Source organism: Leucopleurus acutus (assembly GCF_964270905.1).
Source record: "Leucopleurus acutus genome assembly, chromosome: 19".
NCBI classification, from domain to species: Eukaryota; Metazoa; Chordata; class Mammalia; order Artiodactyla; family Delphinidae; genus Leucopleurus; species Leucopleurus acutus.
The window spans coordinates 25,293,984-25,550,412 of record NC_139161.1 but is presented as its reverse complement, the minus strand read 5'-3'; the positions used below and the strand labels follow the sequence as shown (position 1 = coordinate 25,550,412).

General features: G+C 46.1%; 12 protein-coding genes and 3 pseudogenes across 23 annotated transcripts in view; 11 read left to right on the top strand and 4 right to left on the bottom strand.

The window, feature by feature from the left end:
* Positions 1-9,371: 9,371 nt before the first annotated feature.
* On the top strand, positions 9,372-30,135 carry MMP28 (matrix metallopeptidase 28; the record flags this gene model as incomplete). 3 transcript variants are annotated; one of them, XM_082860564.1, is made up of 8 exons in its annotated part: positions 9,372-9,482; positions 17,607-17,686; positions 17,910-18,097; positions 23,792-24,016; positions 26,660-26,905; positions 28,263-28,412; positions 28,815-28,910; positions 29,741-30,135. In XM_082860564.1, the coding sequence occupies 8 exons, from the start codon at positions 9,372-9,374 to the stop codon at positions 30,133-30,135; spliced, it is 1,491 nt and encodes a 496-aa protein (XP_082716690.1). The 3 variants fall into 3 exon arrangements, with proteins under 3 accessions (XP_082716690.1, XP_082716688.1, XP_082716689.1); XM_082860562.1 differs by having other exon boundaries at positions 28,743-28,910; XM_082860563.1 differs by having other exon boundaries at positions 28,263-28,420; positions 28,781-28,910.
* Positions 30,136-31,939: 1,804 nt separating this feature from the next.
* Positions 31,940-34,620, bottom strand: LOC309976111 (uncharacterized protein C17orf50; the record flags this gene model as incomplete). The annotated part of the gene is made up of 3 exons (XM_082861588.1): positions 31,940-32,153; positions 32,255-32,588; positions 34,608-34,620. The coding sequence occupies 3 exons, from the start codon at positions 34,618-34,620 to the stop codon at positions 31,940-31,942; spliced, it is 561 nt and encodes a 186-aa protein (XP_082717714.1).
* Positions 34,621-45,015: 10,395 nt separating this feature from the next.
* On the top strand, positions 45,016-52,226 carry GAS2L2 (growth arrest specific 2 like 2; the record flags this gene model as incomplete). Its single annotated transcript, XM_082860906.1, has 6 exons — positions 45,016-45,400; positions 46,813-47,057; positions 47,904-48,011; positions 49,145-49,241; positions 49,843-50,095; positions 50,672-52,226. 6 exons carry the CDS (start codon positions 45,016-45,018, stop codon positions 52,224-52,226), a joined length of 2,643 nt encoding a protein of 880 aa, XP_082717032.1.
* A 3,143-nt stretch (positions 52,227-55,369) lies between these two features.
* RASL10B (RAS like family 10 member B) lies at positions 55,370-60,730 on the bottom strand (the record flags this gene model as incomplete). The annotated part of the gene is made up of 3 exons (XM_082860038.1): positions 55,370-55,640; positions 56,113-56,237; positions 60,515-60,730. 3 exons carry the CDS (start codon positions 60,728-60,730, stop codon positions 55,370-55,372), a joined length of 612 nt encoding a protein of 203 aa, XP_082716164.1.
* Positions 60,731-68,743: 8,013 nt separating this feature from the next.
* On the bottom strand, positions 68,744-194,059 carry AP2B1 (adaptor related protein complex 2 subunit beta 1). Of its 7 annotated transcripts, none has more exons than XM_082861716.1 (23): positions 194,016-194,053; positions 189,000-189,224; positions 182,744-182,807; positions 178,301-178,403; positions 174,467-174,602; positions 172,442-172,687; positions 157,360-157,550; positions 154,888-155,109; positions 154,241-154,361; positions 154,013-154,108; positions 147,332-147,447; positions 145,169-145,334; positions 143,529-143,627; positions 134,921-135,180; positions 128,290-128,482; positions 116,067-116,108; positions 115,070-115,216; positions 111,965-112,110; positions 108,792-108,921; positions 85,065-85,149; positions 84,044-84,130; positions 76,115-76,269; positions 68,744-71,349 (listed from the first exon to the last, which is right to left on the bottom strand). In XM_082861716.1, the coding sequence occupies exons 4-23, from the start codon at positions 178,321-178,323 to the stop codon at positions 71,275-71,277; spliced, it is 2,736 nt and encodes a 911-aa protein (XP_082717842.1). In that variant the 5' UTR covers positions 178,324-178,403; positions 182,744-182,807; positions 189,000-189,224; positions 194,016-194,053; the 3' UTR covers positions 68,744-71,274. The 7 variants fall into 7 exon arrangements, with proteins under 7 accessions (XP_082717842.1, XP_082717837.1, XP_082717839.1 ...); XM_082861711.1 differs by having other exon boundaries at positions 178,301-178,406; positions 182,748-182,807; XM_082861713.1 differs by lacking the exon at positions 189,000-189,224 and having other exon boundaries at positions 178,301-178,406; positions 182,748-182,807; positions 194,016-194,059.
* On the top strand, positions 103,906-104,595 carry LOC309975558 (glutathione-specific gamma-glutamylcyclotransferase 1-like; annotated as a pseudogene). The gene has a single exon. The product of its transcript is annotated as a glutathione-specific gamma-glutamylcyclotransferase 1-like (transcript).
* Positions 194,060-194,702: 643 nt separating the features above from the next.
* On the top strand, positions 194,703-196,897 carry LOC309975472 (peroxisome assembly protein 12; the record flags this gene model as incomplete). The annotated part of the gene is made up of 3 exons (XM_082860619.1): positions 194,703-194,828; positions 195,124-195,677; positions 196,498-196,897. The coding sequence occupies 3 exons, from the start codon at positions 194,703-194,705 to the stop codon at positions 196,895-196,897; spliced, it is 1,080 nt and encodes a 359-aa protein (XP_082716745.1).
* A 7,591-nt stretch (positions 196,898-204,488) lies between these two features.
* On the top strand, positions 204,489-206,582 carry LOC309975557 (neuroligin-2-like; annotated as a pseudogene). The gene is made up of 2 exons: positions 204,489-204,972; positions 205,772-206,582. The product of its transcript is annotated as a neuroligin-2-like (transcript).
* A 2,588-nt stretch (positions 206,583-209,170) lies between these two features.
* LOC309975909 (spermatid maturation protein 1-like) lies at positions 209,171-210,394 on the top strand (annotated as a pseudogene). The gene is made up of 3 exons: positions 209,171-209,314; positions 209,414-209,471; positions 209,672-210,394. The product of its transcript is annotated as a spermatid maturation protein 1-like (transcript).
* A 2,093-nt stretch (positions 210,395-212,487) lies between these two features.
* LOC309975112 (uncharacterized protein SPEM2-like) lies at positions 212,488-214,210 on the top strand (the record flags this gene model as incomplete). Its single annotated transcript, XM_082860037.1, is given in 5 exon segments — positions 212,488-212,625; positions 212,778-212,835; positions 212,969-213,592; positions 213,595-213,876; positions 213,879-214,210. Coding segments are annotated over 5 exon segments (1,434 nt in total).
* A 726-nt stretch (positions 214,211-214,936) lies between these two features.
* On the top strand, positions 214,937-217,790 carry LOC309975556 (uncharacterized protein; the record flags this gene model as incomplete). The annotated part of the gene is given in 4 exon segments (XM_082860744.1): positions 214,937-215,074; positions 215,991-216,788; positions 216,792-217,048; positions 217,508-217,790. Coding segments are annotated over 4 exon segments (1,476 nt in total).
* Positions 217,791-220,273: 2,483 nt separating this feature from the next.
* LOC309975438 (transmembrane protein 102-like) lies at positions 220,274-221,925 on the top strand (the record flags this gene model as incomplete). Its single annotated transcript, XM_082860561.1, is given in 4 exon segments — positions 220,274-220,514; positions 220,616-221,821; positions 221,824-221,876; positions 221,878-221,925. Coding segments are annotated over 4 exon segments (1,521 nt in total). The 5' UTR covers positions 220,274-220,300.
* A 3,529-nt stretch (positions 221,926-225,454) lies between these two features.
* LOC309975555 (acetylcholine receptor subunit beta-like) lies at positions 225,455-232,225 on the top strand (the record flags this gene model as incomplete). Its single annotated transcript, XM_082860743.1, has 9 exons — positions 225,455-225,497; positions 225,583-225,722; positions 226,321-226,365; positions 226,909-227,018; positions 227,123-227,231; positions 227,597-227,744; positions 228,201-228,410; positions 231,320-231,543; positions 232,037-232,225. Coding segments are annotated over exons 3-9 (1,017 nt in total), but the record flags the coding sequence as incomplete, so codon positions are not given.
* Positions 232,226-232,380: 155 nt separating this feature from the next.
* Positions 232,381-236,570, top strand: LOC309975554 (C-C motif chemokine 8-like; the record flags this gene model as incomplete). The annotated part of the gene is given in 5 exon segments (XM_082860742.1): positions 232,381-232,385; positions 234,954-235,128; positions 235,944-236,061; positions 236,466-236,527; positions 236,530-236,570. Coding segments are annotated over 4 exon segments (297 nt in total). The 5' UTR covers positions 232,381-232,385; positions 234,954-235,052.
* Positions 236,571-253,679: 17,109 nt separating this feature from the next.
* Positions 253,680-256,429, bottom strand: part of LOC309974983 (C-C motif chemokine 1-like) — a 7,434-nt gene continuing 4,684 nt past the window's right edge. The window contains exons 4-6 of the mRNA XM_082859854.1: positions 256,396-256,429; positions 255,124-255,238; positions 253,680-253,996 (exon numbers count right to left, since the gene is read on the bottom strand). The exon at positions 256,396-256,429 is cut by the window's right edge and continues 123 nt beyond it. Coding sequence (XP_082715980.1) covers positions 253,906-253,996; positions 255,124-255,238; positions 256,396-256,429 — 240 coding nt within the window. The 3' untranslated portion in view covers positions 253,680-253,905. The remainder of the gene's footprint in view (positions 253,997-255,123; positions 255,239-256,395) is intronic.

Below are 256,429 nucleotides of genomic sequence, written 5' to 3'. Positions count from 1 at the left end.
GCGTTGGGGGTTGCTGAGCTCCGGGCCGTAAAGTCGTGACTAACTGCGGGACCAAGTCGCCTCCCGGTTTGTTGTAACTAACTTGCAGAGTAACAGATAAGACTACAAGGTGATACTGGAACAAACGTGTGCCTTAAAACGAAATCACACACAAACCGGACCCTGAGGATGTGTCAGGGTAGGGCGTCGAGCTTTAGTTTTCGGTGCTAGGATAATAGCTAATTCTAATTGTCAGGCACCTTGCATCATCTTGTTTAATTCTCACAGCAGACTGATGAAATACTATTCCCACGTTACAGACGAGAAGGCAGAATTCACTTGCCCTGGGTCGCACTACTGGTAAATGGCCAATGTGGAATTGGAATCCTGGTAACCAGGCACCACTGCCTGTGGGTCTAACTATTCTGTTGCCCTGCCTACAGGGGACTCAAGCTCTCGAGTCTGAGGTGAGGCTATGAAAGCTCAGAGAGAGCACACAAGGACCTTTTCCCCAAGGGTGACGTGACATGTGATGAGACAAACCATAGGTGATGTGCAGAAGCTGACCACTTCTTAAATGGGGAAAAGTGTTTTCAATGACTTGGGACTTCCGCGGTGGTCCAGCGATTAAGACTCCACGCTCCCAATTCAGGGGACCTGGGTTCGATTCCTGATCAGGAAATTAGATCCTGCATGCTGCAACTAAACACGTGACAAAGAAGATGCTGTGCAGGCAACTAAGACCGGGCCCAACCAAATAAACAAATACTTTTTTAAAAAAGTGATTCAGTATGTTTGGAGTTTACCCAGGAGGGGAGTGTGGTAGGAGATGAAGCCAGAAAATTAGGGGGCTAAAGAGCTGAGACCTTGTAAAGTACATTAGAGTTTGTGCTTTATTGAAGGCAGTGGGTAACTCCTGCCAGATGATTTTAAAGAAAGATCAGATTTGCATTTTCAGGTTGCAATATGAAGAATGTATGGAGATAAGAGGTGCCTAAAAGCAGGGAGACCGATTAGGTAACCAATGCAATAATTCTGGTGAGGGATCATAGTAGCCTGGACTTAGGTTGTGGCTGCGGGGATGGAGGTAAGTGAGAAGATCCCTGACATACTTAGGTAGTAGACTGAGCAAGATCTGGTGACCAATTTGGGTGGGAAAAGAAGTGAGAAGTCCAAAAAAAAAGAAGCAAGAAGTCCTGGGTAAATTCTGAGTTTCACACCTGGACAAGTGGGCAGGTGGTGGTGTCATTCACTGTGACCGGGAAAAGGAGGAGGGGCAGGCTGGGCTGGAGGTGGAGTGGTAAGTTCAGAATTACTGCCTTCAGGTCAGAAAAAGAGGCATGAGGTCATCTCTCTTCATTATACTAGCAGTAAATGAGAGCTCAGCTCTAGAGGTAGAGGGTCACAGAGCTCTCTAGGCAGGTCCAAATAAGCAAGGCTAAAGAAATAGAAATTCTTTCATGACTAAAAACAATTTAGCCATTCAGTGTATATATTGAGAAGGCAACCCCAGAGGAGGAGATGGGCAGGAGAGAATTCGGTTATTGCCAGTGGGGGGAGCAGGGAACACGATTTCTAGGTTTTTCTTCCTCTTTTTTTTTTTCATTTTTTTTTTTTAGTTTATTTATTCTATTATTTTTGGTGGGGTTGGGTCTTCGTTGCCACGCGCGGGCTTTCTCTAGTTGCGGCCAGTGGGGGCTACTCTTTGTTGCCGATCGCCGGCTTCTCATTGTGGTGGCTTCTCTTGTTGCAGAGCACAGGCTCTGAGAGCGTGGGCTCAGAGGTTGTGGCACGCGGGCTCTAGGGCTCAGGCTCAGTAGTTGTGGCATGCGGGCTTAGTTGCTCCTCAGCATGTGGGATCTTCCTGGACCAGGGATTGAACCCACGTCCCCTGCATTAGCAGGCGGACTCCCAACCACTGTGCCACCAGGGAAGTCCCTTTTCCTCTTTTTGAATTTTTTTAAAATTAGGCTATTTTAAAAGATGGATATACAAAAAGTGTTGCTCATCATCAACCCCTTAAGTTTGTACCACCGTTCATTCATGCATTCTTCACTCAGCTGCCATCTCCTGAGGTCTACTAGGTGTCAGGCCCTGGAAGACCTAGAAATAGAGAAACAGAAAGCAGGATGGCTCCTGCCCTCCAGGAAGGGCCTTCTCATAACAGGGACAATACAAACCTATGATTCCAATAAACTACTGAACATGCTAGAATTGGAGGGTGCAGAGGGTGGTCTGAAAACACAGAGGAAGAGCACGTAGCCTACATGAAGGGTAGAAGGGTTATTAAGGAAGTCTTCCTGCAGGAGATGCCTCCTAAACCGAGCTTTGAAGAGAGAACAGGAGTTAGCCGGGGGAGTGTATATCGGGAACAGCATGCTCCAGGCAGCAAGGGCTGTATTTGCAGACACCGGGAGAGAAGAGGGTTCTGGTAGTTTTTAGTGATTCAGTCTGGCTGGTCTGTGGAGTTGCAGGGGTGGGGAATGGTGATAAGTGAAAGAAGTAGGCAGAAGCCACATTTTGAAAATCCTTGTGTGCCTTGTGGAGGAGTTTGGATGTTAAATTTAAAACAATAGAGAACTTCTGAGGAATCTAATCAAAGGAGTGACATTTAGTTTTTTATATCCATTATCTCTTTTAATCTGGACAGCCCTGTGAAATAGATATTGCTGTTATCCACATTTTGTAGACTGAACACTGAAGCTTGGGGAGGTGAAATTCTTTACCATGTTCACACAGCCAACTAGGGACAGAAACAGAGCTCACAACCAGGCCTCTGGGCCAAGCCCCGTGTTCTTTTTGCAGTGTCTGTGGTCTCCCAGACTTGAAACAGAGAACTCCCAGGTCTGCATTGTTCTGGGGCTTCTTTCCCAAGGGTCCTTCTCTACCACAAACTGACTCCAGATTGACTCCTGTGCCCTCCTGCCTTCCAGGCTTTTGCGAGGATGATTATCTGCCACAAACTTTAACCCTCACTCTATGTATTTAGGGAAGACAGCAGGTACTTTTCTTACATCAGCTTTAGCAGAATGCATCTGGGAAGGTCTTAGTAGTGGGTCTGTTTGCCCCTGAGCCATTCCTCGGGTCCTCACTTGGGGAGCTGACCCCTGCAAGCTGGTTTCAATTTCATCGATTCCCTTAGGCGGTAGCTTCCAGCTAGAATGGCCAGGGAGCATCTCAGTGGGAAATTAGGTGGTAGAAGAAAGGGAGGATCAAGGGTTATTTCTCCTCCCCCACCCCCCCTCTTTCTGCCACAGGAGGTGTCTCAGGCAGCACCTATCTTCTCCAGAGACCCAGTTTCACTTGGTGACCCTGGTTCTTGGGCTCCAGAACCCTACCTCTCCCTTCATCCCTCCAGCCTATGGTTGGTAGAGTCTTCTCGCTGTTGATCATTTCTGAGTTGCCTCCACCCTGTTTGGCTTCCCAACTCTTCCACCACTGGTGTAGGGCCTTGTAGGACACCGCAAGGACTGTGAATTTACTCAGAATGAGAAGGGAAACCAGTAGAGGGAGCCATTTAGCAGAGCGCCAATAGGATCTGAGCTATTTACCAGGATTACTTTGTCTGCTAGCTTGAGAACAGATTGTAGGGGGCAGGGAGAGGTTATTACTCCCACCACAGTAGAAACCAGCCCCCAGTGATCTTTTGCCTCTTTCAAAATCCTGTGGAACTCACAATTGGACCACATAATTCAGGGCTTGCCTACCTGCTTAGAGACCAATTTGTTCTGTAGTTGGGTTGCATCATTCATCTCTGAAACCCCCAGTGCCTCATACAGCACCTGAAACAGTAGGCACTGAAAAAAGGGGGTGGGGGGGACTTAAATGAATGAATAAATAAATGATGAAAAAAATGGCATGACTTGTCTAGAAACTCCTCAAGCTCAAAAACCTCGTCCAGGACTTCCCTATGTCTCCCATGGGGCACAGAATAAGTGTTTTTGAGTATTTGTTGAACACTGTAGGCCTGCTCTGTGCCAGTGCCCTCATCACCCACCCGCACCCCACAGAGGGGTCCCTGGAGCCCCACACCTCCAGCCTCCGTAGAGAGCAAGCCTCCCACGGGGATGAGACTGACACTCCGCTGCGGCAGGGCGGGAGGCGGCTCCTTGTGAGTGACCTGCTCAGGCACTTCCTGTTTGGGGTGGAAAGGAACCAGACACTTTCCTGCTAGCAGGTCTTTTAAGCAAAGCCACAGATGCTGAACAGGTCCTGGCCCGGCCTTTCAGGCCAGATGCCTGGAGGTTAGACGGCCTTTATGTAGAAGGGAAGTGGGGCACAGGGCCAGATTGGCCAGCCTTTTATTGTGTTCCTGGCAAGTCCCCTGGGTCCTGGTGTGAGTAAAAAACAAACCAGAAGAGGCTGACGCCCTGCAAGCTGTGATGAGGGTTAGGGTTGATGGGGCAGCTCTGAGCCAGAAAGCATTGTTTGGGATGAGGTAGGTGTTCATGCAATCGTCCTGGGGCAGGACAGGCTTGTGTGTGTCGTGTGGATATGAGTGCATTTGAGTGTGAAACCCATGTGAAGAATACATGCAAGTCGCTTATGTCTGTGCACACAATCCCCAGCACTTGAGAAGACTGAACAGTAATTAATTGTCTAGCTTGCTCCCCATAGCAAATCGGGGTAGTAGAAAAGGCAGGAATTATTATCGTCCCATTTTAGATGGCAGACACAGAGAGGTTAGTTGACTTGTAAGGGTCAACAGAGTGTGAAAAAGGCAAGATTCAAACGCAGGTCTGTGTCGCTCCAAATTTCTTGCTTCTTCCAGTCCCCTAGGAACATGGCAGGTGTGTATGTACAGGGTGGTAGAAAGGGAGGTATACTTGTGAGTGTGACCCAGGCTGATGAGACCACATCCACCTGTTCTGGAGAGAGGAGATCTCTCTTCCAGAGGTGGAGGTGTTTGCTAGAAAGTTAGGGCTTCCAAAATTGAATCACAGCTTAAAATGCACAGAGGTTATGGTCAATAATAATCCAGATTATCACAGCTAAAGTCCTCGCATCTCTGGAGAAAGCCTCCTCGTCAGCCCTCCCAAACTAATCTCACATCCTCATTATTCCTCTGATTATTCCTATCATTGTGGTTTTCAGACGTTGATCATTCCATTAGTGCTTTTCTCCAGAGCTCAGAATTCCTTCTGATAACATCTACTTTGTGTTCTGCACATTTCCTGGGGTGAAGGAAGGGGCAGAAACAAAGCTGATTGTTTCTCATATTATGAAGAGAGAAACTGAGGCCCAGAGGGGCCTTGTCCAGGTCCACACATCCTGACTGATTCAAGGGGTCCTGGTCAGGAAGAGGACTCAACGGCCAGCTGTTGCCTTCTGTCAGGCAGGAACGAATGACTGGGCAGCTGCCAACTATTCCCCTGGGCAGGCAACTTGCCCAGCCCCTGGCACGAGTTCCTCAGAAGTTCTGTCCACTCTGGGAGGGCTGGGAGGCACTGTGGATCTAAACCGAGCCCCAGTCCAGGAGGAGGGAGGGCGGGGAAGCAGCTCTCTTTGAAGAGGAGCTATGGAGAGGACTGCCGGCTAGTTGGGTCAGGAACCTGCTAAGCCAATATGTGGAGGGAGAGAAGGAGAGAGCCAGAGTTTCCTAAAGGAAAACCTAGAGCTATTTTCCTCTTAAACTTTTTTTTATAAATTTATTTGCTTCTTATTTATTTATTTTTGGCTGCCTTGGGTCTTCGTTGCTGCCCGCGGGCTTTCTCTAGTTGCAGCGAACAGGAGCTGCTCTTTGTTGCGGGCTTCTCATTGCGGTGGCTTGCCTGTCTTTGCTGCGGAGCACCCCCTCTAGGCCCACGGGCTTCAGTAGTTGTGGCTCGCGGGCTTAGTTGCTCCGCGGTATGTGGGATCTTCCCGGGTCAAGGCTCGAACCCATGTCCCCTGCATTGGCAGGCGGATTCTTAATCACTGCACCACCAGGGAAGTCCCTCCTCTTAAACATTGGTATCTAGTATTTAGTGATCCAGCAGGTCTGGAGTGGGACTCAGGAATCTGAATTTTTAACAAGTGTCTCCAGGTGATTCAGTGCAGGTGTCCAAAAATCACATTTTTTAAAAATGAAATCTACAATTGACTTTAATGTACGTCCCTAAGTAAGAACTTTTTCTTTTTCTTTTATTTTCTTTTTTTTGGCCATGAGTCATGCGGGATCTCAGTTCTCTGACTAGGGATCAAATCCATGCCCCTCAATTTCCTCATCTGCAAAATAAGGATGCTTATAATAGTAGCTTTCTCATAAGGAAACTGCAAAGATACAATAACATGATTTATGTGAAGCACATAGCACATACATGGTGCATGTTAATTCCTCAGCAAGTATTAACCATGATTATTTGTTCCAATTCCTCCTTCCCACCTCCACCCCCACTCCCACCAGAGGAAGATACAAGTCCCTATTGGATTAATATAGGGACTTGTCACCACAGTATTGTTTTGGTTGTGGGCAGTCTTTGGACCTTGCTTTGAGGATTCCTGCTCCAAAGCCATTCTCCTCCCATCACTCTTCTGATACCCTTGCTGTGGATAATGTCTTTCCAATAAACTACCCTGCCTTTCTCATCTCTCTTTCCTGCTCAGTCTCCCCGCCAATGGCAAACAGCCCTCCTTCACATCATCCAAAGTGATTTGGCTCGGGATGTGTCCTGGAAAGTAAAAACATACAGCACGTCAGTTGTGGAGCTGCAAGTAGGCCCCAGGATTCCTGAAGATCACAGAATTTGGTGCTCTGGGACTTATGAGTAAGCTTCATAGGCGGTCAGGGAACTGAATCCCCCTGCTCCCCTCATTCTAACCATGGATACACACTGTCTTTTTGGGAAATAGACATATCCTGTACAGAGGTATGGTTGAAGCCCAGGGTGGGTGTGTGGGCAAAGAAAGCTCTGTTCTGCGTAAACTCTTGCAGGCACTCGCAAGCAGAAATGGAGTGGGGAGAGGTGAGGATAAGATGAAATAATCCAACCAAGGACACAATGGGAAAGCAGAGGAAGTCAACTTTCGAACACAATAGTGGTGCTAGTTTTCAGGTTCCTGGACCAGGGCTAACCTCGGATGCAGAGAAAGGCAGGGCCAGTTCTCTGGGTGGCTGAGCCTGTCTCCTTCCAGACACTCAGCCCTCCAGAGGACCCCTGCTTCCTGCCTTCCCCTGTCCTCCCAGTGCAGCTGAAATGGAGAAACCCCAGGGATGTGCTGGAGGAAGGGACGGCAAGGCTCTCCCTGGAGAACAAATTGGCACACCTGGGTTTGCCTCCAACTTGGCCCACGGTGTCCTTACCAACTGGCGCTCCTCAGAGCTTCCTGCCCCAAAGCAGAGCCACATCCGACCTATCAAAATCCATCTATTAGTCAAGGGCACCATGTGCCATGTCATAACTGCAACCTTCTGACACTGTCCCCCACACACACACATGCACTCTCTAGGATTGCCAGATAAAACAGACGATGACCAGTTAAACCTGAATTTCAGGTAAACGATGAATAACTTTTTAGTATAAGTATGTCCCAAATATTGCATTGACACATACTTATACTTAAAAATTATTTGTTGTTAATCTGATATTCAAGCTCCCGTACTAGATTTAGCAACCCTTCTCGATGCTCAGCCCTTCAGCATCTCCCTCCCCCAGGCTCACTGCAGGACTTTGCCTGAATCTGTAGCTGTGTCCATCTGTTCTGTCCTTAGCTGAGAACCTTGGTCACAGTCTGCCGCTAGACTGAAAGCTCTCTGAGGGTAAGACCCAGGCCTTGTCCACCGTCTCCATTCCAGGCAGAGATGCTCCCTATAGATGTGACACAAGGGCACCGGCAGAGAGGGGGCATGAATTTACAAAGAAACCCACCCTCAACTCTGCCCGCAGCGGAGCCCTTGCCGGATTGTGTCTGAGCCCTTGAAGGGCGCCTTTTTCTCATTGATCTGCCCAAACGAGCGCCTGTTTCTAATTGGTTCGCCCAGAATGAGTGTCCCCTTTTCATTGGCTAGTTGTGAGGTGAGCGTGGCCTATTTCCAAACAGTCCGCCCCAGGAACGCCTACTTCTGAGAAGTCCAATCAAAGAGGCGCCTTTTAAAAATTCCTCTGTCCAAGGAGCGCCTTTCTCTAACAACACAAAAACATCTTGTGCACTACTAAGGCCCTAAGACTTCGGATACGAACACTGCGTTACATTTGCTTAGCGCTTTATAGATTCCAGATTACCTTTACACACATTAACTCATCTAAACCCCACATCGACCCCCACAGGTGGGTATCATTGTGCCATTTGCCTTTTACAGGTTAGCAAACTGAGCCTGGAAGAGACAGCAAGCCGTCTGCAGTCACTAAGGCGAATAATGAAAACAGTTTACTTTTGCTCAGTACGAGTTTGACTAAGCTTTTCACGTAAATCATCTGTCCACCCTTACTAGGACTGTGAGGGATATATAAAGCCAGGCACTTTACACTCATTTTCTCAATCTTCATGCAACTCTGGAAACTAAATATTATTCACTATCATTTCATTGATGAGAAAATTGACGCTCGAAGTAAATTCTTTGCCAAAGGTCACACAGCTGCAGTCTACCTTTTACTGATATAAAATGCGGAGTGCATGATGCCAGGTACGGTGCTCAGTTATTTACAGGCATTCTCTCATTAAATATTCCCTATTATCACTTGATGTCGGTATTCTATTATCCCCATTCACTGCTGAGAAAAATAGGTTCAGAGAGGGTGAGTGACTTGCCCAAGACCACACAGCCAGCAGGTGGCTGAGACAGGATTCACACGGCTAGCAAAGAAGCAGATCAGGAGCTCAAATTCAATTCTTCTGACCCCAGCCCAGGGCTCCTTCTCTCACACCTCAGGGCCTCGGTCCCTGCCAGCTCTCGGGTAGGCCAGAATCCCTCTTCATCGAAGCCTTAGGTAGCCACAACCGCCAGGAGAAGACGTTTCCTCCCCTGTCCTCCCCACAGAGATCCGGATCGACTGGAGGTGGCGGACTAGAGGACGGGTTCGCAGGACGACTGGCGCGGGGCGAGGCCACACAGCCTGCGGAAGAGGCTCTGGCACCGCCGCTTGTTCCAGGAGCCGAGGCGTGTGGGTGGGGCCGGAGTGCCGGGGTCCCGCCTCCTCCTCTCTCTTTCCCCTCCCTCCCTCGCCTCTAGGTCCTGGGCCGGCGGACCCGCGGGCAGGCGCTACCGGGCTGGACGACCTCGACCCGGCTCCCGGCGAAGCGCCGCGGAGGAGCTGCCCGGCGCGGAGCCCGGGTACGGGCGAGCCTCTGCAGCCTTCCCCTCGGCGCTGGGCCGGCGCAGAGCTGGAGCATCAACGGGGGCCCGGGCACGGAGGACCGACGGCCGGCTGCCCCGCGCCCCGTGCCCCGCGCCCAGCTGCAGGGGCGGCGGCGACATGTACGCGCGTGTCGGCCTCCTGCTGCGCGCCCTGCCGCTGCTGCTGTGGGGCGGCCTGGACGCCCAGCTCGCCCAGCGCGTAGGCCAGGAGCTGCGCAGGGAGGCGGAGGTACGCGGTGTGTGGGGGGCGGAGAGGGTCCGCGTGCTGGAGACCCGCCCGAACTTTGCACTCAGGCCACCCAGCTGCCCCATCTGAGTTGACCATCGGCGTGACCCTCCCTTGTCCTCCTCACCCTTCGCACTTGCACACAAAGAGCCTGGGGCAGCATTTTCTCCCCTCCCACCCCATCACCCTTCCCCACCCCCGAACCCCAAGCCAGGGCTGGAACCACACGGGCAGGCGGATCTGCACTGATTTCCCAGGACAAGGGGAAGGGGCAGCGAAAAGATAGGATAGACATGCAAGGACTGAGGGAGAGGGAACCCCTACACCCCAGTTTAGCGGGGAGCCTCTGTCCCTCAACGCCTAGTCTGGGAGACTTAGCAGTTCATTCATCACGCGCCCTCCCCAAGTGTCGGACGCTGCGGAGACTCCCAGATTACTGGCGAGAGCGTACTGCTGTCTGGCCCTGGCCGGGGACACAGGGAACAGCTCTGGCTTCCTGGGCCGGTGCTGCCCCTGACCAGCTGGGGCTAGTGAGCGCCAAGCTCAGAACTTTCTGCATCTGTAAAATGGGTGAGAGTAGCACACACTCTCTCTCTCCCTTTTTTTTTTTTTTTTTTTTTTGGCTGTGCTGTGCGGCTTGTGGGGTTTTAGTTCCCCGACCAGGGTTTGAAGCCATGCCCCCTTGCAGTGAGAGCGCAAAGCCCTAACCACTGGACCGCCAGGGAATTCCCAAGAGTAGCATACTCTTAAGAGTTGCTTCTAAGGAGCTTTAAACAGTGCTTCAGGACTGAACTGGAGAAAAGGGGGTGGGGAAGTAGAGGTGAACCTTAAAGATTTCCCATTTCATTTTCCTCCTTTGGACTCAACTGCTTGGTGTAGGTTGCACAAGGGGAATTTTTGTGAGGTGGGGTTAGAGGTGAACTTGGAACGTCTACTTTCTAGATATAGGTGATTGTAATAATACACCAGTTTCATTTCTTTCTTCCCCAAAGGAACGTCACTGTCTGTGTTCTTATCTCTTCTCTGGATTAGAAACTGGGGTCACCACTATTTTAAGGAGAAGGGAGGCAAATAAGTTTTAAATGACTGAGCGCAGCACTTTGCCCTGAGACTCTTAACAGAGCATCTTTCCTGCTGTAAAACTGCCAGTTGTGAGCTTCTCAGTATCCCCACTCCCCTCCCCTAGAAGAGAGAGACATGCTGAATTTAAGAACCCTGCAAAATGAGGAGGACTGCCTCTGAACCACTCTTCCTTCCACCAGCCCTTTCCCATTACTGCTCTGGAATATTTGGAAATGACCCTGCTTCCACAAGGGGGTCCTCTCTCCAACTCCTTCACTCCCTCCCATCCAAGCACTAGTCTCTTGCTCTGTGCTCTCTGCTTTTGCACATTCGGGAATCACTTTGTTTCTCTGAGTTTAGAGTCTTACAACATCAAGTGCAGAGTCCTCCTGGCCCCAGGAGAAGGCTTCTGTGTACCAAGCCAAGTCTTGTTAAGAGTTCCATCCCACCTCCCCCCAGGTCTGGGTCCTAGGCAATCCTTGGCGAGAGAACAGAGACCCTGTCTCTGCCGCCCATGCCTGGGGTGGCCCCAGATGGAGAGAATTTCATCTTGGGGTGTGCTTGGGAAATGTAATATCTAGCCGATTAAGTCTCTTTCCATCTATTTAACATAACTGGGGGAAGGGGTTTTTTTACCTCTGAGAGCAGGGAATATTTTAAAAGCATAAAGAACTCTGGAAATGTGTAATGGGGGTGTGTCCCTATATGCATATATATATATATGCAAATTGTGTGTCTGTGTCGGTATGTCTATATGTGTTTCTGTATATGGTCAATTGCATGGGCTTCAGTGTCAGGCAGACCTGTGTGCAAACCATCAGTAAATTATTTAACCTCTCTGAGCCTCGGTTTTCTACTCTGTGTTATAGGGGTTAGTAATGCCTATTTCACAACATTTGGGTGTGGTTTCATGAGATAACGTATGTGAAATACATTCTAGGCTCAGCACGGTACCTAGTATGTAGAAAGCAGTCTATCAAAGGAAGTTGCTCTCAATGTTGTTCTTGTTATTTTAGAAAACAGACCTTCAAATTAAAGTCCTGGCTTGGTGACTAGCTCTCCTAGAACAATAATACAGGACAAAGTATGTAAGACAACAATTTTCAGCATTTGACAACAGGGCTATAATTCTTAAGAGATGGTGTTGCAGTTACTATGGCTACATTAAAATTACTTCAAAATTCAGTGAAGTAAAAGAACCATGTATTATGTCCATAGATATTGTGGGTTAGAATTTCAAACAGGGCACAGCAAGGCAGCTTGTCTCTGCTCTGCAGTGTCTGGGGATGGAACCATCTGAAGGCTGTTTACTCACCTCTCTGGCAGTTGACACTGGCTGTCAGCTGGGGGCCTCAGTTCTTCTCCATGTGGGCCTATCCACATGGTCTCTGCATGTGGGCTAGTTTGGCCTGCCTCCAGACATGGTGGTTGGGTCTCCAAGCTGAGAGCTGAGAGAGAGAGAAAAGAGAGTGAGAGATGCAGAAGTTGTATCTCTTTGTGACTTAGACTAGGAAGTTGCATAGCCTCACTTCTGCTGTACTCCACTGTCTGGAGTCACAAACTCCAGGTCAGGGGGTGGGAACACAGACCCCACAGTTGGTGGGAGGAGTGCTGACGTCACATCGTAAGGAGAGCATGAGGATGAGAGATGTTGGGATCATTTAGGGAAATACAACCATCCACAGAAAGGAACCTGCACAAAGTAAGCCCCCTGATCACCCTGGCTCTTTGCTCCGGTTCATTTCCCTGACCGCAGTGCAGGGAGCCAGACCCCAAACAAAGCACGGCAGTCCTGCTGAGCTCATAGACAAAGGTCAAAGTTCAGGAGATGGAAAGAAAGAAACAGTAAAACAGCTGTGTGATCTTAAGCTTGTCTTTTCCCTTCTCCAGTCAGCAGATTCCTCTTATGTAAAATAAGGGAGTTAAATTTCTTAAATGATTTTTAAGATTCTCTCCAGCACTAACATTCTTTAACCTTGGTATGTTTGTACGCCTTTGCCTCTGTGTGTATGTGTGTACACATTTCATCTACCTATGTCCGTGTCTATCTATCTGGATGTCTCTGTGTGTATTCCTGTGCCCTGCATGCATGGCTCTATGTGTCCCCTGTATGCACACAAAGAAATAAAATCGAGGGCTTTCCAGAGTAGGCTTTGCCTTGCAGGGGACTGACTGCTTACAAAGCTGCATTGTGAACAAGTTCATTGTTGCCCACTTAGGAAAACTAGAGCTGCTCACAACATTCGTGAGCAGGAACAGTCTCCGCTGCTGAGTTGCAAGATTGAGAGTTAATGAATGACATCATCACCCTGGCCCCCCTCCCATTCCCAGCCAGGCCCTATCCTGTTCTTGGGCAACACAGACTGTCCCGAGAGATCTATCTACCCTGCATTGCTCGGACCTTCTTTAGCACAACCCGGCAATGTGTCCAGGACCTGCCTTCCACTCAGTAATCATGCATAACTGCACGGCTATTCCCAGTGTGCCAGTGCAACAGGAAACTGGGTAGTTTGTTTCTCCAGGGAGACACTGGAGCTTCTGTGGAGTATCCACCACCAGGTGCAGTGTCTGTTTCTCATACCACAGATCCATTCATTTTATTTTGTGTGAGTCAGAAACCCAGAAGCCCGGGCATGGAAGCCTTTCCCAAGAGCTCAGCTCAGTGATTCATAGGGGGCAGACGAGGCTCTGAAGTGTCCCAGAGGACCACAAGTTGATGGAAAAGCAATTGCCAAGCCGGTCTGAAAACCAAGACATCTATTAATAGGAAAAGCTGGATGGTGGAAGCAGGGACATAGAAGGGAGAGATTGTTGGACAACTCCTCCTCAACACAATCTTGGTTAGGACATTATTTTGTGCCTTAAACTTCGCCCCACACCCAGTGAGGACTATGGGTCCATACAGTCTGGTTATTTGGCATTAGAAAAAAATACAAGATGGGATCTGGATGGAGACTGGCCAGCTAATGTTTTCCAACTTCCTTAAGGATGGAAAATGAAAGAGGGCACGGGGATTACAGTAAGAGGTATCTAAGTTATACCTAGACAGAACTTTGTGAATATGGGACGAGGGACAAGGGAAAGGAGGAGAAGAGGAAGGGAGTCAGACAGAAGGGAAGGGGAGGTCTTTGCCCAAAATAAAGGAAAGGGGCGGAGCTTGTCCCACTGCCCTGAGAACTTCAGTAGGTTTCAGAAGTCAGAGAGCAAAAGCAATACTTTGTGGAAGCAGACGTTTGTCTTTGTGAAGAACACACTTGGGTGCTGTTGAATACCTGTGGCTTGTCATGGGAGATGTGATCCTAGTCTCTTTGGAGTCCCCTGCCTGAGCACGTTCTTCCCTCTCCTCCACCCCTGGGCCTGCTCGTGGAGGAGACAGAAGGGATCCAGCTAGAAACACCCCCAGTTTTACCTTTTTTATATTTGAGGGCCATCTCCCAGTGGTGAGAGCAGCTTGGACCCTGCTCCTTCGGTTTTAAAACCTCTGAGTCCCTTGCTTATTAGGTGTCAGAGGATTTAGATTCAAGTATGAAGCACTATACTCCCTTGAGATTTACCTTCCTCATCTTTAAAATGGGAAGAACAACACGTGCCCTGCCTACGTTCTTGCAAGGTAATTGTGAAGCTCAAAGAAGGTGAGATACCCTGAAAAGCTTTACAATAGGCAAGAGCTCACTGTGCTCCTGACTACCAGAAAACGTTTTTATTTATGGGACACGGCAAGGCGGAACATCAGCTGCCATCCCCTGCGTCTTGACTTGGCTAATAATGCCACAGGTGTATCAGATGATAAACACAATCACACAGAGTCACTATAGAAAGAGTGGAATCATAATGAAACATAACATGAGACATAATAGATCGTAGGTGAAGCAACACGGTTTCTGCATGAGCTTGCAATTCTTTCGTTCTTGGTTTCATTTTTTGCTGCTGCAATTCTTTGATATGGAGGATGTCACGGCCACTCTGTGGACAGGAGACTGGAAGCTGACCCCTCCTAGACTAATCTACCAAAGGTCCCTTCCAGCAATGAGGCTCCGCGACTGTAAATGGAAAAATAACGTTTTTAATGGAGCAACTATCATTAAGCTTTCCCAGAGCTTCTTCTTGCTGGATTGTCACGACACTCCTGTGAGAAACATAAAGCAGTAGTCCCGCCCCCATTTTATATTTGAGGCACAGCTTTATATATATATAAAATTTTATATATATATATATAATTATAGCTTTGCCATAGTTCACATAGCTAATCAGTTGCAGAAACAAGGCTACAATAAGAGAAGGAGCTGGAGTAGATCTTAGCTCTAATCCAACCCCCCCCCATTTTATAAAAGAGGAAACTGAGGCCCAGAGAGGCACAGGACTTGCTTAAGGACACACAGTTCACAGCAGCACCAAGAATAAAACTCAAGACACTCAGTCCAGGGCTCTTGCCCTGCCGGGTTAGTGACTCAGAGCTCCGGGGTTCATTTTGCTACACCTCATTGCTAGTCTATCCCTGCTCAGTAGTGGCCAGAATTTCCCCTTCCTTCAGGCACTGAACGGGCTGGGCTCTACACACACTCCCAGGACAAGTCAGGACGGATGAAGGACTAGAGCCCCTGGAATTCTGATGCCTCTCAGCTTTCTGGGTCTGGGGAGAACAGTCTTCATTTTCCCCAAACACCACAGCCACCCCCAGGGCTTTGCACAGGCGACTCCCCAGGGAAGTGGCCCCAGCCCTGACCGAGTGGGTGAGGCAGGTTGGCGCAAGCTTTCAGACCTGAGCGAGGTGAATCACTGGGGGGCACAGCCCTCCAGCTTCCTCTCCATGCAGCTCCAGCCCTGGGCTCCATGGGAGAGAGGATGGGTGGAGGACAGGGCAGAGAGAAAACCTGATGTTTGAACTGTGAGGCAAAGAGGAGCAGCCTGGGCACGGCTTCCATGAAGGCGGACAGCGGTGATCCCAGGTGGAGCTCGGAGAGCCCCCGAGAGAGCACAGGACACCCTCCCGATCCTGCGTCATCCCCTGGGATCCCTTTGCCACAGTCACCACACTGCCCCACACCCCTGCTCTTTCTCCCAGGCAGACGGGCGTTTCCCTAACCTTCGCAGGGGAAAACAGGCACGGCAAATGGGCAAGCAGAAGCGGGTTAGGGAGGCCTGCAGGAGCAGAGGGCATCTCAACCCTGCCTCCTCGTCACCCCGGGATGTGGGTCTCCCTCCACTCAACAGAACTTCAGGACACTCAGTATTAAGGGCCCCCTTCCTGTAATTAAAAATGTTTTAAGATATGTGCATAGTAAACATAGAATAAGTATAAGGGAGTTCTTAAGTCCTGATAACCCCCATTATAGCACTTCGTTGCTTTTATGGAAATATTAAGTGTCAAATTCTTAACATTTCTTTTACTCATTCTTTTGGTGTCTTTTGGCTGGTGTCCTGGATACTTGCTTACTCTGCCTTCTGGAAATTCAGCTCTGCCTTGAAACCCACAGGTCAGCCCAGGACTTCCCCTCTGATGGACCCCTGAAAAAAGCCTCCACCCCCATCCTGCCCTCCACCCACCTTGCCTGCCAAAGTCCCAGGCACGGCAGCCCAGCCAGGAAACAGGAGACGCCGCTAGTCAGTTTCCCCCGTCCTCCCCCCTCTGTCCAAGGCTTCCAAGTTCCTGAACGGGAGCCAAGTCCCTGATAAGGGCTGGGTGGGTTTGGGGGGAGAGGCACAGGGAGGGCCAGCCTGTTAGCCTGTGACCCAGTCTCTCCCAAGTCACTCACTCAGCAAAACTGCTTCTAAGGAAACAATTCGCTGACTTCCTTTAGAAAGCCACTCTGTCCATCGTCACCAAGGGAGAGGGAGGAGGCATGGAAGAGAACCAGGCACCTGGCTGGGGTGAGGCAAGTCTGAGATAAAGCACCTAGAATAACAGAGGTGTAACTGCCTTGTTCAAAGCACCTCCCGTCTTATAGATGGGGTGCATTCCAAAAGCCTCTTGTTAATTTCCCCACTAAGGTAAATCAACCTGATCAACTGTTTATTGAGCATTTACTATATACCAGACAACTATGCTAGATGTACATTGCTATATTTAATCCTTCTGAGAATCCTGTGGGGTTATTTCTGTTCTCACAGTGTGAGTGAAGAAATGGAGGCTCAGAGAGGTTAAGTAGTTTGTCTCTGGCCACCCAGCAGGGTCATGGTTGGGAACAGATTCTTGATTCCAAGACCTGTGGCTATTCTATGATGCCACACTATGTTGAGCAGTAAAGAGTCTTCCAGATTAAGTCCCTAGAACTCCTTTAATCCATTTTGCATCCCCAAATGGTGTACCTATGCAAAGGGAAAGAAGAAAACAATAGTGCTGAAATACTAATAAGTTAGCGCAGGAAAACAATAAAATGGACTTGGAAAGAGTTTGTCTAGAATAAGGGTTCCTTATGGAAAGTGACTTTATTGAGAAGAGGATGTGGAGGTCTCTGGAGACAGATATAACGAAATCCACAAAAAGGAGGCGGGATACTTGCAAAGGTTTAGAGGCTTGCCGGTCCTGGCTCTTAGTGTCTGGCTTCATTCCCAACTTGTGCCTTTTCCTTGACGCAGCAGCTATGATTGGAGTTGATCTGAGTTAAGAAATACAGCAAAGAAGAGAACAAGGAAGACAGAAAATTATTTCTGGATAGGTAACACAGCAAGGAGGGGTAAAAATGAAGAGTCGATGTGTGTCTCTATAAGAATTCAGCAGCCGAGGTGATTTTTTTAATCCATTGGTGGGGCTTTATGGGTGAGAAGTGCAAGCAGGGAGCTGAGTGCATCATTCCCCTGAAGGGCAGGACTGCTGATAGGGATGGGCAATGAGTCACACACTTCCTTCCACTGGCTTCCAAGAACTATATCCAGCTGATCTGTTGTTGGCCTGGAACTGAGTCCAGGTTCTGACTTTGATGCCAGGACTCTTTCTGCTATAGCTCATAGACCTTGTTGGGAAAAGGGATGAGCCTGGGCATGATGTATGTGACACGGGCCCTCGGAGACCCAGGGAGGGGAAAGGGTGCCACACCGTGGGAAAGCTGACCTTTCTCTCTCCCCCAGGCATTCCTGGAGAAGTACGGGTATCTAAGTGAACCCATCCCCAGTAGTCCCGCTTCCACGCGATTCAGCAATGCCATCAGGTAAGACAGAGGGATGTGGAGGACTTGGTCGTGCTGGAGTGCAAAGCTCCGGTCACCTCCTCCCTCCTCTTAGAAGGCTAGTCTCCCACGTGTGCCCAGGGGGTCACACTCCATTGCGCCCTCCCTTGCCCCCAGCATCCTGCTGTCTCCAGGGGAGCTCCCTGCATTCATCCCCACCAGCCAACCTCGCACTGTGGTCCTTTATCTCAATTCCTCCTAACAGGGAGTTCCAGTGGGTGTCCCAGCTGCCCATGAGCGGGATGCTGGATGCCGCCACGCTGCGCCAGATGACGCAGCCCCGCTGTGGGGTGGCAGATACCGACAGCCAGGTGGCCTGGACCAAGAGAGTCAGTGCCCTATTTACTGGACGTCGGGCCAAAATGGGGCGAAAGAAACGCTTTGCCAGGCAAGGTGAGCACTGTTAAAATCTAGCTGGGCTGGGATTCCCCAGCGTCCTGAAGCCTCATGGCCAGAAAAATACATCTCATCCTCGGACTGGGCTCTGTGAATAACCTCGCTCCCCTAGGGTGGGTGAATAGGACCTCTCAACCCAAGGACCATCTTTGTGAACACAGATATTGAAGTCAGAATTATGCCTAAATTGATGAATTTTCTTTTTTTTTAATTTTTCTTTATTTTTTCATTTTAAAAAATATTTATTTATTTAGTTTTTGGCTGCGTTGGGTCTTCGTTGCTGCGCATGGGCTTTTTCTAGTTGTGGCGAGCAGGAGCTCTCTTTGTTGTGGTGCGCGGGCTTCTCATTGTGGTGGCTTCTCTTGTTGCGGAGCATGGGCTCTAGGCCTGCGGGCTTCAGTAGTTACAGCACGGGGGCTCAGTAGTTGTGTCTCGTGGGCTTTAGAGCGTAGGCTCAGTAGTTGTGGTGCACGGGCTTAGTTGTGCCATGGCATGTGGGATCTTCCCGGACCAGGGCTCGAACCCGTATCCCCTGCACTGGCAGGCGGACTTCTAACCACTGCACCACCAGGGAAGTCCCTAAATTGATAAATTTTCATTGTGCAAGTATTTTCCAGAGCAAACCCCATCAAACCCACTTAATGCCTTGATCAATTTGCTATGTAGGGCAGTTAAACCATTGCCAACATTTTCCTTTATATTTGACTGAAGTCATTTTCATCAGAATCGATGTTTTTTCAAAAGCATTATTCAACAAAGATGTGATTCATCGATCAGTTTTATTTTGACCACAGCACATTTTTTAACAGCGTTATGGAAATACAATTCACATACCATAAAATTTACTCAAAGTGTACAACTCAGTGATTTTTAGTATATTCACGGCATTGGGCAACCATCAGCACAATCTAATTCCAGAACGGTTTCATCACCTCAAGAAGAAACCCCATGCCCCGAATGGAACGGTCACTCCCACTCTCCCGCTTCCCAGCCCCAGGCAACCGCTAATCAATCTCCTCTCTGACTCTGCAGATTTGCTCATTCTAGACATTTTCACACTACAGTTTCTGCCATTGTGATTTTCCTTGTGTAGTTTTGGGTTTTTCCTTCCCTTCCCCTCCTCCACTTCCTCCTTCTTTGTCCAAATCCAATCTTCCAGGATCAGATGTTACAGATCTACGATTTATGAAGGAGATTTGATTCTTCTGTCAATTCTTCATCAATGACAAGTTTAACTGTGTGTGATTTTTTTTTAATTTATTTATTTTATTTTTATTTATTTTTGGCTGCATTGGGTCTTTGTTGCTGCAGGCGGGCTTTCTCTAGTTGCGGCCAGCAGGGGCTACTCTTCGTTGCGGTGCACGGGCTTCTCATTACAGTGGCTTCTCTTGCTGCGGAGCATGGGCTCTAGGCACGCGGGCTTCAGTAGTTGCAGCACGTGGGCTCAGTAGTTGTGGCTCACGGGCTCTAGAGCGCAGGTTCAGTAGTTGTGGCCCACGGGCTTAGTTTCTCCGCGGCATGTGGGATCTTCCCAGACCAGGGATCGAACCTGTGTCCCCTGCATTGGCAGGTGGATTCTTAACCACTGCACCAGGGAAGCCCTAACTGTGTGTAATTTTAACATCTTGTTTGTACTAAGTCTAGTTTTCTCTGCTCAGTTTTCACAGTTTTCAAGATTCCTAACAAGATGGGGTTGCTCAGTCAGGTTCTCATCTCATTCATTTTACTGTGAGCGCTTAGGGCCATTGCCTCTTTTAATTTGCATTAACTACTCTGGCTGACAATACCCAACAAGTGGTACACTGTTTTTATTTCTTAGCTAATTCGTAAGGAAATTGTGACCTGTTCCCCTCAGCTGTTGGAGGATGTCTGTTTCCAGGTGCTTGCCAATCCAGTTCCACTGTGTCTACACATCCAGCCACTCTGGGTCCCCAGTACTGTATGACCGCATTCTGGTAAAACAAGGAGGAGCGATGGGGTCCAGACTCTGGGCTCAAGATGTCCTTGGGGTCAACATGTTCTGCATCCCCCAGTGTTTCTGGATGGCAGAGGGGAAGGACAAGGTAGAATGGGGGAGCAGTGTGAACTGGAGCAGCGTCCCTGGATCCAGAACTCTGAGTTTAGCTGTGTGACCCGGGCCATGTCACTTTGCTCTGTTTCCTCATCGGAAACAGCTTGTTCAGGTTGCAAAGGAGAGGCGCTGATTACTAAGGGGAAGGGCTTGTTGTGAGAATATGGTGGAAACTGGGGCAGCCCCAGATAGTCTCAATAGCGACACTTCCAGCCTAGAGTCGGTGTCCCAGAGAATTGAGATGATGCTTCCTGGGCACTCAGGACATGACCTGAGCATGAGGGATGTTTCCTCCAGGCAGCATCTCTTCTTCTCATGCCCTAAGGGAGGAATTGATGGAGTCCGTTTGTCACTGTCCAATTTGGAACATCCCTTTTGGACGGAAATTCATGCTAAGGCACCTCCCTCTCCATCTCATTATCTGACACTGACCCCTGGTCCAGACAGCAGTGGCCAGACTAGACAGAGAATTTCTCTCTTATTCACAACATGAACCACAGCAGCTTGAATTCTTTCCCTCCTGGGTGGGAAGACATTCCCTAGAAAAGAGCTGCGAGCTTGGCAGGCACCAAGCACTTCCTATGCCTTAGGAAAGAAAATGTAATAATAACAGTTAATACACACTGAGCCTTTATGATCGTGCCAAGCATGGTTCTGAATGGATTAACTCATTTAATCCAATAACAACCCAATGAGATGGGTACCATTAGTATCCTCATTTACAGATGGGGAAGATGAGGGACAAACAGCTCGAGCAACTTTCCCAGGGCCACATAGCCAGAGCGTGGCCAAGCCTTCTTTTCACCGGGAGGACTGTGCGATTGCCGGATGTGAAAAAACCCAGAACGTGGGTAGGGGCTTAAAACGGGATGTGGATTTCTAGGCCAGTGACTTTCCATTATGTGGGTCAATGCTATACCGATGAAATTGGGTTCCAGGTTTGCCAGATAAAATACAGGATGCCCAGTTAAATTTGAATTTCAGATGAACAACGTAACTGTTTTGTTGTCACACACTTATACTACAAAAAGTATTTGTTGTTTATCTGAAACTCACATTGAGCTAGGCGTTCTACGTTTTCATTTGCTAAAGCTGGCAGCCTCATTCCAAGCACCAGCTCTGGACTCTGTGCCTGCAGGGCTGATCTTCAAGGTCCCTGCTCCCTCACAGGGCTGGTGGAGGTGGGGAGCCCCGGGGCGGGGCGGGGGGTGTATCTGGATGGAAAACGAAGGAGCAGGGATATTTATTGAGCACCCACCACATGCCAAGCAGCTTTGTGCTGCCTTTTCATTTGCTGTTTCACTTTTACCAGGAGGTGAGTCTTACCAACCCCACTTTGCAAGTAAGGAAACTGAGGCTTGGAGAGAGTCTGTAATTTGATACGCGAGGTTGTACGCAAAGGGGCTGGGATTTCAACCCACATTCTCTCCACAGTATCAGTTGCCTGTTGGGAGTCAGGATCCCAGGGTCACGCCCCCCGACCCCAGGCAAGAGTCTAGCTCTCTGCCCTTCCCCATCTCCTTTTCCTTCCCTCTTCCCTTTTGAATTTTGGGGCAAGGGTGTGGTGGCTGCAGTGCCAGGTGCTGCTGTGGCCTGAGGGTTGCCATGGAAACCAGCCCTGCCTGGTTGGGAGTTTGGGACGGGGGCCTGAAGTGGCCAGCCTGCTCCAAGGACACAGACCTACAAGAAGACAGGGATGAGGGCTCAGGCTGCTGGCCAGGCGGTTCCTTTCTCACCAGCAGCCCCACCAAGGACCCCCCCCATCCAGCTCTACTCTCAAAGAAAATTAGTCTCTCAATACCAGTCCTATCTGTCCTCCCTAGCCTCCCCACTTCTTGCCCATGGAGTGAGGGGCCTCCCTAGCTGCAAAGAGGCAGAAGGAGCTGCCTCATACTTTTCTAGAAGCTTGAAGGTTTTGTGGGGGGTGGGGGAGAGTCTGAGAGTTGGTCACCCATAGCAGGGTGTGAAAGAGCCCAGCGCCAGCCTGCCCTGTGCCTGGTGAAACTTACGATTCAATGAGAAGTGTTATTGGTACCTCGGGAACCCTCAGGCGGCGCCTCTGGCCTTACTCCAGGCTTTCCTCCTCTGCCTTCCTTAGAATCCTTCCCTTTTCCCTCCCTGAGGGTTGGTCACTGGCTGGGAGGGGTTGGGTGGCTGCCAGGCCCAAAGGGGTGAGAGAAGGGACACCCCCAACCCCACTTCCATGGAGGATGGAGGGGCAGGGAAAGCGTGCTCAGCTCTTCTGCCAGCTGGAGAATTCAGGAGAATTTCAGCTTGCGCAGAGCCCCTGCTTTGACCCAGAGGAGGGACGTTTAGGCAAATTTATAAGCCTTGAGTCTTAGCAAACGGGCCTGCTTATCTGTGTGGTACTGTGGCCGGCGCACTGGATTTGGTGTCAGGGCCCGGGTTCAGGGCCTAGCCCCGCCACTCACTCGTTCTGAGGCCCTTCCTCCTGTCCTCAATTTCAGCAAACTAGAGCAGAGAGATGGATAAGGCGGTGGCCAAACGTCCGTGATGACACTCCTCCTGCCTGGTTCAGGCAAGGGTACCCCCAGGACAAAAAGGCAGGAGATCTGAACCTTCACCTGACCCCCAAGGGGAGAGGGGGCCCTGTCCTCTGGCCTGGCCTCCTAGCACAGCCAGGCCTGCCCTGCCCACTCATCACCCACGCTCCAGGGACTCTGGTCCATTTGGGAAACTGAGACCCAAAGGCAGCATGATTCTCGGCTGCTCACGGGAGTCCTGCCTCCAGAGCTGTAAGCCTTCCACAGTTTCAGCCCCTGAGCTTGCAGGGCTCAGAAATAGCCCACGAAAAACTCTGGGATCTGGACCTTCTGAGCACCCTGGTCCTGGGTGCAAGGCGAGCTGCAGAGGGACACGGTTGACCTGGGGCTCGGGCGAGAGGCCAGAGTCTCAGGCCTCAGGGAGGAACTGCAGTTTGAGGCAAAGGAATAGGAACTCTTAACTAAGTAGAGATGGAAAAATCTCTCTCGGTCAGTGACAAACACGCCCTTCGTTCTTATTTGTTTTCACTTCAGAGCTCTGCGGAGTCCCTGAGGAAGGGAGGGGGAGGGCCAGAGGTCAGAGAAGGACCTCGAATAAATGGGCCTTGTGGTCTCTGGCCAGCAGCAGGCCCAGGGCACGGGAAAGGGAGCTGGCAGGAGGGTGTGAGGGGTGGAGAGGAGGAAGGGGGAGAGGGCAGTCATGGCTGTGGCCCCCGTGGCTCCACTCCGACACGGTAGCCAGGGGCTGGGATTCGCTGCCAGCAAGAGATGCAGCACGGTTTTCCAGCTCAGCCCAGACTGTAGGGAGGATGGCCCCAGACCCCAGACTCCTTCAGGTTGGGGACTCTTCCTGGGTAGAGGCTGCTTATCCCCTGTCATACTGGGACCTCCCCAGGTCGAGCCACTGGAGTAGGGACCGTGCAGGACAAGCGTAGTCTTGTCAGCCTGAGAGCAGTGTCTCCACAGCCAAAGAGGGGACTTTCCATTTGGGCTGTGGTTCCTCCGTCACATCAGGGACTTCCTGGAGGAGGACCTCTCTCCCCATCAAAAGAGTCCGCAGGGAGCAGCCCCAGGCTCTGCAGCAGGTGTGACTGATGCGGCCTCTCTGGGTGGCAGGCAACAAATGGTACAAGCGGCATCTCTCCTACCGCCTGGTGAACTGGCCCCAGCACCTGCCTGAGCCGGCAGTTCGGGGGGCCGTGCGCGCCGCCTTCCAGCTGTGGAGCAACGTCTCGGCGCTGGAGTTCTGGGAGGCCCCGGCCACAGGCCCCGCTGACATCCGCCTCACCTTCTTCCAAGGGGACCACAACGACGGGCTGAGCAACGCCTTCGATGGCCCAGGTGCTGACACAGAGCCTCTCTCCCACACGGCAGGAGGGAAACCCAACTAGGAGAGGCAGTCTGGGGAGGGCAGTAGAGCCTTCACTCCCTCTTTGGCCTTGGCCAAGCTGCAGCCCCCTCTGAAGAACCTTCAGTCTTCCCATCTGTAGAATGGGAACAGTGGTCCCTGCCCTATTAGGTGCCTCATGGCTGAAGGGACGGTCACATGAGGTTCTCCATGGAAAGTGCTTTGCAAACTCTAAAGAGTATTATCTCTTTTGGGAGAACCTTCTGGGGTCTTGTCACCCATCCCCTGCCTCTAGTCAGGCCTGTGCCTCTCTTGTTCTCCAGGAGTGAATGTTCTCCAGACCAAGGCTCTAAAAACATCCAGAGGCCACCACAACCCCACTCCCGCCCTCCCAGCACCCACTGCACAGTCACTGCCACAGGGCAAGAGGCCTTCTACCCTCTCCCTGCCACCTGCTTCACACACCCACAGCCCAGACTGTCTGCCCCCGACCTAAAGGCTTACGGCTGCAATGTAAACCGCTCTCCTCCCCTTCTGCCCAACACTAGCCTTCACAACCTGAATGCAGGCCATCTGTGCATCTCCTCCCCACTAGTGAGGCGAGGAGACCTGATCAGGCCGCTTCAGGGTGGGGACTTAAGCCCTTGTGTCGCCTGGGTACTTGGGGCCCCACCTCCCCTGCACTCTCCTGCTTTCCATCAAGCCCACTCAGAGCAAAGCCCACTTCCAAGCCCTGCTGCTGAGACCCAGGGTAGGACTGGGAGAGATTTAGGCTCTTCAAGAATCCACATGTAGCACCCACACGTGCTTGCATGTAACTCACTTCACCCACAATATCTCCATGAGACATTGATATCCATACCCAGGTCCCCAGGTGGAGTCTGGTCACTAAGACGGCACTGGACTGGGAGTCAGCTCTCTGATTTGAGAGAGGTGTTTTGTCTGAGTTCATGTCTTCTCCCTTCGAAACCTGCCCATCTGTCTCCCAGGATTATTGTGAGGGTTAAACAGAAAGGGCTTACATGGCTCGAAACAGCCTGGGGCATATTCAAAATTAGAAGCATGTATTCCTCCTACAAATGACCAGCTCTCCACGCCCCAGGAGGCTCCCTTTAAAGGCAGCCTCTCAACTTTTGTCAGTCCCCTCTGGCCTGGGCTCCAAGAAGGCAACGCCAGAAGGACCTTCAGTGGGCTTCTAGGCCAGCGTCATTGCAGTGCTGTCTGCCGACTCCTGCGGAAAGTGAACTGTGAGGGGGTAGGACCCTAGAAACTGCAGAATTGCATCTGGGGCCCACTACCAGCTTGAGAATCACTGATCCAGCCCATCTCCCTCTGCTCACTCCTATTACAAGCAGGGAAGCAGGGAAGTAGAGACCCACACAGGACCCTGGCAGAGGGACAAGAGTGAAAGAACGCAAGAATATATAGACTTTTTTTTTTTTTTTTTGCCCCGCTGCGTGGCATGCGGGATCTTTGTTTCCTGACCAGGAATCCAACCCGTGCCCCCTGCAGTAGAAGTGCAGAGTCCTAACCACAGGACCGCCAGGGAAGTCCTCTACATACGCTTCTCTCTCTTTTTTTTTTTTTTTATAAATTTATTTATTTTTGACTGCGTTGGGTCTTCGTTGCTGCACGCAGGTTTTCTCTAGTTGCGGCGAGCGGGGGCTACTCTTCGTTGCCGTGCGAGGGCTTCTTATCGCAGTGGCTTCTCTTGTTGCAGAGCATGGGTTCTAGGCACGCAGGCTTCAGTAGTTGTGGTGTGCGGGCTCAGTAGCTGTGGCTCGCTGGCTCTAGAGCTCAGGCTCAGTAGTTGTGGCGCACGGGCTTAGTTGCTCCGCGGCATGTGGGATCTTCCTGGACCAGGGCTCGAACCCGTGTCCCCTGCATTGGCAGGCGGATTCTTAACCACTGTGCCACCAGGGAAGTCCCCCCTATATGTACTTATTAATAAATAAGCTATACCTACCCATAAATACACTCAGCACCCAGATCAAGAAACAACATTACCAACACCCCAGAAGTCTCATTAAGCCCCCTTCGGGGGTAACCACTGTCCCTACTCCTAGATCTCTTCGAAAGTAAGTAACGGTTAGTACCTGCGGTAGACACTAAGTATTACATGTAACATACACAAGTACACACATCCCTTTTTAATACTCAGAACAACCCGTGAGGAGCAACTCCCTTATCAACATGCCCATTTTTCAGATCTAAAATCTAAAAGCTAAGACACAGAGAGGTTAAGCTATCTGTCCAAGGTCACACAGCTAGTAAGGGGATAAAACCGGGATTGGAAGCTAGGCAGTTTGGCCCCGTGCTCTTTGTACATCACCCTCCCTCTTAGGCTTCCAGGCCCCATAGCCTAGTCATCTGTTCATTGCTCCACACTTCAGCTTCTGCCAGACTTAATTAGGAGGGAAATTACTCATCAAAAACGCAGCCATGGCGACTTCCCTGGCCCCTTTCTCTCGGACCAATGAACCTCGCCTGGGAGCGTTCCCAAATAAAGCTTGCTTAAGTTCTCAAAAAAAAAAAAAAACGCAGCCATACACACGCCAATGGCATTTGCGCCGGGCGGTGGGAAGTTGGGGGGTGTCGCGGGCGGCGGCTCCGCCTGACCTCCTCGTCGCCTGTAGGCGGCGCCCTGGCGCACGCCTTCCTCCCCCGCCGCGGCGAAGCGCACTTCGACCGCGACGAGCGCTGGTCCCTGAGCCGCCGCCGCGGGCGCAACCTGTTCGTGGTGCTGGCGCATGAGATCGGCCACACGCTCGGCCTGACCCACTCGGCCGCGCCGAGCGCGCTCATGGCGCCCTACTACAAGAGGCTGGGCCGCGACGCGCTGCTCAGCTGGGACGACGTGCTGGCCGTGCAGAGCCTGTATGGTGAGCCCCCGGCGCGCTCGCCACTGCGCTCTCCCCTGTCCCCTGCGCCCCGGGATCCCCAGGGCTCGAACACCGGCTCTTCAGATAGGATCCCCCATCCTAAGCGCAGGAAGCTGGCCTCCCCATCACAGGTCCTTCCCGATGCTGAAGCTTCGGGCTCCCCTCAAATCTTGAGAAACCTCATCTCCTGCTGTGCTTCACCCGCATGCCTGGCCTCTATCATCCCAACCAATTCCTGGGCACAGCCCTCCTCTGCGTTCCAGTTGCTGATTCCTGCCCAACCAGGGCTGCGCAATTCCTCTCACATCCCTACCCCATCATCCAGACCCAGTCCTCGGTCCCACCCAGACCCCAGAGCCCTCATTCCTGCTCCCAGCTCCAGTGGCTCTCCCCCAACATTTCCCTCTCCGTGAGCTGATGCCCACTTTTCCCCCAAGCCTGGGCCTCTGCCTGGCGGTGGACTTAGACAAGGTCTTCTCCCGCAGAGTGAACTGACTGGTGCTTCCCAGAGGTTTATCTGGACCCCAGCCCGGGGCTGTGACCCTGAGTACCTGGTGTGGTGGGCAGGGCCAGGATCCCTAGGAACAAGTACCATTCCATCGGGGTTAGCAGTTGCTCTTGGGCAAAGCACTTCCCCTTTTAGAGTCCTCGGTTTTATCTTCTGGGGGAAAAAGAAGGTGGCGGGGATAATAATTGAGGCCCTGCTTACCTCCCAGGGCTGTTGTTCTGGTGGATATGAACATGCTTTGTAGTCTAAGAGACCTACACAAAGGTAATAATAATAGCTGCTATTTCACGAGTGTCTACCATGGGCCAGACACTTAACACACCCATGAGGTACCTTTTTATCCACAAATGAGGAGAATGGGGCTCAGAGACGTTAGATAACTTGTCCAAGGTCACCCAGCTAGGAAGGTGCAGACCAGGATTCAGGAGCTGGTGCCGAATTCTAAGCTTGATGGACTCTGCCTCATTCTCATAAGTGAAGTATAGTGATGTCATTATTATAACTGCTGTAATTATCACAGCCCAGGCCCCTGAACTCTGCCCTCACGCCATCTGCATTGTCCAGGACTCAGGGAAGAGGACCCTCTGCCCTTTTTAGTTCCAAACCCTTGTTTGGTTCCCCCACTCCGATTTTACCCTTTTCCAGACTGTTCGGCAGGAAAGAGGACTTCTGAGTTTGGTGCTATGGTTATAACACCAACAACCAAGGACAATTCTTAACCCCCCACCCCTGCCCTCCTTCCCTGCCCCTCATGTCAGATAATGAAACGAACCAAGGGGGAGGTCTCGAGCACTCAACACACCCCCAACCAGTGTGCGTTCTCTCCCGCTTCCCTCCTTCCCTGTGAAGGGAAGCCCCAGGGCGGCTCAGGGCCCATCCAGCTCCCTGGAAAGCTGTTCACGGACTTTGAGGCCTGGGACCCCGACAGACTCCAAGGAAGGCGCCCCGAAACCCGAGGTCCTAAGTATTGCCACTCTTCCTTCGATGCAATCACTGTAGGTAAGATGGTCCCGCTGGTTCCTTGCTTCCTTCTTCCCTCCTCCTCCTCCACATCTCCAGGGGTCTCCGGAGCTGGAGTACAAGGTTGGGGGATGAATTATAAAATCCAGAAATCCCAAGTCACAAGCATTCTGCGGGGTAGCAAGCCCACGCCAAGCAAAACGCTGCTTCCTGCTGCACTTTCCCCTCTGCCCCAGCTGTGCCTGCTGTATCCTCTCTGCTGCATCCTCTCTCGTCAGTTTGGGAAGCTGGGTTCTAGGGAAGCACCTTCCCTGGAAAGAAGGCAGGAGGCCGATGGTCACTCCTCAACTTTCTCTTGTCTCTGGGCAGATGGGCAACATCGACTGTACATATTTCAAGGGAACCAGTTCTGGGAGGTGACAGCTGATGGCAACGTCTCAGAGCCCCACCCACTACAGAAAAGGTGGGCAGGGCTGCCCCCCCATATTGAGGCTGCCGCGGTGTCATTGGAGGATGGAGACTTCTACTTCTTCAAAGGTACCAGCCCTGGGGCAGATGAGAAAATTGAAGCCTAGAGAGGGGAGGAGTCTGCCCAAGGTCAAAAGAGGGGAGGAGTCTCAATTCCATTCTGAACCTGTGGCCCCAGAAACTCTCCCAGGAGATTCCTTTAGTGATGGATTGGGGGGCACAGGTGTCACGGTTGTCCCAGAGAGAGAGCGGGTGGGAGAGTTTCAGAGAAGAGTCTAGAGGGAAGCAGAGGATGGCTCTGAGCTCTGCAATACAGCAGAAGGACAAACCTTCCTTGGAATCCTGGCTGTGTGAGTCTGGGCCTGTCACTTAACTCTTGGAGCTTGAATTTGTTGAACGGGGAAAATAATCCCTCAGGCTCATTGGGGAAGGAGGATTAAAAGAACATAATGTCTGAGGAATGTGCAGTATGAGAAAATTGTGTTCATTCATTGATTCAACAAATATTGAGTGCCTTCTACAAACTCGGCTGGAGGTGTTGGGATACAGTAGTGATCAAAACAAAATTCCCTGCCCTCACAGAACTGTTGGTAGTAATGGCCGTGGAGAAAGCCCCTGGACTTCCCTGAAGTCTACCACTCACCTGGGAGGGCGCATGCTTCCTGCCTGGGTTGGGGAGGTTCCTTCAGAGCAACCTGCCCTCTGCGGACACCTGCTGGAAGTGCAGGCCACAAGAGTCCCTCCTCTACTATTTACAACTGATCTATTTTGATTATCACAAATACTGACCACCTTGGACTCCAACATGACAGGGAGTAGGAATATGGGGGGACAGAGGTGGGGTAGAGGACCAAAGGGCGAGCGCACCAACTCACGCTGGCTCTGCCGATGTCCCACAGGGAGTCGATGCTGGAGGTTCCAGGGCCCCAAGCCAGTGTGGGGCTCCCCACAGCTGTGCCGGGCAGGGGGCCTGCCCCCCCACCCGGATGCTGCCCTCTACTTCCCTCCTCTGAGTCGCCTCATCCTCTTCAAGGGCGCCCGCTACTACGTGCTGGCCCGAGGGGGGCTGCAGGTGGAGCCCTACTACCCCCGAGGCCTGCAGGACTGGGGCGGTGTCCCTGAGGAGGTCAGCGGCGCTCTGCCCAGGCCCGACGGCTCCATCATCTTCTTCAGAGACGACCGCTACTGGCGCCTCGACCAGGCCAAACTTCGAGCAACGCCCTCGGGCCGCTGGGCCACAGAGCTGCCCTGGATGGGCTGCTGGCACGCCAACTCGGGGGGCACCCTGTTCTGAAGATGCCCCCACCTCTTAGTGAATTGCTGGCGCGCTCTTGTGGCCAATGTGTATCCCCAGCCCCAAGGGCAGACCCTGTCTGGAAGCCTCTGAGCCTCCCTGCAGAAGTCCAGGCAGGAAAGTTCATCTGCATTTGTTCCCTGGAGAATGTCTTTGTGCTGTCAAGACATTGATCTTTGTGGGATCAATTCAACGAGAAGCCGAAAAGGATCCCAGACCCCACGGCCCTTTCCCCAAAGACTCATTCCGCCCCAGGCCTTGGGGATTTTGTTTCTTCCCCTAAAGGTGCAGTTCCTGTCCATGAGGCCACAGCACTGGGCAACCAGGAAGGATGCAAAACTCAATGGAGAAGTTGGGACCACTTTGCAAGACTGTCCCTTCCCCTCAGGGCCTCCTGGCTCCGTCCTTGGAGGATTGTGTCTTATTTAATCAGAGGCCCCACCCCCAGGAAGACTGAATGGATTGAGTACAAGGGTCTCCAACCTCAGGGGTGTCAGGACCCAGAACAAGAAGGAGACCGATGCAGGCCTGCCGGGCCCTGTTTCTTGCAGGGGTTGGGGGGAAGGCTGGAATAAAGAGGTGCTCCCAGCTGGGGGGCCTGGAGGGGGGAAGCAGCCTTCCTTGGACACGTTTCCAGTGAGAGCAGGTGGGTGTGGATGCTACGGAGGCTGCAACCATGTTCTTCCGGTCAAAGCCGGGACCAGGGAGTTGTGCGTGTGTGTAGTTGTGATAGGGAGAGGGGCCCTGCCTCTCTCCTCAAAGATCAAAATATCCTTCGTCCACCTCATCCCCCAGGCCAGATGAAGGACGCTGTGTGGCAGGAGGAGGACAGGGGCCTCCCTGGAGGTCTGCACAGCTGCAGTCGCTGGGGCCTCTGCAGGCCGGGAGAGCTTCGTGCTCACAATGGCCCCATTCTCCTGGCCACACACGAAGCATTCCAGGAGCTCCCGCTGGCCGGCCGAGAATAGCTGGGATTCCTGGAGAAGGACCCAGCTCTCCGGCCTCCCAGTCTTCTGTCTCAGCGGCTTCTGGGGCCGGTTCTCTAGTCCTGCCCCCTGCACACCTGCCAGTGCCTCCTCTGCACACACACTGACCTCAGCCAGACCGGGCTTCCCGCGGGAGGGGAGGAAGGTCCGGCCAGCTTCAGCCCTCAGCTGCCCGTGGGCATTCCTGGCCCGGCAGCTTCATTTTCTTCTCTGCGCGGTGGGGAGAATGGCCTTTGACTGCCCTTGGCTGCAAGTGCTTTGTTTCGCCCTCTCCGGGGGGAGTTGCAGGGAGGAGGCTCTCCGCCTGCCCTTTTCCCTCTGGCTTGAACCCAGGGGAAGGGGAGGAGGGTCGATCTTTATCCCACGCCCCACCTCAAGGCACTGACACTTTGATTAGGGGCTTTATTGAATGATTTGCGGGAAGGGGCAAGTTTCCCAGAGGGGTTATTTTCTCTAGGCGACGCCTCTGCTCACCGGGCCCGAAGGACGTGAAATACCCGAGATGAGCGTGAGGCTGTACCAGGGGGCGCGAGTCAGGTGGGCGGTGGGCGCTGCGTGCTGACCCGGGCGCTGGGGCCCTCGGGAGGCGCTGTTGGAGGAATGGAGCTCCAGGTGATGTTGGGCTCCGCATTGATGACAGGTGGGCCCGGTCATCAGCGGTGGGCCTGCTGGGCTGCTCGGAGTGGGGCGCTCCGGTAAGGCGGCTCTCAGGTACGTATTGGAGAGCGCTCCGCGTCGGGGCGGGGGAGGAGAGGGTGGCGGGGAATTTGGAGTCAGGCGAGGATGGAGGGCCACAGAGACCGGGGATTGGGGGGCGCTCAAAGGCCCACGGCAGCCCCCGCGCCTCCAGAAGCCCGCGCCTCCGGCAGATCCGGGTGCTCCAGAAGGCAGTGCGCCACGTAGCTCTGCGAGCTGTGCAGGTTCCTGCACTTCTTGCAGAAAAGGATCTCGCAGCGCGCGCAGCCCCCGCCGCGCAGCCGCCGCCGCCGCCGCGTCTCCAGCACGCACGGCTCCTCCGGGGGGATCCGCTTCCTGCGGGAGGGGGCCGGGGCGCTCAGGGCACCGCGCCGCCAGCTCCCGCCCGGGGCCCTGGCGCCGGTACATCCCGCCCCCGCCGAGCGGCGCGCCCTCACCTGTTGGCGGGAGGGGCCAGGCCGCCGAGCAGTGCTAAGGGGCTGAACCAGCCCCAGAAGCCGCTGTCCGCGCGCCGCAGCAGCGCCACCTGCAGGATGCTGGACTCCTGGCTCAGCGGATAGTACGGCACGGAGCCCCGCTCCCGGCCCTCGCCGCCCTCCGCCTCCCCGCCCTCCGCCTCGCCCTCGGCCGCGCGTTCCTCCAGCAGCCTCTCCTCGTCCTCCTCCGGCGCCCCCTCCGCAGCCTCCGCCTCCGCCTCCGCCTCTGCCTCCGCCTCTGCCTCTCTGGTCCCGGGCTGCTCCGGCTCCTTCTTCCACAAGGGGATCTTCACGCCTGCGGGGGCGGGGGGCGGGGAGGAGGTCAGTGAAGGGCCTGGGTACCCTGGTACCCTGACTGTTGCCCACAGCCCGCCCGCCCGCCCCCCCCCCCCCAAAAATAGGCAGGCGTTCGAACGACGGTGCGCACGAGATGCCCGGAGCCAGCAGGATTCCAAGAGAGGGTTACAGAGTGTGCAGGATTTCCTGGGCAAAGGAAGGCCTGGTTTCCTAGGTCCCCGCACTTCCTAGCTGAAGACTCGGGGCAAATCACGTCGCTTCTGTCACCTCCGTTCCCCTATCTGTAAAATGGGAAAAAGTAGTGCCTATCCCAAGGATTACTGTAAGGCAGGTATCAGATCGAGTGTGTTTGAAGCGCCTGGCTCAGGGGCCGTGGGAAGCCATCAACAAACAGGTGCAATGAGCCTTGCGAACCCGGAGGAGATGGCGGTTCATCACCACCTTCCCTCTAATTGGCTCCGGGGTGGGGACTGATCTCTGTGCAGGCTGTCAATAAACATTAAGTGCACTGATTGGAATTTTAATAGGTGGTTTATATTTTGTTTTCTGGATGGAACGGGATTTCCGTCTTCAAAGTGGGCCATACCTTAAGAAAGCCCAGCAACACCTGCGGCGGGGTGGGCAGGCAGGTGGGCACACAGCGCCTCTGCACTGTTAGAAATGGACGCCTCTGATGAGCAAAACAGGAAAAGTGCCCCTTATGAGCGGACTAAATAGAAGTTTTCTTGCCCTCCCACCCCATGGGCAGACCGATTAGGAAAAGGCTGTCCTAGGGGGGAGCCAATTAGGAAAAGACGTCTATTCCTCCTTCTAGGCTTGACCCGAACCGCCAGCTGGATTTCAGCCACAACTGTCCCCCTTGCTGGTGTTCAGGACACAAACTCCACAACCCCAAGCGGCAGTCCTGGCAGGCGGGAAGTTCTTGGACTGATGTGAAAGTAACACGGCCGCCGCCGGTAGGTGTCCACCACTCACTCAGCAAACACTGACCCAGCCCCACCATGTGCCCTGCTGGCTGCTCGATCTGGGAAGCTAGACTTGTAATGAAAAAAAGGGGGAGGAGGGCAGGGAAGACACAGTTCCTGGGGTTTGCGCTGGAAAGGTCTAGAAATTTTTCTATTGATCCCTGCCCATCATGATTAAAGAGGTTGGAGACAAAGCGGAATGATAATATCGTGTTCCAGCCCACATGTATTGAGCACCAACTGCACGTAGTCACCGGGCTAACCTCTTCATACATCATGCCCCTTCTTTTTTCCGACCCTCTCAGGCAGGTGACGTGGTAGGTAACAGAGGGGCCTCTGAATTTCAAGACTTTTGAAACCTTTCAAGAAAAGTTGTTTCAAACATTCTGCCAGTTCTTGGTATTGCTAAATGTGGAGAACCAAGATCCACTGTACTTTTTTTTTTTTTTTTTGGCCACGCCGCGTGGCATGTGGGATCTTAGTTCCCCAACCAGGGATCGAACCTGTACCCCCCTGAAGTGGAAGCCCAGAGTCCTAACCACTGGACCGCCAGGGAATTCCCAAGGTCCACTGTACTTTTATTTAGGAAAACACATGAAGGAGCCTTCTGGTTGTGAAAGGCCAGACATAGTGCACAGCCAGAAAAGGGTGCTGGGAACATTTGGGGAGGATGAGGAATTGGAAAGGAAGGTTGGGATTTGGGGGCCCAGACTATGGAGTTTAGACTTTGTCCTTCAGCAGTGGGGAGCCACTGAACGTTTTGACACAGGGATGTACTCAGAGCCATCCTTTAGGATGTTCCCTCTGACAGAAGGAGACAGAGAGACCTACTTAGGAGTCATTACAGTGGTCCAGGCCAGAGAAAAGATCTGAACAGCAGCAGGTGAAGATGAGAGAGCAGATGTCAAGAATATTCAGGAAAGAGAGAGAAAAGGGCTTGTACATGGATGGGTAACTGAGAAAAGGTTGGGCTTCTACTCTGGGATTGCCATGGTGATGTGTTGATTGGTCCACCCTGGAGTCAAGAGACCCTGTCCTCCAGCCCCACTCACCGTGTTTATCCATTCTTCCCAAAGCTGTGCTGCCCTCTTCCCTTGATCAGGCACTGGGATGAGAGGGAGTTCCCAGAACTTGGTCTGGTCTCTAGGGCCTCTGTTGGATTATGAGGGGGCGGGGCTAGAACCCCACCTGCCCATAGGGTTCCACCCCAGAATAGTTGCCTTTTCTAGAGCTTCCAAAAGCACCCCCAAACAGTACCTTTTCTCTTGGGAAGGTATTAAAGGGATAGAGAGCAACTTTGGCCCCCAATAGACTGGGGTCAAATCCCAGCTTTACCACATAAACATAAAAGCTATTAGCATATTACCTTTCTGACCCTCAGTCTCTTTATCTGTAAGTCAGAGATGGCAGTGCGGTACCAGACTTTACCTGGCCCACAGAAAACACTTAAAGCATTATGTTTATTTGCATCACATTTTCTCTTTCTGTTCTATCCGTGTCCTTCCTCACCCTTGCTACCGACTTCCAGCGTATTGCTTTAGCTCCGAGAAGCAGAGGACATGGTGTGAAGTCCTGTAGGAAGCAGAACTCGGGCAAGAGCTGGGTGCAGCTCCTGGTTGTTCTGTATGTGTGTGAGAGAGCTGGGGCTGGGGAAGGGAATAAAATCATAGAAACTTGGGAGACTCCTTTTCCTGGCCTGACAGTGGGGTGTGTTGGCAGAGTCAGGGGTATGGAGAGGGGCAGAGGATGCAAACCCAGATGTGGAGAGTCTCAGTCTGATGGCATACAGTTGCTGGAGTCAAGGAGATACCAGTCTGATAGGGGAACATGATATGGTCCTCCATCCAGGTCTGAAGCGGGGCGATGGGGTCTCTTCCTTCAGGCATCTCCTAGTTTGGTGGAGCCAGTTTGATGGGAGGTAGAACAAAGTGGGCAGACCAGTCCCCAGGAATCTCATGGGGGCAACACTGTCAAGAACTGTAAAGAGTCTAAAACTTTACCCTACTTGCAAGTTAGCCTGCTGTACTTTCATGGGTGATGCCGAAAAAACATGAGACTCCTGGGTTGGAGAGAAAGGACCTCATTACTCAAGGCACAGCAGCATCAGCATACCTGTGTCATCTCCTCTTGGCCCACTGTCCCATGGGTGCTATAGGGATGGGTGCCAGGGAATACCTGCATATGCAGTCATTTGCATTATAAGAGGAACCCTGAGCTTAGGGAACCCTAATCTTTCATGCTGGGCAGTAACCAAACCTCTTCTTTGCTCCAGAAAAAGACACTATCTCTACTTCCAAGGTTGTTCACTATATAAACACCTTTGAAAAGTCAGTACCTCTGCTTGCAAGACATGCAAAAATAGGAAAGACCCATGCAGAATTGTCTCCCCCACAAAACCCCATTTTCCTTACATTTACTAAAAGAGCCTATAGCCACCTTGGCTCTTTTTTTTTTCAAATAATGTGGTAGCATGCACATTACTTTTTTTTTTGAATTTTATTTTATTTTTTTATACAGCAGGTTCTTATTAGTCATCAATTTTATACACATCAGTGTATACATGTCAATCCCAATCTCCCAATTCATCACACCACCACCCCCAGGCCCCTGCCACTTTCCCCCCTTGGTGTCCATACGTTTGTTCTCTACATCTGTGTCTCAATTTCTGCCCTGCAAACCGGTTCATCTGTACCGTTTTTCTAGGTTCCACGTATATGCGTTAATATACGATATTTGTTTTTCTCTTTCTGACTTACTTCACTCTGTATGACAGTCTCTAGATCCATCCACATCTCAACAAATGACCCAATTTCGTTCCTTTTTATGGTTGAGTAATATTCCATTGGATATATGTACCACAGCTTTATCCATTCATCTGTCGATGGGCATTTAGGTTGCTTCCACAACCTAGCTATTGTAAATAGTGCTGCAATGAACATTGGGGTGCATGTGTCTTTTTGGATGATGGTTTTCTCTGGGTATATGCCCAGTAGTGGGATGGCTGGATCATATGGTAATTCTATTTTTAGTTTTTTAAGGAACCTCCATACTGTTCTCCATAGTGGCTGTATCAATTTACATTCCCACCAACAGTGCAAGAGGGTTCCCTTTTCTCCCCACCCTCCCCAGCATTTGTTGTTTGTAGATTTTCTGATGATGCCCATTCTAACTGGTGTGAGGTGACACCTCATTGTAGTTTTGATTTGCATTTCTCTAATGATTAGTGATGTTGAGCATCTTTTCATGTGTTTGTTGGCAATCTGTATATCTTCTATGCAGAAATGTCTATTTAGGTCTTCGGCCCAGTTTTTGGATTGGGTTGTTTGTTTTTTTAATATTGAGCTGCATGAGCTGTTTATATATTTTGGAGATTAATCCTTTGTCCGTTGATTCGTTTGCAAATATTTTCTCCCATTCTGAGGGTTGTCTTTTTGTTTTATGTTTTTCTTTGCTGTGCAAAAGCTTTGAAGTTTCATTAGGTCCCTTTTTTTTTTGTGGTACGCGGGCCTCTCTCTGCTGTGGCATCTTCCGTTGCGGAGCACAGGCTCCGGACGCGCAGGCTCAGTGGCCGTGGCTCACGGGTCTAGCCACTCCGTGGCATGTGGGATCTTCCCGGACCGGGGCACAAACCCGTGTCCCCTGCATCGGCAGGCAGACTCTCAACCACTGTGCCACCAGGGAAGCCCCCCATTTGTTTATTTTTGTTTTTATTTCCATTACTCTAGGAGGTGGATCAAAAAAGATCTTGCTGTGATTTATGTCAAAGAGTGTTCTTCCTATGTTTTCCTCTAAGAGTTTCATAGTGTCCAGTCTTACATTTAGGTTTCGAATCCATTTTGAGTTTATTTTTGTGTATGGTGTTAGGGAGTGTTCTAATTTCATTCTTTTACATGTAGCTCTCCAGTTTTCCCAGCACCACTTATTGAACAGACTGTCTTTTCTCCATTGTATATCCTTGCCTGCTTTGTCATAGATTAGCTGACCATAGGTGCGTGGGCTTATCTCTGGGCTTTCTATCTTGTTCCATTGATCTATATTTCTGTTTTTGTGCCAATACCATATTGTCTTGATTACTGTAGCTTTGTAGTACAGTCTGAAGTCAGGGAGTCTGATTCCTCCAGCTCTGCTTTTTTTCCCTCAAGACTGCTTTGGCTATTCGGGGTCTTTTGTGTCTCCATACAAATTTTAAGATTTTTTTGTTCTAGCTCTGTAAAAAATGCCTTTGGTAATTTGATAGGGATTGCACTGAATCTGTAGATTGCTGTGGGTAGTATAGTCATTTTTACAATATTGATTCTTCCAATCCAAGAACATGGTATATCTCTCCATCGCTTGGTATCATCTTTAATTTCTTTCATCAGTGTCTTATAGTTTTCTGCATACAGGTCTTTTGTCTCCGTAGGTAGGTTTATTCCTAGGTGTTTTATTCTTTTTGTTGCAATGGTAAGTGGGAGTGTTTCCTTAATTTCTCTTTCAGATTTTTCATCATTAGGAAATGCAAGAGATAGGAATGCAAGAGATTTCTGTGCATTAATTTTGTATCCTGCAAATTTACCAAATTCATTGATTAGCTCTAGTAGTTTTCTGGTGGCATGTTTAGGATTCTCTATGTATAGTATCATGTCATCTGCAAACAGTGACAGTTTTATTTCCTCTTTTCTGATTTGTATTCCTTTTATTTCTTTTTCTTCTCTGATTGCCGTGGCTAGGACTTCCAATACTATGTTGAATAATAGTGGTGAGAGTGGGCATCCTTGTCTTGTTCCTGATCTTAGAGGAAATGCTTTCAGTTTTTCACCATTGAGAATGATGTTTGCTGTGGGTGTGTCGTATATGGCCCTTATTATGTTGAGGTAGGTTCCCCCTATGCCCACTTTCTGGAGAGTTTTTATCATAAATGCATGTTAAATTTTGTCAAAAAGCTTTTTCTGCATCTATTGAGATGATCACACGGTTTTTCTTCTTCAGTTTGTTAATATGGTGTATCACATTGATTGATTTGCATATATTGAAGAATCCTTGCATCCCTGGGATAAATCCCACTTGATCATGGTGTGTGATCCTTTTAATGTGTTGCTGGATTCTGTTTGCTAGTGTTTTGTTAAGGATTTTTGCATCTATATTCATCAGTGATATTGGTCTGTAATTTTCTTTTTTTGTAGTATCTTTGTCTGGTTTTGGTATCAGGGTGATGGTGGCCTCTTAGAATGAGTTTAGGAGTGTTCCTTCCTCCGTAATTTTTTGGAAGAGTTTGAGAAGGATGGGTGTTAGCTCTTCTCTAAATGTTTGATAGAATTCACCTGTGAAGCCATCTGGTCCTGGACTTTTGTTTCTTGGAAGATTTTAAATCACAGTTTCAATTTCACTACTTGTGATTGGTCTGTTCATATTTTCTATTTCTTCCTGGTTCAGTCTTGGAAGGTTATACCTTTCTAAGAATTTGTCCATTTCTTCCAGGTTGTCCATTTTATTAGCATAGAGTTTCTTGTAGTAGTCTCTTAGGATGCTTTGTATTTCTGTGGTGTCTGTTGTAACTTCTCTGTTTTCATTTTTAATTTTATTGACTTGAGTTCTCTCCCTCTTTTTCTTGATGAGTCTGGCTAATGGTTTATCAATTTTGTTTATCTTCTCAAAGAACCAGCTTTTAGTTTTATTGATCTTTGCTATTGTTTTCTTTGTTTCTATTTCATTTATTTCTGCTCTGATCTTTATGATTTCTTTCCTTCTGCTAACTTTGGGTTTTGTTTGTTCTTATTTCTCTAGTTCCTTTAGGTGTAAGGTTAGATTGTTTGAGATTTTTCTTGTTTCTTGAGGTAGTATTGTATTGCTATAAACTTCTGTCTTAGAACTGCTTTTACTGCATCCCATAGGTTTTGGATCGTCGTGTTTTCATTGTCATTTGTCTCTAGGTATTTTTTGATTTCCTCTTTGATTTCTTCAGTGATCTCTTTGTTATTTAGTAATGTATTGTTTAACCTCCAAACGTGTTTGTGTTTTTTTCCCTGTCATTCATTTCTAATCTCATAGCGTTGTGGTCAGAAAAGATGCTTGATATGATTTCAATTTTCTTAAGTTTACTGAGGCTTCATTTGTGACCCAAGATGTGATCTATCCTGGAGGATGTTCCCTGAGCACTTGAGAAGAAAGTGTAATCTGCTGTTTTTGGATGGAATGTCCTATAAATATCAATTAAATCTATCTGGTCTATTGTGTCATTTAAAGCTTCTGTTTCCTTATTTATTTTCATTTTGGATGACCTGTCCATTGGTGTAAGTGAGGTGTTAAAGTCCCCCACTATTATTGTGTTTCTGTTGACTTCCTCTTTTATAGCTGTTAGCAGTTGCCTGATGTATTGAGGTGCTCCTGTGTTGGGTGCATATATATTTATAGTTGTTATATCTTCTTCTTGGATTGATCCCTTGATCATTATGTAGTGTCCTTCCTTGTTTCTTGTAACATTCTTTATTTTAAAGTCTATTTTATCTGATATGAGTATTGCTACTCCAGCTTTCTTTTGATTTCTGTTTGCATGGAATATCTTTTCCCATCCCCTAACTTTCAGTCTGTATGTGTCCCTAGGTCTGAAGTGGGTCTCTTGTAGACAGCATATATATGGGTCTTGTTTTTGTATCCATTCAGCAAGCCTGTGTCTTTTGGTTAGAGCATTTAATCCATTCACGTTTAAGGTAATTATAGATATGTATGTTCCTATGACCATTTTCTTAATTGTTTTGGGTTTGATTTTGTAGGTCTTTTTCTTCTCTTGTGTTTCCCACTTAGAGAAGTTCCTTTAGCAGTTGTTGTAGAGCTGGTTTGGTGGTGCTGAATTCTCTTAGCTTTTGCTTGTCTGTAAAACTTTTGATTTCTCCATCGAATCTGAATGAGATCCTTGCCGGGTAGAGTAATCTTGGTTGTAGGTTCTTCCCTTTCATCACTTTAAGTATATCGTGTCACTCCCTTCTGGCTTGTAGAGTTTCTGCTGAGAAATCAGCTGTTAACCTTATGGGAGTTCCTTTGTATGTTATTTGTCATTTTTCCCTTGCTGCTTTCAATAGTTTTTCTTTGTCTTTAATTTTTGCCATTTGATTATTATGTTTCTCAGCATGTTTCTCCTTGGGTTTACCCTGTATGGGACTCTCTGCACTTCCTGGACTTGGGTGACTATTTCCTTTCCCATGTTAGGGAAGTTTTCGACTATAATCTCTTCAAATATTTTCTTGGGTCCTTTCTCTCTCTCTTCTCCTTCTGGGACCCCTATAATGCGAATGTTGTTGCGTTTAATGTTGTCCCAGAGGTCTCTTAGGCTGTCTTCATTTCTTTTCCTTCTTTTTTCTTTATTCTGTTCAGCAGCGGTGAACTCCATCATTCTGTCTTCCAGGTCACTTATCCGTTCTTCTGCCTCAGTTATTCTGCTATTGATTCATTCTAGTGTATTTTTCATTTCAGTTATTGTATTGTTCATCTCTGTTTGTTTGTTCTTTAATTTTTCTAGGTCTTTGTTAAACATTTCTTGCATCTTCTCGACCTTTGCCTCCATTCTTTTTCGAGGTCCTGGATCATCTTCACTATCATTATTCTGAATTCTTTTTCTGGAAGGTTGCCTATCTCCACTTCATTTAGTTGTTTTTCTGGGGTTTTATCTTGTTCCTTCATCTGGTTCATAGCCCTCTGCCTTTTCATCTTGTCTATCTTTCTGTGAATGCAGTTTTTGTTCCACGGGCTGCAGGACTGTAGTTCTTCTTGCTTCTGCTGTCTGCCCTCTGGTGGATGAGGCTATCTAAGAGGCTTGTGCAAGTTTCCTGATGGGAGGGACTGGTGGTGGGTAGAGCTGGCTGTTGCTCTGGTGGGCAGAGCTCAGTAGAACTTTAATTCACTTGACTGCTAATGCGTGGGGCTGGGTTCCCTCCCTGTTGGTTGTTTGGCCTGAGGCGACCCAACACTTGAGCCTGCAGGCTCTTTGGTGGGGCTAATGGCAGCCTCCGGGAGGGCTCATGCTAAGGAGTACTTCTCAGAACTTCTGCTGCCAGTGTCCTTGTCCTCATGGTGAGCCACAGCCACCCACCGCCTCTGCAGGAGACCCTCCAACACTAGCAGGTAGGTCTAGTTCAGTCTCCCCTGGGGTCACTGCTCCTTCCCCTGGGTCCTGATGTGCACACTACTTTGTGTGTTCCTTCCAAGAGTGGAGTCTCTGTTTCCCCCAGTCCTGTCAGAGTCCTGCAATCAAATCCCACTAGCCTTCAAAGTCTGATTCTCTAGGAATTCCTCCTCCCGTTGCCGGACCCTCAGGTTCGGAAGCCTGACGTGGGGCTCAGAACCTTCACTCCAGTGGGTGGACTTCTGTGGTATACGTGTTCTCCAGTCTGTGAGTCACCCACCCAGCAGTTATGGGATTTGATTTTATTGTGATTGTGCCCCTCCTACCGTCTCATTGTGGCTTCTCCTTTGTCTTTGGATGTGGGGTAACGTTTTTGGTGAGTTCCAGTGTCTTCCTGTCAACGATTGTTCAGCAGTTAGTTGTGATTCTGGTGTTCTCACAAGAGGGAGTGAGAGCACATCCTTCTACTCCGCCATCTTGGTTCAGGCTCCTACTTATTTTTTTTAATTAATTAATTAATTTTTTTGGCTGCGTTGGGTCTTTGTTGCTGAGCACGGGCTTTCTGTAGTTGCAGCGAGCGGGGGTTACTCTTCATTGCGGTGCGTGGGCTTCTCATTGCGGTGGCTTCTCTTGTTGTGGAGCACGGGCTCTAGGCGTGCGGGCGTCAGTAGTTGTGGCATGTGGGCTCAGTAGTTGTGGCTCGTGGGCTCTAGGGTGCAGGCTCAGCAACTGTGGCACACGGGCTTAGTTGCTCTGCGGCATGTGGGATCGTCCTGGACCAGGGCTCAAACCTGTGTCCCCTGCATTGGCAGGCAGATTCTTAAACACTGCACCACCAGGGAAGTCCCAACCACCTTGGTTCCTGATTGCCAAATTCAAAAGTTTACTCTGGCTACTTTAAAGAAAAAAAATAGAGCTCACAGAATGGCTGGAAGACTTGACAATTGGAAGTCAGGTTCTCTCTCTGGGGCTGGGCTCATCTTCCCTAATTTCAAGAAAGCCCTACCTAATACCTGAAAATAGGATTTTATTAGCAAGAATGGAAAAGAAATAGCTCCTCTGTATTGGGGTAACCAGTCTCTAGAATGGCTCCCAATGACCCTTGTCTCCTGGTATTCCCACTCTAATGTAGACCCTTCCCAAATGAAATAAGGCCAACCTGGGTAATTGATAGGATATTGTGGAAATGACAGAGTGTGACTTTCAAGACTAGGTAATAAAAGACCCTGTGGCTTCTGTCTTGCTCTCTCACTCTAGAGAAAGCCAGCTGCCATGTCTTCAGCACACTCAAGCAACCCTATGGAGAGGTTCATTACACTGAGGAACTCAGGCCTCCTGCCAGCTTGTTTTCTTGTTTCCTTATCCATAAATGGGTACAACAATCACCATCTTGATGCCTTTAAAAGGTAATTGAGGGACTTCCCTGGTGGTCCAGTGGTTAAGACTCTGCGCTCCCAATGCAGAGGTCCCGGATTCTATCTCTGGTCAGGGAACTAGATCCCACATGAATGCTGCAACTAAGAGTTCTCATGCCACAGTGAAGATCCCACATGCTGCAACTAAGACCCGATGCAGTGGAAGGGAGGAAGGAAGGGAGGAAGGAAGGAAGGAAGGAAGGAAGGAAGGAAGGAAGGAAGGAAGGAAGGAAGGAAGGAAGGAAGGAAGGAAGGAAGGAAGGAAGGAAGGAAGGAAGGAAGGAAGGAAGGGCAGGAGAGAGAGAGAGAAAGAAAGAGGGGGGGGAGAGAGATAGACAGAAAGAAAGAACGAAAGAAAGAAAGAAATTGAAAGAAAATTACCTTCCAAAAGGTAAAGAAAAGCCCTGCATAATCTGAGGCCCCATTTCCTCTCTTCCTCAGAGCCTACCTGTCACTGCTATTCCTGGGATATGCTAACCATCCCCCCGCCTAGAGTTTTTTTTATGTTTTCGGCTGAGCCACATGGCTTGCGAGATTTTATTTCCCCAACCAGGGACTGAACCCAGGCCACGGCAGTGAAAGCGCTGAGTCCTAACCACTGGACCTCTGGGAAATTCCCCTGCCTGGAGCTTTGGCACTGGCTGTTCCCTCTGCCCGAGTACCCTTCCCGAAGATATGCTTCCTCACTTCTCTTAGGTCCCTGCTCAATCATCACCATATCATTGAGGCCCTTCCTGACCCCCTTATAGAAAATACCTCCCCCCTCCTCCTTTAGTCCTTTAGTTTTCTCCCTAGTATTTATCACCACCTGACTTACTATAGACTTGTAAGTTTGTTATCTGTCATCCAACACCCACCAACATATAAGCAGCCTCCATGAGGTCAGGGACTTCATTTATAGCTACACCCTCAGGGCTATAATAGTGCGTGGCACACAGTAGGTACTCAGGAAATATTTGTTGAATGAATGCATTGCTGTGGCCATGGGGTGAGGTACTATGATTGACAGCCCACTCTGGAGGAAGCACGTGGGTAGAGTGGGAGGGGTTCTCCAGAGAAATAGGGAGCATGGTGCACAAACAAGGCTGCTGGGAGAATCAGTGAGAGCTGGGACCCCCCCAGTCTTAATAGTCTGATGCTTCCCACATTCGCGATTCCTCTATTCTTCACAACACCCTGGAGAGGTAGATATTACTATTCCCATTTTATAATTGATGCAACTAAGTCACAGAGAGGCTAGGCAGTGTATGAAGGCCACAGAGGGCTTCAGGAAAGGGTCCAAGGCCAAACTCATGTGTATGGACTCTGTCGCTGCATCTATTTCATCCCTATCCTACGGTGCTCACTAAACACCAAGGGGCATGACATCCCCTGGCCCCGCTTCTCGCCCTCATTTCCCAAAAGCCCCCACCAGTGTCAACCAAGTGAGAGAAGCCAGCCCCAGCCTTCCTCTGCTCCCCAGGCTCCAGGGCGGGCAATGCCAGGAAGGGTTAACAAGGAGTGTTTGTAGCAGTCACTGTCTCCAAGGAGAGGAAAGCAGAGTGGAGAGGCCGCCAGCCAGACTCCAGGCTGGCCGGTGGTGGGTGGGATGCAGCTAGCACAGCCTGTCCAGCCCTGGGGGGAGAAAGGAGTGTCCTCACCCCCATCTGTCCTGGGAGGTGGCGACCTCTGAGCGGACTGGGCAGCTGGGGTGTGAGGTCGCTGCAGGGCTACCAAGTAGGAAAGTTCTGGCAGGGACTGAGGAATGGGGAGGGGGAGGGGGCAGGCCTGGCCCAGCCCAGTGGCGGCAGTGACAGTGGCTGAAGCCAGCGGCAAGTAGCAGAGCCGTCCTGGGCTCTCGGAGGACAAGGGGAACCCCTGAGTCAGGGAGAACCCAGCAGGTGGTAGAAGTGAAGACACAGCTGTGGGAGAGAGGAGGCAACTGCCCCTTCCCCGGCTGGTGGTCCAGCCATGGCCCAGCCTGGGGTTGGCAGGAGGAGGCCTGGGACCCCGAGGCCTCCACTGAGCAGCATCCGGCCCTTTAAGTCCAGCGAGCAGTACCTGGAAGCCGTGAAGGAGGACCTGGCCGAGTGGCTTCGGGATCTCTACGGGCTGGACATCGACGCGGCTAACTTCCTGCAGGCTCTGGAGACGGGCCTGGCGCTGTGCCAGCATGCCAACGCCGTCACTGAGGCCGCCCTGGCCTTCCTGGCTGAGGCACCTGCCCGAGCCCAAAGCATTCCCCTGCCCCGGGCCGGGGTCTCCTGCAATGGGGCCGCCCAGCCAGGCACCTTCCAGGCCCGGGACAACATCTCCAACTTCATCCAATGGTGCCGCAAGGAGATGGGTATCCAAGGTAAGCACCCCGGCCCCCCCCTCCCCAGACCCTTATCTTGTCAGGCGTCAATCTCCTCTCTGAGGCTCAGGCTGCATCAGGGGTCAGGAGCCACGGTCCTCCTTCCAGATTTGCCTTGGGCCAGCTCATTCCTTTTCATGCCTCAGTTTCCCAATCTCATAGGAAATCCCCAATGAATAAATGTGTTGATTGGATGATTCGAGCACCTGTCTCCTTTGGGTAGAGCGTCGTGCTGGGCACCAAGTGCTGAGAGGGCTGAGAACCAGTGCCAAGAAGTTTGTGGCCCAGGAAGAGAGACAGCTGAGAAGATGCATAAATTATAGCCCAACGTGGTAGAAGCTCAAGGAGAGGCATCTGTGCTGGGGAGACAGAGGCGGAAACAGCCACCTGATGGGCCTGGAAAGACCATATAGTGGATGGAGATTTGAGCTGAGTCTTGGAGAATAAAAAGAAGTTTGGCGGACAGGGAGTTCTAGGCAGGGGGGCACAAAGAAGGCGTGTGTTTGGGCTACATGGGGTGGGGAGGGGACAGGGGAGGAGGCAAGTGGATGTTAGGGAGGGGCCAGCCGTGTTTAGGGCTTCCAAGACTCTAGGACTGATATCAGGCTCCCTCATCTCCTTGGCCTTGGACCCAGCAGCGGGGATGAAGCTGGATGCCGCACCATCCTTCAGACCAAAGGCAGTGGGGGTGTGGCAGAGGGAGGGGTCAGGCCTGGCCTACGGGCCAGTCGGTGGCAACACAATACGGAACAGGACTGGAGGGTTGATAAAGGCCAGTGTTTTATCGGGCACTTACCATGTGCCAGACATTGCCTGCAAACACATGACTATCCCCACAGCAACCCCACGAAACAGACTACTTTCCTGTTGTACAGAAGAGGAGACTGAAGCTGGGACTAGCCCAAGGTCATACATCCGGTGGGTGGGAGCGTCAGGGTTCCAAAGCTGGCAGTCAGGCTCCAGAGCCTGTACTCACCCCAGCCTGGTTATGTGTGGGCTGGGAGTTGAGTCTGGGGTGCCTGGGGGTTGCTGGAGGTGAGAGGCGCGGATGGGAAGCAGCACAGACTGCTTCTTGTTCCTGGACCCATCCTGGCAAACAGAGCGGGGAGAAGGGCTGGTGGAGTTAGGCTCCTTCGCTTGGCTGTGTCCCCTCTTCTCCCCCACACCCTGCCCCGCCATAAGGCAGCCACCTCGTCTTGCACTCAGTACCTGAGCAATTCTGTCCAGACCCTCCTAGGGGCTGGCTTGCCGCCAAGAACCTGAGACGCAACCCCCCATCCCCCATGCCTGCGTCCGCGCCCTGGCCCAGGATGGCCCCAGGGCTCTCCCACCTGTTCCGCTTGCTTGCTCCGGGCAGGTCAGCAGGGATCTCAGGCTGCCTACCCTCCTCTCCCCTCTCCCGCCCCGGCCAGAGGTGCTGATGTTCGAGACGGACGACCTGGTGCTGCGCAAGAACGTGAAGAACGTGGTGTTGTGCCTGCTGGAGCTGGGCCGCCGGGCCCGGCGCTTCGGCGTCGCGGCGCCCAGCCTGGTGCGGCTGGAGGAGGACATCGACCAGGAACTGCGGCTGGAGCTGGCCCTGCCCCCGCCCGACGCCCCGCCGCCGCCCGAGCCCCCCACGCGCCCGCCCTGCCACTTCCGCAACCTGGACCAGTTGGTGAGGGCTCCGGACACGCCCTCGGCCCCGCCTTCCTTCGCCCCGCCTCCCTCTCCCCCTCCGAATCCGGACCCTCTGAGCCACCCCCTTCTTCAGCCCCAGTCCCCTCCTCGACACTCTCTCACCGCGTGGTTGTTAAGTAAGTCGTGTCCACTTGGAGCCTCGATGCTCATCGTTTTCTTTATGAATCCAGCACCCTACGCCTCTCTCGTTTAAACCCCGTGGGACGGTTGTTAAGAACGCAGATCCTTTTCTGACTGCTTGGTTTAAGTCTTAGTTCCACTGCTTTGCAGCCGTGTGACTGGGCAAATTATTTGCCCTCTCTGTGCCTCAGCTCCCTTATCTGTACTGTGGGGATGTAACCGTGCCTACCTTCCACGACCGCGGTGGCTGTTAGATGAGCCAGCGCACGTGAAGCGCTCAGCCAGTGTCTGGCACAGAGGGTCCTGTCCTGGGAGTTAGCTCTGACTGTGACTAGGAATCACTTCTACCACCAAGGAATCGAGCTCAGGGAGGTTTCTTACCTTGCCCAAGGCCTATAGTGCGGTGGAGGCAGGATTCCCACCCAAACCTGTCAGGTTCCAAGGTCCACCTTAACCATCACACTCCACGGCCTCTGTTAGCTGACTCACGAGGGTGTTGGGCCGTAGGTGACCACTCAAGGTCTTGTTCTCGTTGAGCCATTAAAAGGCTTCTCTACGTGCTTCTCAGCCCCCAGCCCTGACTTGGCAGAAGCCTTGGGTCTGGGGGGCAGGCAGGCCGCCCGTTGGGCTTGACCCAGCGTGCAGGGGGAGCTTGGCTACCTGGGCAGAGGGGAGGGCTGAACCCATTGCCCACTGCCCGCAGGTTCAGAGCCTGGTGAGCCGCTGCACGTGCCCGGTTCAGTTCTCCATGGTCAAGGTGTCCGAGGGGAAGTACCGCGTGGGAGACTCCAACACCCTCATCTTCATCCGGGTAAGTCCCTGGTCGGGGGTGGAGGGACCTCTCTGGGGTCGGCAGAATCAGGTTTCCTTCCGTGGGACTTTGCCCAAGCCTGAAGGCAAGGACAGGAAATCACCATTCACGCCAGTTATCAGGCCTTGGGGCTTTCCTTCTCTCCGTTGGAGAATTCCAGAAGATTCCTGACAAAGTTGGCAAGCATGTCCCCTCCTTCCATGAGGGCAGCCAGAACCAGAACCTCCCCCATCTGCCTCCACCTTAGTTCAGAAGGGGGTCTCCCCAGTCAGAAGTGAGGATGAAGCGTACTCCTACTTTTCCACTCACAGGCTTGGTCACAGCAAGGGGCCTGACACCCCGTCCCCCCCCCACCCCGCCCAGTTTGTGTTCCCCGCAGGGCCCAGCCACATCAACCCCGCGGTCCGCGGCTCACATGCCCAGCTTGGTGCCTTCTGAGCGGCAGTACAAGTCTGAACTGTGCCTCCCGCTACTCCCCACTCCCCACCCCCTCCACCCCGCCCCACGCCTGGCCACCTGGCCAGAAACAGTCTGCACCTGGGGGTGTGGCCAGCGGCTCAGGGGCACAGCTAAGCCTTCTTCTCCTGGGGTCGGGCCACACCTGGAGGCAGAGCCAGCTCCCTGGGCCCTCACCCAGAGCCTGAGCCAAGAGCTCTGTGAAGCAGGTGGGGATGGATTGTGGCGCCCCGTTTCCACTAAGGAAGTGGACGCCTGGAGAGGCTACGTGACCTGGAGTGGAGTCGGGCCAGGACTCCTGCGGGTCCTTTAACACACACACCACGAGAGCAAAGCCAGCGCCCCCCCCCCCCACGTTTCTGATACAAACGTGCGCAGGCGTCAACCGCTTCCCCGCGAAGGGAGAGGAGGGAGTCGGGAGGTAGACTACACAGTGCTTGGGAGATCCCTTGTCTCGCCGTGGGGCAACTTGCTGTTCGTCAGCTTGGCCTCCACCCTTGACAACATGTGCTATCTGATGCCAGTCCTGCAGGGGACTCAGGCTGCAACATAGGCACGCTCCCAACTACACGTGTGCATGTGTACGTGGATGGGAGCAAGGGCTGAAGGCCTGCAGGCTGATCCATGGAGAGGGGACTCCCTCACCTTGCCCTCCACCTCACCCTTGCCCCCTGCAGATCCTCCGGAACCACGTGATGGTGCGTGTGGGGGGCGGCTGGGACACACTCGGTCACTATCTGGACAAACATGACCCCTGCCGGTGCACATCCCTCTGTAAGTCCCCTGAGAGTCCCTTCCCTATGACTCCAGGTCGGGAGGCCGGAAGCAGACGCGGGAGGTAGGCCTGATCTCCAGGGGCAAGAGGTGTGCAGGGGATGGAGGAAGGAAGATACTGTAGAAGGTACAGGTGTGAATGGCCTCTCAGTTCTAGGCGGAAAGCGGGCCAGCCACGGTGCAGTACCAAATTAAGCCACAAGATGGCGCCAAATACACAGAGAATCAGCATTTGGTCATGAGGGCATGTGGGCAGGGCTTAGCTCTGCCTCTGATGTAGGCGCCAAGCATGATTTGGAAGGTCTTTAGTCTTCCCGTAATGTCCATCAGCACCTCAAGCCACCCCAAATAAGCATGCAATCTAAGCTAAAGACGTGGACTTGCAGCTTTAAACAAGTCCCCCAGCCAGGCCCTCTGACCAGATTTCATCCCCTAAACCCCTCCCTTGAGGAAATTCTGGTGCTGTCACTGTCAAAGTAGGTCCCACTGTCTCTAATGCGGGATTCAGGGTATGGGACAGCTGGGGGAGGGAACGGTGGACCCCATCAGCAGGAGTTTAACCCTTTCCTCCTCTCCTGTCTCTGGGGGGCTGTGTTGGTAGCACACAAGACCGGCAGCTTCCTGAAGCCCCCTGTCCCACTGGTGCAGCATGAAGTGAGGGTGGACAATGGGCCCTCACAGCGCCAGCCTACGATGACCATCAGCCGCTCCCAGAGCCCCCTGCCCTCCGTGGACTGGACGACATATACCTCTTCAGGTCGAAAGCAGAGGCCCCCTGCCGCCTCCTCCCCTACACCCCACCGTGAACGGAGAGCAGGGGCGGGGATCCTCAGAGAGACAGCACCATTCCCGAGGTACTGGGGAGGGACAGGGCAGGGCCTCTTCCTGCTTTGGAGTCTACATTCTCAGAGGCCACCCCACCCCAAGATAAGGGGAGCAGGTCTCCCAGCAGTGCCCCTATCCCAGCAAGACCTCAGGTGTTCAGAACCAAAAAACACCCAGTACATTTAGGATCACCTAGTTAACTTCATACACCCTCCCGTTTCACAGATGAGGAGGCTGAGGCCCATAAAGGGAACAGACTTACCCACGGTCCCTCTGCCATTTCATGGTAGAGCAGAAACTAAGACCCTCCCCACCCAAGACTGGTGACCTGTAGTTGTGGGATCTGAAGCAACCTGGGGTCCAGACCAGGCTGCTTTCTATCTGCTACACAAGGAATGGGGGAGGACAGACTTAAACGGTATCTGCTGTAAGGAAGAGTCTCTGGCAGGCACGGGGGAGAGAGAGCATCTGCTTCCTTCAACATGAAGTCTGACCCCCTGGGAGTTCTGGCTGGGGAAAGGCCATCCCTTCGCAGAGCCAGGGGACTGGGAGCCAGGGGACTGGATCAGATAACCCTGCCAATAACCTATGATTCTCCCTTTCAGGTGCCAGGAGAAGTCACTCGCCCCGTGTTGGAGGCAGCTGCCAGATGGGGACAGCCCACCGAGCCCCCAGTCCTCACCTACTCCCAGGGGCCGAGGCACACAGTGCACCTCCTCAGGGAAGAGGGAGGACAGATACCCCCCTGAGCTCCCCAGGAGAAGGACTCCCACATCTTGGGTTCATGAGGAGACAGACAGCTGGGGAACTCGTGCCAGGACCCCCATCCCCCAGGGACTCCAAGCCCCTGAGGCCACTACCACAGGGACACGAGCAGGAGGAGCATCTCCCCTGCCTTGTTCCTCCAGCCCAGCCAAGCCTGTGGGCCCCAGGCCACCACCCGGGGATGAGGCCGAGGGTGCCTCCTCCCAGCTTAGGGAGACAGCATCTGTCCATTCTCCATCCCCTGTTAAAGGACCCACCAAGATCCTGGTCCGGTTGCCCCCAGCTTGCCCCCCGACTCTGGGAAGAAGCTTTCCAGGGACTGCAAGTGGAGGTCCCAGGACAGAACTGGGGAGAAGGCCCATTCCATTAAGGGCCGTCACTGGGGACCTGTCTGGGTCCAGACATGGGGACTGCTCTGTGGAAGAGAGGCAACAGGACCAGAAGCTGGATGTCCAGGTGACAGCAGAGGCCAGAGAGCCCTGGGGCCTGGGCCCACAGCACCAGGAGGGGAGGTGCACTCCCCTGCCCTCGGGTGGGATCAAGGAGCAAGCCATCCACCACAGCCTTGGGGAGCAGCTTTTGGCCAGCATGAAGCTGCTAGAGGTGGCCACTGTCTGCCCCCAGGGCGCAGCGTCTGGAGTCGTTCCTCGCAGTGGAGTCTACGTGCCCAGTCTGGGTGGGCGGTGGCCTGAGCCTGGGGGTCCTTATGACAAAGTCATCCAAGAACTGGCTCAGGGCCCCCCACCCCTCCTTAAGGTGGACCTGGGAGCCTGGAAGGCAGCCCCTACAGGCTGCCCTAAGCCAGCTGTAAGTGCAGGCCCAGGAAGCCCAAAACGGAAACTGGGCGCCGAAGAGAGTGGGCTGAGGACGAAAGCAAGCCCAAGTGCCAAGGGTGCCGGGACAACGAAGGTCCCGGCTCAAAGGGGGCAGGACTGCTCAGCCCCTGCTGTGTCTGCCACCCCGGAGTCCTCCACACCTTCGCCCTCCGCCCCCAGTTCTGATAAAGCCAAGGCATGTCCAGGCAAGGGCAAGAGGACACTCCGGAAGCCCCGGAGAGTCCCATCCATCTACAAGCTGAAGCTCAGGCACAGGATTCGGCCCCGGAGAGACCACAGGCCCGAGAAGCAGCCTTCACGAATCCCCAAGCCGTTGACCTGCCTCCACCTGGGTCCAGCCAAGACACCCCCCAGGGGCAGGCTGGTGAGAGCAGGGCTGGGCAGCAATGGAGGGAAGGCAGCCCTGGGGGCTGGAGCCTCGGCGGGGGAGAAGGAGGAGGGAGAGGAGAGGAAGGGGCCAGCTGCACCCCTGGAGAGCAGCTCCCCACCTTTGGAGGGCCAGGGGCCTCAGCAGCTTAATCAAGCCTCCGCCTCACCTGAGGAGGAGTCTTGGGTGTGAGAAGGCGCTTCTCACCCCCGCCCCCCCCCAAGCCTGTGGGAGGGAAGTAAAAAGATGCCCGTGTATTCGTTGCACTCCCAACTGCAGGAACAGAAAGCAAGGTCCCTCACCTCAATACAGGGCCGTGGCCAGGAGAGTTTAGAAGACAAACAGAGACTCCATCTGGTGGGTTGAGCAGGAGGGCAACCCATGAGTCCCAGTCCAATTCCAGGGTGGTAGGGCTACTGTCTCCCAGAACAACTCCCGAAATTCCTGTGCTCTGTCCTCCGGCCATGCCCATTTCCACAGCTCTTCTAAGTTATTAAACATGAGTGGGTCTGTTCCTGAGCCCCCAGCTCTTGAGTCCTTCACTCTACCACGGTGCAGGAAGGTGTGGCAGCATTTTCCCGCCGGAGGGGAGGAGGGGGAGGGAGCTGGGGTGAGAGAGGTTTCCCCTCTGCAGCCCCAGCCGACCTTGCCAGACAGCCCTTCTCTCCTGGAAGAGGCCGCTGCCTCAGCATCACAGACAGACGGGGACAAGGTCGCCCCACACGGGCTCCTGCAGGACTTCAAAACTTTGCTCTGGGGGCTGGGAACTGAGATCAGCGAGTCAAGAGGGATGGCTGAGAGCATTCCTTAACACATTGACACGCCTGGAGTTATGATGGGTGTGGGCCGGGGCGGGGGCTGCAGAGCCTTGGCCATGAGCGGGAGGAAGACACAAAGGCAGAAGCTGGGATTGAGTCCACTTCTGAAAGTCTTCCCAAGAAAGTGGCAGAGGGAGATGTTATGCTTCTCTTCTGAATGGTTTTGATCACCTGGCAGGGTAGGTGGAGAGGAGATGAGTCCCCAGCTCTCTCCCTTTCCCTTCATTCTCCTGGTGGGCCTGGGCTTTAGGACTCAGGCCACCTCATCGCCCAGACTGTCTGTCCCTCCAGAGCTCAGCAGGCAGAAACGCTGCAGGGAGTCCCTTCCTTCCCACGGCAGGAACTGAGCCAACACCTTGGTACAGAAACGAGGGAAAACACTCCCTGATTTTTAATCTGACTTCTGATCACAGCGCAGTGGGCGTCACACACACTTCCAGACCCTGTGGTGGGAAACCCTGGGGAAGGGAGGGCAGGGTGAAGGACAGACACTCAGAACGGGGGCGGAAGGAATCAAAATCAAAGATCTGGGGTGAAGCGGGGGTGAGAGGGTGGGTGAAGGGGGCCAGCCAGGCAATACATTCCAACGGCTCCCACAGGGGGCAGCCAGAGGCCTGGGTCCCTCACTCTCACCTCAGGTGCCTCAGAGCTGGGGGGTGACAGTGATGGGGCAGGTGAGATGCTGTCACCACTCACCCCATCCCCCTGGTGAGTCGGGGGACAGGGATGCAGGGGATAAAGGGGGGCAGCCCCTCTTCCTTACCCTCCCAGCCACTCCAAGGTGTGGGGGGAGGGGAGCCACCTCCTCTGCTTCAGAGGGAGGCTCAGAGAGGGCGGGTCACTTGCCCAAAGTCATGCAGCACAGCAGGGACCAGAACCCAAAATACTGGACTGCCCAAGGTCAGGGCAGTCACTGTCGGGCTGCGTCACCCCCAGTGAGCGGAGTGGGAATCACCTGGGGAAGCAGAAGAGAACATCGAAGCTTCCCTCTCACGCGGGATCTGATGAGAAGTTTGCCACCCATGACGCCTCCCCCAGACTCCTCTCCATCACCACCCCGAGCTACCTGGTTTACTGGTCTATACGCCACAGCTTGGCTACATCGAAGCTCGGCTCTTCTCTCCGTCTCTCTTCTAACAAGGGACCTCGCTATCCTCCCACCAGAGAAGGGCTGAGGGCTCAGCCTCAGGGAGAACTTGGCTAGGCGGCCGGGGACTCGCACCATTTCTCCCGCCCTCCAAATCCCCCAGTAATCCCGCAGGTCACTCCTAGTATCTTCATTACTTTTGTTATTTCTAAATCGGTACAAAACTGACAGTGATCAGCTCCGGTGACAAGAGGTAGAAACTGGCCAGGCAGCCGGAGAAAATGGGGCGGAGTGAGTCAAGGCATGGGGCCAACTGGTGTCGGGACGAGGGGGCGTCAGATCCTGAGGGCCTCCATCCAGGGTTGGGGATGCCGGTATATCTCCCCCAAGCATAGGGGTTCCCATAATTCTTTTCCCGGCTCTGCCCCTCCCCAGATTAATCGGGGTAATCTGAGATTCAAGGCGGGCAAGGTCTGGGGCAGTCAGCTTGGGGTCAGATGGGGAGAAAAAGTCTTCCCTGGCACGAACTGACTGCCTCCCTCCACACCCCGCCCACCACCAGACACCCCCACTCCCCCCCAAACATCCTCCAGTTTGGCAGACCACTGGACGCTGGCATCATGGAAATAAATCTATCATTTGTGGGCAATCCCTCTCCACACTCGGTCAAGAAAAAAATGTTGAACCCAGGGGGTGATCTGACTTTAGGGTCAGGAAGTGGGAGAGGGGCACCCGGCAGGGACGGACCATCGAGTTAAGGCTGGAAGGTAGCTTGTTGCGTCTATTGGGGCTGTTGGGCAGGGAGGTCTCCCTGGAAGCAGGGGGAGCTCTGCCTCCTCCCCCTGACTGATCCAGGACTTCAACCCTCGGACCCCAGTTGTGGTCCCTGGGCCACCCGCATCGCCCCGCCCCGTGCCGGTGGTGCTGACGGTCAGAAGGCTGGCCTCACGAAGAGGTGCTGCCGGGACCTGCGACAGGGGGTGGATAAAATTAGAGCCCTGTGAACGAAGCTGGAGGTGGCGAGGGTGGGTAAGACAGCTGAGGACCAACTGACGCTTGGGCAGACAGACAGACACGGGAGAAGAAGACGCGGAACAATGACAGACACACTCTCTGGAGGTGACGGGTGCGGGCCCGGTCAACAATGCACCTCTCCACCCCCGCCCTCCGTGTCACGCGCTCACCCCCAACCCCCAGGGGCGACGGCGCTCCTAAGGGCCCGGCCGGGCTCTGCACGAACTACAGCACTAAAGGCGGCCGTCCCAGGAAGACAGACTGGGGAGAGGGGGGAGGACGGGGCAGCTAAGGGGAAGCTCCCTCTCGCCCTCCGCCTCTCCCGGGGAGGGCGTGGCTGCGGGGGCGGTCCAGGAGTTCTCTTCCTGCCCCTCCCCGCCCGGGCCTGCCGGGGTTGCGGCCCTTGGGGCGCGGCGTCACATGATGGCGCAGCGGTTGCGGCGCAGCGCGCCCTGGAAGCGCAGGGCGGCGTGCACGTGCTTGCAGCGTGCGCAGCCGACGCTCTTGAGCAGCTCGCTGAAGAGCAGCAGGATGTGCCAGTTGTACTTGGCCGAGCACTCCACGTAGCCGCACTTCCAGGTCTTGCGCACCAGGTGTGACACGTTCCAGCGCGGGATCACGCGTCCGCGCTGCAGGTCCCTCTTGTTGCCCACGATGATGATGGGCGTCTCCGAGGTGCCGATCACCCTGCTGGGCGAGGTGGGAATCTCAGAACCCCACAGTCTAGTCTCACAACCTCCCCCCAACCCGGACTTCAAGAAGGGCGGGTTGTGCCTGGTCAATACTACTACTACCATCCATCTGTTCCAGGCGCAGCGCTGTAACTGACGCAACTGATGCAAAAGGTGGGTGTTAATGTTCTCCCCATTGTACAGATGAGGAACCTGAGCCTGGCTTAAAGTCATGCGGCTGAGGCGCCCTGGAAGTCTCCTTCCCCTAGCCTCTGCTCTTTACTGCACTAGACTAGCCACCCCATGGTAAGGGTCCCCAAATGAGTTAACAGAAACGGGGACGGCAAAATGTCGTGAGTGTGTGTTTGAGTATGTGTGGGAACCAGAGGCACGTGATCTGTTTCCCTCCCACTGCACCCTTTTCACAGGAAGTGGCCAGCATAGGGGCATCCACTGAGGTGGCAGTGGAGTGTATCCCGGCCCCTCACCTCGTCTCTAGGATCTGCTGGCGGATGGTCTTGACGTACTCAAAGCTGTCAAAGCAGCAGATGTCGTAGACCAGGATGTAGGCGTGGACGCTCCGGAGTCCCCTGCAGCAGGCGTCTGCCCACTCCTGCAACACCCCCAGCCAGCACCAAGGTCAGAGCAGCCATAAGGGCTCCCCTTGCCCCCAGCCACCTCCCGCCATACACAGCACTCTCACCTGCCACTGCACCCTAAGCCTTGCACACTCGCCGATCCCCAGGAGGCCAGGCCCAGGGCACAACTCAGGTGTGGCTTCCCCACCTCCAAGCCAGGATGGGGCAGGGCCGCTGTCTGTCCTGTGCACTCCTGGAGCTGAGATCTGCCTTGTCCCATTTTGTCCCCCAATCCATCCATCCAGTCCTTTGTTCGATTACATTTATTAAGCGCCTCTACGAGCCCAGCCCTGAGCTAGTTGTTGGACCTGTTGAAATCCTCTCTATCTTCCCAGGCCTCAGCTCAGATGCCTCTTCCTCCTCTAAGAAGCCTTCCCGCAAGCAGGGGACTATTCCCTTCATCTTCTGTGTTCTAAGAACAGTTCAATTATACCTCGGTCAGAGCTGTTTCCATTCCCAGGTCCCCACTTCTGCCGTGAGCTCCTGGGAGGACCAGAGTCCAGCCTTCCTCATTTTTACATACCTCCTCCTCCTAGGCTCTTTAATTGCACTACCTAGGCTGGTGAACTCTCCACGGTCCTGAATCCCACCTGGTCCCTGCTGGAATCAACCGAATTCCTGCCTGTAACGCAGCCCTTAGATTGCTACCTGATGTACCCCTTCTGTTGGCTCCACTCTGCCCTCAAAGTTGAGAAGAAGGAGGCCTGAGGAGAAAAAGGTTGAGACTGGATGCCTGATGGGGGCTGATGTAGAGCAGGGCCCCAGGGCAGCTCCAGGGAGATGGAACTTCCTGAATGCCTGTGGCAAATTCTCTGGGAAGGGCCTGCGGCTCAAGCGGAACAGGCCCCAGGCAAGCCTGAGTGCACGAAAGAGAAGATTGCTTAAGAGATGAGTGAGCTAATTAACCTGCCAGCAGATGAGAATTGCAAGGGCAGCGGCAGAAAGCAGCCAGAGTGTGGAAAGACGGGCCTCCCAGGACAAGGGGAACTAGGGTTTTCTCTAGGAACTAGAGCCCCGGCAAAAGACTAGAGGGAGAGGCAGGCACATCTCCTGTGGCAGCTCAGGAGCTGAACTGGGGTAGGGATCAGGCATGGAGGACTACAGCTGGTTCTACACTGCAGAGAAGGATTAAAAGGGGAAAGACTTGGGCCACAGTGGTGGAGCGTAAGTCCGACTCCAGAAAAGCACTTCCCGATTCAAAGGCTTAGAAGCTGCTGCAGTGGATTTCTCCAAGGAGATGATGTGGCATCTTTTCTTTGTGCTGAGTTTTAACTTTGGTGCAGGGGCAAGATGCTGAGGACAAATCTAAAATCATAGGAAACCATGAACCGGTTTCTCAGGCCAGGAAAGACTGTATTCCACTGGACACAGGACCTCTGGGAGCTTGGGACCCCGGAGTGTACGCTGTTCCTCCGCCATCCCATGCACGGAGCGGAGATCAGCAGGAGTGGGAGGGATGGGGAAATAGGCAGAGAGGCTCCCATATTCTTCCAGCTCTCTGCTGGGGAGAGGGAACAGCTGCCAGCCTTCGAGGGGGACAGCCCCACCTCTCTCCCAACATGCTACCTCCTCAAGGGGGCCTCCAGGCTGCCTCCCACCCACTCCTCTCTGGGGGCTGCTAAAAGGGAGAGAAAGAAGGCTCCCGATTGGCTGGGTTGCCCCTTCACCCCTGATTGAAGGGAGGGAGTAAGAAAGCTCAGCTTGCCTTCCAGCTAGCTCCATGCAGCATTCCAGATGGTAAAAGACCATCTTGGAGCTGTATCAAGACAGAGAAGGAGCAATGGAAACTGAGTCCAGTTCCGAGGACACAGGAGCTGAGGGAGCCTCAGCCACCTGGGTGCCAACCATGCATTTGCTGTTTGTTCCTTGGGTGGGTTGCACACGCCCTCTAACCTTAGCTTCCTTCTCTGATAGGAGGAGAGAGGCTGCAGAAGCAACAGCTGAGACGACCCTAGAAACGCCGCTCTCCTGGGCTGGATCTCATCTGGCATTGGGGAAGAATGTATTCTTATTTTCAGACAGTAACCAGTGGGATTCTACTATTTGATCTTTGGGGCATGCAGGATCCTGTCTCAGCATTTCTTTGCTCAAAGTCCCTTTCTTGTGCTTCAGGGGTGACGTCTTGGACATCCTTGTAGAGTCCAAAACTCAGGGTCAATCAGGAAGAAAAAGGCCAATGATCCAACAGAAAGATGGGCAAAGGCATTAATAGTTTTCAGAAAAACAAAGGCAAAGGCCCTCAAACATATGAAAAGATGCTCAACTTCACTCATAAGCAGAGATGTAAATAAAAAGTACACTGAGATTATCCTACCTCATCTATCAGACTGTCAAAAATCCAAAAGTTTGACAATACACTCTGATGGCTTTAGGGAAACAAGCACTCATGTAACATCCCTCACAGGAGCACAAACTATGCACCTTAATGGAGGGGTGTGTGGAATCTGGCACCTTCCAAACTCCAGTTGCATTTATCCTTTGACCTAGCAATGCCATTTCCAGAAATCGATCCCACAGATACGCCTTCCTGTGTACAAAATGACTATTACAAGGCTATTCACTGTGGCATTGTTTTGAAGCAAAAGTTTGGAAGCAACCCACTTGTCCAACAAGAGGGGACTTCATAGTACATCTTTCCAATGGAATACAGTGTAGCCATGAAAAAAGAATGAAGAAGACCTCTAGATACTGACATGGAAAGACAGGTTAAAATGTCAAGCCAAATAAACAAAGAAAAAACCCAAACAAACAAACAAAAGGTGCAGACAGTTTTGTTTTTGTTTTTAATGCAAGAAGGGAAGTGGAATAAGAATACATTTTCTTATTTGTGTAAAGAAAAACTGGAAGTGTGAATAAAAAAACCAATGAGAATGGCTATAGAACGGGGCAAGAACTGGGGTAAAGGGAGCAGGGGTGGGACTGAGATTTCTTTGGGTGTACTTTTTGTTTGTTTGTTTTAACAAAGTTTGGACTTTTAAATTGTATCTTCCCGATTCCAAAATCGAAATTACAATTTAAACACACAACAAAATGTGAAAAATAAACCCAGCTCAATGCACAGGACCAGAGCGGGATCTGAGCATCCACTCAGGCTACCGTTAGTCTCCTCTGGAGGAGAAATAGAACACCTGACCTTGGACCCACTGCCCTGACCTCACTGTTTCCAAGGCGTGATGTGTGGATCAGGCTTTTGTCTTTGGTGCTGATGCTCCCACACCTAGGATGGGAGAGACAGGTGTCCCCGAGGTTGGGTGAAGGTCCTCCTGCCCAGAGTTGCTGACACAGTGCTGAGCCTGAGCCCTTCCCCAGCCCCCAGCTCCACCCGAGAGATTGCTGTATTTGCACAGTTACAACTGGCCAAGCAGTGGCCCGTGCCCTCCGGGCCTCCACCGTGCCTAGCCTTCCTGGAGAAACTCTGCGCTCTGGTCGGGGGCTTCTTTGGTGAGCCAACATGTGTAGGGCTCAGCTTCCCCCTGCACCCAATCCCCGCTCAAGCCAGAGGTAGAGAGCAGGAAGAAGGACCCGGTCCTGCAGGCTGGACCCTGTAAGCCAGGGCACTGGGGGCATCTGAATCCAACCCCTGCAGGAAAGGCCGCCCCGAGGGCCAGTCCTGAGGTCAGGGGACAAAGCATCACTTAAGAGAAAAGGCCCTTGGGCAAGAGATCTGATTGGGGTCTCCAATCTCTGAGAACACACCTTTCCCAGGTCCCAGCCTTTTCTTCTGTTGTCCCTTCTACAGATGACGTGGGTCTGAGGCCATGGGAGGCAGCGCCCAGAATATTAACAGGCATCCGGCACTCTATGCCTTTCTCTTCACTGACCCTTACCTGCCCAGATCCTACCTAGCTGAGACATCACCTCCTGTGACCCCCACCCTCACACACCTTCGTGGGGCAGATGCCCCTTCAGGGCTGTCTTAGTTCCCGCATCCCCTGCAATCATGACACTCATGGAACTATGTAATAGCTGACTGTTTGTCTTCTCACCAGACTATGAGTTCCTTGAGAGCAAACTGCTCTGTCTTGAGCACCATTCTATCCCAGTGCCCACCACAGGGCCTGGTACACATTAGACGTTCATCAAATATTTGTTGAATAAACCAGTGCACAAATGAATGGATTCCTGGCACGGCTCTAAGTAGGGCGGCCCGTGGTGCAGCGCGGAGTTCTCAAAGCCAGCAATAGGGCCGGAGCCAGGAGAGGGTTGGGGTCCAGGCTGTCCTCCACCCTGTCCCCCACCCCCACCCCCCTACCTGCAGCGTATTGACAGGGAAGGCGCTGATGGGCGGGAAGTCGAGGATCTGGAGGTCGTGCACGTGGCCGTTCATGACGACAGCAGGCAGGTAGAGGCGGCGGGCGGTGGTGGGCACGCAGACCTCGCTGAACTCGTTGTACAGGAACTGGCGCACGATGGCACTCTTGCCCACGCCTCGCGCCCCCAGCACGGCCACCCGGTAGGTGGAGACCATGCCTCCCGCCCCGCTCCGCCACCTCGTCCTCACCACTGCCTGGGGCTCCCCCGGGCTGCATATTCCAGGGGCTGGGGGCTCAGCCACCGTCAGGACCAATCATCGCTGCCCCTGCTCGCCCTGGGCCCTCTGCGGCCTCCACCTGGACTGTGGAAACAAGAGATGGGCTCGGTGGGGCTGGCTTCTCCTTGGACAGATCCTGTACTTTTCTACCTTGGGGAATGTCACTGGAGCTGTTACTACTGCCACTTGGGATGCCTTCCCTTCCCCAGAGCCCCTATCCCATCTATCCAGAACCTCCCCATCCTTCCTTCTCCATTCTCCCTGCCGTCCATCCCATCAGTGGGAATCAATCTTTCTTGACTTGTATTATGACCTGACTCCCAGACCCGGGCAGGCCGCAGAGCGGAGTGGAAAGAGCACTAGACTTGGCTTCAAGTCCCAGCCTTCCCACTGAGCCCGGGGCAAGACAGCAACGCCTCGCAGCCTTGGTCTCCTGGTCCTCAGGAGTGAGACCAGGCCAGTGCGTCTCCGTGGAGGCAGTCCTGGCATTTTGTGGAGAGAGAATTCTTTATCGAGCAGGGCATTTCACATCCCCAGCTGCCTGGAGGTACTTGCCAGCAGCAGCCTCTAGTGACCATGATGAACCAAAATGCGCTCCCCCCCACCTTCCCAAGCACCCCCTGCTGAGAATCCCTGGATTGGCCGATGACTTTGGCTCTGTGGAGCGTGACACCTGTGGAGCAGTTACTCTAAGTCAGCATGCCCACGTGGTTATCCTTAGTCGATACAGTATCCCCAGGTAATAGGTATTCCCACTTTGGAGAGAAGACCCAGAGGGAGGGAGACACGAGCCCGGGCACACAGCTGGGAAAGGCGGGCTACTCCTTTCTAATGTTGCAGTACTTCAGCTTCCAAGTTTAGGGATTCTAGCTGGCGTAGGCCACAGGCCAAGGGCTGGGTCTGATTATCTGGCAAACCCCTGAGCTCAGAGGACCTGGCATGCAGCAGGTGCCCGGGAAAGGGCTGCTACAGGATTGAACCTTGACATGGGTTCGTTAGCTCCTTCTTGGTCAGTTTCAATGACTTTAGAGCATGGGTATAAATTCCAGCTCTGACGTTTCCTGGCTGTGGATCTGAGCCACATTCTGCACACTTACAAAGAAGGATCATTAGCTTCTACTCCTGAGATAATCCAAGTAAGCCTCTTAGCCAGGTGCCTTCTCTTTCTGTTGAGGATGGTGACCAGGGAGGCTGGTACATGCCTGAGACCTCCTGTTTGGGGACTATTCCCAGGACGGTGACACCAGTGCCTGCTAAATGGGTCCAAGGCAGATGGGTTTGCTGGGTTTGGATGGGGCCATGCTTTCCAGCACATATGCATGTTTTCTCTGTGGATGCATGCCCTTTCCACATATGCACAGCTCACAGCACAATGTCCCTCAGTCCAGTCCGTCCCGGTTCACAGGACCCAATCCACAGGGCATGTGCACATACAGCATAGTAAACCAATGGCAGGATCTGGAGTGAGGTCCACCAGCATTGGATTCTCCACTCTGCCACTCACCTAAAGTGTGATCTTCGGCAAGGAACGTCATAGGGTGTTGTGAGGCCATAGGGTGTTGTGAGGCCATAGGGTGTTGTGAGGCCGGAGTAGGTGCTCAATAAACAGTGGCCATTGTTATGCACAGGGGTCCTTCACTCATCGATCACAATGGGACCTCCTAGCCATCCCAGATGGGTCACTCTGCACTACTGCACTGTTGCTCATGTACATGTAGTGTGTGTGTGTGCAATTCTCCCCATTTTATTGAAGGTAAAAACACCACCAAAAAAACCCCCACAGATTTAGGGATGTGAAGACCACATAGCCAGTTGAGCTGTCAACTAAGACTAGGACTCTCATCTCCTTCTTGTCCCATGCAGTGTCCCTTCCCAACAAGTGCTTCTCTGTTTCTGTGAGCTCCCAACTGGGGAAAGTACCAGCCCCTCCTCCCCATAAATCCCTCCAGGGCCCTGGGCTTCTCAGGCATCCCTGGACACTGTCAGCATGGCAGAGAGCCTCAGCTGGGTTAATTACATAACCAGCACAAGCAGGTGGGGAGGGGGCACCTTAGGGGAGGAAGAGAAGGCAAAGAATGCCAGAAGTGTCCCAGCCTCCCCCTGGGTGTGGCAACTTAGAGGGATCTAGGATGTAGCCTACCTGCAGATTCTCCTGGATAACCCATTCCCTGCCCTGAAATCAACCCTTTCTGGGGGAATAGCTGGGAAATAAAAGCGGGGCACAGCGCTAGAGCCAGGGAGGGGGTGCCAGAGAGGCCCCTAGGCTGGGGACAGCCTCCTGGAAGTCACCAGGCCCTGACTCAGAGGTGACTGGTGCCCCCTCCCGCTTCCCAGGCGGGGGTCCTGGGTCTAAGTGTTTGTTAATGCAACATCCCCAGCTGGGTGGGGGTGGAAGAGGGCTGTCCGGAGAGGCAGGGCCCAGGCCCCTGAGCCTCCCTCCCCAAGGCCTGTGCTCTGCAGTGAGTCTGCAGACAGCGCCCGGGGACATACACTGGGGCCAAAGCCTGCTTCTGGTTCCTCTTCCCTGGACCTGGACGCCTGAGTCCCAGCCCCAGACTGAGGGCGGGGGCTTTGCAGGTCCCGTGGGCCGAGTCACACGTCTGCCCGCTGTCTGTCCCCATCACATTCATGTGGGAGTGGGTGGGTGCGGGCGTCGGAGGATGCTGAGCTCCCTATGACCTGATTGGTGGGAGTTCTGGGTGAGGGGGATGCCGGAGCCCAGCCTGCTCTCCGCCTCCAGCACCTCGCAGGCAACCCCCCTCACCACCCCGCCAGCGCCAGCTCTCACGTGGCCGCCCCGCGCCGCTTCCCCGCCAGTCCGCCGGCCCCCACCTCCCTCCTCGCCCCCGTCGCGCCCCCCCATTCCCCCACCGACCCACCCCGGCCCCGGCCCGCCCGCCCGCCCAGCCTCCCGCCGCTTACCCGGGGCCGTCCTAGCTACCCCCAGCCCGGGCCGGCCGGCCGGTGGGGCCGCGCTCCCCCCGGGCTCCGGTGCTGCCCCCCGGCTCCCCGGCCCGGGGGGAGAGAGGTGGGAGCGCCCCCGGCTGCGCAGTCTGGGCGGGCTCAGGGCGGGCGCGGGGGGAGCAGGTGCTGGCCGCCGAGTGGGTAGGACACCTCCAGCCCGGTTCTCCCTCCGGAGCGCGCCGCCCGCTCGCGCTGGGAGGAGGAGGAGGCGGGAGCGGGGCGGGGGGGGCGTGCCCCGCTGGCGTTCTGCTGGGTCCCTGAGCCTGCCATATTCACTTGGGAAGCCCTGGACAAATTCTTTAATCCCGAGCCTCGACCTTCACCCCTCCCGACTCTCCCTGCGGTATTTTTAGCTCTAACCTGGAGGGCTGGGAGAAAGGGACCGGAGAGGCCCTAAAGCCTTTGGCTTCACTCCATATCCCGCCCCCGCCACACACCCCAGGTTCCCTCTCTAGGTCTCTTCTGACCCTTCCCAGTTCAGTCATTGGACGGTCGCCCACTGTGTGCCTCGCACCGTGTGCTAGAGAGGCATCCAGACTCCTCTCCGCCACCCCACCGGAGGACTGCGAAGGGCGGTCATTTTCACCCCTCACTGCAGCAGGGAAAGAAGAGCAGAGCAGGCTGGCAAAGCAAAGCTCATCCCAGGCCAACGAATGACCTCCATCCCCTGAAACGACTGCTCCCCTCTCCTCTCCAGAGGGGGTGATGCCAGCATTTGCCAGGGGAGAGGGCAGAATCGCCCGTGTGTTTACTCTAAAACAGTCGTGGTCAGTGTCATTCCTCACGGGTAGCTAACATTTAATGAGTATGTGCCAGGCCATGTGCTCTCAGCTTTGCCTGCATCTTCAGAGTTAACGCTCACAATACTATGAGGTAGATTCTGTTTCCCCCGTTTTACAGATGAGATAGTTGAGGCTGAGACAGGCTGAGTGACTGGTCTTACTGAAGTGTAAAATGCGGAAGACAAAAATCGGGAGTCTCTAGAGGGGCAGCCACTGACGAACTTGGCCAGGGGCCCACAGTTCATCAGGGAGGCCAGAAGCACACACGTGGCGCGAATATGTGATGTGTGCAGAGTCAAGGTTCTGGGGAAGGGTAGAGGGAGCAGGCCAACTAGGGAGAGGAGTCAGTGGAGGCTTCGGAGGAGGCAACTTTCAAGGAAGAAGCCTTGAAAGAAGTGGATTTCCGGTGCCAGGGTGGGGGAGGGTGTGGAAGAGGAGGGTTCAGAGGAAAGAAGTTGGGAGCAATTACAGGGGTTTGAGAAGGGTCCAGGACACAGACAGGCACGGCGGTGGGGGCGGGGGGGCTGGAAGCACAGGGAGAGGAGGCTGAGAGGTTGGTGGAGGTGAAGTCACGAAGGCCTTGACTGCCGAGGAAGGAGTTGGGATCTAGCCCTGTTTGGCTGGGATAGCCTGTAAGCGTTTTGAAGCAGGGCAGCAACCTGGTCAGTGGTGCAGGGAGGAGGAGGGGGAAGCTGGGAGAGATCTCCCGAGTGCTTTTACCCCTGGACCCAGCATCCCGCACTGCACTGTGACTTCCTTCCTATTCTTTTTAGTACTAGCGGGCTGAGCACCCTCCCGGTCGCTCCCCTTCCCTCTCCCGTCCAGACAGAGAGTACAGTGGTTACGAGCCTGGGCTTCAGAATCTAGCAGATCTGGATTTAGGTCCTGGCCCTACCACTTACTACGCGACTGAAGGCAAATTACTTGAACGCTCCGAACTCTATGCCTTATTTGTAAAATGAAGAAGTGATCAGTTGTCCCCACAGCATAAATGAGCCTGTGGTGTGTAGAGTCTGTAACGCAGTGCCTGGCGTGGAGTCTCACTGTGTGGCCTTTCCTTTTTCTTTTCTGTTTTAGAGACACAGCCATTCAGAGGGAAGGTTGAACATGACCTTGGGAAAGCGTTTCCATTTCCATTTATGCTAAGACGGCTCCCGGGTGCTGGGTAGGGCTTTGCAGAGAAGGGCCAGGGCAGCTAGAAGCAAATGGAGGGCTGAGAAGGAGACAGGGGGCCCCCTCCTGGAGTGCCACTTTTGTTCTGGAGACATCAGATTTACTGGCCCTGTGGAATTGCAACGGTCAACCAAGTCAACCAAGAGACTCCTAAACTTGATTAAATCATCCAGGGCACTACCAGTCCCCCCACTGTATTTGAAAATCTTTCATCCTTACCCCGCCCAAGGATCCCAGAATTTATGTCTACTCCCCCAGGCTATGGCCCGCCATTCTGGTTCTGTTTCAGCCCAAGGGAGACTAGAAAGGAGAAATCATGCAATGCTCACACACACCTTGCAGCCAGGCTTCTCAGAATTCTCAACTTAGCTATACTAGGAGAACACAAAGCCACAGATTCATTAAGGGGCCTCACACTGGCTTGCAGTGATGGATCATTTAAAGCATTATATCTTACATAAAAAAACAAACCCATAATATTAACATAAAATGCAAAATGTGCCTGAATTTAAGACTCGGTTAAATCATCTTGGTTCGCCGAGAGTCACTTTGGTCTAAGGATGTACGCCCCTAGGAGCCTATTCACTCTCTTCTATGATTAGGATTACCTTGGTGAAAAAGCCTGAGAGGCTCTGTCCTTAGTCTGTGGCTCTGGTTCAGCTGAGGACGCCTGAGGTTTAAGGGCATGGAATGCATGGGTCCACCTGCAGCATCCGAAGCCCAGACACGGAGCGGGACAGAGAGGACGAGGACCCGAACCTGCCACTCCGCCGCCCTTGCTCCATCGTAGCCGAGGATCCCACTGGCTTTCAGATGCTGGCTAGCCAGATCCTGGGGCCTTTGACCATAAGTGGAGAGTGAATGAAACAAGGGAGGGAAAGCCAGAGGCTAGGCTAGACTAGAATATCCTCCTCTAATACCTACCCAGTGGGAGAAGGCGGGTAGTGGAGTTCTCTCAGTCCCAGAGTATTGGGGCAGTCCTGTCTCAAAAGGATAATTCCGGAAATGAAGTCCATCTGGGTCTAACCAATCCCTAAATTAGTCTTCCTCTTGTTGGCAGCATCAAGAACAGCAGGGCAAAAGCTAAATGGGAAACTGAGATGGCAAGTTTGGAGCCAACTCGGAAACTTTTCAAGAAACATCCTTGTTGCTAATAACATGTCTGGGGGCTGGTGGGGATTCTAGGATTAGTGTTCAGGAGACAGAAATGGGTAACGACGGGGGAGGTGTGATCTTTCCCAAGTGCCACACCAGGTATTAAAATAAACAGGCTCTTGCCTCCTGGAGCTGGGGGTGGCAGGAAAAGAAATCTGGGTCCAGGCAAAACCAGAAAAAGCATCAGTGCATGAGGTGGGAGTAGGAAGGCTCCAACCCGGGAGTCCTCAGCTGTTTTCTGGCCTCAGAAACAATGTACCTGAGATCTCTGGTGGCGGGGGGGTGGGGGCAGAGAAGGATGGAGCAATCTCAGGTGGAGGTCTGGGGGCCAGTATACCCTGCTTTTGGAGACTGAACACACTGGGACCTCAGGGGCTTAGCAAGGCTGGCTTTTGGCCTGGTGGCACAGATGAAGGGAAGCTGTAGTAGTTAAGGACAGAGGGAATCAGAAGACGTGGCTTTGCCTTCTCTCACCTGAAGAACGGGGATAACGCTCTCCATTCACGAATGGGCAGGCATCTCGCGCGTCTCGTGCATGAAAGTGCTTTACCGTTTTTCAACTGCCACAAGAGCACCATTACTGCAGGAGAGGCAGGAGGCAGACAAGTTTGAGTCTTTCTCTGGCAGTGAGTCTCAATCCAGCACTTCTAGAAACATCTGAGGAGTCTTCTGAAATGCAGATTGCCCCAGGCCCCACCCGACTGGCCAAGAATCATCAGCCTTTTGTGAAAGCTCTTGGGTGATATCGATGTGCACCCAAGAGTTGGAAGCTTCTGTCCTAAGGATTTTCTGGGCCAAAATTGACACTCTCAGCTGGTGAACCCAATGAGACCTCAGTAAGGCCCCTCCCTCTTCATATCTCTGACTCTGACCCCACTCCACCCTAAGTGTTACTCCAATTAGAGCGCAGCCTAACTGCAGCCAGCCCGTGGAGACAACCAAGAGCTCCGAGAGTTCTAGCTGCCAAAGGCAGTTTGTTCACGGTGTCTGGACATCCACGTAATAAAAGCAGTTACTCTGCCAAGCATGGTGCAAAGCACCTTACCTACACTCACTCTACTGGTGAGAGAGGCTCAGGGCATCTGGGCATTGGATCCCTCAGCCTCCTTCCCCCACTCCAGGCTGTGGGAGACTTCAGACGCTGTCCACTCATCACAACCAGGGGCAGGGCCTCTAGCTTGACCACACCTGGCTCACGTGTCCCCCCGCAACACAAATGCAGGTGATTAGATATGAACTCCTTGGGAAGTTTGCTTGAAAGCAGCATTAATTCTATCCACTTGGGAACATGCAGGCCCTGAGTGCAGATCTGAGAGGCTTTTATAAATTCATTAGTGAAACGTCCTGGGTAAGAGGACACCGACGAGAAGCTCTGCTGTGCTCCTTCTGCCCCTGTGCCTGGCTGGCTGCCTGCCCCTGGACCATCTGCTTTGGGTCCTAGCAGGGGACCTGCCAGGGAAGACGGATGGGCTCCTGCGAGCACTCCCTGCCTGCGGCGAAATGCCTGTGTGGTGATGGTGATGGGGGCTTGGTTAAGAGGAGCCTCTGAGACACATGATCCTTCCTCAGGCCAATCTTAATTTCATCTGACTAAATCCCTGGGAGGGTTAGGACAGCCAAAAGGCAAGTTCTAATAGAATGCTTATTAATGCCCATCCCTCCCTTGGCCAGCTGTGTCTTGTCCTAGATTGTCACTCTGGGAACAAAGTACATAGGCACAAACTTCATTTTATGTAAATGAGAGTTTATTGACGAAGACAAAGTCAAGCTTCCCCCGACCCCCACCCTCCCCAAGAACAGATCCCAACAACAGAAGAATGATAAGCCTTCACTGGGCAACGTTTACCACTCCCCCCCCACCCCCTTCTCTCCAGAGTCCCAAGGTTCACAACACAGACACACAAAATGGGCTCGGGCGAGGACAGACACTCAGGGAATCTCTGACCAGCAAGAGTTCTGGGTGTGTGTGTGTGTTTCCCTTGCCCTTTGTAAGACACCAGCTGACGTTACAAAGACATACTGAGGCAGAGGAGAGGGGAATGCAGGGCAATCTCCACTCCGATCCCCAGTTTGGCCAGGCTTGAGATGGGCCCAAAGGGAAGCTGTGGTGGAGGCAACAGGCTTTGTCTCCTCAGGAGAGAGGTCCTTTCTGTGGAACAGAATCCCTCCCTAACTGCTCAGGGGCAAACCGGGAGGCAGCCTCTCCAAGGAGTGAAGAGTTCGCACGCGGATTGGCTCAGTCAGGTCAGCTGAGAACAGCAGCTGTTTCCCCTCACTGCCGGGGAGGCTGAGAGAAGCCTGGTTTCAGGGGTGGAGGAACGTATCTTGGTGCAAAATTGTCTTGTCTGCTTACCCTGACACACGCTCTTCCTTCTGGAACTGCAGTTTGCTTTGAGATGAGAACACTGCATTTGTAGTGTGGACCTTCTTCACTGCTTGTATCCAACTGACTCCACGAGTGATTTCCCAAAAAGGGGACTTTACCCACCTGCTTTTCTACCCCACCTGTCACCAACTGACCCACCTCCCACACGCAATCCTGTGCTACTTCCTGTTCTCCACGTGCCTGAGAGGTGGTGAGCGCAGGACATGGCTCCTGACCCTCACCCCAGAAATTCTTCTCTCGGAGATTTTCAAGGTTTAAGAAGCTGCTTTGGGGGACCTGCACCCCCAAACTTTGCAACTGGTATGAATCACAGTCATTTCACTTGCGACAGGGTTGGGGGGTAGTTTCTGCTCTTGTTTTCTATGATTCCTCCTTCTCTTGGACTCACTCTTAGGTCTGGGTCTTACATGAGGCCTTTGGACCCAAGCGCCTCTGATTTGAGCAGGGGCATCTGAGAAGCAGTCTTGGTCACGGACCCTGAATCCTGGGTACTGGTCGGCACAGGTGCCCACAGATGAAACAGTGTGAACTCTGCTAAACAGACTGGTGTTCCAGGCATAAAGCATTCTTTGACAGATCACACCCAATGTGTCCAGGGGGCAGGGGGTCCTCACATCTCCCAATCTTTTGAGAGATGAGAAGAACCGCTTGGCCCTCTGAGGTGATCTCAATTGCCTTGGAGCCTAAGCAACACAAGTAAAGAGCAGATAGAGAACTGAAGGATCAAGTGAATCTGTGGCATCCCGAAGCTCACTTCATCCCTGCACCCATCCTGCTGGCCTCAAGAACTGCGGCTCCAGGAGACTATTAGCTACTCCTCCATTCTGGCATCAGGATTTACCTTCAAGTCCCTGGAAAGATACTCTGCTGCTACCGGATGCCAATGAATGGAGTGCCAAAATCTGTATGAAGTATGAGAAGAGCCATAAAGAAGCAGGCACAGAAAAGGTAAAAGAAAGGCATTGAAGGAAGAAAATCATGGAGCCGGTCCTGCAGTGAAGACAACACTGATGAGGACTTCGGAGACCCACTCCCCCACCTCTGCTACTGATCATTAACAGGCCTTAGGCAATAACACCCTGTTTGTCTTTTATCTTTTTCCTTTTTAGAAAAAAAAGGTTGGGTAAGTTATTACTTAAAGTCTGTTTCAACTCTAAAACTAAGATTTTAGATCTGAATTGGACCTGAGAGTTAAAATAAATCCAGAGTGGGAGATGGGGGAAGGGCATTTTGGTTCCTGTTTCCCATCTCTATTCAAATTCCTTAATCAGTGTTATTAATAGATTAGATCAGTGGAAAGGAATGTAGTAAGTTCTCATTTTTCTCAGCCTCAATGCTGACAGGTCCTATTTCCTGCACCCTGCAGCACCATTCAAGGAAGACCACCATTCCTAACTGCAGAGCATCAGAGGAGATGATAATACGGGGCAGGGGGAATCATAAGGAAAAGGAGTTTGGAGAGAAAAAAAAGTGATCAGGGACAAGGCTGCCACAGACAAAAATCCCCTAATGGGGTGGGCAAAAAACTGCGTCTCTTCCTCCAGGACTGTGCGGTTGTTTTAACACTTTTTATCAGTTACACACTATTCCCTCAATTTCTCATATGTACAAAAATATAAAACAATAAAGTGCAGTTTACGTTTCAGTGACACTTTTCCTTGCTTTAATTTTTTTTTGTCTTTTTCTGCTTTTGAAACGAGCTCTCGATGACAAAATATCAAACTACACTCAAAAATGCCAGCCACTGGTACAGGATGGAGAGGCCCACAAGTAAGGACAGATAGCAGCAGGTGGCACGAGGTGGGAAGTGATTGAAGCAGTGGTTACAAATGGTCACAGAAAGCTAAAACTATCCAACAGGTTGTGCCCTAATGTTAGCACAGGTTAGACTAGTCACTACCTTGGTGGGTGGCCTCAGTGTGTTTGGGTTCAGATTCTACACGGCAATACAATTTTCTTCCAGTTAAGAGTTCTTGGCTTGCACCGATCACAGGGCGGCCAGAGGGCACCGGACCAGTCTATTAGTTTTTCAAAATGCTGTCGTAGACCTGATAGATGTACTGGGAGACTTCAGGAGCTCTACACTTCAGCGACAGCTGTTCGGAGGAAAAGGAGAAGGAAGGTTAGCACAGAGGCTGGCATTAACTCGAAAGGTATCCAAGTACTCAGTGCAAGGACACCTCTTCCTGATAAAAGGGGAGAAGAGCTTCTACCACTGAGTAGCCAAACAAAGAGATCCTGTTAATAGGTTACATGGGTTTTAGAATTTCGGTTTAATCAATGTCAAGCTGTGCTGTGTTTCTAACGACATTCTATGTGGGTCTACGAGGTTAGGAAATAATCCATATGAAAAAATGTACAGGAAAAGATGCTCTACTGCTTTCCTAAGAGTCATAGGGACTACTGCCAAATGAAAAGAGAAGGGTTAAAACCCTTAACGTGGTCGTCATTTCAGCTGCCTGCTCCAGTTTCTGTCTGACAAGGATGGTTATCTCGGTCCCAATTCAGGAGGATGTATATTCAAGTAAAATAAAAGTGTAAGCTAGATACTAGCTCCAATGGTACTAGCCTTTCCTGTATTACACTGAGGAGAGCATACACTGTTAAGGAGGGAAAACAAGAACCAACACAAAAAGACATTTACTGAGTGTAACTGTACAGCCATTTATGCCAACAGCATAATCTTCCATTTTCTGCCTGTTATTCAGGCCTATCAGGTACTGCTGATACTACTCTACTTCTCTACCACCACCTCTTCTTCTAGTCTAACAATTACCAAATTAAAATTAAAATGTTAAAAAGATTTCAATGTTGAACACTGAGATTTTCACTTTGTGGGTCAACAAGTGCAAAATTTAAACCCATATTTGGACTGCTGAATTGTACTAGATTAGGCAAAACACTATTAACAATAACATAACAGCAAAACCATGCAAACTGCATTTAGAACCAGAAAATTTAATACTTGCTTTTTGTATTACTGACATCATTGCTCTTGACTATTAAGGTAGATTAACAAAAGTTGTCTTTAACGATATATCACCATGAGATTTTAGATTACCTCCTTATTCTCTTATTAGAGACTCTGGATGATTTAACAAAGTACAAAAGGTGAGAATATTTTTGGCAAAAATGTCAAGAAGATGATTGGTCAACCCTGAACTTGAGAAAACTCACATCCTCAAAACTTAGTGATATTTTAAAAATGCAAAACGAAACAAAACCAAGCCAAACAAAAGAACATCAAAAGAGGCTCTATTTATTTGCAGCTTTAATATTCAGTCTCTAAGGCATTTCCAAAATTGCTGCTTGACATGAATCAGGAAGATAATTCTGATAAATGTAGAACAAAACAAATGAACAACTAATTTAAGAATATAAATACGAATAGAGGACTTCCCTGGTGGTGCAGTGGTTAAGAATCCGCCTGCCAATGCAGGGGACATGGGTTCAATCCCTGGTCCAGGAAGATCCCACATGCCGCGGAGCAACTAAGCCCGTGAGCCACAACTACTGAGCCTGTGCTCTAGAGTCCGCAAGCCACAACTACTGAGCCTTCATGCCACAACTACTGAAGCCCACGTGCCTAGAGCCCATGCTCCACAAGAGAAGCCATCGCAATGAGAAGCCCACGGACCACAACAAAGAGTAGCCCCCGCTCACCGTAACTAGAGAAAGCCCACGTGCAGCAACGAAGACCCAACACAGCCATAAATAAATAAAGTAAAAAAACAAAACAAAACAAAACAAAACAATAACGAGTAGAAAACAGCTCCCTTCTTTGGTCAAAGTTGCAGCTATAGGCATTTCCCTGACTTTCAAGCTCCCTGTAGAGGCAATCTGTACCTCCTCCTCCACAGCCTCTTCACTGTCAGTGTTGTAGAAAATTCTCGTGGGAGAGTATGTGGGTTCAGAAAAGGAGGAGGAGAGGAAGCTAAAAAGAGTTAAGAACTGCCTAAGGGAGTTAACTCCCAGCCTAAAGAGAGGGTAGTTCCTCCCCTTCAAAATACTGTCCTGTATTTTTTCACAGCTTTGTAGCAATACTGGAACTTCCAACCAGCTGGAAATCCACTTTTTCGTTCACGAGTGATAAGGAAATGTTGTCTTCCTCAATAAAAGCCCTATCTGCCAAGGTTGGCACTGGCAGGGGTCATGGACTGACCACGCCTGGACCCTGAGAGTTTCAGCTGCTCTTTGGAGGGGGAAGGAGGGAGGCGAAGGAAGAGAAGGAAGAACCTCTCTTTCTGGACTGTTCTATCACCTCCCTCCCCCAGACATCCCAGCCTTTAACAAATGGTTAAGTTTAGACTTAAACCCATTCCTTGCTTTCCAACTAGTACAGCTAAAACAAGCCAAATTTAAAAAAAAAAAAAAGATTTTTTTTTGTTGTTGTTGCTAATTCCTAAAGAAAGCAAAAGGGAAACATACATAAAGAACAAAGAGGCTAAAAAATCTCACTTAGGACTCTGGGTCTCATTTTACATGGCTCCTCAGGGAAAAGAGGCCTTACCAAGATTTTAACTTTTGAACCGCTAGCCTGCTTATGTGACACATCTTTAACACCAACCACTCAGGAATGCCACCCACCTAGACTCACCCCCCCCCCCCCCCCCCAGGTAAGCCAAGGACTTACACATCCGCTTCTGGTTTATAGCCTGGAACACAGACTTCTTCACCTGGGACAAGTTATCTTCCCAGGTGAGATAGAGCTACTTAGAGATATGAGGCCTCTTCCTCATGGGATAAACATACTTTCTTAATGAAATACAGTAAGGGGTTGGGGGAAGTGATTTATCATGTAGTGCACCACTACTTGGTCATAAAAAAACACATGCAACTACTTAGATAGATGTCAAGGGTATTATGTTAAGTGAAAAAAAAAGTCTCAAAAGGATACAGGCTGTAGGAATTGAATTTATATAACACTCTTGAAATGAGAAAATTACAGTAATGGAGAACAAACATACCAGTGGTTGCCATGGGTTAGGGCTAGGGTGAATGTCTAACTATAAAGAGATAGCAAGAAGGAGTTTTTTTGTGGTGATGGAACAGTTCTGTATCCTGACCGTGGTGGTGATTATACAAATCTATATGTGTGATAAGATTTCATAGTACTGTACACTCCTTAACTAAATAAAATAAAGTAAGAGTAATGATGTAGAAACTGGTGAAATCTGAATAAGGTCTGTAGCTTAGTTAATAGTATTGTGCCAATATCAATTTCCTGCTTGAAAATGTACTATGGTTGTAACATGTTCTCAATGAGGAAAACTGGGTGAAAGATACATGGGAACTCTATGTACCATTTTAAAAACTTTCTGTGAGTCTTAAACTTTCTGTGAGTCTTAAATTAAAAGTTTTTAAAAATTTTAAACTATGCTGTTACTAAGAGGTCCTTCTCAAAATTCTCACTATCCTTATAATGAATAGAAAGAATATGGTAGGAAGTGTTGAGATACCCGAGTTCTACACACAACTCAGCTACCAACAACTTATATGATCTCGAACAAGTCACTAATCATTCTTAACCTTGGTTTCCTTACCTGCAAACTGGGGGTAATCATGCTTCTTTAACCTAGCTGAGATGGAATACTATATACAATAAAATAATGGATGATAAAAAATAAAACACACACAAATATATATACTTTGAAGAAATTTCTGGGGAAGCAAATGGAGTTATTTTACAAGACCTTGATTTTACAGTGAAAACCTGTCCCTCCAGGAAGAGTACAGAGGAGTTTTCCTTTCTTAGGGAGCTCAGGAAAATGACAGAGTAGTTTCTTACAAAAAAGACAAGGCTCTGGTCATGGAGGAGGTGGGTGGGAGGAGCATACACTTTATGAGGGAAGCCTGAAGTCTCTCAGCTCACAAATGCTTGGACAAACATCTAGCTTGGTGGAACTCAGTAGCTCACACACACACATGCTAGTCCAGTTTACTTCAAGGGAGGGAACTAGTGGGGAGACACCAAGAATTTTTAGTTCTGCTGGTATTATTTCCTTGATGTATGCTAATGAAAACAGACTTGCCTTAAAATTAAGGAAAGGAGTCACAGACTTTTCTCAGCTACATGGCTAAAAAGCTCCCTTAATCTACTGAATATGAAGCTTCCTCAGAGTTATTCAATTCAAAAGCCTTAAACATAACAGAAGAATAAGATATTTCCCCCATCGCAAGGGTTTTTCTTGTACTTGACAAAATGCAGATGACAAGCAGCATCCTATTGGGAGACTGCATTTCACAACAGCAAACAAACACTGGGTGCCTAGGTATTAAAGCTTTGTTGTTTAACAAAGCAACTGGCTCCTCCCCTAAAAATACTGCCAGGATTCCAATTTTAGTCCAGTGTGGTAATGAATGAAGTTTTCTAAACTAAAGTCCCCTTACAGGCTGTGAAAGGTATGTCCCATTCTGCTTTAACTTTTCAACAACCATTTAGGCCACACAACACAGCTAAAAAGGCTCATATGTCTGGGATTCTGATATCCTAAGAAAAGCAGGAATGAGCTTGAAATGAGCTACGAAAACAATCCTCTTAGCAGCTTGTTACAGTACCACATGCATAGATATGCTAGGTTAAGTATTAACCAATACTGATGAAGTTTTGTGAGCAGCTCTGTATATACCAGGAGGAGTCTGAGACTCGTGCTGGGAGGCACTGTGCCTGCTGGATGGGGCAGACACTACAGACAGAAGGTCTTCTAAGGAGGCAACTGGGGACTTCTTTACTGACTGCTTGTTTTGGATACCTGGCATCTGAAGCACCTCTACCAGGTCTTTCCTGGATGCTGAGAAAAAATGAAAGGGCTCTTACCCACCTCCTTGAACCCAACTCACCCATTCTGAGAAAGGCCTTACCGTGTAATTGGGGTTTCCTGGCTGGATACGTAGCTCAGCCAAAATCCAAATGCCATTAGTGAGCTTCAGGGATTGGTACAGCATGTCCTGCCCTTCCACATTCCTCTTGGCAATAGTATAAACATTGTTGTTTTGCAACTTGCTGGAAACAGTGTCTAGAAACACAGATTCAAAATCCAACACCTTCAGTTAAAATATCAAACAAATGTGCTATGAGCTATGTATGCTCAAGTCTCCTGAGAAGCACTGTTACATGCATACATGCACATTTCAGAAAGCTCTTCTCCCACAAGAGCGAAGGATAAGGAAGAAGCTCCTGAAGTGCCTGTCCATCACATTCCAGGACAGAAAACAGAATAAGGTGCAAATAAGCATTAGTGTAAGAATTACCTGTGGAGATTATGGTGGGTCTAAGGAGTTGGTAATCTTAAACTAGGTGTTAGCCACGTAAAAATGCACTGACGAGGACAAAGACAGAAACAGGTACATGGGTGTGCCACAGTGACTGCCACGTCAGATTCATCTCTCCAACGCTAGTCCCAGATTCACGGGGATACAAAACTGACACTCAAATGCACAACACTGCCTCGCAAGTTGCTACTACTTCACCGTAAGCCATTCTGGTCTCAAGTGCCAGGATCAGAAAAGCACCCAGCTGCAGAAATCCTGCAAGTCAAATTTATTAATCTGGATGTTTAAGATTTTTTTTAAAAGCAGGCAAATGATTTCTTAGGTCTTAAATTAAATTATTAATTTGGGGGAATACCATGCCCCAAATTAATAATGAAACAAACTGTCTCAACAGAGACTCTGAGGAAGACTGAAGTTGTGCAAAGATGATTGCTCCAAGGCCATGTAAGCCCGGCTGCCGTTGCTGGTCAGAGTGGAGGACTTCATAGTCACCAACACAGGGTAAGAACAGGTTGGTGTTTGGGGTTTTCCTTGTGACTACAGCATCAGAGAGACATGACATTCTAGAATTAAAGGTAATTTCTCTCTCCTTGTTCTCTGACTGCTAACATGAGATGTTGCAGCATCACAGAAAGAGAAACTTTAAAAACACAGATGATAAACACTACTTCTTTGTTGATAGTTTATTATGTTCATTTCTGATGAGAATTCAAATTACTCAGGGACTAAATTCTCTCCACATAAAATCCTGTCATGTTCTACTGTGCTCTCTAGGAAAAGGCTGTTGTGGTGGACAGTCTTTCTGTTCTCCAAGACAGTAAGTAAGCTCTCTGAGCATAGGGATCCTAGAGTTTTTCATCACTGTATTTCCCACAGTATCTGGGACACAATGGATACCTGCCATCAATACCTGTGAATAAGCCTCTGACTCAGGTGTTGGAGACGCTGATATGTACATAATGCCATAGGCATTAAAAAACATCTATTTAAGACACTTCTCCAAAGAAGAAATACAGATTACCAATAGGCAAATGAAAAGATGCTCAACATTTCTAATCGTTAGAGAAATGCAAAGCAAAACTACAATGAGGTACCACCTCACACCAGTCAGAATGGCCATCATTAAAAAGTTTACAAACAGTAAATGCTGGGACTTCCCTGGTGGTGCGGTGGTTAAGAATCCGCCTGCCAATGCAGGGGACACGGGTTCGAGCCCTGGTCCGGGAAGATCCCACATGCCGTGGAGCAACTAAGCCCGTGTGCCACAACTACTGAGCCCACGTGCTGCAACTACTAAAGCCCGCGTGCCTGGATCCCGTGCTCCAGAACGAGAAGCCACTGCAATGAGAAGCCCGCGCACCTCAACGAAGAGTAGCCCCCACTCGCTGCAAGTAGAAAAAGCCCACGCAGCAATGAAAATCAAATGCAGCCAAAAAATAAATAAGTAAACAAATTTATTAAAAAAACAAACAAACAAGTAATAAATGCTGGAGAGGGTGTGGAGAAAAGGGAACCCTCCTACACTGTTGGTGGGAATGTAAGTTGGTGCAGCCACTATGAAAAACAGCACGTAGATTCCTCAAAAAACTAAAAACAGAACTACCATATGATCCAGCAATCCCACTCCCGGGCGTATATCCAGAAAAAACTATAATCCAACAAGACACACGCACCCCCACGTTCACAGCAGCAGAGACATGGAAACAACCTAAACGTCCATCGACAGATGAAGGGACAAAGAAGATGTGGCACATATATACACAATGGAATACTACTCAGCCATAAAAAACAATGAAATAATGCCATTTGCAGCAACATGAATGGAACTAGAGATTATCATACTAAGTGAAGTCAGAAAGACAAATACCATATGATATCACTTATATGTGCAATCTAAAATATGACACAAATGAACAAACCTATGAAACAGAAACAGACTCACAGACACAGAGAACAGACCTGTGGTTGCCAAGAGGGTGGGGTGGGAGAGGAATGGAGTGGGAAGTTTGGGTTAGCAGATGCAAACTATTATATACAGAATGGATAAACAACAAGGTCCTACTGTACAGTACAGGGAACTATATTTAATATCCTGTGATAAACCATAATGGAAAAGAATATAAAAAGAATGTATATATGTGTATAACTGAATCACTTTGCAGTATAGTAGAAATTAACACAACACTGTAAATCAACGATACTTCAGTAAAAAAAAAATCTCTGCTAAGAAAAAAACCCTTTATTTATTTATTTATTGGAAGTATAGTTGATTTACAATATTGTGTTAGTTTCAGGTGTACAGCAAAGTGATCTGGATATATATACATATATATGTATACACATACACACACACTTTTTCAGGTTCTTTTCCATTATAGGTTATTACAAGATACTGAATATGGTTTCCTGTGCTATACGATAAATCCTTTTTGTTTATCTGTTTTACATACAGTAGTATGTATCTGTTAATCCAATACTCCTAATTTATCCCTCCCCCACTTTTCCCCTTTGGTAACAGTAATCTTGTTTTCTGTTTGTGAGTCTAAAAACCACCTATTTAGAAGTAGTCTAATTTTAGAGGTAGTTTTTTTTTTAAATTTTTATTGGAGTATAGTTGATTTACAATGTTGTGTTAGTTTCTGCTGTACAGCAAAGTGAATCAGTTATACATATACATCTATCCACTCTTTTTTTAGATTCTTTTCCCATATAGGTCACTACAGAAAACTGAGCAGAGTTCCCTTTGCTATATCGTATTGATAGGTCCCTATTGGTCATCTATTTTATATATAGTAGTGTGTATATGTCAATCCCAATCCCCCTTGGAGGTAGCTCTTGCCCTGATGTCCTTCTTCCACATTCAAACCAGTGAGAGCTCAAGCGAGGAGGCACTAAAGCCCATTCATTAAACAACTGCACCACACTTAGTTATGACTTAATTTCCCTCCTTTTATTTCCAAGGTTTTCACTAACACCAAGCAGAGTAGTTAAAACTCAAGAACTGGTTCTCCTTGGGGAGCTAAAAAGTATATCTCAAGGTTGTTATATGCAAGACTGCTGAAGGAGAGGGCCTCAGTATGCTTTTTAATCACCTTTTGGAGGTTCAGGCAGTTCTGGCTGTCACCTTGGTTCCCACAATGAAGGGCTCTTGCAGCTCAGACTGGGTTGCCAGGCAACATCACCAGCTGGAGTTTGGCTAATGCCTTTTGACAGGACTGTCTTAAATACAAAGGAGGGGGGGGGTGGCTTCCCTGGTGGCGCAGTGGTTAAGAATCTGCCTGCCAATGCAGGGGACATGGGTTCGAGCCCTGGTCCGGGAAGATCCCACGTGCCGCGGAGCAACTAAGTCCGTGCACCACAACTACTGAGCCTGCGCTCTAGAGCCTGCGAGCCACAGCTACTGAGCCTGCGTGCCACAACTACTGAGCCCACACGCCACAAATACTGAAGCCCATGTGCCTAGCAGGAGCTTTTGTTGAAGATCTACCTTGTTGCATAGGCACATGTTCTAGACAATATACACAGCAAGGCCCAGATGCCTACAGACGTCTCGTGATTTTACCACCTAAGTAAGAGATAATAGGCTAAGAAATGGAAGCACACAGACACACATACACACTCACCCCTTCCAAAATTAGAAAATGTGGCAAACAGCCAGGTAGAATAAGCAAGTTGAATGGATGTAACTTTACTGTGTTTGGAAGCATTCCAGTTAGGAACCTGGCTCTGCTCCTACTAAATGGTTGTTATCGTGATTTCTATCAGAAGACTGAATGGAGGGAGGAGGGTTCTATAACATAAGTATGTGTGAGTCAATTTTCATAAACCTTCGCTATCAGGTTTGAGTTAGAGGGTATGTAGATGGCAGGATAATCAGACTCTGCTAAATGAACCTATTAAGAATGGCAATGCGAGCCAATGTTAAGGAGGCTTCCTTGTCAGACTGGGATAGACTTCTTTACAAGATGTCAGTTTTTTGTAGTTGTTGTTGTTGTTGTTTTAAATATACCTGAACTCCTGGGAAACATGATGGAATCTTACAGTTGTGAGACTTTGAGAATGACAATGCAATGTTAAGACACTGAGATTTGCCCTAAAGGACAGAGTTTTAAAAGATGGTCAAATATGGTTACAAGTGCATCAAGGTGTGATTTTTTTTGGTTCATTTGTCTCCTACCTCAAATCTGGCTTTGGGCCTGAGGCCTGAAGTCTGAGAAGGTGTGAATGTGGTCTTCCCTCCTTCATTTTCCTACTTTAGCTAAGGTTACATCTCTTCCAGCAGCCATAAGAGTGAAGGTACTCAGTGAGTGGGAAGGGGGAATCTGTACAGGGGTCCCAGCTGTGGTACATACTCATCAGCAAGTTCAAAACCATTATGCTTGCTGAAAAGGACACTTTCTACCATTTGAACAACCAAACTATATTTAAGTGCTGGCTGGCAAAGCATTTGCATTTATGAAATGTTCCGAGGGATGGGGAGAACCACGACAAAACAAAGAAACAGAATTCATCCTCACCTAGTCCCTGTGGCAGAAGAAATATTTGTCCCTTACTAGAGAGCCCAACTAGTGAATATAGATACAACATGTCTCTGAGCTCTTCACAGTATAATAAACACTTAATTTAAAAAACAGGTTTGTAGATTGCTTGCCAGAAAGATTCCTTTCTGGATATGGGTGGAGATGCAACTACTTCTTGTATACTTAAGACAGTGGTCCCAGACATGTACTAAGCCCAAATACAGCTATAATATAAGCTGTAAAACAGATTCATACAGACCGCTTGACGCCAGTAGAGATGACCAGTGCTAGGAAGCAGGGAGACCCAAACATTGGTGCCTTTCTGATCTAATATTTTCTAGTATTTACACAACTAGTGGCACCATAAGCACCCCGTCATATACACCTTTCTATTAAGAACTGATAAATGATTAAGGCTTAGGAAGAGGGTTTCTTTTCTTCTTTCATCTCTAGAAGACATGGAAGAGCAAAAGTAAAAGCTCAACGCTAGGCGGTCAGCCCTTTAAGCCTGCGACTTCCTGTTGCCCTCAGAGTGTTAGCTCCATCTGTCAAATGTCTACTCTGGCACAAAAAAGCTATTTAAAGGGTTGGTGCTATTGTGATTAGGACAGATCAACTGGGAAGGATGGTATTTTTAGCTCTCAGCTAGACCCAGGGTGTTGAATCAGAAGGCACTAAACCCAAAAATGTTCATGTTAATAGAGCCCTCAGACTGGAAGGAAATGTAAAGGCCAGGGTACTCCAGACCTTGGGGTGGCGGCAGAGGAAAAGCTAGAAAGGATTAGTTGCAGGAAGTGGTCTTGTAAGCGATTAGCAATGATTCAGTGTGGGAAATGATGGCCTCGGGCTCCTGGAGAAAACGAAGTGGCTGTTTTTCCCTCTGCTCCATGTGCTGCACTGCCACGTGCTGCACTGTGTGTCACTCGAAAACTGATTCGCTGGTATTTGGAGCACCCGAGGCAGGGAGGAACTGGCATGAGGCCATGGCAGAACTGATCAAAACTGAATTTGCTTTGGGAAACTGTTCCAGTTTACATCAGAAGCCAAAGACCCTTTGGGAGCAAGACCAGACACCCCTTCTTTGGGCAAGATCACAAATGTACACCAAGGTTCAATAAGGGTTCAGAACCCCAATCTGGAAGCAGGGGGATCTTTTCTATAACTCTGACAGGCCACAGTAAAGCGCTCAATCATCCAAACTTCCATTTTCTTTTTTGAAAAAGCATGTCCCTTTCACACCAGACCTCTGAAATCAAATCTGCTTTCCAATTACTCTGGCCTTTCTCTGCTCTCTATAGGCCAGAGTTTCCCAGATCGTGCATGTTCAAGGAACACCGGTGTTCCATAAGACGTTAATAAGAAGCATTTTGTGACTTTAAATTCCACAGTGAAAAAATCCGGTTAATGTTGAGTTAAACTGGTTTCCTCGATGCAGGAAGCCTCAGCTTCTAGTGTGCTCATGTGCAATGGCAACACCCAAGAGAGGCACATCATACACTGTATTTTCCAACTTTTTTGACCACAGAACCCTTTTCTGAGGGACAAGTGTTCTCAGGAGCATAATAAACGAAATGCCCTGGGACTGACTACACAAGGGTGACTATAACTCTCGCCATGAACCACTGCAGTTCTGCACTTGGAGCTTCCTGAAAAACAGCTTACACAATGGAAGACTGCCCAACCTCCCAACTCATCAAATGAGGCTTGTGGTAACTAACCAGTGAGCCTAGCAGAGAGATAACACCGTCACCTACCTAGAATATGGCATAAAAAGCAGCTCAATTTAAGTATGACTTTTTTGTGAAAACTCAGCAAAAATCTGGTTTTGTTTAATAACTACATAACCAGTCAGGCTGAAAAACCCAGACCAAGAATATGTTCAAAAGAAGGCAGATATGTGGTATTCCTGAAGAGAATCGACAAACTAGTAGTGACAGTGGACATTACAGAAAACTATCTCCTCAAACACCTCTCCAAGGGCTCAGGAGAAATCCTATAAGAAAAGACTTGTCTGAACACAGAGGATGAATGCATCATAGAGCACTCCCACTCCCCGCAAAAAACCTTTTAAAGAACAAGTTGAACTGAGAAGACAGTGAGTTGTTTTTTTTTTTTTTCTTTTTCTTTCTGTACTGCTATACTGCCTCTTTCCCCCACTCAATGCTCCAGCTACAGTGGGAGGGCGGCAGCCTGAAGGAGGAAAGGACGGGTGAATGAAGAAAAGAGGAAAAGAGGCGGCACCCAACAGCACCAAGGCTCACTTTCATTAAAACGCCTTTCATTTCATAAGGCCTTATACTAACCTCAAAGAGAGACTGGAACACAGGCAAGACCCTGAACAGCTGAAGGCTCCTTCCACTCCTGAGGATGCTTCAGTGAAACAAAGCCCTAGGCACTGTCAGCTGCTATTGTTTCTCCTCCTGGGCTCCCCAGTTTGATGTTCTAGTACAGTAATAAAACTAACTACTAAGGGGGCTGGAGCTTTTTCATGGTGATTAAAGAGGTCAGTATAACCATATGAAAGCTGACACAAGGCAAGAAAGAAAAAGGCTACCAACTAGGCTTTAATCAACTATGATGTAGTCTTATTTAATAGTAAACACAGGATTCCAAATAAGGATCTCGGAAAGAGTCACTACTGAAGGCTGATGTAAAATGACAAACAGTCCTTTTAATTTTTAGGAGAGTGCATATCTTCAAGTGCCACTTCAATTACCTAATGCTTACAATGTTCAAGTAACATGACTCATACATGTTCAACTACTAGAGAATTGGGTGGGTGGATCCATTCTAGTTCTCTTCTTAAATCTGTTAGTTTGTAAGTAATCTAGTACCTACATCAAAACATCCCAAGTTTTTAAAGAGAAGTTTGCAAAGTAATACCATATACTCACTAGAAATAAGGTAGGTGTGAAAAGGTAGGTAAAGAAAAGACAACATTTTCAAATATCTAATATAATACACTAAGATGAAAATGAAATTTAGACTCATCACTCACCAGCATTTAAATGACATTCCTTAATCTGAAACTGAAGTTCATTTTCATTGGGAATATCCTTCCATGTTGCAAGGAAGACCTGGCGCTCTGTATGGGGAAGCAGAGGGAAAGGAAGGATGTGCACAATCTCAATATTCTGACATCTAAGCCCTTGTACCATTTCTCCTTTGGAGTGCTGGTTCTAGCAATACAGCCAGCAGTAGCCTGGGACTGGAGTCAACTCCTAGCTATGCAGAGGTGCTACGCTCCAGGTCAATTAATCCCTCATGAGTAGCACTAAGATACACTGGAAAAAAGTCAACATCTAGGGTTTAGTTTTGCCTCCACTGTTTTCCTATTTGGGTGACTTTGGTAAGTCTTGTGATCTTTCTGATCCTTAATTTCATCATATATTATTACATCTGCCTACCCTACCCAAAGAGCTACTGTAAGAATGAAACCAATGTTAAGTGCCAATACAACTTCATATGTATCAATACAAGCTAGTTTTATTAGATGGTGGTTTCCTAAGTAAGGGAAGAGAGAAATATCAACAACCACATGGGGAATACCAATAAATTTATCACAAATTATTGAATTCTTATCTTGAGACAGTAAGAACTCAGGACAGGGCTAAATGCTGAATTTCCATGTATTATCTAAAGTCATTATAAAAACGATTTCTGCTTTGTAAACTTGGAAACTGAAACTCAAAAAAATTAAGCACCTTGCTACAGTCACATAGCTGGTAAATAGCCAAGCTGAGATTCAAATCCACATCTACTTGTCACCAAGCCACTTACTCTGTATGCTGTGGTGACTGGCTTATTTGGACAATAGGCATTGTGACTTGGAGACCAACAGCAAAGCAAGATCAACTGTGACTCAAGAGAATATATAATTAGCAATTATTAGAGCTTTAGAATAGCCTTCCTCCATTTTTTTAAACCTCAAAATAGCTTGTCCTTCCGGGGCTATGCTCTGCCTGACACATTCAGAGAAAGAGCAAAGGTATATTTGCAGGACAGGAGGACATACTTACCCATTTTGCCATCTTCTACAAAAAGCACGTTGAGTGGGATGAGGCAGCTGAAGTAGAAGACATCAATATTGTTTTTCACAGCCACCTGCCAGTAAAGTAGCAAGGGAAAATTAGGACATCATAAGAAGCCAGGTAGGAGGGAAAGAACAGTTATGTGTCTAGAAATAAATCACCCAATTTCCTTCCTATTTATTTATTTTTAAATATTTATTTATTTATTTGGTTGTGCTGGGTCTTAGTTAGTTGCGGCACATGGGATCTAGTTCCCTGACCAGGGATCAAAGCTGGGCCCCCTGCACTGGGAGCACGGAGCCTTAGCCACTGGACCACCAGGGAAGTCCCAAAAATCTGTTATTTATTTATTTAGCTTCACTGCACGGCATGTGGGATTTTAGTTCTCTGACCAGGGAATAAACCTGCGCCCCTTGCATTGGAAGCGCAGAGCCTTAACCACTGTACGGCCAGGGAAGTCCCTCCTTCCTCTTTTAGACAGGTTAGGAAACCCCAAATCAAGACATATCAGCCCATACACTGCAAAGCATGTCCTTATTCACTCCACTGTCAAGAGCACCGTGGACAGCCTGCAACTCTGCCTTGCTCCAGGAGGGGCCCCAGGAGGAATGAATTCAAGGCACAAATTCTATACCTGAGATATCCAGTCAGTTGTTTTAATAGTAGTTTCTGCTACCACTTACTAAGTACCTATTAATGAGACTATTTCGAATCCTCATTATAACTATCCCAAACAAAGTACTGTTACTACCCTCTCATTTTACAGATGAGGAACTGAGGTTCAGAAAGATTAAGTAACATCCAGTATCACACTGTCAGTACACAGAAGAACCAGGATTCAAATGCAAAATTGACTCTAAACCTTGTTTTTTTTCTCTCCACAATAACTGGTGGCATACTGCCCCTTATCTTTTTTCAGGTATCAGTTTTAAAGCTCTTTCTTTTATAAAATCTTACTTTCCTAAGTCATATGGCTGGAAAAGCTTGCTGGGTCAAACACTCGTAAATCTGATGACTCTCGGAAGGAAAAGCCTTTGAACAAATGAAGAAATGAGTTTTCTTCTCACAATACAAACTTCTGGATTTGGGCAGGCTGTGATTCTACCATGGCCCATTCAATCCAGGGCATGCTGTTCATATTTTTTAAAAAGCTATAATAAGTACCTGTGTTCAGGGGCAACACTGATTGGTGTCTCTATTCAGAAACAGGCAGACTCCACCGTGGCAGATTATAAGAGCCATATACTGTAAGAGGGGAGAGTAGGAGAAGAACTGCTCGAAACTACCACTTCCCACTGGTTCCTGTCACTGGTGACTTTCCTATCTATGCTCTTGGCACTGCAGAAAACCATTTCTCTGGGTGAGTTTTATAATCAGTAACCAAGTCTATTTCTCTCTAAGAAAATAAAGGTAAAAAGTGCTTATCTAGCACCACTATTCTCTCCCCGCCCCTTCTTGGGGCAAATGCCTATAACTTCAACAGCTTATTGAGATTGAAATATCCTCTTTCCGAAGTACTTCCAGTTCTTTTACATTTGTTATCAACTCATCTTCCCCACCTTTTTTTCTTTTGTCTGCATTGGGTCTTCCTTGCTGCACACGGGCTTTCTCTAGTTGTGGCGAGCGGGGGCTACTCTTCGTTGTGGTGGGTGGGCTTCTCATTGCGTTGGCTTCTCTTTGTTGCGGAGCATGGGCTCTAGGCACGTGGGCTCTAGAGCGCAGGCTCAGTAGTTGTGGTGCATGGGCTTAGATGCTCCGTGGCATGTGGGATCTTCCCAGACCAGGACTCGAACCCGTGTCCCCGGCATTGGCAGGCGGATTCTTAACCACTAAGCCACCAGGGAAGTCCCTTCCCCACCTTAAATAGTACCTTTATTTCACCCTCCATAATTTGGTTTGGGTATGTCTACTTGATATCTTTCTGCCCTCTTTCCTATAAGAATTCATCAAATTACTTTCCTTGTAACTTGTACATTTAACCTTTCAATGACCCACACCCAGGAGTTTCTGACCTATATCACATAATCAGATGCCCAAAATGCTGAGACAGCCAGGAGTCTCAAAAAGCTTGAGTCTGGTGAATACAAGCAGAGTAACTAACCTCAGGAAAGAGGGACCTTAGACATTCTTTAAGATGTTCTAGAGCACCACTTCAAAAGATCTATACCAGCTGTGGGCTTCTGGGAAGGAGGTATTTTCTAATTCATCTGGTACTCAGCAATGAGAGAATGGGAACTCTTATTTCAAATAAGGGCACCAAGAAGACCTTGAGGGAGTGCCAGGCTCTGTAAAGGTCATTTAGAAGTGAAAACTGGAAGTGGTTCAAGTGGGCTAGCATGGGTCATATGTCCTCCAAGAGGTAATATTAGCGGTTCTCAACCAAAGACTTATATTAGAATCATCTGGAGAGATTTCTCAAAACAGAATCCGGGACTCCATCCTGTATTAAAAAAATAGCAATCCCTAAATCTGGGACCTGGAACATGTATTTTGGAAAAAGTTCCTAGGAAGATCAACCAGGCAAGTAATTAATTTACAACAATGTTACCTAAGAAGTCTGTGTGGGCTTATAAATAGATTGTTCATCTGAGGGAATCCTCATTCCAACTGAAGCCCTTTAACAATGGAAAAGACATGAAAATCTCTTCTAGGTCAGCAGTGCTAAAACCATTCTGCCCCAAGGACCCTTTTGACAAACAGATGAAAGTCAGGGACCTTCTTTCTGAAAACCGTACATGCAATGTTTCCACAAAAACTTCAGGGGTTTCAGGACACCCTGAAGACTATCCCTGGACTTCTGCTCTAGAATAATTCTCTGAGAAGCTGGGACACCCAAATCAGAGGCAGCAGACACAGTGGCTCTGAACACGGACTTGGGAACCAGACCAGACCACCTGATTTCAAATGCTGATTCTGTTACTTACTAGCTGTGTGACTTTAGGCAGTAGTACTCAGCTCAGTCTCCGGTCTGAAGGATGGAGATAACAAACAGGACCAAATGCATGGGGTTGTTATGAGGCTAACGAGTAAATGTTTGCAAAGCACTTACAATGGTGCCTGACTTACAATTAAGTAGTATTAACAAATGTTTCTCAAAGAAAAGTTCCCTCTTCTTTCACCATTTTCTGCTTTACCTTTTTACTCAGAATTTTTCATAATTAAGGATAACCACATTAGGCTTATGTGACATCTTACACATGATTACAACTATGCTAACAAGAGCTCAGTGAGGAAGCATTTCATCTCTTTTACATTAGATTTTCAAAATCTGCATCTTGCAGCTCTCAAACTTTTACTCTTGGTTATTTTTTTAGGACCACATTTATTTCAAATGTATATGGTTCCCTTGGATCTGGGCCCTGCCTACCTCTCCAGCCTATTTCCTTAACTTCAAGCACATCAGAATTACTTCTTGCTCCCCAAACACTGAAACTGACACGCTGTTTCTTGTCAGATATTGTTTTCTGCTTAATATGTTCTTCTCCTAAAACTTTATCTGTCTGGAAAATATCTATTTAATCTGAAGATTCAGTTCAAGCTTGACAAGGATTTCTCAGGAAGGCTCTAGTTCCTCTCCATAGCACCCAATCCATGCACCTCTATATAGAATAAATAATTGTTTATCTCTGCCTCACCCACAACACAATGATCTCTCTCTCAGTGCAGGGGCTCTCATCTTCATTCGCATTCTAGTGACTCAATAAGTATTTGCTGCATGAAATTTAAGGGGAAGAAGTTGAGCAAATGAAATGAAAAACTGGTTTCTCAACCCTTTTTTTTTTTTCCTTTTTAACCTGTACATCGTTCATATGCAGAACATAATTTCAGGGACTTCCTTGGTGGCACAGTGGTTAAGAATCCGCCTGCCAACGCAGGGGACACGGGTTCAAGCCCTGGTCCGGGAAGATCCCACATGCCATGGAGCAACTAAGTCCATGCGCCACAACTACTGAGCCTGCGCTCTAGAGCCCGCGAGCCACAACTACTGAAGCCCGTGTGCCACAACTACTGAGCCCATGTGCCACAACTACTGAAGCCCATGTGCCTAGAGCCCGTGCCCTGCAACAAGAAAAGCCACCGGAATAAGCCTGCGCACCGCAACGAAGAGTAGCCCCCACTCGATGCAATTAGAGAAAGCCTGTGCCGCAGCAACAAAGACCCAACGCAGCCATAAATAAATAAATAAATTTATTTTAAAACCCCCATAATTTCACCAGTAACATGGCTCATTAGGCACACAGATACTTGATGAGGCAAGGATGGGGGGACAGAATGATACGTGGGCTCTTCTGGTTTCAAATTCACTGGGCTAAAATAATATTTAGATGTTGAGGAAGAATAACATAGGCAGTAGATCACAACCCAAAGAATATTAGATTCTCCAAGGATATGCCAATAACTCTTCAGGAGTCTCAGCAAAAAAAGATTCAAGGAAAACACAATATGAAGCCAGTCCAATTCCAATCCAGACGGCAGCTCTCTCTCTTTTTAAATTTTTATTTATTTATTTTGGACTGCGTTGGGTCTTCCTTGCTGCGCGCAGGCTTTCTCCAGTTGTGGCAAGCCGGGGCTACCTTCGTTGCAGTGCACAGGCTTCTCACTATGGTGGCTTCTCTTGTTGCAGGGCACGGACTCTAGGTGCGCAGGCTTCAGTAGTTGTGGCACGTGGGCTCAGTAGCTGTGGCTCGCAGGCTCTAGAGCACAGGCTCGGTAGTTGTGGTGCACGGGCTTAGCTGCTCCGCAGCATGTGGGACCTTCCTGGACCAGGGCTCGAACCCATGTCCCCTGCATTGGCAGGAGGATTCTTAACCACTGCGCCACCAGGGAAGTTCCCAGAAGGCAGCTCTCTTAAACAGAATTGAGTAAACCTTAGAGTATGATATTGACTGCTTCAGCGGGAGAGAGGGGAGTTCTTTGTTTTCTTATTTTGAAATTCACCATCCCAACAGGTACAGAACAGAAAGACATAATCCAGACAAGGTGGAGAAGTATTTTCCAAGAGCTTTAACATCAACGTCTAGCTTGCCTATGGCAAATCAATTATCACATATATATCCAACTGCCTACTTGGTATCTCTACTTGGATAACTAACAGATATCTGAAAATGAACATGTCTAAGACCAAATTCTTGATCTCCCCATCTCATCCCTAAATGGACCCTCCTGCTGACTTTCCAAACTCAGTATATGAAACACTGCCAAGCTTTTATGGTGTCCCTGGTTCTGCACTTGTCTCTCCCCACCCTCCCCACCTAGCTTCCCAGTCTACTGTCAACAAGGCAGAGTGATCTTAAAATGTAGATCAATTCATAAATACTTCCCTGCTCAAACTTCCAATGACTTCCCAAACTTACAACTGCCTATAGTTGGATGTCTCTTACCTCTCTGTCGTCATATGCTATGACTCTCCCGTCAGCCACAGGAGCTGCTGTTGTGCCCTGCACATACCAGGCATACTCCTATCTCATAGTTTTTTGCCTTTGTTGTTTCTTCTGCTTGAAATTCTCTTCCACCAGAAATGTGCAAGGCTCATTCTGGCCTCCTTTAGGTCTTTGCTTTAAATCAAATATTATCTTCTCACGTAGGTCTTCCATGACCAACATATTTATAAAATTATACCACCCAACCTCCAACTCTAGGACTCCCTATCCCAACCTCTGCTTTGTTTTTCTCCATCGCTCTTACCTGACATATTATTTTACTTATTTGTTGGTGCACTGCCTGTCCCTGTGCCACATAATCCACCTCGAGTAAAATGTAAGTTTCACAAGGGAAGGGATTTTTGTCTCTTGTTCACTACTGTATTCTCAGTTTCTAAAACAGTGACTGGCACAGAGTAAGGGCTCAATAAGGATAATGACTGTAAAATACACTACTCAAAGTTCCTGACAGCCATTTGGGTTTAGACAAGATATGAACTTGGTCTAAAGTTTCCAAAAGGACAGGACTTCTCAAGTTTTTTCCAGTGTACTTCCCTTAACAGAGGAGGAAAGAATGGACATATATAGTGGTGTGGAGGTAGGGGTAAGGATCAGGATTAGGGGCATAATATGAAGTAGCCCATCATAAGAACAAAATTTCTTTGAAGTTCCATGCTATTCCATAATGAATCCATGTGTTCTAATATGAAAATGTGTTTCTCCATTTTCCTTTAAATAAAACTGATGCTCCAGGCGAACACACCGTGTGTATTCTTCAGCCTCACGTACCTCCTAACATGGTGGTTTTAAAACCGGTGTTTTGGGGGTTTTTTTGGCAGTATGCGGGCCTGTCACTGTTGTGGCCTCACCCGTTGTGGAGCACAGGCTCTGGACGCGCAGGCTCAGCGGCCATGGCTCACGGGCCCAGCTGCTCGGCGGCATGTGGGATCTTCCCAGACCGGGGCACGAACCCGTGTCCCCTGCATCAGCAGGCGGACTCTCAACCACTGCGCCACCAGGGAAGCCCCTAAAACTGGTGTTTCTTAAAATTAATTTAGTGGGATGAAACTGGCATAAAAAATAGAATAGAAAATGTCATAGTGTGTCTCACGAAGAGTCAGTAATGTTTCCTGAAACTTTCAGTTTTATGTATTGTGTGTATACACTATGTAAAATGTATCTCTTACTGTAAATTGCAGTCAAAAAAGTATAACAACCATAATACTCATACACCAAATTAAAAAGGAAGCAGTGAGGAAATGGGCTCAGTGAGCTTAGGAACAGAGTGCACACCTCAGTTTCTGCTTTGAGGATGCCTAAAGCAGATCACAGATGGTACCAAGGAGCTGATTACCTAATCCTCTGTTCCTCTGGTCTGTCACGTGTGACATGCGGACATAACAATATTAACTTGCCTCTCAGGGACATCAATAAGAAGAGCAAATAGAAATGATTATAAGGCACTTGGAAAACACAAAAGCGGGCTATAAATGCTTAATAATAATAATGATTTTTAAGAGTTACTTTCAGTGGCTGCTGGGGAAAGAGCAGACTGTCAGCTTCAGCCTGTAACCAGCAATTAGTTTCTTTCCACAGTATAGGAAGCCTGCTGCAGGAGCTGCAGCCTCTTTATGGTGGCACAGCTGGAGAGGAGCAGACTGAATTAATATTCTAACCTTGTTTCAGTGTGCTCAAAAGTACTATAAAAAGGTACGAGATGAACTCAGTGTGAACCCCGGCAAATGCGGCCTCTCCCCACAGATCACCACAGGAGGCACTGCCACAAGAAAATTCAAGCCAAGTGGTATACAGCTCACCTTTGACAGTATATCATCTACTCTTCCGTGACGTCACTTGTGACCTTTCCAAGTGTCTGAGAATTTTTTTTTTTCCTCCTCTCCATTTAGCTTTTAGAAAGATTATTTGCAGGCTGGTCCAAGCCAGGACCAGGCAGTGACGCCAACCATCGCCAGTTGTCTGAGGAATGATGATTCAGATGTGTGTTAAGCACCACACCACCTAGTCAACAGAGCCTAGGGGAATGGCTCTGAGTGACAGGTTTATAATGACACTGGCTCCAACTGTGTGATATGTCATCTGAGACTCAAGCAGAAGAGGCTCTCTGCTAGCTGCTGGAGTTAAATCTACCTGTAGTTCTGCATTCCTAGTCAATGCCAAAAAATATCTACCATCTTTAGTTTAAATATGGTCTTCCATTTCAAACCCTATTGACCGATACATTATCTGAGACTTCTCAGAGACGTCCTGACAAATCAGGGCTATCTATAATATTTGACAATGTCTGAATACAGTTAAAAATATAGCAGAAATAGTCATGCAACCCACCATAGAAAATGTCAATTTACTTTCCTTCCGATGCTAATTACATTTTAACTTGAACAGCCATCTTTAGTTTACTTCCAGGGCTAAGACTCAAACAAGAAGCCTCTATTTTCTTTTTTAGTTCACCCAATAGATCAGATGGACTGCACGGCAGCTGAGCAGCCCTCAAACACTGCCAATCTGCTGTCATTATAGATAAAAGCCACACTCGTTGATTTTCATTGTTAAGAGCATGTGGACGGTGGAGCCTCTTACAGGGAAAACTTGACAGGTTCCTCTCTTCCTGATAAAAGCAGTAGCTCCATGTCCCTAAGCTAATTTCTCCTTGGGCAACAACATGCACTTCAGCATCTGAAATTTCCATGTTAAAGTGGCTCTCAGAATGGAAAGGAAAGCTCTGAACAGACCCTCAGATAGATGATCTCTTAAACTTAAATCTTCTAGTGGTACACATAATTACTGGGTTTTAGAATGGCAATGAGGGGGCTTTCCCTGCTGGTCCAGTGGGTAAGACTCTGCGCTCCCAATACAGGGGGGCCGGATTTGATCCCTGGTCAGGGAACTAGATCCCACATGCATGCCACAACTAAGAAGTCTGCATGCCACAACTAAGAAGCCCGAGCCTGCATGCCGCAATGAAGATCCTGCATGCCTCAATTAAGACACGGCGCGGCCAAAAGTATATATATAATAATAAATATTAAAAAAAAAAAAGAATGGCAATGAGAACCTAAGAGACAAGCTCTCTTGGTGGGCCCTGTTTTGAAAGGCAAAGAGAAACCAAAAGATACTGAAACTGATGTAACTATGACTCCTCCTGGAGTCCCCATTCGGTCATGCAGTTTTGCTTAATCTCAATCTCAGAAGCCTCCCACAGAGTTAACACCATGAATTAGAATGTAGGCAGATTAAATCTCCAGAACAGCAATGAGAAGACTAACATTGTAAAGTGGTATATATACACAGACATTAGTTTAGAAGAGGAAGGAGTATATCAGAATGATAGTCTCCAAGGCTGTACACTGGAAGAACCCTAAAGCACAGGAGGGTTAGAACTACTGGAATCAAATTCTGTAATTCTTCTGCAACTTAAGCTAGACTCTCAAGTATTGCTTTAAAAAAGAATTCCCCCTCTTCGTCAAAGCCATTTGGAAAAGAAGTGGAAAGGTCACAATTTTCATGAAAGACTGCCTCTGTGGACAGAGGCAGTCTTTCATGAAGCTTCTTTTTGAAGCCCACCCATAGCCACCACTAAAGCCATCTGAACTGCAGAGTCAGCCTGAACTCACACCCTTAAAGTCCCAGCACAACCTCCAGTGCCAGCATTGTGACACCTCACCCCAGAGTGAATTTCAGTTTAGGAGTCCCACCCTTTTTACTGCTTACCTCTGAACTTATTAACAATCACACCCATTCCCACCAAAGCAAACTCTTCTGATAGGAACGGTGGAAAAACCTGGAACTGGGACGTGCTAGACCATTACCTTTTTAAATAAAAAAAATTTTTTTTCCCTTTTAAAGGCAAAAGTTAGACTGTTTTGAGTATTATTTGAAAAAACTGTTTTCTGAAAGCAAAGAACTGAGCGACAAGATACAATGATCATCTACTGGCAGAAGGCAAACCCTTTTGCCCTTCCTTTTAAAGCTTGCCTTCTCATCACTTCATATCCATCAGAATTAGAAAAAAGTCAGGCTTCTTTCTGGTCTCATAGAAAAAGGGGCTTGCTCGGCTCCATTTCCTGTCAGACAGCTAAATGATTCTGGTTTTCCCTGGGGCTCCAAGACACACACAGAGCATCCTTAAGCTTCCAAATTTACTCTGAGAATATGATACAAAATAGTCGGAGGGAATTAGGATAATGGCTTAATAGTTGTGTGGTGACAAGTTGTTTTTATTTTGAAGTGGCACACAGACATAGGTTAGTAACAGAAAAAGTTCCCCAAATGTTAGAATAGTCACATGTTCTATTTTCCTAGTTATCGCCAGCCTTGGAAATAGGGTCCATTAACATGTTGTGATCTTGCCTTTTCAAATATCAATGAACAGAGTAATGGAAGCAGCAGCTTCTGTTTGTTCCGCCCATTTGAGAGAAAATGAATCTGTGACTGTAGGTCCTCAGATTAAACTTGGGATCAGGACCAGACCCACCCAGGTAAAAGGGTATTGAAACAGGGGCAGGGGGTAGACTGCAAAGCCACTAAGAAACAACTGGCAGACAGAGTGTTTAGGGATACCCTGTTTGCTAAGATGAGGAGATGCCCTTGCTGAGTTTGGTCAAGAACCAGATGCACCTGATATTTGTAAACACTTTCTTAGATGAAAGCAAAAAGGGTCATTCAACAACAAATATTTATTAAGCACCTATTGTGTGCCAGGTATTGTTCCAGGCACTAGGAGGAGATAAATCAGTGCAGAAAAAAAACGAAGACAAAAACTGTTGCCCTTTTGGAGTTTGCGGTCCAGTGGGGGGGGGGGGGGTGCAGGAGAGTAAGAACAATAAACAGTATTTAAAATGGGTAAGTGCTCTGGGGGAGAGTAAGGGTAAAGGGGATCAAGAATACTGGGAGTAGAGTGAGGTGGCCTTATCAAAAAGGTCCTACTTTAGCAAAACCCTGAAGGAGGCAATGAGTCATGCAGATATGGCAATTGGGAGAAAGAACATTCCAGACATGGGAAACAGCCAATTGAAAGGCCCTGAGGGGGCAGCATACCTGTTTGAGGATCCATGAGGAAGCCAGTGTGGCTACAGTGGAGTGAGGGGAGGAGAAGGAGATGAAGTCAATGAGGTAAGGGGGAGGCGGAAGGCATGGCTAGATCACACAGGGACTTGTAGACCATTGTTAGGACTTGGGCTTTTCCGCTTAGAAAAAGTATCAATGCAAGTTGTTCCACACTGGCGATGTAAACCCATGTATAACAGGGCAGTGGTACAGCAAGAATTAAGCAACTGCCACAACTCTGATAGGACCATACCTAGGTAGAGAGGGTCACTGGCAGCTGTGTGCCTCAAAAGGAACACAGGGTCAAGGGAAAATAATGCTAAGATATACTGCATCCATTCCTGCTCCAGGCAGCTTCCTCCAAGTTTTACATGTTAGGCAAAATAAATCAGAAACTTACAGCAAAAAGCGTACTTGATCTCTTTCTGTCAATACAGAACCCACCTGCCGTGCTATACTGAACAATCTGGTTACTACCCGTAAGTAACCAAATGCTAACCAAATTAATCACAAGCCCCTAATGCTCTCCTCCAGCAGCCTACAACAGAATTACTCTATGCAGTTTCAGCTGCTAGAAAGAGCCAGCAATATTTTCACAGGCCTTTCAGCCTGACAGACAGATAAGTTCCCCAAACCCAAGGTCTTACCTTAAACAGGTTCTGCCCGACCTACATAGGCTCTCCCCCCAAAGGCACGATCTTTCTTTTTCCCTTTAATGACAGATTTGTGCACCTTGCTAGGACTGGATGACGTGCCCTTGGTTGCAGCTGTTGCACCATAGAATACTATGAATACACAGAATACGAGTACACAGAATACATCAACAGCACGAACTATTTGCTATGCAGGGCTTACTGTTAAACTTTAAAATACATTTCGTACATACAGTACTGAATCACAAAATGGTGAAGGCAGGACTAATAAACTATCAGTTAAAGTTATCAGCTATTCCACACCCCAGTCTGGTATATCATGGGACTGAAGACCCAGTAAAAACTCAACAGAAGAACAGACTTCAGTAATGAGAATGAATGAATATTATTCATTTTTAAAATCCTAAGGTGAAACTGATCTAGAATCTAATCTAGGTTCTAGGTGGTAAACGCACAGATTAGTTCATAGGAAGTTAGAAATCAAGAGGGTTCACAGGTGTGCCTATGTACTGCCCACTATATTATTTAACCTCAACATGGACAAAAAGGCAGGCAAAGGTGGCTGTCAAGATGACTGGGTACATGGGCAGCCCACTGTGCACAGATGCTATCTCTGGGCAGTTTTACTGGGGAATCAGGTCATATACAGAAGGGGCAGAAACTATTGTCAGAAGCACAGCATGAGCTATGGAATTGAGAAGTTTGGTGCTTTCATAGTTGGAGTATCTGCCTTCCATCTCCTTCAATGGCTCCTGGAAAGGATTGTTGCCACTAAGCTAAGGACCACCATTCATTCACACACTTTTCAAAAATAATTAAATAATGTTTTCCTTTGTCTCCAAACTGTAACTGAGTCTAAGTACATTTACCAGTGTCTCCACTTCTTTCTTTCTTTTTTAAAAAAATATCATTTATTTATTTATTTATTTAGGCTGCGTTGGGTCTTCGTTGCTGCACACGGGCTTTCTCTAGTTGCGGTGAGCGGGGGCTACTCTTCGTTGCAGCGTGCAGGCCTATTGCGGTGGCTTCTCTTGTTGTGGAGCACGTGCTCTAGGCACGCAGGCTTCAGCAGTTGTGGCTCGTGGGCTCAGTAGTTGTGGTTCACGGACTCTAGAGCACAGGCTCAGTTGCTGTGGCTCACAGGCTTAGTTGCTCCACGGCATGTGGGATCTTCCCGGACCAGGGCTCGAACCCACGTCCCCTGCACTGGCAGGCGGATTCTTAACCACTGCACCACCAGGGAAGCCCAGTGTCTCCACCTCTAACCTTTTTTTTTTTTTTTTTAATTAGAACAATAAAACTGATATCTATTTGCAGAACACACAAACATATGTCCTTCCATAAATTTAGGCCTTCCTGAAGTGGAATAAAAGGGAAAATGAATTCAGACTGAGTATATTTTCATTATAGGCCCACCTGACTGATTTTCAGGCCCTATGAACCTTGATTCAGAGAGAAACTTGTTCTATAAAACCTCAAACTGTAGAATTAGGATCTACAGATAGAATTTAAAGACAAACAAATTTTAGTTCAATATAAATAACTTCCTAAGAGAGTTTTAGGAAGATGGAATGGGCCATTTTAGGGTAGTAAATCACTAGTAGTATTCATGTAGATGCTGAGGCTCCAATCACAGCTAATACAAGGCAAATTCCATCAGAAATAGGGTTTGAAACAGACAATATTCAAGGTCATCCTTACAACCAGGAGATTTTACATTCTTTCTGTCTGCACACTCATACAGCTCAAAGCTTTTCTCAAGTTTTATTTTCAACATGTATGAACCTCAATACCATGAAACCTATGTATAACCTCTATATTAAAAAATTGTGAATAAAAGAAATTCTTTTCCTATCTCACTGAACATGACACCATAGCAAAATAGCAATATAAAGAGAACAACATGAATGAGGGCAAGATATGGCTCTCAAGTGGGCTTCAATCCAGCTTAGGAAAATCCCAGGGTGTTTCCTTTAATTCCAACCTATAATACACCCTAAGGCTTTGCGTAAAAATTATTAGCCATAATGAGAACATAAGTACTAGAAACAAGTACCGACTTTTTATTCAGAATTTAAAGTCCCCTACTGCAAAAAAGATCACATGATTCAATCTATTTTCTAATCATTTATCAAACCAGAAATACAAAACTAATTCCATTTTTCATCATCAACTCCTGACTTACTATCATGATATAAAGATGGCTGAGATTTTAATAGACGAAAATGCACAAATCACTTCTATTACCCTGTAGAACTACTTTGTGAAATTTATTACCATTTGCTCAAGATTCTCAGCATGGACTTCTGTTACTTGAGTAACCTTAGCTCACAGGCTCTTTTCAATGAGAGACTAGCTCCCAAGCTTGGGTGTCCTACGAACTGAATTCTGGGTTTCAGGAACAACTGTCTCCTACCACTGAGGGCAGATTATTTTTGGCCACGCCACACGTGGGATCTTAGTTCCCTGACCAGGGATCAAACCCGTACCCCCTGCAGTGAAAGCACAGAGTCTTAACCACTGGACTGCCAGGGAAGTCCCTTAGAATACAGAATTCTTATCTACTGCTTATGTGTGGTTATTCAAGCAGGGCCGTCGCTATTAACAAACATATTCCTGGGACTTCCCTGCTGGCGCAGTGAAAAACAATCCGCCTGCCAATGCAGGGGACACAGGTTCAATCCCTGGTCCAGGAAGATGCCACATGCTGAGGAGCAACTAAGCCCATGTGCCACAACTACTGAGCCTGTGCTCTAGAGCCTGCAGGCCACAACTATTGAGTCTGCATGCTACAACTACTGAAGCCTGTGCGCCTAGAGCCCATGCTCCACAACAAAGAGAAGCCACCGCAAGGAGAAATCTGTGCATTACAACGAAGAGTAGCCCCCGCTCGCCACAACTAGAGAAAGCCCACGTGCAGCAACGAAGACCCAACACAGCCTAAATAAATAAATAAATAAAAATTAAAAAACAAACATATCCTAAAAGAGAGTCCCAGAAGCCAGTAGTTGAGTTCTGGTTATAGAAAGACAAAAGATACTGTCTAGCAGAATCTTGATTATCCAGACAAAAAGGATAAAGAGGGTTCTTACTAAGGCCAACCTAGTGAAAAAGGAACATCTAGTATATAAGATACCCTATTTCTCAGATGAGATTAAAAGAAACATTTATAGTCCTGATGTGACATGAAAAATATATCAAATTTGAAGCAACAATCAGAAAAAACAATTTTTTCTTTGGTGGTAAAATATTTTCATCTTTCATAACCAAGATCTTCATAACCATTACCTACATACTGCTAATGGAATATTTCAGATTCTGTCCTGTCTACAGGGGTTATTTTCAGCATTGGATCTATCTGTGACCTGGGAATCTCTTATAGTTCTCCTAAGATCCACCACCTCAAGGACTCAACGTCTATTCAAGCAGCATGTGGTTCCATAAAAGCAATCAGAGTGCACTGTCCTCAACTGTGGATCCCGGAAGACCAAAGGAGGCTTTAATACTGAGGTTGTTTGGCTTGCACAACAGTCAAGAAAAGTCAGTAAATGCCAAGCTGGTTTGCTTCCTTTCATGGAAGCTGCTGAAAAGGTCTTCCGTTTGGAAGCATTTACCAGTTTTTCTGGTACAATAGCTACAGCTGTGGGCTTTCTGAGTGTGAACAGACATATGGAAGACATGAAATATTAGGGACAGGCACCATCTGCAACTGATTGTCTCACAGGCTAGGACTGCAATATAGGAGTAGCAAGGGACACACTTTTCTCAGGGCCATACACTGGCAAAAAAAAAAAAAAAATTGGGGGGACTTCCCTGATGGTCCAGTGGTTAAGAATCCGCCTTCCAAAGCAGGGGATGCGGGTTTGATCCCTGGTCAGGGAACTAAGATCCCACATGCTGTGGGGCAACTAAGCCCGCACTCTAGCGCCCGGGTGCCGCAACTAAGACCTGATGTAGCCAAACAAACAAAAAAACCCTTTTGGCTGACAAAGATCTTAAAGATATGAATAAATGGGATTGTAAGACTGTGTCCTTTGCCGCTAGCATCCTCAGCACTTCCTGCCCTAATCATTCAAAGGTTAAATGAACACAGTTGATGAATACTGCCTTGTTTTAGAAGAGACATTTAAAGAAAAAACCAAGACATTATGGCTTTTCCCTAATTAATATCCATCCTCTTATTAAACAACACTTATGTGGGGTATCAAGGGGATACAAAGATAGATAATAAAAATCATATACACTAAAGGACCAATTCTTCATCCATAGGCTAACCTCTAACCATAAAGTAGTACAGAAGGAAAGAAGAATTTTTATGAAGGGGCCATCAGGCTTTCAGGTAAAGATAGTAGACTGAAAATCACATTTAAATTTTCTTTCTCTTGGAAGAAATTCTGCCATAATTAAAGGGAAAAAATTTAAAGGTATAAATTCATAAAGACGGGGAAGAGAATATACAACTGCAACAAAATCTCAGTAACTGTGAAACAAATGGTGTTAGCAAAAATACCACAGAATTCTCAAAGGCTTAGGACTGGTAGTGCCTCTGGAACTGTATGGAGGGGAAATGGGGGGAGGGGATGTTAAAAAAAAGAGGATCAAGAAACTGTTACAGCCCTAGATCCCCCCACCATTCTAAGCTACCTCAGCCCCTGAATAAAACTGAAAGATTGATTCTTTCAGAGAAAATAAGATAGATGGCACTTTGGGACTTCCCTGGTGGCGCAGTGGTTAAGAATCCGCCTGCCAATGCAGGGGACGTGGGTTTGAGCCCTGGTCCAGGAAGATCCCACATGCCGCGGAGCAACTAAGCCTGTGTGCCACAACTACTGAGCCCACATGCCACAACTACTGAAGGCTGTGCGCCTAGAGCCTGTGCTCCACAGCAAGAGAAGCCACCACAATGAGAAGCCCGTGCACTCCAACAAAGAGTAGCCCCAGCTCGCCACAACTAAAGAAAGCCTGTGCGCAGCAACGAAGACCCAATGCAGCCAAAAATAAATAAATATATAAAAAATAAAATAAATAAAATAGTAAGATAGATGGCACTTTGAAGGGGATGCCAGGCATGGCTGAGGGGTGGTGAAGGAAGTGAATTTATGCATATACTGAATGCTGAGAGTCTCCAGCCCTCTTTCCCAATTTAGCTCCCAGGAGGCTGGTAGACACTCTTTATACTCTAAACAGGAGAGGCAAGGATAATTTTTTGAAAAATTAAGCCAGCCCCTAAAGAAAGACATGAAAGTACTGACATAGAGGATTCTAGCTACCCTCGGTGATGGGTAACTGGAGCTCCTAACCTGGCCCTCATGGTTTAGAGGGCCATACTCTGATCTTCCTCTGGCCTCCTCAGAACCGCTGTATAGAAGAATCCACACGGCCAAAGAGACATGCCCAGGTAGAACACATAGAATTTCCTGGCTAAAAAGCCCTAACACTGTTTCCAGGGCCTTCTTGAAATACTTCTACTGGTCACTTTTCCTGAGGGTCAGTAAGCATATCCGTAGGCCCAAGGGATGGCCAAAGGGTGGAAGTTGAATAAAGGAAGAGTAGGCTGTGAAACAGGGTTCTTCAGTTGCACTCCTGAGTGAACAGATGGGGAATTTTAGTAAAGAACCAAATGGAAGTCCTAGAACTGAAAAGTACAGTATCTGTTGTTGTTTGTATTTTTTTTTTTGGCCGTGCCGTGCGGCCTGTGGGATCTTAGTTCCCAGACCAGGGCCTGAACCTGTGCCCCCTGCAGTGGAAGTGCAGAGTCTTAACCACTGGAATGCCAGGGAAGTTCCGAAAAGTACGATATCTGAAATGAAAGCTATACTGAATGGATGTAACAGAACACTGTAGCCTATAAAAGGAGAGTCTGTATACTTGAAGACAGATCAACAGGAATCACCCCATCTGAAGAACAGAAAGGAAGAAAACAATAACAACTAAAAACCACCCTTAGTGATCTGAGGGACAATATCGAGTGGTTACACATATGTGTAAGTGGAGGTCTGAAAGGAGGGAATAGAGATGCTGAGGCAGAAAAAAATTTAAAGAAATAATGGAAAGAAAAATTTCCCAAATTTGGCAGAAACTATCAATTTACAGATCCAAGCTCAGTGAACCCGAAGCCTGATAAATACAATGAAAACACCTAGGTACATAACAGTTAAGCTGCTGAAAGCCAGATAAATACAATGAAAACACCTAGGTACATAACAGTCAAGCTGCTGAAAGCCAAACATAAAAGAAAAAGAGAGGGTGCCCGTAGATCAGCACTGTCCAACAGAACTTTCTGTAATGATGGAAACGTTCTACTTCTGCACTGCCCAATCTAGTAACCACCAGCCATGTGAACATTTGAAATGTGGCTGACGCAACTGAGGAAGTGAATTTTTTATTTTATTTTATTTTAATTAATTTCAATTTATACAGCTATAAGTGGCTAGTGGCTATCATACTGAACAGTGTAGCTAAGAAGCCTTATGAGATATCAACCCATCATAATATGTGCACTTTACTGATTCAAACCAACAGTAATAATAAAAACAAACAAAAAGTTTAAGATATGGAGATAATTAAAAACTTGAGAACTGACTGGATATTTGATGTTAACGAATTCTTGTTAATTTTTTAACGTGCACATAATTATTGTGGTTATGTTTTTAATAAGACACCATCTATTTTAAACATATATATTGAAATATTTACAGATGAAATGATATAAATGTCTAAGATTCACGTCAAAACAATATGCTGCGGACAGGGGTATAGATGAAACAATATTAACTATGGGCTGATAATTATTGAAGCTAGATGATGGGCACACAGGGACTCATTACACTATTTTGTTTACTTTTGTAGAGTTAAAAATTTTTCATAAAATGTTTCTAATTAGAAAGTAGAGCAAAAGGAGAAAGAGATGGAGAACAGGACAAAAAAAAGGGAGATCGGTCCAGGAGGGTCAACATTCAAATAGCAAGACTTCCAATAAGAGAGACAGAGAAAATGGAGGGACATCTATAAAAAAGAAAAACTCCCAGAACTGAAGGATACAAGTTTCTACATTGAAAGAGCCCAAAAAGTACCTAGTAAAATGGGTGAAAAGAGACACACACACCAAGGCACATCACTGTGAAATTTCAGAACATGGAGGATAAAGAAAGGATCGTACAAGCTTTCACTGAGAAAGAACATGGCACAGAAAAGGATCAACAATCAGAATGGCTTCAGACTAGGAAGCAAATTATTTTCCTAACCTAGAATGATATACAGAAACCATCAGACAAGTGTGAAGATAAAAAAGACATTTTAAAACATGTGAAGTCTCAAAAACTTTATTCTCTACATACTTATTCTTAGGAAGCTACTAGAGGATGTTTTTCATCAAAATGAAGGAGTAAACCAAGGAGAGAAAAATACAATAGGAGACCCAACATACCAGACAGGCGAAGGGAATGAATCCCCAAGGCTACTATGAAGGGAGATCCCAGGATGACAGTTCCAGGTGTTGAAGGAAGTCAGTTCAGACTGACACAGTCAAAAGACTCCAAAAGGAGACTATAAGAAAGTGAAACCGATTAAGACTATCTTGAAGGGTCTGATCTCACTGCAATTTGGGAATGAATTACAGTTAACACAAAAAATTAAACAAACAAGAGCGGCCAAGCAGTGCCAGGCCAGGTGGGTACGTCTGTCGGTCCTGCCATGCCTGCACCGGAGACCAGCCCTGGAGGCGGCCCGGGCCCATCCTGTGGCCGGCACCGTGAAGCAGGAGTTGGCAGCCCAGAACACCCCACCCCCCAGGACGGCGGCCCCCAAGCGCTGTGGATTTCCGGGTACGGCTCCCTGGTGTGGAGGCCTGACTTCGCCTACAGCGACAGCTGTGTGGGCTTCATGCACCGCTACAGCGGCCGCCTCTGACAGGGAGACACCTTCCATTGGGGCAGCGACAAGATGCCTAGTCGTGTGGTGACCCTCCCTGAAGATCGTGAGGGCTGCACCTGGGGTGTGGCGTACCAGGTGCAAGGTGAGCAGGTCAATGAGGCCCTGAAGTACTTGAACGTGTGGGAGGCAGTGCTTGGTGGCTATGATACCAAGGAGGTCACCTTCTGCCCTCAAGATGCCCCTGACCAACCACTCAAGGTACTGGCCTACGTGGCCACCCCGCAGAACCCTGGTTACCTGGGCCCTGCGCCTGAGGAGGCCATCGCTATGCAGATCCTGGCCTGCCGAGGCTTCTCTGGCCACAGCCTTGAGTACTTGCTGCGCCTGGCAGACTTCAGGCAGCTCTGTGGGCCCCAGGCACAGGACGAGCACCTGGCAGCCATCGTGGATGCTGTAGGCACCATGCTGCCCTGCTTCTGCCCCACTGAGCAGGCTTTGGCACTGGTCTGAGGGGCTGAGCCGCTACGTGGACACAGGGGCCAGGTCCCTACTCCAGTGCACACAGACAGACTTGATATAGCTGGAGCCCACTGAGAACACTTGGTGGGCCAACTGGGGCCTCTCTCAAGCCCCTGCCTGTCTGCCAGCCCCCAGATCTCCTACCTGACACTGACTTACTACTTGAAACTTTATTTCTTGCACCATGTTGGTGTGGTGGGCAGGGTGGGGGGCCTGCCCTAGATATAGGGGCCCTGCTGAGCGGTGCCCCACCCCAGGCGCCTGTTGCCTGATCAGATTCCCCCCAGTGCTGCTGCTATCCCCATACTACCTAGGCCTCCACCTCCCCAGGGAGCCTCCAAGAGCCTTGACCCTCTGCCCCTGACTCCAGACCAACCATTCCCTAGCCCCAGAAACAACACCCGTCAAAGGTCGCAGCCTGCTGGTGAGGGTAGGAGGGAGTGAGGAGAGGGGGCCCTACAAGAACTGAGGCCCCTGCCAGCCGTGCTCATCCCCCAGGTCCCCAGGGCAGAGCTGGATCTGGAGGCCAGACACAGCTGCTGAGGCTGGGCCTAGGCCTCTTACCCATTTGGCTTTGTTTCCCTGTCCTTCTGTCTGGGCTACTCCTGTCTGTTTGTTGGTCTATTCCTGGGAAGCTCATCACTATAGGTCCTGGCATCTTCCCAATCTGTCCCATACTATAATCCATAAACTGATCTCATTAAAAAAAAAAATTAAACAAAAAGACAGGTATTAATGTGTAAATAATTACTTATAAAAATTTTATGGAGAAAAAAATAATCACACTATATAGCTCAGCTATGAGGAGTATATATAATCATAACAACATAAACAATGAACACTGATGAAAGCAAATTCTAAGACAGCTCTATCAGGAAAACAGGAGGATTGGAAATATGTATGTAGATGACGGCCATACGTGGTGAGAGAAGGCTGGGGACTGGGTTTTTCTTTAACTACAGAACTAGTTGACTCTAAATTGTATTTTTATAATCCCGATAAAATTAAAATTTGAAAGAACGGTTCTATCCATGTTCTCACAAGAGTTTATAGCCTGGTGAAAAAGGAGGCCAAGCAGCTGTGAGAACACTACAGCATCTATACAAAGATTGGGATGAACACGTGTTATATCATCGTTCTACTGTCTTTTTGCAGACACTGACTTGAAGAAGCAGTCAGCTGCCAGGTAGCAAGTTTGAAGGAGTATACTGGGAAAATGTTTCTAAGCAACTGACACAGATGATATGAAAAACGAGGATATCAAAGTTGGAGAAAACTCAGAGAAAATTCATTTAGACATTTATTAAGGTTTTTGTTTTATTTAAATAGAGGGGATCAATTCTCTTTTCTTTTTAAGGAATATAATTATATGATATAAATAAACTCAAGAGAAGCTCCCAACGGGGGCAAGCTAAGCTTTACTTTGTGTAATATTGTTAAGTTGAATTCACAAAGGCTTTTACAACCAACATTATTAGTACAGCTGAAAAAATTTTCTATGTTCAAATTTCTAGTAGGTATCTAAGGTATAACCTATTTTACATTTTAAGAGGGAACAGTGTCTTTCAATAAAGTTTCAAAAAGACTATAAGCCAATAAGTAGTTTGACTATGTTTTTAATGAAAAGTTTTTGTACTAAATGTTACATTACAGTTTTGGCGACTAGGTTTGATTTATCTGTCCTATGTTGATATCAATTTAGCCAAAATAGCTAAAACTCACACTGCTTTCAAAATTTCATTTCCTAAACCATTTTTTCTTTCCTGATTTTATGGAGTACTAGAAAAGTACTAATTTTTCCTGCATGAGCTCTTGAATTTAAACATTATATTTGCATAACATTTAAATGCCAATCAATCTTTACCTGGCTTTATCTGGATCTTTATGGTCTAAGCTTGTTGAAGTTAAGATCTGATTCTTTTTGTTCATACTAGGACAAGAGCAGAATGGAAGCTGAAATCTAAAGCAGCCCACCACTTTAAGCTAGTCATTAGTTTCACCTTGCACTAGCAGACATTAAATAGAGCTGCTCACAGCAGGGAAAAATAACTTCACCTCTTTTCAAGTTTTTGCTTATCTTCTCCATTGGGCAATACCAATTAATGAGAAAATAGCCATTATTATGACATCCCTGCAAGAAAAGAATCCATGGGGAAAACATGGAGAATCAATAGTTGACTACAGATGGAAACTGCTTTATTACATTCTGCTTAGATAGAAAATTTTTAAGATTGCTTTTTATAATGTCACGTTTGTGAAAATGAAAACTTGCTAGTCCTAATATCATAACAATACTTTTGAGGGAGGGGTTTGGACTAAGATTCAATTTCTTTTATGAGGGTTCCTATTTGGGATGTTCATTTCACTGAATGTGAAATGGAAATGCAAATAGGGAAGTAAACTGACATTTATTTATTTACTGTTTCCTTTTGGTTTTAAGAGTAGGAAATTTGCCCTCATTTCTGTGACCCAAATTCCCTTTCCTAATTCTAAAGTAAAGCATTCTCACACCCATGCTGACTGTCCTCAAATATTTGGCTTGAGGCTCTGTGGGCCAACAGGAGGTTAGATTTCAATGAAAAGAGAGGAGATGTAAATTTGAGTTAGTTTCTTTTAGGATTCTGTGCTGGAAAAGCCCCTTAACACATTAGTCTCATTATAGCAACAGAGCCAATTCCTTCTGCAGAGAAATCCTTGTTTTGTTCTTCTAGACTGAGCCAACTTATACTGTGACTCACTCATTGTCACTCTAAATCATTACACCCTTTGCTGAGAAAGAAGCAGTCAACTGCTGAGGCAGCAAGGTAGTTAGTCAACTGGCAAGCAGGCTTGGTGCACTGGCACTTAAACTATTGGAGAATGTTACTTTCAACTCTAAGTAATTTTATTGTTGATGTCTCACCATAAGGACTAGTATCCCACACTGGTATTTCCAGGAGATTGAGCAATGGGATCCCACCTGTCTTGATTGGAAAGTGGAAGGCTGAAATATTTTGCTCATCATTTGAAACATATTTTATAGTCTCATTCATACTATTCTATCATTCTATCATTCTATCATTCTATCATATCAAGTTCTCGATAGAAGGGGATAGCAATCCTCTTTGTTGCATCTTCTGACTGTCAGTCACAGTGCACCTTTCCCTCTTGTTTTTTTTTTTTTTGGTTAAATTGTGAGCTGACTTTCAGTAGAGATTTTCTTCTCAGATGGGAGTCCTGATGGCCTTAAAGTTCAAAACCATTGCATAAAGGCCGTTCTGCATTTGCTTCCGCCAGGTACCCTGGGTTTCATCAGTTCTGGTCCAATTTTACATTAATTTACTGGTTTGGAGAATTCTTCATGTACACAGTATAAATTCGGGCCCTGGATTTCTCACAAGAGGTCGCCCAGAACCCAGGTCAAAGAGAACTCTCTCATCACTTGCTCCTGTGGAAATCTTTTCCTAGTTCCCCTTTCATTGAGGGACTTGCCTTTCCAGGGTCTCAGCTTTGTGCAGGGATCAGTTACAGTTCCCCATCTCAGGTCAGCCCAAGGTGGTCTCTTCTGTCCTTGTGAGCATTAAAACCCTCAACTTCTTGGGCTTATATCTGTATTTTATCCCTTGAGGGTTGCTACAGCTTCAGCTTACATGCTTACTACTCTGCCTTCATGTTGCTTGAACCCCAGAAGGCTTAAATTTCAAGAGAAATTCAAAGTGGTGAAAACGAAACGATACTCTAAGCTAGGACCTTAAGCATTCTAAAAATTCAATATTTTCAAGATGGAGAGGCTCTTATAAACTTCATAAAGTTCTGAGCTCCTCTAAGATGCTGCTACACTTACCACACACTTATCATATTTAAATACAGATAACCCAACTATTTATGGCTGTGTGTTCAAAATGACCTCCACACAGCTCTACTGAAATCTGTTCTTGTGACATTCAAATTCCCTATGAAAGTCTTAAGAAAGAAAAAAGTTTGTACATAACACCTTGAAACGTTTGTTTGTTGAGTAAAAAGAAAATAACTTTGTGTCAATGAGTGACTTCTGTGTGTATTTTTAATGAAAAATAAAAGTCTTCTCCACAGATTTATTTCAAACCCTATTCCATGACCAAATCTAATATAAGAAAGAGAGGGGTTGCTTTACAGATAAAATCGGCAAGACATAAACCTGTACCCCCTGAGTGAAGTAAAAGTCTAACCTGCAGGTTGTTCAGAGGCTCCATCTTCATGACTGGGCCCAAGGTGTTGAGAGGCAGGGAGACATCAATGCTCTGGTTTGGCATCAGTGGTGTATGGATGGCCAGAGGAGTGCTGGGGATGACACCAAAGCTAGGAGAGAGGATGAAGAAACCCCAGAGGTTAATCAGGAGGCAGGATTTAGTCACGTCTTTAGGTTTCAATGGCTTTTTACTCCATTTGAAGGAAACAAATTCTAATTTGCTGTAACACTAGTTACAACATAACCTCTTTTTTCCATTAAGAAGATTTGAGGAAGGAGAAAACATTCATAAGCACAGAACTGGTTTGCTAATGCTCTGATTCTGAAAGTTTCTTATGTTTATCATGCCACTAGAGGGACAGGTTTGATAAGCATCTTTTTCTTATACATCTTCCTTTAGATAATCTTTGGGAGAAAGAACACTTAAGAATACCCACCCTGTAAAGTATAATGATATTATTTCACTTGCTTGATAACCTGCCTGATCAGACCAGAGGATGATTTACTGGTAACTCTCATTTTCTTTCTTCTTTATTTACTTACACAGGATACGATCATTGGGAAAGAGCCAGTCTAAGTAAAGCAGAGTTGATTGGCTTAAACATTCCAAACAACACCCCAAAGGATAAACTGTAGACTCAAATCTGGCCACTTTCTTCACCTAAGGCAGGCAGTGAGTACCCACCAGTTTGACTGCTCAGAGAAGCCTGCCTAATAATAATACAAGAATAGTAAAGAGATGGGAAAAGCCTGAGTCTGAAGTTACAAAAAAACCCAAAAATATATGAGGGAAGACAGACATGTCTTATGTCTCAGAAACATAAGAATACAATTTTAAAAAGATGGAGCAGAAAGGGAAAAGTAGGCCCATAGGTATAACAAATAAACAACTTAATGATATAAATTTATAATGAATTTATGTTCTAATGAGCCTCAGGAAGGAAGATGGGATTTTAATATTTATAAAATAATTATTGAGTTTATATAGGTAGTATCAATTTCAAGAGTCACAGACTAGCAGAAGAAACATTTTCCTTTTTGTAGATAAACTACACTTTAGAGTCCCAAATGCAATAAAGAAATGATTTTGAGTAGACACATCACTCATTTTGGTATCAACACTTATGGGTCAGAAAACCCTTTTGCCCTTTTGATCTTGCTCTCATTATTTATCTATATGGAAAACCATAAGGAATCTAAAAAAAAGGCTACTAGAACTAATAAGTAAGTTTAATGAAGTTTCAAGATACAAGTTCAATGTACAAAAATCAGTTGTATTTCTATATACTAGCAACAACCAAAAACTAAAATATGCTTCTTACTATAACATCAAAACTATAAGGCACTTAAATGTGACAAAAGATGTGCAAGATCTGTACACGAAAAACTATAAAACACTGCAGAGAGAAGTTAAAGATGACCTACATAAATGGGGAGACATGCTATGCTAATGGATTAGAAGACTCAATATTGTTTGATGCCAATTCTTCCTCAAACTGATCTGCACATTCACTGCACTCTCAAGCAAAATTCCAGCAGGCAAAAGACCTAGGATTGCCAAAACAATTTTTGAAAAAGAACACACATAGTAGGAAGGTTTATACTATCTGACTTCAAGACTTACTACGGAAAAAAAGTTTACTTTGACTCTTACTTTACACATATTACCTCACCAAAAGTACCTCAAAGTAAATTCTAAAAGGTAAAGGTAGGAGCTAAATCTATTAACACTTCTATTAAAAACATTAAAAAAAAATTGTAACTGTGGGTCAGGCAAAGATTCGTTAAACAGAACACAAAAAGCAAAAGACATTAAAAGGAAAAAATTGTAAAGTAAACTTTATTTAAATAAAAAACTTGGGCTTCCCTGGTGGCGCAGTGGTTAAGAATCCTCCTGCCAATGCAGGGGACACAGGTTCAATCAATCCCTGGTCCAGGAAGATCCCACATGCTGCGGAGCAACTAAGCCCGTGAGCCACAACTACTGAGCCTGCGCTCTAGAGCCTGAGAGCCACAACTACTGAGCCCACATGCCACAACTACTGAAGCCCGCGCGCCTAGAGCCTGTGCTCCGCAACAAGAGAAGCCACTGCAATGAGAAGCCCGCACACCTCAACGAAGAGTAGTAGCCTCTGCTCATGGCAACTAGAGAAAGATGGCACGCAGCAACGAAGACCCCATGCAGCCAAAAAAAAAAAAAAAACAACAGTGTATATGTGTCAATTGCAATCTCCCTAAAAAAAATAAATAAATAAAACAAAAAATGAAAAACTTGTTCTTTGAAAAACACTGTTAAGAAAATAAGGCAAGCCACAGACTGGGAGAAAATATTTGCAAGACATATCTGACAAAGGACTTGTATCCAGAATATATAAAAAACTTTATTACTTGATAATAAGACAATTAAAAAGAAAAAAAGAAAAAGGAACAATTTGAGCAGATACTTCACCAAAGAAGATATAAGAATGGTCAATAAGATTATGAAAAGAATGCTCAATATCACTAGTCATTAGGGAAATTCAAGTTAAAATGAGATACTACTATACATGTATAAGCATGGCTGGCATTGGTAAGAGTATGGAACAGCTGGAACATTCACACTTATTACCATATGACCCAGCAATACCACTGCTAGGTATTTATCCAGGAAAAATGAAAACATATATCCACACAAAGACCTGTACATGAATATTCACAGGCGCTTTAGTCAAAAAAGATAAAACTGGAAACAACCCCCAGTTCCACCAACTGGTGAAAGTGTAAACAAATCACGGTATAAACATCGATGGAGCACTACTCAGTAAAACAGAACAGACTGCTGAGACATCTCAAAGCGTTATGCTAAGTGAAAGAAACCAAATGCAAAAGACTCCATACTACGTGATTTCATTTACAAAACATTATAGAAAACGTATGATTATAATGGCAAAGACAGTTTTCTTATTCCATATGGATGAGTTTTCCCAGAAAAATTCCCTAGGGCCTCCAGTGTTGAAGCTGACCACTGAACAGATGTGCAACAGCCTCCACTCACTCTACATGAAACATCTGCCAACACGAGAGTTTTTACCCACTGCTAAATAGAACACTCTCTTGTTGGACACAAAGTACACTGCTGTCTCAGGATCGAGCTGGGGAACTCAGATTTCTTACCTATTCTTGTTAAACTGAATTGCAAAGTCTGTCATGTGCTGCAAAGCTTTGTTGGTGAAGTTCATTTCCATATAGATGTGCCCTTGGCGGTGAGTAAATGTTCCCGAAATCTCCAGGCCCTTAGCCTTTACTGCAGGCAGCCAGACCTGAAACACAGTATAAAGCCCAATGAAACCAGACAGGACGCTTCTGAATAAAGATGAAATTAAGATTTCACTTCCTTAGGCAACTAAGGTGATTTTTATACCATAAATACCAAGCCAAATGCAAAAGGCTCCGGATAAAGTCATATTTGCTGAATTTTGAGATCATTCTCAACTATTTAAGAACCAAAACGAAGCCACCAAAAATCAAAAAAACAAACAAAAAAACCCCAAGCAAACAAAACAAAAACCCAACCCCAAACCAAAGCCAAAAACAAACAAACAAAGAAAAACAAACCCCAAAATAGTCTATGGGTAACCATGGCGAAAGGAGAAATTCCAATGAGCATAACATGGGGTTTCTTTGGTTAGTAGCTTTGGTAAAAGGCTTAAAAGGGGAAAAAACTGATCTAATGAAAATCGCATGTTTACAATATTTGAAGACTTTTAAAAATCATTACCAAATTCCTTATCAGTAATCTGTTAAGGGCAAGGACCATGTCTTATGTATATTTTTAACCCTCATTATAGTCTCTGGGAAATAGTAAGTATTCAGATGTCGTTTAAGTAATCTGAATGCCTATTTTCTCTATATAATTCATTCGTGACCCACCTCTGGCCCCAGAATCTGTGATACTCCTGGAGTGTACCAGTTTACATATATATATATATATATATATATATATAAACCAACAGGAATTCATGAACTGTCCTGACTAAAGACAGAGTACCCATTAGTCAGTGGGTGGCTAGTAAACATGAGAATGTACTCAACCACATTACAGGGAAAAAAGGAAAAAGAAAAGAAGAAAATGACACTATTTAATAGTACAAGATACTATTTTTCATCTATCAGAGGGTCAAAAATTCAAAAAGTCAGTAATACTCAGTGAAGGAGAATATAAGGAATCTGGCAATATTACATTCTGCTTTGGAGAACACAATTTGATGTCACCTTTTTGGAGGGTAAGCTGATAATGTCTTATTTTAAAAAACTAATTTATTGTTTTATTTTTGTCTGCGTTGGGTCTTAGTTGCAGCACACAGGAACTTCGTTGCGACAAGCAGGATCTTTTTGTTGCTGCACAGGCTCTTCGCTGTGGCACGTGGGCTTCTGTCTAGTTGTGGTGTGTTGATCTCTCTCTCGTTGTGGAGCACAGGCTCCAGAGCGCATGGGCTCTGTAGTTTGTGGCACATGGGCTCTCTACTTGAGGCGTGCGGGCTCAGTAGTTGTTGCATGCAGGCTCAGTAGCTGTGGTGCGTGGGATTAGCTGCCCGGTGGCATATGGGATCTTAGTTCCCCAACCAAGGATCGAACCTACGACCCATGCATTGGAAGGCGAATTCTTTACCACTGGACCACCGGGGAAGTCCCTGTAATGTCTTTTTCTTTTTTGCGGTACGAGGGCCTCTCACTGCTGTGGCCTCTCCCACTGCAGAGCACAGGCTCCGGACGTGCAGGCTCAGAGGCCATGGCTCACGGGCCTAGCGGCTCCACGGCATGTGGGATCCCCCCGGACCGGGGCACGAACCCGTGTCCCCTGCATCGGCAGGCGGACTCTCAACCACTGCTCCACCAGGGAAGCCCCTGTAATGTCTATTTTTAAATGCTTAAATGATCAAGCACATTCCAAGTTTATCCTATAGATATGCTTACAAAAATATACCATGATACACATAAACAAGAATGTTCATGGTAACATCATAATAACAAAAAAGGGGGTGGGGATAGGACTAGATGAATAACCTAAATGTCCATCACCAGGAGGAAGATTAAATACGTTGTGGTACACCATCAATAAAGTGGATACAGCCATTCAAAAGACTGTGGTAGAGAAAAAACAAGGTGCAAAACAGTATATCCCACTGACAGTATTTAAAGGATACAAACATACAGGTATATGCATGATCTTTCTTTCTTCTGAGAGGACACAGAAAAAGTTAATAGTGGCTACTTATGGGGAAGTGGGGACAGAGGGAAACTTAATTTTCCACCTGATCTTTCTACATTATTTAAATTTGTCATTTCTAGGTATTACTGTAATGTTAGTAAACAAGTACGTTGCATAATCTCTTAATCAATTAAAAGTCTGTGGGGATAATATCCAATGCAGTAACCTTACAACAAAGCTACTAAGTTGTGCCAAAACACTGTAGCTCAGTTTTGAATCATATTTCTGGTTAGTCTATGTAATGGGTGTGTAAAGACAAAGACAAGACAAAGACAAGACAAAGACAAGACTCCTGGGATGGACAACTGGTTTACTATCTGCAGCAGAGATCCCCCACACTGAGCTGGATGAGCAGGCAGAGAATTCAGAAAGCAACCAGGCATGCTGCCCCTCAGAAAGGCAAAATTAAAAGAAACCTAGCTTAGCCTGGAAGGCACTATTCCCAAGGGCCGAAATATGCTTCATTGACAGGGAGTTTCCCCTTCCCCTTTTGAATTTTAATCTGAGCATGACATCAAGTGAGGCTGAGACTAGAGGGACACCAATGACACTAACCTAAATCAAAACTCTAAAAAGGTGTAGTAAAATGCATGAAAACCAAATCTGAGCAATGGCACTCTAGAATCCATATGCAGTACCAATGGGAAAAGGAGTGGAAAGAATGCAAAGTAAAATGTTACTTCTCTACTATGTCTCTTTCCTCCTGCTGTTGCTCTGTATATCACATCTACACTAGACTGACTTCAGTGTTGACAAGCTAGGCAATATTTCTAAACTAGAGAACAAATACTAAATGCTTAGTATTTCCAATTTTAAGTCTAATTATACAAATGGTTAATAAGGATGCTATGGTGCTTCTTATTGCTAGGTTTAAGGCCGCCTTTCATCCTCCTTGTAAATCCTCTAGAAGAAGAGCCCCAACCTTGGATTTATTATCAGTGAGAGTAACACAAATGTCAGATGCTAAATAATTCAGGTCCTGTCCACTAAGAAAGTGTTGTTTTACTTACAGCCTTAGGAGCCACATATCCACCAGGTGCCATGCCTATCCCCGTGGAGAGTTCAAATAGGTCATTCAGACCACTGCTGACCACAGCAGGAGTAGGTGAAGGAGCAAAGGTTGCAGGCACTGATGATGGGATGAAGGACTGTCCCACCTGCAGGGAATAAAAGGGAAGGGGAGCAGGGAGATCAGGAAGAATTCATTAATAGTCCTTAAAATGTTGCTATATATTTTAATAGTATTGATAAATCAATAAGAACACACCATAATTCCAATATTCTTAGGCGTTTAATTCGTATATTCTTTGTCCTTCAAATCATCATGGTTATTTTTCATCATTGAAAAGATACACACACTCTTTAGAAGTTCTATCAAGAGAGTCATCAGTAGGATCAGGAACACAGTGATCCAAAGTTTTTTATGTTTGTTTCCAATTTTAGCTTCCATGATTCTGTGCAAAAGGCCTACAGGTACCCTAATGAAGGGGGAATCTGTTTCTATAGGAAGAAGGAGAAGCATCCAACTTAGACAGCAGTTCCATTTCCACTTGGGCCCAGGCAAGTCTTATTTCCACATTTAGGCATAAATATCTAGTAGGAAACTCTCCTGGGGGTGATGGATACTCACACCCCCCTAACTCACGTACGAGGAGAGTCTCACTCTTGAGTCCAGCTGACGCTCAAGCTCTTTCTAGACGACAGAAAAGAGTATTCTCTCGTCAAGATGGGAGGTTCCATTTCCTTTAGCCCTTTAATGTCAGGAAGACAAAGAACTCTGTAGACACCAGAGTGCCAATCCCTAAAGAGACCCCTACACCACATGTGGTGTATGGTCCCAAAGATTCCAAGTAACCCTACGCTACTTTCTACTCTTCATACACTGCTACAGAGGTTCTGGTGTACAGGGCTAGATAGCAGCAGTGGCTGGTCTGAGAACGTGTGCATAGGAAAGGCATCAAACAGGGGGCAGTGCATCCCATGGTGAAAAAAACCGATGGCACTTACTGCCGGACTTCCTCCAATGCCCCCGCCAAGGTCACTGCCAAGCTGAAAGAGAGAAAGGAGAGAGAGGAGAGAAAGGTAGAGTTCATTTAGCTAAGTACTAGATGCCCATACAGAATCTGTAAATTGCTCTACCAAGTTGCGGGGAATACATGCTATTCAACTTGACTCCCAAAGCCTAAAGAAATTCTAGATTGCAAAGAAATATAACCTAGGGGAACTGAGTAGGGGAAGTGATGGTGTGTGGGAGTTTTGAGAAAACGTGGAAAGAAGACGGAGCTGGGACATCTCAGGGATGTTTCAGATCCAATCTTTCCACTGGGGTACATAGGCACAAACCCAAACAGGATTTAAAGAGTTTACATATTCCAAGAAGCTATATCTCTAAGTCGTAATGTCCTGAATATGTTTTATTTTTTCTTTAAAAGGAAATTTAAGGGGGGGAAAAAAAAGAAAAACTAAAATATGTTTTGAACTACAAAACTTGCCGCCCCACTGAGTAAGTGGGAACCAAACCAGTAATGAGCTGCAATTTCAAGCTTCAAAAATTATAGCTTGAACAAGAGTGATTTTTAGAGTTTAGAACTCTCCTAAGAAAGCAAACGGCTGGGTTAGGAAGATATCCTATCTGGGTAGGAAATGCGAAGGCATGCAATTCTTCAAATCTCTCCCACAGTCAATACAGCTACGGAGAAATGCTGTGATTTATCTGGAGTAGATCATTTAAAAGGATGCTAACTATTGGAGAATTAGACTAATGCAATTAGCTAGGTGCCAGGAAAATAATTCCACATGGTCTTACTTCTGCCTCTTTTTCCCGTCAGGGCTCTGATATAATTCACCCTGAATTCCAGGACAAAAGCATTAAAGAAGAACTGAAGCTGAAAATAGCTAGCATGAAAAAACATAAAACACACATATCCACAACTAATGGTGCTGTTCAGAAAGCAAACAATACGCTTTTGTGCTACGATTCTATACTGCTACTTCCCTAGTTCTCACTGTGCATCTAACATTCCCCTCTGAATCACCAAATGCCTTGTATGCTTTACAAAACACTGTTTCCTTTATTGTCTGTCATTTAGTGGTAGAAACTTGGAGAGCTCTAGGCTGTGGTTGTGTTAAAAAACAACAACAACAACTGTATTTGTCTTCAGGATTTGAGAGAGGGGATTTATTACCTTCTCAATGGACAGATATATAAAACCGGGTTGCCAAAATCTCAAAAATAATATATGTACTGAAAAATAATGGGACTTATTTCCACCACGACAGAACAAAAACCCCAGGCGTTTCATAACTGGCATAAATAAGCATGTTCTGCACTAAGCTACAGAACACTCCAAACCTCAAAGAACCAACATTTGCAAAGTCTGGGTCCTGAAGACTATTTACTGGTTGGATGGGGCGAGAAATCACAGGCATACAGATAAAAAGGCCATCACAACCAAGAATTCGAGTAACTGGAAAAGAATGACAGCAAACAGAAAAGATACTACACACCTACCTTCTCCCTGTTTCTAGAATAACACACATCCACAGCATGACATCTGAAAAGCATGAGATTCCTTTTATTCAAACACACACTCACATTTGCTGGACATAAGGTACTATGGGGACTATAAGGATGCCGGGCAATGAGGGGAAAACAATAGATGAACAAGATCCAGGCTTTGCAAACTGGCAAAAAAACAAAACACGAATGCAAAAGCCATACAGAATATACTAAAGCAAAAAAAGAAAGTTCTGAATAGAAGAGCCTCCTTTTGGCTGAAGGATAATGAAAAGAAGCTTCAAAGACATGGTAGTGTGAAATTATAGAATGCAAAAATGGGGGAGGTTATTTCTCAAATAGCCTGAACAAAGGTTAAGAAGTAGGAATAAAAGCATGATCAAGAAGGATGAGTAGGGACTTCCCTGGTGGTCCAGTGGCTAAGACTCCATGCTCCCAATGCAGGGGATCCAGGTTCGATCCCTGGTCAGGGAACTAGATCCCGCATGCTGCAACTAAGAGTTTGCATGCCGCAACTAAAGATCTCGCACACCACAACTAAAAGATTCCCTCATGCTGCAACGAAGATCCCACATGCCACAACAAAGATCCCGCATGCGGCAATGAAGATCCTGTGTAGCCAAATAAATAAATATTAAAAAAAAAAAAAAAGAAAAAGAATGAGTAGTCTAATTAGACTGGAGCACAGGGTAGATATGTGTTAAAAAAAAAAGTCAAAGAAAATAAGTTTGCAAAGGCAAACTGATTTTGGTAAGTCTTTAGTTTTCAATTCCTCCATCACAAAAACCTGGAGGTTTCTTAGAGTAAGATTCAATCTTTCTAAGATTACTAATAACTACTTCAATTGTGTTCCATTAACTATGGTTTTCAACCTTAGATACACAATGGAATAAACCACCTGCGTGTGTATAACTGTGGGGAGGAGGGGGATTTTTAGAAGTACTGATGCCTGAGTCTCAATCCCAGCCATACTGATTTAATTGTTCTGAGTTGTAGCCTGGACATCAGAATTTTAAAAAGCTGCCCTAGTGATTCTAATGTACAGACAAGGTTGAAAATCACTGCCTTAGAGAATTAACTATGATCTGGAATCAGACAAGAATATATGCTCAGGAATTACTTTGGCACTAACTCCTGAACTGAAAAGGAAGCTAGAACTTAAGAAGAAAGAAAACCCCATTTATTTATTTTTAATAAATAAATAAAATTAATTAATTAATTTTTGGCTGCGTTGGGTCTTTGTTGTGGTGCGCAAGCTTCTCATTGTGGTGGCTCCTCTTGTTGTGGAGCACGGGCTCTAGGCACACGGGCTCTAGACACACGGGCTTCAGTAGTTGTGGCTCACGGGCTCTAGAGCCCAGGCTCAGTAGTTGTGGTACATGGGCTTAGTTGCTCTGCGGTATGTGGGATCTTCCCAGGCCAGGGCTCAAACCTGTGTCCCCTGCATTGGCAGGAGGATTCTTAACCACTGTGCCACCAGGGAAGTCCAAGAAAAACCCTTTCTAAGGAAGGGAATGATGCAGAATGTCTCACTTGTCCTGATGCTAGTTTTGATTTAGTTTTATGACTTTCTGATGGGCTTACACATCCTCCCCCCAGCCCTCTCCTCCCTTCTGGCCTATGTCACAACTGAAGCTTGAAAGAGATGGAATTCTTTATGGGCCTTGTTGGCACTCGACGGCAAGAAAGAAAAAACACACTGGAAGAGAAATGACAGTATTATCAAATATGCTACATTCAATAAAAGGCATTGAGAAAAGGCACTCACTAGTGGTGTTATTTCCAAAGGAAATAAAGCCCATTTATAGCCCTTATTTTCTTAGATTTCATTCTTATTATACATGAGTATTATATGAATATTATCTTAGCTGGACAGGATCTAAATGTACTCCCACCCCCTCCCCCCCACCATGCTGCTTGTCAATTTTATTCAAAAACATGTAAGAGAAACTGAAAAGTAATTCTGATACTCCTTTGTTTATGTTCAGCTTATCAAATACAACTCAGCTGCAACCCACAATCAAGAACTCTTGATCTTACAGAGACAGAATCCAAAGGGTGTTAGAGACATGTAGCCAGAAATATAAAGGTTCACATAACTGTGCTATGTCCAGAGAGCAAAAGGAAAGGACAATTTCAATATGTTTTCTAACTAGCAAAACTATAGCTTACTCAGACTTTATTCAGCATCTTTCCTTTTGACTGAAAAGTTTCTAAGGGAGGTTATCATCTTCCTCTCTGAAAATATGACACAGGTGACAGCACAGTGTTGGGCAAGAGTAACTAACAGGGAGATGTCAGCAAGGATGGGAGCCAATTCCCCAGTGAGGGCCTCTCCTATCTACAGCAACAAGCAGGGTGATGCAGATATTAATCGAGGAGGGGGCGGGGAAGGCAAGAAAACTGAACAAAGCACAGCAATGTCATTGTCATGTTGGCCTGAACTAGCCACTAACCATTTCAGTTCAGTTGCTGATATCATCTGGAGTCAGACAAGATTCATCTGTTTGGTAATACTTACTAATCAGGTAGGGTACAAAATCAGTCAAACTGGACTAGTAAAATTTCAGTGATATCTATTATCCAGTAAGCTGGGAGAGGTGAGTGAAAAGTGCCAGAGGCATAAGGCATGGCTTTAATCTCAATCTTAGGTGTCAAAATACTGTGTACGTTTTAAGTGTCTTTTGGAGCTGTCCATTTCCCGTTAATCCCAGGACTGCCTTAATGAGGCCGCCATTTTCTCCACAAAGGAAATAATGTCAACTACAGACCAACTAAATCAGGATATAGGAAGATGAAGGAGAGGTGCCAATTTCAGGAAAAGAACACTTCAAATGCTGAAAACTGAGCAGAATTTTCCTACAGGTCCATAGCTGATACCCAAGTCTAAAATTTCTGCTAGTGGTAAAGATTCCCCAGCCCCCAATCTAAATCACATTAAACGGCACTAAGAATAACATTAACATTTCGCTACTGCCACAGAGTGGGTGCTTTATCATGCCTGAAGAAGTGCTGAAATAGGTTCAGTTCATGTTGAACTAGGGAGATGTGTCGCTGCACTGTTCATTCAGTAATTGGATGGAAAGTAGTGATTTCATGGTGACTTATTTTATGGGCTAAGGGAATTTCAGCACGGTTGCATGAGCTCTGCTGCAGAACCAGGTTGAGTCAAAAGTTTGACAGCTGAGTCTGCATACCAAAAGGAAATACCTTCATCCAATGGCAACATGCTACAAAAGCAGAAGTACAGAGAAAGAACGCAAGACTGAGGTTCTGTAAGGGACCAAGTCTGCCTGACTCCAAGAAAAGGAAAAGCCTTGACATGGCCACCAAGCAGACCGAAAACAAAACAAGAACAACAACAACAAAAAACTCTACATGGGATTTCCCTGGTGGCACAGTGGTTAAGAATCCGCCTGCCAATGCAGGGGACATGGGTTCAATCCCTGGTCCGGGAAGATCCCACATGCCACGGAGCAACTAAGTGCGTGTGCCACAACTACTGAGCCTGCGCTCTACAGCCCACGAGCTACAACTACTGAGCCCAAGTGCCACAACTACTGAAGCCCGCACGCCTGGAGCCCATGCTCCGCAACAAGAGAAGCCACCGCAGTGAAGAGCCCGTGTAGCACAACGAAGAGTAGCCCCCACTCGCCACAACTAGAGAAAGTTCCTGAGCAGCAACAAAGACCCAATGCAGCCAAAAATAAATAAACAAGTAAAAATAAAATTAAATGCAAAAACCCAACCCCTCCACAAATGTTCACAATCACTGCTCTGGGTTAGCTAGCCCCTTTGAAGTCCATCTGACCAGTCTAAAATATACCTGTCTGCTTCTGAAACTGGAGCTGAGTATCTGAAGACATTCTCTTAATTAGAGGTGTAGATCTTAAGCTCACACATTTCTTTGCTCCTGTCTAGAATTATCACCTCCTTTATTTGACACTTTCCAGAACTGATTTAATTGAAGGGAGTCTAAGGAATGCTTCAGGTCATATAGCTCTGCTAGTTAGGAGTCAAAACAGAATGATGTAAAAATAGTACACAATGATTCCGATCACAAACAAAACATACCAAAATCCTACTGGTGTCAAAAACATCAGTCTGTGTTTTTCCTATTAGCTTTTAGATTTTAGAAGGCACACACTATCTTCTAGGTAAAAGTATGGTTTTCCAACTGCTGGGCTACAAATTTTAATTTAATCTTCAAAAAGCTATTTAGAAAAGCACCATAAAATATAACTAATCAAATTGGTGAAAAGAATAGGTAACCATGCAAAAGCTATTAGACAAACTCATGTTGAGAACAGACTTCATGTGGAAGAGCATAAATGAGTTGAGAGCATACAAAATCATCAGAAGACTCCTTAATTTGAAGGGAAAAAAGTCTTACATCAACGGAAAAATAGGGAGATATAATAGATTACTTCCTGAGATGGGACAGGGAACAGAATGTGACAGAAAGTCCTTAGAATGGTCACTGTTGGTCTCTTAGGTCAGATATAACTCAATGTTCAAGGCAGTAAAAATCCACAGGAGAAGCTCTGCATCCTGTCTCATTTTCCTTTGCAGTAATTACTACCTATGTACTTGTTTGTCATTCGTCTCCCCTCACTAGAATGTATGTTTGTAAGGACTCGCCACAACTATATTCCCAGTACATAGAATAGAGCCTGACAAGGAATAAGCACTCAAATATTTACTGAGTGAATGCATTTCCATATAAGCACCACTATGGCAGTATTATTTCTTGGGGAGACAATTTGGAAATGAATCATTTTATTGGTGAAAATTATCACAAAATGGACAGAAGGCTGACAAAACTGTTTCCCCAACTGACTTAAGAGCACCATATCTGCATCAACACTGCCCACACATATGAATACAACCAATTAGGGGAAAAAATGACCCCACCCCAAGGCCAAAGATCTTTCTAGAAAGGAAATGTATTGTCTGAGTGGTTTTGATTGCCAGTTTTCAGCACAAGAATGCCCTGTGCATCATTTATTTGCCTTGAAAGTACTTGCTTTATATCACAATTCACCACCAAATAGATGGGAACACAGGATTTTGTGGCTCTACCTGAAAGCAATCTTATTCCTTTTGCTGCGAAAGAGATGTATAAACTTATCCAATCCCTCGCCTCATTAATGAATAAACTTCTAAAGTCTTTCTCAAACTTTCAAGTGCCTCCTAATGATAAGCTAGCCCAAACTCACACACAGGGCATTTGGGAGGTATAGCATGGAGAGGCCTAGGGCAAACAAGCCTTGTGTTTTATCTTAAACATTCATGCAATTTTACATTCTAAGCTGTAATACAGTGTGTTTACATTCCTTACCATCAAGTAAGACTGACACTGCAAGATGATGAACCAGGTTTATCCTGCAGCTTCAAATGCACCCTGTACTCTGCTGTGTACTCCAGAGACTGTGTACCCTAGTCTGAGAAGGACCAAAGTTAAGTGAGACTGAATTCTATTCTGGAAAATGACAATAACAAAAAAACTGGAGGAATCACAGGACAGTGGAAAAGTGCATATAAACTTTAAAGTTTTGAAGAAGTCTGGGTTCAAAATCCTGACTCTGAGTCTTACTTGCTATGCAATCTTCAGTTTTTTTGTAAAATGGGACCCAATACCAATTACCTTGCAGACTTATTTTTAGGATTAGGAATTATAAAAGTTCTAGCACAGAGACTGGCACAGAAATAGGCACTCAGTATTTGGTAATTATGCCCAACACCGCCTGAGGCCAGCCTTCACTAAATCTATGCATTGATAAAAAAGACAGTGGTTACAAGAGCCACTGAAGAATTTATCGGGCAAAATTAGGCTACAATTTACAAAACTGTCTTCACAAGACTACCAACTCTAAAACTTAAGCTCTTAAATCACAGCAACTCTTTTCCGGAGGAAGAGATATGAAGATGCAAAACTAGTATGTACAACGGATTTCCCATGGGCTAAAAAAACCCTCAAAATCATTACTACAATAGTTCATGAGCTGAAATATCTGGAAGGTAAAAACCTGTAAGAAACAGGGTAGGAGGTTCTGAAAAACATACACTGGAGTCAGGAAAAGGCAGTTTCTCCTCTCTTCTACTCCATCCTAGCTGGGCACACTGAAGCACATATCTCTGGCAGGAAACCCTTCGTCAGCACACAGAAAGGGCACTCTGGATAATGCTTCCTTTCTATTCTTGATGCACAATAGCACCATTTTTCTAAATAGAATAATGCACAGCACCTTGGATAAACAGAAGGCCGTAATTTAGCCAAGGCCTGACAGTCTGCTGACAGTCTGAAAGTAATGGCAACAAATAACTGAGATTCAATTATTACTCTAGCGATCCTCAGCGATGTCAGACTCATTAGCAGATGGTATATCTTTATAACATGTATGCAAGATTTACATACTGGGTGCTGGGTCACCTCTCACACTACACCAAACCAGAAGGATCTGCACCACCGTCAGAAATGTCACACTACCCAAGATGAGCAGTTTCTTAGATTTGGTAGCAGGGGCGTAAAAAGACACCTGTACTCCTTCTAAAACAAAGAAACAAAAACCCCAATAACGTTTAAATAGTATACTATCTTGCTCTATACACAGATCAGAGTTTCATTACCTGAATGCATTCCACATCAAGGTGACAGTTAAGTTTACACTAACAGAAGGAGGAAACTATCTACATTTAGGCAAAAGAGAATACGCTAAAGGGCAAGCAAAAACTAAGGAGGAAAGTGAAGAGTATGTAGGAAATCCATTTTGATTTGAGAGTTGTGATGAAGAAGCATCATTTTTACAAATCTGAAGCTCTGCCTACATCAATGATTTTCAAAGGTACCTGTCTCCAAACACAAACAAAAAACCAAACAACGAAAAACACCATCTAAGAGTCACCTGGGAATGGTGTGCACGTGTGTGTGTGTTTTTTACATCATAGCAATACACCTACTTCACTCTCTTTGGTTCAAGAATCACAGTTGTTATATATGAGTCATGATTATTGATGGAAGAAGGCTGGAGCCTTCAGGTAGCTTGTGACAAATAATAATAATGAATAAATAAATTGATAAGTATTTCCTGAATGACAGTTCTAGAAAAGTCACAGTTCACTAAATCTCAAAACTTCACAAGTGCAATGATGAAAGAGGGCAAACAAGATCTAATGGGAGGGTCACCAGGATGTGAAAATGGAAGAGTAATATTATCCTCTAGTGAATATCAAGTTTCAAAACAGAGGAACAGAAAATGGGTAGATAATCCAAAATACAAGACAATTTTCAGTCTCCAATTATGGAACATGAGCAAGGGTGAGAAGAACCCTGGGAATGAGCAACTAAATCTAAATCGGTCAAATTCAACCCTTGGCCAATTTCTGGGAGGCTGGATCACCTAACAGCAAATCACAACAGGAAAACGTCCTGGGGTCAGGGGGTGAGGGTGTGGAGGGGTAGGAGGCAGAACAAAGGTAAAGTCAGAGAGGTCTGTTTTGTAGGAGGTGCCAGAGGCTCACCAAAATATAATTCTTCTGTGGAAATCACTGCCTTGGTTTAAAGATCAATTTTGTAACATCTCTACCTAACTTCATCTGGAGCTTCATTTGGCTCAATATTCTCAGTCTTGCCTGCAAAATTAAAATAACTTCGATTTTTTAAAAAAAATACCAATGTCTAAGGTCCTGTCTCCCAGAAATTCCATTTAATTGCTCTAGGGTTGGGTCCAAACGCTGACAATATATATTTTTAAATACCAGTTATGCAGCTAGAGTTGAGAACCACAAAGCTTGAAATAAAAGGTTAGTAGCTGCCACGCTTCATTAGCAGCACACCACTGACCTCTATGGGTAAGGTTCTGTTAGAAACCAGTGATAAAAGCAGCAAAAACGCTGCTGAGAGCTGTTCTGAGATGAACACCCATATAACCTGAGTGCTGCTTGCCAGACAATCACATAACTCTAATCCAGGCCATATTTTAAATGGGGACCTGGGTCAAATTCTACCACACCCAGCAACATTCTTCTTTTTACAGAGTGAAAGACAGACCTTTAACAAAATAATTTCAAGAGTTTCTGGCCCTCTCTCAATCTGAGGCAGAGTAGGAGCCCTCTTTCCAGGAGTGTGTTTACTACTGAAGCCAAGAGAACAAGGCATCTGGGTTTACCAACAGCTATTCAAACACTAAAGTGAAGTGGTTCACAGTGATCACAGATACTCTATGTCTTTACTGTGCAAAATGTGGTCTACAGACCTGGGTGTTTGTTAGAAATGCAAACTCCTAGGTCTCACCCCAGAGCAACAAGAATCTGTCTTGTTCAAGATCTCCAGTTGATTTATGTACACATTAGCTTGAGAAGCACTGCTGTAAGGCAACAATTCATTCAAGAAACAGCACTATCTGTATAGACTAAGTAAAAACTTTGAGAACTATTTTCGTCTTTAAATTAGATAATTTACGTAAGAACAATAAAAGCATTTTAAAACTGGCATAGACTACTGCTGCCACAGAAACTCGTCTTTCACACAGCCAGATTTAGGCCTCTTCCTTGTGATGTTCTCTTAAAAGGAATCTTGGTTCTTTGAGTGATATATATTTAACTACATACAGATCCAAAGCAAAAAGAAGGGCTTTTACTCCTCATTTTGATTTCTGGGACATATTTATATCACAGAATAAGCTGAAGAAACCTGCATGTAAACACTTTCTGGGGCTATAACACCAATTATACCATTTTAAATCCCAAAGTCAGAATAAGCTAAAATTTAGAGTTACACAGAAACATTACTGGGCCTACCTAGCAAAGGCTGTATAATATTTTGAAATCCAATTATAAAAACAATTTATTCTCCACCCCAAAGAGAATACCCTTTGCAAAAAAAGAAAATGAAAAAAGGCCCGTGTGTGACTTGGGCTACTACAATCTGAGAAAGTTCTAATTGTTTTTCTATCTGATGTAAACTTGCCAGAATTCTGACACATGACTGGATTAGCTGTGTAAAATATAAGGAGAAAACTCACTAGTTTTAAGGGCCAGCAAGAGCTGATACAAAGCCAAATGGAAATAACATGTTTCTTTCCCTTCCATGCTAAAGTGGGTTAAGAAACAAGACGACAGAATCCTGGGCCAGTCAACATCAAAATATAGAGCCTCTTTCTCCCCTCCATCCTTCAAACTTAATTTCTTTGTCTTCTTAGGTTCAGCAAGTCCACTATGTCGTAAACCACTAGGGAAATAAGCAGGGTTGGTAAGGCATAACCGTGGGGAGGATATAACATTTAACTTGTAGCTCATGTGTCAACAGAACAGGATGAGCTATTTCAGTGTTTATAAGGGATTTCTGAGAGTCTCCATGAATATTTCAATATTCATTTGTCAGTCTCCTGAGTCTATAAAGGAGGTTATACAGCAACGCAGGATATCACACGAGGAAGCTGTTCAGTCAACTCTATTCATTAGAGATATGAAAACGAAAAGCAAATGCTTTTATTCCCAAGGAAGACAAAAGCAGTGCTCATTTGTGTCACCATTAGCTAGAGTCCAGAGCTTGCTCAGTGTATAGACTCCGGAAGCAGTGACTTCCATTAGTAAAACGCATCACCCACAAAGATATGACGGTAACCCTATCTCCTTAGGCTCTCTGTCGGCCAAAAGTAAATGTACCTGTACCAGCTGGCATAAATCCCAGACATAATACTGCTTGTAAAGTAGAAGAGAAAATGCCAGTGTATGAAGCAGAAAGTAAGGTCGTTTTGTTTATGTAATCTCTGAGACATATGTATTTTTGTATCTATGGCATTGCCTTCCAATTTCTGATGCTGGGAAATAAATCAGTTTGTTGGGCATATTTATAGTCATCAGGTTGATGAACAACTTATTTTCAAGTGTTCAGCTAAAAAAGCCCCTCTAATTCCACCACAGTTAAGTATCTAATTTGCAGGGAGCCGTGCGATGAGACCTGTTATTTTTCTGGTCTTCTCTACACAGATGGAAGGTCATCCTTAATATTTCTCATTTATCTTTTACAGCAACAGTAACTAATTGGCTTCCACTGGTGGCACATATTCACAGATACTCTGGACATTGGAGCCTTTTAGTATTAGAATCCTGGAAGCTAATTAAATTGGAAGTATGACAGGGTGGAGTGGGGGGGTGTGGATGGAAAAGGGGAAAAAAGAACCAATCAAGAAGTACTTCTCAACTATAAGTAAGATACATTTAAAATAAAAACACAAATGGCTCCAATGAACCTTTTGGAATTAGACAAGGCATAAGCCAACAAAATACAAAAAAGGCAAAAGTTTGAAAGCCTCAAAATAGGATGATCACTATGAGGTCATCTGAACGATGTTCAGGTCAGAAGGGGAATTACAGGGGCTATCCAGAGTTAAGCAGCAGGAGCAATAATAAGCTCTGGAAAGGTGACTAGGTTGGTTAAACATCAAAAGTTCCATTCAGAGGCAGGACAACAAAATAATCATGTACACTTGTAGACATATCCCATACCAATGATGAACAGTATCAATTAAATCTCTAGAAAAAATAATCCTGTCCTTTATCAAAGGACATTGCTCTGCTCGTCAAGGAAAGGTCTAGTTCTAAAAAGCAGAATAATTTAAAGTTCTTCAGCATATCAGAATTAAAAATAACCCCAGAAATTTAAAAATAAGAAGAATTTAAATAACCAAAAGAAAGAAGAAAGATGCTTACCAGACTATCTAGTCCTCCTCCCAAGAGATCCACTGCTCCCATCTGCATTGAGGATACCTGTGGCACATTGACTGGGGGACCAAGGTCAAGGTTTAAAAGATCCCCCAGAAGGTCACCTTGAGAGGGGATAACCTGAGGCTGTTCCAGGTTGGTGGCAGTGGTGGTGCCAACAGGGCTGTCACCCGCATCAGTGCTGCAAGTCACACACAGAAAGAGGGGAAAAGAGAAAAGTCAGTTTCACCCGGGATATAGTAACAAGGCAATGGGGTGAAGGTCAGATATACAAAAATGGGAGGGGGAAAAAACTCTTATACTATATAACTTCATCAGTCAATCAATTTTAATTGAGCACCTACTCTATAAGGGAGCACTGTAATGAGAACTCTGGGGAAATACATCTTTTTTTTTTTTTAAAAAAAGGAAATATATTTCCTGTCCTCAAATAACTTATACTCAAACAAACAAAAAACCAGCATTCACAAAACAAGTGAAAAGCACACTCACTGTGTAAAAGCAGAAATGAGTATTGTGTGTCTGCACACTGACAGGATACAGATGAGAAGCAAAACAGAACCAGGTGGGGCGGATCCCAAAAGACTCTGAGAATGGTTTTATGGCTAGATTTTCAAAAACAGCATAGTTATGAGGAACTACCAGGGAGAGACCTTCAGAAAAAGAAAGGATAGCTTGTGCAAAGGCACAGAAATGAACAATTTGACTTGAGGGGTGGTGAAAAAATTATACTGGCAGGAGCAGACACTGTAATTGGTAAGATTTGGAGGAAGTGAAGATGAGGGAAATACAACTCTGAAAACAGGTCTGGAGAGTTAATTTTTTATGATAGGCAATGCACAATCACTTTTATTTGATGAACAAAGAACTAAAATGAACATTTAGAGGAACATTACCCAAGCAGCTGTGTGTATAATGGATTGAAGTTGGGAGAATGGACATGAAGATGAGCTAAGAGTGACCTAAACCGTTACTGCCACAACACTGTAAAAATAAAAACGAAGTGGTGAGTTCCAAGAGATGTTAAATGGACTAGGCAGGGGGAAATGATCTTAAGAGATGGTGCTGGGTCAACTGAATAGCTGCGTGGGACAAAAATGAGCCTTGACTCCTACACCTCACAACATAAACAAAAATTAGAGATAAATCAGACATAAACGTGAAGGGGAAAACCAAGAGGATTTCTATGACCTTGGAGAAGACAAAAGTTTCTACAAAAAGCTCTAACCAGGGCTTCCCTGGTGGCGCAGTGGTTGAGAGTCCGCCTGCCGATGCACGGGACACGGGTTCGTGCCCCGGTCTGGGAAGATCCCACATGCCACGGAGCGGCTGGGCCCATGAGCCATGGCCGCTAAGCCCGCGCGTCCGGAGCCTGTGCTCCGCAACGGGAGAGGCCACAACAGTGAGAGGCCCACGTACCGCAAAAAAAAAAAAAAAAAAAAAAAAAAAAAGCTCTAACCATAAAAGAAAAAAAGTGATGAGCTGGATTTCATTAAAATTAAGAACATTTCTTCTTCAAATGACACCATTAAGAGAGAGTGAGAAAAGGTATTCTCCACAGACTGGGAGAAGTTTGCAAAATATCCATCTGACAAAATACCTGTATCCAAATTATATGTAATTCCTACAAATCATTCAATCGTTACATAAAGAATTCCTACAAAGATGATAACTCATTAAAAAACAAGGAAAAGATCAGGCATGACACAAAAGAGGATATACTAGCAGTCTATAAACATGAAAAGGTACTTCCATCTTTACTCATCAGGAAAATGCAAATTAAAACTATAAGACACCACTACAAATCAACCAGAATGGCTAAAATTAAAATGATTGACAATACCAAGTGCTGCTAAGGATGTGGATCATCTAGAACTCTTATACATTTCTGGAAGGAGTGTGCACTGGTACAATCACTTGGGAAAACTGGCAGTATCTCCTATAGCTAAATATACATCTATTCTATAACCCAGCAATTCCACGAAGTGTATACACAAGAGAAATGAGTATATAGGTCTACCAACAGAAATATATACGAATATTCGCAGCAGCTTTCTCCATAAGAACCCCAAACTGGAAACAACCCAAAGATACATCAACAGCAGATATAAATAAATTGTGGCATATGCAGGCAATGGGATACTATGCACTAATAAATAGGAACACGCAACTGATAACACGGCATTAGAGTAGTCTCAGATATTATACTGTGCAAAAAAGCTAGAAACAGAAGAGCAAATGCTGTATGGTTCCATTTACATGATGTTCAGAAGAGGCAAAACTAATCTACAGTGGTAGAAATCAAAACAGTGGTTATCTCTGGAGGGTGGATATAACAGCAAAATGGCATGAGGAGTCTTCTGGAGTGCTGGAAATATCCTATATCTGATCAGAGTGGCGGTTATATGAGCACATGCACACGTAAAAATCTATTGAGCTATACACTAAAGATTAGTGCACTAATACTAAGATTATTATAAATGACATATTCATTTAAAAAGTGAAAAAAAACAATGAAAATTTCAGGCTCAGATGGCTTCACTGTGAATTATTCCAAACATTTAAGCAAAAAGTAAAACCAGGGCTTCCCTGGTGGCGCAGTGGTTGAGAGTCTGCCTGCCGATGCAGGGGACACGGGTTCGTGCCCCGGTCTGGAAAGATTCCACATGCTGTGGAGAGGCTGGGCCCGTGAGTCATGGCCGCTGAGCCTGCGCGTCCAGAGCCTGTGCTCCGCAACGGGAGAGGCCACAACAGTGAGAGGCCCACGTACCGCCAAAAAAAAAAAAAAAAGTAAAACCAATCTTAGATAAACTTTAAAGTAGAATAGAGAATGACAATTGAAAAAATCTGAAAGTATTTCAGTTTTATTGAATGTTAAGGAATTACCCCTAATTTTGGCTTGATAATATATTGTGATTTTTTTTTAAGTCCTTATCTTTGAGAGATACCAAGTTAAGTACTCATTGGTGAAGTGATATGAGGTCTGGAATTTAATTTAAAATACTCCAGCTCCCTCAAAAAAAAAATGTGTGGGGGTGATAAATGAAACAAGATTGGCAAAATACTGATGACTGTTGAAACTGAGTGATGAGTACACGTGTTTGTTATACCATTCTATCTTGTATGTTTCCTAAGATTTATATAATTTTTTAAAAACTAAACAACGACTATAAAAATTCCATTAATAAACAAATGCTTTCTTAAAAAACGAAAACCCTACGTAGGTTCTGACAACACTTGAACAAAGAAGAATGAAGAATCAAACTCAGAAAAAACAAAAACGAAGAAGTGAAAGACTAGTGTTGCTCCTTATAAGAGGAATCTGGAGGGATGATGGGGAAAATAATATGCTGCTTTCAGTTCTGTTAAGTTTCAAGTGAGAAAAACAAGTAGGGAAGACCAACAGACAGCTAAGGAAAAGGGACTGGCAGTCAGAGTTACAGAAGTAAACTTGGGAAGAAATTCACACACATGCCTCAGGTGAAATGAGCAGAGTAACGCAGGGGTGCTGTGCTAAGAGCAGGGCGTCTTTAACAGAATATATCAGTGGTAACTGTGCTTAGAAGATAAACCGCCTAAGGGAATACATAGAGAAGGTTCAGAATGAGCCTTGTGATACAACCAGAGAAGAGAAGGAACACAAAACTGCAAAGATTAAAAAACAATCTAAAAAAAAGAGGGCTTAGGAGGAAAAAGTGTCAAGGAAGCCAAAAGGAGACCTATCTAGATTGGGGAGAGGGTGGGTACAAATAAAGCCAAAAATTAATAAGGAAGTCAAAAGGGGAAACAATTTCATATACACCTAGCAAGAAATATATGAAATCTCCATAAGGGGTATCCTCTGCCCGTGAAATTCTATCATCTTTCAACATGTACCGTTTGGTAAATGTGACAAAACACATGGATTTATCAGCACCTTTAAATAGAAGGCAGAATAGGCACATATTTTCCTCCACTCTAATAGACAGGTAAGAGTATTATGAGAAGACAAGTGAGTTAGATGAAAAGAAATAAATGATCTTATAGTTTCTACAAATTAAGAACATGATAAATCGTTATTATGTATTTTTTCTAAACTGAAGACACAAGAAAATAACATGAAAATCTTTCCCCCTTGTGAAGGCATGGGAAATAACTGCATAAAACTGTCATCCAAGCAGTATTTTTAAAAGGTGAGATATTTCCAAGTTAGACGACTATTTACCATCTCATACCCACAGAGCAGCTGACAAGTATAGTAAGCAATACTCAACTAAAAGGCACTTTTCCCTTTCCCAAGTGATTTTAAAAGACCTCATGAAGTAAAGCATTTTTAAGCCTCTAAGGTTTTATGGTGCAAACGTATTTCATGTCAGAGGCATATCACTTATTACCCTTAGGACGCAGAAGCTAGGTGATTTCAGTACTCTTACAGACATGCCATTTGCAGCAACATACCCATATTTATTTCAAAGGGGATTTTTCTGCACTTGTGTTTCTTTTTTAAAAACAGGGCTTCCCTGGTGGCACAGTGGTTGAGAGTCCGCCTGCCGATGCAGGGGACGCGGGTTCATGCCCTGGTCTGGGAAGATCCCACGTGCCGCGGAGCGGCTGGACCCGTGAGCCATGGCCGCTGAGCCTGCGCGTCCGGAGCCTGTGCTCCGCAACGGGAGAGGCCACAGCAGTGAGAGGCCCGCGTAGCGCAAAAAAACAAAACAAAAACACAAAACAAGCACAAATGGACAAAAAAGTCATCCAAAAAGAAACCACAAAAGGAATTGTGAAGGTAACAAATTGAAGGCTAGTAATCTGATAAAGACCTTACGTAAGAGACTGTGCTTCTTTTTACATATTGGTTCTCTCTTTGTGTTCTAGGAAGAGGTGTTTTTGTTTGTTGATTTGTTTCAATTTTCCCATCCCATTTGAGGGTCAAAGTTATCAGGACAAAGGTAATTTAAATGGCAAACAACAGAAAGTCCATATCTATTTATCAAAACTTGAAGCACAGACTGGGAGATGTACTTAGAAGTTAAATGGTCATATCTAGTGAATGTTAAATATGCTTGCCCACGAGGTCAAACACCCTGTAACGAAGCCTGATCCTCATGAAACCACAAGTTTCCTTTGGGTGAAAATCACAGCACTGCCCTAAAACCAAAGATTCAACGCAAGGGCTAATGAAAGATTAATAATCATTTTCTTGGGTACTGCCCTTTTCTTTTTGTTTATCTGTGCCCATAGTCTGTCAAAACAGAGCTACAGATATTGTAAACGTTGACTACACTAATTTGTAAAGCAATAAATCCTACACTCTGGCTATTCATGAACCACTGAAACAGCAATATATATTACACAATACAAGACACTCAGATACGGTGCAAGTGCAGATACTCTAACCACTCAGAGATCAAATTCTACTTAGATTTGAGGTTTATTATAATTAATGAAGGGAGATTCTGAAAAGATTCCAAGATACCCATTATAAGAGTTTATTAGAGTACTGCCGCTCCCAAATTAAAATTTTAGGGTTATCTACAAAGCAAGAGTTCCATGTTACCGGACAGTCTGTTCATAATAGCATTTCCTTACTGATATGGAGCAATTTATTTTGGTAAAAAAGGTACAGGCAACTGAATAACTATGTCTACACAGAACCTAGGCTGCTCTTATAAAACAATCCTGCAAACATTATTTCATTAACAGCTAGCTTTACAGCATAAGAGAAGCAGTGTCTGCTAACTTCATCCATAAGCTTGAACCAAAGTTACAGTAAAGGATAAAAATAGCTAAATGTATACATGGGCGGACCTCATTTTATTGCACTTTGCAGATATTGCAGTCTTTACAAATTCAAAGTTTGTGGCAACCCTGCATTGTCAGATGATGATAAGCATTTTTTAGCAATACAGTATTTTTTTTTTTTTTTTGCGGTACGCGGGCCTCTCACTGTTGTGGCTTCGCCCGTTGCAGAGCACAGGCTCCGGACGCGCAGGCTCAGCGGCCATGACTCACGGGCCCAGCCGCTCCGCAGCATGTGGGATCCTCCCGGACCGGGGCACGAACCCGTGTCCCCTGCATCGGCAGGCGGACTCTCAACCACTGCACCACCAGGGAAGCCCCAGCAATACAGTATTTTTAAATTAAGGTATGTAGACTATTTTTTTAGACATAATACTTATTGCACGTTTAATAGACTACAGTATAGTATAGACATAACTTTTATATGCACTGAAAACACAACAACAAAAAAATTCATGACACTTCATCGCAGTGGTCTGGAACTGAAGTGCACTATCTCTGTGGTACGCCTGTACAGGCTTTTTACCAAGTTTTCAACTCTGGGAAAATTTCTAGCCTCATCTTTCTGGAAACTTAAGCAACTTTCAAACTTTATCCATTTAGAAAATCTTCACCACAATTTTCTAAAGGCACAACCTTACCTACCCTGAGATTAGAACACAGAGGGGCCTTTTAACCCACTGTTTGTGTGTGGCCACTAGTATTCAGATGAAGCCTCCAGGGCAGTAGAGTAGGTCTGCCAAATGCATAGCAAATTTTTCTAGGCTATAAAAGCTTGAGGAAGACCAACTTCGTCTCAACAGAGAATCACTTCTCACTCAAACCTAGTTTACCTGCTTACCTCCCATGATGTACTGGCAAGTGTTTGCGATGGATTCCATGACTTCCTTCCACAAAAGCATTGGGTGGCTTATGGTACACTGAGGCCAAAGAACCAATGTGGCAGATGAGCTCATCCAACAGAGTTGGCTCAATAAGATCTGTCTCCTCAGAGATCAGTGGCTTCTCGGACAAGACTACTTCTTTGGCTGTGACAGGATCAGTTGAGAGAAGGCGCCAATAAATATAGCCCCGGTCTCGAAGGTCAGGATTATCAGAATCCTAATGAAAAGACAACGGCAAAAAGGTTTAAATGTAACCTTTCTCCATACAGAAAGCCAAACTGCTGGATTTATTATCAAGGCAATGCTGAAGTGATTTACACAGAGCTGGCCGTTAAGAAGATATTTAGACTCAATATATTGTTAATAGAGTCATAATTCTGTAATCTCTAATGTTTCCAAGAATTTAAATATAAATTGAAGTGGGTTAGTTCTAAGACTCAAATTCAAAATGAAGTTGAGAAAAGGAAAATAAAGTTTAAGCCAGTAAAAATCAACTGCTTACGATGGCCTCAGGACATAAAAATAATGTTTTTAACTGCTTTAATATTAGCAGGATTATTCATGAAACACAGCTTACATATATTTCACCCATACCTTCTTTCTTCATTCAAATATTTATTAAGTATCTCCTATGGAGACACTGGCTAGGCCCTGGAAATAAAGAGACAACAACGCAGTGCCTGACTTCAATGAGCTCAAAGAATATTAATTATTACAATATAGTATGAGAGGTACTATTACCTAAATAATAAAAAAAAACTGTTAAAGAGAGCACATAACTAAGTGCTTCTAAAAGGGGTGACACTTGAATTTAGTGGTCTCGTTTTTTTTTGTGGCTGTTTAAAAATAATTTTATACATGGTCATGGCTAAGAAAAATTTATTATCAATGACACATCACAATTTAGAAATGTATAATATAAAAATAAGTCTCCCCCATCATCCAACCCTACCCCACCTTAACTCCCCATCCCCAAAATAGCCATATTAACAGTGCACTATATATCTTACCAGAGAGCTCCCACACATACATATATTCATTTTATACAAAACCAGTTTCATAGTATATATACTGCTCCTCAAGCTGCTTTCCATATTGGCACACACAGCTGTCATTTTCCACTGTATATGCAGCACTGCATCATTATTTACTAGTGTCCTATTGATGAACATTTAGGCTGTTGCCTCTTTCTCCCTCCTTCCTACTATTTATTTTTGCAATCATTACAAAGTGGCAATAAATATCCTGGTATCCACCTCTCAGAATGTCTATATAGTGGCATTCATTTACGCATGAATTGTTCCAGTGGTATCATGTTATTAAAGGCAACAATCAGTCCCATTTCAATTTCTGTATTTAAAACACATACAAAAATATTTTCTTTAAACTAGGCCAGGGTTTTTCCCATGAGTTTCTACATAAGCAGATGAACTGGTTTATAATTTAGCCATTTAAGGCACGTATCATTCAACTCAATACCGGAAGTGACCCTGATGGTTTTATATATATTTTCTTAATCATGTATTATTTAATTTGCACTCAAAATGGAATGCTGGTTAAAACAAAAAAGTATAAAGAACACTGAGATACAAGTTAATACAGTATAAAAATGGTAAATTTTACCTCAAGATAATCTTTATCACATTCATAGGTTGCATTATTCTAATAGAAATGCACATATACATGTATTATTCATATCAAAATGTTTGTAGTATTTGAAATGCCAGGGTTAAAAAAAGGAAACAGTGATACTATCCAATCTAAATGAGTTTGTTTTGTTGCTTGCTGGGAGGGGGGCTAATTTGCTCCTGAGGAAGTGTTTATAAATAGCAGCCTGAAACCTCCTCACTTGGATTTTCATTTGGAAACAAAGCGTGAATATTATGAAACATAAACAAGTTGAGTTTTTAAAAGAGCAGAATACAAGTTTCTCCAAGTATCACATTAGGAAAGCAATCCCCTGCCCAGCTTTTATTGCTATTTAAATTAAAAGTTAAATTTTAATCTGTATATTCAGTCCCCAAAGCATGTCATTTAAAATTTGTAGACTATGCTTTTTATTACACAATGAACACTACACATCACTTAACTGGGAAAACTTAATTTGCCTTTATATAGTAGTAAAGTTCTTAAACATATTAAAATAAACTACATAATACAGCTTAATAATATACTTATCAAAATAATTTTTTTTTTACTTCAAACTATTTCTCTCATATAGCTGGTACCTATTTAACCAAATGGCCAAAAAAAAAAAAAAGATTCCTGTGGGGATTCACAAAATATATACTTCCGTGAAAATAGCTTGAGTCCCCCCACAAATTCAAAACACTGCAACAGGACAAACTTCTGAAGATAGAATCACTGGATCAAAGGGTATACGTACTGTAAATCTTAACACTGACTTAAAAATTTAGTCCTATGAGAAATGAGAAAATGAGTGCAAATTTTCCAGGACTAGAAGTGAAGAGTGGGCAAGGATCTCCACTGTCCAAACTCAGTTATCCTGAGGGGTGATCTGTTAGGACTACTATCAGCTGGCCTTCACTGCCTCACTAATTCACATGGAGACCAAGATAAATCAGGCCCAGTCAAGGCTAATGACAAGAAAATAGAAACTTTTGATGATTTTAAGGTGCCATTATGTGTTTGGTGACTCAGAAAATTTGGTTTCCTGCTAGTCTGATAGGCCCCCATAAGGATCTCGAGAAAATAGTGTATTTTCCAAAATTTGAGAGCTTCCAAAACAATTCTTACCAGGCAAGCTCTGAAACAGTAATTCTTAAACTATAATGTGCATCAACATTTTAACACACCAGGAAAGCCACTGAAAGTGCAGATTTCAGAGTTTCTGATTCATTATGTCAGAAGTGGGGCCCAGGAACTTTTATTTTTAACAAGCAGCACAGGTGAACTAGAGACTTTTATTTTTATTTTATTTTTAACAAGCAGCACAGGTGAACTAGAGACCGTTCACAGACGGAAAAACTAGTTCACAGACGGAAAAACTAAGGTGAAGACTTCTTTTCCATGTACTAAAAATAGTAATTACTAAAGTTTGGACACTTCTATGAGTATTCTTTACTAATTCCTCTAAAACTATCAAAGCGAAGACAAATCTTTGAAATAAAGCCATGGATTCAAGGGTTGGTTTTCTTTTCCTCTAATTTATATATATATATATATATATATATATATATATATATATATATATGGTTTTTTTTTTTCCTAACCTGTTGACCTCTGTCATTTAACTGGGGTGTTTAGACACGTTTAATGTACTTATTGATATGGTTAGGTTTGGAACTGTTGTCATTTCTTTTTTATTTGTCTTATCTGTTCTCTGCTCCCCTTTTATTCTTTTTTCTTTATTGTTGTTGTTTTTATAAATTTATTTATTTTTTGGTGCATTGGGTGTTCGTTGTTGGGTCTTCATTGCTGCGCGTGGGCTTTCTCTAGTTGCCGCGAGCAGGGGCTACTCTTCGTTGCGGTGCGCGGGCTTCTCATTGCGGTGGCTTCTCCCGTTGCAGAGCTTGGGCTCTAGGCGCATGGGCTTCAGTAGTTGTGGCACGTGGGCTCAGCAGTTGTGGCCCACGGGCTCCAGAGCACAGGTTCAGCAGTTGTGGCGCATGGGCTTCATTGCTTCGCGGCATGTGGGATCCTCGCTCGAACCCGTGTGCCCTGCATTGGCAGGCGGACTCTCAACCACTGCACCACCAGGGAAGTCCCATAATATTTCTAATCATACCACCATTTTATTTAAAATTAGAAGCACAAAGATTTCACATATACTTCACTGAATTCTCAGCATAGATAAACAATAGGATTAAGTCTACTATAAAGACAGAACAGTAGTATGACAGAGAAATTTGCCCAGTCACGTGCTGAACCAGGGGATGTAGCAGAAACAGAACCCCACCACCCAATTCAAATTAACGTAACTCAGCATATCATGCTGCCCTCAACTTAAAAATTCATGGCTGGTAACATAAATATTAAATTAGGTTCTTATTTCACGAACTTGAGAAAAAAATTCCAGAGGAAAATTCCAGTGGAAAAGACTTATATAAATGTGCTTATTCTATTATGCTAATGCCTCAGATTTCATTAACTGGACAGAAAAGGCAAGTCTAGAGAAACTGTTTATTATTTATAGTCAAATATGAAATAATCATCCACAATAATCTTAAAACCTCTAAGTTCACTTATTTATACTGGCTTATGCACAACAATGCTTTAGGCAGGGAAGACAGGAAATGAGTATTCTCAAAAGTCATTCTTGGGCTTCCCTGGTGGCACAGTGGTTAAGAATCTGCCTGCCATGGAGGGGACATGGGTTCAAGTCCTGGTCCAGGAAGATCCCACATGTGTCGGAGCAACTAAGCCCGTGCGCCACGACTACCAAACCTGCGCTCTAGAGCCCGAGAGCCGCAACTTCTGAGCCTGCGAGCCACAACTACTGAAGCCCATGCGCCTAGAGCCCGTGCTCCGCAACGGGAAAGCCCGCCACAATGAGAGGGCTGTGCACCGCAAGAAAGAGTGGCCCCCACTCGCCACAACTAGAGAGAGCCTGTGCACAGCAACAAAGACCCAATGCAGCCAAAAATAAATAAATAAATATTAAAAAAAAAAAAAAAGTCATTCTTAACTTTCAGACTTGAGAAGCAGCATTAACAGAGTAGAAAAGGGCAAAGACTCTGGAGCCAGGCTACTTGGGTTTGAGTCCTAGTTCCACCCCATATTAACTGGGCCGGTCTCTCTATGTCTCAGTTTCCTCACCTATAAAATGGGAAGAGTAACAGTATTAACCCTTACTGAAAGCCTGGCACATAGTAAGCACTATACAGATGACTGTTGTTACTAAGATTCTCTACTAGTCCTTGTACAGAAAATCTAGAATTAGGAACGTCTGATGGTTTATTTATACCCTGCCCTGTTCTAGAAATGGATTTAGCAAATCTTATAAAATACATCTAAGGCTAGAGAACATAAATTAGAAGCAAAGGCAGAAAAATGCAAGCCACGATGACCCACACATTTTCTACGGGAGATCCTTAAATCTGATTCTAAGGTTTCAAACATCTGATATGAAAAACAAGTCTAGTCAGATAAGCCATTCAGAGGGGCAGTTAATTACACACTAATGCATAAGAGAATCCAAAACTGGTTAGGAATTTTTTTATGGGGTTTCATAGAGAAAAAAATATATAATGGAATAAATACTTTGATAACAGACCTAAAGAGGATAGTTTCTCATGACAACCCTTACTACAGGATGATGATATTAGTGTAATTCAGTAAAAACAATTCTAATAAGGGTCAAATACAATGCAGTCTAGATCCCCAGCTCTCTACTAATCTGGCTTGATTCAGTGGTAAATTTCAACATCTATAAGAACATAGGGAATCCTCCCTAAACACTTTATCTCAGGCAAATACTGTAATAAGAGTGAGTTTGAACTCTGACAAGAACCTAAAACACAGCTCTCCTATGCTGCCTGTTAAATACAGATACAGAGGCCTTAAGAGACAATGGAGATGAAGGCAGGGTTCAGAACTTGTGAATACAATAGATATCTACCAAAGACACTCACTTGATTATGAGGCTAGCCTTATCTATTCAGAAGTGAGTAGACAGGATTTCCCTGGTCACACAGTGGTTAAGAATCTGCCTGCCAATGCAGGGGACACAGGTTCGAGCCCTGGTCTGGGAAAATCCCACATGCCACGGAGCAACTAAGCCTGTGTGCCACAACTACTGAAGCCCACGTGCCACAACTACTGGAGCCCGTGCTCCGCAACAAGAGAAGCCACCACAATGAGAAGCCTGCGCATCACAACGAAAAGTAGCCCCTACTCGCTGCAACTAGAAAAAGACCGTATGCAGCCAAAAGTAAATAAATAAATAATTAAATTTAAAAAGGGAGTAGAGAAGGAGCAAAGCCAAAATTCTTTTTAGAAAATTGTTCTAACTCCATCTTAACAGAGATACAAATGGGTAATAAAGGGTCTAGACTAGGAAATCTAGAATGCTCAATATAGATAATATTAATTGCTTTGCTTCAGGCAAAAGGAAGTTTTAGAAAAAACACTTCAAAGAGCTCTAACAAATAAATTTTAAAAGATGTAAAATTAATAATAGGAAAGGTGTATCTGTTTTCCAAGGTGGATGAATGTCAAGTGGCCTCTCAGCAGTTAAGATGATTTTGACTATTCCACACATACATAAACACAGAATCTTCAATTTGGCTGAGGCATGAATCTGTCACACAATGTAAGCCGAGACAGTCTCTTACCTGCCGAGTGATTCTAGGTCACCACCCAGCACTCCCATCTCTACATTTCCTCTTTCCTTATTTTCTACTTCTTGTGGTAACTTTCATGGAGAGCCAAATATTGCTGATGCTTTGAAATGTGGCCATCAGGGGAGAGCTGAAACTTGAGATACTTTAATAAACTGAAATCCCATGATTCTTGAAGAAAATGAGATTTCTGAGAAAGCTAAGAGACTGTATAAATAGGTATTTATCTGTGTTCAGGGAGTTTTCTGAAGTATTAGTACATAGGCCTCATTAAATTCAAGTTTACTATATTACCATCTAGAATAAACACAAGACTTCTTTGAATCTGGTTAACTTATACAGAGCTCTTTCTTTCATAAAAGAGAGAGGCTCCAGGGCCTGTAGCAAAAGACAGAAATGAACTTCAAGGCCCTAAGATGAAGTCAAATACATGGCTAATTTAATGGCAGTCACCCTACGGAGTCTGTAATAAGCACTACATGATTAAGAAGGGGCAATTTCTATTCAAAATGGCCCCCTGTAGATGACCTATTAAACATTAACGTGAAAATTAACGTCTAACCTAAACTACTTTGATTCAGAAGATGACCAATTTCTGCTCTTAGTGCCAAGACATGCCTCATCAGTGATGGACAACCTCCCAGTCCACTTTTCATGGACAGATGGTGAGCCATGGCCTGCCCTTGACTCCACATACTCATATGGATGCGTCTTCACACTAACCATAATGGGGTCAAGTGAAGGTTTAGAGACTTGGGGAAATAGCACATTAAAAAGCTCATTCATAATTTGCTGGAGAAATGGAGAAGACTGAGAGGTACAAGGGGTGGAGTGGGACACCTCTATTTTCTGTGAAGTGAATTTTCTGACATCCTTTAACTCAACTACTGTTGGTCAACTGCTCCTTAAAAGATAATCAAGCGATAATTCTCAGTAATGCTTACTTGCATCAGTAATCAGACAAGACAATTATCTTAATTTTTAGTTTCAGGTCTTCTTCACATTTGAGTTCATTGATTGTAAAACATCTGTACTTGAATCAAGTGTCAGAAAGTAGCCTTTGACTCTAGCAGTTTTCTTGGCTGTATTTTTTTCAGAGTTGTATAGCATATTCTATAAACAACTTATTTAATAATGTTGTCTGCTTTATAGTATTCCATTAAGTATTCAAATGCCTTATCTGCCCGTCAAACTTCTTTTCCTTAAAATGGATTCCTGGCATTTCTAAAATTAAATACTGTCAGAGGAAAGAAGAACTTTGCATTTATCATGTGCCAAATGATGAGCTTTGACCACTTAACAGATGATGTATTGGCAACTATTCAAGGTTCACATTTGTGGTCTCAGTTTGGAACTGGTTTTCAAGAAGTGTACTAAGAGCACACCCCAACCGTACTAATTAATTACAGGATTTACCATATTTAGTCCTCCAATTGTGCTCATTATTGATATGAAATTAAGCTCCCCAGAGCAAAAAAAAAAGGAAAGATGACAGCTCAGAACTAGGTTAAAGAACTATAAAAGAGTTCAAATGCTGTTAATATACAACTATAAAGAGATGAAAGAGGAAAATGGTAAATTGAATATCTGAATCAGATTCCATGTGTAAACACACATCATAACTTTTGACAGCCTGCTAAAGCCAGCCTGTTCTCAAATCTAATTAAGAACGTTACTGGATCATGATGGACTGATCATTATACTAGTTATGTCAGAAAAAGAAAGTAATTTGATTTCTGTGTATCCAGCTGGTTGCCACATTCCTGAAATCAGAACCCTCCCTAAAAGGACCAAAAATACTAAATAAATAAGGAAGCAGCATTAGCACTTTAAAATTACTTAAAGAGAAAGGCAACTTATCTAGAAGGCAGAACAGCACACGAGATATTTGTCAAAGCATTTACCATCTCTACAGGGTACTTTCATTTGAAAGCTGAAATTAAGTCCCCCAGAAGGAGATACTGTGAGACTTAATGTCATTTTCACCAAGTCATGTCCTTCGTTAACACTAAAGAGTCTAAGTTCAATTTTCATGAATTACCATTAAAACTGGAGTCAGTCAATTCATTTAGAAGCCATACAACCAGTTCTAATTCAGCAGAATATGTATAAGAGGCACTGTTTTAATTTTTTTAACAGAATCTAAAGACTGCACTCCTTCCGTTTAAAATCTCTGCAAATGAACCTTCTTGGAAGAAGTTTCACAATTTCCCAGAATTTAAAACAAGACAAATCAACTCCATGCTTTTTTCAGACTTCTTACCTGTGTTGCCAAACTCAAGACCTGCTGTACCAGCTCCTGCGTTTCTGATGGTTTCTTGAGAAACAGCTTCACTATGGCAGTAAGCAGAGTGAGCTGTACCTAAGCAAATGTAATTTAATAGGTAAAGTGAAAGACATTTGCATTATTCCACACCATGAATTCCAAAGTGATATTTTCCCAAATATGACTTACTATGAGGTCTTTCTGATTTTGATTAAGAAACAAAGGTTAAAACTCAGCCAATATCCACAATAGCAGTCAAAGGTTTTCATCAACTGAAAACTCACTAGCCTCCTATCTCCAAATTGCATTTTTTGGCATCAAAAACTGCTGGTTTGTTTCTGGCCCAGATAATCACCTGTATTTCTTAAAGTACATGCTAACATACTGATGGCAATAAAACTGGTTCCTGACCAAATTCTTTATTATTTACTTCCACCAAAAGCTACAACTTCCAGGGAATTAGGGAATCATTTATCATACTGAGGCAAGAGCCAAGACAGTAGAATTATGCCAGATCACAACCAGTTAAGAGTGGCATGCTAGGGCTTCCCTGGTGGCGCAGTGGTTAAGAATCCGCCTGCCAATGCAGGGGACACGGGTTTGAGCCCTGGTCCAGGAAGAACCCACGTGCCGCAGAGCAACTAAGCCCATGCGCCACAACTACTGAAGCCTGCGTGCCTAGAGGCTGTGCTCTGCAACAAGAGAAGCCACCACTATGAGAAGCTCTCGCACCGCGATGAAGAGTGGCCCCTGCTCGCGGCAACTAGAGAAAGCCCGCGCACAGCAACGGAAGACCCAATGCAGCCAAAAATAAATAAATGAAACAAATCTATTAAACACAAAAAAAAAGAATAAAATTTTTAAAATAATAATTAAAAAAAAAAAGAGTCGCCTGCCGAACCATGAAACTACTGGCTGGTATATGTTCCTTGTAGGGCCTATTAAAATTACTATGATAGATTACACACATGAACTTCAATTTGCAGTGAGTACAAATGCCGGGGGAAAAGCTTTAATAATTTATCTGTTTCTCTGGGCCTTTGACTCGAAGGTCTCTCAGTTTTGGTAGAAGACAGACAGAAGATGGGAAGGAGTCTAACCACCCACAAAGAATCTTTTCAAACTGCACATGCCAGCCTTCACCCCAGACAGAAACCCCAGCTGCAACTGAGCCACAACCATTACTAACAGCAATGGGTAATCATCTTTAGGTGACAGAAAATTAAAAAGTAATAACTACTGCTCTAAGTCAGTAGTTGTCAAAGTGTGGTTCTGGACCAGCAGCAGCAATAGCATCACCACCCTCAACCTTGTAAGAAATGAACATGCTCAGGCCCATCTCAGACCTACTGACTCAGAAACTCTAGGGGTGGGGCCCAGCAACCTGTCCTTTAACACAGGTTAAACACCAGTGCTTAGGTGCTTCTTAGGCTCATTAAAGTTTGAGAACCACTGTCTAAATTAGGCAGGCTTGTTCCAACAGAAGTTAGCACAACTGAAAAGGTTACCCCTTTTTGGGAGAAAAATGAACATACTATATGTGTATATAAATTCACACACATGAAACTGCCCAACCTTTACCTTTCCTGAAGTCGTCCCCAAAACATCTAATACGTAAGATATAGATGGGAACTTACCTGGGTGCTTTCATCATGAAAACCTTCCAGGAAGCTCTCTAGTAACTCATCTGCATTGTCAATTCTTTCAGCATATTCTCCCACAATCCAAATCATAGCTGCTCGAGCGTCTGGTTCATCCAGTGAGTCTAAGTTCTCACACAAAGTGGCAATGATACTTTCATATCTGATATAACAAAATGGACTATGGTTACTGAAGGCAAAAACTGAGAAGTGTATTTAACAATGAAGCCTACAAAGCAAAAAACCATGGACAAGGTACCCTAAACCACCACCAAACTACAAAGACTTTTAGCCAAGAGAATGTACAGGCTTTAAAGCCAGAAAATTATAAATGTCTTCAATTTTCCTTCAATTATGTTTTAATAACTAGACCATAAATCTTTGTAAAAGCTTATCAGATATTCTTTTCACAAGGAAAAACTAACCTGTGGTTTAAGACAATACCACTACCTTACATTTCTCACAGTCTTTCTCATAACTAGATCAGAGAATTTTCCTATTACTTCATTTTACCTTCGTCGTAGAGGAACAGAAATTCCACTTTACTATTACGAAAATGAAGTCAGACAACAATAGCATCCAGAAACAGTAATTTTGTCTCTTATCCACCTATCTCTGCTTTCTATAGAGATCTTTATGTTCCTTCCTCCCAAGGCACCCACACTAATGACCTGTTTTTCTAAAGAAATAAGCAATTCGAGTATTTATTTTTACAGGTCTATAGCTCTCATTCTTTACCATGTTAAATCCATCTCCTTGGCTAATGTGGTTTTTTTTTTTTTTGTGGTACGCGGGCCTCTCTCCTTGCGGAGCACAGGCTCCGGACGCGCAGGCTCAGCGGCCATGGCTCACGGGCCCAGCCGCTCCGCGGCATGTGGGATCTTCCCGGACCGGGGCACAAACCCGTGTCCCCTGCATCAGCAGGCGGACTCTCAACCACTGCGCCACCAGGGAAGCCCAGCTAATGTAGTTTTAAACATCAGAATGAAATTGTATAATAAATGAGATATGGACAACTGAATAATACACTTAATTGTTTGCCCTATTTCCACTGATTAAACCAGGTTCTCGATAATGCTTTCTTAAAATTAAACTATCATAATCCCTCAGTAATACAGACCAGAAATGGACACATTTCTTTACCAAGCATATTAAGGTATACACCTCCCCACTTAATCAAGAAGTTTAGAAACCCAACCCTCCTCTTTCCTGGGAGAGTGGTAAAAGTATATGATCCTTTTTCCAAAAATACCATTTCTAGAATTCAAAAAATATATATGTATATATACAGTATATATAATGCTTAATAAACCACTACCTTATTAAAATATTTCTTCTAATTCTGAGTCCACCACTAAGCTAACTATAAGTCACTTCATTTCACATTATCTTTAACGATAATCAGAAGCCTTAGCACAGTTCATCTCTATGATTATAAGGTAAAATGTGATTTAGGATGCTTATAAGATCTGCTCTTATTTCACTCTTTCAGATTCCTTAATTGTTTGCCTTCAAAAGCAAATCTGAAAAGGTATTTTTGTTTCATAACTAAGAGGCCTCAATGTGAAAATTTTTATGGAGTGAAAATGTAGATTTTGTATATCTTAAAGGAAGCAGCTACAATACTTCAGAAAAGGCCTGAAACTGACAGTTTATTGTTGCATGTTCTATAATTTTCTACAAGTACTACATAACATACTACGTAAGTAGTGAAGCTGTCACCTCCCTGGCTTTTACAATAAGGTGACCATATAATTTATTATTCAAACTGAGACGTTTCTGAGAGTGAAAAGGGGCACAATTATTAATTATGCCTGGTAAGAGGCATAAAATGGATTATGCCCAGACAACGTGGAATATATGGGTATCCTTATTTAATAGTAACTTCATCACCAAAGAATCTGGCTAACTTTAATATATGCCAATTGACAATGCATATTCAGACAGAGCTTCAATTCTTCTAAAAGTGATAAAGCAGAGTGAAAAATCAGATTTTAATCCTTGTGCTAACCAACTTATATGTTTCTGATTTTTAATAAAGTATTCAATTATGACCAGTTACTTTACAAAGACTAATTCTTACCTAGCCAACCTCAAAGTGCCTTACTTAAACATTTCCTAAATGATCTGAGGAAGAGGGGCAGAAGTATCTGGACGTACTTGTTGGGGTATTTGCGGAAGATATCCCTGATGACAACAATCGCCTCTTGGACCACATAATTTACTTTGGTTTGGATGAGATCAAGCAATGTGCTTACACAGCGCTCTGCAGATTGCTGCAAAGAGGAACATAATGAGAAGTCAGATGATCTATCCAATAACACAACCTCAACATAAAAAATATGTTTTTGGAACATTCAGGTGTATCAACTAAACTAGACTAAAAGATGAGGCACTTAATTTGACCACACTATACTAGAGGCTGGGTTATCTGATGGAGATATACAGAAGTTCTAGATATACTCCAAATTTGACTCATTACAAGAAACAGTTCAAGTGAAAAAAATCATCTTGGATAGCCAAGATGACAGAAATGAGAAGAAAGCATAAGTCAAGGTAGAAAGAAAGAATAAGAATGAAAGAATAAGCCAAGCGAAGAGGTCTTTATCTGCAGTTCATGAATGAGCACAGACAGAAGGCATCTTTAAACCTCTTGAAATGAAACTGCCAAATTTCATTTGTGCACACAAGCATATTTTCCTGGGAGAAGGTTTACAGTTCTCATTATATTTTCAAAGTTCTCTGTGACTCAAAAAACTCTAAGAAAAATTTGCCATCTTCTGGGCTATATAACTGCAAGTCTATGGCCTTAGATAAACTGCAATTTTCCACAGCCTATGGTTCATCTATAAAATAGAATTTAATCTATTAGTCTTTTATTAATGAAGGGAATATGGAAGAATACAAGTGACAAAACTAATGTATTGAAACAATAAGTCATAGTTTTTAAAAGGGTTCCAGAAGAGAGATCCTAAAAACCAAGGACTGATTTATCATATATTACAATGTATTATGATGGGTCATTCCATTATATGCCTCCTGATAAGATGCAACAGGAAATTCACAGCAGCATCTAAGAGGTATTCTTGCCAAAAACACTGAATATGAATATTACCAAGCCTCTAGATTTAATTTTCTAAAGGGGATGAAGGAATGAGATAAACAACATCACTAAAATACTATCAGCCAAATCTAGATTCTGCAAAATTCTACAAGCCTAATGAGCTAGTCCTTTCAATAAATGGCACCCAAATAAATAAGTAAAGACTTAAGAGACATATTAACCAAATGCAATGTATAGCTAGCTCTTGTTTAGATTTTGATTTGAACACGGCAACTGTAAGAAGATATTTAGACACGCTTAGGGAAAACTGAACATGGACTAGGTATTTAATGAGATTAAGAGTTACTGTTTGTTGAGTACGGTAACGATATCATGACAATTTTTTTTTAGAGGACCTTATCTATTAGATATACACATTGGACTACTCTAATAAGATCATATCTGAGATCTGCATTAAAATATAACAGTAACCCACTCCCTTGAAGGGGGAGGGAGAGGGAGAAGATCAAATGGGAACAGCAATGTGTTGATATTTGTTCAAGATGGATGGTGGGTATATGAGAGCTCATTAATCAATTTTACCTTAGTGTATACCTAAAAATTTCTGTAATAAAATCTTTTAAAGGTACTATAATTTAAACCATTCCAAGCAATATAACGAAAACAAAATTGCATCTTGAGGTTATTTATATGAGGTCATATATATGACGATTCTGTTCTCTTTTATTATTGTAGTTTTCCCATTTTTGAATTCTATTTTATTCATTTTCAACTAGTTACTTCCTGTGCTGTTATTACAACAGCAAAACAGTTGGGAAATTTTAAATATAAAAGTTATGATAAATTATAAAGCATGTAAGGGTTAAATTATCAAATTAGATAGTACAAATAAAGTACTCAGCATTAAGGCTTGATAGAAAGCTAACATTTACTGAACCCTTAGTTTCATTATTATAATAAAGATAAACAAAAGGCCATCTCCCATGATTCATCAATATTCAAAAACAATTAAGTCTAGGATAGTAATTTTCAAGCAAATTGTCATCTCACCTATATTGCTTTTGATTAAATTTTAAAAACACCATTAAAGCAGTATGGCAGAGGAACAAAAGTAAATATCCAATCATTGTATATACAAAGTAAGTCCAGAAACAGAGAAAGGCATACAGACATATAAAATTTAGTATATGATAAAGGCAACATTTCATAACAGTAAGGAAAGGATGAATTGTTCTGGTGTTTGATCTCCACACTCTTATCTTTAACCAAACCATTGCCATTAAAGTAGAAAATAAAAGTGAATTTTATATAACTTTGAAGTGAACCACAATTTTCTAGGTGGTCCACTAAAGATATCATTGGGAGAGGGACTTCCCTGATGGCTCAGTGGTTAAGAATCCACTTGCCAATGCAGGGGACACGGGTTCGAGCCCTGGTCCAGGAAGATCCCACATGCCACAGAGCAACTAAGCCCGTGACCACAACTACTGAGCCTGCGCTCTAGAGCCCGCGAGCCAAAACTACTGAGCCTGCACGCCCCAACTACTGAAGCCCAAGCACCTAGAGCCTATGCTCTGCAACAAGAGAAGCCACTGCAAGGAGAAGCCCGCGCACTGCGACGAAGAGTAGCCCCCACTCTCCGCAACTAGAGAAGGCCCACACATAGCAACGAAGACCCAATGCAGCCCCAAATAAATAAATAAATAAATTTATTATTTTTTTTAAAAAAGATACCATTGAGAGAAAATGGATAGAACTCACTACATAAGGAAATGCAAACTCCTATGCATCAAGAAGTCAAATGAAATCAAAAGGAAAATAATTGGGAAAATAACTATTAATGAAATGAAGGGGTATTAAATGAATTAATACCTTTAATTAATTATAAGAAACTTTAAAAAATCAATGTGGAAAAGATAACACATTGAAAAAAGATACACATGCCATGAAAAAGCAATTCCAAATAGCTAAGCGTAATGAAAAAAATGTCACCTCAACTAGAGATCAAAGATTTAGCTACAAGGATCCTCCTTATAACCATTATTTGGAAAAAGAGCAGAAACAACTTTAAGGTCCATACAGGAAGGGAAAGGCTAAATAATTATGAAGCAATCACACAGTATGTCTACAAACCACTAAAAATGATGTAAAATATTATCAGTAACATGGGAAAATGTCCATGTATAATAAGCAAAAAAAGCAGACTACAAAACATAATAGCATTTGTAGAATGATCTCGTTTTTGTAAAAAACACACCTGTTTATGGAGGACTATGTAAACAAAGACTTAAAATCATGTCCACAGCATCTCTGGAAGGGTAGAACAGGGGTAGGAGAAAGCAGAGTGTTCTACTTTTAACTTGTCTTTTTTAATTATTTTATGTAGTAAATACATATGCTTTTTATTTGCATAAGACATAAGTCAGTACCTTATCTTGAGCTACAAAAATGAGAAATGGTAAACACCAAAGAACAGAAGAGTGGGAAGTGAGGAATACCTTAACTTAGTGACTTAATCTCTCTCAAACAAAACCAAACATATAAATAAGTCTCGCAAACAAAATCATTTTATTTGTAAGAAAAGGAGGGCAGGGGTTTATTTCCTCCTTAAAGAAACAGGTATACACTGTAATATATACAGCTTTAAATCTGTCAATCATACCTCAATAAAGCTGGAGGTGGGGTGGAGAGTAAAATCTATTAAAAAAAACAACCAAACAAAAAAGAATAGGCAAAAGTTACTGAAAAAACAGTACTATGAAATTGCTTTTTCAGTGTTATTTATTGACTCAATGGCTTATGCTTAATCTTTAACCTAACCAACTTAATATGATAAAATTATACATTTTTTTCACCTCAGGATACTTAAAGCAACAAGGAAACACCTGTACTTACAGTCATGATAAAAAACAACTCCAACTCTTAACACCCAAATTTTACAATAGGCCCTGTTACCTTAGCTAAGCACTACACTAAAATTCTTTTTTTCTCATCTGTAATATCTTTGAAACCAACTACACATTAAAAAAGGGTCAGATGCCCTGAGAGAAAAGCAGCAGCTCAGTCTGGAAGCTACAGAGAAAGGCTATTACAATTCCCTCACTGGTTCTTGCCCTTGTCCCATGGATACGTTAGTTAAAAACAGGCAATCACTGCCTCTCCTGCCCCAACAACTGTGTCTGGACTAGTCAACTCTTTCCAACTAATAACTTTCATGATTTAACCAGTTCTAAGAAAAGTTCTTAGGCAAATCCAGGTAACTGGAGATAAGAGAACACTATCTAAAAGGCAGGATTCTTGAAGGCTGATCTTAAGCTTCCAAAGGAAGTTCATTCCTCACACACTCATATGCCCACCAGGGCACCCTGAATCAAAGGAAGAAGTGAGAGCCACCAGTTCGTCTCTTCCAGAAGATGATGGATAACTTTTCCAGTTAGTCACAATAGACGGTACTAACAGCCGCTAGGAATCTAGATGCTTTGAGAACACTTTCTAGTAATTCCAGGGATAGAAAAATCTCTTTAACTTTGGAATGAGACTCTTTGCAAGAGCACTGTCAGAGAGGTTAGTAAGACAATGATATTCTGGCAGTGAAAAGCACAAAATGACTCTTCTGCTACCAAAATAGCTCTGAAAATTGTCTGCATTAATACCATAAGCAGGTGGCTATTCCACAATGAGAAAAGAAAAAGAAAAAAGTTAAGTAGTGGTGGTAAGTTAAGAAGTGTGGTAGTTAAAAAAAAGACGTAACACATCAAGATCCAATAAACAGATTTTCCCATTTCTCAAATGGAGAAACAGAAGTATATATTAAGTATCTGAAGCAACTGAGCTGGCAGAACCAGAAGTAGAAACCAGGATTAACTAACTTCTTGCTATAACAACTAGCCTACTAAATGATTTATCAGTGGTAACTATATGAAGCAGCATTCAGTAAATAAAAACAAGGAAGGCCAATTAGGAATTTGGCTTTCAGAGACACTTCTCTGAAACAGCATGTTTCCTTCTGTTCCTGTGAAGCACTGGTCATACTGTACAAATTATTTTAGTAACTATCCTTGTGAAATCATATGGTCCAATCTGACTCAAAGTAGAACTGTAGGAACTTCCCTGGTGGTGCAGTGGTTAAGAATCCGTCTGCCAATGCAGGGGACACGGGTTGGAGCCCTGGTCCAGGAAGATCCCACATATGGTGAAGCAAATAAGCCTGTGCACCACAACTACTGAACCTGTGCTCTAGAGCCCACAAGCCACAACTACTGAGGCTGCGTGCTGCAACTACTGAGGCTCGTGTGCCTAGAGCCCGTGCTCTGCCACAAGAGAAGCCACCGAAATGAGAAGCCCCCATGCACCTCAACGAAGAGTAGCCCCCACTCGCCGCGACTAGAGAAAGCCCATGCGCAGCAATGAAGACCCAACGCAGCCAATAAATAAATAAATAATTAAATAAAATGTCAAAAGAAAAAAAAGCAGAATTGCACATAGTCAAGTAGTAAGAACAAATATGGAGCTCTGAATCCACAATATCATTGTGAACAGAAGCCATCATTAATTGCAACAAACTTCTGAATGAGGAAAAACAATAGAGGCTTGGTGACTGATGAAGCAGTGCATTTTAAGTTGTAGCCCTTAATACCTACTGGAAGGCTGCTAGAACCAATCTGCCCTCTAAGACCACAGAGAAGTTCTTCAAGAGGACTTCCAAGTAAAGATCAACTCCCTGCCCTAAAGCAGAAACCTGCTAGTCAACACTCCTGCCTATGTGCACAGAAGTCCTGACAACTTTTCTGTCATCTCATTTTTAATATAAATAGGCAGCAATTTACTGTAAGTATGGTATACACTTCAATTAAAAAATCATATATAAACATGCAACCATCACCATAAAATACTCCAGATAATCAAATTCAAACTGCAGAAACAAAACCAAAAACTGTAACTCACATCACAAGAGATTTAAGAAACTATTGCAACCACAAAAAAAGGAATGCTATGAAAAAGTACCCATAACAAGAAACAGCAATGAAGGGATGCTGTATGGAAAGACGGCTGTGCAGAAGACAAGAAAGCAACCACTCAGACTGGAGTAAGGACTGGAAGGACAGAGGACTGGAAGAGAGAAGGGTCTAGAACAAAAGAAAAGTTTTATTAATTTGATATTATGCTTGAAAAGCTGGAAGAAGATAGGAGTGCAATGATGGCACAATGAAATTTAAAAAAAAACAAAGGCCATTATAAACTACAGAAAAAACAAAAGCCTTTATAAGAAAGAAAACGCAATTATTTGATTGTGTAGGCTCTACATATTTACAGGCATAATACGCACAGCAAGCTTTGCAAGACTCTAGTTGATAGAACAAGAAATAAAGGTATATTATCTCAATTTACAAAGATAATATAGGAACAAAAACCTCATGATATAACTATACAGGGGATCTATACAGAAGGGTAGAAGTAGGAATGATGGAGTGTATGAACTAAGTTGCTTCTCTCATAGCGGAAAGTTAATAGACAATCTTTACAATTGGTAAATCAATAAACAGTAGCATAAGGATATTAGAGATATGGAAGTAATCAAAATAACTAAAACTAGGAACAGAGTTAAACATGATTCCCTCGGGAAAGAGACGGACCAGGGACAGCTGTTTCTCATTAAAAATTCTTTAATATTTTAACAATGTGCTTTATTATTTTGATAAACTTAAAAATGTAAGGAAAGAGGTGAAGAGAATACCCAGAGTCCCACAACGTGATCACAACTACCACGGGACACTTGCCTCCACCTTGATGGCACACCGTCCAATGGCCCGCACAGCTTTGCGCACAAAGTCGACATCCACCTCTGTGGCATATTCCTTCAGTTCTGCCAGAACCTGTTAAAAATCCATGAAGTGAACAATCATTAAGGATTCTCCAACAGCAATTTCATGGCCTAGGTTTTTCTGAAGGCCAGATCTTAAGATCTAAGTTATTCGATCTTAACTTGAATCTACTTTAAGTCTGACCTGAGCAATGTTGGCTTGGGATGCCAAACGAATCATGATGTCCAATTTCTCTAGTTTCACATAGATGGGATCGTTGTACTTCACAAAGAAAACTTTGATCTCCTGCTTCAAGATTTCAGGCCTGTGGTACACAGAAACACAAGATAAGTAAGGTGAGGCATATATTGTTATACCCTTCTGAGTCTGCATTAATACCTAACCTGTGCTTCTCTGCTCTCCATTCACACACTCCACTCCAGGGGGAAAAAACTCACAAACTTCCTCTACACCCCTCTAACCAGATCCATCTGGCAGACTATTTTTATCCTTTTTAAGGAGTAAAATATATATTGCCAAGAAGAATCACTGAAAGAACAACAACCTGATCTAAATTACAGCCTGAACCATATTAAGCACACATTAGCTATCATACAACTAAGAGTTCCTTCAGAAAAGGAACTAAACTGTAGAGCAACACCAGGCATTCATTGTAGGAACACTCTAAAATCAACTGTTAGCCTCCTGACCCTGGGCAAGTTGCTCTACCATACAGTATTTTCATTTCCATACATTAAGCAGAGTTTTAACACAGTCCTCTTTAATAATGACGTTATTAAGTTTAATTCAAAATTACAAACACTTTAATCACCAATTCATTTTTTCCCAACCTTTTCTGGACGATTAAGTTGATGTTCCTCAGGGCGACATACTGCACCTCTGGCTCCCCAGACAGCAAAGTGACAAGTGGAGGGGCCAACTTCTTCAGCAGCATATTGTAGTAGTCAGAGTCCTTGGGTAACAACTCTAGAAATTTCATTAGGACTTTTACTGCTGAAAGCACCACTGCTGAGTTGGCATGAGAAAGCCGAGGAGTTACCCGCTCACAGATACTGAGGACAGAAAATGAAAATTAGTACCTTAAATTATAATTTCTTTGCTCAATCCAATCTATAAGGTAATGTTGTCAGAGGCTCCCATGGCCCAGGTATAAAGAAATTAGAAAATCAGTTAGAAAAGTCAAAACTCCATACATAGGTAAATTTGGGATCTAACACTGCAGACACCTCAATTCCAGCAAACTACAAACAGAGCAGGGATATCAGAAGACTTTAGGAAACCAGCAATAAGGGATGTTCAAACTGGAAGGGAACTAGCCAATACCCAAAACACCTGAAGCTCACACCATTTACCTTCCTATTTTATAGTCCTCTCTGTCTCCCCATATTATGTAAGGGCTCCCTGCCTCACAGCCCATTTCTCCTCAGCCTATAGGAAGTCAAATTAAGCATTCTGAGAGTTATTTCATAGTGAGAGATATCAACCAACTGTGGCTGAAGTTTCACTGTAAGATGCAGAAGGAGATGGGCTGACAGGGAAAACCACCCAACCTCTTGTATTCAGCATAATAGGGAATTTCGGGAAGGGTGTTTGTTTGTTTGTTTGTTTTTAACAACACAATACCACTGCAATACTCTCTCAACCTCATCCCCTTCTCCTAGTCCCTGCCACCTACACTTAAATGTCTCATAAAATATAGAATATTTAGTTATCCATTGAGCGTTCTTCAGAAATTAACCTAATTTTGATAGCTCTTAGGCAACGTGAGTGGCTAGCTGACTCAGTTAAGGACACAAGGTAAGTAAGCTGTGTTTCTCTCCCTTCCTCCTGTATCTACTTGGCTGACTCCCTGACCTCCTTTAGGTATTTATACAAATGCTACCTTCTCAGGGAGACCTTTCCTGACCACCCAGCATTTGTTAGATCTCCTCCTTACTTTATCTTTCTTGTTAGCACTTATCATCATCTGACCTATTATATGCTGTATTATGTATACATATTATATATACTTCTGCCCTATCCCTCAGAATAAGTGTTCCATAAGAGCTATGATTTTTGTCTGTCCACTGCTATATCCTCAGAGCCTAGAACAACGCCTGGCATACAGCATGGGCTCAATAAATACTTGCTGAGTGAATAAGTGTGAGATGTCAATGACCAAGAGAAAATAAAATTGTATGTAAAGTTCTTTCCAGAAGATATTTGTATTTTCAGTGATGGAAAGAAACTATCAGGGTGAGCTTTGGTTAAATCCAGGGGGAACAATTTCCCAGACGAGTGAAGAGCACTTACATTATAGTAGCTCGAGCTTTAGCCGGGCAAGGAAGGTTTCTATCTACCATAATTAAAATGAAGAGGCAGGGCTTCCCTGGTGGCGCAGTGGTTGAGAGTCTGCCTACCGATGCAGGGGACACGGGTTTGTGCCCCGGTCCAGGAAGATCCCACATGCCGCAGAGCGGCTGGGTCCGTGAGCCATGGCCGCTGAGCCTGCGCGTCCGGAGCCTGTGCTCCGCAACGGGAGAGGCCACAGCGATGAGAGGCCCACATACCGCAAAAAATAAATAAATAAATAAAATAAAATGAAGAGCCAACAATTCTTCAGAATTATTTTGCCTAGTACAGTGCCTATATACACAAAATGCTCAATAAAAACTGATGATACCTCCAACTCTGTAAACTAAAATGTATGTATGTGTATATGAAATTTAGTAGTCAGTATCTGATAGTCAAAGAAAATCTGCAACACTAAAGTGGTAGAGAGCTGAGCAGAACAATCCAGGTGTGCCTTCCAAAATCTTCTCCAAATTCAGACTGATGTGATTCCTATATCTAACGGAAGACATCATACATTTTGCTGGCTCCAACACAGTTTCTTTAGTACTAATTATAGGTATAAGGCAGCTCAATAACTAGTATCAAGCCACTTACTATGTATCTAAAAGAACGAAAATTTTGTTACTACAGTGAGAGACGCTCGAAAAACCTTTGCCAAATGGCTAGGAATTGCTGTATGGGAGATGTGAGACCACGATGAGGGAGAGTTTTTCAGAGGGTTGTAACTATACTGTTCAAAGAAGAAATGAAAAATACACATCTCCTCTTAGGAAGAGCTATTTTTTGCATGGTTTACTCTACCACCTAAAATGTTCCTAAATACACTGAGAAAATACCACAGGATAGCAATATATATCCCATAAGCCACTGATTTTCTCAGTGTAACAGACCCTTATTCTAATACAGACTTACTAGAAATTACTAAACCAGGCAAGACTCCTAGATACTATCCAGAAAAACAGACTGACCTCTGAGCCTCCCGGTCATCTTTAGGGTTGTAATTAGACAGGCAGTCCAGGATGAAAATCTGGCCCCATTCGGTGCACTCATTCAGGGCTGTCAGTAGCTTATTAATGTTCTGTGGATTCAGATCGAGTAAGTTGCTGTTTGGGTGAGATTCACTGATTTCAGATAATGCTGCTACAGCATTAGCCACCACCTGGGAAAGAAGCAGATATGACCTTGATTTGTCAAGAACAGTACAACTATTTCTCTGGATCACTTCATAGATCTCAACCCATAACCGTTCCTGAACATTTTATGCAGTCAGCTAGAAAGAGATACACTGCTTTCAAAACGTATAATAAACCACCAATGATGGCATATATAGCTTCCTCATGGTCAGGCAACACAGAATTAAAACAATTCACATATTAGCAGATAGTCCCTCATGACTTACTATCAAAACAATAATAATTTTAATAGTAGTCAACACTATCAGTAGAATTAAGACACATGAACAGCTGTAAAAGAAGTGAAGGTCAGGGACTTCCCTGGCGGTCCAGTGGTTAAGACTCGTGCTTCCACTGCAGGGGGGCATGGGTTCGATCCCTGGTTGGAGAACTAAGATCCCACATGCCTCGCAGGCAAAACAAAACAAAAAACACAAAACAGTGAAGTTTAAATATGAAACATGTACATTAGGCAATGGAAAGAAAAATCTAGGCCAAACAATTTTATAGGTGTATGGGTGTGCATGTACTGGGAGGGGGGGAGATGATACTTCAGGTGTCAATCACACCTTAAGTCTCAGAGTAAGAAAATGTGACCTTGAAACCACAGTTCACTGTAACATGATGTTGGGAAAGCACATAATCTCCGTGAAATTCAATTTCCTCATCTGAAAATGGGATAATTTAATCCACCTCACAGATTAGCTTTAGTTTGAGGATAAAATCAGATGACTTATGTGTAAGTGCTTTCTACAAAGCCTTATACAAAGTTAAGGTGGCAATATTACCATAATTCATCAAGACTAAGTTGCACAGTTTTTCATATTAACATCTCTGAAGTTGGGATATATTTAGTAATCAACAGCATGTCAGTTTAATAGGAGGTATTTTTCTTTCTACGTAATACAGGAAATAATAATGCATCTTAGAATCAATGAAATATGGTATCTCAAATGTATCCTTAACTCAGGCAGTATAATAAATGAAAAATTGCTACCAAATATAAGAAAGTACACTTGTATCCTGACTTACAGACCCAGAAATCCATACTAGCTGCAAGAAAAAAAAGTGGACACTTTATCAAAATTACAGATTATGTCTAATTTAACTAAGAAACCTACAACCAATGAATGTTTAAAGTAATTTTAAGATTATAAAAACACAGAAAAATAAACAAAACAGACAAAAAACTATAGCTCTGTACAAATGAATTTAAAACCACATTTTGCAGTGAGGCTCTCAGCTGTCGCTAAATATTAGCACAGTAAGGCTATATATAAATATTCTGTAAGCATAAAGAGATGCAATAGGTAGCAGCTTCATTAATTATGTATATTGAAAAGATTGTCAGAAATGTCAACTCATTTTTAGTTCTTTCTGAAGTCCCTGTTAAAAGCTTGAGAAACTAAGAGTTGTATGATTATCCTTTCGCTAGCAAGAGAAGAAACATAATGGTTACAGTTTGGCTATTGATTTTAATATCCATATCACTTGGGTACTCCGCAGATTATCCCAGTATATGATTTTACCTAGAAGATAAATTCTAGAGAATATGGTTTTTTAAATCAAATAATACATTCATGACAGTATCCATTAACTAAGATAATGATGCCACAAATGGAATCGCCTTCAGTTATAACTTAGTGATCAGGACAAAAAATTCCAAGATGAAAAAAAATCAAAGGTTCACTTGGTAAGTATGATTATGGATATAATATTCTATTGTTATTAAGACAAATCGAGAAGGATTATCTAGTTCATCTATCACATGATAGCATGCATGAGGTTCTTTCCTGACTTAATTTTTGTTTGCCAACCACACCATCAAGCATGGCCTTTAGTAAAAATTAAAAAGCATGAAAAGTGAAACAATAATCTCCATCATCTCAGTGCTTTACATGCAGGGAAAACGTACTGTGTTTCCCCTGTATAATACAATTAATACACTAGATTACAGGATAAAGGATCAAAATGTCACACTGGAAGAACAAATGCCTGTTTTCCTCTCTTGCTGCCAACACATGCCCAGTCTTGGTTACCAGTTCGTCCAAAACAAATGTCCTGTCACAACTTACCATTTCTGCCAGTCAAATTTTTTTAATGTTAAAATAATTAAATGAGGTCTGTTAACAGGAAATGTTGAACAGAATGAACAATCAGAATTCCTCTGCTAACATCACAGGTAACTGGAAATTAAACCAAGTATATAATGCAGCTAATGAAGTATATGTTCTGGTGGTAAAACAGGCAATTTTCACTTACTATCACATTAAAAGAAAAGAAACAGGGAAAAGTAAATCTAATTAAAAGATCCAGAGAGATCAGATTATATGATTATGTTTAGAAAAGTCTGCATGGGGAAAAAAGATCACTGCCAAATGGTCACTGAGCCAATGACTGACCAGAGGAGATACACCCCCAATAACAAAACTCTACTGCTATTCCTCTAAAATTCCTTCTATTCTGCCTTTCCACTTTCATCTCCTAATCTTCACATTCATACTGCTAAGTTTTCAGAAATATACTGAGTGGTCCCATAAAGAGCTGCTTAGAGTTCTCCTGGTCAGTAAGCCATGCTTCTCTCACTCTAATGGAAACTTAAAATGAGCATCGAATCTCAAGCAGGCAAAGACTGACTTCAAGACAGCAGCTGGGTAGCTGGGGTATACAGGACAACTCACCTGTCTCTGTGTTTCTTTGGAATTTTGTATAGAATGTAGTACATATATTACCTGTTTGTAAAAATAAACTTCAAAAAATAATGGACTGAAACATGATTTACTTCCTCTTCCCTGAGAGTTTTCTCCAAACAATAATTCATTATCAAAAGAAAAAATCTGACTCTTGCAGTAACTGCCCTGGTCTACTACTGTATTAAAACAAAGGTTATGTCTCTTTCTCTTGTACCATCACTTTGAATCTGAACTAAGACTAACATGCATAACATTTTCCCCCCAGAAAACTGGCAGTTCTTTTAGGAAACACTGCCATGAAGAGAACAATGGCCTTTTAATTATAATCTCGGAAAAACTGGAGTTCCCAAGAAAGAAAGGGGTTTCTAAAGGAAGTTTTGCTTTAAAAATGGATTTATAAATAGGGTTTAAGTGAGTTTTCTCAGCACACTGGTTGATTTACAAAAAGCTGGCATCTAGGCTACAAAGGAACATATCCCATAGCATCAAAAAAAATTTTTTTTTAATTCATCTTGCCTCCCAATTATGGTAAATTCTGTTCTTTGGAAGACTGCAATGAAACGTTCCTCCTCCCCATCCCACCCCTACGCCCTGTAGACCTAATATAATATGTATACTTTACAGATATAGATATTAAACACAAACATATACGTCCATACAGAAGTATGCGTGCACGTGCATGTGTAAAATCACACTCAATACTAGACAAATTTTTCTCTGCCCTAACTACAGACTCCCCTTCAATTTGACAGTTCACTGTGGAGCCTTGGAGTCTGCTGATTTTTTTTTTAACGTAAGCAATTTGTGTTCTGACTTACTTTATACTATGCCTAATAGAATTGGACAAAGAGATAAAAGACAATAATAGCTAAAACTTACTGAACACTTACTATGCCATTTACCTTCCCAGCAACTCTAAGGTAGTTGCTATCAAAATCCACCTATTACAGATAAGGAAATAGGCTTTAAAAATGAATTTATAAATAGGATTAGAGAAATTCAGTGACTTGCTTAGCCAACAAAGCTGGAAAGGGAAAATGCTTGAATACAAACTCAAGGCCTGGGGCTTCCCGGGTGGCGCAGTGGTTGGGAGTCCGCCTGCTGATGCAGGGGACACGGGTTCGTGCCCCGGTCTGGGAGGATCCCTGAGCCATGGCCGCTGGGCCTGCGCGTCTGGAGCCTGTGCTCCGCAGCGGGAGAGGCCACAACAGTGAGAGGCCCGTGTACCGGAAAAAAAAAAAAAAAAAAGAAACAAACTCAAGGCCTGTATCTGATTCTAGTGTCTGAGTGCTAATCACTCTGCCGCCTGCGTTTATAGAAGTTCCAAGAGCTGTGAACTTCAAATGGGGGAAAGGGAAAGGGAAAGAAAAATCGGAGCTGGGGAGAATAATATAACCAAAACATTATTTCCAGGCAGATTTATACAAGGAGAAAAATGTATTCTCCTACTTTATATATTTCAGAGATAATCACATCCTAGCAGCACTTCAAAGAGGCAAGATTTACTATCCAGCTATAAAATCTGATTTATAAGCTACCCCTGTCTCATATGCAGCAATTCTGAGGACATAAATTTGACATTACTTTTTTTATTTTTATTTTTTTGGCTGCGCCCTGCGGCTTCTGGGATCTTCTTCCCTTCAAGTGGAGTCTTAACCACTGGACCACCAGGGAAGTCCCAGACCTCATTTTTTTTTTTTTTTAAGGAGCAAGCTGGAGTGGTGGGTATGATTAAAATAAAAATGATCCTGTAAAAAAAGAACTCTAGAAGGAAATCTAGATATACATTGGGAGTAGAGTATCACAGACAGAAGCTCCTTTAGGAGAAATCTCTCACACATTTCCCTGTCCCTTGGAATGATCTCTCTAATTTCACTCATTTTCATAGCCTCAGAACCCAAGAAAGATAGCACTTCCCAATATAGTGACTTCCTCCTATTAACTATATTTAGAAGACTTTCATTTCTAGCAATGACCTTCAAGGTCACACACTCTGAACAAACACTTCAATTTTCCCACTCAATTTACAATCGTTTTGGCTGCTGCCCCTGAAGACCTGAATAAATTGAACGCAGTAGAATAACTGACCAAAAGTATTATAATGGAAAATAAAGGTGATTTGCATACTTTTACCCTCTTGAAAATCAGCAACGGTTCAGAATCTCACTTTCTTCTTTATGGAGCTGCCTCAAATAACACGTTAAAGCACAGGGCATTTATTCTAAGCATGTTTCAGTCATTATCATCTCCTTAAGAATAAAATGACTGGACTTCCCTGGTGGCGCAGTGGTTAAGAATCCGCCTGCCAATGCAGGAGACACGGGTTCGATCCCTGGTCCGGGAAGATCCCACATGCTGCAGAGCAACTAAGCCCATGCGCCACAGCTACTGAGCCTGTGCTCTAGAGCTCTCGAGCCACAACTACTGAGCCCGTGTGCTGAAACTACTGAAGCCCACGCACCGCAACTACTGAGCCCACATGCCACAACTGCTGAAGCCCCCGTGCCTAGAGCCCACGCTCCGCAACAAGAGAAGCCACTGCAATGAGAAGCCCACGCACCGCAACGAAGAGTAGCCCCCGCTCGCCGCAACTAGAGAAAGCCTGCGTGCAGCAACGAAGACCTAACGCAGCCAATATAAATAAATAAATAAAAATTTTAAAATGCATTATTTAAAAAAAAAGAATACAATGACTATACAGTACCAGTTAATTTTACAGTCATGCTTTAATCCAAGACACTGTCCAGACTGCCAACTAATAATATGCTGACTACATGTGACATTCTGTAATGTTCCGTTTTTTTCCCCATCTTCTTTCCCAGAATGAGGAAGCTAAGTGAACACATCTACCTAGTGGAGTCAACACATCCCATTACAGCAAGAAAGTCTGAATATCTGGTAACAAGTAAGATTTAAAAATTAGACTCAATAAAACTCATTACTTACTTAAGGGGCTTACTTAAGTAGCTTAAGATGTGTTTTGATGAAATGCGAATATTCACAAAGCTAAAACACTACAAATAAATATCTACAAATGGACAAAAGGCACTCCTAAGAAGCCAAGAGTTACTTGGCACACCAGCCCTAAATCACACAAAAGCATGCTACAACATGAACAAAACAAAAAATTTATTATCACACCATTATCTCCCTTTTGAGAGTAAGTAATCCCCTGCCAAATTAGAGCCTTGCGATCATTTTAAAAGGGACACTAAGAAATGAATAAGCCGTGATCTTTCGTTACACTACTGAATTACTATGTACAACAGATCCAGTTTTCAGGAAGTTGCCTACAAAAACTGCTTTAGGCATATCCTTGAACAATTATCTTTTAAAAGTAATCCTGCAATGATGTGTTAAGTAATATTGTAAATAGATTTACTTCACTTGTGGATAAGCTGCCCTCAGAATTACCCTAAAAAATAATGCCTGGCTTTAAATAATGTATACAAAAGAATTAAATATTTTGGGGACTTCCCTGGTGACCCAGCGGTTAAGAATCCACCTGCCAATGCAGGGGACATGGGTTTGACCCCTGGTCCGGGAAGGTCCTACATGCCGTGGAGCAACTAAGCCCGTGTGCCACAACTACTGAGCCTACGCTCTAGAGCCTGCATGCCATAACTACTGAAACCCGTGAGCCTAGAGCCCCGTGCTCTGCAACAAGAGAAGCCAATGCAATGAGAAACCTGCACACCGCAAGGAAGAGTAGCCCCCACTCACCGCAACTAGAGAAAGCCCACACACAGCAACGAAGACACAACACAGTGAAAAATAAATAAAATAAAACTATAAAAAATAATAAAAACAGCTTAATTTAAAAAAAGAATTAAATACCTTTAAAAAATAAATTTTCCGTTGAAATATTAACCCTTCTAAAATCACTAATAACCAGCACCACGATCACTATACAATAAAGAAACATTTGTTATTATTAAGGGCTTACTCTATACCAGGTTCACTATTAAGTGCTTTGCAAGCCCTCTTTTATTTTTCACAACGATCCAATGATAGAGGCACTGTTTATAATCCCCATTTTGTAGACGAGGATACTGAGATGTTCAGGGAGACCACCAAGCTAAGAATGGCAGACCAGGATACAAATCCAAGTCTGATTGGTTTCAGAGCCTGAGTTTTAACCCTCATGTGTTAGTACTGGAGCAGAAAAAAAAAAAAAGTTTACAGTTACAAAGCACTTTTCTGTTTTTGAGATACTTTCATGAAGAGTGAGTCAACTCTTTATAAAAGGAAGTGATTAAATGCAATTTGGTATGCTGGATTGAATCCTGGAATAGCAAAAGGATATTTGTGTTGAAGCAGGTGAAATAAAGTCTGTACTTCAGTTTGTAGTAATGTACCAATGCCAATTTCTTAGTTTTGACAAAGGTACCATGGTTATGTAAGATGTTAACATTAAGTAAAACTGTGTGAAGATAGGTATATGAGAACTTTCTGTATGGTCTTTGCAACTTTTCTCTAAATCTAAAAACCCGCCCCCAAAATGAGATTTAAAAAAAACCCAAAAACGTAAGTTAGTAATAACTGATAAAATGAAAACTGATGATTAAAATTCCTAAGGTGAGAATACACATAAAAAGATCTCCACAGAGTTTATCATAAAGGAAAACAAAAATTGTTTCCTTCCTCTGCAAGAATTTAAAAACCGAAAAGCACGGAGATGGGCACTTGCCCTTATAACAGAGCAGCCTCCAATGATTCCACTTACTCAACACTCTGATCCTGCAGAAATTACCAGCAACTCATCTTTTAGTACCAAATACAACATTACTTACTTGGGGCATCCAGACACAGACTGAGTGAACATGTTACCTCCTACATCATTCTTACCCAGTGCCTACCACATACTGACACTCTCACACATGCCTAAAATTCTACCAGCTCTGGTACTCCTTTATGGACGCCGGGCATGAAGAGCATCACGCATTTCTAATTTCGCTTCTATATAATATTTTAATTTTATAACTATTCTCCTATTTATTGATATATATTTAGGGATAACAGAATTCATATAATTGAAGTACTAAATTAAATGAGGTCATTAATAAATGATTTAACGTTGCCCACGAGGACAACAAACATATTCTGACAAAAATCCTTCTCAAATTTACAAAGTGATCTAGAGAGACTTCAGTTTTTCAACATTTATCATCTCAGACAGACAGCAAACCACCACAAACCTTCTAAAGTCTAACTAGAAATTACAATAATCAGAAAGTACGTCACGTTAGATCTGTTTCTCAAGAATAGCTGTCAGTTATTAAGCATTTACTATATGTCAGGCATTATTTAAGTTTTTAAAACAAATTAGTCCTTCATGTTGTTGTAGGGGGCTCCCTGTGCACTGCAGGATGTTTAAAGTATCCTTGAACTCTACCTACTAGATGCCAGTAGCAACCTTCCCATCAGTTGTGACAACCAAAAGTGTTTCCTGACAATGCCAACTGTCTCCCAGGAAGCAAAATCGTCCCCAGTTGAGAACCACTGTCATAATCTCACGTGGCTTCTACATGCTGGCTAGCACATGGATAAAATACATACTTTTTCTGAGAAAAAAAAATGTTACTTTTCATAAAACAGCTTTCCAAAATAAGTTCATATTAAAAGAAGCCGGCAGTTTAACTAGAACCGTTGCTAAAGGCCATACCGGGCCAAGTTCTGAGAGCATGCTGCTTGTGCAGAAAAACCCTCAACAAACGAAAATATGTTTCTGGGGTTGTTTTTGTTTTGTTTTTTTTAACTAATTCAGTACTCTGTGCTTTGGCAGACAGGATAGAGCAATGGAAGAAGGGCATTCCCAGGGGCAGATCTCAGAGTGATGGTAGAACTCAGAAGGCTTAGAAGACAAGATCAAAGGGGCTAAGGCGCTGAGCCAAAGGATTTAGGAGACCTGAGCTCACAAACAAAAAGCAAAGTACATGTGGTGGGGCTGTCAAGAGAGTCTCTGGAGTGGCAGATTCTGGTGTAAACATTAACTGAAGTTGGAATACCTCAAAATGCCTCTAAGAGAGAAAAGGAAAACTGCGGTAAGGAGGGAAAATCCTAATACATGGGCAAAAGCTAGAGAATTATCACTATCACCCAAAAGTGTATCTTTCTTGCAAACGTCAATTTAGTGAGACAGAATTCTCAAAACTCTGATTATTTGTGAAGAAATCATAGGAGCTATTTTCCTCTCGTGCCAAAGTGCTTCCTCATTCTGAATACGTTTACTTTCAAAATAATGGACTAATAAATCTGTGTCTGGAAATAAGTTTAGCTTTAATTCCCTCAGAAAGATTTTACCATATGAACCTGTATAGCTATCAAAGGGGTCAGAACCCTTTAAATTAATATTGTAGCAATAATGTTAACCTTTGCCTAATGTCTACTTCATAATCACGGCAGCAGCAGCCATCATTTCATGAACTCTCATAAGCCAGGCACTTTCACAGATGCTTTTTATGCAAGAGTTCAATTAATACTCCTAACGACTCTCTAAGTTGGTACCTCTCACTCTACAGAAGAGGAAACAGACTCAGGGAGGTTAACCTAGGACTTAACAGTGAGAATTTTTTTACTTCAAACTATCTTTTCGCTTTCAAATAGTATTTCATGGAAAGTCAGTTTTAACTAAAGTATAAAATGGTAGAAACAACTGCAGGAAAATGAGGTGTGTGAGATTCCCCCATAAAAGACACGAAATGAAAATATAATAAAGTCCTATTACTTGTAGCAACGCATACTACCAGGAATCAACCTGAAGGTCCACATAACCCCAAGAGTAGTCGGATTTTTGTCAACATGCTACCCTCCAATTTCAAAGTAATTTCTCCAGATGTTCTGGTGCTTTCACATCTAGGATGCCCTTCTAAAGTGAGCTACGAGAAAACTACTAAGGCAGAACACCCTAGAAGCATTAATTCCTTTTGCAAGAGGTTCTGATATTTGCTGGTACAGTGCTGCCACCATGTGGAGCAACTTCTGAAAAAGTGGAACAAAATTCCCCCTCAAGAACAGTAAAATAGGACCCATACCCATCATCAGATTAAGAGGATTTGGAGGATCTCCATAGTAAAACAGTTCTCAGATAATTAATGCCTTTATCCGTTCAAAATTTTAACCATTTTGAGAAAACGAAACAGTTCTAAACATGTTGTATATATATACTCATGAAGGCAGTGACCAGTAATGGCTATCGGGACTCAGACCTAGGTTAGAATTCTGGCTACATTACCACTAGCTGTATGACTTTGTGATTATTCTTTTTCTTTTTTTTTTTTGCGGTATGCGGGCCTCTCACTGTTGTGGCCTCTCCCATTGCGGAGCACAGGCTCCAGACGCGCAGGCTCACCGGCCATGGCTCACGGGCCCAGCCGCTCCACGGCATGTGGGATCTTCCTGCACCGGGGAATGAACCCGTGTCCCCTGCATCGGCAGGCGGACTCTCAACCACTGCGCCACCAGGGAAGTCCTGGGATTATTCTTTAGCCTCTTCGAGTATACACTGCTTGATCTCTAACATGGAATAACTTTTTTTTTTTTTTTAGGTAAGGAGTGTATTTATTTAAGGAGAAACACACTCCACAGAGTGTGGGCCATCTCAGAAGGTGAGAAAGGCCTAGAATAACTTCTAATTCAGAATAACCTTTAGTTGAGAAGATATAAGGACTATAAAAAACACTGTAAGTAAAAGCATCTGTCCCTGTGCCTGACACAGAATGCACTTAAATTTAAATTTCCTTTCTCTTAATGACATTAGGAAGGTCATCATTAGCCTCAGGACCTTCTCAGATGTTTGAGTCACTACACCTTATATCTACCACTAGATGTTGGAATTTACTTGACATTCTTGCACTCACCCATTTCTTATCAGCAGCATTTGACCCAACTGATAAAAGGAAAATCAATGATCTAAAGACAGTTGTAATACTTCTGACAAAAAAAACAGGACATACAGTTGAGATGAAAAGTATGGGTTCATGGGCTTCCCTGGTGGCGCAGTGGTTGAGTCCGCCTGCCGATGCAGGGGACGCGGGTTCGTGCCCCGGTCCGGGAAGATCCCACATGCAGCGGAGCGGCTGGGCCCGTGAGCCGCGGCCGCTGAGCCTGCACGTCTGGAGCCTGTGCTCCGCAATGGGAGAGGCCACAACAGTGAGAGGCCCACATACCGCAAAAAATAAACAAAAAAGTATGGGTTCAAGAATGAAAGTAGGCACATGGGTATATGTGTTGGTTATCTCTTAGTCCAAGATTTTCAGTTCTTCACTTAAGTAACAAGAATGAAGAGCTCAAAAAATGATTTGAATGTATGTAAAGTAAGGCCAGGACAGAGTGAAGCAATCGAGGTACCCCACTCTCAGGCTTGTGCAGGTAGAGTGGGCACCTGAGAATGAATGCCTCCTTAAATTCCGTATCCTGGGCACCTTACTAGCAAGACGTCAAACAAAATCAGGGAAAAGTTTTGCTACTAATAAGTCTGACAAGAATAAGAAAAATTTCCTATTTAGTTAGAGGGGAGTAGGTCCAACAATTTAATCTCTAATGCTGACACCTGTTCTAGGAAAATCTGTAATAAAGATACAATAAAACATAAGGCATTCCTGAAACAGTTTCTCACAAACCTACCAAGTAACCGTAAATTTTCTCTAAAAGTTTTCTAAAAAATACTTAAGAAAATCTCCCCAAGTCACCTCCCGATTTGTTGTATAAAAACAGGTTAAGAGGGCTTCCCTGGTGGCGCAGTGGTTGGGAGTCTGCCTGCCGACACAGGGTCCGGGAAGATCCCACATGCCGCGGAGTGGCTGGGCCCATGAGCCATGGCCGCTGAGCCTGCGCATCCGGAGCCTGTGCTCCGCAACGGGAGAGACCACAAAAGTGATAGGCCCGCGTACCGCGCAAAAAAACCCAAAAAAACAAAAACAGGTTAAGAATTATTAAAAGTATTATGGTTTACTATAATATCATGATACTTTAAATTCAAATAGAGACCCATTCATGTCTGGCCTCTTTAAATTACCTATATATAGATAGGGGATGGAGGAAGAAAACAGGTAAAAAACAGGCATATATTAATAATTATTGAATCTGGTGATGGTAACTGAGTTCATTTTATTTATTCATTTAGTCACTCTAATTTTGAATATGTTTGAAAATTCCCATATTGAAAAGTATAAATAAATTAATGGCATACATATACTACTTGAGTACTATGGACTGGACAAATGACAACCCTTCTACTACAATGAAAACTTGGAATAAATCAGACAAATTAGTCTTGTTCCAGAATTGTTCCATCCTCTCAACTGATTTGGATAAAGATCTCTAAGTGCTACGGGGGTACCAAAACAAACAAAAAAAAAGCCTTTACTAAACCCTCAGTTAGTCCCTTACCCCTGAGGATCTAATTTTACAGGTTCTGCTTTGAAAAATTTACATTAGTGTAAAGATGCCTTTTTCTCCCTGAACTGGAATTGCCTATATGAGCTAGAACTCATTTTTACCTCACTCCACTCCACATTCATAGGCCCACTGAATATTTTAAAAGTTTCCGCAGGGTACATGATATTCTGCTCATCTGGATGCCCAAAACTTGGAGAGCAAAGCCCAAACACTTTCAATCTTCTCATCTGTCCTCAGGTAGAAAATTTCAAGAATATTTGCTCAAAATAACAAAGTGAATCAAAAGCAATGTCAAAAATACAACTTAGTACCAGCTAAACATTCTAAAAACAGATACTACTGCTTTATAAATTTATTTCTTTACGGAATTTTTAAAAAGGTAACACGGGCTTCCCTGGTGGCGCAGTGGTTGAGAGTCTGCCTGCCGATGCAGGGGACACAGGTTCGTGCCCCGGTCCGGAAGGATCCCGCATGCTGCGGAGCAGCTGGGTCCGTGAGCCATGGCCGCTGAGCCTGCGCGTCCAGAGCCTGTGCTCCGCAACGGGAGAGGCCACAACAGTGAGAGGCCCGCGTACAGCACAAAAAAAAAAAAAGGTGACACACAGGGCTGCCTGAGTGAAAAACGTAGGGTTGAATCTTCTAATGACGGTGGTGATTATACCCTGTAAAGTCACAGTTTAAGCATATACACCCACATCACTTCTATGCCTAGAAGGTGGCTAAAAGATTGCTGATAGTAATTAGAACAACAGTATCTTTTCAAAAATGTGGCTTACTTCATTTTTTGACCTTGATACTAAGTTTCAAAGATAATAAATAGAAGCCAAGGTTACCCAAAGAGTAAGATGAACCAAATGAAGTATCAAAGCAGAGATCTGAGCAGGTAATTTGCAAGTGAGACACATTTATTTCACAGCAAATCCAACTCTCTCTTTCAAAAAGTTCAACAGTGAAATATTCAGAGGTTATCCACTGATTAGCTCAGTGTTATTCAACTCCACATAAAGAATGCCTTAGGCAAAAAAAGGAGAGAAAGTGGCTAAGTTCCTCCATCTTCTCAGTAATGATACTTAATGACCAATCACTCAATTCAAATGAACTTCAGTTACTAGCAGAGCCAATGTACCACTTTGAGACCTACTCTCCTTCATTATATAGGCAAAATTAAAAATGTCAATAGGAGAAATAAAAGGTCTCAAAACTTTAAGGTAAAGTTTCTTTAAGAAAATGATGAAAGAACCGGTTTGTTTCTGAGCAAACACAGGGGTAAGTATTATACAAAGGTTTGCTTTAAGACCCTTGTATTTTAGATACATGCACCCCAATGTTCACAGCAGCACTATTTACTAAAGCCAAGACATGGAAACAGGGGCTTCCCTGGTGGCGCAGTGGTTAAGACTCCATGCTCCCAACGCAGGGGGCCCAGGTTCGATCACTGGTCAGGGAACTAGATCCCACGTGCATGCCGCAACTAAGAGTTCGCATGCCACACCTAAGGAGCCCGCGAGCCGCAACTAAGACCCAGCACAACCAAATAAATACATAAACTAAATTTAAAAAAAAGTCTAATCTTTAAAAAACAAAGACATGGAAACAACCCAAATGCCCATCAACAGAAGAATGGCTTAAGAAGATGTAGGGTGTGTGTGTATATATACACACACACACAATGGAATATTAGCCATAAAAAAGAAGAAAATATTGCCATTTGCAGTAACATGGATGGACCCGGAGAACATGATACTAAGTGAAGTAAGTCAGACAGAGAAAGACAAATATTGTATCACTTACATGTGGAATCTAAAAAATAATACAAATGAATCTATATATGAAACAGAAACAGACTCACAGACACAGAAAACAAACCTATGGTTACCAAAGGGGAAAGGGGGGGGATAAATTAGGAGGTTGGGATTAACATATACACACTACTACATATAAGAGAGATAACCAACAAAGACCTACTGTATAGCACAGAGAACTATACTCAGTATTTTATAATAACCTATAAGGAAAAAGAATCTGAAAAAGTGTGTGTGTGTATATGTGTATGTGTGTGTGTATATATATATATACATATATGAATCGCTGTGCTAACACAATACTGTAAATCAACTATACTTCAATTTAAAAAAATTTTTAATAAAAAATAAAAATATTGGGCTTCCCAGATGGCACAGTGGTTGAGAGTCTGCCTGCCGATGCAGGGGACACAGGTTCATGCCCCGGTCTGGGAAGGTCCCACATGCCGCGGAGCGGCTGGGCCCGTGAGCCATGGCCGCTGAGCCTGCGCGTCCGGAGCCTGTGCTCCGCAACGGGAGAGGCCACAACAGTGAGAGGCCCGCGTACCACACACACACACACAAAAAAAAAAAAAAAAATTAACCTAGAAAAATTAAAAAATAAAACAGAAAAGCAACAGGATTTACTGTATAACACGGGGACGATAGTCAATATCTTATAATAATCTATAATGGAAAATAGTCTGAAAATACATATATATAAAAAACAGAATCACTTTGCTGTACGTGTGAAACTAACACAATATTGTAAATCAACTACACTTCAATTAAAAAAAAAAACCACCCTTGTATTTTAGTACTTGGTTTTCAGCTCAGAAACATGTAGGGTGTGAGACAGACATCTGTGGGACACACAGAAGTCATGCTTCACATAGCTAACCTATGATGGCTCAATGTCCCAAAGATAAAATTTATTTTAAACATGCTTTTTAAAGGGACCCATTTTAAATAAACTGCTCTCTTATAAACGCAGAAACATATTACCATTGGATTTGAATCTGCTATGAGATCCCGCAGAGAGTCCAGAAATCCCTGATCTTCCACCATTTGGGCATTGATGTCATGGAGTTTTGCCACACAGACTGCTGCTGTCTTCCGAACATAGGGATCTTCATCCTTTAAGCACTTGCGGAGGGGCTCACAGAGATATTCTGTAATCTTGTCCACCCGGATGCACCCCATGGTTCTGACTGCCAAGGCCCGAATCAGAGGATTGGGATCTTCACAGTCCTATAAAAAACAATCATTGACAACTACAGGTGTACATAAACCAGAAAACTAAACAGTCTGGTTTATATAAGCAACAAAAGAATATTTAATTAATGTAGGCTTCCAGTTTCATTCTACACCAGAACCCACATCTCCCATACGATTCCTTTCCTAAGTACAACAGTTGCCTATTTAAGAGTTTAGGCTAGGAATTCATTTAACTGCTTTACATACACAATGAAGAAATGCCCTATAGGATTCATTCCAGAGCTGGGCAGAAGCTTAGATACCTGGTGTTACCATCCCCATGGCCACTGTTGGACCTGCACTAAAAGCAGAAAAGGGCTTTGGGTTTGTATTCTGGTACAGGATAAAATCAGAAATTGGGGCCTCCCTGGAGAGGCCACAACAGTGAGAGAGGCCCGCGTACCACAAAAAAACCCAACAACAACAACAAAAAATCAGAAATTGGAAAGATATGTCCCACTCCACAAATATTAAGCAGGGAGAAAAGAGGGCTGGATATCTGGGGCCTACAGCCAAGTAAGCAAAGGAGAATCTAGAAGCTGGTTTGGGCCCAACATAAGTTCCTTGCGTGAAGCAGCAGAGAGGGCCCTCTGAAATCCTGATTAACATACATTCTCCTTTCCTAGCAAGTGCCTCCAAACACAGTACAAGTAGAACACTTACCAAGAAGGAACACCCCTTAAATTGCCCTATATTAAAAAATTTCTTTAAACATTATAAACCTATGCACATGCTAACTTCCAAAAAATGTAAACTAAATTCTTTCCAATGATATCATCCATCTATGAATCACCAGACAGAAAGAATGTAATGTTACAATGATCCTGTACATTGTAGCTAAACACAGAAAAAGAACAAAAATTCCATGAGGAGGAAGAAAGCATGTTTATTTTCCAAAACAATTTAATAGAAGCTAATTTTAGAAATGCTGTCTGATTTTTGCTTTTAATGTAGACTAAATTCCAGGCAGAGGAAAAGGAAGTAAACAAAACAAAACAAAAACCCTAATAAGAACAACCTTATTACTGTGTTCATCAAATCTAATGATAGAATTCTGACTGGATATCCAATAATATTAAGAACTTTCTATAATGATCAGCTGATTAAATGAGTTTTTCATTCTTAAGATGTTTGGGATTTGCTTTAAAATCATCCAGTAGGAGAGGAGGTGGGGGTCAGGAAAGCATGTATGGAGAGTTTACGTTAAACAAAACTGGCCATAGGTTGGTAACTACTGAAACTACAAGGTAGATATTTAGGAATTTATCATACTATTCCCTCAACCTGAATATGTTTGAAAATTTCCACAATAACAAAAAAGTTAATCAACTATTGTAAGACCTATTCAATAAAACAAAATTAAAAGGTAGCTCCTGTAGTTTCCACTACGTCTGAACCATAAGCATAATTTCTACAAAGATAAAATAGGTAAAGCCCCAGGTTACTGACACTACAATGATATGCCCAACTTTTGTCAGCCTTGGAAGATAAAACAGTGAGGTTTCACCTGGCTTTCTTCTCCCACCTGGCAAGGATGCACCAAGCCCAGCTGACAGAAGGCTCACCATATGGTCTGAACTGGAAGACAAACTCTGGCATACAGAATGCTTGAATCATGAATATTCCTACTCAATGGCCAATACTTCTCTAGAGGCCCTCTTTTGGAACAGAGGTTGCTTATTTGCAATGCAGACACTAACCATATCAAGAGACACTTCTGAAAAGGTTTTCTGAGGTAGAAGAGACTGTTCTTAAGTCCCTGGGAAAAGTTACCTTCACAAAGCTGTTGACAGCCATGATGGCCATGTCTGGCTGACTCTTGGCATAGTTCATCAAGTAGAGATACACGAGCTTCTTTAGTTCCAGGTTGTCAGTCTGCATACAATTCACTACATCTGGAAAGAGAGAGCTGAGAAAAGAGGAAGGGAAAGCGAACAGATGTTGGTGCCAGGCTGTTGGACAGAACACAAAGAAACAGCCTTAATTTAAAAAGTGATTTGATGTGAGGACAAATGTCCACTAGTGATAATACTTACCACAGAAATGAATTACTAAAGAATTTATAATAATGGTCCCAAGAAGATGTCTAAAAATAGATTTTTAAAAAACTTTTTACTATGAAAATTTTCAGATTAGAGACAGCAGTTTAATGAACCCATGTATCCATCACCCAGCTGCAAACAAATATTGATACATACCCGATCTTGTTTCATACACAACCTCAATCCACTCGCCTTCCCCCAGTCCCTACCCCATCTAGTTGCTCTAAACAATTTCGAAACAAATCCTGCACATACATTTCATATATAATATTTTAGTGTATATCTTTACAAACTTTAAAAAAAAATCACTATGTCACACAAAAAAAATTAACCATAATTTTTCATCTCAATTCTTTGCAGTTCAAAGCACTACAGTTGTTATGCTTTTTAAGGCACATATTCTTCCATCCGTGACCAGTGGGAACTTATTTGATTAGTTTCCTTATTAAAACAGTTCTCAGATAATTAGGGTCTTTGTTCAAAATTTTAACCATTTTCAGAAAATGAAACAGTTCTATACGTGTGTGCCACGTACACATTTAAGTTCTATTGTATATATACACCCATGAAGGAAGTGACCAGTAACAGATATTGGGACCCAGACCCTAGGTTAGAATCCTGGCTACATTACCACTAGCTGTATGACTTTGGGATTATTCTTTAGCCTCTCCAAGTATACACTGCTTGATCTCTAACATGGAATAACTTCTAATTCAAAATAACCTCTAGTTCAGAAGGTATGAGGACTATAAAAAACACTGTAAGTAAAAGCATCTGTCCCTGTGCCTGACACAGAATGCACTTAAATTTAAACTTCCCTTTTCTTAATGACATTAGGAAGGTCATCATTAGCCTTAGGACCTTCTCAGATGTTTGAGTTACTACACCTTACATCCACCACTAGATGCTGGAATTTACTTGGCCTTCTTGCACTCATCCATTTCTTATCAGCAGCATTTGACCCAACTAATAAAAGGAAAATCAATGCATTTCATATTAACATAAATATTTTAAAGTAAAAGTCTACCTATTTTACTTATTTTTTTAAATTAAGATGACATTGTTTTAATTTTTTTTTTTAACTCCCCTTTCCCTCCAGCCCCTGGCAACCACCATCTTACTTTCTGACTTTATGAATTTGACTACTCTAGATGCCTCATATAAGTGGGATTATACAGTATTTGTCCTTTTGTGACTGTTTCACTTAACGTAAGGTCCTCAAGGTCCACCTATGTTGTAGCATGTGTCAAACTATCCTTCCTTTTTTTTTTTTTAAACATCTTTATTGGAGTATAATTGCTTTACAATGGTATGTTAGTTTCAGCTTCACAACAAAATGAATCAGTTATATATATACATATGTTCCCATATCTCTTCCCGCTTGCGTCTCCCTCCCTCCCACCCCTCCAGGCGGTCACAAAGCACCGAGCTGATCTCCCTGTGCTATGCGGCTGCTTCCCACTAGCTATCTACCTTCCGTTTGGTAGTGTATATATGTCCATGCCTCTCTCTCGCTTTGTCACCGTTTACCCTTCCCCCTCCCCATAGCCTCAAGTCCATTCTCTAGTAAGTCTGTGTCTTTATTCCTGTTTCACCCCTAGGTTTTTCATGAGACATTGTTTTAATTTTTGCCAATCTCTTTAATGTCTACTTTAAACAAAAACAGCTGGATTCTCACACATGCTCCTGCATTCAACCTGTTGCAGAATGTTGTTTAGCTGAAGTGTAAGAAGAAAATCCATTTGCATACACGTATATAAATTGGAAAATGGAGGAGTGTTTTAATACCTTTTTCATATAACTGGATGTTCTCCTTTGATACATTAAAGCTAGACAAATGGTTGTTTTTCTTTTTGTTTTTGGTCCACAAATGGTAGTTTCTTAAAAGTTAGGTACAATATGGAATCTGAAACCATATCAATAAACTTTCTGTACTTGGTTGCATTAAAATCCATTCATTTATCACTTATTTTGAATGGATATTTTACCCATGCATAATTTTGTGATGTATGCACTGGTCATTTGGAAAATATTGGTTCAATGAGTTATGCAGATCTTCTCTATGGTGGCATATTTCATTATACAGCAGCAAATAATCACAGTCATTAATTTCACCACCAATCTCATCAGAAAAATCTCTAAGTATTGGGAAGCTATCAAGCTCACGATGGGAGATACAAGTTTTCCAACACTCTAAGTTTTACTTTAAAGTCGAAATTTATCTACTGTCAAATTTTTTCCCTTGAAGTGACAGGTTCACTTTGTTCATTTTTTATAAAATGTCTCCCAAATACTGAAGTCTGATTAACTATAGTTCTGTCTGTTAATCTTTCTTTCACAAAGAAATGGTGTTCCCAAGTCAAACAATTGTGCAAGGGCTTTTTTTCAAGTCAACTGTCACACTTTGCTATGCAGTAGAAGTACTTTATGCCTAATTCCTATTTCATCACACAGAGTATTAAAAAGACCTGAACTCAAGGTTCAAGGTTTACTGAAATAAATTTTTAGTGCTTCATGCAGGACAGTCCTAAGGGAAACTGCCCTTTTTTCCTGCAAGCACATGATGGTGAAGAATACAACGACTACTTTTACAGTTTGGCACCACTGCCTTAATTCACACTAAGGCACCAGCCATGCAAATGTCAACACAGTGAAAAGGGTAAATAACACCTAAGTATTATTACAAGAATAGCTTTGACTTCATGGATTTCATGGAAAGGATCTCGGGAATCCTCAGGGGCCTGCAGACAATCCTTATTTATTTCCAAATGGCCTTCCTAAATTACAGGAAAAAAGAGAGGAAAAAAAAAAGACCCTTTGGATTTTGTTACCACTGATTTTCATCTTGAATTCAGCAATTAAAGGCAGAGTTATAAAGTTGAGGGCACTGGCTTGAGCCAATTGAAGTACACATGGGCTTCTGCTTCTCAGTATATTTTTATCATCTTCTAAAACTACCTCAGCAACAGATTTGTAACTGTGTCAGCTCTCAAGAGGTTTTATGCTAGATCTGTATGCAAGTGAAATCAAACTCGTTTCACTCTTAAAAAAAACAAAAAAAACTTAGTCACAGAGTTAATATAAAAGCAACTACACTTCCTGATGTTTCCAGTGGGACAAACTCATTCTTATATGTTCTGACTGTAATAGCTTTAAATAAAAAGCAGTAGGGCTTCCCTGGGCGCAGTGGTTGAGAATCTGCCTGCCAAGGCAGGGGACACGCGTTCGAGCCCTGGTCTGGGAAGATCCCACATGTCGCGAAGCAACTGGGCCCATGCGTCACAACTACTGAGCCTGCGCGTCTGAAGCCTGTGCTCCGCAACAAGAGAGGCCACGATAGTGAGAGGCCCGTGCACCGCGATGAAGAGTGGCCCCCGCTTGCCACAACTAGAGAAAGCCCTCACACAGAAACGAAGACCCAACACAGCCATAAATAAATAAATAAATAAATTTAAATCATATGGGCTTCTAAGAAGACCTCTGCTTAAAAAAAAAAAAAAAAAAAAGCAGTAAAAGCCATAGAGTAAGAGTCTAAAATGAGCAAAGCAGAAGAGATTACCCTTACCTCACATCTTTCCCCACAGTCATAGCAGCAATCACTTTCTTCACAGCCTCTTTCCTCTTTTCTTTCTTTTCATTGTTGAGTTCAGCCTTTAATTCAAAGATTTCTCCTAAAAGACAACAAACGGGTGAGGTCCCAGGATCAGAGAACTAGAGCAGAATACTGTACTATACAGCAAGTAACACAACAGCTGACCAGTGGCAGGGCTGCAACTGAAATAAGATTATTTAAAAATTATAGGATAGGTACAGTTCAAATCCCTAGAATATTAACCAACGCATTGATAAGGATGCTATTTTGGGGTTATCGCCAGAGAGGAAGGTGTAAGCCAGATCTCAGGAAGCACAGAAGTGGGAAAAAGGAAAGATATCTCATGATATCTTACTACGATGGGGAGAGAACGGCATCGGAGGGATGATCTCCCGTCAGAATTTCAAAGTCCTGGGAAAAAAATAAATGCAGGCAGCAAACAGGTTCACAAATCAATGTTTTCAAACCAGAAGAGACTCCTCATTCACCTACTCTCAACTCAACAACTGAGGCTCAAAGGTCACTAAGTGAGCGAGTGACAGAGCTGGCCTTAGAACTGTTTCTCCCGACTCTTTAATCCAGTGTTTCTCAACGTTGGCTACACACTATTACCCGGGAAGTATCTAGAAATGCCAATGCTCAAGCTCCACTCTGGACCAAATAAATCAGAATGTCAAGGAGTAGAACTCCTACGTTCATATTTTTTAAAGTTTCCTCAAGTGATTCTAATGTATAATCAGGGTTGAGAATCACTGCTCTAATTAGTACTTTAAGATGATAATGGGCTTTAAGGCCCTATCCTGTTCAATCAATCTAAGAACAGAAATAATAATCTTGAAGCTTCAAGAATGGTACAAACCAGAGTCATTTCTAAAGGTATAATCTTAAATGACTGACTGCTCAGGCCCTGCACCGTGAAATGCCAGGACTGTCACCACTATTTTAAGGCCCAGGCTCACCTATCTTCAGAAAGCTGAAGCTGAAATAAGAAAAAAGGTTAACCACCCTCAACTGGTTTTAAAAGAAAGAAGAAAATATACTATAAGACCACGAAAAAGAAGTTGACTATTGTCACGTCAACTTTCAATCCACAGAATTGCCTCATTTTCTTCCACCTTTATGACTGGTCTTGATGTTCACTTTAACCTCGTTCACCAGTACAGAAATAGTGGGGGCAACAAACTAGGTGATCTGCTGAAGCCTCTAAATGGGAAGGATGAACTGGCAAGAAGCACAGAAGTTGAGCACTAAAAAAGCCTGTTACATCAAAATCCATCGCTAACAAAGCAAACAACCTGTTACAAAAATCACCCTTTTATTTGACAGCTGCAAAAATAGCACAGACAGAAAAGCTGGGCCCTTTAAAGAGTCACTCTCCTCTTCTCCAAGTCCTCTGTTGCCAAATTCAGCTCTTAGGGTTCCCATCATTTACTTCTGAAAACAGTAAAGGACAAGCAGCACGGTTTCAGAAAATCTGAATTGTGAATAGCAGCAGGAGCTGAAGAATCAAAACAGGATATAACTGAAATTATTCCAACTCCAACAGCATAAATTTAAAGAATATGCTCCAGTGGCAGTTCTGGTGGGCGTTACAGGAAGTAAAAGGAACACAGTCTATCCATTTTTTGAAATGTGGTATTTACCCAGCCATGATTCATCTGTAAGTCTCAAACCTTTACAAAAATCCCTGAATTAAAAAAAGGTTACCAGGACCCATTATAAGTGAAGGTTTGAAAAATTAGGTGAGTTTTAAAATCACATCTTTTTGTGTTATTATAGAAACATCTTGGTCATCAAAGCACACAAAATGTTAACAGAAGAAATCAATACATTTCAGAATGATAAGAGAATAAGAAAAAATGCTGAAAATGAATGCCAAGGGGCTAAATGCTTTTGTACGCTATAAGCAGTAAAAACAGCAAGAAGTTGGGTGGAGCCAAGGAGGAGCACGGAGGCAAGGTATCTCACACATAATACAGTTTTATTAAATTCTTATCTTTCCCCCCTCCTTTTCCCCTGAATCAAATCTACCAAGCATTGCTAGCAGCTAGCAACAGTTCTCAATCTCGGCTACACATCAGAAAATTCTGGGGAGATTTTAAAAAAACCCCACGTCTAGGCCATATCCCAGACCAAAGAAATCAGGATATCTGCAGGGGTAGGACTGGACATCACCTATTGTCTTTTACTTCACTGGGCAATTCCAATGTGCAGGCAAGGCTGAAAGCCATGGACTAGTAGTAGCTAATGTAATTAAGCAACTCTCTATGGTGTTTTCTGTATTATAATAGAAGTTTACCCTTAAATAACTCCAAACGACAGAAATATGCTTGTGCTTTCTAGAAAATTTTCTGGTGCTCCAGGCCACTATGTGTGCCCTCCCATTTTCTTTTTCTTTTGAAATCATTTTAATCTTAAAGAAAAGTTGCAAAATTCCCCATCTGCTAACATTATGCTAACATTATGCCACATTTGCTTTATCATATTTTTATATATTTATACATTTTTTTCTGATTCATTGAATAAGTAAACTGTAGACATCATGTCTCTTCAACTCTAAATATGTTCTAAGAACAAGGAATTATGTTACATAACTATAATACAATGATGAAAATCAGGAAATTTAACAATGATATACTGTCATTATCTAATCTATAAACCTTATTCAAAGATCTTGATAAAGTCTTTTATAGTAATTTTACCCCCATCCTCCTTGGGCCAGGATCCAATGCAGGATCATGCATTACATTTACTGTCATGTCTCTTTAGTCTCCTTTAATCTGAAACAGCTGGTCAGCCTTTGTCTTTCATGATAATGACAATTTTAAAAAGTACAGGCCAGTCATTTTATAGAACACCCTCAGCTGTCACGGGTGTACCTTCATGATTACACTGAGTTTATGCATTTTGATAGCCATAATTCAGAAATGATGGTATGAAATCATCATGTGTGGAAGGATAAGAAAATATCAAATTTCCATGCATTGTTTTGCATAATCATTTTTTGTTAAAAATTTTAAAAATCATATGTATTAATACATGCATAGAAAAGATTGAGGATACATAACGAGTTCCCATCAGGAACAGGAGTAGGGAGGGAGAGAACTTTCATTTTTACTTTTTATTGCTGTATTGCTTTAGTAGTACTCCTTGTAATAAAATGTTTATTTCCAAGTAAAAAATAAAAGAATTTGGTGCAACCACTATGGAAAACAGTATGGAGGTTCCTTAAAAAACTAGAGTTACGGGCTTCCCTGGTGGTACAGTGGTTGAGAGTCCGCCTGCCGATGCAGGGGACACAGGTTCGTGCCCCAGTCTGGGAAGATCCCACATGCCGCGGAGCGGCTGGGCCCGTGAGCCATGGCCGCTGAGCCTGCGCGTCCGGAGCCTGTGCTCCGCAACAGGAGAGGCCACGACAGTGAGAGGCCCGCGTACCACAAAAAAACCCAAAAAACTAGAGTTACCATATGATCCAACAAACCCACTCTTGGGTATATATCCAGAGAAAATTCTAATTCGAAAAGATACATGCACCCCAATGTTCACGGCAGCTCTATTTACAATAGTCAGGACATGGAAGCAACCTAAGTGTCCATCCACAGATGAATGGATAAAGAAGATATGGTTTATTTATACTATGGAGTATTATTCAGCCATAAAAAAGAATGAAATACTGCCATTTTCAGGAACATGGATGGACCCAGAGATTACCATACTAAGTGAAGTAAGTCAGACAAAGACAGACAGATATATGGTATCACTTATACGTGGAATCTAAAAAATGATACAAATGGACTTATTTACAAAACAGAAACACCCAGACACAGAAAATAAACTTATGGTTACCAAACACGAGGGGAAGAAGGGATAAATCAGGACCTTGGGATTAGCAGATACAAACTAGTATATATTAAATAAACGACAAGGTCCTACTGTATAGCACAGGGAACTATATTCAATATCTTGTAATAACCTATAATGGGAAAGAATCTGAAAAAGAATATACATATGTATACATACACACACACACACACACACACACACACAACTGAATCACTTTGCTGTGCACCAGAAACGAACACAACATTGTAAACCAATTGCACTCAATTTTTTTAAAAAAGAGAAAATAAATGTGCTTCTTCCTTTTACCCTCCTCAGATCTATCAATCTTCAACGGATCAATCTTGGATCTCTTCCTTTCACTAAAACCTTCAAGTCAAAATGATGTGCATCACAGCCGTATCTTTAAAAACCCATACTTTAATAATTTACTCAATACACTTTTCTGTAGAATATCCCCAATGAGATGGTCCAAGACATACATGTCTGAAGAGGTCAGGAGCATTCTACTTGGAACAATCTTACACCACGACTTTTGAAGAATCTTCAAAAAAGGCTGTGATCAGGTTCTCATACTTACCTTTTTTATTGGTTGTGAAGTACTTGGAGTCAGTCATGGTTGTGGATCTTTAATGTGCACCTATAGCAAGAGAAAAGAATTCCTTTAACCAAGTTATTTATGTCCAGCAAGGCATTCAACTAATTTTAAGATCATATATACAAGAATTTCTGCATTCAGAAAGTATCTTCATCCTTACCACCATCACTGGTGATCCAAAGGGATGCAAGGATAATTAAGAATGTAATCCTTGCCTCAAAAGCTAACTGGAACAAAATCCAAAGGCCTAATGGAATAGAGTGATAATCTGAACCTATCATAGTTTTATGATTTTATCCACAATTATCTCCTCAGGGCCTCCAAGACCTAAAGCTACATTTTTTTACAAATACATCTTCAGTTAGTCACTCCAATATTTAAAATAAGGAAAAGTTTGTTTCAAAAGATCTCCCCATTACTTTCCGTTAAAGCAAATCTGATTTACTTCCCTGCCTCAAGATGGAGTCACTCTAAGACATATATTCTGAAACAGAGTAAAACTGAAAGAGAAAAAAATTTTATCAACCTATTCACCATTACATGCAACTATCAATAAAAGGAATTTCTTTCAGAAAAAAAAGAAAAGCCTAGATTAGTAGGACAATACTCTTTCATGACAAACACCTAGAGAGGCAAACATCTTAGAGAGGTGTTATGAATGGATTTTTAAAAAAATTACGGTTTTCATATTTCCAACAACCTACAATTCCCCAAAATAAAAAATATCAGTTTACAGTTAAAAACAATGCAAAAAACTGAGATATTTGTTTAGTCACACTGAGTACTAAAGAGAATCAGAACTGGTGTTAAAACTTAAAAGAACATGGATCCCAGCTTCAACTTTAACTTTTCTGTTCCAATTTCCAGAATTAATCCAGTTGACATAAGGCTCCACTGGTAAAACCAAAACAGCAATGGACTGATCACATTTCTCCCCAAATAATGAGACAGTGTTTTCTGATTTGAGAAACCCTAAGATTTTGTCCAATGTACTTGACTTCTTTAAATACATTAAAATTTTCTTTTAATAAAGAAAAATGAGCACTCAAAAATGAGTATCTCAAAAATGAGTATCTTCTGGGATTTCCCTGGTGGCACAGTGGTTAAGACTCTGCGCTCCCAAAGCAGGTGGCCCAGGTTCGATCCCTGGTCCAGGAACTAGATCCCACATGCGTGCCGCAACTAAGAGTTCTCATGACACAACTAAGGAGCCAGCGAGCCTCAACTAAGGAGCCCGCCTGCCACAACTAAGACCCGACACAACCAAATAAATAAATTTAAAAAAAAATGATTATCTTCTTACTGACCATCATCATTAATAATACTTATCACCAAATTTTGGACAGATGCCCTGGCACATACTCATTATTTTCTGGTCAAAACAACATGAGTGATAATACATTTGGCAAACTTGAGTGATAATACCTCCACACACAATGGTAATTATGGATCTGAGAAAAAAGACCTAAGCACTCAACAAATCAATGCAATTAAGGAAAAAAGCCAGAAAATCATAAAATAATGAAAAAAGGTTGGCTCAAATTTGTTCTCTAAAATGTACTACTTGGACTATTTAAGGGAAATTAGACTCATTTGTTATCTTTCCAAGGAGCTACTTAATGTTTATAGTACTGATCCTTATACAATAGTGCTTTTAGGTTGTACAAGAATTTCACTGAATTTACCTCGTTAAAAGAAGTGAGCTAGAACTCACACAAATCATTACAGAATATAGAAATTTCTGATTTGACACTAATTGTTATAACTTAAAGTGAGCCTGTAACAGAGGCTTGTCTTTTTTTTTTTTAACATCTTTATTGGGGTATAATTGCTTTACAATGGTGTGTTAGTTTCTGCTTTATAACAAAGTGAATCAGCTATACATATATCCCCATATCTCCCTCTTGCGTCTCCCTCCCTCTCACCCTCCCTATCCCACCCCTCCAGGCGGTCACAAAGCACCAAGCTGATATCCCTGTGCTATGCGGCTGCTTCCCACTAGCTATCTACCTTCAGAGGCTTGTCTTATGTAGTATTTTCATAATGTCTTTTCTAGCTGAAATTCAAAGAATTATAATCTTTTAATCCATTTAATCATTTAATCCATTCACAATGTAAACTAAATGTGAAGTAGGCAAACTGAAGAAAGGAGTCCTTCACATAAAAGACCTGGAATAGGGACTTCCCTGGTGGTGCAGTGGTTAAGAATCCACCTGCCAATGCAGGGGATGTGGGTTTGAGCCCTGGTCCAGGAAGATTCCACATGCCACGAAGCAATTAAGCCCATGTGCCACAACTACTGAGCCTGTGAGCCACAACTACTGAGCCCACATGCCATAACTACTGAAGCCCACAAGCCTAGAGCCCGTGCTCCGCAACAAGAGAAGCCACCGCAATGAGAAGCCCATATACACCGCAACTAGAGAAAGCCCACGCACAACAATGAAGACCCAACACAGCCATAAATTAATTAATTAATTTTAAAAAAAGACCTGGAATAAATTTGAAGTTATCATCTAAGAACTTATATATACAAAGAGGAAAACCAGTATACAGAAATGATTACAGTACTAGAGCCTGACAGGAGGCCCATAGCTCAAGGCCATTATGGTCTATCCAGGATGTTGTTAAGCCACTCTAGTCCTTTGGGATCATCAAAAGTTAAAACTTGCTTAACATTTAAAGACAAAAGCTGCTTGGAATTTCTCACTGTTTCTTTGAAAAAGGGCCCCAAAATCGTTCTGTTTTCTAAAGCTCTCATACACATTCACATATATTAAATTTTTAACAGAAAATTTCAGCACAATCTGTTAAACATTAAATTAACCTAGTCTTAAATCGTACCTTTATTAGTGACCCACACATTTCATTACTTCCCCTAACAAATTTCATCATCGAGGACTAGATTTCTGTCCTTTTACATTGTGAGCACTAAGTTCTTAACTAGAGAATAATGTACCAGCCCACAAAATTTCAGGGAAGAGGAGAGAATCAAGTACATGATCTTAGACCCTAAATTAAGAACCCCTGCTTTTCAAGAGAAAGGAGAAACACACCACTCTCTTATCTCGCACTGTCCTACACAACAGTAATGAAATATCCCTTACACATATTGGCAGAGCAACATTTTATCATGTCAGTTCCTGACTTAAGCCAAAAGAAACTCCCCCAAAATAAAAATAAACTAGTCTAAACAAAAACAAATGAGAAGAGGCGGGGTTGCACAACACTGTGAATGTACCAAATGCCACCAAACTCTAAAATGGTTAATTTTATGTTATGTGAATTTCACCTCAAAAAATTGCATATGTATGTATTTTTTGGCTGCGTTGAGTCTTCGTTGCTGCACGTGGGCTTTCTCCAGTTGTGGCGAGCGGGGGCTACTCTGCGTTGCTGTGCGCGGGCTTCATTAGTTGCAGGACGCAGGCTCAGCAGTTGCAGCACATGGGCCCCAGAGCGCGTGGGTTTCAGCAGCTGCAACGCGTGGGGTCAGTAGTTGTGGAGCACGGGCTTAGTTGCTCCGTGGCATGTGGAATCTTCCCAGACCAGGGATCAAACCCCATGTCCCCTGCACTGGCAGGCGGATTCTTAACCACTGCACCACCAGGGAAGTCCCTGTATATATTTTTAAATGAGACACTGTTGTTTTTTTTTTTAATGAGACACTCTTAATCACACACCAGAGATGAATATGGTCAGATTCTCTAAAACATAGGATGGTGAAAACTGTTGTCTGGGGCTTCCCTGGTGGCGCAGTGGTTGAGAGTCCGCCTGCCGATGCAGGGGACACGGGTTTGTGCCCCGGTCCGGGAGGATCCCACATGCCGCGGAGCGGCTGGGCCCATGAGCTATGGATGCTGATCCTGCGCGTCAGGAGCCTGTGCTCTGCAACAGGAGAGGCCACAACAGTGAGAGGTCCGTGTACCACAAAAAAACAAAAAACAAAAAACAAACTGTTGTCTGCTTTAGAAGCCAAAGAAAAAGCAGCCAAGATAGAGTTCAAAGAGTAAGTCAAGTATTTGCTGAAGAGCCTCAAAAATCAAGTTCCTTCTGGGAGCGGGGGGAATTTATTCCTCAGAAGAGTCCCACGGCAAAGCCAAGCCATCATGGAGCTGGAAGTCACACTACCTTTTTACCAGATCAAACTAGAGAAGTCACCGGCTATTCTGAGGACCTGAGGTATGACCTCAGGACATTGTTAAAAAAAAAAAAAATAATGCTGCCACAGTCAAAAGCACAATCACTCTAACTTTCCTAACCCAGAGTATGATGTCACTGCATTTCAAAAAAGGTCTCCCTGTACAGGATTATACATCTAGATTTAACATAACCTAGTTTCTACTAAATATAGGTTCTAAAAGTCCCTTCTCAACTACTCCTCCCTCCTTCCGGTGCCCATAAAGAGAATACGGCCAGAAAAAAATTAATAGGGTCTTAATTTCAAATGGCTCTCTGGGAAATGGCAGCTAAATTAGAGTTGGCAAGGCCACTAAATCCCCTCTTCGCATAAAGTAGGACTTTACACAGTTGGTGCTAGTAGGGAAAAAGTGAACAGTTGACCAAATTATAAAGCAGAAAGGTCATCTCAGCAATCTTTCATTACAAGGGTGAGAGGTGCTAATCAGATATTTCAATAATGCAAAGACAATGGCATCTTCAGGTATCATTTATTGCATAAGAAATGACAGCAGACAGCTCATTACAACAGACACACCTGCAAGTTCCATTTAAAAATGACCACAAAATAATTTGTTAATATTATCCGGTAAGAAAAAAGCTCAAAAGTTTTACATTCAATTCTTAACTGAAATAAACTCTGGAAAACTTACGCCTGGAAGGAGAGAAAAGAAGGAAGAAAGGAAAATGCGTCCTACCTGATTCGTTCCCTGTTCAGCTTGGTTCGTAATATTTTAAAATATGGGTGTGTTAAAGAAGAAAAAGAAAAGATGGAAGAACAGGACTTTCTTGAGTCTCTTAAGTCACAGAACGTTAGCTTTGTATTAAGTTTACCACCCAATTTTCAGTGAGGCTATTTGCAGAACACACTATACTTTCTGCTTCTTTGGGAGTTTAAAACTATTAAGATACCTGCAAACAGTTCTCATCTTACCACCAGGCTTAGTCATCATTGGAATGTGTTACACGTTTTCTTGTACAGCTGCATCTCCTTCATCTGCTGCTTTCTATTATGACTTTGTAAGTGTACCCTGAGGCTAAGCAACAGAATTATACCAGGGAGGTAATTAATAATTTAAATTGTTCCTCACTGAGACCACTTCCTTTGTCATTCTTCCTTTTCTAAACTTACTGAGTTTTCTTTACTTTCTCTTTTAAACCACATGATTATAAGTGTTTGGCATTTAAAAAACACTTCTTAAAAGTCAAAAGTTTAATGAAGCATTCACACTTTATTCACACTGCTTCATAATGAAGCAGCCAGGTGAGTTTAAAAAAAGTCTGCCCCGCAAATGGGCACTGTTTTCAGTGCTCTGAAAACAAAGAGCATGAATCAATTCTTTGGATTCAAAGAATATGGAATAACAGGAAGTTCCAGTTTCTTTACCTCTGTCTTAATCTACAGTCTTTCTCAAACCAGACCGCTCCTTCTAAGACCAGAAAGAAAAAACTCCGGGCTAAGATTTACTCCCACCTGCTTCCCCCTCTCTCACATCGGGTCAATTCTGGAGGTTTCTCTTCCCTTTCTCCAATGTCAGGAATTCCTCTTCTCTCCCCAGGTGGTCAAGATTCTAGGGATATGTTCCTCCATTACGAGGTGAGGGAGGAGAGGTGTCTCAACCTCAAATTACAGAAGACGGGTGAGGTCTGCCCATCTATGAGCAAAACTCTGGGGGAACTCCTTTCCCCTTCTGGTACCTGGACACGTCCCAGCCTCTCAGTTAACGACGCCAAACCGGGAAGAAGGTTCTCCCCTCGGCCTCCAGTCTCTACCGGCCACACCCCTGGCCTCTGGCCCTCCTAACCCCCCACTTCGAACATATCTTTTCCCCAGTGCCCCCCAACTCCCAGTTGCCACCCCGCGGATTCCCTCACCCCGCTCCAGCGGTGGAGTTCCTTTCTCCAACCCTCTTCCTCACAACGGTCACACCCGACGGCTCACTCCATCTTCAACGGTCACGCTCCTAAGATTCCTCTCCTCCGCCCGTCTCCAACCAAGTCTGGCCCCCTTCCCCATGAAAGGGGGACACACCCCAAAGTTAGCCGCCCTGAACTCACCGGAGGCAAGGGCAGGGGTGGCAGCAGCAGCCACAGAGCACGGCCCGAGCGTTGTTGTAATGGTTTCCTGCACGTCACGACTCCTTCTCCAGGTCTAAGCCACTGCGCAAAACCCACTTTGCCAGGGACAAAGATGGTGGACAGGAAACTCTGACTTCAGAAAGCCTCGCCGTGTGACGTCATCCAGGCGCGCGGGAGAGCCAGAAAGGCGGTCATCTCTGTCGCCTTGGAGATGGAAAAATTTTGCGCAGTCGGGAAGCGACCTGAGGTCCGGGCCTCCGAGGAAGTTCACTGACTATCGGAATGGGTCTTTTAAACAAGCTGACATTCCCTGGATTTGTTTCCTCGCACAGGAGTTGTCTTAAAAACTTACACATAGGGATAGTGAAATACCCTGTTTTCTTAAAAAAAAAAAAAAAAAAACCCAGCTAATTTCCCTGGCCAGTTCTGGAATGTGGACAATGGTGATCCAGCCCAAGACCATACAAGGGCAGTGGGACTGGTGGAGAGTTGTGCAAGGAAAAGAGGTTGACATGGCCTCAGATCTGAGTTTGAATCCATCTGAGACCGAATCCCTGTCCTGAATGTGATTAGGAAAGTTACTTAACGTCTCCTCAACCTTAGTCTTACTTGTGAAATAAATCCAGTGATACAACTCTCTCCAGCCTGTGAAGCTTAAAGTAGGTAAGGCTCCCAGCATGTAATAGGCGTGCTTACACAAAAGTAGGTTCCTTTCAGAAACCGAGACCTAGATATCTCTGTACCTTCCCCTCTAAACGAAAACTTCCCACCTAAAACTGCTCTAAGTAATAATAAAGTCTTTATCCAAACAAGAAAAGGAATGTGAAGAATGAGAGCCTGAGGCAGAAGCTGGGAAAAATCCAAAGTGCAAAGCAGACTGAGAAGTAGAGAGGTAGAAGGAAAAGCAGGTGGTCATAATCATTTAGGACGTTTTTAGAGTTCTATGAAAGTATAGGAACTATATACTATATCTCTGAGGCCTAGCCGCCCCCTCCTCAAAATCTGTTGAATGGATAAATGTATGAGTGAGTGGTCAACAACAACAGTTGCTATAGAGAAAAGGAGGAAGGGCCGAAAAGTGTCCAAGGATTTAGCAGCACAAAGGTCTTTGATGTCATTGCTGAGACCATCAGCAGAGATAATGAAGGCAAAAGCCATGCTGCGGAAGTCTGAAGATAAATGGGAGGTAAGGAAATGAAAACAGATAACTCCATAAGAAAGTATGGCTGAAAGAGAAGAGATATAGGATGGTGTCTGAGGGAGAAAGTAGCAAGCATTTTAAGTTCTATATTCATACATTTTCTTTACACTAACCCTTTAGCAATACCATGGGTTCAATCATTTTTCCTACCCATATGACTCCAAAATATCTATCTCTAGCCTTGACCTAGTCCCCAAACTTCACCACCAAATTGCTAACCGCACTGATCGTAAGTCTGCACATATGGCCCACCCAAATTAAGCAAATCATAAGAGTATGGGGGGTGTTTAAAATATGTGATTCCAGGTACAACTCATAGAAGACAGAGGTGGATTTTGTAAAGAGATGCCACCAGAAAAATCTTTGATTCATACCTCTCCCCGGTTCAGAAACTTTCAACAGCTCCTCATTTCCTAATTTGTACAGAACCTATCCTTCTCCCAGTTTTCCCCATTTCTTTGCTCTTTAGTTTTCTCATCTACAAAATGGGAGAAATACTAATATCCAATCATAATATTATTACAAGGATGAAATGAATTAGTGTACGTAAAGCACTTAGAACTATGCCTGCACATAGTATGGACTGTGTAAATATTTGCTATGATTGCAATTATTTGAACAAATTACACTGCCAGAAATTACTAGCCAGAAATCTGGGGGTCATTCTTGATTTCTCTCTCTCTTAACTGCCACATTCATTCCATCTCCAAGTTGTCAATCCTACCTTCAAAATATATTTCAAATTCATCCAATCCCTTCTATTCACCTCATTATTCCAAGCCACCATCGCCTCTTGCCTGAACTATTAGAAACCTCAACTCTCCTCCCATTATTCATACAGCAGCCAGATTTTTGTTTCACTTTTTTTTGAAGTATAAACGAACATTCCAAAAAGTGCACACCAAAAATATAAAGTTTGATGAATTTCCACAAAGCAAATGTAACCACATAACCATTAAGGGGTCATCTTAAAAATATAAACCTGGTCATGACTCCGGTGTATAAATCCTTCAGTGACCTCCCATTATACTTTGACTAAAATCCAGTTTCCTTCCCATGGCCTATGAGTGGTTAGGCTCCTGTCTACCTCTCTTAATATCATTTCATCCTTTCAGTCACTCCTCATTTCCTCTTCATTTCACCTCTTGCTAGCTTTTGCAGCTCTCAAATAGGCCAAGCTCTTTCCCATCCTAGGGCCTTCACAACTACCGCTCCTCCTACCTAATATTCGTTTTCCCCAACTCCACACAGGGCTGGCTGGCTTATAATTTAGGTCTCACTTTAATTGTAATCTCATAAAGGCACTCCCTGATTACCCAGTCTAAAAGGTTCTTCTCTCCCAGGCCCCACTGCCACCCCCATCATAGCCCTCTTATTCCATTTGTAAATTAGGTATTAGTCTCTTTATTTGTTTATTATCTCTCTCCCCAACTAGACTGTAAATTCCATGAGGGCAGATACCAAGTCTGTTTTTATTACTACTGTCTACCCAGCACCTAGCATAATGCTTGGCACACAGGATGTATTCAGTAATAAATGAGTAAGTAAATTATTCAGGAATAAATGAATGAATGTCCACAAGCAAAGTACTAAAACTAGCATTTAAGAGCCTCTATATTATGGTCAACAGTATAGACTATGTATTATTGGTCTATTTTCCTCTCTATATTTAAAGCAAACAATTTCCTCCTCAAATACAATCCACGCTGCTCCCTTAGCCTGGAAAACCCTGTCACCATGACTGCGACTTTCCCCAAATGTACTCATCTTTTGAGGTCCACCTAATCCACAAAACTTTCTCAGTGGACATCTGGTCCTGATGTAAGATGCAGGAGATACCAGGTTACATCGCTGTATTAGAAAGCAACTGGCAGAAAGAAGCTGAGATAAAACGTGAGGTTAGAAACGATCTTCCCTTTGGTTACAAAGGCCAATATAGCTTCTGTTTAAGCTGGTTTGAACGGCCTCATTTCTCCCAGCTGTTATTGCCTCTTCCTCTAAACTCACCATATTAACCTATCTGATGGCTCTTCACACCTTTTAACATAAGTGCAATCAATTTTTGTGTCTTACTTATTACACCATAAACCTGGGAGTGGGATTTGTGATGAGGTGTTTATTATTTATTGGCTGTAATAATTGACATTGTTAGTTTTGACTGCCTTTTTTCTCACATAACATCAGTTTACTTTTGGAATATTCTCAAAGGACTATTAAGGTGTCTTGCACTCTTCTGGCTAAGAGTGAAACAGGGAGTGGAGATGAAATCTGAACCAAGGTCAGTCAATAGGGATCTGAATCATAAGTACAGTGACAGAAATTTGTTGAAGCTCATTCATTGCAACAACGATGCCTGTATGACACTTTGCTAATTCTTGCTAGAAACATCCAGTAGGACTGTGTAATTCCTGTTCCCTCAGAGCTGGTTTTCCTTATTTTGTTAGCTACTCCATATTCTTCTAATAAATTTTTTAGTTTAAATTAGCCTGTTTTCTGTTGCTTGTAACCAAAGAACCCTAACTGACACCAATGTTTAACTAACTTCCCACTCGTCTTAGGTGATGCTATTTTTCAACTTTGTCTTTTTGCTGTTCACTTAAGAAAAGCCTCTCTGTAAGAGCTACCACTGACCAAGAACCTAAAGCTAGGTGTTTTATATAGATACATTATCTCTACTCCTTAAAATTCTGCAAGGTAAAATCTTCCATCAATGTGACTTTCTCCAGCAGGTATCCAATCAGACTATAAAACACTTTTTTTTTTTTTTTTTGGCCACGCTGCATGCAGGATCTTAGCTCCCCTGGCCAGGGATCCAACCCATTCATCCTGCAGTGGAAGCACAGAGTCCTAACCACTGGACCGCCAGGGAATTCCCTGAAACACTTTTTGGAACCACAATTACGGTTAATTTGCAAGATTTTATTTCTCCTATTGAAACAACTAAACCCAAACCTTGTTCCAGCGTTCTCATTATGTGTAACAATTAACTATCTTTATACCATAACGTCCTCTATGGTATAAAGTAAGCAAATAATATCTTCCGTTTCTAGCTATTTAACCCAGGGGTTGAGGGGAGAGGTTGGAGAGAGAGGAGATGAACTTTAACTATTATCCAAATTCAGTAAACCTACAGCTACTCAAGGCAATTGCATACGATGTAAAAGCAGTTTGCAAAAGGTCAGGTTAATTACATTAACTTTGGTATACAATGAAAAGTACCTTCTCTGCCAAGCCTCCCCAATTCATGCTAGTTAGAATTCAACAGCATCACTCCGTTTTAGCACTGTATTCATATCGCTAATGTGACGCAGCCTACCGTGTTCGAGGGTAGGAACCATTTTCATTTAGTGTAGCAAGTGCCTAGAGTTCTGCTTGAACGTAACCTAACCTAGAAGACAATTAAGGTACCAGCTTGAATGAAAAATAATCGTCCCAAATTCTGAACACCAGCAGGAAACTTTTTTTTAAATAATTGGCAGCCATAAGGCTAAGGCTTCTATCTCGGCTTTGTCGCTTCAAATCCTTCCCGAAGGCGGCAAAAATAGTGAGCCACCACCCCCGCCGCAAGCAAAGTGAGCCTTCCATCTCCACATTCCCTTGGGTCTCTCGCCTCTATCTCTATCGCCCCAGGGAACAAAGGCCTCAGCAACAGGCCGAGCTCTGGCTCCGGGCGCCAGACGTCAGTGCGGCGACCCAACACCTTGCCAAAAAGACTCTGTAGAGAGATAGATATCAGAGCTGTGGCTTTCCAACAAGACAGCGATGCAAAACCAGCTAAGAAAAGTAAAACCAACCCGCGGGAAACTCCTCTCCAACCGAGCCCGCTGGAGCCTTCTTTACTTTCAGCTGGGGGCGGAAGCGGAAGTCGATGTGAGATCATAGAGTTCTCTAGTTCCGGTCGCGGGGCCGCGTTCGAGGCTAGAGCGCCTCTCCACGGCCACAGGTTTCCAAGCGGCTTCTATTTCCGGTTGCGGCTTCTGACATAAAGCCGAGACCTTTCAAACGCGGCGTCGCGGGTTCCTCGCCCCTCGCCTGGGGTTAGCTCGCAAGGACTGGCGCAGGCGGGGGGATTGCACAGCCCACAGCTGAGCCAGGCCGTTGGGGCCGGCCTGCACTGGCACCTTCGATCCCTCAGAGCCGCCTGGCTTTTGAGCCCTCCGGATTGGGAGTCCGTGATTGGCCGCCTCCAGGACTGCCGCTCGAGAGGCCAGCGCTCCTTCGCCGTACCTGTCCCCCCATAGTCACGCTTTTCCCTGTGAGGTGCAGCATTAATCAACTCACCTCTCCCACACACTACTTCCCTAACGTGGGTGTCCGCGTTGACTTCATTCTTCACCTTCACTTGAGACCCCTCCCCTCTGCCTCCGGAAGAGGTCTTTTTTGCCCAGTTCCTGTAAAATAGCACCCACCTGGCACCCCCAGAAAGTTCATGCTTACTAGAGAGTTGTGGGCAAAGTAAAACCCAGTGCACACACGAAACTATGGCTGAGCACGGGGCTCACATCACAACTGCTTCCGCGGTGGATGACCAGCCATCCATCTTTGAGGTGGTAGCACAGGACAGTTTAATGACAGCAGTGAGACCTGCTCTTCAGCATGTGGTCAAGGTAAGGATTTAATTCTCTGAAAAGTTTTAGGAACGTCCGGGTAAAAACCAAGCCAATAATCTGAATTTATTTGTTGGCCTAAGTTTTGAAATAACCAATTAGCATATAATGCACGTCACATGATTTAATGGTTATGGAGTCTCTTGTTATGTGTACTGAATACCCAGCACTTCAGGGAGGTTAAGGTAGACCCAGAAAGAAAGGTGTGGAAATTCAGAGGGAAAAAAAGGAAATATAAATACAAGGCATAGTAGCTGTGTAATGGAATGAATTTCATTTATTTATTTTGCTTTAGGTTCTTGCAGAATCAAATCCTGCCTGCTACGGCTTCTTGTGGAAGTGGTTTGATGAAATCTTCACCGTGCTAGATCTTCTGCTCCAGCAACATTATTTGTCTAAAACCAGCGCCTCGTTTTCTGAAAACTTTTATGGCTTAAAGAGGATCGTAATGGGAGACACACACAAGCTTCAGAGACTGGCCAGTGCTGGTCTCCCAAAGAAGCAGCTTTGGAAGTCAGTTATTTTCCTGGTTCTTCTTCCCTATCTGAAAGTGAAGCTGGAGAAGCTGATTTCTAGCCTGAGAGAAGAGGATGAATATTCCATCCATCCCCCTACTTCCCGCTGGAAACGATTTTACAGAGCCTTTTTGGCAGCCTACCCATTTGTTAACATGGCTTGGGAAGGCTGGTTTCTTGTACAGCAGCTTCGATACATCCTAGGAAAGGCTCAGCATCACTCACCACTGCTGAGTCTGGCTGGGGTTCGGCTAGGTCGACTTACAGTTCAGGATATACAAGCTCTGGAGCACAAACCAGCCGAAGCCAGCATGATGCAGCAACCAGTTGGGAGGTAAGGCTTAACATTTCCCCAACATATTTGATTAATAAATCCTAAAATCTTATCCCAATTTTATGAAATTTACCCCCCTCAGTCCACTTCGGGGTATTTCATAAAATCATCGAAAAATTCTTGTGTCCATAAAACAAGGATTGCCATCCTGGTAACCTTCCTCATCATAATGGCTACATTTTTGCACACACTTGCTATGTACCAGGCTCTTTGCTAGGTGTTTACGTATATTATCTCAATCCTCATCACAGCTCAATGAAATAAATGCATTAGCACCACTTAACAGTTGAGGAAACTAAGTTCTAACATTTGAGTACCTTGCCAAGGCCACACAGCTAATAGGCGGCAGAGCTGAGATTCAAGCCAGATCAGTACAATTCTAAAGACTGCTCTTAACCATGGTGCTACCCCGCTCCTAGTGTCTGTGTTCTCTGACAAGTTCAAATATATTCCTCAGTACTGCCGAGTTGTTTTTTAAGTGAGTTATTTCTTTTTCTGGATATACTATCTTCCACCCCCATAAAAGGTCTATATAATCAATGGCTCATTAATTTCTTTCTCAAAACACAAAGCAACAAAGCCCTAGTCATTAAAAACAAAGCTTGGCTCCTAGAACTCCTAAAATACGGTAGGTCAGAAACAGGAATTGTTTCGAATAGACACTTACAAGAGAAAACGCCAGTCCAGCAACTATTCAATCCCCAAGCTGAATCAACGATTCTAATGAAAAGTGTAAGAATTACATGCGTATTAGTTGTTCTGTGATTGTACCTAAGTAAACAGTTTCTCCTTTTGCCTCCTTGTTCTGTTCTCCAAACAGCGTTGGCGAGAAGATAAAGTCAGCTCTGAAGCAAGCCGTGGGAGGTGCCGCCTCATGCCTCTCTAGTGGCCTTTCGGTGGGTGTATTCTTCCTGCAGTTCCTTGAGTGGTGGTATTCATCCGGAAACCAAGAAACCATCAAGTCATTGACTGCCCTGCCTACTCCACCACCACCGGTACATCTAGACTACAATTCTGATTCTCCCCTGTTGCCCCAAATGAAGACTGTGTGCCCACTGTGTCGTAAAAACCGGGTGAATGACACCGTTCTCGCCACCTCTGGCTATGTGTTTTGTTATCGCTGTGTGTTTAATTACGTGAGGAGTCACCGAGCTTGTCCCATCACAGGTTATCCAACACAAGTACAGCATCTGATTAAACTGTACTCCCCTGAGAACTGAAGGGGATTAGCACCTTGTCTCACAACGAAATGACTGCGCTATAAGGCCAGAGGGCTGCTTTTCCGCACGGTAAATAGCATTGTTTGATCATCCTCAATTAATAATGGTATGAACTTTAAACAGCCACATGGATTTCTTTAAAAGGATGTACTCGTTGATCTTAACCTTTTAGCTTGCTCCCTAGACACCTCTACTTAGAGTTGACCGAGCTGGTCAGAGTGAGAGAATCAGGACTGGCAGGGGATGTGAGGGTCAGCACAGAGAAGGGGATCAAAGAGGGTACTCGGCACAGAAGCTTTTCCTGTCCCCTTCCTTAAAGGACAAGAGGTATAGAAGCTCTCAGGAAAAACCCAAGTTAGACCTCGTAGAGTGGGTAGTGAAGGGGAAGCAGGCCTTTTGAGAAAGGAAAGCATTTATCTGCCTATGAGGAATAGGTTTTATCGGTTTGCAAACAGTATGAAATATGGACCTGCTTTTTTAATTTAATTTTATTTATTTTTTAATACAGCAGGTTCTTATTAATTATCACTTTTATACACATCAGTGTATACATGTCAATCCCAGTCTCCCAGTTCATCCCCACCCCACCCCTCACGGACATGCTTTTTATAAAGATACTTAGAAACACTTTCTCCTTCCATATGCTGAGACTCATTTGTTAAGTAACATTTGCTATAGTTTATCAGCTTCTAAAGATCCCTTTGTGAACCACACATATCTTCCTTGGGAAACTGGTTACAGGAAAATAGGGGTTGAATGTGTATACAGAATAGTCTGAAGACTTCAGTGTGAAAGCAAAGCTATTAATGAAGAGATGAAGTAAAATACTGCCCTAACTATGACTGTGTAAAGACAGGATCTTTTCATAAGCTCTTTCTGCCTGCTGTTAAGAGTTTGCTAAGCTGACATGAATTATTCTGGCTATTACTAAAGTTTCTATGAAACGCTTAAGTAAATTTTAAGAATAAATGTTTTTTGGCAAAGAGCTCTTCCATGTCATGATTATGTGGAAACTGAAAGATTAGTCGAGATATTTAGAGTAAATTTTTCATTCACGCCACCTTTGCCTTTTTTTTTTTTTTTGCGGTACGCGGGCCTCTCACCGTTGTGGCCTCTCCCGTTGCGGAGCACAGGTTCCGGACGCGCATGCTCAGCGGCCATGGCTCACGGGCCCAGCCACTCCGCGGCATGTGGGATCTTCCCGGACCGGGGCACGAACCCGTGTCCCCTGCATCGGCAGGCGGACTCTCAACCACTGCGCCACCAGGGAAGCCCTCTTTTTTTTTTTTTTTTTTAAGGTAAGTTTTTTTGCTTGTCTTTATGGAAATGATGTTAGTCCTTTTTTATGTTTTTTATTTATTTTATTTTTGGCTGCGTTGCCGTGCGCGGCCTTTCTAGTTGCGACGAGTGGGGGCTACTCTTCGTTGCGGTGCGCGGACTTCTCATTGCGGTGGCTTCTCTTGTTGTGGAGCACGGGCTCTAGGCGCGCAGGCTTCAGTAGTTGCAGCACGTGGACTCAATAGTTGTGGCTCACGGGCTCTAGAGCGCAGGCTCAGTAGTCGTGGCACACGGGCTTAGTTGCTCCGCGGCGTGTGGGATCTTCCCGGACCAGGGCTCGAACCCATATCCCCTGCATTGGCAGGCGTATTCTTAACCACTGCGCCCCACGGAAGCCCTCAACTTGGTGCATTACTTGCAGGTTTCAGCTCACATACCATCTCATTTATGAAATCTTATCTTGTTCTCACAAGCATAGTCACTGTCACTCCTTAGAACACCCCAAGCACACTGTTCATATGTTTCTAGCTCTCCAGAATGGCACTAGAGTGTAGTGGTCATGTATATGGACTATAGTATTTGCAAGCACCATAAACTCTCTGTTCCTCAGTTTCCCCATCTGTGAAAAGGGAATAATGACAGTACCTACCTCACAGAGCTGTTACGAGAACTGAATGAGAACAATGCGATAACACCTGGTGTTATCACATATGTTGTATTTCAATGAGTTCTTTAATACATGTTTTCCCCCTCTAGATTGTGAACAGGACATGTGTCTTATTCTTCTTGCTAACAGTAAAGGCTGCATGGCAGAATGATAGTAAATGGGTTTTGGAATCAGATAGATAGGAGTCCAAATCCCAGCTCTGCTACTTACTAGGTGTGTAATCTTCAACTTTACTTCCCTGAACTCAGTTTCTTCATTTATAAGATAATGAAAATAATGCATGTCTTATAAGTTGTTACGAGGACAATTTGAGATCATCACAGTTGCAGATCTGGCCCAAAGAAGGCAGTCACTAAATGGTGCAAATGATGGGTGGCCCCAGGACATAGTACCATGTTCAGAACACAGTAAATGCTTAGTAACTGATTATCGAATGAAAAGCTGACGTTATATGCCAGGCACCATGCTAACCTTTTTATATACATCATCGCACTTCATTCTCACAAGAACCGTATGGAGAAGGCACTATTATTATCTCCACTTTACAAAGAAGGAATGTGAGGTTTGGATTATCTTAACAAAGGTTTCTAAGCTAAAAAGTGCTAGAGCTAGGATTTCAAGGCCCTTGGTGCTTTATAAAACAGCTGACTGAATGAGAGAACGAATGAAAGGAGACTTACCCAGAGTCAGGTGGTGGCGTGGTAGAACCAGCACTGTTACTCTTGGTCACCATGCTATCTAGTCTGCTATTCTAGCCGAATCATCTTGACAAATGAATTGAGAGTGAGATGGACGCTGGTATTTGGCAGTTTGTGTCTACTGACCAGGAAAGCTGTGCTATACCTATCTCGGCTGATAAATTGAAGTGCTCGGTGAATAAACACAAATAAATTGGGAGCTCTAGTTCTTCGCCAACTGTCAGCAGTGTGGCCAGATCATTTTCCCAAGACCTAGAAAAAACCCACTGTACAAGCTACTGATTTCAAGTTGCTTTGTATCATGAACATTTGCTTTGAGGTATCAGAGCCAGAATGTGAGCTCCTCTCTGGCCTGATAACGTACTATTCATAGCCAGAGGACTTAACTAAGGAACTCTGAAGAAGGAAGAGAAACCCTCTTTGCTCATCTTTCACATTATCCTTCCTTCTCCTGATTTGGTCCCTAATAGTGCATTAAAGAATAAGAAGGAGAAAACAATACAGTTCCTAGTTCTTCTGCCCCAAAAATGTCCTTCCTGTTGATTGGGAAGGAAAAAGGAGGTACTTAGGTAGATTTCAGATTTTGAAGACTCCAAAGCAATCCAGAATCCCAAACTTGAAAGGCAGTGGAAGGAGTAGGGGCATTTGTATTAAACAGACCTGGCTTTGCATGCCAGCTCTTCCACTTAACTGGCCATGTAATCTCAGGTTCCGTATCATGTGCCACACTCCCAGCTTGGTCCCTTGTGCCCAAATGCATATGTCCAGTACATGACGGTCCTTTTTATCTTTCTAAAAGTAAGTGATATCAGAAGGATTTCAGTGTGAGAGTGAAGCTGAGAATTAAGGTAGGTAGTAGAACTAAAAATGAGACTGGGGACTTCCCTGGCGGTCCAGTAGTTGAGACTCTGTGCTTCCACTGCAGGGGGCGTGGGTTCGATCCCTGGTTGGGGAACTAGGATCCCAAATGCCGCGTGGCACGGCCAAGAAATAATAATAATACATTTTAAAATGAAATAAAAGTGAGACTGAATTTGGAAATGACGTGAGTGAAAAAGGGTTAAAGTTGAAGCTGAGAGCAGACCTCTGCAGTTTACTATGTTGCTGTGCTGATTATTCTTCATAGTATGTATTCTGCCTCCTATCCTGGAAATAACTTTTGAGCCAGACAGGTACAAAGTGTCATGCCAACAAAGCAGAACTCCATAGGAACAGTAACCTCAGTTAAAAAAAAAAAAAACCCGAGGGGGTGTTCAGAAACCTATTTCAGAATGCCATTTCAGCATAAGCAAATTGGAGTAGAAACAAAGAGTTGTTTGATGGTTTGACTTACGGGGAGAGAAGTATGTTAGTTTCCTGTGGCTGCAGTAACAAATTGCCACAACCTTGGTTGTTTAAAACAATAACATTTTATTCTCTCACAGCCAGAAGTTTGACATACGAGGGCAGAAATCAAGGTGTCAGCATGGGCCGTGCTCCCCTCAGACGCTCCAGGGCAGAATCCATTTTGTGCCTCTTCCAGCTTCCTGTGCCTGCCGGCATTCCCTCACTTGTGGCCACATCACTCTGATCTCTGCCTCTGTGGTCACATTGCCCCCTCCTCTTTTGTAGGTATCAAATCTCTCTCTACCTCATTCTTTTTTTTTTTTAAGATTTTTTTTGATGTGGACCACTTTTTCAAGTCTTTATTGAATTTGTTACAATATTGCTTCTGTTTTATGTTTTTGGTTTTTTGGCCGCGAGGCATGTGGGGTCTTAGCTCCCTGACCAGGGATCGAACCCACACCCCCTGCATTGGAAGGTGAAGTCTTAACCACTGGACCGCCAGGGAAGTCCCTCTACGGAATTCTTATGAGAACACTTGTGATTGGATTTAGGGCCCACATGGATAATCCAGAATAATTTCCTCCTCTCAACATCCTTTCTTAATCACATCTGAAAAGACCCTTTTTCCTTGTAAGTTAACATTTATAGGTTCATCATCATCATCAATAATTGCTGGCCAATATTCACTTGTTCCAGTTTAACCAGCATCCCCAAAAGAGAAAACTGTCTCTTACCTGTTTATTTTTTTCACTTAATTGTTTTCTTTTAATTATGCAAACAATTGATGTTCATTGTAGGTCATTTAGAAAATACAGAAAAGTTAAAGAAAAAAAAGGAAAGGAAAAGAAATTCAATGAAAAATCATCTGTAATCCTCTCACCCAGGGGTAGCCAAATCTTCACCAAAGAGTATTTTTCTAGGCTGGGTCTTGTGTCCAACAAAGAGGAAAAGTAGGAAAAAGAGAATAAAAGTGAATAGAATAGGACAAACGATTTGGAAGGTGATAGAATAGGTTAATATTGCTCATAATCGATATGTACAGGACAGCTTAATCTAAAATAAATGTAGAGCTTTGAAATGAAATTAACCGTGACGGGAGATGCTTGTATGATGTATAGAAATAACACTCAGCCCTTTAGAGGAGGGACGTTTTAGCTTTGGCCCCTCACTTGAAAACCCCTGAATTTCCCCACTAAGACTTCATTCTCTCCCAGAGGTCAGACCCTGGCCTGCCAATCTGCCCTGTCATAGGCTTTTCTTGAGTCCTTATCAGCCTTCCTCAGGGGTCAATGTTATGAAGACTAGGGGAGTCTGGCAGAGTTCCTGCTCCTCCCAGGCTGATATCAAAGGGCAACAGGGGCTGTGACAGAAGGCAAACATTCAGACCAAAGCCAGATGTGGAACTGAAGCAACAAGAGGAAAAGCAAGAGCATCAGGTAAAAAAAAAAAATAAATTTTTAAAAAATCTCATTCCTCTCAGTTTATGTCTGAGAGCATGAAGAGCTTAGTAAAATCATAGCTCAGGAGCCACTTGTAAAGGAGAATGAGTGAGAAGTTTGGGGAAATGTGGAGCAGATGTTCATATGGAGCTAGACCCTCAGAAAACTTTGTATCTATCATGGTTGTCATCAGCAACCAAGTAACATCAATGAGCCTTGGGAGTCATGAGAGTATAGTTCTGCTAGTTCAAAAGCAATTAGATTTGTTTGTGAGTCCCAGCAGGTGGAAGTTATAGGGAGACAAATTATAGCTGAAAATAAAGAAGCTATTTTTTTTTTTTTTTTTTTTTTTGCGGTACGCGGGCCTCTCACTGTTGTGGCCTCTCCCGTTGTGGAGCACAGGCTCCGGACGCGCAGGCCCAGCGGCTATGGCTCACGGGCCCAGCCGCTCCGCAGCATGTGGGATCTTCCCGGGCCGGGGCACGAACCTGTGTCCCCTGCATCGGCAGGCGGACTCTCAACCACTGCGCCACCAGGGAAGCCCGAGACATTCGGACTGTTTTGAAACTTGGGAAATATAACATTTGAAAAAACAATTTTAATCTGGAGCAAAATAACATTTGAAAAAAACAAGTTTAAGTTGGCAAATGGATGACACAATCGAAACAGCAGAAACCTGCTACAGTTTCTAAAACAAAGCCTGTCCGATGCAGAAAACGCGCATTTGAAGCAAATTAAAGAATTTGGACATGGTTGAAAACAGGGCCCAATATCTTGAAGTTTCACCACAAAATTTTGAAAAAGTGCAAATAACTTTTTTCTTTTTTTCCAAAAAAGGATCTTTTTGGTTTCTTGTTTTTTTGGGTTTTTTTTCTTTTCTTGTTGAATCTGACCCGAGAGCTTCTTGTTTTTTGGTTGTTGTTTTTTTCTTTCTTCTTTCTTGATCCTCTTTTTTGTTGTTGGTTTTGAATTCTTGTCGCCCCAGCCCCCCTTCCTGCTCCTCCCCTTTCTGACTCCCCTTCCCCCCTCGATGGGAGTGGAGGTGCTGGGTGGGGAGGAGCGGGGAGGAGTGAGGACGTTTAGGACAGGACCTCAGAGGGAAGGAGACCAGCCTGAACTGTTGGAAGGCCACTGGAGGTTCAGGAACAAAGGGAAGAATAGGATTGGGGGAGGACACAGAGAGGGCACTGCCCACCTAGGAGCTCCTGGCCAAAGTCAGGTGGAAGGAGTTGTCATAGAAGGTCCTAAGAGACAGGAGGCAGGAAGCTGTCTGTGGGGGGATGGAGGGGAGTGTCTCAGTGACCTGTTGGTTGACCTTCCGCCAGGAGGGAAGTTCCTAGCAGCATGAGGGAGGCGGGCAGAGGCACTGGGGACCAGCTGTGGAGGCCCAGGCCTGGATCTTATTTGCCCGAGTGCCCAGGCTGGTCAGAGATTGCAGGTGTCAAGAAAGAGGGGGGCCTGGAGGCCAGGGTTGATGCCAGCACAGGCACTGCGGCTGCATCATGGAGGAGCTGCAGCGGCAGGGACCCCGGCAAACCCTGTCAGACTCCCACCCTCTTCCGGAATTAGTTACCCCTCAAGGGGCCTTCTACATATGGGAGTGATCATGGGATCCTTTGGGGACATGGCAAGAGAAGGGTCCAGAACTCAGGACTTAGGCCAGTTTGGGGGGTCCGAGACTAGAGCTGCACCCTGGCTTCATTAGGCAGGCTATTTCCCACCCTGCCGCCTCCGGCCACAGTAATTAAGCTGGGGGTTGCCATGGTAACTGGAGAGGCAACCTAGAAAGGAATTAGGGCGAGGAGGAGACCAAGCCTCCAGGGACCCTAGGGCCTGGCACCTCCTCACCCACAGACCAGGCTACCATGTGGAGCTGAGGCCCACGGCCTGAGTCGAAGGAAACGCCAGGACCCTCCCAGGATCTCTAGCTCCAGTGGCAGCCTTGGGAGCTCGCTCTTCCTAGGAGTAGGAAGGAGGTTTGCTGTGGGGGGGGGGGGTTCCCCTGGGTCCAGCAGATGCCCTGAGGAGGGCCAGCCCCCAGCCCTGCCTCTGCTAGGCTTCTTGGAAGGTCTGCCAGGCATGGGGAGAAGTGCTGTAGGGCACACCGGCAGGAGGTGGGGTGGGATCTTCTGCCAGGGCTAGCTGGGGAGGGAGGGAGGGGAATCCGGTCTTTCCCCCCAGGGATGGGAGTGACATGTCCCCTGAGCTCTGAGCTCAGGGAGAGCGAGGACGGCGTGTCCGCCAGCGCCTTCGACTTCACCGTCTCCAACTTTGTGGACAACCTGTATGGCTACCCGGAGGGCAAGGATGTGCTGCGGGAGACCATCAAGTTTATGTACACGGACTGGGCCGACAGGGACAATGGCGAGATGTGGCGCAAGACCCTGCTGGCACTCTTTACCAGCCACCAGTGGGTGGCACAGTCTGTGGCCACCGCCAAGTTGCACGCTGACTACCAGTCCCCTGTCTACTTTTACACCTTCTACCACCACTGCAGGCTGAGAGCCGGCCCGAGTGGGCAGATGCAGCGCACGGGGATGAGCTACCCTACATCTTTGGTGTGCCCATGGTGGGTGCCACCGACCTCTTCCCCTGCAACTTCTCCAAGAATGATGTCATGCTCAGCGCCGTGGTCATGACCTACTGGACCAACTTCGCCAAGACCGGGTGAGGGCCAGAGGGGCTGGGTCGGGCATCCCTCCAGGTCAGGGCACACACTGCCTCCATCCTCAGCCCCTTCTCTCCCTCTCCTTCACACGGCCATCATTCCTCCATCAAGGCACTCTTGCCTTCTCGACTCAGACACCTGCCGGACAGCTCCTCCGTGTGTGTTGGAGACGCAGAAGAGTTGGACAGAGAGGTCCCTGTCTTTTCTGGGGGGCGGGCTCACTTGGTGCCTTTGGCTCTGAGTCTGTCTCTCCTTCCCTCCCTTGCCCACCCAGCTCTCTCCTTCTCCTCCCAGAGCTCGGCCCGCTGTCTGAGTGCTCCCATCTGTGTATCTGAGTGTGTGTGAGGGTTTGTGTCTGTCTGTCTATTGCTGTCTCTGCCTCTCTCTCTTGAAATCTGTTGATATCTCTGCTTGCTTTGATCTGGTTTCTCTGTACTCGCTGGTTTCCCCCTGGCTGTCTCTCATGTCCTTTTGTGTCTCTGTTTCCATATGTCTCTATCTCATTCAGTCTCAGACTCTGCCTCTGTCACTGGTGGTCTGTCTCTGCCCTCTCTGCCCCTCTGTCCTCATCTCAGACTGTCTCTGGCAGTCTGGCTCCATCCCTATTTGTCTGTCTGTCCGTCCGTCTCTGGCAGTTTCTCTGTCTCTTCGTATCCGTCTCTGTCTCTCTTCCCGTCTCCCCAGCTCCCTGCATCTCTGTCCATCTCTCTCCCCATTCCTCCCGTAGCACGCCTCCACCCCTGCCTTTCATGGGAGCCTCACCTTACTCCTCCTTTCCCTGCCCCCCTGTGTCCACAGCGACCCCAACCAGCCGGTGCCACAGGACACCAAGTTCATCCACACCAAGCGCAACCGCTTCGAGGAGGTGGTGTGGAGCAAGTTCAACAGCAAGGAGAAGCAGTACCTGCACATCGGCTTGAAGCCGCGCGTGCGCGCCAACTACCGCGCCAACAAGGTGGCCTTCTGGCTGGAGCTCGTGCCGCACCTGCACAACCTGCACACGGAGCTCTTCACCACCACCACGCGCCTCCCTCCCTACGCCACGCGCTGGCCGCCGCGCCCGCCCCCTGGTGCCCCCGGCACTCGCCGCCCCCCGCCCAAGCCCGAGCCGGGCCCCCGGGCCTACGACCGCTTCCCCGGGGACTCCCGAGACTACTCCACGGAGCTCAGCGTCACCGTGGCCGTGGGCGCCTCCCTCCTCTTCCTCAACATCCTTGCCTTCGCCGCCCTCTACAACAAGCGGGACCCGGGGCAGGAGCTGCGGTGCAGGCGGCTCAGCCCCCACGGCGGCTCGGGCTCCAGCGTGCCCGGCGGGGGTCCCCTGCTCCCTGCTGCCGGCCGTGAGCTGCCACCCGAGGAGGAGCTGGTGTCGCTGCAGATGAAGCGGGGCGGGGGCGTCGGGGCGGAACCTGCGGAGGCCCTGCGCCCCGCCTGCCCGCCCGACTACACCCTGGCCCTGCGCCGGGCGCCGGACGATTAGCGGCCTGGGGCCACCCCCTCCCCCGCCGCCCCCTCCCTCCATCCCTTTGGGCCCTTCCCCCCGTCTCCCCCCACCGCTACCAGCCACAACAACACGCTCCCCCATCCCCACTCCACCACTCGGGTATAGGGGGCGGCTCGGGGAAGCCCCCCTCCCCGGCCCTCCCGGCCAGCTCAGAAGGCAGGGAGGAGGACTTGGCGACAGGCTTTTGTCGTGTGGAGCTGTCGCACGTCGAGGTGCTTTAGCTGGACATGGGTTTCCTCGCCGGGATGCGTGCGCTTCTCCCGCGCGGAGTGGCCCGTTCTCTTCTCCGGACCTGGGCCTTTGAACAGCTCCCCTCCATCGTCTGGACACCCGTCTTCGGTGTGTGGAGACGCGGAAGTATTTTCCCACGTGGAGGTGTGCTTTCTCATGAGGGGGTGAGAAACCATGTGCAGGGTGAGGGGTTTTTTTTTTTTTTTTTGCCGCCCTGGACACCTGTTGGCTCCCTCAAAGAATTTCTGTGGGGATTTGTGCCCCCACCTCCTCCCTCCTCCCACCCCCTGGAGACCCTGGAAGTGGTGTGTTCACAAACAGCGACCCTTGGCCACCGGACGACGCAGGGTGGTGCCTGGGAAGTAGCGAGGAAATCACAGCCCCCCTGCCCTGCCCCCAGCCCTCCCGCCCCAGCGAAGCATGTGTATCCCCCGTGGCACAAGTGAGATGAAGCACGGTCTCCCCCGGGGAAGGCCTCGCCTTCTACAGATGACAGACACACATTCCTTGCCACGGGGAAGGGAGGAGATCTTGCATCCCTGTGCTGCCTGGGAACTTGTCTTCCCCTGGGTCCAGGATGCATTTCTGAGTGGAAACATGTTCTTGCATGTGGAGGTACGTTTTCCCATGCAGACGGCCCCTTTCTCTCCAGCACTTCCCTGCATCTTAGGGCCTCAGGCCCAGCACTTAACTTCTCACACAGCAGGTGTGAAAGGACTTCAAACTGACAGAAGCTGAGGGGGAGGGACAAACCCTGAGGAGATGAACAGACCCTAAGCTCTGCCCTTCTTTCCCCTAGAGTTTGGGGGGTGGGGGGCTGCGTGGCACCTGCCACCCACAGAGGCCATGCATGTTTGACCAAAGCCCTCACCGCGGTCTGAGGGCAGACCTTCTTCCCTCAGTCCTCAGACCATCGCTCATCCGTGCCAAACTGGTGAGGTGGGTTTGAGGGGCAAAGACCCCCCAAAACGTGCCAAGGATTCCTCAGCCCTGGGCCAGGGCAGGTAGGATACAGGAGAGGGGGAGGTGGCAGCTAAAGGGGTCCCGCCTGCATCCTTCTTCTCGCCATGTCTCATCCCTCCCTCTCTGCCCCTGTTTTCCCTCCCCCCTTCGCCGTCCCCCTCTGAAGACATCCCTTCCTGGTCCCAAGCCAGCTTCTCCCCTCAGCTGCCCACCCCCTCCTTTGACCTGCCCCCTCTCCCCTGGGCCCCCAGGGCTGAGGGAAAGGAGCAGTGGAGGGGGGAGGGGAGGAGAGCAGGGGAGAAAGGCTTCCCCGGACAGGTTGGGGGAGAGAGCGGGGTCAGCTGCACTGAGGAACAGATGGAGGGGGCAGTGGGGGACAGCGCTTGGGCAGACACCAGCAGGAAGAATTTGATCTGAGAGGATGTGTGTAAGGCGACTGCCCACAGAGGAACGGTCTGGGCCTCTGGGGAAGGGAGCAATGTCGGGAAGCGTTTCAAGGGACACCAGCCGAGAAGGAGCCGATCCCCGTCTGCTGGCATTTTGTGGGTTCCTTGGTGCCAAATTTGAATAGGGGATGGAGTGCTGTCTTCCACTGACCCCCAAATCCCTGGTCTTGGCTCCCCAGAACTTTGCCTCCTGACTGTCCCTTCTGCCCCCACCTCCACCCATGGAAACTTAGTTCTTTTCCCACCCCTTCCCCGGCCTGGTCTAGCTCCTTTCCAAACAGCCCTGCCTTCTAAATGCTAGGGACCTGGGCCCTGAACCCTGTAGACAGATGCCCCCCAAACTGGGGCATGGGAGGGGGGCTGGGGGACCCCATGATTCAGCCATGGACTCCAATGCCCAGCCCCTGTCCCCAGAACAATTCCTTGACAATCCCCTGTCCCCACCCCAACCCTTCGCGGCTCTGTACACATTTTTAAACCTGGCAAAAGATGAAGAGAATATTGTAAATATAAAAGTTTAACTGTTGGATTTTCCTGCTGTTGTGTTGGGAGGTAGGGGTGGGGCTCTAAAGAAACAAACCCTGGAGAAGTGACTCTGCCAGTGAGGGAGGAGGAGGGGGTCCGAGCCCACAGCCCTTGCCAGTGAACAGCTCTGAGGTCAGAGAGAAAGGGGGAGTGGGTGCTGGGGTGAGGTTGTCATTGGTAATGGGGTTGTTCGGGGAGTTAAGATCAGGACCAGTGTCTGTGCAGAGGTCAGAGCCTGGCGTAGAGGACCAGGCAGGGGCTGACGGGAACAGACACCAAACAGGCCAGAGGGCCTATGGGCTGGTGCAGGTGGCTGGCTAAAGGAGAGACAGGCAAGGTGAAGGGTTTGGCCTCTGCTAAGCCCTGGCCCAGGCTGGAGGGTCAAACACAGGCCCAGGACTCTCCCTCTTGGCACATTTTGAGGGAGAGCCCCACATCATTGTGACCCACTTATCCCCAGGAGCCTCTGGGACAGGAAGGCGGCCAGTGGTACTGTGGGCACAGTAGGTTGGGGCCCTAGGGACCCCCATGGCCACGGCTGAGTGGCCCCGGCCCGGGTCGGCCTTGTGTCACAGCCCCAGCACCAACAACTGCCAGGACCTGGGCAACTCCATCCTGTTGCTGCTGGACCTCATCATCTGCGTTAACATTGGCATCAATATGGTGACACTGGTCAGGGTGGGGCCGGGTGGGAGGGTGCTGGCAGGATGGCTGGGGGGCAGGCCGGGTGGCGGGGGCCTGCCTGGAGTCACTGTGTCCTCCCCCACCTAGCTCTGGCGCAGACTCCGTGGCTTCTTACACCAAGTGTTTCATGTTATTTGTGAGAAAGGTAAGTGGAGGATGGGGAGGTTGGGGAATAGGAAAGACAGAAACCAGGTGTTCTAGCCCTGACCTTAAGTGGGCCCCTTCCCCTCCCGCTCTCCCTGCTCAGACACCATAACTATGCAAGCTTCTCTTCCTGCAACCTGCCTCTCCATCCCTGGAGGAGCCAGGCTCCCCACCAGCCTCTCACCTGTCCCCGATCCACAGAAGCTTCTAAGTTATGCTCACCTGGAAAGCAGACCCAGCCCCCGAAGCAGAGCGCCCCTGCAGTCTGCCTTCGGTGCACCATGGACCCTGTGAAAATGACCGTGTCCCCCCCACCCACTCGCCGCCGTCGCCGTTGAGACTCTTCAGCACGCCGCGCCCACCGCCCCGTAGCCTGGGCCCCTGACAACTGACAGCGATGACGAGAAGCCCCCACGTCAGCACACAACAATCTGCCCCCACAACTGGAATTGCCCCAAGGACTGGGAAGGCTTTCAGTCCACCCAGGGGTTCTGGACTCCCTGGGCCCAGGATGCCGTGGAGCCACCTACCCAGACCATCCGCTTCCAGCAAACTGTAGAGGGAAGGCCGCTCAAAAGAGAGGCAGTCAGAGCTGGGCCTACAGGCCTACGCGTACCCTGTGAACCCCCGCCCCACAGCCCTCAGGCCCTGAGCCACAAGAACGGGTTGGGGGTGCCCCAGGCAGAACAGGAGCAGTGCTCGCCAGCCCAGCCACCCATCCTGGGCCCGGCCCACGTCGCAGACATCCCCCGGCACCACTCCTCAGGGCGCGTAGCCTATAATGCCAGAGACGTGAGGCGGCGGCTGCGGGAGCTGACCAGGGAGGTGGAGGCCCTGTCCCACTGTTAGCCCCCGGTCTTTGGATCCAGCACGGCTGAGGGGACGGGAAAGGCCTAGGTATACCGTTCCCTGGCAGAGAGGTGACTGGGAGAAGAATAAAAAGAAGAGAGGAGGTGGTTTGTGGTGGTGTGGGGGGTGCCAGGGCCCACACAGCACCCAGAAGCCTGGTTGCTAAGGAAATGATCTCCCTGGCAACAGGGCCTAGAGAGCCCTGAGGACCCTCATCAACCTCTTGGCCTCACCAGGCCCTGTCCTCAGCCCTTTCCCAGGCCCTTCTTGGTTCCAAGGCTCCCACCTGCCTCTACTCTGTTCTTTAGTGCCCAGGGAAGCCCCCCAAATCCCACTCCAGATCCCCAGGCAGTACTGCCCTTGAGTGGAGACCCTCATCCCCATGGCCTCAGTCTCTCAGAGGTCCAGCTCCTACCAGAGCCCAGGTTTAGGCTGTAACTACAGGTGAGGTGTGGTCCCTCTGAAGCCCTGGTTTCTTTGGGGAGGGATGGCTGAGAGTGAGGGTACCCAGGCCCTCACAGTTCCCCAGTCAGAACCCAAAGCTCCTGTATACTCGAGAAGGCTTGGAGCGGAGGATAAAATATTGAGGACACTCTCAAGGGCTGCCTCCACACAGCCCTGTGTGCCCTCACTCCTCTGATTAGCACTTCCATGTCACAAATGAGGAGACTGAGGCTCAGAGATGCCAAGTGACTTATTCATGGTCACGCGGACACCAAGGATCAACTTCATGGCCTCAGACGCTCCGTCCCCCTGCTCCCACAGGTAGATTCCCATTGCTACTGGCCCATCAGAGTCTCCTCCCGCCTTCCTCAGTTTCCCATGTAAACTCATCAGGATATTGCATCCACTGGACAGCAGGGAAACCCAGGCCCTACCTACTTCTAGACACACACGCACACAACTTGGGAACAAGGAGCCAGGTCGAAGGGACTAGACCTCACCTTCCATACCAGATGGGTTCCTGGAATGTGAGCAGATGGGCCTTTTATGAATCACCCTGCTTCTCTGTTCATTTTCATTTGACTAACGTTATCGATCATTTTAAGCTGATTCCATTAAGTGGGTCTATATTGAGCACCTGCTGTGTGTTTGGAGTCTTGATGGAAAATGCCCACTGGCTCTTTCTATTTCTTTCTCTCTTTTTTTTCTTTTTGGCCATGCAGTGTGGTTTGCAGGATCTTAGTTCCCTGACCAGGGATTGAACTGGGGCCCTCAACAATGAAAGCGTGTAGTCCTAATCACCGGACATCCCGGGAACTCCCTGTTCCTCTATATCTGTTGAGATGTTCATTGTGCAAAGAAAATGACTTGAGGTTCCCCAGGTACCACTTTCACAGACCCCAGCAATGAAACCGGTTGATAACAGTAGATTCTGTTTGTCATATCAACAACTACATCTATTTTGTGCTTTGTGAATTTCATGTGGTTTTCTTAAGACAGCAGCTAACTGTTTTTCAACTCGGAGGGTTGGCTCAGTGGGAGGGAAGTTGGTTAGGAAGGAGAGAAACCATGGTTTGGGGTGGTCTCTGGCAAAGGCAGCAAACCCTTGCTCTGAACTAAAGGGGCCAGTGACCACCAACACCTAAGGCTGCAATCCCTGGCAGGAAGGGGTGGGTACGGTGGGTACTAGAGGGGTTATGACAGGGAAATCAGCAGGACAAGGAGGGGATGGTGCAGTGGGGCAACCCCAGAGGGGACTCTTACTGTCACTCATCCATCTAGTCACCCTCGCTGCTGGCCCCAAGCAGGCGTGGGTGGGGAATCACAACAGGCTACATAAGCTGCCATAATGTCTTGAACAATGAAATGGAGGAAATCCTTTATGCATGATTCAGTCCCTATGAAGACTGTCTCTCATCTGTAGCAACCATGCTTGCACATCAAGTTAAGCAAGGTCCCATGGAGACAGAAGGACCGACTGAACTCTGGGGACTAGGCTCCATGTAGTGGGAGCCGAGGGCAGAGATGGCCACATAAAGGGCCAGCTGAGTGGATGAAAGATTGGCCACCTCGGCATTGTGACTCCCTGCAACGTGCCCCATTATGACCATGCTCCCTCACCTGTTGGTGGGTGTCCGCAGGTCCTGACATGAGTGCACTGTGGGTCAGGGCCGGTGGTGGTGGGGGGCGGCCCGCGGCCCAGGTGGCCCTAGGACCCCCCCACCATGGAAAACCGGCTCTGGTATGACAACCTGGGGTGCTGCCATCAATACCAAGAAAGTACCCAGAATGCGGAGGACTTCCTACTCCTGCTGCTGGGCCTTTTCGTTCTTGTCAGCATTGGGATCAGCATGGCAACTATGGTCAGCGATGGTTGGGGACCACCAGTAAGGGTGAAGAGGGCTGAGGGTGGGAACCAGCTGCAGCCTGCACCTCCGTCTGCAGGAACGGTCTTGGCTGGGACGGGGGGTGAGGGTGGAGAGCCTGGCCTTCATTTTCACCCACCCCACCCCAGGTATGGCATGGGCTCCAGAATGCCTTAGACAAGACCATCTATTGGATTAATCAGAAAAGTAAGTATGGAAGACAGGTAGGGGGCACCACACCCCTGCTACTCCCAGGGCCCTAGAAACCCAGGCCCCCAGATTCCCAACCCTGAACTCTTCTGACAGTTGCCCTGCCCTCACGGACTCTCGCCTCCACCAGATGAAATCTCACAGGCTTGTGAAAGTTCCCCCAAACATCCTCCAGCCAAGGCCCAAGACGTCCACATCCACTGCACCCTGGACCCTGTGGAAGTGAAGATGGCCCGGCCCGCTTGCTACTCCCTGTCCTCCTACCATCATCTCCGCAACCGTAGCCGCAGCTGCAGCCGCCGCCCCTGCAGCCACCAGCGGAGGCCGAAGAACCGCAGACAATTCCCCTACAGCCGCTCAGGCTTCCGTAGGCCGCATCATAGCCACGGGATGTCACAGCTGCGGCCGATGCCCTCCTTTGATCGGGAGGACCTGGACTCCTACCTGGAGCAGGAGGATGATCTTTCCTTCCCACAACCCAAGTACCCGTGGGGGTGCTGGGGAGGGCTCTACCAGCAGATGGGCCTGCCCTCCAACGTGGGCCTCTGGGGCCGCCAGGGTGGGATCCTGGCCAGCCTGCCACCACCCTGTCTCTACCTGTCGCCTGAGCTGCGCCGCATGGCCAAGCGTGTGGAGGCCAAGTCCGAGCTAAGCCTGCAGTCCTTCGGGGCCCCCTGCTCACCATCCCGCATCTGGGGCAACGTGGAGGCTGACCAGTGGACCTCGTCTCCACCACCTCCCCGACGGCTGCCCCCAGCCCCTCGTGGGTCCCTGGGGGGCACAGCACTTACCCCTCAAGGGGCCAGATCCCGTATGACTCCTGGGATCAGCGGCGGCATGGTCTGGAGGGCTCTGAGCCTCCATCCGCTCTGGTGCCTCGGGGCTGCCGGCCCGAAGCCTGGCAGCGCAACTCCCCACCGGCCCACGGACGGAGCCTCCCCTGCTGTGCTCACAGCCAACCCAACCGCAGCCCGCACCCGTCCACGGGACACTTGAACTACTCCTGGGATCCCCACGAGGTGTGGCGCCGGGCGGCCGAATGCTGCCCGTGCGGCGCCCTCTGGCCGCCTCCGCCTCCCTCACGGTGCTGGCCGAGGCCTCGTACCAGCGGGCCCCGGCTCCCAGCTCAGCGCTGCTCCTCCGCCCCTCCCAGTACCTTCCCGAAGTCCAGTCTACCGAGCACCCTCCACCCCCACCCACCTTCATGCCACTCAGCCGGAACCCGGGGGGCAATGCCAACTACCAGGTGTATGACAGCCTGGTGCTGAAGCGGCAAGTGCAGGAGAGCCAAGCGCGGGCCAACTCGCTGCTACCTTCCACCTCGGCCTCGAGGCCCTCTCTGCACGGGAGCCAGACTGGGAAAATGAACTGACCAGCAGCAAATGGGGGCGGGGGCGGGAGCGGCAGGGCATGGAGAGAGGAACAAAGAGCGCCAGAGTCCAGGAAACACTGGTGGTCTGTGGCTTGGAAGCACCACTCCTTCTGCCAGTCTGGGTCCCTGCCCTTGGCTTCCTGCAATAAGAAGCCAGTGTCTCCTTCTTGGCCTGAGGGTCCCCTTGGTTTAGTGGCCACAGTCCTGCCAGCAGGCCCCTCCTGGTCCTATACCATGCACTAAGTACATCTGCAGCTGCAGACTCCAAACCCCTGGTCTCTGGGCACCTCCTCTGTGTCTCAGCTGTCTCTGTCCTCAAAGAGCCTCATACAAGAAGCTGCTTCCAAACTGGGAGGTTCCACATCTGGGCAGGTCCAGCTCCAGGCCCAGTGAAGGGCATGAAGAAGGCTGAGGCTCTGGACTCCAGCCAGGCCTTCCGCAGGGCTCTGAGGCCAAGGTCTTCCTAGTCTCAGGAGGGGCCAAGAGATGGAATGTGTCATTTGAACAAGTGAGTCAGCGGGCGGTGAGCGAATGATTGACCGCTCGAGGGGAGGTGTGCCGGCCTACAGGCCCTGTTTGACTGTCCAGGCTCAGCTTACCTCACCCTGGTAACCAGGGAATCCCCCTCCCTCACTGTGACCTCACCACCTGCCCCATTATGACCCAGTCTGACTCCCAGTTAAAAGTGGAGGGCAGGGGGCCCAGGCAGTCCTGGGACCCCCGGCCATGGGTGAGGGAACCTGCTACACAGCCGAGCCGGCCCCTAGCCCCGAACCCAGGAAATGCCAGGACCAAGAAGACTTAATTCCTCTGCTGCTGCTCAGCCTGATCGTCCTCATCGTGGGGATCAACGTGGTGACTATGGTCAGGGCAGGATCTGGGCAGCGGGGTTGGGGAAGCCCTGGGGTCTTGAAGGGGCTGAGGTGGGGGGGCTGCTGGGGTGTGGCCGGACAAGGGTTGGATTTCAGGGCTAACCCTGCTCCCGGCCTCCCCCCTCCCCTTCTTCCCTCAGCTCTGGAGGCATCTGAAGAGATTCTTGCGGGCACTCTTCAATCGAATTTTCCCCAAAGGTGAGTGGGCGCCAGCGTGGGCTCAGGGGATGTGGGCCTGTCCCCTTTCTTCTATCCCTGCCTTGATTCTCAGCCCCTCATGAACCCAGGCCCTGACCCATCTCGCCTTTCCCCGCAGACAAGCAAGCCAGCTGTGTAGACAGCCATCGCATGCGCAGGCGCTGCTGCGTGGATCCCAAGAACCCGCGCTCAAGAGTTTCTTCCCGCCTCCGCCATCGCCCAAGCTTCCTGCTCGGGCAGCCAAACCACCCTGACTCCTGGATACGAGACAAAAAAGATGAGAAGGCTTCTAAGTACTGCCGGATGCCGCCTCAGTGTGGACGGGCTGGGGCTTCCACGCAGGTTCCACGGAGACTGTGGAAGGAGCGGGTAGTGAGAGCTGGGGAGGCCCCTGCTGTCACAGCCTTAAAGTCCCAAGCCAACTTTTACTCCAGGTAAGAGACATCTTCCAAGTACCGAAGGATGAACAAGGTGGACGTGTTTCCACTCCGCCTGCCCCAAGAGAGCAAGACTAAGACCCCAGACTCTGACCCAGCCCAGGCCCCAGCCCGGGCCCAGACCTGCCCCCCAGTTCAGCCCCCTGCGCACGCTCCTGCCAAGGCCCAGACCTTCTCCTCAGCCCACCCCACTGAGCACACACAACCCCCTCCCCCCCCGTCGGAGACCTGCTCCCGAGGCCACGCCCATGAGCACACTTCCCCCGGGCCCAGGCCTTCTCCCTAGTGCACCCTACTGGGAACACTCCTGCCAAAGCCCAGACCTTCTCCTCCACCCACCCCTCTGAGCACGCCCCACCTCAGGCCCAGACTTGCTCCACATTCCACCCCCCTGAGCACACCACCCCCCAGGCCCAGACCCCCTCCCCAGCCCTCACCCCTGAGCACAGCCCTGCCCAGGTCCATGGCCCTGAGCATACTTCAGCCCATACTCCAGCCCAGGCCCAAGGCCAGGCCCCCTCACCTGCCTCAGCCCAATCCCTGGGCCACACTTCTGTCTGCACCCTGACCCATGCTCATCTGACCTATACCCATGCCAACACTCTGGTCCCTCCCCCAACTGCTGCCCCTGCTACTACTCCTGCCCTCGCCCCTACACCAGCCCCTGTCCCAATCTCTGCCACAACCTCTGTCCCAGCGCTGGTCATGGCCCTGACGACTACTCCAGTCCCTTCCACCACCCCTACCCCCATCCTAGGTTCTATTTCCTCTACCTTGTCTGCCTTCAGCCAAGGCCTCTCCTCCGGCCATGTAGTCTATGATGCCCGCAGGGTAAAGCAGAACTTATTCCATGTGTGTCCCCCTCAGAACTCTGGATATTCCAGAAAGGACTTGGGTACCCTCTCCAGGCCCCAAGAGAGGCATGGTCTGCTGAGCTCTGGTACAGCAGAGCAAACACTCAAGCAATGTAGTGGGGACAGTGCTAAGCCCTCCACAGGATCCATACTGGGTTACCCGGAGTTGGGGAATATGGAATGGAAGATCTCAAATGATGCCAAAGACAAATTTGTATAGTCCAAGACCTTCCCTTACTGCAGCTTCCTTCCTTGCAGGTCTGAGAAGAGAAACACGAACCCCCAGACTCCAGTCTACCCCAAATTCCTGTACTCCAAGGATGCTGTACCTTCCCAACCTTACTTCCATTCTCAAAACAATGCCCAGAGGTCACCATGCGCCATGCCTCCACCATGCACTCTTTATCTACCTCTTGTTTCTCCCAGATCCTGGGTCCGTCATCAACACAGCAACCACCAGAAGCCCTCCACCTTAATGCAACTCCCCACCTTGCCCCCAACCTCCAAGTCTTCTCAGTCTGTCCTCTCTTCCCAGGGCCCCATCCCTCCCCAGTTATCCACTACTTCTCAAACCCCAAGCCAGGCCCAACCCCCTGAACTTCATGAGAGTCTAGACCTCAACCAAGGCTCTGTCCTCCCAAGGACCCCAGGCCTTTCCAAAGTCTGCAGAGTTACCAGAAACCCAGGCCTTACCACAAACCCAGGCACCCACAAGAGTCCAGGCCTTATCCAAGACCCAGGCCTCCCCAAGAACACAGGCCTTGCTCAAGATCCAGGCCTCCACAAGCTTCCTGGCCCCCATAAGGGTCCAGCCCTTACTCAATACTCTGGCTTATCCCAGAGATCAGGCCTCCATAACAACTCATGCCTTCTGCCAAATCCTGGCCTCCACAAGGATGCAGGGCAGCACATACCACGGACTTCTATCCCACCCAGTCAGAACTGCCGCTCTCCCAAGGCTCAGGTGGCCTACAATGACCTGCTAACCTTCTCAGAGGTACCTGTGCTGATTGTGCTGCAATCACCCTCCCAGCAAGCAGGCAGCCAAGGCTGGGTGTACCACCCCAAGGATACAGTTCCTCCAGCCTGCCAGAATCATCGCCAGATGTCTACGCCTCCCAAAACCAGCTGGAAGCCCTACCACCCGTCAGGCACCCGGCTCGGGCATGTGGTCTTTGACGCCCGCCAGAGACAGTTCAGAGCAGGCAGGGACAAGTGAGAAGCTCTGTCTCCCAGGCGCCTTCACCGAGAGACCTCCAACAACTCACCGGAGCCCATCAAGGAGTGGGGATATCAGTGTGCTCAGAGCAACTTAGAAAAAGAGGGGACAGATATGCATGAGGAATAAAGAGACAAGAGAAGTGTTCTGTGGTTGCTTGAGGACATCCACCCCAGCCCCATCCCACAGGGCCTGATGAGGAGGGTATCCCTGCTTTCCCTCCATTGCTTTCTAGCTGAATCCGTTATCGCCAAGGCCCTAGAGCTGCATTGTCAATTACAGTAGCCACTAGCCAAATGCCTATTAGAATGTAAATTAGTTAAAATTAAGGAAAATTAATTCTGTTAAAAATTAAGTTAAAAAGTTAAAAATTCTGTTCCCTGGCAGTCCAGTTGTTGGGACTTGGCGCTTTCCCTGCTGTGGCTGGGGTTCAATCCCTGGTCGGGGAACTCAGACCCCGCAAGCGTCATGGCTTGGCCAAAAAAAAAAAAACCTCTGCTCCTCAGTGCCACGACCTTCTAAGTGCTCAGTAGGCACATGGAGCTAGTGGCTACTGCATTGGACAGCACAGATTTAGAACATTTGCATCATCATGGAAAATGCTATTGCAGAGCAGTGCTTTAGAGCTTAGAGCAATTTCCCTTTCCCTGTCACCCATCCCCAGCATCTTAAAGCTCTCCCAGAGCCCAGAGAACTTAGCTCTTTTTAGGGTGGCTCAGAAGCCACCCTCTGGGGAGGAGGTAAGATGTGGGGATGGACAGCCAATGCCTGATTTCCCCAGACTGTGAGAAGAGCCCAGGCTTCAGTTTTCCTCATCTGGTCTCTTGGCTCATGACCAGATGTACGGAAACTTGCCTCCCCCGTTCTGGGCTGTGTTTGGGGCTCTTGGTTACTGAGGGAGAAGACCTCTCTTTGTCAGTGACTAGGAAACCTTGTGTTTTAGGCTCCCCAAATTGAGCCCTGGATTCTGAGGGTACCCTCCTTCATAGGCCTCTAAATATTTCGAGGTGTCTCCACTTAATTTTCTTGCCCATGGACTTAGTCCCAGTTCAGTGTGGAGACAGACCCCTGGGTAAAAGGCATGTAAGAATTCCTGGTCCAGTGTGCATCGGTCTAATCTGTGAGCGTGTCTCTGGTGTCCTGTCTTTCTGTCCTATTATTCTCGCTCCTAGTTTCATCCTGGACCCTAGCTGTGTCCATGATAACACTGGTCGCTGAAAGCCATTTCCTTCCCCTGATAATTTTTCATTGCCCTGCCCTAGCCCAGCTGGAGTTTCCTCTGGACTTGATTTTCAGTCCTGATAACTTTTCTGTATACACACATAAGCTGCGAGATTCCAAAGCGTTTTCCCTGCCACCACTTGTGTGTCTGAGGTGGGCAACACTAATATGTCCCTTCCCTGAGTCAGATGTCCATCCCTGGGTCACTACATGCACACTATCGGTGTGTTCTTGTCTAACGTTACCACCGCCGATTCCAAGGAGATACGTCCCAGCCGGAGAGCCCATTTCCAACACCTCTCTGGCTCAGCTCTGACCTTGGACAAGTCATGTGCAACCTTTCGAGGCTTGCAGTCTCATCTCTAAACTGAAGTTATAATTGCATGCAAGAACCCTTCTAGATTTAAATGACCAGGGCTCCTCTACTCCCAAGTGAGATGTAGAGTCCCCTATTTCTCCACATGCCCTAGTGTATGTCCCTCATTATTGTTTGCTATTCAGATCCATCCTATTAGGCCTCTGTTCTGACCCCAAGGAGTGTTTGTGCGGTTCACCTGGCCTTGTAAAGACACAGAATAGTTTATCATAAAGACACAGAATAGCTTACCTCCGTAGAAACTACAACTTCCATCAGGCACTACTTCAACGGAACAGGAAAGGATGTGGGGGCGTGGCCCCAACGCCCTGGTAGCTTTGAAGACAAACTACAACTCCCAGGACAGCCGCGAGATCTCTGCAGAGCGAAAAGAGTGACTGAACTCTGACTGGAGGCCAGGCTGGTCCGGAACCACCCCGACTCTCCAGAAAGGGGCGTGGTTATAATTTAAGGGCGTGGCCTTACAGGCAGCAGGAAGAAGTTACCTGTTGAATCTTCCTATCCATTCTCTTCCCAGCCTTTGCAGCTAACCCTAAGAGGGAAGCCGCAAACCACTAGCCTCTTCTGAAAAAGAGGTAAGGGGACGTAGACAAGGGGCAGCGAAGGAGGCTATTGCATTCCTTAGGAGGGGCCAAACAGCTACTTTCTACCTGCTGAGTCAGGTGAACCGTTCCATGGGGGCGGGAACCAGCATATGAGAAAAGGGCAAGGATGGAGGAGGTATTTATTTGTTCTCTTTCAAGACTAAATTTAGGGCCCTTCGTCTGCAGACCCATTGGCGGACTGTGTCTTGGGAACCCTCTTGGCCTCTGGAAGAGCAAAGAACGGGGGCCAGTTTTCTGCAGCAAAAGGTACGGCCCGTCTGGGCTTCCTCCCGTCTGTGTATTTCCTAGCCCCCAAACGACAGAGCCATATGGCTTCCGCGGTCTGGGGGAGTGCTCCCTGGTGGGGCCCACCGCCCCCAGCCCCAGCCCGGCCGCTCACGGACATCGACTTCTGCTCTGCGGCGCAGCTGCAAGAACTAACCCAGCTGATCCAGGAGCTGGGTGTGCAGGCGAGCTGGAGTGAAGGTCCCAAGCCAGGACCAGATCTCCTCCAGGCCAAGGACTTTGTTTTCTCTTTGCTTGGTAAGTAACCCTCCCAGCCTTCGGGAACTTGCAGCTCTCAGCTCCGCCTCACCCCGCCCCGGCTCTGGATCACGACTTTACGGTCCCTTCTCTTTCCTTAGGTCTCGTTCACTGCCGGGACCCTCGCTTTCCTCCTCAGGCAGAGCTCCTGCAACTTCGTTGCGGGATTCGCGAGGGCTCCCTGGATCTGGGGCCTGCGCCTCTAGGGCCCTACGCTCGGGGACCTCACTACGACTCCGGCTTCACACTCCTGGTGCCCGTGCTTTCGCTAGATGGCACCGGGCAGGAGCTGCAACCGGACGTGGGATCCTGTTACACATGGCTCTTCCTCCCAGCACAGGTACGCGGAACCTCGGTCCGGGAGGCATGGCAGGATTGCCTAGGACCCCCAGTCCCAGGAGGACGTGATTCGATCCACCCAGCCCAAAGCAAAGAAACTCCCAAGGATCCGCAAATCTCTGTGGACCAGCTACACGTCACTGAGCCTGAGGCACACGAGTCTTTGGAAAACTCACCTAGTAATGTTTCAGTGCCAGAGTTGCCTCAACAAGACGTAACCGATGTTGACTTTCCCTCACCACTGAAAAAAACGAATGGTGACGTCACCAAAGCAACCGACGTTAGCCCAGTGCCACAGCCGTTGGAGGCTCCGGAGGCATGGCCCACATTGTGCCCCGCCCAGGTGGCTGCCTGGTTCTCTGCTTCGCTGGCTGCGGTCACTGAGTCCCCGTTTCCGGTTCCGGGTGCCCCGCGCTTGGTCCACGCAGCCCGCCACGCGGGGATCACCACCATCCTCCTGGCTACGCCCGGGCCCCCGCGCCGCCTCCTGCTTTTCGACTTGATCCCCGTGGTGTCCGTGGCCGGCTGGTCCCAGGGGGCTCGGAGCCACTCGTGGGCCGACCCGCTGGCCTCGGAGTCGTCTTCCTTCTCCCTGGTGCCCGGCGGCGGCGGCACAGAGCGGCCGGACGCTTCCTGCTGGCAGCTCTACTTCGCCCGCCAAGAGCTGGCGCTCAAGACGCGCATACCCGTTCCCCTGCTGCAAGCGCACGCGGCGGCCCAGGCGCTGCTGCGCCCTCTGGTGGCCAGGACTAGGGTCGCGGCGCCCTACCTCCTGCGGACGTTGCTCTACTGGGCGTGTGAGCGGCTGCCCGCGCCCTCTCTGGCGCGAGCCGAGAATGCGGGCGCCAGCTGCCTCGGGCTGCTGGATGAGCTGGGCCGGGTGCTCGAGGCCGGGACGCTGCCCCACTATTTTCTGAGTGGCCAAAAGCTCCGTGCGGGGGACGGTGCCGCTTCGCTGCTTGGGGCGTTGGCCCTGCCCGCGCCCTGCGCGCCGCTGTGGAAGAGGCCAAGGCTGCACGCAAGGAGGGGCGTCTTAGCCGGCGTGGGAGGCGTGGGAGGCGGGGCCCATTAAAGACGCTGTTCCTACTAACCTGGAATGTGCTTCTGTTGGCCAGCGGGATGTGGAGGGCACTGCTCTCCCCTCACCTGGGAGACAGGTTGAGCGCTTTGGGCCCGAAGAGCCCGTTCTAGAAGGCCTCCTCGCCGGTTCCTCCGCTTCCTCCCACCCTCCTCCCGCCCCATCCCTGGCACAGGTCGTTCCATTCTGGCCTCTCCACTTTCCAAATCTGTGGCCAGCACCCCTCCCACTCCGGTGCAGCCTCTGGCATCCATCTCCCGCCAGTTCTTATGCTCTTTTCTCTTAGGAGTCAATCGGGATGGGGGTAATATATTTGCTGAAAAAACGTGTAAAGGAGAAAGGTATGGAGACCAGGGACTGACCAATTTGTCTCACACAAAAGCAGAGGCATTAAGGAGGCCGGATTTCACCCCAGGCTAGACCTCACCACCACCGCTACCTCTTCAGTTATTCCCGCCACCTTCCTCATCCAGTTCTGCCCTCCATCCCGGGCAGTAGGGTCCCTTTCTCCATTCTCGGGGCATCCGCCATTCCATCTATCTAAGCCCAACCTCTCCCCCCATCCAGAGTTCCATTCAGTGGAGTCGCCTCCTTGTCCCTCCTCCTCTGAACCCCGAGACATGCGAGACATGCGGCCTTGCCTCGGCTCCGCCTGTCTCTAAGACCGTCGCCGCTCCCTGCCTCCAAGGAACCCCGGGGTTCCGCTCGCCCAGCTTCACCTCCCGCTCTTTCCCGGCGTCTCCGCCCCCTGCCGCGCCCCCGGACCGGCTCTCGGAGGAGGGGGAAGCCGCTGTCGCTGTCGCCGCCGCCGCCTCAGCTTCCCACAGCCGCTACCGCTGCCGCCGCTGCCGCCGCTCCGCTTGGTCCAGCCGCCAGGCCCAGTGCTCACTTCGCCAGACCAGGGCGCTCTGCGGAGACACCCTCACTCCTTCCTGGGGTCCGGGACGCCTAGCCGGGCGTGGGGGGAAGCTCCGCTTGTGGGGTACAGGGAGGGAGGAGCCTGGAACCGGAGCCAGCGCCAGCCGTCCCCGGATCGACAAGACAGGACAGGTTGAGGGGCCTTCTCTCCACAGTGTCCCTGAGACCTCCCCTTCCAGTCCCCCTGGCCCCTGCCATGTAGTCCCCGGACTGGAGGCTCCCTGCACTCGCCACCACCGCAGCCTGTCTCCCAGCCCTGCTTCTGGCCCTGCTCTCACCCCTGCTGCCACACTCATGCCCTGAGCAGCCACGTCCCACCAGGTGCCCTACCCTGAGGGAGCCTAGGGGCCGGCCATGACTTCCGGGGCTGCTGAGACCCTTAGATCCTTGGGCCCGGGAAAGGGGTCAGAGAGGGGGATGTCTGAAAATGGTCCTGGCTGATCACTTCTTTCCTTCCACACTCACACCCTCCAAAGCCTTTTCCCGAGATGGCGCGGCGGGTTCCAAAACTGACAAAACCAGGGCATAAATCTTCCCCACCCCGGGCTCAGCCAGTTCCTGGAGCCCTTTGCCCTTTTCATGGCCACCAAGCCATAGACTTACAGGTCCACTGCAGCTCAGGATTAGTTTCCTTCTTTCGCTACTCCACCTTTTGCCTTGTTGCAGACAGGTTCTGGAACACCAGGCACCCCAGCCAGGGCCATTTCTGCACCCAGGGTCTGTGCTGGAACACAGGCATGCTGCCAGGCTCTGTTCTGGATCCATCAGGCCTCTGTCCTTCACCCAGATGGACCCCTGTTTTCCAACTAGAGAGAGGCTGGATTTGGGCCCTGTCCAGCTGTTGGTCTTGGCCTGAATTGGGCCAGTCTCAGATCACCACAGGTTTAACTTTCTTACCCCAGAGACACCAAATTCTAGAGCGTGGTGTTCTAGACACATACGGGAGCCATACTTCCTTCTGAATCTCAGCTCTAGGACATAGACCCCGACTCTCAGCCCTTCCCTCTAGGATGGAACTAGAGCCTATATAGGCATGTTATTGGTCTAGAGTAAGAGTTCTAGACCCACGCTCCCACCTTGTCTCGTGATACGTGTTAAGCAGGTGTTGTAGTTTCTTAGGACAGGGGCGAAAGTAAGCTCATCACATGAGATGAATTGTGCCGAAGCACAGCAGTAGAGGGCTGCCGCTCGCTCGGGCAAAACAGCGCCGTCTGTCTTGTTGTGGTAACTTTTATTAAAGTATTATCTAGGTTTACGCTTTGAGACTTGTTTTTTTTAACATTTTAGAAGTGCCGAAACAGCAAGCTATGTTTTTATTAATTATACAAGCAATAATTGGCTTTCGTGAGCACCTGCCGTGCTTCATCCTTGAGCGCAAGAACAGCAGAAAGTTCCCACCATTATTTTGATTATACTGAAGTAGCAGAAGGACATTTTCTTGCATTCCCACCACTCTGATTATACTGAGGACTTCTCATGGATCAGTGCCCAAAGCACTCAATGCTTCTTTTGCAGGCCCCCAGTTTGTCGGGGGGGGGGCGCTTGAAGCATTCAGAACTGTTCACAACTCTGGCTTATTCGCATGCCTCCGGTTTGCCGGGGAGGGCTCAAAGAAATCAGGACTGTTTGCAGTTCTGGCTTATTCGCCAGCCCCCAGTTTGCTGGGCGGGGCGGGGGGGGGCTCGTGGGTCACGTCTCCTTTCCATGTCCTCAGTTATCCCACTACAGCAGGAGCTCTGGAAAGGTCCCAGCTATGATTCACAAAGAACTAAGTTCTGGATGGATCATCCAGAACTTCTTGTTTTCCCTAGACAATTTTCCAAAACTCTCATTCTTCCTATAGAATGCTCACCTTATTTTTTACATGCAGTTTCTAGCTCCTGCAACTCAGCTGGGGCCCTGCCAGGGAACAGAGGCTGAGGAAGGGCAGAGGAGTTTTGGAAGGAATCCCTGGCTTATAGACAGGCAGCTAGGATGGGAAAGTGGCCAGAACCATGGCATGATTGGACCTGTGCCTGGGTTGGGGGGACATGAACACTTAACTACCTCAGCAGGAATTCCTTCCAGGTCCCCTTTAAAGCTGAGGTCTTTGGGGTAATGGGTCTAGAATAGAAAAGACAAATGGGACATAGCTTTGACCCCCCTCAAATGAGGAGACACCAATAAGTCCCACCCTTCTCCCCTACAGGTCAGGCCAAGGAGGGTGAGGGCCTCTTGGTCTCTAGACCTCATACACCCCTCCAGCTTCTAACTGAATAGAACTTGCTTTACCTCAGCTGGGTGTTAGGTATCCAGAAAGGCTCTGCTCCCAGGGGACCAGTCTCCCCTCCGTGCTTTCTCAATTAAAGACGATTTATACAGTTGAAGTGTTGTCTGCCATCTGTGGGTAGCAGGCTTTGGCAGTCGCTCGGGGAGGGATCAAGCCCCAGGGGCGGGGCGGGTAGGCTGGCGGCTGTCCCCTAGTAACAGGTGCACATTCCTGGGCGCCTCGTCACTTCTCCTGCGCTGGCAGTCCTGGCGGCTCACCCAGGCGGACTCACTGAGCGACGCGGGCGGGCTATGACCCCAGGGGCGCTGCTGCTGCTGCTGCCTGCTGCTGCTGCTGCTGCTGCTGCTGCTGTGGGCGTTGGGGGCGCCGTTCGCCTCGGGTAAGTCTGGGCGTCAAAGGGGCAATGACAGGGCCAGAGGTCGTGGTCGGGCACCAGGGCTTCACTCAGTTCTCTCCTCCTCCAGGCGCCCGCGTCTCAGAGGCGGAGGGCCGACTCCGCAAGAAACTTTTCTCGGGCTATGATAGCTCGGTGAGGCCGGCGCGGGAGGTCGGAGACCGCGTCGGGGTTAGCATTGGTCTCAGCCTAGCGCAATTAATCAGCCTGGTGAGGGCGCACGCGGGGAGTTGAGGCCTGGCCCACTAGCCGGCTGGGGGGCGTGGCTTTACGCAGGGCGGAACCCAGGGACCACTGGGGGCGGGGCCCGGGGCGAGGCCAGGCTGGGTGACTGACGGGCCGTTAGTAGAGGTTGGGTCGAAATCGGACCAATGGACAAGCTGTGGGCGTGGCTGCTGGACGGGCCAGGATTGAGCCGGGTAGGATGATGAACTGGCCTGTTGGCGGATCTCAAAGTGGAGCTGGGGCCGATGGACAGGCCGGAGAGCGGACCTCGATGGACAGGCCGGAGAGCGGACCTTGAGGCGGGGTCACAGGCTGGGGCGGACCTTGGTGCCGGACAGGGTCAATAAACAACAGCGGGCAGAGATTCACTCCGGCCGGGGCCGGGACTGGTAAATGAACTGGCTGGCTGTACGGCCAGCAGGAAGTTTACGAGATAGAGGCGGAGCTTAAGCCAACGCAGTTTATAGGAGGTGGGGCTTGAACCCAAGAGGGTGCGACTCAGAAAAAGAGGGGAGTTTCCAGGGAGAGTTTACCCACCGAGCCCCTCATTTCTCTACACTGACATCATATCTACCCTTTAAAGGACGAGAAGGATGAGGAGATGAGCACAAAGGTCTACTTAGACCTGGTACGGAGACCCCCGCAGGGTGGGAAAGGGCGGGCATCCCGCTGCCTTTACAATTTCCTCGAAAGTTCCGACCAGTAAGATTTTTTTTTTTTTTTTTTTTTGCATCACGACCTCAGAAAACACATTTATAACTGAAACAGAAGCTTCAGGAAACAATACCTATCTTTGCTATGGGAGATGCATTCCATGCATTTTTAATTCTAAATTTTTTTTAACACTGGTTTGGGGCCACTCATTTGATTCCGGACCTATGAAATGGGTCGTTAACTGCAGTTTGAAAGCCACTGTTTTAGAGGCTAGCGTGCAACCCCCTCGTTTTTACAGAAAGAAGAAATTGGGGCCCGGTGAGAGAGAAGGGGAAATTAGTTGATAGGGTCCCAAAGAGTGCAGGTGGAGTCTTAAACAGAGCCCCGGCCTCCAGAACCACAGACCATGCCTGCGCGGCTCTCCTCCTTTGCATTCCCTGCCCGGGCTTCCTCAGCACATCCCAAGACTCCTTCCAGCCTCCAGCCCCAGACGGCCCCTCAGCCTCTGCTTCCCTAGGAGTGGACTGACTACAGGCTGAGCTGGGACCCTGAGGAGGAAGAGGGCATCGATTCACTCCGCATCACTGCCGAATCCGTGTGGCTACCAGACGTGGTGCTCCTAAACAAGTAAGGATGTTCCCAGAGTCTGGGAGGTGGGGCAGGGCCTCTGGAGGGGCGCGGCCTCCGGAGGGAGGGGCCTGATCTCAGATGAGAAGATTCTTTCCCGGCAGCAACGACGGAAATTTTGATGTTGCTCTGGACATCAGAGTCATGGTGTCCTCCGACGGCTCCGTGCGCTGGCAGCCCCCGGGCATCTATCGCAGCAGCTGCAGCATCCAGGTGTCCGGGCCCCACCTGGGAAGCTCAAGGCGCTCCTAGAAACCCTCACTCAGATATCCCTCCTCCATTATCCCCATGACCCTCACGTCTCTCTTACCCTTCTGATTTTCCGTTGAGTTTCATCTTCTCTGTCCACTTTCATTGACTTCCAGTCTTCTTCAGTGACCGCCCCCCTCCATTGTCCATGACCTCCCCGCATAACCTTCTTATTCCTCTGTGACTCCACTTCTCTGTGATCTCCCCCTGGTGGTCCCTATCTCCCTAGTGCCCCATATCCTCTGACCCCTGTCTGCCCTGTGACCTCCTCAGCTCCCTCAGCCCTGACCAGCTCTCTGGCAGCTCTAGTAACTCTCCACTCCATCCAGGTCACCTACTTCCCCTTTGACTGGCAGAACTGCACCATGGTGTTCAGTTCCTATAGCTATGACAGCTCAGAAGTCAGTCTGCAGACCGGCTTGGGTCCCGATGGGCAGGAGTGGCAGGAAGTGCACATTCATGAAGGCACCTTTATTGGTGAGTGGGCTTGGCTCCCATGTCCATGGGCTTTACGATTTCCAGTTTCTAACAGGCTGATAAATATACTCCCTTAGTGAGTCCCTGTGGGTTCAGCAAGATAGGTGTAACTGTCTATATTTTGTGGTTATGGAAATTGAGACTTGCTTAAATTTATTAGAGATGGGCTGTCCAGCCCAGGGACCATAGCTGGCCCCATATTACATCAGTCCCCCCTGCTCTAGGATGTGGCAGAGAAAGCCATATCTGGGAATTCCCTGGCGGTCCAGTGGTTAGGACTCCACACTTTCACTGCTGAGGGCCCGGGTTCAATCCTTCGTTAGGGGAACTAAGATCCCACAAGCAGCGCGGTGGCGCAGTGAGGCACACACACACACAAAAACAAAAACAGAAAAGAAAGCCGTATCTGGCACAAACATCTGTGTCACCTTCTCTTCTCCCCCCACTCCCCCCAAGAGAACGGTCAATGGGAGATTATTCACAAGCCTTCTCGGCTAATCCAGCCTCCAGTGGATCCTAGGGGAGGGGGGGAAAGACGGCGTGAAGAAGTCACCTTCTACCTCATCATTCGCCGGAAGCCTCTCTTTTACCTGGTCAACGTCATCGCCCCATGCATCCTCATCACTCTTCTGGCCATCTTCGTCTTCTACCTGCCACCAGATGCAGGTAAGAGGGGAAGGGGCCCAGCACTCCTTCTTGCCAATAGCTCAGGTTCTTGCTCTTCACCCATAAAACAGGGAAGGTTTTCCTGCCAACTCAAGCCTTCATGAACTGTGCCTCAGCAATCTCACCCAGGTTTTCCTTTCAGGAAGAGCCTTTGCCTCTGCATCCAGATTTCCCCTCCAACCTCAAGCTCTACCTCCCCTCTGCTGCTCACTTCTCTGCACCCAGTAACTTCTGAACTCTTCCCTTCAGAATCCTAGGATCTCATCCTTGGAACTGCCACTCCTCTGACCAACAAACTCCCAGACTCAGCTAACGCTTCCTTTCCCTTTCCCCATTCCTGGCATCCTCTCTCCCCCACTTGTCAAATGCCGCCTACTAGTCCCTTAACCTCCTATGTCCCTTGGAAATAATAGCCAACATTTCTCTGGGAGACAGCACAATATGCTAACAGAGTAACCTTGGGCAAATTCCTTAATCTCTTAGTGTCCTGATCTGGAAATAGGACAGTCGTTGTCCCTCCCACATAGGACTATATTGAGGATTAACTGAGTTAATAGAACTATGCCTGGTACTCTGTAAGCTTTGTGTAAGTGTAGGTATAGTCTTTTCTAATTTTGAGCACTTGCTATAAGATAATACAAATAATGTGTTACATATGTTAACTCAGTTCTAATCGTCACAACTCTGTGAGGTAAGTACTGAATTGTCTGCCCGTTTCACAGAGGCTAAGTGAGTTTAAGTCATTCACCTGACATTACACAGAGAGAGGCAGTGTTGCTATTCCAACCCTGCTTAGTACTAGTCTGATTCAGAGACTGATATCCTAAACTCTTATATTCAGAACATGCTTTCCTGGGAGTTCCGTGGTAGCCTAGTGGTTAGGATTCTGGGCTTTCACTGCTGTGGCCTGAAACACAAAACAAAACAAAACAAACAAAAAACACATGCTTTCCTTCTCTCTGTAATCAAGCCCTGTCTCAGTCTGGGGAAGGAGAGTGATGCATCTCTAGAACACACTTCCACATGTAACTTCTCCTTCTTCCTGGAGCAAGGCAAATCTTGGAACCCAATATTACAGGACTAAAGTAGAACAGACTATAATAGTTACTTATTTCAATGCCTTCCATGAAGTTTTCAGCGCCCGTTGTATGCCACAGTAATAACCAGTCACCTGGCATATTCTTATATACTTGGTTTCATTTTTAGATCCTTCGATTTGCTATATAGTTCCTGCTACAGGGGTTGGTCCACTCACTCATTTAACAATATTTGTTGAACATCTGTAATGTGCAAGGCACTGGGAATACATCAGTGAATAAAGCAGGCAAAAATCCCTGCTCTCATGGAGTTTATATTCTAGTGGGGAGACAGTCAGCAAACATAATAAATAAACCCATTGGATAGTATATTATTATTTTTAAAATTAATTAATTAATTAAGGCTGCATTGGGTCTTCGTTGCTGCGCGGGAGCTTTCTCTAGTTGTGGTGAACAGGGGCTACTTTCGTTGCAGTGCACGAGCTTCTCACTGCGGTGGCTCCTCTTGTTGTGGAACACAGAATCTAGGCGCGTGGGCTTCGGTAGTTGTGGCACGTGGGCTCAGTAGTTGTGGCTGGTGGGCTCTAGAGCACAGGCTCAGTAGTTGTGGCGCACGGGCTTAGTTGCTCCACGGTATGTGGGATCTTCCCTGACCAGGGCTCGAACCCGCGTCCCCTGCATTGGCAGGCGGATTCCTAACCACTGTGCCACCAGGGAATTCCTAGATAGTATATTAGGAGAGGTCAATTCCTAAGAAGGAAAAATGGGAAAAGGGTTTGGGGAGGATGAGAATGGGGGTAGGGGGTTGCAATTTATTTATTTATTTAAACAATTTTATTGAAATATAGGTTGATTTACAATGTTGTGTTTCATTTCTGCTGTACAGCAAAGTGACTCATTTATGGATATATATATTTTTTCATATTCTTTTCCACTATGGTTTATCACAGGGGTTGCAATTTAAAAATAGGATGGTCAGTGAATGCCTCACTAAAAAGGGAATGTTTGATCAATAGTTGAACAAAGACTTGAAGGAAGTGAGAGAATGACCCTGGTAGATATCTGGGGGAAGAAATTAGCAGGAGGAGTTAACAGTGAGTGCAAAAAGCTCTGAGGTGGGCATGTGCCTTGCATATTCAAGAAATAGCCAATGAAGTAATAACTGAATGAAGTAAGCAAGAGAGAAAACAGTATGAGATGTAGTCAGAGAACTAATGGGAAGGCCTTGTAGACTTCAGTATGGACTTTTATGCTAAAGGCGATGGGAAGCCACTGGAGTGTTATGATCTGATTTACATTTTAACGGGGTCAATCTGGCTGCTGTGTTGAGAACAGTCAGCAGGGGGGCAAAGGATGAAGCAAAGAGGAGGCCTTTATAATAACTCAGATCTGAGGTAATGGTGGCTTGTGCCAGGATGGTAGTGGTAGATGTGATAAGTCATCAGTTTCAGGATATATTTTGAAGGTAGAGCCAACAGGGTTTGGTATGGATTGGATATGGGATGAGAGAGAGGAGAGCTGAGAATGACTCAAAGGGAGTTGGTCTGAGCCACAGGAAAGATCGAGTTGTCATTTGTGAACTGAGGAAGACTATGGCGGGAGTCGGTGGTGAGGGAATTAAGTTTTGGACATGTGAAGTTCGAGATGTCTAGTGGACACCCAAATGGAGAGGTTAAGTAGGCAGGTGGATACAAGTGTGGAATTTAGGGGAATCAGTCCAGGTTGGAGGTATAAATGTAGGAGTTATTTGCATGCAGTTCGCCCTTCCAAAAGCCTGTCCTTGAGTGGGCTGGAAACACGGTCACTGATTATGCCAGGGAGATTGCTTTCTGGCAAAGCCTAATCCTTTCGCCTTCCCCTCTGTCCCCCAAGGAGAGAAGATGGGGCTCTCGATCTTTGCCCTGCTGACCCTTACTGTGTTCCTGCTGCTGCTGGCAGACAAAGTGCCTGAGACCTCCCTGTCTGTCTCCGTCATTATCAAATACCTCATGTTTACCATGGTCCTCGTCACCTTCTCGGTCATCCTTAGCGTCGTAGACCTCAACCTACACCATCGCTCACCCCACACCCACCAAATGCCCCTTTGGGTCCGTCAGGTAAGAAGATCTCCTCTCCAACCTGTGTTAACTCTCAATCCTAGTATTTGGCTTTTTGTCCAGGTATCGCTCCTCCCTCCCACCAACTTCAACCTTCCCTTTCACAGACCTGAGGGAGAACTACAACTCCTGGTAGAGTGTCAAAGTGCCAAGGTCTTTGGGTGTTGAAATGTTGCCCAATTAATTTTATCCTCCCATCATTGACGTTGTGTAGATCCCAGACTCTCTTCATCAATACTGCCCATCGTGGGTCCCAAGGAAGCATTCTAAGGGTTAGGTACTATCCGGGTGGAAGCCCTCAGAACTTTTCTTTCCAGTCAGGATGCCTCCTAACCCACTTAAGAACTCTTGGGCTGTGTAGTTGCATTTCATCTGTGGGATGCATGGACGCATGCGCAGGAATGGGCACGTGCCGTGGGGGTGGTTGGCGGCTTCCCTTCTGGTCTGAGAGCATAAGAGCCCCCTCCAGTACACCTCTTCTTCTACTCTGCAGATCTTTATCCACAAACTCCCTCCGTATCTGGGTCTGAAGAGACCCAAACCTGAGAGAGACCAGATACCGGAGCCACCTCCTATACCTCTCAGAGATTCTCCACGAAGTGGCTGGGGTCGGGGAACAGATGAATGTTTCATCCGCAAGCCACCAAATGATGTTGATAGTCCGCCTGACGATTCAGGGGACACGGGTTCGTGCCCCGGTCCGGGAAGATCCCACATGCTGCAGAGCAGCTGGGCCCGTGAGCCATAGTCACTGAGCCTGCGCGTCCGGAGCTTGTGCTCCGGAACGGGAGAGGCCACAACAGTGAGAGGCCCGCGTACCGCAAAAAGAAAAAAAGAACCGTGTAAGAATCCAGATCTCCTTCCACCGCAGGGTACCCATTTCTGATCCTCTATTCACAGAGGTTGTTTCTGACCTCAGGTGCCCCTTCACAGCCACTGAGCCATAGGTGACTTGTCAAAACTGCGTTACGAAGATGCTAATTGGGAAGACACGGAGGAGAAAAGAAAGAGAGAGGGCAGAATGAACACTTCCTTAAACAGCACAGCCAAGCTGCTGGAAAAAAACAGCTGCTGAACTTGCACGACCTAAAGTTTCCTTTTAACTTTTATGATGGGATTTCTCGAATTCAGTTTAAAAACAAAACAAGAGAGGGAAATTTCATAATCAAAGTGACTTACCACTTGAGATCTCTGAGCTCCCTGTAGAATTAAGACCTTGGTGCCCCTTGGTGTGTCAGGCTTGGAGTCTGACCCCCATCTCCTCTGGGGCCCACTCTTCTGGTTCATGGCAGGATCCCAGGACTGCACTTCTCTGCTTCTGGGAGACTCTTTTTCTTTCCTCACCTATAGCACAGATATTCCCAGAGGTCTATCCCTACCACATATCTTTGGAAGCAATTTCAGAGAGAACTTGTACAAGAGACCAAGAACCACACTCTGGGTCCCTTCCTAGCATGTCCTAGACACGATACCCTTCTTATTTGACTATTGATGACAGCTAGCTTATTGATCACTTGCCATATGCTACTCACACTGCAAAGCAAGTTTTGGGTATCAGATAATTTAATATTCACAATAAACCCCATTTCCACATAAATAAAGAATAGGTAAGGAATTTGAAGTACAAAGAAGTTATATAACTTGTGCTTTCTCTGATACAGATATTAACTAGTGTTCATAGTATCCAAATTCAGAATTTTAACCACTATGCTATTCTGCCTTTCCTAGGGCTGACAGCTAAGAAGCTTCTCTGCCAGGCCTGCTAGCTTCTCTTGTCTCTGACTAGATACTTTGCAAACAATCATTAATGAGTTAAATTAAAGTTTAAATATTATTTAATCCAGGAATAGCAACTATGTTACATAGGTAGTACCACTTTCTATTGCTGTACCCATGGCAGACATCACTAATCAATCACAGCACTGCATTTCTTTTGCCCTACCCAGGTACGTGGGGGGGTTTCTTGCCTTTTGGGAGGTCTGAGGTCTTCTGCCAGCGTTCAGTAGGTGTTCTGTAGGAGTTGTTCCACGTGTAGATGTATTTCTGGTGTATCTCTATCCACACATTTTGATTGATTAATCCCTTAGCTATGGAATTGAATGGAGACATTAATGATAATATTACATCAGTTTTCTCATAATTATTGTTTATGATTGTGAAAAAATGGAAATTATATAATTCCCAACTGAAGTTCTTCAATTAATTATGGTGCCTTTATATATGGACTCCTGTGGAGTCTTTAACATTCAAGATTATTGGAGAATATTGAATGATTTGTGGAAAATCTGGAAATATTCATTGAAAAGGTGATATGCAAACTTGGGTTTGATGATGAGATTTTAGCTATAATACCAAAAGCAACATCTATGAAAGAAAAAACATTGATAAATTGGACTTTATTAAAATTTAAAACTTCTGCTCTATGAAAGCCATTGTTAAGAATATAAGCTATAGGGAGGGTGGGAGGGAGGGAGACGCAAGAGGGAAGAGATATGGGAACATATGTATATGTATAACTGATTCACTTTGTTATAAAGCAGAAACTAACACACCATTGTAAAGCAATTATACCCCAATAAAGATGTTAAAAAAAAAAAAAGAATATAAGCTACAGCCTGTGGAGAAAATATTTGCAATGCACATATCTGGTAAAGGACTTGAATACAAAATATACAAAGAACTTCTTAAAGTCAACTGTAAGAAAAAAAAAATTTTTTTAATGGGCAAAAGATTTGACACCAAAAGCAAAAGACCCTTTTCAAACAGACCCATTCTACCTGAATCTGCATGATATATTGGGCTTCCGCATATCATTTCACTTGGAAAGAAACTTTAGTGTCTAGATAAAATATTTGGAAATCACCACCCTAAAAGATTGGTATTTGCTGCCCAGTTCTTAGGCTACACAACAGAACATTCCAGGGCATTAAGACTTGAAGATTCCTGGATTCTATCGTTCTGCTAAGGTTCTATCAAGCTACCTGTATGAGGTTCTAAAGGAGCCTGACTGATTTAGGATGGCAGGGACACGAATCTGATAAAGAGACCAGGCAAAGCCTTAGGGCCCCATCCCAGACCTCCCGGGACATGGGGAGGGTCAGGCACTTGGTTCTCTTCACTCTGTTAGGAACTCAGCTTCTACTCTTCCTTTCCAACAGATCATGTTCCATTTCAAAGAAATCAGAGCCCTTCATAGGCCAATAAGGTCACTTCCTACACTTTACTGGGCATAACCACATACCCTTCCACCACTGCCCCACCATCTAAACAAATGATGGAAACTGCACGACTTCCTTTTCTCGGTGTTTGGAAATCACCACCAGGATCTGGTACCTACTCACCACATTTAGGGGCCTATTTTATCCTTCCTTAGACATGACTCTGCCCATGTGCTCTGCTCCCTATAAAAGGCAGGCAGATCAGCCAGAGGAGCCAGAGTTGCAGAGAAGCTGAGACTAACTCAGAAACCTCCAGCTCTCAGGCTGAAGCTCCCGTGCTCACCCTCAGGTATGAAGGTCTCTGCAGCACTTCTGTGTCTGCTACTCACAGCAGCTGCCTTCAGCACCCAGGTGCTGGCTCAGCCAGGTAAGCCTCCTCTCTTCTTAAGCCTTAACATTTTAACTACCCCAGGTACTAATACCTGGCATGAGTCATCCCATGCTTGCTGCATAGCCTACATTAAAAAGATGGAGAGAATGAAATCCAGAGGGGAATTAAGAAGAGCTGGCATGTCACAACTGGTCAGAGGCAGAACCAGAACTAGAAGCCCAGGCCACTGGAGCCAGGCTCCACGATCTTTCTCGACACCAGCTTTGGGACATGAAATGCAGCTGCTATCTCAACAATCCTCACCTTGTTTGGAGATGTGGCACAGAAGGAAGAACCATTTCTCATCGTGGGTAGGAAGGACATTTCAGGAGTAGTAGAGAGGAAGAAACTCTTGCTGGAGGTTTCAAATGTTGGATTACAGTCCAGGGTAGCTCCCAGAAGGGTGGCTGTGTAAGGAGGATAAGGACCCAGAGGCATCTCAGCATGTGACTTAGGTTGGCTCTAAGCCCATGGGGACAAATAGCTGGGAAGGAAGGTCTTAGAACTTACCTTCCCAGGGTCAGAGGTTTTGGATCTGTAGACCCTCCAAATCACGCTACAAGGATTAATCTTGTTACTCAAGATTTCGCCATCTGCAGTCAACAATGAGGGGCCCCATAGTTCAGCAGAGGAAACTGAGTCACAGATAACATTTTATCTATGGGATCTGGACTAAAGCTCTGAACTAGGGAATGGTAGGTCTTAGTTAGAACTTGTGTATTTGCTTTGTCTTCTCCCTTCTCCTTCTTCTCTTACAAATGCAGGCTGACAATACATTATAACTCTCTGAAGCTTTGCACAATGTTTTTCAGATTCAGTTTCCAACCGAATCACTTGCTGCTTTATTGTGATCAGTAAGAAGATCCCCTTCAAGAAGCTGGACAGCTACACAAGAATCACCAACAGCCGGTGTCCCCAGGAAGCTGTGATGTGAGTGGACCATGCCCGGGCACCGTCAGTCAAACATTCTATCTGAGTTCTATACTTCCCAATGAGTCAGATAAATATGTCATCTAATCCAAAGGACCCTTTACCCCATAGACAAATGAAGCCCATGAGAAGGAATCCATACTCACTCCAGGCTCTTCTGGAAGTTTGGTCAGATCATCCAAGTTCCTTTAGCCAGGAGCTAAAGGAAGGCTTCCCCTGGAGCAGTAACAACAGAACTTCCTTTCTGGAAGAGAGGCCTCTTCCTCCCTTTTCCCTTTCTTCCTGTCCCCATCCAGGCTCCTCACCCAGGGAGAAAGGGCTATCATATCCAGGGGCCAACGGGCCAAGCTCCTGGGCAAAATCCTCAAGACACTCCATTTAACTGTGCCCTCTTTTCCCCACAGCTTCAAGACCAAAGCGGACAAGGAGGTCTGTGCTGACCCCAAGCAGAAGTGGGTCCAGAATTCCATAAACTCCTGGATCGAAAGCCCCAAGCCCTGAAGGCTTGAACCTTTGTACCTGGACTGAGAGACAGTCAGAGCCCTGGAAAATCTTATTTATTTCCCCCCACCCTTCCCCAGCTGTATTATTTTATTATCATGTCCAAAAAGAGGTTCTTTGTTTAATAATTTAAAACACATAGTTTCTTAAACAATAATTATATTTAAGTTTTTGATGTTTTAACTTTATCTGCCATAAATCCTAATGAATGTAAAAACACAACATCTGGTGATGAGTTTTCCTTTGTGAGCTCCATTAAGCTCATGGTAAGATGGCACTGTTCTCCCTCCTACCTGCCTGTAGTATCCTGAGGTCCTTCCACTGATCATCAGAGTGAACACCTTTGGATTCTTAGGAAATCAGTGCTCCTGTAAGTTGGTGTGTGCTATGTAGCATTGTGATGGAAATTAATGTTATTAAATGACTATGGTATTTTCAAAGAAAAAATCTATATAATTTTAAACTACTTGGTCTTATTTTTCATGGGGTAACATTTGGCAGGAAGGGAGAAAATGGCAGCAGTGAGTGACAATTGGGGGTGTGAGGATCATCCTCTAAATTGAGTCTTTTGGACTCAGCTGAGGATTACGGAGAACCTAGAAGGACCAGACCAGACTGTTCCAGCCCTGTGGCTCCAGTCCCTAAATCACCTGCCCTTATTTAATAGAATCTAGATTCCTATTGCTTTTCTCTCCACACTTACCTTTGCCTGGTCTCTCTCTTGATCTCTTGCAACAGTCTGCAAACTTTTCTCCATAGCCCCAGGTTTTCTCCATCTAATTAATTCTCAAACCCAAAGTAATGTCCCAGAAATGAAACTGAGTCTAACAGGAAACTAGATGTCTATAACTTAGAGGTCCACTTAAGGTTCTTTACTGGAGATGAGCCTTCAACAGGACCGGTCTTGAGAGATTGGAATATGATGGGAAATGAAAGGATTCTTCAGAACTGATACAGGAGGGAGATGAGGGGAGGGGGCCAGAGGAAGGAATCCCATCTGGCTGGGCTCGGGAAGAAAGAGGAGTCAGAGTTTTAGAAATGCAGGTTGGAGCCAGGTTGTAGGGGCTCTTGAATTTCAGATTGGGAAGTCAGCAGGTAATAGAGATGCACCGAAAGTTTTGAAATAGGAGAGAAGGAGAACATTCAGAGGCGAGCATCAGGAAGAATAACCTAGTATCTGAGTTACAGGATGGAGTGTGAGAGATAGAGGCCTGAGAGCAGGCTGCTGCCATGGTGTAGGGGAAATGATGGGGACATAAATGGTACAGGGTGGGAGTGGAGATGAAGTGAAGAAGAATGGGCCAGAAAGAGTGATAGGTTAAATGTTGTAGAAGGTTGAGAATAATTGACCAAGACACAGACCCTTCTCTTATAATCTTGCAAACCAATATCTACAGGGCTTGCACCCTTCAGACACAGAATGAATTCATCTCTGTCACTATACCCTCAGCCCCCAATCTCAAGAATTTGCAAAATCCATTTGAAGACATGGAATCTCCTTTCCTTAATAGCCTCTTAAGGTCAAGATTCTCTTGTACTTCGTGAGCATAGCTGGCTCCTTTTTCAGACATGAGACCCACAGTACCAAGGCACAAAGACCAGACCCCTCATTAAGGGAAAGAAGATTATTGTCCCGCTGAACCAAGTCCAGGGGGGCTGTCATTGGTTGGAGAAATACCATGATTCCAGTACAAACATGGAAACATAGCAAGGCAATGTTTCTGGGCTCTGATCCCAGAACTGACCCTGACTCTCTGAGTCACTTACAGCAAGTCAATTTCTCTCTCTGGCATTAAGATGCCCCATACAAAAGTGGAAGTTGTTCTGTGTCACAGGCAGGAAGTGAGAGGATCTGGCAGACAACCTCATAAACTCTCTCCTGCTCTAGGAGCCATGTCTCCTGGGACCTTGGCCACATCTGTTGGCTAGGGTAGGGCCAGGAAGAAAGTGCCTAGAATTAAAACCACTGAGCCAGCCAGGAGCCCAGCCTAATGGCAAACACCTGCAAGTCAGGTATATAACCTGTCTGAAGATGAGCTTTCCATTGAAGTCCAAGGTAGCACACCTAAACCCCAGGCATCTAAATAAGGCACCTAAATGTCAGCTGGGCAAAAGGAGTGCTTTCCAACCACAGTAGGCTCCATCCAGTTCTAACCACTCTCTTCCACAGCCTCAAGGTCAAGCTCCCTCTGGAGATCTGGGCCCAGGGTTTCATGAACCACCTAGACACAAATCCTAAATTCCAAAGGCAAGAGACTCACCCTAAACTGGCACCAGGCCACAGCACAAGACACAATCCATTTGTTTTCCCCGAGCATTACCCAGAGGCACTCTGGGATTATGTCGTTGTATTTCAAATCACAATGAACTTTATTAATGACATTAAACATAAATGTGTTAAGTGATATGTCATCTTATTTAAATTGTTGATGTTTATATGCCTTAACTTGGATATTAATGTTTTGAAAATCCCCATAAAAATAGAGCTAGCATATGACCTTGCAATCCCACTCCTGGGCGTATATCCAGAGAAAAACGTTGGCTGAAAGGATACATGCACCCCAGCACTGTTTACAAGCCAAGACACGGAAGCGACCTAAATGTCCATCGACAAAGGAATGGATAAAGAAGATGTGGTACATATATACACTGGAATATTACTCAGCCACTAAAAAGAATGAAACAGTGCCATTTGCAGCAACATGGATAGACCTAGAGATTGTCATACTGAGTGAAGTAAGTTAGGCAGAGAAAGAGAAATATTGTATGATATGCCTTGTATGCGGAATCTAAAAAGAAATGATACAAATGAACGTATTTACAAAACAGAAACAGACTCACAGACCTTGGAGAATGAACTTATGGTTACCAGAGGGAAGGGTGGGGTGGAAAGGATAGTTAGGGAGTTTGGGACTGACATGTACACACTGCTACATTTAAAATGGATAACCAACAAGGACCTACTGTATAGCACAGGGAACTCCGCTCAATGTTATGTGGCAGCCTGGATGGCAGGGGAGTTTGGGGAGAATGGTTACATGTATATGTATGGCTGAGTCGCTTTGCTGTGCCCCTGAAATTATCACAATATTGTTAATTGGCTCTACCCCAATATAAATTTAAAAGTTTTTTTAGAAAAAGAAAAACACATCCTTCCACGAATGGGTTCATATCTGTGAACACAATTCATTCCCTTGTCAACTGGGGGCAAAGAACTGGTGAGGTCACTTGAAGCTGACAAGCATCCTCTTGGGCTCTCCTCTGATTTCACCCTGGGCTCGGGCAGGGAGCTTGCTGCGGGCTTGGACTCATTTCACTCTCTCAACAACTGCTCTGTGTCTCCTCACTTCTTGCTTTCTGCACACAGGCTCCTCCTTGGGTGTCATCTCAGGTCAGGGGTTGGCTCAGCCTGCACATTTGCCTGAGGCTCGCAAGTGCAGGGCAGTGAACACTCTGGGTGACAACTTTCCACCAATGCAGGGTGGAAGGCAGATGTTTAAATGCTTCTGCCACCCTTCCTTCCAGCGGCTGATTCTGGGAGCCGTTCTGCAGGCATGTCAGTCAGTTCGGGAGAAGCTATCCCCATCGCCCACTATACCGACCTTATTCTGCATGCTTCTGTTTGAGCCTCCTCCTTTTCCGTCTCACTCGGCTGCCTCTCAGTCATGATCTCTGGGGTCACTTCCCAAAGGAGCTATGTATGAGAGAAGTTCTCATCTCAGGCTCTGCCTTATTGATTCATTGTTTTATGCAGTCAATATTTGTTCTCCTTCTCCCAGCCAATGCCTGGATTTCAACAGGCAATTTCGCTGGCTCAGGGCCAGGGATTTAGCTGGGCATTTGTTTGGTGTGTTTACCAAGGCTGGGGCTGGGGTCAAGATCAGGGACTCACCCAGTATGTTCTTTGGGACCAGGGCTGGGGCCAAGACTGTGGACTCAACCAGCATGTTTGGTAGAACTGGGGTCAAGAGGTCAGCCCACAAGTCAGGGTCAACCGGATGAGGACTGAGTTAGCCACGTAGCTAGGAGAATGGTGACCTAAAGAAGGATTTAGCAAATAAGTAAATGTATTGAAGATAATGGAAGCCATCTCCCTTACTGTTGGAGAAGGTTCCATAGAAAAATATGGAATGTTGGAAGCTAGAAAAACCCTGTGGTGTTGGACTGCAATTGGAGGTATCAGTGTGAACTTGAGGCTTTACAGGTAGATGGTACATATAGATAGATAGATAGACAGATAGACAGATAGATAAAGATAGATGGATAGATAGATGGTAGATAGATGGATAGATAGATTGATGGAGATAGATAGATAGATAGATAGATAGGTAGATAGATAGATATACACACATGGATGATAGGACATGCATATATTAAGCATATGCTCAACCACCAAACACCTTTCCAGATATGGCTAAATATTTTCCAGAGTTATGTCACCAGTTTACACTCACTCCTACCAGCAATGTATGGGAGTTTGAGTTATTCCATATTTGGTATTTCAACACTGGGTACTGTCATTCTTTTTAAGTTAGCCATAATGATTATGTGTATAATTCCACATACTTATGGTTTAAATTTGCATTTTACTCCTGACAGATGAGGTTGAACATCTATTTAAATGTTTATTAGATATCTTCTTTTATGAAGGTCCACTTCATATCCTTTGCCCATGTTTAGATTGTTTAGATTTGGATCTTGCCTATTTTTAGATTGCCTGTCTTTGTATTATGAATTTGTAGAAGTATTTTCTATATTCTGAATAGGAATCTTTTGACAGACATGTGGATTGAAATATCTTCTCATAATCTGTTATTTGATTTTTCACTCCTGTTTTGCCTTTTGATGATACAGCTTCCTGATTGGATTTGATTTGATTGATTGATTGATTTCCATGGAAGGGCTTACAAAGACCAAGATGTAGGTAACTAGAGAGATACAGGATCAGGGTGCTGTACACATGTGTTGAATTGTTCTTAGGCAACAGGTTCAAATGTAATTAACTGGCCTAAGAGAAATTTCTGTCTCAATCTTCAGCGAGTAAGTAGATCAGAGCCTAGTTTTTAACCCCATTGAGTTGGAGCTTCTCTGTATATATCTCTTGGGAGAGAAATGTATTTCAATTCAGCATTGTCTACTGAGTGCCACTGTGTGCTTGGTGCAATGCTGGCACTGTGGAGGGTGCCATTACGGTGGTAAAAGAGACTCAGCACCCCCATCAGGACTTCCTCATCATGCACTAATGAGTATCACTGGGCACAGGCCAGAGGATGGTTGGCCCAAGATAGGCCTTTGCTGATTTACCAGAGAGAGGTGGGGTTAAGAGCATCCAAGGAGGGGGATACTTAGAGCAAAGGCCTCAGATAAGGAAAAGTCCAGAGGGATTGGGGAATGGCAAAGAGACCTCAGTGGCTAGGGTTAGTTTCAGGCTTTGCATTGTGTATGTGGATAGGGAGAGGCTAGGATGGGGAACCCCTGTCTTGTTGACCTTCCTAACAGGAAATACAGCTTCCTAATTTTAAAATAGTCCATTTATCAATATGTTCCTTTATGGTTAGTGCTTTTGTTTTCTGTTAAAGAAAACTTTTTTTAAGCAGACATCACAAAGTTATTCTCTTACATTATCTTCAAAAAGCGTTATTTTTTGTTGTTCACATTTAGAACTACAATCCACCTTAACTTGATTTTTGGGTATGCTGAAAGTTAGCGATCAAGATTTTATTTTTCCATATAAATATCCAATTGGTTCAGCATCAGTTATTCAAAAGAGTACTTTTTCTTAACTAGTCCACAGTGCAAACTTAGGTTACATCCAATATCAATATATGTATGGTTCTATTTCTGCACTCTTTAATCTGTTCCCTGGCATATCATCCACTCTTGGAACAATGGCACCATGTCATAATGACTACTGCTTTCTAAAAACTGTTATCATCTGGGAGTGTAAGTCCTACAACTTTGTTCTTCTTTAAAAGTTGTCTTAACTATTTTAGGTTTCTTATTTCTCCTTTAAAAGGAATCAGCTTATCAATCTCCACAAAATTCTGGCTCGGATTTTAATTGGGATTACATTGAATTAGGAGGAAAATCTGTTACCGAATCAAATTTGGGTCCACTCGCCTGTGGACAGAACTTCCGTTTCTTTGGCCACTGCACCAGGGTGTGCCAAATACAAAGCTTTTTCTGCCTGCATTTTTTATTTAGTCTTGGGAAGGGGCAGCCTCAGGCATTCATCCTGGGAGTCTCCCCCAAAGAGAGGATAGCAGAAACTAAAAACTATAAACACCTGAATTAGCAATGCAACAACAGGCAAAATGCTAAGACCCCAGTGGGTAGGGAGACCGCACACCTCAGTTTGCCCAGGACAATTCTGCCTCTCCCCTGTCTGGCTTGGAAAATCAATTACATGATAATCTTCCCACAGAGGAGAACCCTTATGTCTTTTTAGGCTCCTTGGATCATTGGTAAGTATTCATTTTTTACTATATGCTGGTCCAGAGCGTGACCAGAAAGATGAATCTGTTTTCTAGAGTAGAAGTAGGAGGGCTTGAGCTGGAAGGTCATCAGCCATCCATTTCAGAGCAAGTTTGGTTCCCTAGGAAATCTGTGAAGCCAGACCCAATGTAAGCCAGACCTCACATAAAAAAAAGAAAAAAAGAAAAAAAAAAGAATGTTTATTTCAAAGAGGATAAAAAGAAACACCCAGAGAGCTGAAGGAGTGTGAATGCCTGATTACAGTCTTCTTTGGATAAAACAGAAACTTTGCTTCTGTGGTATGTGTGTTTAGGCAGATTAAATTCATGTTTGATTACAAACCCCAGGGTAGAAGGAAAATAAATATGTTCTTGAAGACTAGGCATTCCCAATGGGAGGAGGAGAAAAAGAAGTCATTAGCTAATACCCTGATGGCTGCCGTCTCTAGGAAAGTCTAGATAGATCTCATCATGGTACCCCTGTGCTCAGAGACCCTCTGGGATGGCTCCCCATCTCCCCAGAATATCCATGCTCCCTAGCATGGCACTCACAACCCTCCTATCCGAATCCAAAATATTTTCTCTTCCTCCTTCTCCTCTTGTACCCTCTCCTAAGTCACACAGCAGAGGGCTTCCCGTGTGCCAATACCTTCTGAGCTTTGCTGCCTGAGGGCCTTCATCCCTCCCCTTCTTTACCTGTTGGAAAATGCTAGTCAATCTTTAAAGCCCAATTGAAACGGCTAAATGCCCTCTAAGTCCTTTCCTAGCACCTTTCTTCTGCCCCTTTTTTTTTTTTTTTTTTGCGGTACACAGGCCTCTCACTGTTGTGGCCTCTCCCGTTGCGGAGCACAGGCTCCGGATGTGCAGGCTCAGCGGCCATGGCTCACGGGCCCAGCCGCTCCGCGGCATGTGGGATCCTCCTGGACCGAGGCACGAACCCGTATCCCCTGCATCGGCAGGCGGACTCCCAACCACTGCACCACCAGGGAAGCCCTGAAATAAACATTCTTGTAAAATAGTGCAACCTCAGAATACAGATCAACGGATAGAGCTCAAAAAAAAAAAAAAAAAAAGATGGGTGGAAGACCTAAATAGACATTTCTCCAAATAGGATATCCAGATGGCCAATAGGCACATGAAAAGATGCTCAACAGCGCTAATTATCAGAGAAATGCAAATCAAAACCACAGTGAGGTATCACCTCACACTGGTGAGAACGGCTATAGTTTAAAAGTCTACAAATAACAAATGCTAGAGAGGGTGTGGAGAAAAAGGCACCCTCCTACACTGTTGGTGGGAATGTAAACTGATACAGCCACTATGGAGAACAGTATGGAGATTCCTTAAAAAACTACAAATACAGTTGCCATATGATCCAGCAATCCCACTCCTGGGCACATATCTGGAAAGAAACTCCAATTCAAAAAGATACATGCACCTCAATGCTCATAGCAGCACTATTTACAATAGCCAAGATACGGAAGCAACATAAGTGTCCATCAATAGATGAAGAGATAAAGAAGATGTGGTGTGTGTGTGTGCATATATATATGACCTTCAAGATGGCGGAAGAGTAAGACGTGGAGATCACCTTCCTCCCCACAGATTCATCAGAAATACATCTACACGTGGAACACTTCCTACAGAATACCCACTGAAAGCTGGCAGGAGACCTCAGACTTCCCAAAAGGCAAGAAACTCCCCACGTACCTGGGTAGGGCAAAAGAAAAAAAAGAATAAACAGAGACAAAAGGATAGGGACAGGACCTGCACCAGTGGGAGGGAGCTGTGAAGGAGGAAAAGTTTCCACACACTAGAAGCCCCTTCGCGGCGGAGATGACGGGTGGCACAGGGGGAAAGCTTCGGAGCCACGGAGGAGAGCGCAGCCACAGGGGTGCAGAAGGCAAAGCAGAGAGATTCCCGCACAGAGGATCGGTGCCGACCGGCACTCACCAGCCCGAGAGGCTTGTCTGCTCACCCGCCGGGGCGGGCGGGGCTGGGAGCTGAGGCTCGGGCTTCAGTCAGAGCGCCGGGAGAGGACTGGGGTTGGCTGAGTGAACACTGCCTGAAGGGACTAGTGCGCCACAGCTAGCCGAGAGGGAGTCCGGGGAAAAGTCTGGAGATGCCGAAGAGGCAAGAGATCATTGTCTTGGAGAGCGCGAGGAGCGGGGATTCAGAGCACCGCCTAAACGAGCTCCAGAGACGGGCGCGAGCCGCAGCTAAAAGCGCGGACCCTAGAGACGGGCATGAGACGCTAAGGCTGCTGCTGCCGCCACCAAGAAGCCTGTGTGCGAGCACAGGTCACTATCCACACCCCACCTTCAGGGGAGCCTGTGCAGCCCGCCACTGCCAGGGTCCCGGGATCCAGGGACAACTCCCCCGGGAGAACTCACGGCGCGCCTCAGGCCGGTGCAACGTCACGCCGGCCTCTGCCGCCGCAGGCCCGCCCCGCACTCCGTGCCCCTCCCTCCCCCCCCCACCCCGCCTGAGTGAGCCAGAGCCCCCAATCAGCTGCTCCTTTAACCTCGTCCTGTCGGAGCGAAGAACTGACGCCCTCCGGCGACCTACACGCAGAGGCGGGGCCAAATCCAAAGCTGAGCCCCTGGAGCTGTGCGAGCAAGGAAGAGAAAGGGAAATCTCTCCCAGCAGCCTCAGGAGCAGCGGATTAAAGCTCCACAATCAACTTGATGTACCTGCATCTGTGGAATACATGAATAGACAACGAATCATCCCAAATTGAGGAGGTGGACTTTGGGAGCAACTGTAGACCTGGGGTCTGCTTTCTGCATCTAATTTGTTTCTGGTTTTATGTTTAAGTTAGTTTAGTATTTAGAGCTTCTTATCATTGGTACATTTGTTTATTGATTTGCTTGCTCTCTTCCTCCTTTATATATAAATAAATAAATATCTATTTTTACTCAGCCATAAAAAACAATGAAATAATGCCATTTGCAGCAACATGGATGGACCTAGAGATTATACTAAGTGAAGTAAGTCAGAAAGAGAAAGACAAATACCATATGATATCACTTATATGTAGAATCTAAAATATGATACAAATGAACTTATTTACAGAACAGAAACAGACTCAGACATAGAAAACAAACATTGTTACCAAAGGGGAAAGGGTGTGGGGGAAGGATAAATTAGGAGTTTGGGATTAGCAGATACAAACTACTATATGTAAAATAAATAAACAAGGTCCTACTGTGCAGCACAAGGAATTATATTCAATATCCTGTAATAAACCGTAACGGGAAAGAATATGAAAAATAACACATATATATATATAAAAAACTGAATCACTTTGATATATACCAGAAACTAACACAACATTGTAAATTAACTATACTTCAATGAACATAAAAATTTTTCAAAATTGAAATTATTGGCACAGGCCTGAGCACTTTGCATGCACTCATTATCTTATTAGGTTCTCAGAACATCACAATGAGGTAATAATTAGCAATCAGTTCCTCTTAGAGGCTCAGAGAGGTAAGCAATTTGCTCCAAATCATATAATCGGTAAATGGCAAATACAGGACTTAAATCCATGTCTGGTTGACTCCAGACCCCAGGCTCCTAAACATATTTTCTTACAAGATAATAGGTCCTGAAGCAGAGGGAAGGACAGACAGGAGTCCCTTCAGCTGGAAGTGTTTGAATGTCCCCCCACTCACTCAATTTGGAGAAGAGTTTGGGGTGCATGTGTAGGAGTGGACTGTAAGAGGATAATAACTTACAAGACTCAGTTATTGGCATGAATGTGCTTATCCAGAATTCAGGATTCAATGCACTAGCACAAGTACTTGGGGATGATGAATATTTAGCTAGATTGGCTGATTGGAATCTAGGCTTTAAAACAGGCCTGCAGTTGATGAAGTTGAACCGCCAGAACTCCCCTGGGACATTAGGAAGGTGTCTAAAGGCTCAGGGAAGTGGGTCTATTGAAAAGGATCTATTATGTGCAAGCTGCCTAGCCATCCCTAACTGCACTCCCGGGCAAGGCCAGAGGACACTTCCTTTACCAAGGCATGCTTTGATGGGGCCGTGAGAGGAGGGCAGCGTCCTTAAGAGCTCTCTGGTGGCTATTCACTACAGATCAGAGATGGCCACGGGATATGCTGGAATCCCGCGGTTCTCAAATTTTAGTGCCCATTAAGAATCACCTGGAGGGCTTGATACAACACAGTCTGCCATCCTACTACTGGTGACAATTTAAGTAATCATGCCAGCAGCTGCCATTATTATGCTCCTAAAATATATGAGCAACCCAATTCCAGAATCCCATTTGGAAGGTCTATTACCAGAAGCCACTTCTGGTACCTAAACCTATGTCAGTGAGGAAGAAATAGATGACACTGAAATTGGAATGATTTGAGGAGGGTTGAATAAAAATGCTATTTACCAAGATGTGGGCTGGGTGTGGAGAAACCATAGGGCTGCTTTGGTACTCTGAGGCTAGTGACAGCATGGTGACCACCCTTGGACCCAAAGGAGCAAGGACAGAGTGTGGTTCCCCAAAACTGGACGGAGAGAGTCATGGAGAGGGCCACCTGGAAAGGAAGAGAAAACCATTGGTTGAGGGCTGCATCCAGGCAGAGGTATAAGGAGGCAACAGAGAAATCAGTACTTCACCCTAACTACTCCCTCTTTCCAACACCCTGCAGGGTTCCCGCATGTCCAAACCCAACCCAAAGCCAGAAGACCTGCAATCTCATTGATGTGATCCACAAAAGAATGGCATGTGTGTCTGCAGGGACAAGCTTGAAATCTTTTCTTTTGTGGTTCCTGAGAAGTTTTTATGTCAAAGACTTGTAAAATGAGTCGAAGAGTGAACACTTTTGATATTCCCTGGAAGCGATTGTGTAAGATCAGAATTATTTGTTCTTGGAATGCTTGGAGGAAGAGCTGTTAAAGCTTCTGGAGACTGGAGGATGTGTTGTGGGAAGGTTTTCCATTACTGACTCAATTTTTTAAATAGTTTGAGGATTTAAAAAATTTTTTTTCTTGCAATCTGGTAAGTTAGATTTTAAGAAATCCGTCCACTTCTTCTAAATTAAAGTTGCTGGCATAAGGTTCTTATTTTCTTCTTGGTGTCTGCAGGCTCTGTAGTGATGTTCCCTACTGGTGCCTTTTTTCATGGTCAGTTCAGGAGAGTTTCAGCTTCTTTGTAGGCTTGTCAAAGAACCAAATTTGAGGCTCTTTAGCCCTTTGTCTATATATTCTTTTCTATTTCACAAAACATAGCTCTTTATTTCATTTCTTTTACTATCACTGGGCTTGTTTTGCTAGAGTAGAAAAACTTGCAAGGATGGAAAGTGGACAGGAGAATATTCCAAGCAGGTGCAATAAGTAAGCAAAGTCTGGCAGCCAAGAATGAGCATGGGGATAGGAACACTCAGGCCAAGGGCCTTGCCAGGTATTCTATCATAGTCCAAGCTGTCCCCTCCTTGCCACCGTGCTCATTGGCACTCCCCCCACTCCACCCCAAGCTCCTAGCTCAGACCCCTTGCAGGAGGGAGCCAGGTTCAGGAACAAAGAGACCACTTCATTGCTCTGTTCCCCACCCCGTCCTATCAATGATTCTTCCTGAAAACAAGGGGCTTAGACAAATCAGTTGTTTTCAAACTGTATCCCTCTGGGCCTGAGTAGCAGAAGGGAGCACTTAGATGTGATGGGAGGAGCCTGGTCACCAGAAGCTGGCTTTAATTTGTCTCCAGTATGAGACTTCCACCTAAAACTTGCCTTGGAAAAAGACATCAGCTACATGAAACTCTCTTGGTGATTATATGTAAACAGACTGGCTTTTTCTCCCAGTGTCACCCCTCACTCCCCATGAGACGTTGGGCAAGTTATTTAATCTCTCTGCCCCTCGGTGTCCCCATCTGTAAATGGGCATGATAATAATAGCGCTTACCTTGTCAGGACTAAATATGCAAAAGGGGAAAGTCCTTAGCATAGCAGTTCTTTTCTATGGTTTCTTTTTCATTTTGGAGAAAGCAGCTCCTCGGATCACTTACTAGGGTGAGTGCCAGCACATCTGTGTTCTGTCTTCATCTCTGTGGTCTGGGCGGCTGGAGGGGAACGGTGCCTACCCTGCTACAGGCCACAGCTTTTGCCTTGCATTCCTGGAACACTCTTTGGCCACCCAGCCTCCAGCTTAGCAGATTCAGGATACACGGTAAGAACTCAGAATCTTAGTAGATTCATCTTGACTTGACTGTACCCTGGCCAGGCAATGATCCCACTGGGGGCCCCCATCCTCTCTGCCTCTCTACAAAGGCAGGCGGGGCAGCCAGAGCTGCCAAGAGGCTGAGATAAACCCAGGAACCAACAGCTCTTAGGCTGAAGCTCACATCTTCCCCCTCCAACAGGAAGGTGTCCACAGCGCCTCTGTGTCTGCTGCTCACAGCAGCTGCCAGCAGCACCCAGGTGCTCACTCAGCCAAGGAGATTCAATCTTTCTCCCCCTTCCCTTCCTCTGTTTCTCATCTTCTAGGAAGGCCTAAGCCAAAGTGACCCACTTCGGAGACTCTCAGAGCACCCGGGGTCCTTGGAGTTTTAACATCTAATTTTGGAGACAGAAGGCAGAAGCCCGGGTTGGGGACAGCAGGCATCCTACCTGCCCCTCCCGCCTCCAGGACACCGCAGAGCCAGAATAAAGCCTAAACTCTACTGAAAATCCAGGGCCTTTTCTTTGACCCCAGATGATCGCCCCAAACCCTGCAGGTTGGGGGGCCATATCCAGGACCTGTCGCACTGGCCTCCCTCAGTCAGCAAAGATGTGTCCTCACCATGCAGAATCAACCTCAAAATCTTGAGCCACATGTTCCTGGTCCCACCCCGTCTCGGGGCGGCCGGCAGGAGCACTGGACCTGCGTGGAGAAGACACACTTCTACCTCTTAGCTTTCCTTCCCCTGCTGCGTTCAAGCTGAGAAAAGCCTGACATCTCAGATGCTTTTTCTCCGTGACTTTATTTCTAGATGCACTCCGCGACCTGTTCAACTGCTGTTTCACATTTAACCATAAAAAGATCCCCTTGCAGAGGCTGAAGAGCTATGGAATCACCAGTGTCCGCAGGCAGCTGTCCTGTAGCTAGAAAAACCCTGCTCCCCTCCAGCCCCCCACCTCATCTCACCCCTTCCCTTTCTTCCATTCCCCCCATCCTAAGTTCTGCCCCACAAGACAGACATAGACTAATTTGAGATGTCCTACTCAGGGGATAAGATCCAACCTGACTATGTAATCCAAAGCCTCCTATTATTACATCAGGGACAGGCCCAGAGAGGGCCAGTAACATCCCACACCCTCCTTGCTGAATGGGTACCAGCTCACACTCGGGTGGTTGCTTTGCTGGATGCCAGGCCAGCTTCTCCCAGGGCGCGGCAAGAACAGCAACTACCCCCAGAGGGCCTCTCCTTTCCACACCCCTCTGACTTCCTGTCCCAGGGCAGCTCCTCACCTGTAGCAGGTGGGCCTGGTCATCCCTAATGAGTCATCCCTTGGATAAAACCCTCCAACATTTCACCTAACCCTGCCAGCCCACCTTCATCCACAGCTTCAGAACCAAACTGGCCAAGGACATTGGTGCCGACCCAAAGGAGAAATGGGTCTGGAATTACATGAAACACCTGGGTCAGAAACCTCACACCCTGAAGACTTGGACCCTTTCGGCCACACTAAGACCAAGTCAGAGGCTGAGAAATGATTCTTCTCCCCCAGGCTTCCTGTCTCTATCCTGGACTAAATTGACCTGAATTTTCAAATAGGGTGCTTCCTGTTTCCTGATGCAAAATGTACTATGTCTTAAGTAATATTTAGTATTATTTGAATTGTGGCTGGTTGGGGAGTTATTTTGAATGTTGGTGATCTCTTTTTTTAAAGCAAGGCCTTGAGCCACTTGGTTCCCGTCATGAGCCCCAGTTCCTTCTCCTGTAAGCTGTGGGCAGTGGGTCTTTCTCCTGCCCAACTCCCCAGGGGTGATGAGCGTGCCTATGAGAGCCATGGCGATGAAGGGCTACTGCAATCTAGGGAGGACAGCGCCTGGTGAATGTGAGGTGTTGCGAAATGTGTTATTATGGAAACATGAATGCAATTGTAGGATGGCTGACTTTTTGCAGAAAATACATTTTGTTTAAAATCTCTAATACAGTAATGGTGTTTTCTTCAGGGGTAACTCCCAACCAGTAGGGGGTGCTCTCAGGTGCAGGTGGATGGCAGAGGGTGCTAGAGGAATGCGGATGTAGCCAGGGCCTGGCTGTGTGGCTAACCTGGGCCCATCTGAGTGTCAGGGAGGGCCTGGCTCATCAGCCCAGGATATTCTAGAACGATGGCTCCAGTCCCCAGCATTAGCTTCCAGTGGGTCTCCCTGCCCTCGTCCTCCACCCTGGAGTAATACAGCCAGTAAGTGCACTTGACACACCCGTTGGCGGGGGTGGGGGAGGGGGAGGAATCAGGTGGCCCCGTCCTGATTAGCATCAGACTTGACATCAAAGATGGGACTTGGACAGATGGTGTAGCACCGTCACAGCAAAGACTCTCCTGGAGGAGATGCGGGATGGAAAAGAGGGGAGAGGGCCTGCAGGGAATATCCCCAAATAGAGTAAGGGATCCAGAATGGAAAAGCCAGAGACCTTTGGAAAGGAAAGTTGAGGCATGGTTATAGAGGAATCGGAATATCAAGGTGGGAGTTTGGAGTCAGCTCTGAAGTCTTTGGAGTGATAGGGAGGGCAGGGTGTGGGGTGCCCGGAGGAGTAGCCTGGGATCGGGGCCGAGGGCAGGATGGGGTTGGCAGGGGGGCACGGAGAACAGCCTACTGCAGTGGTCCAGGTGAGGGGTAGCCAGAGAAGCAGGGCAGTCATGAGGGCGGAGGGAAGAGATGCCCTAAGAAGAATGAGCCAGATGCGCTGCGTGTTGAATGCCGGGGAAAGAGGGAAAAGCCCTGAGACACAGGACAGGAGACCGCCTCCCCTAAAGCCACCGAACCCTGAGACCCAGAATTCACTGCCCTCCTCTGCTAGTCTCCCTAGAGTCTCAGGTCACACAACTTGGAGCTTGTGATTGTCCCTCTTAAAGGGACAGGACCTCCTCTTCCTCTCTATCCCCTGAGGGGCCCCCTGTTCCTCCCGAGACTGCCTCCCTCCCCTGGATGACTTGTGTTGGCATCTTCATCAGACGTGGACCCACCGATGCCTGGACCCTCCCCAGAGCCCTTCCCAGGAGAAGGCCCTGCTAACCAACTCTGCAGGCTCCTTCCGGTTGAGACAGGGTCCGGGTATCATGCTGTCCCACACAGTCACGTGGCATCTGGGGACTCGGAGAGTTCTACCCTGGGAGGCATTGTAAGCAGCTTTGGTCAGGAAAGCACTCTCTGCAGGAGGTCCCTTTTGTCTTGTTGCTAAACTTAAACCAGGCACCCGCATGCTCTACTCGTCTCTGGCCCTAGCACACTTTTCAAACCTTTTGATCACACAATACTTTGCCTAACTTGTTGGTTCTTTACATAGATCAAAGAAGCAGAAATGAAGAGTAAGTAATTAACGGAGTGCCAGATCTCTTCCCCAGCTTCCCCTTCAGTAATCTCTCGAAAAAACTGCTAGCAAGAGAGCATCTAAAAAAAGATCACAAGGAGTCCACAAGTCTGCACACAGTGGGGGATGGTGACGACTCTGACCCCCTATTTCAGTGATTAACTGAGATTACTTCCCTGTTTCCCCTTAAAAACGTTCATGGCCGGGCTTCCCTGGTGGTGCAGTGGTTAAGAATCCACCTGCCACTGCAGGGGACCCGAGTTCGAGTCCTGGTCCGGGAAGATCCCACGTGCTGCGGAGCAACGAAGCCTGTGCGCCACAACTACTGAGCCTGCATGCTACAACTACTGAAGCCCGTGCACCCTGCAGCCCGTGCTCCGCAACAAGAGAAGCCACCGCAATGAGAAGCCTGCGCACCGCAACGAAGAACAGCCGCCGCTCGCCTGAACTAGAGAAAGCCCGCACGCAGCAACAAAGACCCAACGCAGCCAAAACTAACTAAACAAATAAATTAATTTAAAAAAATAACCTTTCATGGCCGAGCAGAATCTTCGGAGGTGGCTTTGGGGGGACACTGAGTCCACCGTCTCCCCAGATTGCCAGCGTTCTGATTAACGGCAACTTTCCTTTCTAGCAACACTTGTGAGTTTGGTTTTGTAAGCAGCCGAGCAGCGGGAACCCTGGGCTCTAACGCCAGATCTAATCCTGACTTTCTGCGTGTCCTCAGGCCTGTGGGTGCCCCTCTCCAGCCCTCAGTCACCTCAGCTATGCAATGGGGCCAGCATCGTCTTACAGGCACATGATGCCCAAGACCCCTTCCAGCTAGGGCAGCTTTTGGATATCATCAGCCTCTGAACCCTCTGGGCAGCGCAGAGTGGGCGGGGGTGATGGGGAACATCCTGCATCCAAATGGGGACCCAGCCCCACAGGGAATCTACATCACAACCCAGAGTCGACGCTTATCCCCCAGGACAAAGGCAGTCAGCTGAGAGATGTAAGTCATTTATTGGCTCCTATGATGAGAAGTCAGTTCTCCTGGCACCTGGTCCAACATGTTTCCTTTTCTCCGGCCCCTGACCCCATCTCCTCAATGTCAATCAGCTTTGCACCCTGAAATCCCTGTGGGGTCCAAGAGGTACAGGGAGGCAGAAGTTGAAGATTCTAGAATTCAACTATATAAAGTGCGACAACATATCTTATCAGGACCCAGCAGACCCTCTGGCGTGACCCGGCAAAGTTGGGGCAGAAGGACTGGTGTAGGGTTGGGCGTTGAGGGGACAGGTAAAGCCACACGGTGTCCAGAGTCCAGGATGGAAAGGATCAGCTCATATTTCCTTTCACTGGCAGGGGTTTATCCTTTTTAAATAAGCCCGAACCCACGATTTTGTCTGTGAGACACAGGCCTCTAGGCCTCCGTTCAGCTTCAATCTGTAGGCAGAGAACAAAGGAAGGGCTAAGTCACCTGAGCCATCCCCTGGGTGCCACACACAAGTCCCATCACCCCCTCATTGCTCCTGGGTGCCCCTAAGCTTTTCTCCCGGGGCCTATAAAATGAAGTCGTTGCGTAAGACCTACAGTTTGTACGCTGGGAGGCACACCCAAACTTCAGGGGCAAGGGATGGGGGGCTTTAAAAATTTCATTTCGTGGACCCCTTTTGCGGATTCATTGTATCAGGGTAGAGCGAAGGCTGCCGACATTCTGAGGATCTGCTAACATGGAAAATTCCCCTCCTAGAACATCTCTGAGGGCCCACCTGCTCCATCTTTTCATGTGTCTGTGTCCATCCGGGACCCCTAGTCATTGCCTTGGATTTGTGTGTGTGTGTGTGTGTGTGTGTGTGTGCGCGCGCGCGCGCACGCACGCGTGTGTTTCTTTTCTGATCTACCCACCTCCCAAACTTGGCTATTGTCCAAAACCGTAGATCAATTCTGCCTTTAATTATCTGCAAGACCTTAGACAAATCTCTCCAATTCCCTGAACCTCAGTTTTCACGATAATGAAAATGTGTGCACCAAGAGAGTTAGATGAGATAGTAATATACACGAAAGTGCCTTATAGACACTGAGTGGCAAGTGTAAGCTACCTCCCTGGAACTTCATAATGACCCTGTGATGCAGCTATCGTGTTTACCCCACTTCACAGGTCAGGAGTGCAGAGGGGCTACCCAGATAAGGAAGTTCAGAAGACTTACCTGTCCAGAGTCACTCAAGACTATAGGTTGGCAAATCCAGAAGCAGGAACTATCTGAGAGCCCCTCACTCTTACCATCACCCAGTAGTACCTGGAGCTTTTAAGCTCTGGGCATAAAATATTAAGATATAACACTTGGCGCCTTGCAGCTCCAAGAAACTCATGTCACTGCAGGAACACAGGTGTTCGTCCTAGCGCCCACTCTCAGCTCTGCGCCCAGGTTTTGGCCTCCTCGCTAGTTTGGTTAAAAAACCTTAATCCGGTGGAACATCGCCATCTAGCGTCTGCTATTCTAATTCCAGGGTGGCCGCTCTCTGTCTTCTGGAGAAGGGAGTCAAGGATGGAAGAGGATACAACCACTCACATTAGATGGTTTTTGTAGGAGCAGGTGGAGCTGGTGTTCTTGTAACACTGGATGCTCTGCAGGGACATCTTTCTCTCCACCAGTGTGAAACAACACTTGGAGGATGGCACATGCACTAGAAGAGAAGCGCAAAAATGGTTTGCATCCATTTCTCAAGCTGGACTGAGTTCCTCTCATCCAGGATGGGGAAAAAAGCAAAAACAAAAAACCCTTCCAGAACAGGCTCAGGCTTTGGGATCACATCCAAAGGGCACTAGTGTCTCATCAGCCACCCAGTTCTGTATTTAGGCAGTCAGGACACTGGGGTTCAGATCCCAGCTCCCCACAAAACAGCTGTGTGGCTTTGGTCAAGATGAGTCCTCCCCTGGGCCCGACTTCCCAGCTGAAAAGCAAGACTCTTTAGACTGATTTCGAAAGGCTATTCTAGTTCTGACATCCCACCACTAGGGTATGGTTCTGCCCTTACATTTGGGTTCAAGGGCCCCGAGACCCTGTGAGTCTGATTCAACAGCAGTCCACTGTTTGGGGCAGGATTAGGGACTGTTTTAGGAGCTCAGACTGATGAAATGACCAGGCAAGAGCTTCCAGGAACTGATCAGCTCCACGCAAACCCAACCTCACCCTCCACCCTGGTCCTCTCAGCTCTGACCCACAACTCCCACTCTGCCGGTTTGTAACCCCCCCTACACACACCCCACCTTCAAAAGACTTGCATTTCAATCCTGGCTCCTTCCTCCTAGTTTGACCGTTTGCAAAGCCCTTTCCATATGTCTGCTGTTAGGTCAGTATTCTCTCTTCAGCCTTAGAGGGTAGGCATGATCAAACCCATCTTACTGATAGCGAAACCAGAGTTTGGGAGGTATAGTAACTTGCCCAAGGTTAGCCAACTGTTAAAGCCCCAGATCCTGACCTCAGACTCTGCCCGTTATCTGTTACACTGTGGAGGCGAGACCCCAGTCAGTCCCTCCTCTGGACCTCAGGCCTCCAGCTTGGCCTCAATGACCTCACAGCTGCCCTCCATCAGTCCGCAGGGTCTGGACGAGGCTGGCCTCCTTTGGCTGAAGCCAGCTGCTCAGCGGTCTGTGTTGGCCCCAGGCTTATGGCTCTCCTGCTGTCCCCCTGCCCCCGAGCAAGTCCTCCCTTCCTCCTCTTCAGGGAGAATTCTTTCTGGAGCAGTGGAGATGAAGGGGTGAGCCTGCCCCCAGCCCCAGAGCACCTGCCTGCGTCTCCGCCCTCCCTAAGGAGGAGCAAAGTGACTCCAGCCAAACTCACTGCTCTTGGCATCCACATCCTGTAGCCATGCCCT

What these genes read in the sequence shown, in the direction of transcription:
- AP2B1 (XM_082861713.1), bottom strand. Translation starts at nt 182,784, where the DNA reads ATGACTGACTCCAAGTACTTCACAACCAATAAAAAAG. An exon ending in CCCAAGCCAACATTGCTCAG is followed by an intron (nt 154,109 to 154,240) that starts GTCAGACTTAAA and finishes GATTTTTAACAG; the next exon opens with GTTCTGGCAGAACTGAAGGA. An exon ending in GAGGAGGACTAGATAGTCTG is followed by an intron (nt 116,109 to 128,289) that starts GTAAGCATCTTT and finishes TCTCTCTTTCAG; the next exon opens with CTTGGCAGTGACCTTGGCGG.